Source organism: Myxocyprinus asiaticus, chromosome 38, assembly GCF_019703515.2.
Source record: "Myxocyprinus asiaticus isolate MX2 ecotype Aquarium Trade chromosome 38, UBuf_Myxa_2, whole genome shotgun sequence".
NCBI lineage: Eukaryota > Metazoa > Chordata > Actinopteri > Cypriniformes > Catostomidae > Myxocyprinus > Myxocyprinus asiaticus.
The window spans coordinates 29,526,999-29,815,356 of NC_059381.1; the positions used below are offsets into that span (position 1 = coordinate 29,526,999).

The following is a 288,358-nucleotide window of genomic DNA, read 5'->3' on the forward strand; positions in this document are numbered from 1 at the left end:
GAATTGTGACTAATTACCATCTCTATGTTCACAGTGAGAATCGGGGGAGATAAAAAGATGGCCATTTCACAGAGGGAGGAGAGAGACAGACAGACAGACCAGAGTCTTTGTGTCTGTTCCCTGAGAGAGAGAGAGAGAGAGAGCCTTGTGTTGTGTGAAGCTGAAAAGCAGACTGTTTATTTGAGTGACGCTGAAAAGCCATCTTGTTTTTTGAGTGAAGCTGTACAGTGATTGCTGGTTATTTGTGAATAAAACGGTCTCACGTGAACTGTGGAAACCGGTTCCCGCTTCTTTCTTAATCTGCCCAACCCGAACCTTTGTTACAAGAAGTTTCACAAGTGCCGCTTCTTCACAGGTTTTAATACTCCATTCCTGTCAAACATAGAATCACTGTGCACACTCTGTTGAAGCCAAGTATGTGACTGGCCTCTGCTGTAATCAATCAAGCAGTAGTCAAGCATGCATTCAGAGTATGACCCAACTCAAAGCAAAAACTCTTAGTATCTGCATGAGTCACAAAATGGACCAATATTGGTTTCAAAATTATGGATTTCACCGAAAAGTGAGGAGTTTGCATCCTTGATGACTAAGCTTTCAGTACCTGTCTACTTATAGTGTTCACTTACTGAGGCGAGAAAGCCCACCAGAATGTCTCCAGAGCTACATTTATACTTACTACCGCAAATCACTACAGTGAAAAATCAAAGCAAGACTGCACTGTCATCCAAAAGATCCCACCACAGCCTCGCCCTCAAGATCCACATAGGATGTCATCACGCCATGCTCTGCCGTTGCTTGTTAACCGAGTTGAAGGCATGAGCACAGAGGAGTAAAATGTGAAACTGTGTGAGCTGACGACCCGTGGGCTATGCTGGCAAAGTGGCTTTTCTCACTTTGAAAAGTTTCTGGGCCAGGCCCTTTTTGTGGTGTTGAGATGTGTTAATTATTTAGGGGCTTTGCAGCATCTCTGCCCATTCAATCCCACTTAATACATGCTGTCGCTGACCTCTAACAACTCCTGGCTGGCTACCTGTGCATACAGAATACGAGGCATTGACTGCACACTCTGTTGTTTAACCATGAGCCCGGCTTTAGTCAATGCTTAAATATCAGAATAGATGGTGAATAACATCATGGTTCTGCAGTACACTGTGCAACAAATGAGTAGCCATACACTAACCTGTTAAAAAGACTAGCGTTGCTGGTGCCCCCACCCAGCATCTTAACTGGCTTAATCCAGACTGATCTCACTGTTAATTCAGCGACAGTAGGTCGAAAGTTCTTCAGCTGAAATCGATCAGTGCCAGTATTGGGGAAGCTACTTTGAAACTGAAGCTTTAAAACTGAAGCTGAACTACAGTCAAGTTATTTGAAATAGTAGTTAGCTACACTACAAGCTTCTAAACAAATGTAGCTAACTACACTGAAGCTATTTAAAGAAAAATATTTTTAGATATTTAACAATCAGATAATATTTAATTGCAGAATTCAATAATATCATGTAATACAGTAGTTATATTTAATTAGGGTGACATTCCCTTATGAAAATGAACCATGCTTTCCACCAAAAACATTGTTATTACTACAGTCATGGTTACTACAATTTTACTAGAGTAAAACCATTGTTCATTTTAGTAAGGGTTAAAAATAACAAACAAAATAGGGTGACACATTAAATTTAACATAAATGTATACTTTATATACACTAATAAACTAGAAAACACCCCATTTCATATATACAGTATATCCCCTGAATGAAAATATAGTGATAAATAGCAGCAAAACACTAAATATTTTGCTTAAAAAAAAAGAAAAAAAAAAAGAAGAGGGCAAAGTCCCTTTAAGGCTGCATGGGGCTCAAATGAATCAGTAAATCATTTATGTGAATAAGTTCATTTTCATGAGACACCTGAAAGAACCAAATTACTTAAATGAATTAGTTAGGTGTTACCAAAGCTAAATACATGGGCATCGTTTATTTAAACTAGGGATGTCCCAAAGTAATTTATTTGAGACCAAGTACAAGTAACGATACTTAAAAAAAAAAAAAAAAGACAAATAAAACAGGTGTTTTTTTTGTGTGTGTGTTTGTTTGTTTGTTTTTTAACTGCATATCAATAGTTTATTTCAATTTTATCATCACAAGGGTGTTTAAATAAATAAATTCATTAAAACTTTAATCAGATGAAAGTATAACAATTAATTTTCAACATGATATTGTATTATTTTTATCAAATGAAGTGCTTTTATTCAGAACCTCACAGCACAATCTAAAATACATTAGAGTTATATTTGATCAAATAAAGTTTGGCAGTACAGAGCATCACAGATGTAAGCTATTGCTTAAATATAATACAATTACTATTGATTTATTAGTATTATTATTATTATTAGTAGTAGTAGTAGTAGTAGTAGTAGTAGTAGTAGTAGTAGTAGTAGTATAACTTTTTAATTTAAATTTAGTTTTTATTTTGACTGAGCTTTTATTTTGAAGTGTTTCTGTGTTGTTTCGACCAAGAAGCTGTCACATAAGACGGGAGCTTCCCACTCCGGAAAAGCCGGTTGCTACATGACTCAAAGTGATAATTAAACCACGAAGGCTGCTATTTAAATAAATAAGTATGTACTCTGTTTGTGTCTCGCGCTACAAAGTGAATTTGCGCTCTGTTCGCTGTCATCTGCTTCAAACAGAGCACTCGATGCTCATGACTGTGTGTTCTCTGTATGAGCTAAGGAGGATTAAAAGGTAGGTGCAGCCCGCGTTTCACAACACTGTCTCCATACATTTACAAGTGCTCACATTTGCAGCGCGCCGCTCATGCAAACTATATGTTTATATCATTAAATCACAGCTTTTGCGGTAAAATAATCTCACTAGGACATAACGTGATTTTAATTTGTGCGCTGAACATGGACTTAATGACATTCGTAGGTCAGATGGTATTGGTTTTTAGTATCTGAGCATTTTTACGAGTACATGTACGAGTACCAGTACGTGAGCATGGTATCGGACCCGATGCCAGTATCAAGACTTCGCTAATTTAAACCTGTTAATTTACATGAACTGTCGGAAAGAACCAATTCACTTAAATTATTTGGTTTTCCCAGAGCTAAATCTGAGAGAGAGAGGACAGTTTAGGTGAGCTCGTTGGATTACTCCTGTGGCTCCATTGCTGTGTTCGCAATACAATGTGATCAAATGTAGCATTTTGTGACACTGCAACACTGCTTGCTGGAAAAGTAGTTAAGTTAGCAGTGTCGCTAAATTGTTTGCTTTCCAAAAGGTATAGGCATATGTGAGCTCCAGTTTCTGGGTGAAATGTCCACAACAAATGTGCCAAAAGCAATTTGTAAAGTTGTTTTTAGTTACAAATGATGTCATACAGTGAAAAGGAATGCATATTTCACTAACCAAATGCCCTAACCCAAACCCCAACCTTAAACCTAACTGTCAGTGTGGAAAAGATTACATTTTAGAGTGAAAATGCAACCTCCGACCACACTAACCATTGTTTATGTGAACACAATTACTTCCTGGTTTCCACGAGATCAGAGCCCGTGTCTCAGAGGTTGCCCGTTCAGCACACTATCAGTAGCACTAGAGGGACAGGTGATGACTATGACTAAATTATGCAAAATGTTTTGATGAGGGATGGCACTTGTCAGACAGTTATTTGGCAGAATTGGGTTGATTCCAGGGCACAAAAACTTTTGGAAGCTACATTTCGATTTCTTTATGATCATGTTGAATAAATCACCACAGCCATGTTCCAACATCTAATGGAAAGCTTTCCCAGAAGAGTGGAAGCTGTTATAGAAGCAAATGGAGGACCAACTTTGTAATAATGCTCATGGTTTCGAAATTAAGAGCACCTATTATGGTTTTTCAAATATCACATTTCATGTAGTGTGTTATATAGCTGTTTGTGAATGTAAAAATCTGCAAAGTTTCAAAAATCAAAGTGCATGACAAATGGAGTTATTGACTCCCAAAAGAAATAACCAATTCTGAACACCTGAAACGAGTCGTTAGTAATTCCAGACTTACTTCCTGTACTAACCTACATAATTTGGTAACAAAAAACCCACCTCTGGTCTTCACTGGCTGCTCACGAACAGTTTTGACAGACCCTCAAACACTACACTAAGCTGTAGACCAATCACAACAGACTGGGACATCTGACCAATCAGAGCAGAGTAGGCTCACTGTAAGGAGGAGTTTAGAATGAATCCTTTAGAACGGATTATTGAACAAGTTGTTTTTGACCCTGGGAAAAAAAGGTAATGCTGCAATTTAAATTATGAGCAAATTAAAGTGTTTTTTGACCTTGGATGCATGTAAATCTGTTGTTTGAGACCTTTAAAACAAAATTAGGCACGTTTAGAAACCATAATAGGTGCTCTTTAAATGTTCAACAAGCATATATGGGTGTGGTGTATTTCTTCCTTATTACCAGGTGTATATATGTAATGGTGGCATGTGAAATCTGATACAGCCCCCCAATCATTAAGAGAGAATGCCTCATGCCACTTAGAGAGTGATATAGGGGGGCTAACTGGACTAACGGTGGCCAGGGGACATTGTCTCTGGGTGGGAGAAAAAGGGCCAGTGTAATTAGAAAATAGATCCCTCACAGTTCACTCCTAGGCCCCTATCAGGGGTGCTAACAGCTTCCATATGAGGTGCTTTACAAGCGGGGGAGAGGGATTAATGGCAGCCGGTTGGGGCAAACGACCGCCAGGGGAGTTACCTGTCAGAGCCCTGCTGAGATCCTCACCAGGGCCAAATGATCAGCATTTCCCCATAGCAACAACAGCATAGGCATCATCATTCAGGAATGAGGGTCAGGGCTAGGAAAAAAGTTTATGGGTGGGTTTGATGCCTCACAGACCTCTAGTTGTTGTCTGGCTGGATGCTGCAGAAGTTGGATTACAGGGAGTTTGTGAAAAGTGAGGATAATGAGGAATATTGTGTTACTGTAGAAAGAGTATTGCAGTGTCTGTGTCATTTCTCTGCCAGCTTGTTGATCAAGTATAACTGACCTTCTACATCTTACTTTTGGTCAGTACTTATTTTATTTTCAGTGGGATGTCACAGTTTTAGTCAACATGAAATTAAAATAAATCTTGTTTACTTTAATACACATTACTGGTCTAACTATGCACAATTCACAATTGCACATTTTTTTCCAAAGCAAAGATTTTTCCTTCATAATCTTCATAATCAAAATGGAATAATTTGCTCCACCTCTTAAAATATATAGGCCTATCTGTGGGATATTGTTTATGATCAAGGAGTTCTAAAATACCTGTAGAGAGCTTTCTGTAATCATTTCCATTTATTTCAATGGCATTTGCTCAGCTAGTGCAGGGTTCCCAGGAAGTACACAATCTGAAGGCTACTAATTTTGGTAATGGCCGCTCAGTTCTGGGATTGTGTGTCATGTGACTGATCACTCATCAGTGGCAACAGATAGGGAAAAATATTAGTCCATTTGATGCTTTTTAGAGCCACTGAAAAACAATCTGTCCCTGGAAAAATATTACAACATTACTATAATTAGGGGTGTAAAAATATCGTATCGTATTGTATCGTACGATACAACCCTCACTATACAATGCCATATGCGCAATATTGAGAGCTGCAGAACAAAACAGAGCAACAAACTTACAGTACATAGGTGAGAAGATTGATGGCATGTAAGTAGATTGTACTGTAGCAATACAGCTTGTCGGATTTGCAAAACAATGTGTCATGTCCTGGTGCCACAGAACATCAAACATGTCTTTTTATTTACACCGACATCACCACACAAATCGGTGGATTTGTGAGGCAGAAACAGCAGCAGTAAGTTCAACAGCCACCTCTCCCAGCTGACTCTGAGCATGACATGCACAGCAAGATGCTCATTTTGAGTCTTAACTATCAAAAAAACAGCTTTAAAAAAAAAAATAACAATGTAAGAAACCCGCGATTACACGACACTTATAATTATATGCTTTTGACTTCAAAATGTAAACCGCTTTGGGAACAACACTTGTGCACATGTTATAAGCCGATAATAACTGTGGTAAAGTTTTATAAAAACATTACTTGTACCAATCGATTTTTGCTTAAACCACTAAATAATACTGGATTACATATATTTTAAAACCAGAGGTCAGGTTCCTCTTGAGATTTTTTTTTTTTTTCCATCACTAAATAACATTGAAAAGAGTTTTTTCCTTGCTACAGTCACTTCAGCTTGTTCACAGAGGGCTTTCAAACAACAAGGCATGATTTTCTATGAAGCTGCTTTGAAACTATGTGTATTGTGAAAAGTTCTATACAGATATAAATAAGTGTAGACAAACTTATTTTCTCAAGAAAAACATGAAAATTGTGAGTTCATATTAGTTTTTCCTCAATAATCAAACAAAATAAATGCAGTGCTGCTATTTAAGTTACTTAGAGCTCTGCTTTTTGTTGCCAATGCTAGACACTGCTTTGGCATTTATGATTTAAAAGACGTATGTTGAATCCTTGAATAAGTATGAGCAAAACATTTGTGGGTGTGCATATCGTATTGTATTGTATTGTATTGTGAGGCTATGCATTGTATCGTATCGTTACATGCCTAACTATAATGTAATTATATAATTTCGATTTAATTCTTTCTTGGAAAAAATATTTTAGTCAGGTGTTCAAATGGGAGCAAATCCCCACAGTCATGCGCTAACATCTGCTAGAAGTCTTCCCAGAAGAGTGGAGGCTGTTATAGCAGCAAAGGGAGGACAAACTCCCTATCAGTGCTCATGGTTTTTAAATTAAATGTTCATCAAGCACATATGGGTGTGTTGTTTGTGTCTCCATAGATGTAAGAGAGAAGCCAATATTGTAAATGTGAGACGAGAGGTGGCAGAGAGAACACAGGCAACAAAAAGACAAAGAAAGGACAAAGAAAAAATGGAAAACAAAAGAGAATAAAGATGCACTCATATTCTCTCCCAGTTTGCTGAGAGACAAGTGAGTTTGACTCATCCGGTGAGCAATCTCTCCATGCAGCTATTCTCCTTTTTAAAATCACTGGATCTTTTTGTCTCCCCATCAATGCCATTTAAAGTGTGACCTCAATCAAATGAGAAAATGCAAGGAAGAAAACAAAGGCGGAGGAAAAGAAACAACCAAACAGTTGAAACACACTGTCATTAACTCTAAAGCTGAAGCTGTCCAAGTGTCGATCTCTTCTACTATGAGTAGGTTTGAACCGCGAGGTTGCTTCCTCAAGAATCGCTCAATTGATTCCCATCTCAGTGCACTGTTGAGTCGGACAGTGGCAGAGGGTAGAATTTGCTGCAAAATTTACGTTATAAAGAGAGCCCCACTTTCAGAAATTCCCAATGCAAATAGTCAAAGGTAGTTGTTGTTTTAACCACTCAATGATGATTTAAAGTATTATATATGTGGTAGATAATGTGTAATTTGTAATGTTTACATTGTGCATTCATGGTTCTAATGCTAATGCTAACATGGCAAATGTGGCCATAATAGGACCTGTTACTCTGTTATTCTATTTTATTAAGAATTTTGTGGGAGAAATAGTCCATGTGAGATCAAGGTTTTACTGCAAAGATGGGCATATAATACATTTTAAAAACGTTTCAAACTATAAAACAATAGATACCGAATATTGTTCAAAATTAAGGCAAGAGGTATTTGGACACTTTTTGGGTTGTTAAACATTAGATGGACATGTTCATAGTCAATGTGAGGAACTACACCTGTAGTTACTCTGTTAGGGCACCTGCCTGAACTGAGTAAAACGTACTTTAAAATCTCCTTGATGTCTGTTGCTTAAAAGTAATAATAATTTTTTTAAAAACACAGAGCTCAGAAAAGGATATTTAGTTGTGAGAAAAACATTTGTTTGCTGATGCCACGTGGTTTGATATTTCACGAGTTTGCATGTCCACTTAGTCCTTGAAGTAAAAATGGTAAACAGACTGTTATGGGTAAACAAATTTGTCTTGCTTTCTTTCGAGCGTGAGGATCAACTCGAGCTCCAAGTTTCCCCCCAAACTACTTAATTGACATTAGTTGAGATTAAAAATGGTGGAGTCAGGGTGGTGGAGGGATGCCGGAAGAATTGTCAAGGGAGTGAGGTAAGCAGCCGCTTATATGTGCTTGTGTTGTGATTGGCAGGACTAAGTTGCCAAGTTCCTCCCAAACATTTGTTTAGGACACCATTTTGTATCTATCACAATGACATTATGGTTGTTTTCCAAACGGCATTTTTGCACACTTGAAGGGTACTTCGGGAAGGGGACGCCACTTAAAGTGTCATTCCAAATAAAAGAACATTTTTTTTTTTTCATAAAAGACCCTTTTACAAGATTTTATTAAAAGCTACATTCAAACTGTAATGCCATGCTCCCTTCAGAGTGCCTACATCAAGAGCTCTGTCTTTCGTAGTAAGTAGGGCATAGGGATGATCACTTTTCATTGGAATTCGCCCTAAGACTTCAGGGTGCAAAAGGCTAAATACTTTTTAAGGCCACTGTATAAAAATGTTGTGGATATTCCTGTCATGTGTATTTTGTTGATCCATGCTTTTCATGTCTTTTATTTTGAAATTGTAGTTCCTGTTCCCTAGTCATGGGATATCCTGTTTTCCCTCTATGTTCATGTGTCTTGTTTTCATTGGTTTATTGTTTAATTATCTTGTTTAGAGTTCTGTTTGTTCATTGGTTTATGTTCTCCCATGTCATGTATTTAACCCTCATGTTTTCCATAGTCCATTGTCAAGTATTGTTTAATGTGAATGTAGTCAAGTCAAGTCTTGCAAGTTCATGTTCATTTTTATGTTTTATGTTTCACGTTTGTAGTTAGGGTTATAGGTTATCACGTTTGTAAATAAACTGCACTTGGGTTCTCTACACTTCGTCATCGTCATCGTCTCCATCATTGCCAGCAGCCATCGTTACAATTCCTTATTAATTATTTATAAGGTATTTTATGGTCTCTAAAGGTATATGTATAAAAAAGTGAGCCAGGACAGACAATGATCCATTGATCAAATAATAACTCAGTGTGTTAAGCAAACACAGGAAACTGTCAAACTGTGGCCTAAGATACATTTCCAAAGAGAATTAAGAATCCATCTAATGAATACTGTGAGTTTTATCACAGTAAAATCTCCTCTATTCAGCCTAGCAACAGCTATAACAACCTGTGACCAAAAGCCAAATTATTAAATGTAGCATGATAGTATAAGAAAAGAGTTGTGGTTGCATTGATTGTAAAAGTCCAATGTAATGATGAAGAACGAATGTCCTCCCTTTAATACAGCATACATTAGAGATTTTATTAGGGACAATTTATGTGAATTTATGGTATGCCACCAAAATTGAAACTAACTTTTGCAGTTTTTGTGATATAGGGTGACCAAACTTTTTCAGACCTTAAAGTGCCCGGCCGGGATTTCTAAATTTGCAAAAATGTCCGGGATTCGGCTTTAGTTGCATTATGATGTGCATCTGGTCTAATACTTCAATGTGTGTATGCGCATATTTGCATTGCTTTAATCCCTCTTTGTAAGTCCTGCCTTCTCGCACACCAATTGGTCAATTATAAGAGGCTTGCAGCAACTATTGGCCAAATTCTTGCCTGTCAATCTCTCTTTATTATCTTCTTATATCTTATCTTTATTTTAGTACATGGACATTCAAAAGAATGTTGGACATTTTTATTTATTTATATACATTAATGTTTTGCTAATAGAGTGTATTTTTCAATGTATTAAAGTTTGCATTCATAGTAACACTGTTTTGAACCCTATTACCCCCCCCCCCCCCATTACTTATTCAGTAATAACCCCTCATGACTATTATGCATGTGATCAGTATTGTCTTCCATGAAACAGCAGATGTGAAATGCAGAATTGATTTCTTTGCCCTCTATAGCTGCAAAGTGGACAAAATAAAATAACATTTCATTTAGACCATTCCTCTGTATTAGTAGTTTTTTTATTATTATTATTTTTTTTTTTTTTCAGAAATGACCATGTCAGCAGCAGCCTTTCTGCTAAGCATATTTACCCAATTAATTTTTTATTTCAATTTTTTTCCCTTAAAAAAGAGAACAGAAAGTTTTTTTTATTTTTATTTTTTTTTTTAACTTTACTGTTTTGCTTACTACTTTGTTATGCTTTCCATTCTGGAAAAGTGGTCCAATGTGTTTCTTACTAATTTTGATTGTGGTTTGGGTGAGCAGATAAGAAAACATTTTGGACCTTGTTTACACCTGGGGTTCTTACTTAAAACCGATTCCATAAAAAAAAATAAAAAAAAAAGATACAGAAACTGAATGGATTTCATGATTTACGGTTCCAATAACGGTCCTCGAACATGAATTTTTCCGCCAGTGTACCACTGCAACACTGCTACTAAATCAACACTGAATGAATCAACACACAAATCAGTTCCTGAATGAATGACTCTTATGAGCTGGTTCTTAGCAAAACATACAGCGCTACCAGTATGGAAAGCCGTTTTAGCATTTAATTGGTCTCCACCTGATATCAAGTTCAGGACACCCTAATGCAAACTGTTGGTGGCATAATGACACATATTTTCAGTCTGTTACATATAACCTTTAATGCATTGCCAAAGCACTGCCTTTGATATCAGGGTGTTCCTTATTCGAAACATTGGTGATCTGGTACAACACATTGCATACAGTATCTGATATCCACAGTTATTTTCTTTGATATCTGTCAATGAGGATGAACATTACCATGAGTCTTTTATCACTGTCATCCATCAACTGCATTTAAAGCATTTTAGATGCCATTTTATCATGAATTCTGTCACTGCTCTATTACTGTATATCGCACAAGTTTGCAATTGCATTGTTTTGTGCAACCTGCTTATTGCACAGTAGACATAACACATCTCATGTTGAGATCAATGCTTCATTTTTTGATAAGCAAAACATTTAACAGCAATGCAGGTTAAATGTTTCTCAAAACAACATATGCTTCCTTTGATATCAAGCAGTCTTTTTCCTGAGACCAACTAAACAAAAGGTGGAGTCACCCTAAACTGAAATGTCTCATGTCATACACATGCCATTTTGCAGTCCATTGTCTACATTGCATGGTTGCATGGTGACCAGCACTGCAAATGTAATCGAAAGATGCGATCGTCATGAGCACGCTTGCGATCAAGAGAAGTAATGAGCTTCTCTTAGACTAAAGGTCAATGGAGAAAGTTTACCAACTGCAATTCACTGTGATCAATCAATGAAGTACCACATGCAATCATGTTTTATGATGTGTTTTGCTTAAATGTAGGTGGTTGCCCTCAATGATGTTGCCACTGGTCTGTTGTGCACCTCTGAAATAGACATAATGTGTGATTGCATGTTCTGATTGATGATGTGGTCACACAAGTCATTTAACTTTGCCTTAATATCAATGATTTCCATAATGAATGACAACTTTGGTACTGGAGTATTAGCATGTAGTGTTTATGCTCTAATACAATCACATTTCCTCTCTGTTAGAAAGCATTGCTCAAGATCTTACTATCAAATCTTGGTCAATCATTGACTTATCAGTGGCTTTCTAAATCATTGTTTAACATCTTTATGATAGTCACGGAAATACAGGCAAAGGTTGCATTGTTGAAATTCCCTTGGTTCTGTAGGGCACTTACAACCACCAAAAGGATATCCATTTATGAGGACTGGTAATCCACTGTATATACATTTCAACAAAGAGTTAGAAATCTGAAAGGTCACATCTAAGTGTAGAGACTAACTGGATGTAACATTGTTAATGATGTTTCATTAGCATCAAACGGGTTTACAGCATAGCATTAGATGATTTGTATTGCGCTTTCCATTGGTTTTGATATCAAAGTTTCTTGGTCTTCCAGTGTTGAAGCATGCAAATTTATTTGGTGGAGACATTCAAATGAGATAAAAACACACCTATTTTTAATATTTATCATCAATCACATTCATATTTAAATTTAGCACTGTTGCACATCAAGAAAAGCTGTTGCATTACGTTGCATGTTGTGCAATGTGGTTTTGCAATAAGTTGCATTGAGTTGCTGCTGTGTGATTCAATGTAATGTGGTAATTGGCAATGTAATGCAGGTTGCTTGGTTGTAATGTGTTTTGCTGTGGGAAAAGTTGTGCAGCTTCGCAACATTTTATGCTGCATTGCAATAAGCTGTATTGTGCAGTTTTGGGATTGGGGGTGGTATGTCAGAGGCCTCCTCTTTGGCGCCCTCCCAGCAGGTGGCACCCTAGGCGACCGCCTAGTTTGCCTCTGCCTAGAAATGGCCCTGCATGCGATATGTTTTGCTGTCACGCTTTGCTGTCATGCGATAGGTTTTGCTGCTTTGCAATTGGTTGTTTTGTTGTTATGCGATAGGTTGTTTTGCTGTCATGCTATGATGTCATGCAATAGGTTTTGCTGTCATGCTATGATGGCATGTGATAGGCTTTGCTGTCTTGCGATAGGCTTTGCTGTCATGCGATAGGTTGTTTTGCTGTCATGCGATAGGTTTTGCTAGCATGCGATAGGTTGTTTTGCTGTCATGCGATAGGTTGTTTTGCTGTCATGCGATAGGTTTTGCTAGCATGCGAAAGTTTGTTTTGCTGCTTTGCAATAGGTTTTTTTGCTGTCATGTGATAAGTTGTTCTGCTGTCATGCGATAGGTTTAGCTGATTTGCGATAGGTTGCTTTGCTGTCATGCGATAGGTTTAGCTGATTTGCAATAGGTTATTTTGCTGTCATGCTGTGATGTTATGCGATAGGTTTTGCTGCTTTGCAATTTGGTTTTTTGATATCAAGACACTTTAATTGCAAGTGTATGTTGTAATAAATATAAGTGTTTCTACTATGGTATCAGCACTATGAGAAAACCGATCTCTGCAGTGACCACTGTAGATATCATGACTTTGAAATGGTGATATCAACAATCTGCTGGTCATTTTTGTTGATTGTTTTTGTTCGAAATCAGGTTTGTTGATGAAGATTGATAACTTGTCTTGGTAGGTTACATGGAATATTAAGTTAAATTACACTACTTTCACATTGAGAACAACAGTTTTTCGGAACATAAAATGAAATCAATTCTGTTTGTTAAGGTTAGACATGACTGGACAAATTGCTGTTATATATCTACTCACAGCAGATATCAATAAAAGAAAAGATACATTCGACCTGTATACATTTACAATCATTAGACTGTTCTGACAACCAATTTCAGTGAGTCTAAAACAATAAGAGTTGAACTGATATCAGCAATGCAAGGTCTTAATGTTAGCTTTAGCATAGACAGTGATCAAGCTTTTCATAGTAGATATCATACAACAACATGATCACACGGGAAGTCGGCATAACACGGCTGCCCATTTCAGCTTATCACCGCCCGTTTGGCCCCTTTTCACAGCCGGCCCCTGTTTACATCGTAATATAATGTGTTTTACTTCAAAAGAGGTTATCAGACCTTTCAATTAGAAGGGAGACATGGAAGCAATACAACTAATGAAGTGTTAGTATTCATGGTGATGTTGATATCAGTACAATAAGTCAGTGATATCAAGACAAGGGTAAATGACAAAATGTGACCACATCATCAATCAGAACATGCAATCACATATTTATTTCAGAGGTGTACAACAGACCAGTGGTAACATCGTTGAGGGCAACCACTTACCTTTAAGCAAAACACCTCACAAAACATGACTGCATGTGGTAGTGCAGTAATTGACCACAGTGAATTGCAGTTAGTAAACGTTCTCCACTGACCTCTAGTCTAAGAAAAGCTCATTACTTCTCTTGATCGCAAGCGCATTCATGAACATCGCATCTTTCAGTCATATTTGCAGTGCTGGTCACCATGCAACCATGCAATATAGACAATGGACTGCAAAGTGGTGTGCAAGCATTTTAGTTTAGGGACACTCTTCCAGCTGTTCTGTTGGTAACAGGGAGAAGACTGTTTGATATCAAAGACAGCATGTGTTGTTTTGGGAAAAGTTTATCCTGCTTTGCTGTAAACAAATGGACGTATTCATCTCAATTTGATATGTAATTACTTTGCTTTGAGATAGGACAGATGCAAACAACAATGCTTTACCAAGCAGTTGCAATATGTTTTTATACAACTTGCGTGTGACATGCAGAAGCGTGATTGTTTGCAAACCATTTTGTAGATCTTTTGCATGCTTCACCACTGTCAAGACATGCAACTGGCACTAAAATTGGAAAACTAAAATGCTGGATATATGACAATGATGTAAGACTCATGGTAATGTCCATACTCATTGCTGATATCAAAGAAGACAACTGTGGATATCAGATACCGTATGCAATGTGCTGTACCGGATCACCAATGTTTTGTATAAGGACAACCCTGATATCAAAGGCAATGCTTAGGCAATGCATTAAAAGTTACATGTAAAAGACTGTAAATATGTGTCATTATGCCACCACCAGTTTGCATTAGGGTGTCCTGAACTTGATATCAGGTGGAGACCTATTAAATATTAAAAAGGCTTTCCATACTACCAGTGTTGTCCGATTCCCCATTCCGAACGAATGATTCTTATGAGCCAATTTTTTTTAATATACAACACAAAACACAGTGTTGCCCGATTACTGAACAAATGACTCTTATGAGTCGGTTCTTTTGAATCTACAGCGAGAAACATAAAGCGCTACCTTACGAACAAATGAGATGAAAAACTTGCTGAATGGCAAATCCTTTATTTCATCGTGTCCAACAATGTGAACTGTAGTTAAAGATAAAAATTATTTTTGTTGTAATTTGTAGTATTTTATAAAAATGAATGAAATGATAAAATATCTCAGTTAAAAAGTCAGTGTAGTTCTTATTTCAAGTTGTTATTTCCAAATGTTTTTTACTCAAAAGGGAATCAGAACTGGAATTATTCAATTTCTTATGACTCCCTTTTTACATCTATATTTTGTGCTGTCCACTTGCGATTGGATCATCCGTGATGGATGTTAATACCAGTCAAAATGTGGCCTCTATCTGTCTGTCATTCTCTCACTTTTTGTGTCACTCTCCTTCTCACTGATATCCAACTCTTAACACTAGATAAATCAATATGCAATTGAATCTCTGATGTTCTTCAGTTCCTCTATGTCTTGCTGTATAATAAAAGGGGCTTGAGCAGTGGACTGTTCTTCACCCAGCCCCTCAGAGCACATGTGTCAATTATACTGTAGCTGTCCTCCTCTAACGCAGTGATCCTTTTGAGGCCTGTAGGATGGTTTGAGCCTGGTCTCACAGCTCAGCCCTTTTCAAAGCCTAAGTAGACTGTTTGCAAACATTCAGACACCCACCACACAACTTAGGGAGGTGTTTAGAAGTACATTAAAATTTGAGGACGCTCAGTAAAACCTTAACTTATGTGACATTAAATGTGTTAACAATGACTTTATGCCTCATTCTATGAGTAGAATTCAAACTAGATCAATAAAAGATGCTTTTTTAATCACTGGATGATGATTTAAAATAATATACACTCACCGAACACTTTATTAGGTACAGCTATACACCTACATATTAATGTGATTATCTTATCAGCCAATCGTGTGGCAGCAGTGCAATGCATAAAATCATTCAGATATGGCTCAGGAGCTTCAGTTAATGTTCACATCAACCATCAGAATGGGTACAAATTTTGATCTGTGATTTTGACCGTGGCATGTTTTTTTGGAGCCAGACGGGCTGGTTTGGGTATTTTTGTAACTGCTGATCTGCTGAAAAAAAAAAAAAAACATCCAGGAGATCATGCACTGCTGCCCCACAATTGGCTGATTAGATAATCGCATGAATAAGTAGGTGTATAGGTGTACCTAATAAAGTTGTCGGTGAGTGTATATGCAGTAGAAAATGCGCAATTTGCCTTGTTTACATTCTGAATTCATTCACGCTATGGCACTAACACGCTATACACAGCCATAATATGTGACGATTACACTCTGTTATTGTCATTTACAGGTGCATCTCAATAAATTAGAATGTCGTGGAAAAGTTCATTTATTTCAGTAATTCAACTCAAATTGTGAAACTCGTGTATTAAATAAATTCAATGCACACAGACTGAAGTAGTTTAAGTCTTTGGTTCTTTTAATTGTGATGATTTTGGCTCACATTGAACAAAAACCCACCAATTTACTATCTCAACAAATTAGAATATGGTGACATGCCAATCAGCTAATCAACTCAAAACACCTGCAAAGGTTTCCTGAGCCTTCAAAATGGTCTCTCAGTTTGGTTCACTAGGCTACACAATCATGGGGAAGACTGCTGATCTGACAGTTGTCCAGAAGACAATCATTGACACCCTTCACAAGGAGGGTAAGCCACAAACATTCATTGCCAAAGAAGCTGGCTGTTCACAGAGTGCTGTATCCAAGCAATGATAACAGAAAGTTGAGTGGAAGGAAAAAGTGTGGAAGAAAAAAATGCACAACCAACCGAGAGAACCGCAGCCTTATGAGGATTGTCAAGCAAAATCGATTCTAGAATTTGGGTGAACTTCACAAGGAATGGACTGAGGCTGGGGTCAAGGCATCAAGAGCCACCACACACAGACGTGTCAAGGAATTTGGCTACAGTTGTCGTATTCCTCTTGTTAAGCCACTCCTGAACCACAGACAACGCCAGAGACGTCTTACTTGGGCTAAGGAGAAGAAGAACTGGACTGTTGCCCAGTGGTCCAAAGTCCTCTTTTCAGATGAGAGCAAGTTTTGTATTTCATTTGGAAACCAAGGTCCTAGAGTCTGGAAGAAGGGTGGAGAAGCTCATAGCCCAAGTTGCTTGAAGTCCAGTGTTAAGTTTCCACAGTCGGTGATGATTTGGGGTGCAATGTCATCTGCTGGTGTTGGTCCATTGTGTTTTTTGAAAACCAAAGTCACTGCACCCGTTTACCAAGAAATTTTGGAGCACTTCATGCTTCCTTCTGCTGACCAGCTTTTTAAAGATGCTGATTTCATTTTCCAGCAGGATTTGGCACCTGCCCACACTGCCAAAAGCACCAAAAGTTGGTTAAGTGACCATGGTGTTGGTGTGCTTGACTGGCCAGCAAACTCACCAGACCTGAACCCCATAGAGAATCTATGGGGTATTGTCAAGAGGAAAATGAGAAACAAGAGACCAAAAAATGCAGATGAGCTGAAGGCCACTGTCAAAGAAACCTGGGCTTCCATACCACCTCAGCAGTGCCACAAACTGATCACCTCCATGCCACGCCGAATTGAGGCAGTAATTAAAGCAAAAGGAGCCCCTACCAAGTATTGAGTACATATACAGTAAATGAACATACTTTCCAGAAGGCCAACAATTCACTAAAAATGTTTTTTTTATTGGTCTTATGATGTATTCTAATTTTTTGAGATAGTGAATTGGTGGGTTTTTGTTAAATGTGAGCCAAAATCATCACAATTAAAAGAACCAAAGACTTAAACTGCTTCAGTCTGTGTGCATTGAATTGGTTTAATACACGAGTTTCACAATTTGAGTTGAATTACTGAAATAAATGAACTTTTCCACGACATTCTAATTTATTGAGATGCACCTGTATGATGACACCAATACTACTTTGGCCAGATTTAGTTCTAAATGACATCACACCCGTTCGTTCTTTGATTTCGTATTAAGTATATCAGGGCCTTTAGAAGTCTTCAGGGGCTCTGCAAACCACAGCAGCCATCCTTGCCACAAAGCTGCAAGCCGAAAGGGAAACAAGGTACAAATCTAAATCAACTTTTAACTGAGCTCAGGATATTGTAGTTTTCTCAAACAGTACATTTTTGTGGAGGTCCGGCCAAGCTCAGCTGTCTGTATTGGGAAATCCAATCTTGATCTTTGTAAAATGCTGCACATCATCAATAATTCTTTTGAAGCTTACTTGATTCAGTTGCACAGTGTGTATGTCTGACAAAATTCAAAGCGCATCATCACGTTTTACCCTAAATGTACCTGATATTCCAGGGTGATTTCATTAGTATTTACAGGTATTCATACGTACAGTTTTCACGGATATTTGTGCATGTTTGAATATATAATGAAACAATATCAATGTATTCAAAGCATTTACATATGTATGTATGTATGTAAAATACAGCTTGCTTTAAAGATATTTACATATCTTCTTAAGACTGGTTGGAACTGGAATTGCCAGTTCAACATTCAAGACACTATCCCATAGCAGGACTCTCATCATTTTCATGATTGTGACAATTAAAAAAAATGTTTTTAAAAAGGAATGAGCCCTTCGAGATGTCCCATCCCAACACCCTGTTCAGTAGGAAAGATGTCAACATGGGTAAGAACTGTGCTTGTCAAGTCAGTTCATAGGTACTTTAATACAAAGCCAGATCCTCTACTTAATCCTGAAACCCATAGCTTTAGATAACTTAACAATATTTTGCAAGTATTTAGTTTCCCTGCTGCATTAAAATTGATCACTGAAGTCCCATTTAAGGGTCTCAAAATGCTCTATCTCAGTCCAGAATGATAGTGTGAAAGGGTTAAATGTAAGAATGAAGGGGGAGGGCACATCTAATGATGCTTTATTCCAGAGGAAGAAGAGAGCCTTGAGAGTGAGTGAGACATTATCAGCCAAATGAATTCTTGCCAGGAAAAGATATCCCGATGAGGATGCTGATTAACGATCAAGTCCTGAGGGAACGCAGCTGTACAAGACATACTCTAAGTGGGTTTGTAACACACCCACACATGTGGGCATGAGGACACAATGACTAGTAAGGCTTATGTGGCACTTACACATGAAGAACGACTGATCTGTGGCACAAACTCTCCAAACTGGAACAATCTGTGTTGTAGTTGGTGCGCTATTTGCTGTTGACCCACTGAATCGACCAATCAAATCACTGCTTTTAAGCACTGCATTCCCCATGGCCCCTCTTTCACCAGAGCATTCTAAATTGTTTCAATTATTCACACATATCGTAACCCCAGCCCTCCTCAGCGACTGGGATTGCGTAAGTACTGCAAGAATCCATAGCTGGTATTGGCCTTCTGGGAAACACAGTCGCTTTAGAGTCGATGGGTGTTGAGAACGGCATGTGGTCTTGTTTTATTGATTTTGTGCTGGAAGTCATTGCAGACAAATTTTGGTATGCAAATTATAATGCTCCTGGATTTAATGAATTCATAGATTTCCATTAACATATCTTTACTATCACCACCTTAACCCCTCCAAGGTCCACCCTGAAGTCTGTTTTGCATGTAAGGACATTAGACACTTAATGCCTGAATAAATCTTCACCAGACTATGAATAAAACAGCACAAGATTCTAAATAATTAATGGTATTCAGCATACTGTATATGCCAGGACAGGGCTCTCCCAATGCCTTGGCACTACATTTGCCTTATTAAGAGGTGTGTTTATTGAGTTATAACTAGGCTTTTAATAAAATTATAAAATGTGGTCCCACCTTATATTTGATGTCTTTAACCACTATGTACTTAAGCATTTGTTTAATGAACTTACTATGTACAAGTGTACATATGTGTTGTTGCATTGTACTTACATTTAAAGTACCTTAATTTATTTGCATTTGTAGATACACAGTTAACCTTACCCCTAAACCTAACCCTAACCCTAAACCAACCCTTAGCCTAAAACCTTACTCTAACCCCTAACCCTAATCCTAAAGCTACCCATACATCAGCCAACGTAGCAGCAAATGTGAATTTTGTGAGAATTTTGCAGAACCACATGTAGTAACACAATAAATACATTGTATTGTATGTATTTTAATGTTAGTTAATAGTAGATAAAGACACCTAATATAAAGTGTGACCAAAAATGTTAATCAGATTATTTATATGATACAGTATGTCAATTAATTTATTGAATTAATTGCATTTAATTACATATATTGACATATAGTACATACATTTTAATATATAATGAATAAATAATTGTTAATAATTGTACTTAAATAATTATAATAAAATACATTACGTTTTTTTTTTTTTGTAATATTGTGGGAGACAAGTACAGAAGCATTGATTAGAAAATACAAAAAAGTGACTATAGAAGTTAGTTTTAATATTGTTACAATGCCTTCATTTAAAAACAGTGCAGTGCTATTTCAGAGCTGACTGCACCTGGTTAAACTGGATTATGGTGGTTAGTGAATAAGACGCAGGTTTTTGCGCTGAAATAACTCACTCAATTAGTTAATTCCCTAAATAATACTTTGGAATTTAAAATATGTGCCAGTGTAGGGCACTCCTAATTATATTTGTCTTAGTTTTAGAGCTAGGTACTGTATGTTTTTCTTTTACTTTGCATACATTTCCTTCTCAGGGTTGAACATGAAAATAATGAGCGTTTTCCCATAACATCTATCCTGTGTGTATAATCTCTCTCCAGAGTAAACCAGTGTACGACCCACACAACCACAAGAAGTGATTCCACCTCAGAGACTTTATGCGTAAAGAAAATATACAATGAGTGTTTTTTTATCGTTCCCCATAATCCGGATCCAGAGTGCGCAAGGAGGCCGTAGTAAAAACCTCTAATTTGAACCAGATGCCTGTAACACACTAATTTACAGGCCTCCAGGGAATTCCACAGGACCATAATAATTCTAAATATTCACCAAGCAGAATTTTGTGTGTCAATCAACAATGATAATTGAAATGTAGTACACCCCCTGGATATTGGCAGATTTTAATGCATATGTGTAAATAGTCAACATGTCCTGTCAGATACAGCTACCAATTTCATATAATTTAGACATAAATATATGTTATGTAACCTGACAGATCTTCCATAATGGAATCATTAACTATTATATATTCCTTAAACATTAATGCAGACCTTAATGTTTAGTTATGAGGAACAAAGCTAAAATTAGATTAGACATTGCTAATTACATCTTCGTGGCGAGATGACTTCATGACATATTTGAAGAAATTTAACAAGCATAATTGTACTATGGACAATGTAATTTGTACACAGTTTCCGCCAAGAGTAATACGTTTTCTGCCATATCACCATGTGGGAAAGCTAATATTAGTGGGAGAGTAATTTTAGGTAACTACATGTACTTAATATGGGTTAAGGTTAGGGTTAGATTTAGGGTAAGTAACTAGTAATTACTATAGTTGTTGTAATTATATAGTACATAAATGTAGAACAGTACTGTAAAATAAAGTGCTACCTCATTTTCCAAACAACGCTTTCTACAGTATAAAGATAGAAAGCACTAATTCAAATAATATTAAACATTTCCCAAAGCCTATGTGAGAGTTTGATTAATTGAAAGAACTAGTCCCCCATATGTTGCATATTCATTGAAATGCGTATTAAATCTCTTAAACTGTCATTCTCCACAAAATTAATCAACCAGCAGACTGTAGCTATCCGCTTTGTTACAGCAATCGTGAAGCCACTTTAGTGATTCGCATCAGGGCATCAGTGCCAGCGTCAAGCACCGCTATGATCTCCACATGAAAAGTGCTGCAGACAACATCTCGTTCTGCGTTTTGGTGATAGTTAAGACTTGACGTGCTTCTGTGGTAATTAAATTGCACCTTACAGAGGCTGCAGAGTACTTTTCTGTCACAGTTCCCATCTGGGCTTGTTTTGTACATACAAATAGCATTAAGAGGTCCTTTTCCATCGCTGGTGTGTGTGTGTATTGTGGTGTGTACGTCAGTGTAATGAGTCCAGATGGACACATCACAAAAGTTCTGCCCTAGTTCCACCAGAGTTTTTGCTGCTTTATTCTTTATTAAAGTTAAATGCCTTAATCGCGAATACGAAAATCTACGCGTTAAACTTATTAAATTAATCGCATTTGTTAACGCATACATTTTGGCAGATCTAGAAATTATCAATGTTTTTAGTTGCTTCTTTTCAATGACTTTTTCAAACAGGTGAGCAAAACGGTCTAAATCGGTTTACAATTCAGTCTGAAGCATTGAGAAACCTTAGGGCATTTTCACACTAGGTCCTTTTCAGGGGTCTGAGCATGGTTCACTGGATTTTTGGCCCATATGTGAACAATTCAAACAATCTCAGACCACTTTAAAGCGAACCGAACTGAGATCAACTGGTGGTCTGAGTATGGTTTTGCAGTCTGCAGTTTGGTTAGCTAATAACATGCATTGTGAACACAAAGCAATCCGGGCTCACTTCATTTTCCCTTTTGCGTAATGCCAAACATGTTTGACCCTGACAAGTTACCATACACCAGTAATGATGATGCGAATGGAAGAGACGAGACTAGATGCTTATTCTGTTTCTATGGAGATGACAGATTAAGTTGCTGATGAAAACTATTTAAACTCCTCAGAAATCAAACTCAAAAATCTTTCTTCAGTGTTTAGTATTGAAGAAGTTTAACCGGACCACATTGGAAGGGCACGTTACAGTTAAGAGATTATGATATGAATATATCACTATTTTTTTTAATGAATGGATTAAAAAACACCCACCACACAACTGGGGTCTGTCAGTAGATAAAACCATCAGTCGTATTTTTTGTTGGTATGGGGCCAATTTACCATAATCCATGATTGAATTTCTTGAATTTTGCCTCTAAATACAGTATTATTGATATAAAATACAATGCATTCAGTTTAATCCATTGCTTTTCCCTCTTAATGTATAAAAGAACAAGATGTTATACATTTACACTATGTAATACAGTTCTTTTTGATGCAGAAGTTCAATAAAATATGTTTTATTGAACAAAGACATTTTAAGGGTATTAAACATGTTTAGTAATCTCATAAGTTAATATGTAGAGCTAATTGTTCTCTTAACATTTAAAATAGCCATAATAATAATAGTTATCATCAATTTTGTCTTTTATGAAAGTGGTCTGTGTTCCACAAAAAATACAAAAACAAGTGATTGCAAAATGGACTGAGACCCCGTAACAGGTCAAGTGGACCAAAAAGAGATCTGAGCCCACTTTAGAGGTCATGAATTGTGTGAATGCAAAGAGAACTGGGTCCTTTTTCACTCTGTTCACTTTTTGGTCCATTTAAAGGGGTCCGAGTTTGATTCTTTTAAAGAGGACCCAAGTGTGAAAACAAACTTACTCATGCACTGAATCATCTGGAGCAGATACTTTAGGACACAGATCACACCAGATAATCTCTGATTCTGTAGCTTGTGCTGGGTATGTGGTATGTTAACACAGAATTGAATTATGTCCAACATATGGCAGCACAATCTGTGCCAATGACATGACATGATCTGGACTGCTAGAAGCTCAGCATATTCTCTAGAGCAAGAATCTGCCTGGGTCAACCCAGCTTGTGTGTTTGTGTGCATGTGAGCTGTTTGCTCAGGATACAGGAAGTAATAAAGACTGAAGAGAGCACAGATAAATCCACTGATCAGCACTACAAACATACAATGAGAAAATGTTCAGAGGGACTCTCCCAGCTCATATTTTGCATAATTATAAATGCCATCCATTGTAATCAAAGTAAGAACTTAAATTGTGCAATAAGTGCAATTTAACAAGGGCACTCTGACAAGCCAATATACAATCAAGACAGAACATACAGTTTTGTTTATTTAGAACCAAATTGTTTATTTGGAATCAAATTGTCAGCCTCAAAAAGCTGACAGTATAAAACTAGAAAACGATAGTTCATCAAGACAAACTTTGATGTTGCCTTGACAATGTCTTGTCTAAGATTTTAAAAACATTTTAAGAAGCTGTGAGATTGAAGTTGGATGAAGATAGATAGATAGATAGATAGATACATAGATAGATAGATAGATAAGCAAAATAATAAACTTAAATAGAATCAAATGTAGGCTGCTATGTTTGCTTAACAAGGAAAACAGAAGTTCTCTTTTGAAATGGGAAGTTAGGGTAAACCAGACAAAGCAGAGAAAAAGAGAAGATAAAGAAAAAGGGGACAGTCCTTGCCTATTTCCCCACCCTTTAGCAAAAGTGTCTATCAAAACGTATTATTTATCTTAGTGTCCTGTAAAGGAGTGTGTGTGTGTGTGTGTGTGTGTGTGTGTGTGTGTGTGTGTGTATTAACAGTGGCCGTCCAGATGCAGAACAGACTTTGTCTTAAAGGCGAGGGAGATGAGGAGGGGGTGGTGACACTTAACCAAATGTAGATGCTATTTCCTTTTCAGGATCCTCTGACCCCTAGTTTGGGAGAAGAAAAAGTTTTCCCCCTTCCTTCTAACTCTCCCTCTTTCCTTCTCTCTTACACAATCTCACACATATTAGAGGGTGTCTGCAAACTACATGCAGACGTTCTGCATTAAGTGTCAAACTAGCAAGAAGAAACCTCCTTCTCTCTGGACTTCATGGAGCTCTTCAAAAAGATGAAATGAATAGTGACTGGACACGTTTGAAAGCACATGGATATGGCACACATAGTGAAAACTCCACTCAGGAGGTCTTTTAGCGAGCATGTGAAGGATTCCACTAACAAGGCATGGGATATCATTTGGAAGAGCGCTCGAGAGAAACGGCTCTCAGGTAAAGATCACGTTTGGCAGTTGATGTGTTTGGGGCTTGAGATGTGGTTGTGGTTTCTCTGTTGTGGTCAATGAACCATCTTGGTGGTCCATTGATGTTCTTGTTTTATGATTTTCCATAATACTAAGTAAACTTTACATAACTAAAATGAGGTGAGATCTGACAAACCAGAAGTCAGTCTAATGAAACCATACTGCACCTTGGGAAATCTCTGGTTTCAAGGCTTTATATCTTAAAGGAATATTGCGGGCTCAATACATGTTAAACTTAATCGACAACATTTGAGTAATAATGTTGATTTACACAACAACAACAAAATATTTAGATTTTAATGTTTTCTTTAAAAAACAAACAAAAAAACAAGAACAAATCTGGGTTACAGTGAAGCACTTACAATGGAAGTGAATGGGGCCAATCCGTAAATGTTAAAATACACACGGTTTCAAAAGTTTAGCTACAAGACATAAACAATATGCGCGTTAACATGATTGTAATGTGATTAAATTGCTTACTAACCTTTTCTGTATAAAGTTGTTCAATTTTACAACTTTGTTGCCATGATGAGGTAACACTTTTAACCCTTAAACAACCATAAAAACAAAAATTTTAACAACCATACAGCTCAAATAATACACTATTTTTACCAGAAGTATTAATGTAAGTGCTTTTATAAAATGATAAGCTTCACATTTCTGTCTATAAACCCTCCCAAAATTGGTCCCATTCACTTCCATTGTAAGAACCTCACTGTAACCTCGATTTTTGCTTTTTTCAAAGAAAAGGAGGGACCAGTCGAAATTATTTATTTGGTATTCAATATTATGCCACAGATGTTGTCAATTGAGCTTAAGTTGTATTGAACCCGGAATATTCATTTAACTGCAGAAAAACACATATACAGTACAGGATTAATAATTTTTAGAGATTATATACAGTATGTATCATTTTTAGTTTCAACTAGAGTTTGTAGAAATACTTTGCCTGAGTCATCTGTGTCATCCATTAAGTTTCTTGTACTCTGAACCAAGGGTTTCCAAACTTTTTTTATCATCTGAATCCCTATTACCTAACGTATTTACTTGAAGTACCCATGTAAGTAATATTTTAATTTTATTTTAACTTCTTTGCATATTCACTTCTAGAAAAAAAAATATTTCTCCTGTTATTTTTCTTATTACATATCACTGAATCATTTTTAAATTCTTGAATTATACATTATTATTAAATTTAATGACCCCATGAAATGGCTTGACAAGCCAGAAACTATTGAGCTTGAGATGGACCACTTGTATTAAAAGTAATGAGAGAAGTTGGAAAGTCCATTATGGCAAGTGTAGAAAAGAAAGTCCCGTCTTACAGGTAAAAGAGCCAATCATCTTTTAGATACAGAGATCACCTGTGAGTTAACTTGAGAACGGCATGGACATTAGCTGCACCAGCCTGACCAGCTGCAAGTTTTTTAGCCTGATCTGAGCTAAAGATGCACAATTTATGATACCTTTGTTGTCAGATTTTACTGCTGATTTCAAATATCTTATTTGATTGTAATCTTGACCAACCATTTTGGAGATTTCAGTCTTTCCTCATTCAAGTAGATAGGAGCTGCACTTTTAGAAATGTATCCATAGAAAATAGTTGTCCGGGAGCATTCCGAAGATGGCCGTGTGGGAATGACTTGCCTTGAAAGGGACTTTGGACAAGCACAGATCACAGTGTTGACATATTTCCTATTGAAACAGGAAGTTTTGGCAGGACAAAAAAAGCCCTTTTATTTTAAATAGCCAATAGGCTTTAGTAACACCACAGCCATAAACCATGATTAGGGAGAGGGACATTCTCATTCTAGCGAGCATTTGATTGGCCAAAAATCTATGAAGTGCAAGATGAGTCATCAATATTTTGCTCTGTTTTTGCTGAAGAGATGTGTAAATTTAAAATGCATATTTCTGTTTAAGTAAATTTGGTCAACTTTTACTAGTACACTAACATATACAGTAGTTGAGCTCAAAGCTACTAAAAATAAACTAAAAGCCACAAAACGTCGTAACCTCTGTTCCCTGATGGAGGGAACGAGACGTTGTGTCGATGTAGTGACACTAGGGGTCGCTCTTGAGAGCCCCGAACACCTCAGATCTTTGAGAAAAGGCCAATGAGAATTGGCAAGTGGAATTTCCATGCCACTCCCCCGGACACACGGGTATAAAAGGAGCTGTCTCGCAACCACTCATTCAGGTTTTGTGCTGAGAAGCCGAGACAGGGTCCCAGCCATTTAGTACAGGGTAGTACAGCGTTGTGGCGGGGGGGCACAACGTCTCGTTCCCTCCATCAGGGAACGGAGGTTACGACAGTAACCGAGACGTTCCCCTTTTGTCACTCACTCGATGTAGTGACACTAGGGGTCCCTCTACGAAACGCCACAACTAGCTGAACCATGTTACGTGGACTGCCGGTGCAGGTGCAAGCAAGCTGCTGCGTGCGTAGTAGCAGGTGCACCGGTCTGCTAGTAGCCTCCCCCAACGCCCCAAAAAACTTTGTACAGTTCCCCACATCCCTAGGGGGAGGGAAGAGACATATCTAGTATGAAAGCAGGCCGCGCCAGCTTCCATACTAGAACTTCCAACTTCCATACATGGCCTTTTCTCTCCATGTTTTCTCTCCACAGAGTATTCAGTTATTCATCTGGGGCCATTTTAACGCTCAATGTATGCGCCAGGGAAGGTGTTCTTTTCCTATCCTATTCTTTCAGGAGGAAAAGACCCCACAGAGACCACATCCTGCCCGGAGGGGAGGTAACGTGGCAAGCACGTCATGTGGGCTTAGAGCCGCACATGGAAGAAGCGCGGTGGTAGGTCCTGCCTGAAAGGGGAGGAGCTCTACAAACACGGCGACCAGGACAGAGAGGGCTCTGTCGAAGGGAGACGCAGGTCTGCTGGCAGGTAGACCATACTGCGGAAAATACATCACAGGGGGTTACCGGAGTAACCGGCACCTGTGGAGCATCTACCTCAGTAAGGGCATATTAGCACACGTACTGGTTCCGGCTGTGAATTACTCCGCTGAATTCACGAGCCACAGGGCTAGGGAGGAAGGACATCCAGGGTTCACGGATTCGTGAACTCGCATGGGAAAAGAAGCGCACATCTTCACCTCTTTGAAGGGGAAAGGCGCTATATGCAAGCGATACACCCGGCCAGCTGTCCGTATTCCTGAACTTACCTGTTCGTACCTGACAGAACACGGGACGAAACCAGCTCAACCCGTAGATTATAAAATCTCGCGAAGGTATTGGGTGTTGCCCAGCCCGCTGCCCTGCAGATGACTGCTAGAGAGGTGCCATGGGCCAGTGCCCACAAGGATGCCAGACTCCTTGTGGAGTGTGCTCGTATTCCCAAAGGTGCGGGCACGGCCTGGGTCTGGTATGCCATAGCGATGGCATCCACGATCCAGTGGGCAAGCCTCTGTTTGGAGACAGCATTCCCTTTCTGCTGTCGCAAAAGCAGACAAAGAGCTGCTCAGAGCATCTAAAGCTCTGCGTGCTATCCAAGTAGATGTGCAAAGTACACACTGGACACAGCAACAACAGGGCTGGGTCAGCCTCCTCCTGGGGCAGCGCTTACAGGTTCACCACCTGATCCCAGAAGGGGGTTGTGGGAACCTTGGGCACATAGCCCGGCCGGGGTATCAGGATTACGTGAGAGTCACCCGGACCGAACTCCAGGCAGGTATCGCTGACAGAGAACGCTTGTAGGTCCCCGATCCTCTTGATGGAGGTGAGTGCAATCAGGAGGGCCGTCTTCAAGGAGAGGGCTTTCAACACGACTGACTCTAGCGGCTCAAAGGGGGCTCCGTGAAGGCCCAGGAGGACCATGGAGAGATCCCATTAGGGGAACAGGCATAGCCTAGGAGGATTCAGCCTCCGGGTGCTTCTCAGGAACCTGATGATCAGGTCGTGCTTCCCTAAGGACTTACCATCCACTGTATTGTGGTGTGCCACTATGGCGGCCACATACACCTTCAAGGTGGAGGGGGAAAGCCGTTCCTCCAGCCTCTCCTGCAGGAAGAAAAGCACTGACCCGACTGCGCATCTCTGAGGGTCTTCAGCTCGGGAGGAACACCAATTCGTGAACTGACGGCACTTCGGGGTATAAAGCTGCCTCGTGGAGGGAGCTCTGGCCTGAGTGATCATGTCTACCACTGCTGGTGGTAGGCCACTTAGGTCTTCCACGTCCCGTCCAGGGGCCAGAAGTGGAGGTTCCAGAGGTCTGGGCGCGGGTGCCAGATGATGCCCCGTCCCTGGGAAAGAAGAGGTCCTGAGGTCCTTCCTCAGGGGAATTCGCCAGGGAGGGGCTGTCGCGAGGAGCGTGAGGTCTAAGAACCAAGTCTGGGTGGGCCAATACAGGGCCACGAGGGTGACCTGCTCCTCGTCCTCCCTGACCTTGCACAGGGTCTGTGCAAGTAGGCTCACTGGGGGAACGCATACTTGCACAACCCCCGAGGCCAGCTGTCGGAGAATACCAGAGCGGACAGTGGGAGGTTTCACGGGAGGCAAATAGGTCTACTTGTGCTTTGCCGAACCGACTCCAAATCAGCTGGACCACCTGGGGGTGGAGTCTCCACTCTTCCCTGAGCATCATCTGCCGTGACAGTGTGTCTGCTGTGGCGTTGAGGTTGCCCGGGATGTGAGTGGCCCGCAGTGACCTCAGTCGCCGCTGACTCCATAGTAAGAGACGAAGGGCGAATTGAAACAAGCGACGTGAGTGTAAGATGCCCTGGTGATTTATATATGCTACTGTTGCTGTGTTGTCCATCTGGATCAACACATACTTGCCCCAGATCAATGGCAAAAGCCTCCGCAGAGCGAGCAATACTGCCAGCAACTCGAGGCAGTTGATGTGCAAACACAGTTGCAGTCCTGTCCAGGAGCCAGCGGCTGCGTGCCATTGCACACGGTGCCCCAGCCTTGCTTGGAGGTGTCTGTCATAATGACGACACACCTGGACACTTGCTCTAGGGGAAGTCCTGCCCATAGAAATGCAATATCTGTCCAAAGGCTGAACAAGTGGTGGCAGATCGGCATGATGGCCATGCAATTTGTGCTGCGGCGCAATGCCCATCTCGGGACTCAAGTCTGAAACCAGTGCTGAAGCGGTCTCATATGCATCAACCCTAGTGACGTGACCGGTGCCGAGGATGCCATATGCCCCAGGAGCCTCTAAAAGTGTTTCAGTGGAACCGCTGTTCTCTGCTTGAACGACTTCAGGCAGTTCAGCACCGACTGCACGCACTCGCTCGTGAGGCATGCTATCATCAAGACTGAGTCTAACTCCATGCCGAGAAAAGAGATGCTCTGAACTGGGGAGAGCTTGCTATTTTCCCAGTTGACCCGAAGCCCTAGCCAGCTGAGGTGCCTGAGCATGAGGTCCCTTTGTGCGCATAGCAACTCTCGAGAGTGAACTAGAATCAGCCAGTTGTCGAGGTAGTTGAGTATGCGGACACCCACTTCCCTTAACGGGGCAAGAGCTGCCTCTGCGAATTTCTTGAAGACACGAGGGGACAGGGACTGGCCGAAGGGGAGGACCTTGTACTGATACGCCCAGCCGTAGAAAGCAAACCGTAGGAAGGGTCTGTGTCGAGATGGAACCGAGACATGAAAGTACGCGTCCTTCAGGTCTACTGCCGCAAACCAATCTTGATGCCGGACACACCAAAATGTGCTTTAGCATCAGCATCTTGAACAGGAGACTGTGCAAGGCCCAGTTCAGAACTCGCAGGTCCAAGATTGGCCGCAACACACCGCCTTCTTCGGTATGATGAAGTAAGAGCTGTAAAACCCTTTCTTCATCTCGGCTGGAGGGACAGGCTCTATCACGCCCTTGCGCAGAAGGTTCGCGATCTCCGCACGCAAGGTGGCGGCGTTCTCGCCCCTCACCGAAGTGTAGCAGATGCTGCTGAACTGGGGCGGGCGCCTGGCGAATTGAATCACGTAGCCGAGTTGGATGGTCCTGGCCAACCACTGCGACAGGTTGGAAAGCGCTAGCCACGCGTCCAAGCTCCGGGCGAGGGGCACTAAGAGGATGATCATGTTTAACGTACCTGTGGGTGGGGCCTCACGGCGGGTGGGAGCAGGGGATACCACGTCAAGGAGCCTCGCTTCATCTCGAACTCTTGGCTGTGCTGAGGGGACCCTCGAAGCACTTACCTTGCTCCATGTACCCGGCATCGGGGGGTCGGCGACGGGGAAGGAGGGACTTTTTGACCGTCCTTATAGTCCGTCACAACCACCTGGCCATGGGTGTGAGTGTGGTGCGACCAGATGTGTGAAGGCGGGGGGCCTGCGTTCGTGGAGTCTAATTCGCAGGTGCTCAGTGCCCGGTTGCCGTGATAACGGCAGTCATAAACACTGGCTATGTGACCCAGGGAGTGAGGAAACTGCTCTTTTGAGAATGTGAGTACCGCAGCCCGTTCGGTAACCAAGGATTTACCTCCCGGCCCTCCACCGGGGGATGGAGTGGTCTGGATACCAGCTCCGGGTTTGCAGCAGACATCTTTCTCCCTGGGTCATCCATCTCAGGGGTGCTTGGGAGCCTTCAGGGTCCTCGTGCCAGCCCGTGAGGCGGAGGAATCAGCTTCCTGCAAGGGGCTCTACGCTGGGGCCAAGAACTGGGCTCGGGCTGAGGCGGAGCAGCCTGGGCTTTCGCCGCCGCAGGGGGACGCCCTCGGTGAGCAGACGGGATACGGGATCTTGAGCCGTGCCAGGGCAAGATGTGTTGTATAGCCTCCATCTGCTTCCTCACTGCCGAGAACTGCTGGGCGAAGTCTTCGACGGTGTCGTTGTATAGGCTGATCTGGGAGATGGGGGCGTTGAGAAAGCGAACCATGTCCGCGTCCCTCGTCTCGACCAGATTCAGCCACAGGTGGCATTCCTGGACCACGAGGGTGGACATCGCCTGCCCAAGTGCTCGCGCCGTGATCTTCGTCGCCCGGAGGGCGAGATCGGTCACCAAGCGCAGCTCCTGCATCACATCAGGATCAGGACTACCCACGTGCAGTTCCTTTAGTGCCTTGGCCTGGTGTACTTGCAGGAGGGCCATGGCATGCAGGGCAGAGGCAGCCTGAGCAGCGGTGCTGTAGGCTTTGGCTGTCAGAGACGACATCGTCCTACAGGCCTTGGAAGGGAGTGCCGGGCGATCCCGCCAGGTGGCTGCGCTTTGCGGGCACAGGTGCACTGCAACCGCCTTATCCACCTGTGGGACCTCCGTATACCCATGGTCCGCCCCACCATCGAGGATAGTGAGAGCGGACAAGCTGGGAGGTCGGTTTCGGGCAGAAAAAGGTGCCCTCCACAACCTCATCAGCTCGTCGTGCACTACCGGGAAGAAAGGATCTGGGGGGGGCGTGGCTGTGAGCGGCGCCCCGAACCCAGGTGGAAGGTTCCACTCGAACCCGACACATGCCACGGCTCGGGCAAGCATGGCAGTCATCTCGCCGTCAGCCTCAGACCCGAAGGTGGCAGCCCAGTCGAGTTCTCGGCGTCTGATATCTCCAGTATGCTCTCCGATGCAGCGATCGAGCACTCATCCCACTCCGGAGCGTCGAAAGGGACACTAAGCTGGCCCTGGTGCGAGCTGGTGTCCTCTCGGAACTTGCCGAGGGCAAATGAGCTTGCTGGGGAATGGGAGGTCCGCAGGGATTTACCGGCGGAGCCGCGCCCATTGAAGCCCCCAAATCGCCTCCAGCGCCAGCCGGGTCGGCCTCGTACCCAGAGGTAAAAGGCGAGGCACAGGGGGCAGCTAGAGTGGCTTTTCCCCGGAAGAAGGAAAGCTATGGTCATATTCTCGCAATGAGAACATGAACCATCCACGAACGCTGCCTCAGTGTGATCGCTGCGCAGACACGTGAGGCAGCACCTGTGGCCGTTGGAAGTGGAGAGATAGCGAACGCATCCAGGAATCACACAAAGATGGAAAGGCATCTTTATAAAGACACGTCTTTAAAAAGACGTTCAACGTCAATGTGTGTGATCTAATAGAGAATATATACTCTTTAGCAGGAATATACACTCTTTTAGCACTGTCGAAGCGCCCAGGGGTGAAATCTGCACTCGTCATGCAGAAGGAGAGAAAGCCACTGGAAATGCACCGTATATCCAACAGCATATGCTTCTTAAGAGGTGAATGGAACAGCAGTAGTATTCAGCTCCCTGATAGTACAACCACTCGACTCCGAAGAAAATTTTTTATACACATATGTCCGGGGGAGTGGCATGCAAATTCCACTCACCAATTCTCACTGGCCATTTCTCAAAGATCTGAGGTGTTCGGGGCTCTCGAAAGCGACCCCTAGTGTCACTACATCGACACAACTTCGAGTAAGTGACAGAAGGGGAACTCCATTTCTGATTTCATGGGGTCTTTAATTCAGTAATGGTATTTCTAACAGTCTCACAAACCCTAGGGGCTTGCAATACACTTGTTTGGGAAACCCTGGTCTAAATGTGCTTTTAGTGATGACAGGGCTTTTAAATATACGTGCTATGAACTGACAACCAGAATGAAATGTAAGTGTAAAAAGTAAATGTGAGTATCAGCAGCCAGAACATTGAGTGAAGTATGGTTAAAAAAGCCTTGACATGTTAACAAGGGCCAGCTAATTGCTGGGATATCCACATCACTGGCAACCTCCGAGTTATCAAAGAGACCGCAGTAAATGGCCTTTGGTCAAAATGAGGATTTCCCTGAAGACCAAATCTTCCTTGATAGCCTGTCTCTTTCTCGACATATTTCTCATAGGGGCCTCATTTTGCTCATGCAGGGTGTGGATTGTCATAAATCACAACCATGTCCTAGTATTTACACCCTGACCCAACTTGTCATAACTCAATCCAAATACGGTCGTACTCTCGGAGATCACAAGGTGAATGCGAGGATCTGTGTCCGCCAGATGCGGTCTATAAACACGCAAGAACTCCAAAGCGATGTTAGCGTGAGGAAAGCTTTTTCAAAGCCAATAAAAACAGATTGTTGCCAAAAAACTAACTCACCGCAATTAAATGTGGCACAGCGCCAGGGACTTGCAATTGCCATGGCACTTCACACAAAATCACGGCCAAGTGAAATACAATGTAGCACTAGCGAATGGTCTGGCCGCATCTGGAGTAAACATCTGCTCAAGAGCGACTGGAGCTTTTATCGATGTGGGCTGATGTGTGAGGTATTGCAAGATTTGGTTTATGTCAATGATGTGAGTGCATTTACAACAAAAACACTGATACTTAAAGGGATAGTTCGCCCAAAAATATAATTTCTATCGTCATTTATTCATTTTCATGTCATTCCAAACCTGTATGACTTTCTTTACAAACACATTTAATACTTTTTCTATTGTATTACTCCACTTGTTTTTGAACCTGAGGTTTACACTGAACAGATTGTCCCAACCATTTTAGTATGGACAGCTCTTATTTCACCCCTGTCAAGAGGCATTACCTCATTGCAGGAACCAGAGCCATGTGTGTCTGTGTGTGTCTGTCAGTGCAGTATTTGCGTGTGTGCGTGCGTGCGTGCATGTGTGTGTGTGTATGTATGTGAATCTTTGTGTAAGAAGTTCTGAGCTCTATTATGATGCAGAGCAGGCCTGTTAGTTCTTGAGATTACTGTGAGAAAGCCTCACCAGATGTTGCAATCTCAAAGAAAGAAAGAGGGAAAAAAAGACATAGAAAATAAACATACACAGCTGGAAAAGATGGGAGGAAATGGGGTCAGATTCCACATTTTTCTAGGCTACAAAAACAGCAAAGAGAATCTGTGAAAAAGCTATGATATTTTCTTCTTTTTACCATAACAATGAATATTTTAGAATTTTGGTTTGCAGATCATTTAATGAAGTATTGTTTGATTGTTAAACATTGCATCTGGGAAATGTATCTCCCTGAATCCCTGATTTGAAATCTTGTCATGAAAGTTCAAACCAAATCTTAATAAAACAGCATATTTTCACAGACCCACTTTAAACTTAATCTTAGAAGAATTAAAAAAGAATATTCAGTTTACATTGGTTTATAAGAGCTTCCCCTATTGCCTAAAAATTACATTCACAGTGTTGGGTGTAATCTGAATAAAAAGGGATTAATTGCAATTATCTATTTACTTTTTAGTACTAAAAGTAGTGTAATACATTTAATTTATTTTTGTAATCAGATTACAGTTCCTCACTTTAAATTAAGTTAATTTATTTTAAGTACAGTACATTACTTGGATATTATTATTAATATTATTCATGTAGAACACATTTAAAACATGAATTATGTTCTACATCTATTAGTGTTTCTTTAACAGCCGAAGGACGTGTGCCCCCTTAACGAGTAATAGAAAGGGATAAACGTGGTGCTGAGTGTATGTGTGTCAGTCAGTGAATAGTTAGGAAATATATAGAGATTATTTAGAATTTGTTAAGTGGAAAAACAAAAATGATGTAAAAACTGTTTTAGAAATAATTTAAAAGTATTTAAAGATGTCATTATATTTCAGTAATCTGTCAGTAATCTGATTACAATTTTAGAGAATTAATAGTATTTTATTGTGGATTACTTTCTGTATTTAACTTAGAACTGCAATCACTACAGTTAAATCTAGTAGTTTGTACTTGATAAATAAACAATAACAAACATGGCTCACATGAGATTCCTTCCATTAAAGCTGATGTGTCATTTTTTCAAAGTACATATTCTTTCAATACCAATTTAAATATGCAGGCAAATTTAAGCAAGCCATTCATAGGCTGATTTCTCCAAAAAGTGTAAACACTGTGGCTCTGTGGCCCTGTCAAAACATTGCTGATTGTTTGAGCACCAGCCTTTGACATGATTGGTCTGACACAGCAAGACTGGCTCAACCAATAGCATGAGTTTGTCTGACCAGTGGATACCAGTCCTTACACCTAGATTTTGCTTTTGTATATCAATAGAGTGGAACAGTGCCCGCCCACTTTTTCAGCCATCATGGTTCCAGAAGGTTTTTTTTTCCCCCATAGATTTGTTGCATAGGCTGTACATAAAATCCTTCATAGCAGAGTTATAAGCCATGAACCAAACCAACCAGCTCCAACATGAATCACAACAATACAAACTTTGTTTTGAGGGAAAAAAATATTTGAAAATTGGTCAAAAAGACAGGTACAAGACCCACACTCACACCTGCTGACACACACACACACACACACACACACACACAGACTAGAGTTGCGACCAAAAAACAGAGCCTTTATTTAAATGCATTACCTGTGACTTGATAAATACAACAGTTTCTATATAATCCAAAGAAGAAAAAAAAACATTTGTGGTAAAGCACCCTCGCACTCTCCCTCTCACACACGGACACACACACATACTGTCAACTGACCCGCACGACTCAATTAAACAGATTTGTGGCAACGGGAAAGCTACAGTATATACAGTACAAGAATGGCAATGCTGCTGCTGAGAACATTTTGGCAATTTGAAGCAATATTACTGCTGACAAGAGCCGCTGCAAACAGAGGTAATCCCACACATGATCTCTCTCAGTTTCTCTGTCACTCTCTCACACACACACACACACACACACACACACACACACACAAACACAATACCTTGCTACTCCAATAAGTACTTAAAAGCAGTGAGCACAATCCTCCATGGCTAGTTCTAAAGTGACATTTTTGAACTAGCAATGAAGGCTTGGGCTGTATCAAAGATAGACGCTGAATCTGAGGCGGAAGAAAGTAGCTCAACTCACAAGAGCGTTTTAGGTACGAAAACCATAAAATGTATTGAGATAAAACCCTGAATTATGTCTTAAGGTGTGGTAACTGTGGTATAAGCGGAATAATTGACTCCGGCCCGTTGAATTATTTTTAAATAATGCACACCCCAGGTGTAAAGGTCACTCTGCTGTGCATCATGACCACATTACCACCTCGGGTGTGCATTATTTTCCAATAATTCAACGGTCTGTCGTCAATTATTCCTTACATAAGTTATCACTGAAAATCAATTTGTCTGTGGAAAAATGAAAGGGATTTTTACATTGCGCTCTACTATATCAAAGTACCAAAGCAGTACTTTGAGTCTGTTAATGCTTTTCACAACTGTATTAGCTGGAATAAATGCAGTCCATCAGTGAGAAAATACATTCTACTGACTTGTTTTTCAGTGGCCTTGCAGCTCTCAATTTCATAGGCTTTACCTGGTATGCAAATGTTCCAAAATATGATTCTCTCCACACGACTTTTTTTTTTTTTTTTTTTTGCAAATTACATGCAAGTACACAGGGAATTATTAACCCTGTGTGGTATGCATTTTGTTCTAACAGTTGAATATTTTCTTACATAATATAGCTCTAATAATAACAATAATAATAAAAATAATAATAATAAGTGAAACATAGCTGTATGCCAACTCTGTACCACAATGGAAAATGGTCCAAAAACTAGTTTTTCTTTAAAAATATTAATTTCTCCTTTAATTCAATTATTATTTATTTAATTAATTGATGCATTTGTACACTTGGAACTCATGAAAACAAAAACTGACTGAATCATTATCATATGTTCTATGTTTTATGGTCACTAAAGTCTAGCTCATCCCCACTGTTGTCAAGCAGAAGAGCTAACTGTGCACTCTTCTTGCCCTTTCCATAAAACATTGCTGGGTATCGTTTTTGTCTTAAAAGAAGAAATATAAATCACAATTTTGTTATTTATGCATAAATGCAATTTTGCCTTGGAGACAAACTCAAATGCTACAAGGCTTAAAAACAGCATGTTATCGGTTACTTTAAAGACTGCAATTTTATTTCCAACAAATTATTATGTTGAAGTTGTATTTATTTATTTTATTTTTTGTACTTCTTTCTGAAAGGTGAGGAAGTAAAAGAAAAGAAAATGTTGTCTTATGGCTACACCGTACCATAAAGGGTTAAAGGGATAGTTCACCCAAAAAATGAAAATGCTGTCATTATTTACTCACCCTCATGATTTCCTTTCTTCTGTGAAACACAAAAGCAGAATGTCCAAGCTGCTCTTTCCATGCAATGAAAGTGAATGGTGACCATGGCTGTCAGTCAAGATTTTCAGTAAAGAACTTCTTTTTTGTCATATGGAAGGAAAAAAAAACGGATCTAAGATCTGGGGTATCAAAATTAGTATTCCAGCTGCTTACAACTGGCCTGTATTAAACCAAAAGCTCAGTGATTGATTACATCTGTCAACAATTTGCTATAAAAAATGCAAATAGCTTATTAGGCTAACAGATTTACACATGGACCTCTCCATAAAAAGGGCTTAAAGGTTAGGTGGACATGAGGTGGGCGTTTACTCACTCTCATAACCATATATAATCAGGGTTCTCATTGCCGGCCAAGCCTCATTAAACCAGCTGCATCTCAGATTTACTGCTTAGTCTCGCTCTATTGTCCCATGTGACCAGAGGTTACATGCTGAATGGACATCGGATGTGTTGGAATGTGTGCTGCTCCAATCAAAGGGAGTGTACAATTAATAAATGTGAATGGTCTGTGCATCTTAATGTTCATGGCTCATTTACCCTTTAATGTATGTTTGTTAATATGCAGAATTTCATTTAAAACACAAGGAATTTTGTTCTCTCTAGAGGTGGGCAGTATGACCAAAAATCTTAAATCATGGTATGAGCAGTTTTATATGATGGTAATGATAGATATCATAATATACCTAGATATTTTGAAAGGAAATTAAACCCAAAAGGGTTTCATATATTGCATAACCATATAGTAAAGCCTTGTTTTTGTTTTTGCTTTAAATCCAGTGAATTTAATACTTTTCAAACGAAAAGTACTTTTGCTTATTTTCTACTTTTATAGAACCAAAAATAAGACCAAAAATAAGAATATATAAATACATATAAATAATAAGTCTCAGAACAGTAATACATTTAATATATGTATGTTTGATCCATGTTTTAAGCCGTTGTAAAATAGCCAGTATATGCATACCTGTGAGCACGCATACGTTGAATTGTATATTAATGCACAAAGTTATAATGTTGCTAGGCAAACCTTAATAACCTATACCTACACAATTCACAATGGACTGAGACACATTGCATTGCTTCAAAATGAAATCGTCCCCATAATAATCAACAAAGCTGTTTATATGGAAGCGCTCATCTACAACACAGTAATAGTTTTCTGTTTGTGTTGGAATTGAAATGATCTCATTGATTTTTAAATTAAATATATATTTAGATGTTTTTGACTTTGAACTCTTGAGAATTGTTGGAAATTTGGAAAAATACTCCTAAATCAATCAAGCTGGTAAAATGTTGTAAACTCCATTCTGTGTTTTGAGAATGTTTTTTTGTTGTTGTTGTTTTTCTCATCTCTGGTCCGATTGTATTGCCTCATTTACATTTTTGTGAAAACAAGACCAACTCTGGGGATAAGTTTCCATCTTGGATAATTCAATACTTTTAATACAATAATACTTTTGCTTATGAAACATTTGAGAATGCCCTCCAGCTGAGTTGGATTCTCAGGGCACTATTTATGACTTATCTCTAATGCCCCTCATTTTCCTCCCCTTAAAGTATTTCTAAAAAGAATCGCTCTTCAAATTTCCCTCATTTTCACCCAGTTCAAAAGGATAATCTGGCATTATGGCCTAATCAAAAGTCTCTTCCCCTGAAGGAAGGATCCAGATCCTTCATTACCTTTGATGATGCTTAAAATTGCCATCTCTCAGTGCCTGGCACCGCCGCAGCAACTCTACACCCTAAGTTATTAAATCAATACTTTTCAGCTCCACTCAACAATACTAAGTACATGCAAATGGTCATCATGAATAGAAGTCTTGCACCATATTGTTAATATCCCTGCATATACTGTATGGTTAGTTGACATGAAATACCTTTGGAAAGTTGACATGTCATGTGATGTGACATGCTATACTCCTATAATCTGAAAGTATTTTAAAACAGCATTTTGCAGTTTTATATTTATGAGAGACTGTATGTGGCTTATGACATCATGTTAACTGAGAACCAACATGGAATATTTGCACTTTTAGAGTTTATTTGAAACTAGAAACAAACTGAACTAGTGAAGTCAAAAAGGTGATTAAAAATGGTATTTAAAAAAACGCAAATTAAATGGAAGCCAGTTACAGGACCAAATTTTTTATTTTTACCTAAAATATTGATGACCATTGAAATAAATAAATAACTAAAAAGCCCATGGACATGCTATATATCAAATGTGCACACTTAAATATTTTATTTTAAATTTTCGGTTGCTTTGAAACTGTAGCTTCCCAAGCTATAAGCTGCTCATACTGTAACTTAAATTAGTCAAGCTACTCTTTTTAAAAAGTAGTTAACTACACTATAAGCTAAAAAAAATATCTGCAATTCTGATTGCAGAATTTAATTATATCACCTGATAGTTATATATTTAATTAGGGTTATCCATATATTACCATGGTTACTATATGGATATTACAGTAATGCTGTAGTAAAGGTTAGTTGTATCAAAAACTATGGTTTCCACAAAAAGAACTATGTTTACTACAATCATGGTTACTACAATATTACTATAGTAAAACCATGGTTAATTTTCGTAAAGGTTATACAAATAGGGTGACAACATTAAATTTATACTTATTATACACTAATACAGTTTAAAACACCCTATTTTATACAACTGAATCGAAATATAGTGACAAACAGCAGCAATACACAAAAAATTTTGCTTCAAAAAAGAAAGGCAAAGTCCCTTTGAAGGCTGCACGGGGCTCATCTGAATCAGTGAATCATTTATGTAAACTAGTTCATTTACATGAACCGTCCAAAAGAACTGACTCACTTAAATGAATCTGAGTTCCCAACACTTAATAAAAGGGAATCGTTAATTTTAAATGGTTTATGTACATAAACGCTGAACGAGTGTTTGTAGCTTGCTAGCCTGCATAGCATTGCTTAGTCTTATTCTTATACATTCATCATTTTATCCTTTGCAATTTTATCGTGTGCTTCGCTTTTCTTCTTTTTCAACTACGTGTATTTTACCGTGTGCACCCATTTTCTCTTTTTTTTCTTTTCCTGCTTCTCTACATCTCGCATCTCGACTGTGTGCATGCATTCACGGATTATTGCTTCAATCTCAAACATCTGCTGATCAGAAGCCACATCAAACCACATTGATCTCAAACTCTCGCCGCTCAAGAACACCCATAACAACAACAACAACAACAACAATCAATTGCGGTAATGGCATCCGCTCATGTTATTTCTTCCTGCATTGCATGCCACATGCTTACTATAGCTTCTTCCGTCAGCAGTGAGGGATTCACATGTGATAACTGTAAGGAATTATTCAGACTGATGGAGAAGTTTAATGAGTTAGAGACACGCTTCCGAACACTAGTGGAAGTCAGTGAGAAAGAGAAGCCGGTAGATACTGTTTTGGATGCGGGTAGTACAGCGAGCAACACACACACTTTGGTTCTGGCTCTAGAACCCCTGCAGCAGGGCATTTGGGTGATGTCTCGGCAGCATACTCGCTCAGCAAAGCGACACCACTCTCCCGTTCCTGTTCAGGTTTGCAATCAATTTTCCCCACTCAGTGATGCACCCACTGAGAATCATGTTGAAAGAGCCTTAATTATTGATGATTGTATTGTAAGGAACGTGGAAATAGAGACTCCAGCCACCATTATTAAATGCATTTCCAGGGCTCGAGCATCTGACATCAGAGCAAATTTACAAGTGCTAGCTAATACTAAATGTAGATTTTCTAAAACTGTTATTCATGTCAGCACTAACGATGTCTGGCTTTGCCAGTCAAAGATCACTAAAGATAATGTTAAAGAGGTGTGTGAACTTGCAAAAACAATATCAGACACTGTAATATGCTCTGGCCCCCTCCCTGCTTGTCGTGGTGACGAGGTTTATAGTAGATTAGCGTCACTGAACAGCTTGATGTCTGAGTGGTGTCCGGAGAATAACATATGATTTATAGACAATTGGAAGAGTTTTAGGGTAGACCTGACCTGCTAAAGAGAGATGGACTCCATCCCTCTAGGGAAGGTGCCGCTCTCCTTTCTAGTAATTTGGCTCATAGACTTAATAGTGATAGTATTTGACTAATTGGGGCCCAGGTCAGGAAGCAGACAAACTGGTTAATCTGAATGTCTGCAAGCTGCCTTGAGAAGTCACACAGGTCACATAAGCTACAATACGTAGAAACTGTATCACCTAGATATCATACAGAGGCTGTGTCTGTTCCCCGAACTACCAAACACAAACCTCTCACTAAATAATTTAGAATAAATGTGATTAAGGTCAAACTTAAAAAAAACTGAAGACAAACATCATATAAAGGTAGGGCTACTAAACATTAGATCTCTTTTTACCAAAACACTAACTGTAAATGAAATTATTACAGATCACAATTTGGATGCGCTCTGTTTGACTGAAACCTGGCTTAAACCGGATGAATATATTAATTTAAATGAATCTACTCCCTCAGGTTATTGTTATAAACATGAGCCTCATCTGAAGGGTCGAGGAGGAGGTGTTGCTACAATTTATAGTGAAGTTTCTGGTGTTACTCAGAGGAGAGGATATAAGTTTAAGTCTTTTGAACTAATAATACTTAATGTGACACTGTCAGATATAAATAAAAAATCTCCCTCGTCTTTTGCCCTTGCTACAGTATATAGATCACCTGGGCTGTACTCAGATTTCCTCGTAATCAGATCTAGTAGTTAATATAGATAGAGCTTTAATTGTTGGTGATTTCAGCATTCACATAGATAATGAAAATGACACATTGTGATTAGCATTTATCAATATTCTCAACTCTCTTGGAGTCAGACAAATTGTGACGGGACCAACTCATCGCCATAATCATACGCTAGAATTAATTCTGTCATATGGAGTTGATGTTGATACTATAGAAATTCTACCGCAGAGTGATGACACTTCAGATCATTACCTCGTCTCTTGTTTGCTGCGATCAGTTAATGTCACTCAATCTACACCATGCTATCATTCATGTAGAACTATTCTTTTGACCACTAAAGATAGTTTCACTAATAATCTTGCAGAATTGGCTCGTATACTCAGAAAGCCATAAAGTCTAGAAGAACTTGATGTAATAACAGAAAATATAAATACAATCTTCTCTATAGGGCTGCCCCCTGATAGTCGACCAAACATTAGTCGATGAGAAGAGTTTTGGTCAACCAAGTTTTGATTGGTCGTTTGGTCACAGAAAAAACTCCACAGAAAAACTTTGAACACCAGTATTACCGCTGGTTGGATGCTAGGTGGTACTATGAGGTAATTTTCATTAAGCAGGGTTAGGGTTAATCCTACACAATAAAGCAAGACACCTTGATTTCAAACCTTGAACTTTATTTTTTATTTATTTTAACTAAAAATTCAAATGAAACTGGAAAAAAATAAGTGTAATTAAAATGTGTGTTGTTTAACTTTTAAAAGATGGTTTTACAACAGTTGTAAGCATTTCTTTGGCAAAGAACCTACTTCATCTGTGCATTCTCTACCAGTTTGGTATTTCGTTATCCGGGAAAATACATCATGTGTGTGAATAAATTCATTTTGTTCCCTCCTTCACACACACATATATATATATATACATGCGCATAGACGGCTTTTCTCTCATCTGTTCTTAATAATATAATAGTGAAGTGTTTCTTCAAGTGCGTGTCTGTGTGTCTACGGGCAAATTATTTGTAATATTAATTTGATAATAATAGCCTAATAATAATAATAATAATTGAATACATGGGAAAACGAGACAAATATCTTCTTGACATCGTCAAAGGCATCAGCTATTGGCGATCACTCTGACCATCGTTGATCCCTGAGATCATCTGTTGGCACAACCCTAATGTGCATTTCTCTCTATAAATTAACAAAATCTCCTTGCTGGTTTTTCCTACACATTCAGAATCATTACTGCTTTTGCCGGTGTCACAGTGGCTCGTTTCGTGCATGCATTGTAAAATTTATATTACAAAGGCTCATTATTACAGTTAAGTATTTCTCTGTAATGTTGAACAGTGTTAGCAATATTACTTATAACATTCTTTCTCAGCCCTGGAACTATTTTCTGATGCCCCACCAAAAATATATATTAAAGTAATTCAATTAATATCATAAACGTGTGACTAGTTGACTAATGGCTTAAATTAACGCCTACTAGTCGACTAGGAAAATCTTTAGTCAGGGGCAGCCCTACTTCTCTAGGACTCTTGATAGTGTCACCCCCTTCGATTAAAGAAAATTCAAGAAAAAAGCCCAGCACCATGCTCTCAGAGAGCAGCTTGGAAAACGGAGCGCAAGTGGAAGAATACAAAATTAGAGGTATTTTGCGGTGCATGGACGGATAGTGTCTGTAGCTACAGACAGCACTAAAAGCTGCCAGGTCAGCATATTTGAGCAAACTCATAGGACATAACCACAGAAATCCTAGGCGTTTATTAGGTACTGTGGCTAAATTGGTTAGGAATAAAGCACCGACTGAACCAGATATTCCGTCACAGCACAATACTAATGACTTCATTAATTTCTTTACTGACAAAATTGAAATAATCAGAAATAAAATTGGAACTATGCAATCAACTATCACAGCACCTCAGAAAACAGTGTCTCATAATTTTCCTCATGAGCAACTTCAATCCTTCACTGTCATAGATCACGAAGAGCTAACAAAAAGTATCAAAAAAATCAAAAGCCACAACATGTATGTTAGATCCGATACCAACTAAGCTCTTAAAAGAGGTATTCCCTGTAATCTCAAAAACCTCTTCTTAATATTATTAACTCCTCACTATCCTTAGGACATGTCCCAAGAAACTTTAAAATGGCAGTTATCAAACTGCTTATTAAGAAGCCACGGTTTGATCCTGGAGAATTGGCTAATTACAGACCGATTTCATATCTACCATTTATGTCGAAAATACTAGAAAAGGTAGTGTCCTCCCAACTATGTTTGTTTCTACAGAGAAATGGTATATTTGAACAATTTCAGTCAGGATTAAGGCCCCATCACAGTACAGAGACTGCACTTATCAGAGTTACAAATGACTTGCTCTTATCATCTGATCATGGCTGCATTTCTGTTCTAGTGCTTTTAGGTCTTTTTGCGGCCTTCGACACGATAGATCATGACATTCTCTTGAATAGGCTGGAGAATTATGTTGGCATTAGTGGACTTGCATTAGCATGGTTTAGGTCCTATTTATCAGACCGCTACCACTTTGTATGTGTAAATGAGGAATTGTAAAACAAAAAAAAAAGTATGGAGTGCCACAGGGATCAGTTTTAGGGCCTCTGCGTTTCTCCTTGTAATTTACATGCTTCCCCTGGGATATAAATTGCTGCGCTTGCAAAACAATGTGACAAATGTAGTGTTTTGTGATGCTACAGCCCTACTCGCCGGAAAATGTAGTTTGTTACTGGAAAAGATTCAATATAGTGAAAATAGCTGAGCTACTGTCACGCTACTGAAAATGTAGTTAAGTTAGTTGCATTGCTACTTTTAGTTACCTATTCCCCCAAAATATCTGAAGTCTATCCATGTATTATTCTTTATAATGGAGTGACTATTTGCACTAGATGTAAATACCACCTGCCACAAAGCACGGCTATTTGCACTCCAGTAGTCTAGTGGAAACAAAAAAACTGAAGACAAACTGCGTCCCCAGTAACATGTGGTGTAACAACGTGTGTGTGTGCTTTATTCGAGCGGACGATCCGGGTTTGATTCCGCCTTTTGTCCCACTTTTTCCCATCCTGTTTTCTGTCTCCACTCTTAATATTTCCTTTAATAATACATAGAATAATAAATAAATTTATATAAAGGTTGATTTTCTTCGCAGTGATCAAGGTGAAGGCCAGGGAGTTGAGAGAAAGTTTTGATCAGGGTAAAATTAACCATAGTTATACTATATATGGTAGTTTTTTTGTGAAAGCCATGGTTGCAATGCAGTTAACCATGGTTTTACTACAGTAATATGATGTTAATATAGTAACCATGTTTAATATTTTGGTTTCTATGATTTTACCACAAAATGCTATGGTGATATTATATTTACTGTAGTAAAACCATGGTTAGTTTTTGTAAAGGGAAGGTAAGGTAAGGGATAGGGGTAGGTATTGGTGTAGAGTGTCTGTGGTACTCTAAATAAAATCATTAAACACATTGTATTGATGCCACTACTGTATGTTAGTTTTTAATTAGGGGTGTAACACTAACACTATTTGCACTAAGTGCAAATAGCCTCTACCTCTATATAAAAGTAAGTTTCATGTAGAGAGACATAACTTGTGAAGATGCTTAGAATAACATTGAGGACTGTACAAAATTGATTATTTCAAAGCACACCCATGACTTTATGAGATCATCTGACCATTACAGCCACTTCCCAAAAAGGTAAACAATGAGTTAGTTCAAAGACTATTTTGCCCAAGATGGACCACTTTCATTAAAATGGCCGGGAGAAATTGGTATGTCCCCTATGATGGATGTAGAAAAGGAAGTATCACCTTATAGAAGAATTTGCATGCGCATTAGCTGGACCAGCCTAAAAAATAGCTATTTTTAGTGTGATCTGAGCTAAATAAGCACAATCTATGACACCACTGTTGTCATATTTTACTGCTAATTTGAAATATGTTGTTTGATCGTAACCAACCGTTTTGGAGATTTTGGTCTTTCCCCGTTCAAGTAGATATGAGCTTTTATGCCGCCTGTATCCACAGAAAATAGCTGCTCAGGACCGTTCTCAAGAAGGCCACTAAGTGGACTTGCCTTGAAAGGGACTTTGGTTAGTTGGAATAAACAATATTAAAGTTTACATTAGCCGCACAAGGGGCCAGTCAGATAGACTAGCCCTATAAGAGACTCTTCACCTTGAAATTGTTATAAGTAAACTGAAGTTGATTACTCTTACCCACAGTAGCAAAGAATGCAGGCTGAAGTTCCTTGTAGTGACACAAAAAAGTGAAACTTCACAAAATATGCAAAATGCTGTATTTCTTTTTTTCTTTTGCCTTAAAAAATAAGAAAAACTGCTAAATATTAACCGTGGTGACACCAGCTTGTTCTTCCAGAAGTACAGCTATCTCAGCCTTGAGTTTTTATAACATAAACATCCAGAAAACAGCAAAACAGGATGACCTTTATGGGTTCTCTGGGTTTAAATCCCAAGTATGGAAATCAGGGTTTTAGCCTGACTTGAAACTAGGGCTCAATGTGGCGATTTTTCGGCTTGCAAGCATTACTTTTGTATTGGCCTGATAAGTGGCAGTCTTGTAAGACTCACAGCAGTTTGTGTCAACAGAATGAGCACCAGAGGTGCAGGTTGCCTAATTGTTTTTTCACACTGCAATCTGCACAGTGTCTTCTATAGTGTTGCATTTTATTGAAGGCATGTGCTTAAGTGTCTTACACTCATAGCCCTAAACGGCAAGACACTGTCTGGGAGGAATCCAAGAATGTATATCCTTCTTCAGACATTTAACCCTCAACAAACCAAGTAAACTAAGGTATATAGGATGATTTCACCTGAAAGTGTAACACTGTGGATCTGTGGCACAATCCAAACTTTCCTTTTTTGTTTGAGCGGGGTGCATTTCCCATAAAACTACACAAGACACTGCTTAATCACCAGTACGATGCATCGTTGGAGAAATTAACTAGCTATAGTGACGTTTCCTGAAACCATTGTAACTAAATCACACATCCATCATTCGAACCACGCTGGATTAAAAATAAAGAGTTGTCATTAATGATGTTATGCAGTGGGTACTTCAGAAAGCTGTTTAATGCATGAAAGCTGCTGAAGACACGAAAGCTGCGTGCACTATGTAATGTGATAGATGATTGCGCTGCAATAGTGGGATTTCCCTTTACATCAGACTTCAGGGTTCCCCCAACACACCTGTGCACATATGCACATGTGCACTCTTCAAAAACATAAGAACTACACTTATGCATTAACATGGACACAATAGCTGTGTTCTCCGACAGAAACCATGTGTGTTAAAGCGATTTCTCTTAACAGCTTTTAATCCCTTTAATGGCTGCATTCGCATCTACGTGACGTTTCAGAACGCAGCATGTGCATGTAAACAATGCTGTTTGCGAATATTCGTAAGAATTATGGTTTTGGACAACACCAAATTGTTGAACCACACTGGTAACAATGGAACTTGCGACCATAGTTGGCTAACGATGCTTTTTGAAAATGCGCCCCTGCCCGACAGAGCATCATTGGCTCAATGAGAAGTGTATTACAGGTTACTGACATACATCAGTCATTTGTAATGCATAAATAAATATGGAATGAGTAAACAAATGTGCTCACAGATGTTTCCTTTCTTAAAATAAAGTATTGGATAGGAGCCTAGCTAACATTTGATGCCTGTATTGAATATTGAAAATTCTGTTTGTTGATCGGTTGGACTCTATAGGAATAAAAGTCGTACCATTTCATCCGAGCCAAGTCGTACGTTATCGTACTACTTCGCCATCTCTTACAAATTATTATCTCGTACAAGTTGTCATGAGACTACATTGGATATCAGAATGTTACAGAACCCTGTGACATCCACTCCTCACTTGTTTCTGGAGAGCAACCAATTCTGAGACCAATGCATCTGCATGCCACCTGCATGTGGCCGAGGCTGATAAAGAAAGAGCTGGTGAATCTGAAACACTGGCACTCTCTAATGCCTCCTAATATTTTTTTTATCTCAATCTAGTGTTTCGTATAGCTGGAGCAAGATCTCAGATTATTTCCAATAGTCCCATAATAAATAAGGAGACAGGATCCCTTGATGATGTTCTAATGCTGGGCTTTGTTTAAACCATGCAGCACTATTGTGTGCACAGAATGATCAGGCATACAGGAAGTGACAGTTATGTGTTGAGCTCCTAAGCTGACTGAATAAGACACACTTCCACTTTTGAGACGCTAAGAATATCTTATGCACAATGTGTTTGTTATCTTGGAAAGTTTTACTCACTTATTCCGTGAAATGGATTTACACTGTCATGTGGTTAGTACGTAAAATAAGTAATGTATTAATAAAATAGGCTTCTGTTTATTGGTGATTTGTGAATAATGTAAATCCATAATGCTGCATAAATAAAAAAAATTCACAGCTAGTGGGGACAATTTGAGCGTTACAGAGAAAGAGCGAGAGATAGAAAGAGAGTAATTATCTTGACTAGTAATTAACATATTATTACTGGTAGTTGATCAATAGTTGGAGCCTTTCTGGCTGAAAACACAGTACTGTACACATCATAACTTTCTGGTTGTGTGACATCAGCAGAATCCAGTGTTGGGGAAGCTACTTTAAAAATTGTAGCTTGCCATGCCACAGTACAAGGTGCTAATAATTTAAAAAGCCCATAAAATGACTTGACCAGTGCTTGTTTTCTTTCCTGTTATCACTTATTTATATTAAAACAAGAAGTTGGGGCGGGACATGTGGAGGCTCCTAATAGCTAATAGATTGCCAAAAATAAAGCCATAATAGCCAATAGGCTTTGACTAACAGATGATAGCCTATAATTTATTTTTACAATGAGGATCTCAAATCCCAGTTAGGGTGACAGCATCAAACTTGTATAAACTACTAATAACACTATAAACACCCTAATTCAGTGGTTCTTAAAGTGTGGGGCGATGCGGAAGACTGCCGCGTTCTCAAATCTCATTATCTTTCACACATTCAAAACCTTTGTGACAAATCAATACATGCGAGAACCAATATGCACAATTTCATTTCCTCCACCTTTTTCTCTTAAGCATTGTTTATACATTCGCCTAGCACTGCAGCACGTCCTCTCGACATCCAGAAGCATTTATACTTAATGTGTCAGGTGGTGTGAATGTGTTTCAAGAGTGCTCATTACGTCGCAAGACAACCACTGGTCGATCTCTATAACAGGTCAAAGGGGAAAGAGTGCAGAGAGAAACCACACAAATAGTGTTTATAACAGTGGCAGACTGGCCATTGGGAGAACCAGGACTTTTCCCGGTGGGCCGGCCACGAAATTGGGCCCCATGGGCCGCCACGTTATGCAGAACGCACTACAAAACGGTGCCGCAATATGCGGAAGGGGGCAGTGATATGCAGAAAAGGACAGCAACCCCCCCCACCCCATCCCTTTTGGGCCAGTTTCTATGTAAAATCCCGGGCCGAATTTTCTGCCCAGTCCGTCCCTGATTTATGATGAGTTATTTCCTCAGTTCTGTTGCAGGGCGATGAGTCTGAGAACCTCGAAAGGGACTTTGCAGACAGGCAGCGTATGTGTGTGCATGCTTTATGTGTACGTGTGCTCCGATAGCATATACACTGGTCCGAGCAGGGCAGAATTTTTGTGACGTGTCTGCCCGAGGTCATTACACTGATGCGCACACCATAAACACACACACACAACAGCCATGTCACTGATGAAATGATGAGGAAAGAAACTATCAGCGCTATTTGTAGTACAAAACAAGCTCAGATGGGATAAATCAAGTACTTTGCAACCTCTGTAAGGCGCAATTTAATTACCATAGAAGCGCATTAAGTCTTAACTATCATGAAAATGCAAAACGAGTTTGCAACATTGTTTGCAAATTTTTTTCATGTGGAGTTCAAAGCGACACTTGACACTGGCGTTGATGCCCTGACGCGAATCAGGCTTTAAGATTGCTGTAACAAAGTGGATAGCCACAGTCTACCGGCAGATTAATATTGTGGAGGATGAGAGTTTAAGAGATTTAATGCCCATTGCAATGAATACTCAACCTATGGGGGACTAGTTCTTTCAATTATTCAACCTCCCACTTAAACTTTGTGAAACGTTTAATGTTACTTGAATCAGTGATATTTTAGTGCATTTATGTCTCTATATTGTGGAAGGCTTTGTTTTGAAAATGTAAAAAAAAAATAAAAATAAAAATTTGTTACATATTGTTTTGTTTTCTTTCCTAAGAAGGAAATAAGTTTGACAGCAAAAGAAATACATACAGAGTAAAATTTCAACACTTTTAAAATCTGCGATTAATCACGATTAACTATGAAAAATTGTGATTAATCACGACTAAAAAATTTAATCGACTGACAGCACTTTTATGAAAAAAAATATAGGCCTTCCGAACTTGTTTCGCCCACTCGCTCTCACTCACGAAGAGATGAGTTAGAGGCCGTTCACATCAAATGTGTTTTTACGTGCATCTGCTCTTTTTTTCATTATTTTCCTTTGTAAACATGCACTGGATGAGACATGTTTTCTGTTTCATTCGTTGCGCTGCATCTAGATTGTTTTTTGCGCAGGTGTCACAAATATTTAACGTTCTGAACAAGTTCAGGTTGCAAAGAGGTGACTGTTACAATGTTTAACATTATTCCAGATTGTTCTGCACCAAGCAAATTTTCAGCGCTTGATAATTGGCAATGTTTTTTTTGTTTTTTTCTCTCTTCTGCTCTAGTGTGCTGAGGGGCCACCGTGCCTTGTATTTTTACTGTTAAAATACTGTTACGAATGTTGCCTACGATGCTTACATAAAATACAGCCTTTTGCAACATGGTGAATAATACATTGCAGTATCAGAATATAAGTTCTAGGTGAAAGTAAATAAGACAGAAATATATTACTATTGTATACAACAAATCATAAAAGTATTAATAATAATACTGTATGATATTATAATGACAAACTGGACAAAAATAAATAATTTTTGGGTTGTAATAATAATAAATAACAACTGAATTCCAAAATGTTAGTGAGTGAAGTAGTAGGTGTAACACTTTGTTCGTTAAAAAAGGAAAAAAGTATTTTGTAAAAAATAGGTTAATATTGCTTTTTTTAATTATTATTACTGTATTGTGGAAAATTTGGAAAACATGCATTAATTAACTTTAACTAGATTTTTATTTCATTAAACATTTTGAATGTACTTGGCTACAACGGCTGATAGGATGAATTTAAAATTATGATTTAAAAAGCTATTTTATGTAATTTTTTAAGCAAAAACCTTCAAAATGGGGCCCCGGGTTGGTCGGTTGTTTGGGGCCTCAGAAATCGTAAACCCACCCCTGATATATATATATATATATATATATATATATATATATATATATATATATATACAGGGTTGGGAGGATTACTTTTGAAATGTATTCCACTACAGATTACAGAATACATGCTGTAAAATGTAATTTATAACGTATTCCGCTAGATTACTCAAGGTCAGTAATGTATTCTAAATACTTTGGATTACTTCTTCAGCACTGGTAGATGTTTTCACTTGTTTTGACTATAAAAACTCTGCCAGTACAGTAAGACAAAATACACATGTTAAAAATACATTCTCTGAAAAACCTAAATATCTTATACAGTGTTGTTTCTAAAACAAGATAAATCAAAAGGACGTTTAGATATTTTTACAGGAAAACAATACAAAAATTATTATCAATAATATGATTTTTGCCCTAATATCAAAGGTCTTACTAGAAAAAAAGAAATTATGATCCAACGTGAATTTTCTTGTTAAAAAATATGATCACGCCTGGTAACATGTGCATGTAAAATGGCTAGAAATAGCATTTTAGCTTAGCGTAAAGCTGACAATTTACACAAGGTTTATTTCTATTTCTTCTGCTCCAAACTTACTTCAAACGTACTTCTCTGTCTGCTCGTATGAATGTAACATCATAAGAAAGTGTTTCACCGCTGTTCAAATGCACTTTGGATCACATCAGATATATGAATAAATGTTTTTCATCTGAAAGGACTAAATATTAAATGAAACAAATGACAATAAAATGCAAAGTAATCTCTTCAGTAATCAAAATACTTTTTGAATGTAACTGTATTCTAATTACCAATGATTTAAATTGTAACTGTAGTGGAATACAGTTACTTATATTTTGTATTTTAAATACGTAATCCCATTACATGTATTCCGTTACTCCCCAAACCTGTGTGTGTGTGTGTATATATATATATATATATATATATATATATATATATATATATATATATATATATATATATATATAATACAGCAATTTTAAATTTCATCAAAATGTCTGTCTTGGTGAGGTTTTCATGTAAACAGAATGATGTGATGTGACAGCCACTTACTGCTTTTGGCTGGATTATTTTAGTGGCTTTAAAAAGTGCATGTGTTATAATAATACAGTGAAAACCAGTAATATTAGTAGTTTAATGTCATATTTCACTGCAATTCATTCTGAATTTACTTGAATACTTGATACTGCTTTGAAACAATTTAAGCACCATTTACTTAATTTATATTTCTTTGTAATTTATTTCTTTGTTCTCATTTTATTAATAACTGTTTGCTTGTCTTTTATAATTACTTGAACTTAATTCAGTTTACTTAATTAACAAATTAGTTTTAGTTTTTGTTGTGTTATCGAATCTGGTATAGAGAATCATCAAATGTCACTGCTATAGGTACCGACCACTGAACTATCATGACAATACTGCTTACAATGTAGCCTGAATAGGATGCAAATGTTTTTGATTGTTTCAAAGGGGGGCGTGAGTCACGTGACCAAAAAAAAAAAAAAAAGAAATTGAGAAGCACTGCCCTAATTTATATTACTGAGTTGAAAACATATGAGCAGCTGCATTTAACTAAATTTCAGTCAGGACCACTTCTGTCAAATGCACAAGTTCAGTTAACAATTTGAAGCAATCTGTTGGTGTTGGTGGCATGATTCTGTTCTGGAACAACTCCCCTCCCATCCATGTAGCCGTTGGGAGAGCAACAAATCAAATATCATCAGAGCTTGAATTTGAAAAAGTCTCAAAATTCATGATCTTGAAAAAAAGACAGAATAAATTGCTCACCACTGCATTCCCGGATGTCATCCTCGAATGTTGCAACCTGAATCTCCTAACCTGAATATTGAGACCTGAAATGAACAACTTCAAATCCACAGTCTTGACCATTTTCAGGAAAATCATCCTACAAATGGCTTACAGTTCTTATAATTGTTTCTGCATATTAAGCTGGTATTGGAAAAAGTATTTTAATGTAAATAAATAAATACACAGATCACCATTAAAAAAGTGTGTCTCCTCAGTTGAGTCTTAGGGTTGTTGGAGGTTTTGAGTGAGGGGTAATGTTTGTGTGTTTGTATTAAATCACATCGGCAGTAGTTGTGCGGATGTGTGCACTGATTTATTGTACAAGCCAGTAATGACTAGAGCACACAAACCTTCAGATGTCATCAAACTTTGTCAAACCTCTGTCCTTTAAACCTTTGTTTGGAAGCACATGTGTGTGTGTGTGTGTGTGTGTGTGTGTGTGTGTGTGTGTGAGAAAGGTTGTTTGTTTGTTTGTGGGCCCTATTTGCCCTTCATGGGTCCCAGGGTAGATGTCTCTGTCAGCAGTGTCTAGACCCCCAGCCAGACAAACAATATAAACTCCAGTGTTTGTTTGGCATGTATGAATGAGGAAGCAATAGTGAAGAACAATTTATAGAACCGGACACTCACACAACCCTCATACACTGTGTATTCAATTATTGCTGTCATACACGTTCACTTACACAGTCTTCAGATAACAAAGGAAATATTTTTTCACTAATCTTCTACACACTCTCAAATTTAAAGGAATAGTTCACCCAAAAATTCTTTATTTAACATCCTCATATCATTAACCTATGTATTGGTTTTTTTTTTTTTTTTTTTTTTTTCAGTGGAAAAAAAACTGAAATATTTTAAAGAATCTTCACACAGGATCAGTGTTTGGTGTAAAATGATTACAAAGTAATTAGTTACTGTAATATAATTACTTAATATAATAATTACAAAAGTTACTTACTTTCAATTAAGTTAAATGTTTTAATTACTTTGGTTACACATTTCATATATAGTATTCTATATGTAGAATTTAAAACATGTTCATATGTACATCTTTTTGCGTTTTTATGACAGCTTAAGGGCATAATGTGTTAAAGGCCCCGTGAAGTGCTTTACGATTCGATTTGGTGTTTTGACGTATTTCCTATTGAAACAGGCTGACTTTTAGAACCAAATGATGATCTGACAGCATTAATTCATAAGCAGCCCACAAATGCACACAGCACATCGTGGTTTTCGCTTTTGACATGGCTGGAGCCGTTTTGCCAGATGAATGACAAACAAGAAAGTAAGAGATAATATTTCTAAGTTTTACTCACAATACACTAAGCATAAGTAATAAAGAACACTTACTAGTGCTGTACATCCCTTAAGCTGCACACAAAATGTAAACAAACTCCAGCAAATTCCCTTCGAAGACAATTACCCTCCACAGTGAGAGCTTCAGATGGCTGAAAAGTGATAACGGTCAGTCAGAACTAACTTTTAAAGTGATTCATATTAGAAAATCTGTTCGAACAACCCTAGAGCATGAACTGTGTTCCATTCAAAGTGCCCTGTGAAGGCAATATCAGCGCCAGTTAGAACACAGCTGGGCATGCTGAACAGATGAAGGAGGAGGGTTCATATTAGTTCTAGAAAGATTTGATTGGACAAGGTTTCTGAAACTCTATGTGACATCATGGGTGTTTCTGCTACTTTTTAGCAGGAAGAGAGATACTACAGATTTTAAATGCTTATAACTTCTGAAATTAATTGAGTCAACGTTTAGTAGGACACTATCATAGAGATGACATTAAAGCCTGTAGATATGGACTAAAACCAGCAAAACTGTAATTTTGATTTCATCGGGCCTATATGGACCCCTAACAATTAATTTAAAGGAAGAAACATTTAGTGCTAATTGTGTGACTTGCCTGCAACAATGAATGAAGACATATAGACATTATCTTGTATTTGTTGAGCAAAAAACAAAAACTTTCTGAGAAGAGTTTCAGAAAGTAACTTAAATGTAAAGTAATTAGTAATGTGTTTACTTTTTTATGACGTAATCAGTAAAGTAATGTATTTACAATTTCATAGAAGTACTGTAATTAGTTGTAGTAATTTGTAGTGGACTACTTTTCTGAGTAACTTACCCAACACTTCGCCGGACTTTTTGCATGTTTAGCTCTAAACCAGACAAAAAAAACGGCATAACAGTATTATTAAAGTGGTCCATATGACTTGTGCACTATATTCCAAGTCTTCTGAAGCCATACAGTTGCTTTATGTGAGTAACAGCCTGAAATTTACGTCACTATTCACAGTTAATCTTCCCTTCCAGTGAGCATTGAATCAGTGAGTTGAACTCATTAATGAATCATTCCACTAAGCTGGTTCTTTTCAGTGAACCAATTGAACGATTCATGTACAACTCATACAATGACTCAATGATCCAGTCATAGTGGGCTGTCGAGTTAACAGCTAACATGCCACTATTTGTTGATTTTTTACATTTTAGGAGCATAAAAGTCATAGTTATTAGCAGTGTTTCATTACAAAGTAAGTAATTACTGAAATCTAATTACTTTTTAGTATAAAAAGTATTGTAGCACATTACATTTTAAATTGTTTTGTTGTAATCAAATTACAGTTACTGACTTTCAAGATTACTTTTGGTTACACATACAGTATGTAGAATACATTTAAAACATGAATTATATTAATATTTACTGTTCATGTTTTGTGACAGCTGAAGTGTGTGCACCTCATAATGAGTCAATGAACAAGGTGGAAAGATAAACAATATTTTAAATTCGTTTAGAGGAAAAACAAAAGCTTTTCTGTGAAATGTGTTTTAGAAACATAACTCAAAAGTAATAAGTAATGTGATTACTTTTTCAATGAAGTAATCAATAAATTCAGTAATAAATAACTTTTGTCAGTAACTTACCCAACACCGGTCACTATGAACTGTAGTTGTAAAGAAAGTACAAAAAATGTGTTTGGAACAACATGAGTGTAAGTAAATAATGACAGAATTTTCATTTTGAGGTGAACTTTTATATTAAGCTCTATGGGACTTCTATCCTCCCCTCACAGAGCAAACATTTAAACATTGTCTCATCACTGTCATGACTGCTATGTTGCTCGGAACTGCAATCAAGAATTTCACACACTATTGCACTTGCGTATATGGTTGTGTGACAATAAAAGTGATTTGATATGATTTGATTTATCACCACCCCCCTTTAAGTAAACCTTTAAGTGTTGTTTTCAGAGAAATCTAAAAAATGTTATGCTTAAACCAGGAAATGAACAACCAGTGGGGTGGGGAAAATAAACTCAATTTAAAGGGCAGCATAACAATCTTTAAAACTTGATTTGCATTAAAAAAAAAAAAAAAAAAAAAAAACTAATATCTTAAGTCATTTAGCTTCTCAAGTAAATGTATTTTGTTTTAAGGATGCTTAGATATTTTATACTGGAAAACAAGACATAAATGCTGGGTAAAAACATGAAGTTTTGCAGTGTGCCTCCATCTATGTGTCCACTCCTTTCCTTTGCCCTCAATGAAATGCCTGTGTGTCTTTTTTTTTTTTTTTTTTGCAATAAGGTGTTCGGGCTCTGGCTTGATGGATTCAGGCCGACGTAAGACACTCTCATTTTGGGGTGAGATGAGGGCAGAACAATGCTGGATAAGCAGGTCAAAAGGAGCAGGGTACGCCCAGGGAAAACAGCTGACTAAAAGGCAATAAGGCAGTCAGAAGCTGTAAATCTACCTGAGGAGAGAAAATAAGCTGCCAGTAAACTTGTAGGAAAAGGTCATTTTACCCATCTGATCCTATTTGTAATACTGACATGGGATAACAAAACATAAATTTGGAGCTGTCAGTCTAGGAAGATGTGAGATGTTGACACTGGTTGTATAGGCATAGGTTGAAGAGAGGATACTAGGTGCCATTTCGATATGTTGATGCTGTGTTTTGCTTAATATATATATATATATATATATATATATATATATATATATATATATATATATATATATATATATATTTTTTTTTTTTTTTTTTTTTTTTATAAAAACAGATTATATTTCATTTTAAATCTTAAATGGTGTTCTTTTATTGGGTAAAGGTCACAGATGGTTTAAGCAAATCCCAATTGGCACAGCTAGATAACACCTTTACCACCATTCAGGGCAGCTTTTCCCAAAGCATCGCAAGCTTAAGTTGACCGTAGAGACCACGATGTACTTAAGCTTACGATGCTTTTGGGAAACCCTGCCCTGGTTGATGAGTCAATGATGTGACACTCATTTTTTTTTTTTTTTGTCCAGATCTATTAAGTTATTCAAAAATAAAAATGTAATTCACAGAAAAACAATTGCTAGAATATATATGATAAATGTTTAAAATACTGAAATATCTGTGGCTTAAAGTAAAAAAATGTCACGTGGTTTAATTATCCAAAAATAGTGAAACTAAATAAAAATAAATAAATGAAGTCTCATAAAAAAAATTAAAAAAAAGATTTTTGAAAAAATAAATGTTGGCAATGTTGCTTTGACTTTTATTTCTTTAAAATAAGCAGTGAACCTATTTTATCCAGCATTTTTCACAAGTGCCTAAAACTTTTGCACAGTACTGTCATTAAATCTTTTCTTCTTTTGTGTGTGAAAATGATATATATATATATATATATATATATACACACAAAGATTACATTTCTACAAACTTTCTACACGTTTGTTTAACCCTCCTATGGTATTAAAAAATTGTACCTTCCCTTGATATTTTTGACCGGAAGGTCAAACAATAAAATTATGTATTTCTTTTGTGGTTGTATGCTATTTTGATCTTATTAACATGTACATTTCTACATTTTACCATCAATTTGCATACACAGATAAGTACATTTTTGGGGAAAAAAATTTAAATTCTGAACCTACACTTCTATAAGTTGAAAAATGAGGAAAATATGAGAAAGTGACAAATTGGAGGCAGATTGCTGCCATCTGGTGAACAAAATATAAATAACATGACTTGAAAACCATGTCATGCCAGTAACTGTAGCTGTAGCCACCTACTGTGTAGTCTGATGGCTAGTCGTAACCTAATTTTACATTTCACAAGATATCCATTTGGACACATATTTAGACATTTTCAAACTATAATTTGTCAAAATGTAGCCTTTTAAAATTAATTTGAAGTGTCATCAGACCTGACCATGGTGTTACAAAGAGGCACAGAAAAAAACATTTCTCTACCAGTAATTTATTTCAAACATAAAAATTTAATAACTCAAAATAAATGCATAATAATGTCAAGAAAATTAACATCAAGAAACAGAATGCAAAATTCTGAAAATTCAATTAGAGTATAAAACAGAAGAATCAGAGTAAACATTTTGCAATTTTAAACATTATATAATACAAATTTATTTTGCAAATGTGTGTGTGTCAGATTGCTGTCATCAGCTGGAATTCAACAGATGAATTGTAATGTCAACAATGACCAAAAGATGGCTGTAGAGCTCCACTTATTGATGCCCTGTGTGCATGTGTGTGTGCGTGTGCGCGCGCGCGCGTGTGTGTGTGTGTGTGTGTGTGTGTGTGTACATGTTTATCCCACATTGTGGGGAACAAATGTCCCCACAAGGATAGTAAAACCTGAGATCTCCTACCTGATGTGGCTTATTAAACATACTTAATTATGTTTTTTTTTTTTTTTTTTTTAAATGTTACAATGAAAAAAGGTTTCTGTGAGGGTTAGGTCTAGGGTTAGGAGATATAAATTATCATTAGATTGGTATAAAATCCATAAAATGCATGGAAGTCTTTGGAGAGTCCCCACAATGATATAAAACAAGTTTGTGTGTGTGTGTGTGTGTTCTGCATTGTGAGAGCGTTATTGTCTCAGCCCTTCATTTCTGAGTGTGTATGTTTAACATTGTGGCTGTTTTATTTGATGAATGTTAAAAAAGCGTTGTGTTAAAGTCTCATCAGGTAATTCTTGTGTGTAAATGTGTGTGTGTAAGTGGGAGTGTATATTTTGCACTGAGGATGTTTTAGAGTCTCACCCTGTAATTTCTGTCTGTTTATTTTCTGCATTGTGGCTGATTTATTGGTTGTATTTGAGAGATTAAAAAAAATAAATATTGCTCTGTTTTTTGGTCTTTTCCATTCATTTTCAATGGTCGGTCAATTTTGACTGCGAATACCAAAGGTGTCACTTTTAACTTTTAATGTGCACATGTCTTGTGTGCATTTTGGTTCACGTAGAACTGGAGGAAACTCTATCCAATTTCAACTATTTTCTTCTGTTTTAGGGTTTTTATAGTTAGCTGATTTTTGAAAGTAATCAACATTTCGTTAATTAACATGTCATAAAAAAAATCTCTTTGATGCCAAACCATATCTTGATGTGCCATATTTAAATGTATGCAAGTGCAAATTTCTGTCAGCTCCTCACAAAAAGCTACTGTATGGCTTCACATGGACTATGGATTAACCATGTCCCCATTCACGTTACATTGATTTAAAACTAAAGCTAGCTAGTAAAATTTACATGTGCAAAAACTATGTATGAATTTCTTAATAATTTGTAATGACAATCACCATATAGTCACTAAATTGTATCTGTCACAGTCTTCCAAAACTCTTACTTTTTATTTTGTTTTGTTGATAAGTTGTTCTTGTTTTATTCAACTCAAGAAGATACTCTCTTCTCAGACAGCTCCATATTTATTGGTAGACAGGGGCGGACTGGCCATAGGGAGAACCGGCACTTTTCCCGGTGGGCCGGTGTTCTGACAATCTGTCCTACCCGCTCAGGATGTGCTACCGGTAGTTCAAGCTGTCATTTTGTCTAACAAAATGTGCTTCTTTCTCAGAATGAGCTACTATTTAGATTAAAAACAGAGATACCTAATGAAATACCACCTTAATAAATGATGTAAAAACAGGGGTAGCACATCTTGTCAGCTTGAGATACCTATCAGAATGAACTACCACCTTAATAATTGATGTAAAAACAGGGGTAGCACATCTTGTCAGCTTGAGATACCTATCAGAATGAACTACCACCTTAATAAATGATGTAAAAACAGGGGTAGCACATCTTGTCATCTTGAGATACCTATCAGAATGAACTACCACCTTAATAAATGATGTAAAAACAGGGGTAGCACATCTTGTCAGCTTGAGATACCTATCAGAATGAACTACCACCTTAATAATTGATGTAAAAACAGGGGTAGCACATCTTGTCAGCTTGAGATACCTATCAGAATGAACTACCACCTTAATAAATTATGCAAAAACAGGGGTAGCACATCTTGTCATTCCACTTATTTGGACTTATCTTCCAGTGTCACCTGGTCAACTTCCATCTCGACAACTTTCCCTTTCACTGAGTATCACTGATAAAATTCACTGTATTTCTCGTCCAGTCTCACATGGTCAACATGCAAGTGAAGTTGGCCTTACACTGATTGCTGCTGTTCAGCTGTAGTTTTTTTTTTTTGTGTCCCCTTTTTTCTAAGGTTTACGTTTTATGTGGTTTTCAAAATACATCCTTCATGATTTTTTAGTACAACTGCCTTCCCTGTGATAGTGGAAATAGCGTAGGGCCCAGAAAAGTCTGATTGGAGTCTTCCCCTCTTCCATTGTTTTTTTTTTTTATTATTTTTTTATTTTTTTTATTTTGTGCATTAAAGAAAAAAACCTTGCAACCAACATTGAAAGTAGTGTTCTTGTATTTATTTATTTTATTTAAAAAAAATTTTGGCAAACATTTTACATAGGCCTCCTGTTGCTTTGTCTGGGATTTCACTATATTTTCACTTGCCCTTTCTTTAACAAGTTCTACTTGTTCTGCTCTGGTTTCAACAAATGTTTCAGAAGTGTGGGGGAGAACAATGTGTGACAGTTAAAAGGTAAAAAAAATAAAAAAATAAATAAAAATACTCACATTAGACCACAAAACATTGTAAACTTCTCTCTAAAGTTTTCGTTTCAGGATTACTGCAATACTTTAATAATTTTAAATGGGTTCTATACAACACATATTTTGATTAGTTTTTCCCCATGGATTTTTTTTTTTTTTTTCATAAAAAACAATTACATTTACAATTATATATACAAACACTCTCTGACCCCCCCACCCCTTTTTTTTTAAATGGCCCAATTATTATTATTATTATTATTATTATTATTATTATTTAGTTGTGCTTTTAAAACGCCTAAGTAGACACCCCCTTCACATGTGAAGCAACAGTGTTCTGAGCACTGAGCAGCCTTCTCACAAAGCAGCTGTGGGTTTGATGTACATTAACTGCCCCATCCTTCATTAACAGTTTCTTTGCAAAGCCTACATTACATTGTGACCAGATCACAAAACAATCCATACTGAAATGTGCCAATCACACTGATACAAGAAGACATAAATCATCAGGTATCTTGTTATACATAAATTATGGGCCCTCTTTGGCGGAGTGTGGGTGGTCATGTGTTAATGCTCTTATCTCTGTGACATCAGAACATGGTAGAAGTTTATAATGATTCATGAAAATTACATTTTGTTTTTATAATACCTCAAGCTCTTTTATGTCAAATTTGATTCCTTATGATTACTTTAGATAATCTGTAGTCAGTAGCCTATCTGGTCAAGTTATCTACACACATCATGATCATCCTGATTATAACTTAATTTAGACCGAACACAAAAATATGACTTTCCGGCAATTCTTCTAGGACTTCAGAAGGAAATCTTGCTTTTCTTGCATACATCAAGAAGAAGGGACTGTGTTTAGTAGTTGTTTGGATTTTTTAATACAAAGAAAACAGAGTTGCATCAAGAAAAACATCCCAATTATTCTGATGGTAATTAACAAGTTTTCTGAGGGCCCTGAAATGGATTTTGAATACCAGATGAACCATTATTTGTAAAATTTAAGACATAATCTTTTATCATATGTAAACATTGTATTTCGATCTTTAAGCTAGAAAAGCAAAGTTTGTCAAGCCAACCACTGATGTTGGCTTAACAAGGCCTTGCTTTAAGTTTAAAGAAGTGTTAATAAAAGCCTTGCAGTTACATAGAACAGTAGTTCTCAAACTTTTTAGGTACCACCTTTGATCAAATCACAGTACCCAAGTACCTCCTAATCACTTTGAGCGCAAGGTTATGGACATACACCAGCACAACATACTCAAGATTTTGATTACTATCATATTTTAATTTAATATCAATATAAACACCACAGCTGTAACATTTAGAAGTTTCGTAAACCAATTTAAGTACATTATTTTGCAAACCATTTAAATTTTGCAATCCAATTTAAACACACTAATATCCAACAAATGTACATTTATACATTTGGAGCAATTCACTGATGAGCCAAAACATTATGACCACTATGTTCCTAATATTATGGTCCTCCAACAGCAGCCACATTAACAGCAGGGTGCGATGCACTGTGTGTTGTGACACATTCCTCCAGTAACCATCAATAACATTTTCTGTGACTTGTGCCACAGTAGACCTTATGTCAGTTTGAACCAGACAGGGTAGCCTTTGTAGCCCTTGCGATTTGATGAGCTTTAGGCGCCCAACACCCTGTCACCAGTTTGTGGTTTGTCCCTCCTCGGACCACTGTCGGTAGGTATACACCACTGCTGACCAGGAGCATCCCACAAGCCTTTCCGTTTCAGAGATGCTCTGACCCATGACATGGTTGTATGGCAATAACAATTTGGCCCTTGTCAAAGTCGTTCAGGTCTTTCCTCATGCCCATTTCTCTTGCATCCAACACGTCGACTATGAGAACTGATTGTTTGCTTACCATTTAATCTACCCAGACCTTGACATGTGGCCTTGTTTGGAGATGATCAATATTATTCGCTTCACCTGTGAGTGATCATAATGTTTTGACTCAATGGTGAATGTCAGCAGCCATATCACCCTGTAGCTCAAGACTAATTACCCACTGAAGCTAAGCAGGGTTGAGCTTGGTCAGTACCTGGATAGGAGACCTCCTGGGGAAAACTAAGGTTGCTGCTCACTCTGTGGTCTGTGTGGGTCCTGATGCCCCAGTATAGTGATGGGAACACTATACTGTAAAAAGGCACACTCTATAACTCTACCCTCTCCACCAATAGCTGGTGTGTGGTGAGTGTACTGGTGCACTATGGCTGCTGTTGCATCATCCAGGTGGATACAGGAAATAAAACTCACACACTTTAAGGGCAAACAGAATATTTTTTTGCAGTTTTGTCATATTCTTGGCTGCTCTCCTTCCTGTATGGGAATACATTTGTGGTGTGTACATATAAACCAGTGGCAAATTATCAGGGCAAGCAAAGCCTTCTCTGCTGCCCTAACATGCCAAATAAATAAATATTTTTCATCCTTTCATTCTCAATCACCTTTTTGCCTATGTATTTTTAATCGCTTTCCACTCTTATTTAATCTACAAACAAATAGAGAAAAACGAAAAGTTTTTCCAGTCAGAATTTTTTCCTTGATGCTTACAAGCGAAGTGTGACAACTGTTTCACAAATCACATGCCCAAAGCAGCGTGTGAGTTTGAGCTCCAGCACGTCAGGCCTTCAGAATTTCTACAGAATCCCTAAAGAGTGCAAATTACTGAGCAACTAAAGTTAGATTGTCAGATTCATCAGCCAATCAGATTGATTTATTTGTTCTTGGTGGGTGTGATCTTTAGGATATGTCCCAGTCAAGGCTTTCTAGCTGGCCTTGAGTGACGCAATCACGCTTTAAGTGATGTATGTAATTCAAGAGCTAAAAGCGTAAGATCAAGCTGTCTGACGAGTCGGCTGTCACTGCTGGTATTGCCGTTGAGAAAGAGATCCTTATGGATTTAAAAACCTGAGCTGTTCTGCATGACCATGTGATTGATTAATTTATTACACAGGAAAGAAGGACTGATTTTCACTTCAAGTAAATTGGTAAGTGCTTTTTGCATTGTTATAGCAACATCAGGAGTTTTCTAAGTGTAAATTAGGCTGCTTGAGCATTCAGTGTCGGATAAAGTTTTGAAAAGTAGTGCTGCGTTCCATTCAACTCAGAAAGTCAGATTTTAAAACTTCATACTAGGAAAAGTGCAATGGAATGCATCTTTAAGTCAGAATTACAACTTGTAGGCTCGTGCAGAAATTTTCAACTCAGATTTTCACATTTTCAAGATGCAGGGGCATGATGTCACACAAATATGTCGACACTCAGGAAGATATACAAAGTGATAAACATTAACCTTATTAAGTAATATCGATAAATGAGTTCGTTTCCAAAGTACATGATATTAAAGCTTGTTTAACAAACGCCTGCAGAAACAGGTGTATAAAACATTATAATCTCTTTTGATAACCGTAAACCTGAAGCACAAATGCTAGCACTGCAGCATTGTTTATCAGTTGGGTTGCTAGGAGACATCTCTAATGAGAGTCAAACCCCTTCTAAGCTAACGGGAGCGCTGCAGTTCCGAATATTGTGGAATGGAATGCATTTATGGTTGGAGATATCAAGTAGGAATATCCCACATCCAACTTGAATGGAACGCAGCATAACCGTGTACTTTGACGAAATAAAATTTATTGCAAACAACATTTAAATCGCAAATATTATTAGATAGATTTTTCCAGGTATTATAGACCTCCTTGGTAGATTCATATGAAAAATTATGATTTCTGAATGTCTGTTCGGGAGACGTTCATTTCACAAAAAGTTGAGCATTAAGTGTCATTTCAAGTTCTGGCTTTCGTGCGTGGATGTGTTTTTAAAATGTCAGTTGGTATTACTCGTTAGCTGCGACATAATGTATGATGCCCAAAGGCATAGGGTGTCTTATTCATTGTGAAACTGTGTTTTCTTAATGGCGTGAATCGCACTGAAGGCCTAGACTTTAAATGTACGGCCCGCCCCGATGTAAACATATCGACGTGGCTGCACGAGCGTGCAACTTTAAATAGAAAATTACCTATAGACCATTTCAAGGATGTAAACAATAACAAAGAAATGCTAATGGCCCGGACACATTTCCGGTTTTTCACTTTTAATTTCTGTTACTTCTAAGAATCCAAAAAGGTCCACATTTAGATAATGACGTTTTATGACAGTCGTGTTAACATTAGTTACAAATGAAGTGCCTCCCGCTGTTGTTTTGAAATAGTTTGATGACAAGGAGGAAATGTTCATGGGTCAATGACAACACTGCCGAATACTCCTTGAAATGGTCTATTTACAGTACAATCCACGCTGGTGATGTAAATGTAATGCTTATAGATGCATATAAATATATTCAAATTGTAATCAGTTATTTGAAATAAAACATCAATTGTAACAAATTGAATAAAATACTTTAAATGTATGAAATATGAATTTAATAGTTTACATTTCCAGAGTTGCGTACCACCTGAGGTCACTCCAGTTTTGCACCACAGTTTGAGAACCACTGAGGTAGACATTCAGACAGACAGACACACATATCAATAGATAAACGCAATTCCAATTAGTTAAGAAAGAGATTAGATTAATAAAGCACACCAACTAAGAATAGTCTCAATATCTGTGTGGAGTTTAAGTCATGTTCACACCCCAGCATTTTTGTTGCCAGTTGCTGTACTGTTGTATCGCTAGTAGGTGTTCCTGTTGGTTGCCCTAATTACTACACTGCTACACAGCTACACTGTCTTCAAGCCCACTGGTAATTGCTGCAGAAAGCCATTGAGCACTTGCATTTTCTCAACTTTGTTGTGTTGCTGAAAATGCCCAAACCTACTTGCCAAAAAAAAAAAAAAAAAAAATTACATTTAAAAAAATCCTGGTCGCTTTGGCGCTGCAAATTGCTGACAGTGTTAACAGGGATTTAGAGTCCAAAATTAAGGGTGTCAGAATAATAAGAAGAAGAAGCTTAAATATAATAACAGTATATTGACTTTGTCAAGCCAATATAAATGGCAAGACATAATATTCTAGGCTTTCTTAGTTACTTTACCTTTTTATGTTGTCATTTGTTTTTTCATCCAACCCATTTGTTTGGGGATGAAATGCAGCCGTCACACTCCTCCTTTTTATTTGCAGCATGTCACAAAGGCAGCTGTTTATCTGAAAAGAAAGAATCTATGAATTTGGACTTTAATCATGTACATTTACATTTATGCATTTGGCAGATGGTTTTATCAAAAGTGACTAACATTGCATTCAAGGTATACATTTTATTAAGTTCTTGCATTCCCTGGGAATCTAACCCATGATCCCGGCATTGCTAGCACCTTGTTCTATTGTTTGAGCTACAAGAACATATTAGTGACCTACCAATCATGTGTCGGTAGGTCACTGATATGCAGAGAGAATTAGGCACTATAATATTTCTTGTATTTTGACTCACCTCAACAACAAACTCTCTGTCTTGATATGATATAATATCCTGACTGGGCAACCGTGTCTGTAAATTACAGAACACAGGTGCCTTGAAACTTCCACTGCAGATTTGGATTTCAAAGGGAAAGCATCTACCCACTTTGAGAAATAATCAGTGATTGTTAATATGTACACATGTCCATCAACTCTTTTGGGCAGTGACCCTGTCAGATCAATTCCTAGCAATTCCCAGACTGAGGAGACCTAAAAAAAATAAATAATGGCAAGCAGAAAAAAATATGTATCTTTAAGTTCTCAAAACACAAATCTGTATATTTAAAATAAAGGAAATACATTAGCAACTCAAGGGCAACATACCTGAATACTCTCCAGCTCGCTGTCTACTATAAGAGGTTTTCCCACCCGTTGGCATTGGTCACATTCACTCACCTAAAAAATAGACAAATATTGACCATAAAAATAATTCAGTAAAAGCTACAACAATTACCCATATTTATATGTCCAACAATATGACAGACTACAACTATTACCCAGATATGATTGGTCAGTAACACTTAGGTGGTCTTAGAAAAAGCTCAGTTGCATTTGTGATAGATTAAAACAATAAACCACGAGACGCTGTGCGTTACAGTGATGATACCATGGGTAAGTGACATTCTTAGGCACAACGCTGAGCTTATTGCTTTTATATGTGTTTGTTTTTTAATTTATGATGTCTTGTCATTTACAAAATTCTTCAAGATATTTGTGCTAACTAAAGTTCCATTTGAGTAGATTTCAGATATCATTCTAGAGTATTTTAAAAAATATATTAAGATCGAATACACGCTCGCTTTAGTTATGTTAAGGTGGTGTTTAATCCGATTGTTATATATGTAAAATATTTTCTTCTTTGAATAGCTTCAATATAGTTAGCTGCTTTTTGTTAGTAGGCATGTAGTGTAGCTCACTCCTTTTTTTAAAAGAGTGGCTTGACTGTTGTTTACCTACTTTATGTTTTGAGTAGCTTAAGGCTTGGGAAGCTACAGTTTCAAAGGAACTTCCTCAACACTGATCACCTTTCTAAAAAAAAGTGCATGATTTGTGGTAACAGGGATAAATCTTCAAACATATCTGGCTGCTTGGTTTTGATTAGATCAGAGGAGCAAAGAAAAATAATTTAAAGGGAAAATAAATGGTAAGTTTCTATATTACTATTATTATTTTTACACATACGGCACTGAGGTCTCTGGGACCCTCAACACAAAGAATGTTGGGAACACTCGGCTTGTTCTGCCTCACCATGACGGATGAGTAGTCTGAAGGGCCATGTTAGCCATAATGGTCATGATCAAGACCAAGCTTAGCGTTCCCATCCCAGAGTCCATAAAAAGCCCCCTAACCTTGAAACTTCAGTCAGCTCTGCTTAGTTCTTGAATCTGTCACACTGAACTAAGGTGCTTTACAGTGCCACGCTATGACTGCAGGCACGAATAAGAGATGAGAGTAACAATAATGCTCAATAGCTGATTCACCCAACTTGATTTGTGGTTTCTCTCTATCTATTCTGATACTCTCTATATCAGTGTCACAAGAATCCAGTGGTGGCCCATGCATTTTAAGTCTAGGCCTTTAAAACAAGTTATGCCGTTAAGAAAACACTGTATCGCAATGAATAAGACATCCTATGGACATCATAGATTACATGCCTTACTTCACAGCCAACTTATAAAACGAAACAGGCTATTGACATTTTAAAAACACTAATAAACCTTAACAGACACAAACGTCACCAACAAAAACATGAAATGGCACTGAATGCTTAAGCTCTGTTAGAAGGCTTCGGCAATGAAATATCTAAAAGACTACACCCACCAAGTACAAATAAAAAAATTTTTTGGCTGATGTATTTGAAAATCTGAAGTTAGATTCCTTTTCATTTGCACTGTTGAGAGATTCAGTGGAAATTTTTAAGGACTTAAGGGGAGGAGCTAAGATGCTTTGCTTGTAAACATCAAGGAATAATTTCTGATTGGATAAACCTTTCACTACTATTTGTTTGTACACTGACAAAGTCTAATCAAAAGTAGAACATAATAAAGATTATTTTGAGACCTGTGACACCAGAGTTCGTCACTGCAAGAATTGAAAGGCGATAGGGATTGATCCATTCATGTCATAAGGCAGTTAAAAGTAGAAGACAGATTGACTGGAGGACTGGTTAAGGCCCTGATATACTTCCGGATAAGTTTCTCTTCGTTCTTCATTTAGGGGTTAAAAGAAGTTCTAAACAGCCGAGCAACGGTATACTGTTTGTGAACATTCAGACACCCACCACCACTGTGGGAGGCATTTAGAAGTACATTTAAATATGAGGACGCTATATGTAAAACCCTACAAATTTGTTATCAATTACTTCGTGCCTCTTTCTATGAGTAGAATTCACATGAGGTCAGTAAAAGATATTGTTTTAACCACTCAATGATGATTTAAAGTAATATATATGCAGTAGAACATGTTAAATTGGTTTACATTTTGAATTCATGACGCTAATGCGCTAACACACTATACGCAGCCATAATATGTGCCGGTTACACTCTTTTATTGCAGTTTATGATGAAACTGATACTGCTGCGAATATAAGTGTATAAAAGTGTTAATGTGCAGAATACAGACAAAAGAATGTTGATAGAGGCATATTTCACTTTAGGCAGATGTGTGAATTGCTTTCGCTGTAGATGGCACATGAGTGAATGGGCACTTGAGGGTATTTGAATAGATTGTATTCCTTTTGTAGACTAATTAAATGAAAAAAAAAAATTCTCATGACATGGTATTGGAAAATTCTCTACGTGAAAGATCGAACAGATGTAGGTAAATTTGAACCAGCTCGCTAATAATTCTGCGCACCTGTGTGTTCATGTTAACTGATAACTGACTGAAAAACATAAACAGAATAAGCTGTCGGCTACAAGGTAGGTGGAGCTCCAGGTCACACCTACTGATGACGTGGACCAATGGCAGTAAAGCCCCGTTCACACATGCAGCATCTTCCAGCTACAAAGCGACCTCATCTCATTCATTGTCAATGAGAGCTGGTGACTTCCGGTGACATGAGCGACAGCAACCTCTGGTGACTAGATGTAGACGTGACAAGCGACATGACAAAGTTGAGAAAAGTGGTAATTTATGCAAATTAGGAGTGACTTTCGGGAGCGACAACCAATAGGAGTGAAGACGGTGTTCACTGGAGCTCCCGTCACCCGTTTCCTGTGAGATAATGGAGTCGAGTGCAGGGAGAGAAGTTTCTGTGAGCGAATTCATTGTTCTCTATGATTCGTCTGTGACCACACACATGGATATAATAAAAAATTTACGTCAGTCTGAGTGAGTTTGATTCATATGTTGATAGTTCGTTCATCTTATTAATGTTATGATGCAGTGATCACTGCTGCAGTTCATATAAAAACACTCTCCCCTGCAGAATGTGCATTTATAGGGAAAATAGAACTGATTCCTTGTGAAATTTGAATTAAATCGTAGTTTTACTAGCAAAATGCCTCATCTGTTATTATATTTTCAAAAGGCATGGCCAGACGTGCAGTCCACCAATATGACTAGATAGAGCGAGAGCAGTAGAAACGCCCACCAGGGACTTCATAGCTGTTACAAACCACCAAAACGAATGTAAAAACACCTTCGTTTTGCCAGATTTTGTTCTAAATGACGTCATACCAGTTCATTCTTCGAATTCGTATGAAGTATATTGGGGCCTTTAGTCTTCTCAAAGAAAACTGATGGACATTGCTCATGCCTTTCTTTGTATCTTTATATAACAGTTTGTTTTTGTGTCTTAATATGAAAATGAAAACCAAAAACCTGGCAGATGGATTGAATTCCTTGGAAAATAACCCTCACAAGAGAGTAATGTCAACAACTTGGTGGGGGGTGGGAATCAAAAGAGAACTTATTAATCAAGCTAAATGACTATGGCTCGAAGACCAGATGCAATCATTTGCTTGGTAACACTTCCAAATTTCTGTCTTCCAAAGCCTGTCATGCTTGAAATCCCTATTGACTGTGAGTACAAATTTTGGAGTACCATAACAAATGAGTTTCAAGAGAACATCTAGATCTTGATGATCTTGATATCGAACAATCTCGTCTTTCGATCTCAAACTAACTCAAGCATTACATCATTAAAAAAAATTGACGAATCAATAAGTAAATGAAGCAACAGTCACCATGACAACACCTCAGAAGCAGCATGTTGATGGTTGTTTACAGGGGCGCCTGCAGGATTTAATCTGAGGGTTCGCACAGAAATCTGCCCAATAAACCTTATATCTAGTGGGGTCCAGGGGCATGCTCCCCTGGGAGATTTTTATGTTGTTGTTGTTGTTGTTGTTGCAAAAAACAATGCCAAAGTGTTCAGTTCTGGTGACTTTGAGATAAGCATTTGCTTTATTTTCTCAAGTATGAGTAGCATTCATGTAACTGTTGGCTAAAGCATTTCTTCCAGTAACCATTCAGACAGACCATTTTTGCACCACAACGAATAGAGCAGAACACAGGTGTCTCGAGACATGTTTTTATCAGTTGATGAAGTTCTTTTTAACTTGATAGCGTCTAAAAATGCAGTGCTCCCATGAGAGATGCTAAAATTGCAGTGAAACTTGACGCAGTTGTCAAAAGACATCCATCTAGTGAATGTTTACATGGAAAACGACTGAAAAACAGCGCGAGCGGATGTAAAAACACGGTCAGTTTGAACAGCCCCTTGTTCACATGACACAGCACTAGCTGAAGTTTCTCAAAGTTACCGCTCAAAAAGACAGCCTTTTGTTTCTGTTGATTGTTTGCACATTTCCACTGTATGCAGCGCTGTTTGTTCTCTGTATTCGTAAATATCCCGATACTGTTTTACTGTGTGAGAAACCGCTCCAAATGATTCAGTGAGAGAGCGGTCCGAACTAATTGTACTGAATCACAAATCAGTTCAGACCATTTTGCAAGCCTGTTTGGCCAGTTCACTGAAAAGAACTGACTCAAAAGAATTATTCATTTGCAAATTGGGCATTGCTAGTTCTTTTAATCAGCCAACAGAAATACGGGACACATTTCATTATTGATTAAATATTCGGAGAGTAAATATTTCTCAGGGCAGTCGGAGAGCTCATGGTACACGCAGTGCGTACGGCCGTACAGGCACCACTTGTTGTTTATGTGCCAAAACACAAACTTGACCCAAACATGCAGTGATTAAAGAAATAGTTTACCCCAAAATTACTTAAATGTCTGTCTGTTCCTCACACACAGCTATCACATGACTTCAGAAAACTTGGAATATAGCAGACTAGTCATTTGGACCACCCTTATTAAGCTTTTTATGTGGCTTTATTGATATGTTGAACCTTGACAGCCCCTGTCCTCATACAGTGCATCCGGAAAGTATTCACAGCGCTTCACTTTTTCCACATTTTGTTATGTTACAGCCTTATTCCAAAATGGATTAAATTCATTATTTTCCTCAAAATTCTGCAAACAATACCCCATAATGACAATGTGAAAGAAGTTTGTTTGAAATCTTTGCAAATTTATTAAAAATAAAAAACTGTGAAAAGTATTCACAGCCTTTGCCATGACACTCAAAATTGAGCTCAGGTGCATCCTGTTTCCACTGATCATCCTTGAGATGTTTCTACAACTTGAAACAGAGTCCACCTGTGGTAAATTCAGTTGATTGGACATGATTTGGAAAGGCACACACCTGTCTATATAAGGTCCCACAGTTAACAGCGCATGTCAGAGCACAAACCAAGCCAAGAAGTCCAAGGAATTGTCTGTAGGCCTCCGAGACAGGATTGTATCGAGGCACAGATCTGGGGAAGGGTACAGAAAAATTTCTGCAGCATTGAAGGTCCCAATGAGCACTGTGGCCTCCATCATCTGTAAATGGAAGAAGTTTGGAACCACCAGGACTCTTCCTAGAGCTGGCCACCAGACCAAACTGAGCGATCGGGGGAGAAGGGCCTTAGTCAGGGAGGTGACCAAGAACCCGATGGTCACTCTGACAGAGCTCCAGCATTTCTCTGTGGAGAGAGGAGAACCTTCCAGAAGAACAACCATCTCTGCAGCACTCCACCAATTAGGCCTGTATGGTAGAGTGGCCAGACGGAAGCCACTCCTCAGTAAAAGGCACATGACAACCCGCCTGGAGTTTGCCAAAAGGCACCTGAAGGACTCTCAGACCATGAGAAACAAAGATTGAACTCTTTGGCCTGAATGGCAAGCGTCATGTCTGGAGGAAACCAGGCACCGCTCATCACCTGGCCAATACCATCCCTACAGTGAAGCATGGTGGTGGCAGCATCATGCTGTGGGGATGTTTTTCAGCGGCAGGAACTGGGAGACTAGTCAGGATCGAGGGAAAGATGAATGCAGCAATGTACAGAGACATCCTTGATGAAAACGTGCTCCAGAGCGCTCTGCACACAGCCAAGATAACAAAGGAGTGGCTCCGGGACAACTCTGTGAATGTCCTTGAGTGGCCCAGCTACTTTCCGGATGCACTGTACTTTCATTATATGGAAAAGAGTGGACCAAAATATTCTTCAAAATTCACCTTTTGTGTTCTATGGAAGAAAGTACTCTGGGTTTGAAACAACTTGAGGTTGACTAAATGAACTATACCTTTAAGCAGCTGATATCAGAATTCAAAGTAAAATGTTCAGCAATGACCCTTGGAAAGTGCCACTGAGCCTCATCTCACTAGGAATTATCTCTGACTGAGAGGACTCCCATAGACTGCATAACAAACTGATTACCATCCCGGCCATTTGTTTAGTCTCTTCGACCATGTAAGAGCACTTCATTTAACTGCAGCAAAGGACATCTCCTCTGCCCTTTTAGGTGTGACAAATAAACAACAATGCAACCAGACTTGCAGCTCTAACCACTTTGTTTTTCTCTGTCCCTGACCTGGCAGAAGGCAATATCCTGCAGATGTGAACTATAGGGAGTGTATTTACTCACTGTTGACTTTAAATGGATAGTTCACCCAAAAATAAAAATTCTGTCATCATTTACTCACCCTCATAGTTTCATTTTTGGGTGAACTATCCCTTTAAAGATGATACACATAATGGCTATATTGATTGGCAAAGGTCAACATCAATAAGCTAGTGGTGTGAATTGAGACTATGCAGCATTACCTAATATGTGGAGCTAGTTATACATAAATTTATGAGGCCAATATTTCTGAATATGTCTTGAAAACATTTGTCAACATTTATTAATCATGTATAGAATCAATATATACAGATAACAAATGTGAAATAATGTGCAGTGTTAAAACAAGCATTATTGCACTGTGATAATATATTATGGACCATACTGTGATAGTCTTTTAAAGTCATTTACAGTTTTTGCAGAAACTAGCCAGCTTCTCTGGTGGGAAGGTGATGGGCCAGTCAAGGAAATCTGCTGAGCTGGCTGAAGAAGCTGGTTGTGGATCTGGTGGTTCTAGTGTGGCAGACTGATCTCATGAAAAAAAAAAAACAATGAAAGGAGGTTGAAAGTTATGGCAGCTAAAATCACTCTATGCTTTCCAAATTGCTTCCCTGTGGCCACAGCTGGAATTACAGTTGCACACGCTGTGCAAGTGTGAGCGTGTTTCATAGTGGTTCTTCTCAGTAGTGAGCAGAGCAATTTTACTTAATTAATTGCATTATTAATAGCCAATGCAAAATCATTGGAAATTGATTGGGTTCAACTTTAGGTGAAAAACATTCAGAACTAATACGGCTATTTTCTGTGTGATCATATTAAGTGTGGAGATTCCTAAGTCATTGCAGGGGGCAATGGGGTAAAGGGCACATAGGAGTGGCACTGATTGAAAACGGGATCCAATAATGTGCTGTACTGTATAGACTTCAAAATGCACTGTTGGGCCTTCCTGTCCAATTATGTCCTGTTTAACAGTGCCAATAGTACGTGATGTTGCAAGCAAGGATGCTCTTATCAACATTTGTAGAAACATGTGAGTAACTCATTCCCCCTTTGAGCCTTCCCAGGATGTGAATGTGTGAGTCTTCTTCAATGAAAAAGTTCCATGAAAGGTCCTTTCTTATGTGAATATGCTCCACCCTCAGACACAAAGAGGGACAGGACTGGGGACAGTTCCAAAACAAGTCTTTATTCAGAGACTTCACCTACAATTCAGGATGCTTACCAAACCCAGGGGTAGAGACTGCAGCTGAGAAACTTCCTGAATAACCAGAAAAGAAGAAAGAAGTGAATGCTTGAGGAGCTTATGTAGCTGAAGACCTTCTTGGTTCAAAATTGTGTTTAACAACCCATTATGACACCAGGTGTAGCTTTAACACAAAGTCCACAACTGGGGCTCTCTACTCCATGGCTACATAATGGATGACTTAAGGGGTGTTAAGCCCAGACTTTAAAACAAAGACATCAATCAAACTAGATAATTTGCCAAAAGCTACTGTTGACCGGCAAAGTCCTTGAGGATTACTCAGCCATGGACAGCGTTGGGAGGGTTACTTTTTAAATGTATTCCACTACAGATTACAGAATACATGCTGTAAAATGTAATTTGTAACGTATTCCGTTAGATTACTCAAGGTCATTCAAATCTTTGTATGTAGTTAACAGAATTTTTTAATTAACGTAATGTAACGATGATAAAATTGGGCTAATATGATCATATTTCTTAGTTCTAGTCAGCACTCTGTCAACTGCATTTTGAGCCAATTGAAGTTTATTTATTGAACTTGCTGGACATCCTCCCAGTAATGCATTTCAATATTCTAGTCTTGAGGTCATGAATGCATTAATTACATTTTTGGCATCAGCAACAGAGAGCATGTGTCGTAATTTAGCAATATTTCTCAGGTGGAATGCTGTTCTACAAACATTGGAAATTTTATTTTCAAATGACAGACTGGTATCAAATATAACACCTAAGTTCTTTGCTGAAGAAGACGATGTAACAGTACATCCATCGAGAGTCAAATTATATTTTAACAGCTTATTTTTATAGGTTTGTTACAATCATTAGTACCTCTGTTTTGTAGAAGGAAATTTCTGGCCATCCAATCTGATTTCATTGGTACACTCTGCTAATTTGGAGAATTGTGAATTTGCATTGGGTTTAGAAGAAATATAAAGTTGGGTATCGTCGGCATAACAGTGGAAACTTATTCCATGATTCCTGATAATATCTCCCAGGGGAAGCATGTATAAGGAGGAAAGCAGAGGTTCTAAAACTGATCCCTGTGGCACTCCATACTTAATTTTTGTTTGATTTGACAATTCCTTGTTTACACATACAAAGTGGTAGCGGTCTGATAAATAGGACTTAAAACATGCAAATGGCAACATAATTCTCCAGCCTATTCAAGAGAATGTCATGATCTGTCATGTCGAAGGCAGCACTAAGATTTAAAAGCACTAGAAGAGAAATGCAGCCACGATCAGATGATAAGAGCAAGTCATTTGTAACTCTGATAAGTGCAGTCTCTGTATTGTGATGGGGCCTAAATCCTGACTGAAATTGTTCATATATTCCATTTCTCTGTAGAAATGAACATAGTTGGGAGGACACTACCTTTTCTAGTATTTTCGACATAAATGGTAGATATCTGTAATTAGCCAATTCTCTAGGATCAAGCTGTGACTTCTTAATAAGTGGTTTGATAACTGCCATTTTAAAGTTTCTTGGGACATGTCCTAAGGATAGTGAGGAGTTAATAATATTAAGAAGAGGTTCTGAGGTTACAGGGAATACCTCTTTTAAGAGCTTGGTTGGTATTGGATCTAACATACATGTTGTGGCTTTTGATTTTTTTTAAGTTACGTTAGCTCTTCATGACCTATGACATGAAGGATTGAAGTTGCTTATGAGCAAAATTATGAGACACAGGTGCTGTGACAGTTGATTGAATAGTTCCAATTTTATTTCTGATTATTTAAATTTTATCAGTAAAGAAATTCATAAAGTCATTACTATTGTGCTGCGACGGAATATCTGGTTCAGTCGATGCTTTATTCCTAACCAATTTAGCCACAGTACTGAATAAACACTTACGGTTGTTGTGGTTATTTTCTGTGAGTTCGCTAAAATATGCTGACCTGGCAGCTTTTAGTGCCTGTCTGTAGCTACAGACACTATCCTTCCATGCACCGCGAAATACCTCTAATTTTGTATACTTCCACTTGCGGTCCATTTTCCGAGCTGCTCTCTAGAGAGCATGAGTGTGATTATTGTACCATGGTGCAAGGCTTTTTTCTTTAATTATCTTTAATCGAAGGGGGAGATACTATCAAGAGTGCTAGAGAAGACTGTATTTATATTTTTTGTTATTTCATCAAGTTCTTCTAGACTTTTTTGACTTACTGAGTATGTGAGACAATTCTGGAAGATTATTAGTGAAGCTAAACTTTTACTAGCTTTAAAGCTGAAGTGTGTCATTTATGCACCAAGTGACTCCGAACGGAATAAACATTGTTTTCAAACAGCTGTCTAATTACACCCCACATCTACTGTTGATTGAACAAACAGATAGTCCCGTCCCCAACCCGCACCATTGGCTGAGACGTTGTTGGGAAGGCTGGATTGGCAGCTCAAACAAACAGAGGAATTGTGGCACTATAATATTATTTATTATTTTCAAAATGTGCATAAGAAATTCTGAATGGAAATGCTTGATATGCAAATAAACTCTCAAAATTTGCATTAAAAAGATGGAAACGGCTTATTCGCATGAACGATGGCATGTCATGACCATTTGCACGGTGGTCTTGCTTACACCGAAGGTCTCACCAACAACTCAGTACTCGGCACAATTTGCGAGCTTGTAAAGCGCGATGGCAATGAGCTCATCGGATGGTATAGGTGTGCAAGAGTTTGATGTGACTAGCTCAACAAAAGGCCCGAACATGGCACACAATTTTTCAAACGTAACCCTGGTTAGTCGAAAGTGCTTCACCCACAGATTGTCATTAAAGTGAGTCCTCACAATACACCAGAACTGTTTTGAGCGAGGGCGCTCCCAGGTGTATGGAGGCTGTCGGCGAATAGGAATAGCCATTTGAGCCCTCGTTATGTGAGCTATTGCACTTATTCTGCAATATCTCCTAGCAGCATTTAATAACATTACGTACAATTGCTTTATTACAGCAAATACAACTCTCCCCGAAGCAAAGAGGTCGTTCAACTTTTCCATGACAAAAAGGCGGGCTCCTTCAAGATAATGCGCTTTTACAGTTCATGGAAATGTGCAATGTTTCGCATTTTATTTAGTCTAATTTTCAGAAATGCGCATTAAAAATGCAAAACATTTTGATGGAAATCCAGCTACAGAGACACAGTGTTTACAGTTTACAAAAAAGTTAACCTACGAATGGCTTACTTATAGTTGTGTCTGCATATTAAGTTGGGATAGTAGGAAGTATTTTAACATGAAAAAGTAACACACTTCTTCTTTAAAGTCAATATGAAGTCAAAGTACTTTCTCAACACAAGTTCCTGGTCTTACTGTAAACAATTTATCGGTGCACGTTATTCCAAAGAATAATGTTTGTCCTTATAAAGATCATGAATCATTGAGCGTGTTTACATGTACATCAATATGCTATTAACTGTCCAACAACAAATGAACAAATGTAAACCCAGTGACTTGTAATTGCTTATCTACTTTTATAAATAGCTCTATTTTTTATTTGGAGATAATTGTGGTATTGATTTAACACATTTACTATCATAAGTGCATGATTACGACAGACTTCACATGAAATTTTACTCAAAGTAAATAGTTGAGCTTCTTTTGTTCTGGATCACACAAGCATATAGGATACATTGTTTGCACTACTTTGCATGTAATGGTTCTCTCACCAGTGCCGAATTCTAGTGCTTTTAATCTCATCCAGGCTCTCTAAAAAAAAAAAGGTCACAGCATTACATTTTAGCATTTTTATTTCAAAGCCTTGGAAGTTAGCTGTCCTTGGAAATCCGCCATGTACATACGTTCCTAAAATAAGTATTTAAGATTTAATATATCAAGTGGACGTGTGAATTAAATTTGGCAGTTTAAATATGGTTCTCCATTAACAGGATTATGAATGACCAATAACTACGAGGAGTAATTTTTCCTCTAAAATATCAGTCATCTTCCTATCAAAAGTTTATGGTGCCCGTGGGGGTTCAGGAATATTATTTTGGAGTTCTGCTCTAGTCCTGTCAAACACACAATTAGAGAGAGAGACCTCACTTTAGAGACAAGTTGAGAAAGAAGTGATTTAGTTGAGTTCATAACAGTTAGAGATAATCAAACACAAAGAGGACAAAGCATAAAATCTTGCTCTTCTTCTACCTATCTCTTTCTTTTCCTCTCTTATCAACCCCTTGTTTCACCATCTGTGCCTCTAACCAACCCTCCTCCAACTCTTAATCTTTCTTTGTTTGTGTACATCCATCTTGCCTTTCACAAAGTTAATTCATTTCTGTCTGTATACACTGCGTTACTTATCTCACTCTCTCTTCCTCTCCCTGTCTCTCTTTCTCACCTTGGGACTAAACAGGAAAGGGCCAGGCCCGGGTCTGAGGGCAGGATTTAGTTAATCAGGCAAGGATTTCCTCTAGAGACAAGCTTCTATAAATGGCAATATTACCACTCAAGAGTTCAGCCACCATCATCACATCCTGAGTGTCACTGACCGATCTCTCCTCATAAATCAATGTCTAAATGTTCAGTGAGAGATGGAGTCACATTTGGCGAGCACACATTTTCAAATACAATCTAGACAAATAATGACTCACCAACCATGACAACATAGCCTATTTACAGAGATTCGGATGTTGCTGTCTAGCCATGGTTATGTACTGTAATAATTTCAGTTCAGAGTTATAGAAATTGGCAGGATTTCATATTCAGGCTTACCGTTTAACATTCCCAAGTATGCTGCCAATTTTGGATTCTTCCTAATTAAGCTATATTCTCAACAGTTGATTGCTGACTCATTTAACAGGTGTTTGTCCTCCATGTTGCAGAAAAGTTAAGGTGTAGATATTCCACCAAAGGGGATTTTCAAGGTGTAGCAGATGGACAGGATTTGTATCCTCTGAATTGCATTAACGTACATCACTAATAGCTTATAAAATTACAGATTCATTATAATTAGGTGTCATGCTTAAAATAACCGTACAATTAGAGAACTTAAACTCTGTTAGACCATGCCAAATACTAAACTGTTGGCTAGCAAGCAAGCCTATTAGGACTCTTTCCAGAGTGACTTGCACTGCTACCTGAAGTTGTAGTTTGGCCAGGACCTTAATAGAGAACAAAGTGTTACAAGCAAGACATAGAGAATAATGCACACACAAAAATGTTCACCTATTAACCCTTCCAGGTAAACACTTATACAAACCTTAAGATGCATATTGCATTTAATTTAATAATGAATTTAATTTATTTATCACACATTATACATTTGCACATATACAGTGAAAATCTTTTTTTTTTTTTTTTTTCACATATCCCAGCTAAGCTGGGGTCAGAGTGCAGGGTCAGACTGTGATGTGGCGTAATGTTTAATGATCTGTGCTGGTAACAGAATGGCTGGAGGTTCAAACACTGCAAGGGGTGATCCATTAGCTATCAGCATTGTGTCCTTGAGTGAGGCATGTTGCTCTAGGGGCAAGTTGTAGGAGCAAGATTTGGCTGTATGCATGGCTGTTACCCCCTGGTGTTAGATGGTGTAACTACATCATTATTTTTCAAACAAGCAGTGTATTCTGTATATTTATTTATTTATTATTATTTTGACAAGCAACGTATAAATTGAAAATATTTTATTTAAGCCTTTCAATTGTTTACATTTTTTTTTCAATCAAATTAACTGAATGATATGCAGATTAATCCAATTAATCACAAGTATCAACATGTGCTGTGAAAGGCCCCCAAATAAAATGTATTTAATAATTAATAATTATAATAATTATATTTTATGTAATAATATTATATAATATATTATAAAAATACATTATTATGTTTTAATAATTATAATATTATTACTACAATAATTTACTATATTATTCTAATAATTATATTCTATATTTGTTATATAACATTACAGTTCAGATAATACATAACATTATTGTGGCACATGAGTAAAGCATTGATTAGACAATACAAAAAGTGGCTTTAGAAGTCAAAATATTGTTTGTTTTTATTCCATATCATTGAACATAAGCCTATCAATGGTTCAGTTGAGAGCAATCTGAGCAGTGCTCTGCTGTTGTTCAGTGTTTTCCACTATGGAGTGGGGAAATGGAGTGATGTAAAAGGTGGCACTTCGGGCTTGAATTTCTCAGATATTGTGAAATTCCTTATGGAATTTATGTACAGATCAGAGGGCTTGATTAATTGAATTTTTTAGTACAATTTTTAACAAGTCTATATATAAATATATTTGGCTGCGGTTTCCCAGTGAAATGTCCAGCAGGAGGCACCAAAAGCAAGTGAAATGGTGTCGTAATCAATGTTTTTAAGGTAAATATTAGATGGAGGTTTTAATGAGTAAAACTTACCTCCCTAACCTAAATGTTTTACCTAAACCCAACCAATAGTGATCTAAAATCAAATAAGAGGTAGACACAAAACTGGCATCCTTTCCCTTAACCAATGCCTAAACCTAACCTGAAGTGTTGAAAAACAAATTGAGAAAAGAAAAGCACATTTTCTGAAGCAACCACGTCATCTCATGCCGCTTCTATGACGCTCTCACCTAAAGTTTCAGCTTGCGTGTTTGATTGGTCTTGATTGAACCATGGTCTTCCGAGTCCAAAGCCCACCACTCTATGATATATATATATATATATTTTTTTTTTTTTATAAAAATGCAATGAGTACCCATGAGCAAAGATGGCAGCATGCAGGTTGCGAACGTCCAAGGAGTCATACGCCAACTGAGCAATTGCCATTGAGATGAATGGAAATGCTGATAGCTCTCTCCAGGTATTATAGACTTTTGCTTTAGACAATAAGACAGAGCAACCCACTTAACAGACTGTACATCTATCCCTCACACCTTGTTTTCATTCACATCAAATTAAATATGGCACCTACTATGGTTCATACAGAGCTGATGAATGGGTGTATGTATATTTACATGTATGTGAATGAGTGTTTATCTGTCTCTGTTGACTGAAGCCAACGAGATATTATGCAAAGCAGTTTGCACACACTGAGCTCACAATGTGAATACTGGCACTCGGCCCCCTGAAAGCCAGGCAGCTGGCATTACAGCTTGGTAGGAGACACAAACAATCTCTGCCTCCTCTCCTCCACTGTGTGCACACTGTGTCTCATTGAAAGCAGTCATCCTCTCAATCTCTACAATTCTGCCATTTCCCCCTTATTTAGAAGTAGGCATTAAGCTGAATATGTAATCTTGTTTCTGAGCCATTTTGATTCCCTAAAGCGGAAATACAATAGACGTCATTGAGGCTGCAATGAAAAAAAAAAAAAGTTAAGTCCTTGAAAATGGCTGTAATCTGAATTTGTCACACCTTCCAGTGTATGGAGTATTGTCTACTTACTGGACAATGGAAAATCACTGCTGTTTGATATCTTAGACGCAGCAGTAAAATATGTCTTTTTGACATGAGTGGTGGGTGTTGTAAAGCATTGTACAAATGTAAAAGCATTCAAAATCATTTGAACTCAAAAGTGAACTAGTCTAGCTAACGCCCACACCTAAATTCCTGTTTTGTGTTTCCATTCAAATATATTGCAAAACCATTTAACAAGGTGCTTCAAAATTAGTAAATTTCTGTTAGATTTGAGGTGTTCGATTGTGATTCTAAACAGCCAGCTCAAACGGTAACAGCTTTAAACTTTTATCTTGTGATTATTTGAATGTTTGTTACATAAAAAATAAAGATATTGTGATGCTGAAAATACTATTTGAGCAGCTGTTTCATTATGACAACCGCTTCAGTCCCTCTCTGCTGGTAAACAGCAGCACGAATGCAGATCACACTGGTTTGTTTGCACGCCTCTGAGCCCAGCCTAATATAATATCACCGGTTTGATCGTACGTTCGAAGAGGTTAAATATTAAATATATCAACACTGGAACTGTGCTTGTCAAGCCAGTTTATGGGGCCTTCAATGATAAATGAACCTTACATCAGAAATGGGTAAAAGTAGCAGATAAACATTTCCTACACTCGGCAAGAGACAAAAAGGATTGTCAGCAATATTTTTGCGACTGTTACCAACAACATGGGTGGCTTGGGGATATCCTGATAGGAACACTCTATCCTTTTCAAAGGAAGCACAGCGACCTTGATGCTAAAATGGCAAGTCTGTTCCACTTCACATACTGCATCAACAAGAACAACTGGATAACCTTGTTAAGCCTGTGACCCAAACAGAACAATTGCTTTAAGCTCGACCACCTGTACTTCTGTAATTTTCACGCCTAAACCTTGGACACATATCAAATGAAGCAAGTCTCAGAGTTACCCACTGGGTCCTAAAGAATAACCAATGTATAAAGCTGAAGTGTGTAATGTCTGTTCCACTTGCGCCACAGAACGGATTGCAAAAATAAATATTGATTTCAAACAGCCTTTAGATTACGCCCCCTATCTGCTTTAGATAGTCCCGCCTACAAGTCACATCATTGGTTGAGTCAATGTTGCTGTGTAGGGCTGAAGAGGTCGCTCAAAACAAACATAGTAATTTTTATAGCACCACAGAGACACAGTGTTTACAGTTTTTGAGAAAATTAACATACGAATAGCTTACTTGTAGTTGTCTCTGCATATTAAGATAGACACCAAAAAAGTTACACACTTCAGCTTTAAACTTAGTTCAGTCATGACAACTCTCTGAAAGATGTAGCATGTTAATATTGTTATGACATATTGATAGGCAGTGTTGGGCTTTGAAGGAATATATGTAACAGCTTTACGTATTCAGGATACAAAAATGAAGTAACTGTATTCAGCCCCCGTTACAAGCACCTGTATTCAGAATACAGTTACTTTATAAAATTTTGTTAGAATACATCTCTCATAATGAACACAAATTAGGCAGATGTGAAAGAAAATGATTGTCAATAAAAAATTTAAAAATTCTAAAAAGCGCACAAGCCCAGGCTACACACTCGTTCTCTCTTCCTTTAGAGTGTTGCCAGGTTCGCGATCTCACAACAAATTGGGCTAATTTGAAAACACAATCGTGGGTTAAATTTCATAGGCCACATACACACTGCAGCTAAGTTTGGTTGTCAGTTCACCTATGAGTGCTTAATGCTGTTCTGTACACACACAGTTCAATAAAATATGCGAGTGACAATCTAATTAACTCCTGAAAAATTCAGGTAGTGACAATCGCATTTTCAAACATTCCACGCAGTGTGTACGGAACCAAACTGAACAACTAGGTGTTAATGAATTGATTAATGGCTTCTCCTGGTGTAAGTCACATGAACAGAGGTAGGTCTTCATTCATTCATATATTTCAGTGTGTCTCTCTCCTATGTAGTTTCTCTCATCAGCCCTATGGTCTTGGGGTAACCAATACATTACAGCGCGCACGTTTAACAACAGCCACTTAGACGCACATAAACAAATCATGGCGATTCTGTCCAGGGCCGTATTAAGGTGCTCCAGGACCCCAAGACTTAACGTTTCGCTGGGCCTCTGTCAGCAGTCAGAGCAGGGGGTAACGTTCGCATTCAATCACCATGCGCTACACGGATGGTTTTGGGTTAAACTGGTGGCCTTCCTGTTTCACAGGCGCGAGACACTGCAGCGTTGCTATGGTTATCACTTGTCAATCATCGCAATTGCAGGAGTCAGTCCTGTGCCGCACACACATGGAATGAATATTTAGGAGATTCACTCCCGCATTTAAATGCGGTTGTCACTCCAGAAACTTTGTAGTGTGTACGTGGCCATAGAATTGTGGGTTGTGTTTTTGGGATACTTTAAAAAAGGACCACAGTCACCAAAAGGTCTGATGATAGGCACAAAGTATGGAAATGCAACGCCTTATTCATGTTTAATGATTCCGGGATTGAATATCTGGCAACCACAGCGGCACACCTTAACAATCAGTGCGCTGTCAGCTGTGCACTAGCGACAATACAGTCAGCAATGTTATTCCACAAATATAACATTTGCATGCATGATGTTTCCCACGATAAACATTTGGTGAGTCACGTCAACATTAGAAACTTGCCATATAAAGAACTGTTGAGAAATAGAAGTTATTAATGACAATAATACTATGAATAGATAAAATTTGGGAGAAAGTACTGCAAAGACTGAAAGAGGGAAAATGAAGAGGGAAGCAGATCAGAGTCCAAACGACAACAGAAAAACCTTGTGTATATAACTACTGTAAAATGTGTGGCTTATAGACATGGGAGGCTAGTTCAATGTGACACATAGGTTATTGTAACATACAGGCATAGTAATATTTATATCTCACTTTTTAAAGAAAACATCTCATATGAAGTGATTCACAAAAAAATATAAAACAACAATAAAAACAAACAAAGGATGAGTAAAAGAATCAAAATTACCCAAAAATAAAATTGTTGGTTTTAAAAGAGAGAGAAAAAAAATATGGAAATATGCAAGCAAGCCTAGTTAAAATCATTAATATACTATATTGTTTTCACATGACCTCACAATTTAGTTTAATTTCTGTGTGGCATGCAGTTATAATCTCGAAAATAAATATGGTTTATTTGAATTTCTGATCTAATTTTGTGTCAAAATGTATTATTCTTTGTCAGTCCAATCAAATAATGGGTTAAGAAAATAAAATTAAAATGTTGTTAAAATATTGTAGTTGACCACAAACTGCCTTCTGTTTGTCTTCTGCCTTCCACAAATGTTTTTTTTTTTTTTTTTTTTAAACACGTGTTCAACTCCAAATCTAATTTAAAAATACTAGCTATTCAGATTTACTGAGAATAGTTAAAATTGGAGATGTAGCTGTTCAGATAAGATAATAATGACATATCACATGTAATTCTTGACATGTAGTTACTTTTTTATGTGATGTATTTGGAATACTTTACTGAATACATTTAAGGAAGAGTAGATATATATATATATATATATATATATATATATATATATATATATATATATATATATATATATATATATATATATATATATTCACCCCATAATAATTTCTTAAAGTAATGTTGATAGGATATTGTTCTACGCTGCTGCTGCAGAGCAAGTATGGAGACTTGCTACAGCTAAAACATACACAGACATAATGGTTACGTCTGAAACCTTGTTGTCTCGCTGACCTCAGTCAACGACTTAACAGACAGCTTTTACCTACGAAGGTATCTCTGGAAACCTGTTTCGGACAGGCTTCCTAGGCAGCGTTATGTCACATCATTGCTAGGATACCAGCATTCATTAAGTCCAACCGAACCACAAAGGTCAAATAATCTAGAACAAAATCAAAAGAGTTCTGGCAATAACCAAGCATATATTTAATACAACACTACTTTCTCGCTTGAAATGGAACAAAAGTTGGAAAAAGTGGGGGAAAAAAACTTGCATTTATACTGGCTATCAACTGCCTTTTTGGTTGCCATTTTTTTTTCTTCAGTTCAGCCGCTGTTGATCCGCACGCACTGGATTGTGAGATTTCATAGGCAGTGAACGATACATCTATGCTGTCTTCAAAAATCTATCAGATGAAGGTGTCTAGACAGGATATGACGAGAACATTGGATTCGGACGTGCCTTGATCCCTTCCTACCTCCATATACAGCCTTTTTCCTGGTTTCGGATGGAGCCACTGATTAAAGCATGTGGACATGCTGCTGCACAATTAGAAAAACACAAAACATGCTGCTGCAGAATTAGACATAAAAATCCCATTGTAGCAGATCTAGACACGTGTAGCTGGGGAGGTGATGGTTTCAGAATTTTAAACTCTCGCTGCGTGCTGCAGTGAAACCGGCTTACTTGCAAACTGAGCAAATTTGAATGTTAGACAAAGAGAGAATATGCAAGTTAATTGGCTACCTGATCACATGTCAAAGGACCTATTAGCTAACACTATGTGAGCCGATTGGCTAACAGATAAGAAGTTCAAAGAACCTATCAGTTTGCACCATTCAGAGTCACATGCCTAAACTCAGTAGCGGCTCGTGACCACAGATATTGGCTGCAGCCTAATTAGGCTGTGTCCTTCCTAGACAAGTCCTTCTAAGACTGTGGGCTAGGCTCCTCCTCAGCATTCAGCGTCAAAATGAAACAGTCTAGTAAGTCCGCATGGCAAACCATATGCTTACCATATGCTTTACTTTGTTTAGAAAACCCATATACTTCAGAAAATGGGAAATATGTCCTTATTTTATCATTAATTAGTATTAATTATCTTTAACTAGATTTTTTTTTTTTTTTCATTAAACATTTTGAATGTACTTGGCTACAACAGCTGATAGGATGAATTTAAAATTCTGATTTAAAATCAATTTTCTGTCATTTTTTTAAGCAACATTTTTCAAAATGGGGCCCCGGGTTGGTTGGTTGCTTGGGGCATCAAAAATCATAAACCCGCCCCTGCTAACGTTACATTTGGTTTGGCACTACGTATGGGCAGATTAATTTCTGCCCCAGTGGGTCTCACTGAGGGCACGTTGCAGTACCATATTTGACCACAAATATTGTTTGGAAAAACTGAGGGGCACTGTGGAGTTTGGGTGGGCAGCAGGCTCTCTGCCCAACATGCTTGAATATCTATATCAAACACTGTGTAACTGAGCTTTCAGCTCATTTATGACTTAGAAATAGGATCAGTGCTTATAATAGGCCTGCTTTTAATTACATATGTCAGCATTTTGAACACATTTACGCAAACAAATTACATTATTGGCAGTTTATAGTATGGATCTACTGTATGTGTATGTTTTCAAGTGGATGAATATTTAGGTGGGGCTCTGCCCTACCTACCCATATAGACGAGCCGCACCTGCCTGAACTTAGTCATTCATTTCATCAGTTTAAGTCCTCAGCAAAAATGAGGCAATAAAAAGAAGAAAAAATGGTAACCAAAAAGTAGCCAAATGCAATTTAATACACTTCTGTTTATTTTCAACAATACCAATCTGTAATACACACAAACAAAAATAACTGTATTGTTCATTGTGTGACAAGGTTGGACAAAATTCAGAATTACAATTTTTTAATTGAACTGGCCACCCACAACAGGATGTTGAGTTGGAATTTGAATTGGAAGCAACAGGAAATGAAAGTAAAATAAATTCAACACAGTGACACAATAGAATAATTTAATTAGTACAGCACAAATTTTGCGACAAAATATAATTACATAATTAATTTTGATTATGCATATTTATTTCCTGATCTGTAGACGTATATCTCAAGTTTAGTAGTGTCAAAACAATTCACAGCCATCAAAACATTAATATATTTTTATAATTAATTAATTTTTAAATAATAAAAATACACAATAAATAATTTTTTATTATAAAATAACCACACATACAGAAGTTATATGAATTCATTTTAATTTCATTGCATTTTAATTCTACCTCCTTAAATTCAAATGACAAATCTGCATTACTTTTGCAACTCAATTCCAATTCAAATCAAATTCAACAATTGCATTGGAAAGTAAACATTTACTCTGAGTAGTGCACATCAGCCTGGTGTCATGACAAGTTGTAATAATAAAACAAGATGGTGATCGTATGAGTTGATTTTACAACCATAGAGGAAACTACACAAACATACTGTACAAACAATGTTCTAAAAATGTTAACCCCTAACCCAAACCTAAACCTAACCATAAAGTGTATAACCCCTTACTCAAACCCTAAACCTTACCATGATTTTAATAGGAAAATAACTTGTATACAACACAAGCAAGAAAACATCATGGTTTGGAATGAGACGATGGAAGGTTATTGACATCAGTCATTTGTATTGCATAAATAAATATGGAATGAGTAACCAAATGTGTTCTCAGACGTTTCTTTTCTTAAAAGTGTTATTTTAAATGTAAAATTCTGTTAGTTGATTGATTGTTCTAAAAGTCATACCTTTATATTACATCAAGGCAAGTCATACAATAGCTTATGGTTTTGCCATTTCTAACTAATTATCACGAATTGTCATGAGACTACGTTGGTACAACCCTGTTGTGTGAAAGTTCATTCTCAGTCAACCTCCCATTATCTAAAACAACACATGCTTTTATTTATTTGATGCATTTAGATTTGAAAAAAGGTCCAGTAAGATTCCTCCTTTTAATTTTTAAAGATCAAAGGTATTTGAAGATATTTGTACTTTTTGAGATTCTCCTTAGTGCCACATAAAACCTAAGAGGCATTTGAACTACTGAGTTCGACAGCAGTTTGATAGGTTTTCCAAGGCCACAGAAAACACTAAGTGCCACAGATCAGCTATGAGCTGTTGTTAATGTAATCTCTAATCATATTCACTCCTAATTGAATCTCATTTCAAAGCATCTGGACTCAAGCCCATTGCAACTCTTCTTGCCCCTGTACCACATTGATTAGCCCTCTCAGTACTGCAGGGCCATTACTTCCTCCTGGGGAGAAAAAGACTGAAATAGTAGTCATCTCCGCAGTCAGAATTATCTTGATAATGTGTTTCACACTCTTAATTTCCTATGTCTGCCGCCCTCTGAGAAGGTCACAGTCCATATCCAGAGGAGAGGATTATTACCAATAATGACTGCACAACAGCAAGATCACAGACTGCAAGCCTCAGGCCCCGTGGAAGTAGAGCTGATGGCAATGTATGCGAGCAGAGTGGACCCCGTTAAAGAACCCTGGTCCAAATTCGCTCCATAGAAAAATCTGTGTGCATTTATCGCACCATTATAAAATAGCTATGTTAAGCTGTGACGTCTATTAGTAGATGAACGTGGAAGGCTCATTCACCATGGATTTCCTTGGAAATTTCCTATGGTTTTTTATAATAGCGTTTTTCAATTTATGAGTAAAATAAGGTCTGAAATAAAGATGTTTTGTTCAACAACATAAATTACACACAGTCATACCTCAAATGTGAATTTTAAAGCCAATTTTGCTAACAAATTGGTAAATAAGGACTGCAGCTACCACAAGCACGCGAGTGTTGTAGTCCTGATCTAGCAACTTGTTAGGAACATAATTTTTTTATAAAACATGGCAGTTTTAAATTCATTATCTTCTGAATTTCTGGACTACAACCCGAACAGCTATATTTTTTTCAATAAGCTTTTTATCATGAACATGTATTAAATAAAATCATGTTTAAGTAACTTCCATACAGTTACAAGAGCAATTTTGAATAGACTACTCATCTGAAAGAGGAGAGAGTGCAAAGTATTAGGGGCTGTTCACACCAAATGTGTTTTTGCATCATCTGTGCTGTTTTGTTTTTTTAAACTGTTTGTCTATGTAAAAATGTGCTAGACAGATGTCTTTGACAGTTGCACTGCTTCTCGCTTTTATTTCAGTGTCTCGCATTTTTAGACACCGCATCAAGTAAAAAGAACTACAGAAACATGTGTCTCTAGACACCTGTGTATATACACTCACTGAGCACTTTCTTATACACTATGGTCCTAATATAGTGCCCAACGTGGTCTTCTGCTGTTGTAGCTTATCCGCCTCAAGGTTCAACGTGTTGTGCAATCTGAGATGCTATTCTGCTCACTACAATTGTACAGAGTGGTTATCTGAGTTACCATAGTTACTTTCTGTCAGCTCAAACCTGTCTGGCCATTCTCCGTTGACCCCTCTCATAAACAAGGCTGTGGTGGTGGTGTGTGGGGGGGTGGCGGGGGGCGTAGTTAAGTGCCAGTTTGTGAATGGAGAGTGAGATCAGGAGATGAGAACAGTAAGGATCATCACCTGGCAATGATTGTCTCTAAATGCTATTTGTCATTACAGTGAGAGTGGAGACGGGCTTTTAAGAGCGAGCCAGAGCAGAGCTGCACTGAGCAGAGTGTTCCAGAGTGCGATTTGTATTGTGCTGAAAAGCATTTGTTTGAGTGTGACCACTGAAAAGTGGAATATATATAGACTGTGAAGCTGTGGGAAATAAAGTTTTCCCTTTTAAGTTGGATCTCGCCGTCTCCCGCTTCCTCCCTTGTCACGAAAACTAAGAACTTTGTTACAAAGGCATTTCCGTCCGCAGAGCTGCCGCTCACTGGATGTTTTTTGTTTTTGGCACCATTCTGAGTAAATTCTAGAGACTGTTGTTTGTGAAAATCCCAGGAGATCAGCAGTAACAGAAATACTCAAACCAGCCCGTCTGGCACCAACAAACATGCCACGGTCCAAATCACTGAGCTCACATTTTTCCCCATTCTGATGGTTGATGTGAACATTAACTGAAGCTCCTGACCCATATCTGCATGATTTTATTTATTGCACTGCTGCCACATGATTGGCTGATTAGATAATTGCATGAATAAGTAAGTGTACAGGTGTTCCTAATAAAATGCTCAGTGAGTGTATACTATAATCGTTGCTGGCACATTTTTGCTTTAGCGCAAGAACATATTCAGTCCGAATAGCCCCATACCCAGCCACATTTTTTTCCACATGTAAAATGAACTTTTCATCGGCAAAATTCAGACCCGTCTTCAGTCTGATGGCTTATCTATTAACACTGTGTTTAATATTCAGTGATCTGGTGTAGATGTAACTCCATCATACACTAGGTCCATGGTTTGGCATGGGGGAAATACAGGCCTGTTTACTAATTCATTCCTATGCATAATTGTCAGTTTGCAGGCAATCAAATTTCACTTTTGGGTTTTTTTGTCTTTGTTTAAAGTGCAAAAAACTGCTTTTCATCATGTTTTTTGTTGTTGAAATAACCAAGTCTATCAGATATTTTTCCTTGTTTTCTTCATAGGAATAAATGAGTAACTATCAGGGATAGTTTTCTTTCCCCCATGAGTGGGCAGGTACTCCTTACCGACCGTATCTCTGAGCAGTTAACATGTTATGGGCATAATGGTGTGGTATCAGAGTGATCTTGAAGCGATAGAGAACACTGATGCTCCGGCTTTCAAAAAACCCGCTCCAGGCAAAATCACGCTGCTCCCACCAAAAAATTCTGCTCCCACTCCACACTGCTCACATTCTCTGGCTGATAATTGCTGCTACTCTGCTAGCAGGGTTGGGGAGTAACGAAATACATTAACAGCCTTTTTTGCCTTTGATATTAGGGCAAAAATCATATTCTTGATAATAATTTTTGTATTGTTTTCCTGTAAAAATATCAAAAAATCTTTAAAACGAGATCAATTTGATTAATCTTGTTTTAGAAACAACACTGTATAAGATATTTAGGTTTTTCAGAGAATGTATTTTTAACATGTGTATTTTGTCTTACTGTACTGGCAGAGTTTTTATAGTCAAAACAAGTGAAAAAATCTACCAGTGCTGAAGAAGTAATCCAAAGTATTTAGAATACGTTACTGACCTTGAGTAATCTAACGGAATACGTTACAAATGACATTTTACAGCATATATTCTGTAATCTGAAGTGGAATACATTTCAAAAGTAACCCTCCCAACCTTGTCTGCTAGTGATGAAAGAGTGTGCTCAGGAAGGACAGCCAGTTCTTAGAGCAGGACGCTTACGGAAATATGGGAAATACCATTGTAGAGACTCAGGGGCAGCCATGGATTCAAGTTGGCCAGTTCTCACTAGCTCTTCCTTGCATTTACAAAAGAAACTATCTATAAATACATCCTAAACACAGGAGGCACACCCTTTACTAACATTGTACACACATATACAGTATATTTACAGTCATGTGTTGTCTAATGTTGCCTATTTGAGAAAAGGAAACCTGTGCTTGCATAACCTTTGTGCAGAGTGACCATGGGGTCATTGTGCAGAGGATATCAAAATAGAATGGCCCTGTACAACTTTACAACCATGCAAACAGTAGGTTTGCTTTTTGCACAATAAGGAAAGACACTACCATTTCTGAGGTGTTCAACAAAGACCGCCTTCAGCCATCTGTCCCTATACACAACTGAACCTGCCACACATAAAACCATCATAAGCAGCCCAAAACAAAGCCATTCATCTACATTAATTTCTAAAATCTTTTGTTAGTGGCGTAAAATGCATCAATCTTGATCGCTCTTTCCAAGGCAACATTTGATAAACAACTCCGCACCATTTGATCAAACAGATGTCTTGGCCTTTAATGAATGCGGAAGGCTGCCACTGAGTAAAGTAGCATGTTGCTTTCTCTTTATATGAAAGATGCTGATAGTTCTGCCACCACTAGTTCACGAAAAGCCTATCCTGAAAACACACAATTACGTGAGCTGAGCTGGAATGATTCTTTTGTGGAGGCATCCACATCAGAGGCTGCATCCGTGCCAATTCTGTTCTCCAAACAACTTTTCCTCTTGAAAGGAGCTGACAGTTTGCGTTGATTCAGATGCCAGGCAGTGTACAAAACAAATCTTAAATAGAGCTGTAATTATCCCCAGGTGTCAAAATAGCTATATCCAGAGCAAGAGAAAGCCTTTCAACAAAAACAAAAAAGCAAACAACTTTGTCTGGATTGAGAGCATGTTGTATTTAATCGTTTATATCAAGGAGGCCAAATAGGACTGAGAAAGCGATGTAGAAGCACACTCATCTGCTGAAAAGATTTCCCTTCAAGAATAAAAAATAGATTTTTACATTTGTTTTATATTGTCAGTCATGCTTGCTGATCTTTTGAATGGACTTTGTTTGGCTAGTTTGGTTAAAACAATAAACATACTTTTATTATGCCTGCATGGGTTTTACACATGTCTTTTTTCCAGTTTCTGTCATTTTATAAACAGTAATTCAACAGTTGCTGTGGTTGGCTCTGGAATGTAGAGAAATAATTATATTAGTAACAGTGAAGATGGCTTTCTTCATATTGAAAAATTGCCATGGAAACCCACCAGGTTACAGTTTAACTACCTATACTGTATGGTAGTTGTATAAAAATGTCAGCATCTGTAATGTACTTATCCTTTTCAGATTAACAATACCAAGACCACTTGCTGGTGAATCACTTGTAAAGCACCATCATTCACAGAGACTGCATATTTATTCATATGCAGTGGATTAATTAGTATTAGAGTATTTCTTAAAGGAAAAGTTCACCCAAAAAATGAAAATTATATCTTAAAAGGATAGTTCCCCCCAAAATGAAAATACTCTCATCATTTTCTCACCCTCATGCCATCCCGGATGTGTATGACTTTCTTTCTTCTGCTGAACATAAACAAAGATTTTTAGAAGAATATTTCAGTTCTCTAGGTTCATAGAATGCAAGTGAATGGTGGCCAGGACTTTGAAGCTCCAAATAGCATTTAAAGGCAGCATAAAAGTAATCCATATGACTCCAGTGGTTAAATCCATGTCTTCAGAAGCGATATGTTAGGTGTGGGTGAGAAACAGATTGATATTTAAGTCTTTTTGTTTTTACTATAAATTCTCCTCCCGTCCCAGTATGTGGCTATAAGCACAAAGAATACAAATTGCCAACAACAAAATAAGAAAAATGTGAAAGTTACAGTGGAGATTTATAGTAAAAAAAAGAACTTAAATATTGATCTGTTTCTCAACCACACCTAACATATCGCTTCTGAAGACATGGATTTAACCACTGGAGTCATATGGATTCCTTTTATTCTGCATTTATCTGCTTTTTGGACCTTAAAAGCTCTGGCCACCACTTACTTGTATTGTGATGACCTACAGAGCTGAAATATTCTTCTAAAAATCTTAGTTTATGTTCAGTAGAAGAAAGAAAGTCATACACATCCGGGATGGCATGAGGGTGAGTAAATGATGAGAGTATTTTCAACTGTTGAGTATCGACTGTTGAATTACTGTTTATAAAATGACAGCGGTCCCTAGTCACCATTCACTTTCATATGAGAAAGAACTACAATTAATGTGAATGGTGACCATGGACAGAGCAGCTTGAAAATTCTACTAAACAGAAGACAGAGTTTTTATTTATTTTTTTATTTTTTTTTTTTTTGAGTGAGCTATCCCTTTAAAATTTTCAAATTCTAAAGAAGTTGTCAGATTCTTCCACATTTGGCATTTTTTTGCATTTCAAACATAACATCTTTTTATAGTGGTGCTTTGGAATGATGTCTTGACCGAGTTTTCAAATGGGAAGTATACAGCCAGAAAGGAAACTGCACTGTTTCAATGTTGCATGCCGGCAAATGACTCCATCTCACCCTTCAGCGAGGGTGGGACAGAATGGGGACAATATGGAGCCAGGACTCCTGTCGTGTCTTCCGCTAACTTGTGTTATCACATGCCTGGTTTGTGATTTCATCCCCTTTCTTTCCACCAGACACTGAGAGTTTGAATAAAAAACAACAGAAAAATCTGGTCTCAAGGTAATAACTTTACAGCCAAATGAACAGAATTTTCCATAGGACAAAAGCCAGACACACTAAATATTGATAGCACATTTCTTTAAAAGCGAGTCAAGTGTTTGATGACACAAAGTAAATGAAAAAACACTTTGTCCTCATCTGTATTTTCTCATGTTCACTTTGGAGGAATGTGTCGCAATTGAGAACTTCAGACTTTCACACTTAAGAGGATGTAATCAAACCCCGGTGCATTTAATGAGGGCCATTAGTGCTAATGGGTTACCATGGAGTAGGTCCTGATGAAGCCTCAAAGTCAAAAACTATTAGCTGTGATGGGCTGTGTCAATATCCATATGGGATTTAGGGTAGGCTCCTCATTAGTATCATAGCTATGTCTGTCCTACTAAGAAATGCAACACAAGAGCAGATGTTCAAATCTAAAACTCTTTCAGAAAACTTTAGCTAAAGCGGCAGTGAATTGGCATCGTCTAGACATAATATCTTACGATTGGATGACACTATCAGGGAAGTTTAAGTAGCCTAAAGTTAATCAATCTATGATGTTTATGTTTGGTTTTGATAAGATACCACTACAATGACACAATAACATACTTAAAGGAAATGTTCACCCAAAAATGAAAAACTCTCTAAAACCAGCAAACAGACTATCCTGACCAGGCTGGGAGACCAGCTAAAAACAGCAAACCAGCTTTGGCTGTTTTGTCAGAAAGAAGTGTAGACTACATAACCAACAACTTTATAAATATGTAGTCAAAATACCACAAATATCATGCATTTAAATGATTATTAATATATTTTATTGTGAATTACAGGCCTAATATGTCTTTTCAGTTTAATCCATCCATACATGCAGTAGGGGGAAGAGCATTACAAGCCACTCAAAATAATTAATACATGAATGACCAGACATAACAATTTTCAACAGTTGTTAAAATATCCAGAAATATTTCAAGCGCTCATTGTGAATAACCTTGACAAGAGTCATTGTTTACTTTGCTCACTTTGGGAACCACCCACCCAGTCAAAGTTGTGCACGCTTGGTATGGCCCACTGGGGAAAGAGGGGAATGCCTTTCTAGTGATTTGATTATGGTGACCAGTGTGAATGAGGAACCTAGCCTAATAGTTAATGTTAGCTTTAAACTTATTATTTAACAATGCATGGTAATTGGTCTAGATAATGCCTGAAACTCTTTATTTCACTTACACAAGTTGTAAAACTGAAGAGTTTTTCTGACATTTTTGTGTAAGAACCAAATGAACAGCAATGCTGATTACAAGTAAGTAGAAATCTTTACATACACTCATTTTGATAAGCTTAATGTAAACATGTTATTGTTAAATGATATAAAGCACATGTAGTTGTTTTTTTTTTTTTTTTTTTTTTTTTTTTTTTTTTGAGGATAACTGGAATTCAGTTATGAGAGCATGGCACATTTGAACTGTTCAAGAGCATGGTATTCAGATGAATAGGGGAAAGTAAGTACGAGTATAATATTTTATGAAAGAATACTACTGTTTTCTGAAGTTCTTCTTGTGAATCAGGAGTGATTATAATGTTATCAGTGAAGCAGGTGTAACATCTTAATGACTTCAAGGGGTCTGCTTGGTAATTAAGGGTGAACATCTAAGTTGTCATGGACAAAAAAATTGAATACATTAATGCATTAGAGGATGTGCTTGTTATTGTTGATCTGGACACTTGTTGGGGCTAGGTTTTTGCTTTGGTCAGAATTCCCATTTTTGTGTCTACCTCTCATATGAGTCTATACTTCATGCAAACATCAGTCTGCCTCTCTCTTGGACTGCTTGTCTAGACAGAAAAAGATCTGAACAGAACAGTTTGTTTGATAAAGTCTTATTGTCTGGTCTACGTCTGTCTACTGGCTTTAACAACTCTTTGGCAATTTACATTCAATATTAAAAACAAAGCTGGGATGACAATATGGCAGTGGTTCTTAACTGGTTTAAGACCAAAGATATTAAGTTGAACATCAAGTGTCGACTGAACAGCAGAAGTGAGATTTACCAGCCATGAACATTTTTATGTGGAACAAACACTGGGCCAAATATTGTTTTAGTACTAGCTATATCAAAGAGTGACAGATTAATTTTATTTTGGTAAGCATTTTCCTCTTCCTTTAAAAAAGTTGATAAGCCGATTTATTTTGCTATCCAGTCTATACACGATAATAGTTAGTTGCAAATTATTTTTTTTGTATTTAGCATTGTTTTCCCTGCTGTCTCCCAATAGTTGAGAACCACTGAAAAATGCCTTCTTAGGGAAGAGAAAGCAATATGAATAACAACAGGTTTGGGGAGTATCAGAATATATGTAACAGCGTTACGTATTTAAAATACAAAATATTAGTAACTGTATTTCACTACAGTTAAATGTAATTGTTGGTAATCAAAATACAGTTTCTTTCAAAAAGTATTATGATTACTTATTTAATCTATTCCAGGGGTCGGCAAACTTTTTGACATGGAGTTCCATTTTTTATTTTCCTGGTCAATGGCTGTGCCAACGCCATCTTAAGTGCTTTAATGAAAGAAAACCTGTCCTTTTGTATAAAATGAGTTAACACGGTTAATGTCACAAATTTGCTTATTTGATTACTGATCACGAAATTGTGAGGAATCTTAAATATTTCTTATATTATATCATTGTAATCATGTAATCACTGGCACGCAAGCAACAGCGAGAGAGGAGCAGGCTATTTTATTTATATGACGTTTTTTGCACCTGCATTCCAATCTACATATTGATGTAATCCTTCCTCATGATCACATAGCGTGTTTTCATCAGCTGAATGGGAGACTAAACACTATTAAAGTGTGATGAGACTCACGCTGCATGTGCAAGCCATTCGCCGCATCACAAGCTGATCAGCTATTTAGCCCTTTTCAGCGAATCACCTATGCAAAATCCTAAAACTTCATTTCCAGGTTTAATTTATATTTTGAATAGGCTTGAAAATATTTTTGAACCCCATGATGAGGATTTATGTTTTCTCTTTTAATCACTGAATGTAATTTTGAGTGTGACCGTGGTTTAAGGAGGGTGTACCTGTATGCTGGGTTGGAAATCTCAAGGATTAATAGAGCTTGGGAAACTACGCCCCTACGCATTGCATTCTGGGTAGTTGCCGCCATGTTTTAGGACATGCTCATCAGTTATCAGATATTAGTAAACAGCGATAATAAACAGAAAAAAAACAAAAAACAATAATGGCCTGAACGAAGACCAATCGCACTCCATCTGAAATACGGTTTCCACGCCGGTCGTGAGTGCGATTATGGCAGTTAATTACAGAACAAACATTCACCATTGTTACGTATTTTTATCTGTATAATACAAACTATACCGTCTATATCCAATACAACACAGTATCCACCACAGCTTCCGTGTCCTAAAGTCCCAACATGCATTGCGTTGCTGACGTCACGTTCCCGGAAGCTATAGTGGTGTTTTCCTTATTACATCATGTGTTGTTCGGAAAGCAAAATGAAACAAATGAAACACGGAATGTAGGCTGTCATCCACGCAGCATGACCGAAGCAAAGAGGGTGCGTTTACTCACATGATTAACTGAAAGTGAAGCGCTGCCGGCTCATGATGTGTGAATGGCTTGCATGTTGTTTGGGTATTTTTTCAAGAATTAAGGTTTGTTTATATCAGAAATTCTAACTAATGTAGCTTATATTGTACAGAAAGATACAAATAATAGAATTTATGCTTCATTCTATGAACAGAATTAACATCAGGAAAAAAAGAACTTTGGGGTTTGGAAGTAATTTGAAGCAGCAAAAATAGTTAACCTTGTGTAAATTGCCATTTGAAAAGTTTTTGCACATTATTCACTTGTTTATAGTCAAAAACAAGTGAAAAAAATCTGCCAGTGCAGAAAAAGTAATCCAAAGTATTTAGATTACATTACTGATGATGAGTAATCTAACAGAATATGTTACAAATTAAACTTTATAGCATGTATTCTGTAATTTGTAGTGGAATGCATTTTAAAAGTAACCCTCTCAACCCTGTTTAACAATTAGCACAGCATTCTATAAAGTAGGGATGTGCCTGAAGCCGAATACCTTATTTGGAAAGGCACGAATAATGACTTTGAAATGAATAATGGAATCATCCGAATAATATAAAAAATGTTTTGTATGACTGATTATCCAAAAAGCACAAGGATAAAGTGACATTTTAAATAAATATATCCAAAATTACAGTGAATTTATGAATCTGTGCAGACAATATTACTAAAGTGTAAACCTTATGAATGAAAATGTGCACGGTGTGATTTCAGATCGGTTGGGCGCGGTCTCAACTCAGTTTGCGGTATCGGTTAATTGTGCACGTCTGGAGCTTGTCAAGTGCAACATTAACTAAGATCCGACATCATATACACTTTTCACTTCTTGAAATGTCTATGTTAATGTATCACACGATTCACACGTGATTCTCATGTATTTATTTATAGCCTAAACCTGAGCACGATGTTAAATTCCTGACCTGAAGTGATTTAATGTCGGAGCTCTTAACATAAATGCTCCATAAAGGTTAAAATGCTCCATATAGTACTCATCTATTAGGAATATTCCTCCTTATGTAAAATGAAGAATCTGAAACATGCTCCGAATTGTATTTTATTTTTTTTTATTTTTCTTCTTCTTTAAACTGTGCTAAATTTGAAAATATGAACTCTGGTAAGGCACTATATAAATGTAACATTATTATTATTATATTAATATTATTATTATTTAACTAAATAATGGTGTCCTATCATAGACATTTCTGATAGACTTACGGGACTTTCACCTGTTTGTAGGCTATATTGAATTTTTCATTTCTTTAAATGTTTGAATTTCTATTTATAATTCACTGCAAAATGTGTGCTTGACATTTCACATTTTGCTTGACACCTCCTGCCTCCAGAACGATGTTGTTATACATGCACAGACAAATGAAAATTCTGTTTCATTTCGATATTAATATCTGAAATACCAGGAGAAACCACAGTTCACAACATATTCCACAGGTAATGTAGCCTACAAATTCAGCTTCATCTGCTAAGAAAAAAAAAAAGAAGAAAATAATATATTTGTAAATTATAATTGTATATAATTATTATTATTAGGCTATTATTATGAAAAGGCATGTACAAGGCATATTTTGTTAATAGAAACTATAAATGTAAGAGTAACACTTAAAAATGGGCATTTCATTTAGTTTTGACGAAGTTCTGGTTTAAGCCCCGTCAACACCCGGTTCTATCCAAATACAGAGACAGATACAGATAATTTTGTCATATGAACAGATACAGATAATGGCTTCGCTGCACACCCCTACTATAAAGCAACACATCTTTGCTTAGGGAAGAATGGTAATTGTAGCTCAGAGAAGTTAGAGCTTCTTTTTCCACTGGCACTTGTGATCTATGAAAAGATTGTTGTTAGCAACCAGGAGTAACAACAGAGTGACTGAGCAATTATCCCAATGACCTTATGCTTCACTACCTGCCAAGCTTTTCACCAAAATCAGACCTGTCGCTGATGAAAATATGCTCTATTTCAGCCAAAAGAGAGAAAAAAAAAAAAAACCCAGCTGTGCAGGTTTAGCATTTTGGAAATGCAGTTAAAATGGCCCAGAAACTTTTGTGCCACATCTGGGGGATATGATGGAAGCTAGTGAGTTGTCACTTTGATTAACTAGAAAAATTGTATTATGCTTGATGCATGATCTAAACAGCTCAGTTCTAAAGACTTGAACTTGCTGGAGAATAATGTAAATTATGTAAAAATGTGAACTTTTTGCAGAAATATAGGCAACCTGTCAGGAAGGATGAGACAAAAGATCCAAGTGTGGAGAACAATGATCAGTTTATTAATATAAACACAGTAAGGCTGGTAAAGCTTCGAGAGAGGAACCCGGCACCGACTGAAGTGTGGAGAAGGATGGTGTGTTCGTAGGCTTTTGTGCGTAGTGGTCGTGTAGAGTAGATCCTCGAGGAATCCAGAGAGAGTAGTATGTTTGTAGGCTTGTGTGCATAGTGGTCGTGTAGAGTAGCTCCTCGAGGAATCTAGAGAGAGTAGTATGTTCGTAGGCTTGTGTGCGTAGTGGTCGTGTGCAGAGCAGTTCCGGTGCAGACAGGTATCTCTGAGAAGAATCTCAGAAGAAGCATCAAGGAGGCGAGGCAAACAGGCAGGATGGTAACCACAATCCCAGCGCACACAGCACAGACTGGTAACCACTATACAGACACGATACAGGATATACTAGTGCAGAGGAAGAGAGTGGTAAGATATAACCCGGGAACTAATGGCGATCAGGTGCCACTCGTTCGCAGCAAGCTGGCGTGATCAGCGTTACCATGGAAACAATCAAGGTTTCCATGGCAACGCCGATCACGCGAGTCAGTGACACCTGACCGCAACAAAGAGAATGTAATTACAAAAGAAAACAACCCAGCAGACTCACCGAGACCATGACACAACCTGGTCTCATAGAATTGCGTTACTATATCTACATTTTTGCAAAAGGACTTTTACGTGGCTCATTGTACATATCGCAACAATTTCCTGGTGAAATAAACACTAGAGGTGGTACAACAACAATTTGTATTCACTTTCACACAAATCACAAGTAAAACAACATGTTAATAATCACTTTTCACCCTGTTCCTCATACAATGCTATTTTATGACATTTATGTTATGTTACTATAGTGCATGACTTGTTAGGCGATACACTATAATGTTTGCATTACATAACCAACTACATTTACAAGATTGTTCAAGCATGACCAAACTGCACGCTAGCTGATTGAGCATTGCACTTGCAATGCAAAGGACCGGAATGCGAGTCCTGAAGAGCACGTAAGTCGACACGTGAGCCAAAAGTATCATAGAAGCACCACAAAACCATGTGGTGGTTTCAGCAATTGCGTTTTTCATCTCGCAATTGCTTTTATGACACTATCGGTTAGGTTTAGGTTTTGTTAATTTTAAACTCGAGAGAGCTTAAAACCTCATCTGTTTGGGAGAACATTTAAATTGCTTTTAGCATCACACTGTGGACATTTCATGTCAGTGAAAACTGCCATGACACATGAACCAAGTAATATGATTTTGTTAAAATGTCACCAGTCACGTAATTTTCATGAGATCAGGCAGAATAGAGCAGTATCTCTTCTTTGGTTCATCATTGCGATGGTGAAATCAATGGCCAGAGTTTAACGCATACTCAACAGTAACCATTCTTTGTTTTTCTTTTACAAAAGTGCAATAGCTGTACAAAAAGAACTGTTAATACATCATTTATATGCCTTTAAGGCTGGAGAAGGCATTTATGCCCATTTGGCTTAAAATATTTTGAATAGAATGCAAAAGAAAATATATATTTGTCAGTCAAATTAATAATTTAAGGTAGGGTCTTCTGATAACTTCAAACATAAGCACATATAAGAGGATAATCAAATGGGTCTTAACACTCCCTAAACTTTGGAAACTTTCACACTTCTTCAAGTTTCTCTTAAAATTCTTGGATTTCTTAACTTATTCAAAAGCTAAAGGTTGCTCTGCTTGAGCTCCGTCAAGACACTCAAGGTTAAAATAGTTTGAGCTGTCAGCCAAACAAGATGTTCTCCACCCTTCAGGGATCTCATAGATGCTTTTCTCATGTCAATCGACTCTCTGAGAGCACATCAGATGGTAGGTGTTTATGGTAGTTGCTAAAGCCCCAGGAGTCCTGCTGTAGTACTTCATTAAGTGGCTTTAACATGGAGTGTCTATGTGCCAAGGGGGAAGGGAGGTATCAGCTAACCAATCAAATGGTGTTTTGTTCATTCATGGCTTACAGCCTGTGCAGCACGTAGCACCATTAGCCAAGACCCTCCCAGACCATTTAGGGTCTTGTAGGCTTCCATCGGCCTCCGGGGTAGGAGGACAATCGCAATCCACATCTGTTATCAGCATCCAAAACCTAAAAGCATAACTTCCTGTAGGGCCGCCTGAGGTATTTGGAAAAGGAAGTGCCTTTCCCTGCTCAGCTCTATTAAACAGTGGAGGGCCATGTGATATATTCGCGCTTAAATAATTCCCATAGTATAACTCTCAAAAATTATCTACAGGGGTAGTGGTTATTGCATCAGCAACCAGCCTGAAAATGTCCATGCTGTTATTCATGAGCCTGTCATCGGAAAACCGGCATTTCCCCCAGTTTCCTTCCAAATTCACACCCACCATTTTAGAAATTTCTTATCTATAGAACTTATTTTTTTAGGGCCACAATTCAGCAACAGAGATAAGCTTTGTTAATGCAAGCCAACGGTGAGCTACGGTGCTGCATGTCATCTACAACACAGATACATTACCCAACTAAAAAGAACAGTTTAACCAGCATGAAATTCCTATGCTGGTCTAGGCTGGTTTATGTTGGTTAGTTCTTGTTTAGTGCTGGTCTAGCTGGTAAACCAACACAGCCATGTTGTTTACCAGCAAAAGTTAGCTGGTGAATCTAGTCGAAGCTGGTCTTGCTGTTTAACTCTTCCATGCAGTTGGCAGTCAATTAACACTGGAGCACTTAGCGGGACCCGGCTCGTTAAATCACAGTACAACAATTAATTCCAGTACAAACATGGAATTAGCTGATTTTCTGCATTATTTGGTCATAAAATATGATCTCATCTTCAACAAAGTCACAAGTATAGAAAAACACAATGTGCTTAAGCTAACAACATACAATTATAATCTTTCATGTCTTTATTGAACACATCCCATTTAACATTCACAGTGCTGTGGAAAAAGTAAGTGAACCCTTGAATTTAATAACTGATCGATCCTCCTTTGGCAGCAATTACCTTAACTAAGCATTTCTGGTAGCTGCGGATAAGACCTGCACAACATTCAGGAATTGTGGACCATTCTTTCTTATAGAACTGCTTCAGCTCAGCAATATTCTTAGCATGTCTGGTGTGAATGACTCTCTTGAGGTTATTCCACAGCATCTGTATTGGGTTAAGGTCTGGGCTCTGACTGGGTGACTCCAAAATGTGGATTTTCTTGTTTTGAAGCCATCCTGTAGTGGATTTACTTTGATGTTTGGGGTCATTGTCCTGCTGCATCACCCAGCTTCTACTGAGCTTGAGCTGGCACACAGCCACCCTGACATTATCCTGTAGGATATAAACTTGGGAATTAATTTTTCCCTCAAAGATGGCAAGCAGTCCAGGCCCCGAAGCAGCAAAGCAGCCCCAAATCATGTTGCTCCCTCCACCGTACTTCACCGTTGGGATGATGTTTGTGCCCTATTGTGCCCTTTTTATGCCATACATAGTGCTGCATGTTTTTCCCAAACAATTCAATCTTAGTTTCATCAGTCCACAAAACATTTTCCCAGTAGCATTGTGGAGTGTCAAGGTGATTTTTGGCAAACTTCAGGCAAGCAGCAATGTTTTTGTTGGAAAGCAGTGGCTTCATTCGTGGTGTCCTGCCATGGATTTATTTTACTAGGAATTTATTTATTCCTGATTTATTTTACTAGGAAACTGCAGTGATACGTACAATGAGCCATGTAAAAATCTTCTATGAGACCAGGTTGTCCTTTTTTAAGCTTAAAAGTGAGTATCTATCAACTGTCATTTAAAAAAAAAGGACCTGAATATTCATTAAAACATCTCCTTTAGTATTTTACATGAGAAAGAAAGTCATATAGGTTTAGAATGACATGATGAGTAAATTATGGCATAAGTTACATATGAACTATTCCTTTAAGCTAAGTCAAAAAGCCTTGTTGCCATACCAGCATACCGTGTTGTGGACCAACATTCAAACCCAACATATTTTTTTTCAGCGGGGGAGGCCGATCACACCCAGCGCAGTCCTTCACAGGCCGCTCCTGCGTCAGAGCGTTAACATCGTCACTATGTTTTTTTTGTTGTTTTTTTTCACCCAATTTGGAATGCCCAATTCCCAGTGCGCTTTTAAGTCCTCATGGTTCGCCTCAATCCGTGTGGCAGAGGATGAATCCCAGTTGCCTCCACGTCTGAGACCATCAACCCGCGCATCTTATCACGTGGCTTGTTGAGCACGTTGCCACGGAGACATAGCGCGTGTGGAGGCTTCATGCCACCCACCGCGGCATCTGCACTCAACTCACCATGCGCCCCATTGAGAACGAAACACATTATAGCAACCACGAGGAGGTTACCCCATGTGACTCTACCCTCCCTAGCAACCGGGCCAATTTGGTTGCTTAGGAGACCTGGCTGAACATCGTCACTATGTTAACATATCTGGGCCATCTGTTCTGTGTAGCACAGATCCAGCTGTCTTCCCCTGACCCCATTGCCACCAATGGGAAAGCCAGAATCTTAGGCATTGAGATTATATGGATTGCCAGTAGGTGCAAAGAAAGGATTTGTTTCCACCATCTGTTCCTGTCAATGTTATGTTAGGAAAGTATCTGAAAAGGTGAAAGTAAATTAGCGGCAGAAGAACAGAGGGACCAAAAGAGGCTTGAATTATATGTGTCAGCAGCCTGCCACCTTTTATTCCACTATGTACAAGCCGAAGACATTCAATTAGCAGCAAATTTGTCCGCCTCTGCCTTTTAATCTACAGGAAATTAATGAAATGAGAGGATGGTTAATAAACCTAGGGTAGAATAGAATGACTTCTTTCAAAAAATGTACCCCATTCAATGTTAATTAAAAAGTAAATTGAATTAAGTGGTAATAGTTTGAAGATTTCCCCCCCTTATGTTTGCCTCATGAAAGCTAAACAACCAAAAATTACATATTTTATATGCATTGTTTCTCTTTGTAGAGATTGAAGCAAAGGAGGCCTGTGATTGGCTTTGTGCAGCTGGCTTTCCTCAGTACGCACAGTTTTTCACTGGTAAATATTTAGTTTTTACATTCCTCATTGTATCCTTTGAGTAAATTATGCGTGCTAATAAACTGCAAATATTGTTATACTGCAATTCATTTTACCTTGTTTGCCTTCCAGATTGCTGTTTCCCCATTGACATAGACTGGGTGAAGAGTGATCATGCATTTCTGGATAAGGATGCCATAGATTCTCTCTGCAGGTAGAGCAATTTACCCTTCCGCAGCAAGAGCGTGTTATTTGCTGACAGAGTTTGAGTGCTTCTCACTAATCACAGTGGGAGGAATTTGAGAAGGACGTCATGCTTCTTTTCCTGTTTGTCATCCATGTTTTCTTTTGCTTTCAGGAGATTAGGCACCTTAAATAAGTGTGCGAAGATGAAGCTCGAGTTGAGCCGATCCAAGAGACGGGTGAGTATGAGAGAAAACTGTGGAGAAGATACATGTAAACAAAATGTATAAACCCAAGTGTGCCTTAGGAAAGGCTTTTCATAAAGTTTTTGGCTTTCTTTTCCCCATATATTCCTCTATGTATAACAACTTGTACAGGATAATGCAAAATAATCTTTAGGACAGTCACGGTCAGGCATATGTGCAGACGACATATAGAAATGCATTACGCGTAAAAACTGTATGCGCAAAACATAGAGGTACGCGTACAACCAAAGTATGACCCGCAATACACAAATGACTGGTGAAATATCACTTTGTGCCTGGATAGGAGCTCATTATTCAGAATTATTTGACCACTGAATGCCGTGATGGACCAATCAGAATTGAGTGTTCTAGAGAACCATATAATACATTTTATTAATACATTTCTCCAATCAAAGCAAGTGCTCCAAGAACATAAACAAATATTTTTCATGAGTATTCCTGTCTTGTTTTATGGTAAAATTATCTAAATCTCCTTCAAATTAGAGGCTGACCAATAGTGGATTTTGCAGATGTTGATAACTACTGAAAACTGGCTGAAAGGCTGATAACCGATTAATTGGCAGATCGATTGATTTAATGTAAAAACAAAATTCTAAGTCTTTTCTTACTGTGACAGACACAGACAGAGAGGCAACAATAGTCCAAAGAGAATAAAATCCCAGATTTTGTTTAACCAAAATCCTAATAATAACTAGAAAAAATAGGATTTGGTGTGTAAAGTGGGACTTTTAATGATGAACAAGCCTGAAATACAATACTCTTATTTTGAAATATCTGTGCTCCCAGCTGCACACACAAACACATAAGGGAAACAAAACATGCACTCTTCCAATTATCTACAATATATAATAATATAAACACTATAAAGTAAACAATGTCACATGGACTAATAAATATTGGATGAAAAGTAATTCATCAATAGTAGATCATCAGCAATTGCGGTTATATATAATCACTGACTTTTTACTTTTTACTTTCACTTGGTAACATTGTTCTAACTAATCAAACAGCTAAAGTTAGCATCATCGTCACCTTGTTGCTAAACACACAGTTCTACAATGCAGCAATAAGTTATAAACAAATTAATTACCAAAACACCAACTATAAAATGTTGTTGTCTTAAAATATTGATTTATTGTACCATGACTATATGTACAGTAATGATAATGTGTACTGTATTCATACCTTGGCTTTTCTCTGGCTATGTTTTAAATCAGCTTTTTAAGTGCCAGGCTCTGTGCATCAAAGCACAGCAAACTCCATGCCGAGTCAGTAATTGTTTTTATTTTACCTCTAGAAGCCGCTATTATCCTGTAGAACCAAGACATTCTAACTGTAGAACACTCAGGTGCTGGAAACAGAGGAATAATAATAATAAATACTATCTGCAACTAGCAGCATTAATTTGTGCCGATAAACGATAGTTCCAAAAAGCAACTGTCCTATACGATACCGATATGATATATCAATAAAACGGGTTATGTAAAACAGATATATCGGTCAACCTCCACTTCAAACAAGATCAATTTACTTGAGAAGAAAAAAAATTTAAGATAGTAAGACTTCATGTTCTTTTACCCCATTATTTGCTGTGTATAAAACATATTTTTTTCATATAGGCAGATGAAGAGGTAGAAGAAGACCTCTATGCTATCAGCCCAAAATGGTCATTTGACAGAAAGAGCAGGCGTTGGATCCGTGCGGATGATGGGGAGATTCTACCAATGAACAGCCCTATCTCAAGTTTAAGGAGATCAGGAAGCTGTGAGGCCTCTCTTTCTGACAGCGGGGAGGTGCATGAGCTTAGTTCCACTCACAGCTCGAGTAATGCAGACAGCGATGGGGGATGTACTCCCAACAAAACCACTGAGGAACTCGAGACAAGTCGTAGCTCTTCCAGATGCTCCTCAAACTACAAGCCAACCCAATCTCCTGAAACCTCTTCCAGCAGACCCCCGTCCCCAGGTGAGCATCACACTTTAAGCGGTGAGGAGTACTTTCCTGAGAAGCCTCCAGTAAAAAAAGGCAAAAGTCTTCTGCGTAAGGTGGAGAAGCTCCGATTAAGAGGAAATACGCTACAGCCACACACTCAAAGTGGAAAGGCCAAATTTGTCATAAGTGGGCCAATTATGCAGGAAGACCTTGGTGAGGAAAGGCTGAAGCATCTTCAGTGTCTAGACATAGCGAGGCTCCAAGACAAAACTTGCAGTCCTGTGTCCTGCACACCACCTTCTGGATCCAGTAGCAGTCCTTCGGAAAGCAGCAGTGCGGTCAGCACACCAAGCCCTGTCACCCGGGTGCGCAGCAACTGCAAACGGCCTTGGATGCCCAAACAAGAAGACGGCCAGAACCAAATCAATGAGCAGGACTTGAACAACCAGCGCAATCTTGACATCAACCCTGTCTTCGAAATTCCACACGGACACAAGCCTGGAACATTCCCAACAGTGCTCACCCACAACAGTGCCTTCTCACCTATCGACAACACTTCGGTCAACTGGAGGACAGGAAGCTTCCATGGTTACCGAGGCAGACGGTGTAAAAGCAGTATCTCCAAAGACCAGGAACAAGCCTGCAGCCCATTAGCTACTTATGATCATCGTACCAGCATTTATGACAATGTCCCAGATCATGTGCAGATTATGGATGACGACGTGTTCTCAGCTTTGGATAGTGTGATGGAACGCATTTGTGGCCTGCAGCAGTTGGTTACCTCGTGGACAGACAAGTTGTCCGAAGATGGGGATTCTGATTTCTACCACTCGGGTTCTCCTTCACCTTCCTCTCTGACTGACATCCACCTTGAGATCAAAGAGCCAGAGGAGACAGATGAAGCTGCCCTAGATGAGACTTACAACAAAAGCCCAGAAGTGTTTGCACACACTACTCAGCCTACAGAGCTTACTGATCGGTAAGAGACAGAAACTACCACTTTGCTATATGGCAGCTGAGACAGGAAGTGTCTAATATCATTCATGCTACATGGTAGTGTTATGGTACACAAAAAAATAATTATCTTTATCAATATTTTTGTCTTGTTTTCCGGTAAAAATTTGCATTTATATGCACGGTCTTACACCAGTTATGCTTAATAATCTGACAACGTGTAAGGTCATGTAAACACCTTAAATGGTTTTCCTTTATCGGGGTAAGGTCATAAGTGGTGTAAGCAAAAACCGATTGGCACACATGATTTTTGCCCATTACCCCGATTTCGCTTTGCATGTAAACACCTTTACCAGAATTCTTACTGGCTTATCCAGTGTGTTATAGAACATGGCAGCAATGTCAACACAGTCTCTTCTAATTCAGCAGCCACTTTCCTGGATCAACCTTGCAACACCTGGGCCTGTAGCACCATCTACAGGTGTTGTTACTGAATATCCTAACAGACGTCAAAAGCAGAGAATAATCGGATGATTTCAAGTCTCATGTAAACATCGTATTTTTTTTTTATAAACTGAGTTTTGATCGTTATCAGCATATTGGTGTACTCTCACTATCTAAACTGCCTTAAAACAAGATGTATTTATTTGAGAGACAAAATGACATAAGAAATGATGTCTTGGTTTTGAGAAATCTAAGCTTAAAGCTAATGTAATTTCTGTGCCTCTAGAATCACCAAACAGAACTGCAAAAATAATCACTGTTTTAAAACAGATTCCAGAAAACTCTCTGTCTTTCATTGGTTGTACAATCAGAAGGTCCCACCCCAAACTCAAGCCACTGGTTGAGCCAATCCTACTGTCTGGCTGGACTAGTCGGTTCAAACAAACAGAGGAATGTTTTAATAGTACAACAGAATCACAATGTAGTACTTTTGGGTGAAATCTATCGACAAATGGCTTACTTACAGTTAAACATAGTTAGTTTTATAGTTAGACATGTAGTTGCATATTGAGCTGGGAAAACAAGAAAGAATTTTAACGTTGAATATAATACACACATCAGCCTATAAAACAAGAAAGAATATTTGCCAATGGTGTAATAAAAAAAAAAAAACTTCCCTTTGAATTAAATGTAAATTAACTATATTTGCTATTTTTTTTTCTTGTAAGTAAAATCTTCACTAACTTTAGATTTATTTAGAAACAAAAATATCTTATGTCAGTTCGCTTCTCAAGTAAATATGGTTTGTTTTAAGGACATTTAGTTATTTTTCTGGAAAAACAAGACATAAATACTGGGTAAGAAAATTATACTTGTAATGTAAACACTTATCCATTGTTCAATCTAAGGCAAATGCTGCAAGTTCATTGATCACACACTGACAATGCATTTTTATACAAAAATTGGTTGATTTTCTACATTTTAGAGTTCAGAGGTCCCACTGGTCCAGTGCACAGATGCTTTCACTGAGTAAACCCAGCACAGGCATAGAGGCCAAATCAGCAGCACGTGTCTCAATGCTGCAAAGACTGAGCCTCCTCAGGCTCACGGCTCTAATGGACAAGCACTCACCCTTCAGCAAACAAGGCTGGAACTGGTAAGACGGGTAAAGGAAGCAAAGCAGGGAAGGGAAAGAGAAATAGACATAATCTGATAAAAGTAGTTTGTGTAAAAAAGGAATCAAGACAATGGAAGAGAGGAAGAAGGAGTGAGAAAGAGCAGAGACCTGCCGATTAGAGATTCATTCATTATTTACTGTATGCGTAGTGCAACCTTGGCGCATCTCTCAGCAGACAAAACAGACAAAGTTTCAAGAGTAGTGAGATCAAAAAGGAGAGTGAATTCTCTCACCATAGGCCACACAGCACAGCATAGCCTTGCTCTTTCTCACCCCTTTGGAAGAGCCTCTAGCACTGTGATTTTGCCTTTCGATAGCATGGGAGGATATAGATTTAAAGTGGAGGATCGTTCTTTTGGTGAATGGACCATTGATGTGTTGATGAGTTCATAAGAAAGATTTCAGAATAATTTTTGTTTTTTATTTTTCAGCTCAGGTCATCTAATTCTTAATTAAAGATTGACTTTCAAGTTTATCTTGAGTAATTATGTGCACTAGAATATAAAGGGCTTCAAGGATGATAACTCTTATCTATTAGTGGTCTTTGTCCTTAAAGGGGTAGTTCACCCAAAATAAATGTTTTTGTTGTTTACTCTTTAAACTTTTGTGGACACTCAAACTTCTATGAAATTCTTTCTTCCGTGGAACACAAACGGAGATGTTAGTTAGGCAGAATGTTATGTCTCAGTCACCTTTCACTTTCATTGTATGGGCAAAATATGCAGAGAAAGTGAATGGTGACTGAGGCTTTTATTCTGCCTAACATCTTGTTTTGTGTTCCATGGAAGAAAGTATGTAATTTTGAGGGTGAGTAAAAATGCACCATTTTGGGATGAACTAAGCCTTTAAATGTCACCACACAAGAGTGCACAGACTCTCTGATCAGGTAATTTAACCCTTTAAGCTCTGAGGGTGTATTTAAAGATGTCCTGTTTCAGTGGCATACCCAAAATTAAAGGCTTATTACTCGACAAAAAAAAAACTAAACAAACAAACCACACACACACACACACACACACACACACACACACACACACACACACACACACACACAAAGCAGGGTCAAGTGTTTGGTGTCATTGTAAAGAAAACTTTTCACATTTTTAATTATATATCACAAAAAACTTTCAAATTTACTTTTTTTTCTACTTATGTTTCTGATTTGACATTATATCAAATCAGAAAAATAAGACTACCTTGTAAATAAGGTAGCTCCGAAAAGGCTGCCTTTGTTTTGTTCCCAATCATGTCAGTTGTAACTGAGTAAAATTTTGTGTTGATTCAACAAAGCAATCAAAAGTTATAACATTATAAAACTAATTTATCCTAGTGTACATAAACATCTCCAAGTGTCCAAAATCCTCTCCCAAAAAAATTTAAACATATTAATTGTATATATTTTACAAGAACTAATTACACATGCAAACACAACCATGACTTTGCATAGCATGCAGACATGATTTTAGTCTTGAGATTTTACAGAATGAGTGCCACTTGACTCAATGACTCTGTGTCATGTACTTGGCACCATCTCCTGGCGGCTATATGTAACAGTCACCAATCGCATGTCTCTTTGTCCAAATATGGATGATTTTTGCACCAATCTGAACCCAATTCGAATTAATACAGCATTTACAATTATGTCATCTGATTCGGGAAAGCTAATGTGTTTTCAGCCAGATTGTAAAATGCCAGATAGCCAGAAATCGCTATATTGTTGTCACTGAGTAAAACAAATAGGAAATTAGGCTGGTTGTATTCTACTCTTTGAGAGCTTTCCAACAACATATGACAAGTGGCTATTTGATGAGTTTGATGTTTTTACTGATTACAATAATATGTACAGTGCGAAATGTTTCATAAATTATCAAAATGGAACACTTCTGATTTGTCTGCAAATTTCAAAACACTTGTTCAGTTTTGGTAATAATGCCTACATGCATTGTACAGTAGAGCAACTTTTGTGATGGTCAAGACTAGTTATTAATATTTTTAAAAAATCTTTTTTTTTTTTTTGCATTTACTTCCTTCTGTTGTCTTTTCCCTTAAAAATCTTGTTTAACCTAAATCTGAGAACAGAGCTCCCCATGGAACAATTGATAACATGTTTGACATTATGCATTTGTGTAGTTAACTGGACTAAAAAACAATTGCTTATGGCAAAAAGGGGAGGATAATTGACTTTTTGGGAGGAGAGTTATTGGGCTATTTGTTTTAACATCCATTGAGCTAACTACAAAAGAAATACCCTCTCAAGTCTATTCCCACATTTACATTGATCCCTTGCTTGAGCAGCACCCTCAGTTTTAAGGCAATGCAGCTGATTTCAGGAATTGAGCCTGTCATTCTTAAAAAAAAAAAAAAAAAAACCCTGTCCTTTCTTCTAAAATAAGCAATATTTTATAGTAGTTATTGCATGTTGGTGTAGAACAGGGAGGCTCTTGAATAAAAACAGTCACGTTCAATCATTAGGGGAACATAATTTAGCTAATGGAGTAAGGTAGATGCTGATATTGTCTTTAATTGAAGAACCCAGCTTGATGTTAAGGAGAATTGGGCTAGAAGAGAAATAATGAGGGAAACTGAGGCTAACGCTATCAAGGGGAACAAAATTTTATGAAATGTTGAAAATCTAATTTGTCAAATTAGTTAGGCTCCCGAAAAACGACTTTTAAATGGCTTTGAAGTTTTATCTCCAGGCCCCTGAACCTGATTTATATAGAAATAATGAGAAGCAGGCCTTAAATTGTTGTCAGGTTATCTTCTTAACTACACAGCTTATAGCCATGGCACTACTGTAAGTTCATCATCTAATGAAAAAAGGGCTTTTCAGAATGTAAATCAATATGTGCTTTGCTGAACGAATTGGACAGTTCGAAATTCCTCATGAGCTTTTTGTCAACAGGCCAATATGTACTCAAAGTTTAAAACAACTACACCCATTCTAATAACTTTATTTCTTCACTGCTGGATTTCTCAAGGTCAAACAGAGAAAATTACAAGATGCTTACTACAACAAACAAATGAAATGTCAGTTCAGCACACTCAAAGATTTATCACTGATGCTGATGCGCAGGATGGCTTCAGAACACTCCGGATATGGTTGCCGCCATTTATGTGATCCGCTATATGTACTTTATTCACTGCTATTTCATCTGTCAATTTAGCAGAACACATCATTATCTCTGAAAAATGCAGATGAGTACATCAAGTAAAGATCTAAAAATAATGCATTATGTGCTTTTATGTGCTTATTCTAGGACAGTGCCTAAAGTCTACCGAAAGGTTACACCTTCAGAACACAAGAGCAGAAAGGTGTTCGGGGTGCCTTTGCTCCAGAGCGTCCAGCAATCTGGGAAACCTTTGCCGCCAAGCATTCTGAGAGCAGTGGAGTTCTTAAGGACCAAATGTTTGGATCAGGTACGGCACGTCACCAACCAGAAATGGAGACCATGTTTCAGGAATGACTAAATATACAAAAGAAGTTGAATGTACACTCAAAAAAAAATATTTCAGTCTATTTTTAAGATTTCAACTGTATGACAAATTTCCATTAAACTGAATTGAGTAATCTTTGAATAATGAACTGTATTTTGAATTTAAAATAAATGTGTATTTAATTTAACATTAAAAACATTGCTTTTAATTGCATTAATCGAAACAAAGTTAAGCATATTTAAACAAATCAAATTTAATAATTTGTTTCAATCTTAATTTTGCCTGGATTTTTTCCATTTTGAGTTTAATAAATTATACAAAAATTAGGCCTGTATTGCCAAACAGCTATTTATCTTGCTAGTCCCTACCTGATTTCAGTAAACATTTCGGGGAAAATTGTAATGCAAGTTTTCTTTAAAATTCGCTGCAGTTTTCAAGTGAAATGTCCACTATTGGTGCTAAAACGGTACAACTTTTACTCACGTTGAAGCAAATCAACCAACCAACACAATTTCAAATCAATGCAAATTGTCACCATTTTTTTCTTAACCCTAACACTACTACGATTTTAATTTATGCAAAATCAAACAAGCAAAAGTGCTTTGTACTAAATAACAGCAAGTCTGTGATTTGGATGTATGTTCGAGTTGGAAAGAATGTTCTATATCCAGCCATTTTCATTATTTTTGCTCTGCCAGTAAAAACAGTTCCAAAACAAGCTGGATCACCAAAGCAAGATCATCTATGTAGCGATTACAGACAAGCAAGTGCTGTCTTGGAAAGCAGCTTGTCCAATATAATTAGTGGACTGGAAATAACTGTTGTGTACTTTTATTTTTAAAGATCCAAAATTCAACCTCAGAAGAAATCATACTATGAGTACTGTAATCTTATCTTGTAACTCAAGTTTGGAATATGCTTTATGGCATGTAAACCGCAATATAATTGAAAAATAATGATGGAATGAAATAGTTTTGTTGGGGTTATTCACCCAAAATGAAAATTGTCATCCACTCGCCCTCTAGCTGCTCTTTTCCAATATAAGTGAAAGGAATTGGGGTTGTCAAGCTCTGGATAAAGTACCCTAAACGATCCGTGCACTGTATTCCAAGCCTAGGTCTGTGTGGAAAAAGACCCAAATATAGGGCGCTATTAACTATAAATTTTGTCTTCTGCCCATTCAAATTTGTAATGTTTATGATCAACAACAAATAAAGGGCTTCAGGTGACTTGTATAGTCATATAGAGCCTATATCACCTATGCCAGGATCCAACATGGGACATCTACTACTTATTACATATCCTGTAAGGAGCTTGACAGCTGCAGCCCAGATGTTCTCCTTTTGTGTTCAAAAAATCAAGTGTAAAAAACGTTATGTTAAAAAGTCCTAAAGGTTTTGAATAACATGAGTATGAGTAAATAATGGCACTGACCAAATTTAAATTTTTGGTGTAGGGCTGCATAGGCTTAAAATGAAGTATTTTATGAAAAGCTTACTAAAAATAAATTTCTATATCGCATTGATTTGAAATTGTTTTGGTTGGTTTGTATTGCCTCAATGGGAGTAAAAGTTGATTTTTATTTTTTTTATAATGTTGGCTTGAAATTATTTGGGTCAGTTAATTTTCCTTGATAGGAGTCAAAGTTTTACCAGTTTTATCACCACTAGTGGACATTTCACCTGGAAAATGCAGGGAATTGCTTCTATGGCAATGTTTTTCAGGTTCTTTAGGGTGCTTTCACACTTGGTTCTGTTGCTTGTACAGAACCAGAGTTAGTTTCCTCCCCCGCTCGCTGCCCCCGCTGGTCTCTGTTCACATCATATTATTTGGGTCCGAACCGTGGTCCGATTAGTTACTGTTTTACCACTGTAGGTAACAAGTCAAGAAGACGTCACTGTGTTAAGTGAAGTATTTAAGTTTGTCTCTTTGGTTTTACCACAAAAACTTTGCATGCACAGAACAACACTTGTGTTTGTTTCCTGCGGATGCATTGAATATGCAATGATGTGATGAATATTAGAGTTTATCTGCCACAAGCCCGTGGATGCATTGCAAGAGATGTGAAGAATGTGAGCTGCTCTCTGAAAGTGATTTATTTTGGATAAAAGCAGTTATACAAAATGCATTATACCACAATAATTGGGATTGTGAGCCTGCAAAGACGCAAATTATACGTCATCACAAGCAGTTAACTTCCACAAAAGTGGTCTGGGGTACGGTTCATGTGAACTCCAGTACGGTTCACTGCTGATATGAATGCAATCGTACCAAATTGCGGAAGTGAATCACTTGTAATGAAGTATAATTTGCGTCTCTGCAGGCTCCCGATTGCAATTATTATAGTATAATGCTTTTCTCATACCTGCTTGTGTCAAAATAAATCCCCTTCAGAGAGCTTACATTCTTCACATCTCTTGCTATGCATCTGCGGGCTCACGGCAGACAAACGCAAACATTCATCACATCATTGCACATTCAATGCATCCATGGGAGACAAATGCATGAGTCGTTCTGTGCATGTAAAGTTTTGGTGCTAAATCCAATTAGACAAACTTTAATCCTTCACTTAACACAGGGAAGCTGACGTCTTCATGACTTGTTACCTAGTAACAGTGATAAAAGTGTTGCCGCTTTACATTGATGACATAATCAGACCGTGGTTCTGACCCAAATAATATGATGTGAACAGAGACCAGTGGGGGCAGGGGGAGGAAACAATCTTGAGTTTGGTCCAAGCAATCAAACCATGTATGAAAGCACCCTTAGAGTACTTTTATTCCCATGAAACCAGGCTAGTTAATCCATATCTGCACACTGATTCTTGAAACAATTTGGTCTATAGCCTACATAGAAATCTCTATGCATATTATATGATAATTGTGGCATAATGAACTGCAGTGTTTCAAGTCCATAACCATTTATCTCTCTTGCCAATCTTGGTCAAACCTCACAGGTTGGGCTCTTCCGAAAGTCTGGGGTCAAATCCCGCATTCAAAATTTAAGGGACATGGTGGAGGCCGACCCTGACAACGTGTCCTTTGAAAATCAGTCAGCCTTTGATGTGGCTGACATGGTGAAGCAGTATTTCAGAGACCTGCCTGAACCCATCTTCTCCAGCAAACTGTGTGAATGCTTCCTGCACATCTACCAATGTAAGCCAAGCTCCGGTCAAAACAATGATGAATGAAACTTGTCGCAATCATCTGCTGCAATAATAAGTCTTGAGAAACGTGTGTATTTAAGCATTCGCCAGTCATTCAAAGTTGAGTTGGATTGTTTAGAGACCAACTGAAACATCTGTTTCCAAGTCATTAATCTGCATTTAATGTCTTTCATTTCCCCGCAGATTTCCCCAAAGATCAACAGTTTGCAGGGGTTCAAGCTGCCATCTACCTCCTGACTGATGAGAACAGGGAGGCCCTTCAGAGCCTCCTCCTCTTCCTGCAAGAGGTGGTTGCTTGCAAGGAGGAGAACCAGATGACCCCAACCAACATTGCTGTGTGCTTGGCGCCCTCCCTGTTCCACCTCAACTCTTTCAAAAGAGACAGAACCAGCATGAGGTGGGTTGAAGCAGTCAAAACTATAATCCATTGCATTTTAATGGTTATGTAACATTTTATAACATTAATATATATTGTACTGTCACTCATACCTGTGTGCTGTACATTCAATCAGCTAGCAAAGACATTTTATTATAACTAGCTCCAGATTTTCTGCACCATTAAGACTAGTCATCTTTTACAATAAATATTACATCAATACCAGTTGGAAAAGCCAAAAACTTTTTTTCTCCGTTTTGTACAGCATGATTGTTGGGTCAGTTTTGTGTGAGAGTGGCTTATGTAACACCACAGTTTCACATCTGGCTTTAATTTCACACAGATAAGGGAGATATTGTATCTGTAATGCAGTTCAGCTGTTTAAAGAAACTCTGGCAGAGTGACTGAGATAAAAGAGCATGAGGAAGTGAAGGGCTGGAAGACAGATGGATTATGTAGGAAATTGGGATTAATATTTGAAAATGTGGTCCCTTCGAACTTCATGTTTGAGAATATAAAGACTTTTTAACTACCATATACTTACATAAAAAAATAAGCATTTAATACAATGGACTAAAGCTGCTTTCATGTGCCATAAGAATAATCATATTTTTCACTTGTGAAGTCATAATTACAAGTACATCTTAATAAAGTGCTTTGTTATCAGAGAGAATAGGAAACATGGAGGACACTAGGTTCATTCATGAATATTTCTTGGGGAACTCTTATTTTGACAATGTAATACATTTTAGTCAGCTTGCTCACGATAATGGGATTTTGGATAAATGTATGCTATTTTCTCTGTGTAAAAAAGTACAATATGCACCAAATGGTTACTGATATATGTAAAAGTATATGACCGAAAAGGCAAGCAGTAACAAAGTAGCTGCTTTTAGAAAGATCAATAAAACCTGTCAGGTACCCTGTTGTGCCACCCCAGAGAGTGTTGCCGCCCTAGGCAGCTGCCTATATCGCCTATGCTAGGATCTACTACTGCATTTGTACAAAATAAGTACATTGTATTAAAAGCTTATTTATTCAGGTAAGTACACAACAGTTAAAGACACCTAATATAAAGTGGGCCCCTACAAGTTATCCAACTTCTGCAACCTGTTATCTAATACTGCTGGCTCCAAAATATAGGATTCTATAGATGGTATTCATTCATTTGTTGAAGGAAATCAAGTTGTATCAGCCTTAAGAAAGAAACCGAGACTGAGAAGTCACAGGTCTGACTGGGTAAATGCATCCAAGTGACTGACTCCAAAGCAATTGAAGAAACTCCTATTTTTGCAAGCCAGCTGCCACGGAGGCAGAAAGCTCTCTATGCCCTCCTGCTGAGCTCTGGATGGAGTGCTATACATTGGCACAGTGCAGATATATTTCCATGCTTAATTTAAGCATGCTGCTATAAGAAGAAACACTAGAAAACAAGTAAATTGAGTAAATACATTGCCAAATGAAATGCAGGCTTTGTGTCAGAATTTGTAGCATTCCATCAATCAAATTTTTTTTTCCTTTACAACAAAAAACTCGACAGAGAACTGTAGTTTTTTACATAGTTGAACTCAGAAGTTTACATACACCTTTAGCCAAATACATTTAAACTCAGTTTTTCACATTTCCTGTCTTAAGCCTGCTATACACTGTGGATTTTTACAGTCCTTTAGTATTGTTGCTTGTCAGACTGGACAATATGAACGCAGTGATATTGCCATGGCACACTGTGCAACATTATGTCAGACTGTACGATACACATCGTAGCCAACTGTGGTCCCAATCGTCCCGATCAGTGAATGAGACTCACATTACGGGAGCATTGCGGAATAGAAATGAAATTGCGAGATTTGCCTGCGACTGAGGAGCATTTTTTCCCCCTGAAAGTCAGGACATCAGCGTTTCCATTGCTCCAGTACCACTCCATCACGAGCATAGGCTAACATGTAAAAAGAAAGATGGATTTTGTCAAATAAGCCTATAAGACAGCCTGATCACAAATACACAAAACTACAGATGTTGAGAATGAACGCGAGTGCGGGAGGTAGCCTAGAGTAATAATGAACTTGTGACCTGCAAAATGACAAACTTCTCCATTAACATATGGGGAAAAAAAAGGTGGGTTATAGTACATCTTTCTCCTCTTTTAGATTAGTAACATATAGGCCACGCAAAATTTTGAAAATTCATATAGGCTGATAATATATTGCGCTTGCAAATTCCCTATGGATAATGCACAAACACGACATGGATTTCTATAATTGTATCCAACTGTACCTGCTGATTTGGATTAAAACTTTCCATAAATAGGCTACTTACCAATATAAATTGTTCAACCTTTTTTTTATATAAAATTGGGAGTGGTGTGAATCTTAACTAAAGAAGTTTACAGACGTTTAAAGTAAATTTATTAAAAGTAAAATAGTAATTAAAATATAGTTGTAAAGAAAATGCATGATAAATATAAAGAACAAACGTGTTAAGAAAATGCAATCATTTATTTATTTTCGTTTTGTAAGCTCTTGTATTTATTTAATTCAGGAAATAATGCTTTCATATTGCTGAAGTGTTACACTTTTCTCCAAGTATTTTCTGCTTATTTATTAAAACGTTTTATATAAAATGAAAAGAAGAAAAATCATTGAAAGAGCTTGAGTGATAACTGGGCACAAATGTTGCTATGGTGCAGACACGGAGCAGGTTTATTTCCAAGTGAATTGGGGTGCGAGAGAGAAGCGGAATATCTCATCTGGCCGTCATAATAGCAGTCACACTATAGGGCTGCGATGCTTAATTTCTGACTTCGTCAGACGTTAAAGATCATCACAAAGGCTATTAATCGGCCGTCAGTGAACATGTCACACTGACCATTGTAAGATTGTAACAATGACAGAAATCCTTTAGGATTCCCAAAATTTGTCTCAGATGGCAAAATTGTGGCCAAAATCGTACAGTATGCACCGGGCTTTAGGTCAGTTAGGATCACTACTTTATTTTAGGAATGTGAAATGTCAGAATAATAGTAGAGAGAATTATTTATTTCAGCTTTTATTTCTTTCATCACATTCCCAGTGGGTCAGAAGTTTACATACACTTTGTTAGTATTTGGTAGCATTGCCTTTGTTTAACTTGGGTCAAACGTTTTGGGTAGCCTTCCACAAGCTTCTCACAATAAGTTGCTGGAATTTTGGCACATTCCTCCAGACAGAAATGGTGTAACTGAGTCAGGTTTGTAGGACTCCTTGCTCGCACACACTTTTTCAGTTCTGCCCATACATTTTCTATCGGACTGAGGTCAGGGCTTTATGATGGTGACTCCAATACCTTGACTTTGTTGTCCTTAAGCCATTTTGCCACAACTTTGGATGTATGATTGGGGTTATTGTCCATTTGGAAGACTTTTTGCGACGGAGCTTTAATTTCCTGGCTGATGTTTTGAGATGTTGCTTCAATATATCCTCATAATTTTCCTTCCTCATGATGCCATCTATTTTGTGAAGTGCACCAGTCCTTCTTGCAGCAAAGCACCCCCACAACATGATGCTGCCACCCCCATGTTTCACGACTGGGATGATGTTCATCGGCTTGCAAGCCTCACCCTTTTTGCTCAAAAATTAACAATGGTCATTATGGCCAGCAGTTCAATTTTTGTTTCATTAGACCAGAGGACATTTCTCCAAAAAGTAAGATCTTTGTCCCCATGTGCACTTGCAAACTGTAGTCTGGCTTTTTTATGGTGGTTTTGGAGCAGTGGTTTCTTCCATGGTGGGCAGCCTCTCAGGTTATGCTGATATAGGACTCGTTTTACTGTGGATATAGATACTTGTCTTCCTGTTTCCTTCAGCATCTTCACAAGGTCCTTTGCTGTTGTTCTGGGATTGATTTGCACTTTTCGCACCAAACTACATTCATCTCTAGGAGACAGAATGCATCTCCTTCCTGAGCGGTATGATGGCTGCGTGGTCCCATGGTGTTTATACTTGCGTACTATTGTTTGTACAGATGAACGTGGTAATTTCAGGCATTTGGAAATTGCTCCCAAGAATGAACCAGACTTGTGGATGCCCACAATTTTTTTTTTTTTTTTCTGAGGTCTTGGCTAATTTCTTTTGATTTTCCCATGAAGCAAAGAGGCACTGAGTTTGAAGGTAAGCCTTAAAATACATCCACAGGTACACCTCCAATTCAGTACACCTCCTATCAGAAGTTAATTGGCTAATTGTCTAACTTGACATAATTTTCTGGAATTTTCCAAGCTGCTTAAAGGCACAGTTAACTTAGTGTATGTAAACTTCTGACCCACTGGAATTGTGATATAGTCAATTAAAAGTGAAACAATCTGTCTGTAAACAATTGTTGGAAAAATTGCTTGTGTCATGAACAAAGAAGATGTCCTAAACAACTTACCAAAACTATAGTTTGATAAAATTATATCTGTGGAGTGGTTAAAAAATGAGTTTTAATGACTTCAAACTAAGTGTATGTAAACTTCTGACTTCAACCTGTAAATCAATACCCCTCTCCCTAGGGGTCTGTGGTAATGTCAACAGGAGGGAGAGTTACTAATTTGGATCTCTGCAAAGGTATTGCAGTCAGCTCTGTGAAGAAAAAAAAAAAAAAATTACAAATGTGTGCTATTCTCTGCTTTTGGACATAGGTCTAGACAACGGAAATACAGTTTGGGAAGACCTGATCAGAGGGATCTGAGCGAGAACCTGGCTGCAACACAGGGACTGGCGCATATGGTTAACGAATGCTCTCACCTTTTCCAGGTCCACTGCACACTTTTCAGTTAATTAGTACTAATGACTGTCAGCTTCCTTGCTCAGAGCTAAATGCACAATATCAGCTTCCCTGCTCAGTGCCTTTTCAATAGTTTTTTCAGCACTAGTGTTGTAATGCAAAGACAAGATTGCCAAAACTATATTTATTAAAGTTTCCAGCCATTTGGCATGCTATCTGTAAGCAAAATGTGTGTAATTTTACGTCCTTACACCTACTTGACTATTTGTATCTGTCATCAATACAGATCCCGAAATACTGGGAAGCCCAGGGAGCAGGCAGCTTTACTGAAGATTCACTGCAAAATGATGCAGGTCTAAGTTCTTTTTCTCACTTCCGAGAAAATGAATTTCCAGACTGTGCCAGACTGGCCCTGCTCACACAAAAACTTCTGAGGGAGGCCAGGGAGAAGTCTAAAGGCTGGACATCCAGTTCAAGCTCTGATCATGTGGACGTGGCATTTAAAAAGGTTTGTACTTACTCTTCCAAATTACATCATAAGATCAAATGTTCAGAGATCGAAAACCCTTTCAAGCAGATTCCTGCCTCTAGAGAAAATATAGTTCATATATATTTTGTGTTATGATATAAAGTTTTCAACAACGATTGAGCTAAAGTCAAAATCAGCTGTCTGCAAACACCTAGTTTAGTTTACATGGGAAACTGGTGTGTTAGTTCCAAATTTTTTGGCACTATTAGGACCCATTGTGCCAAATTCCGAACAAGCACCACTGTGCGGCAAATGTTCATGTCCCGAAAATTGTGCATGCTGTGCTAGCATGATGCTTCAGAAGTAAAAGAATACTGTTTTGTTCTCAGTATTGTTAGGGTTAGGAGTATATTAATGTTATTACTACTCAAACGTTTAATTCGTATAATGTTTGCTCATCTCTTCGGTTTGTGCAAAGGTGTGCGACTGTAGTTTCAGCTTCATCCACCGGGGGCAGTTCAGAAATTCGCAAAGAATAGACCAATTTTAACAGTCAAAACATTAGACCTCCTGCTGCTGATTTTCCCGTAAAATTAGTCTGTTTATTTTGCACTTGTCATCCCACCTTTTCTCATAGAATCACGTTACTATACCTTCATTTTTGCAGAATGGTTTTTACGTGGCTCGTTGTACGTATCGTAACTGTTTCCTGGAGAAATAAACACTAGAAGCACTACAACAACCACTTTTATTCTTTTTCAATCAATCAATCACGAGTAAAACGGCAGATTTTCGGTTCATAAACACTTTTCGCCTTGTTTTCTGACACAAGGCTCTCTTATAAACACTTTTACTATAGTACATGACTTTATCATACGCTATTATGGCTGTTCATTTTAGGATTTGCATTACATAACCAACTACATTTACAAGGTGGTTTTATAAAATTGATCGGGGTATGAGTCAACACACAACAAATGACGTGGTTGCCTCAGCAATTGCGTTTTTCATCTCACATTAGATTTAAGGTTAAGGGTAGGGAGGTCGGTTTTGTTGATTTAAAACTTGAAAGAGCATTCACCTTAAAAACCTTTATGAAATCCTTTCATGCGATACTGTTGGAGCCATATGTGTCATTTGCAACCCATCTCTGTAAACATCTTAAAAACCAAAAGATGAGACCCCACTAAATCACTCTAATTTAATTGTTGAAGGTGGAGGATGGTTATCCATTGCGGCTGTGGAAAGGAACGACAGAAGTGGATGCTCCATTACAGGAAGTCTTCCACCGTGTGTTAAGAGAACACGGTCAGTGGCAAAGAGACCTCTTGTACAGTGAGGTGGTGGAGACTCTGGACAAGGACGCAGAGGTGTATCATTATATACTGCAGGCTGCAGGAGCCAGGCCACCACTGCAGCATGTGCTGCTAAGGTAATGGGCCACTTGAAGAATAACTTATCCTTAAAGGGATAGTTCACCACAAAATGAAAATTCAGCCATTGTTTACTCACCCCTTAGTTGTTATAACACCATATAACATCTTTGTCTTAACACAGTGGTTCTCAGTGATGTCATACAATGGCAGTTTATTGTGACCACCTCTTGAAGCTACTAAAGTATAATTCAGACATCTAAATAATTACTGTATGTGACTCATGCCTTGTTCTGAAGGAATATGATTCGATTTGGTGAGAAACAAACCACAATCCAGTGTAATATTGAGTGAAAATCTTGACCGACCATCTCATGCTGCTGCTCACGTGGTGGGGCATTCAAGTGAATACTCGTTTTATTTCGCTTCAACAGGACAACCAGCAATATTAACAACAGAAAACACAACATAACTGCACATAAACCAGAGAGCAGAACTTACAAAACATGTCTGAAAAGTTTGTAGTCATAAAATAGATGCATTTCTATGCCCAGACTTATTTGTTTGAACCAGAGTCCTCAATCAAACAGAGAGATGGGGCTGAAGGTAGCTACAGTCACACCGTGTCCTACTCAGACTACTGATCTTTCCTATGTTAATCAGAGTTTTTTGTCCTAAGCAGCTGCGACGAGCAATGGGACATTCTGTTGATTGCTTGGTTTCTATATATGGCATCGCGCCAGGTAACCCCATCCGTTATGAACTTGCACCGGTCCAAAATGCGATGCGTGGTGCGAGGCGATCATCTGTGTTCCGCGACTGCATTTGGGTCCTTGAATAACATATAACGTGCGGGTATTGGCAGCCAGTGGTGTTTCTGGTGTCCCCTTAGGGTAAGATGGTGCCCTCTAAGGGAGTCGGTGCCCTACGTAGACTGCGTAATATGCGTATAGGGAGTGACAGTACTGGTAGCTACCTTCGACCTCCCCCATCACACTGTTTGATTGAGGACTCCGGTTCAAACAAATAAGGCTGGACATTGAAATGCATCTATTCTTCCACTACAAACTCTTCAGAAATGTTTGTGTGCAGCTATGTTGTGTTTTTGTTGTTAATATCACTGGTGGTCCTGTTGAAGCTAAACAAAATGACTTTTCGCTTAAACGCTCCATCTCACGCATGCTGCGTAACTACTGCTATTGTGCAAAGAGCCTTTTGAAGCTTGAAGAGGTGGTCACCATAAACTGCCAAAAATATGTAATCATCCCAACTGATAAAGATTCAATAACTCTGAGGGAAGTTGCAAAACGGGCAATAACTGGAAAATCCAAAATTGCATCGTGTTCAGAAACTTGAGGCTTGTCACGTAAGACTTAGAAACCTGTAGTCCTCTGGGTATCATGGCACAGCACCAAAGTACTTTGAGACCATGAAATGAGATGATGCTCACAGAATGAACTCAGAGCCCAATCATTTATGCTTCATTTTCAAAGGTGATTTGCCTTTGCATAATTCCTCGCATTAACATCTGGGACAACTTAATTGATGACGTCTTCTTGAATGATAATAGATGTACCTTTCAAAAGAAAACTAAGACTTAGCATGAGTTCCATCCTGGATTTGATGGCATATTCAGTGACAAATAAGCACGGTAAAGAGTAAATCCCTTGACAACGCCATCTCATAACATGCACACCATTGCATGTGTAATCCCATTTACCCTTGCCATGGCTGTAATTGAGCCACCCCACATATATATGAGCTTGCATTGCTGTTCTAATTCTTGGTGTTACCAAAGATACTTCTTTATATTACTGCGTTTCTGAACTATTACATTCTCCTGCTGTAGGACTTGGCAATCAGATTCTACGACAGGGTCTCTGTTCGTGTCCTCCACTTCTGTCGAACATGCTTCTGTGGCTATCCGAGGTGTGAGGGCTCAAGTTTTTTGCTGCTTTTTCCTAATCGAGCCACTGGGGTCAAAGAAGTCACGAGTCACGCACCTCTGCCGGACAGACACAAGGTGTGTATCTTTGACCAAATAAAAAAAGAGGTTGAAAATGGGGCGTATTTGAAAAAGAGCTTCAGGCTCAAATTTCTTGCTAAGGCTCAGAGATTTGTAGTTTCTTTAATAATCAATTTGTTACCTGCAAGTCTCTCTTGCACTACAAGAGCCCCTATAGATTCATATTTTAGGGCAGAATCAATGAAACACTTGGCTGTAATACAGCAAACAGTTGTCGTCGAAAATTGAGATGCATTCCTGGGGATGTGTTGTGACAGCGCAAACATGCAGCACAATCATTGAGACACATTATATTACCTCCACTGGCTAGAACTTGTCTAGCTGGCACATTTAGGAATGCAGGTGAAAAGACGCTGTGCATTTTTTCTGATTGCAGCATGTATTTGTCCTGTCCAAATGAAGTAAACAGCCTATTGCGGTTTATTGATTGGTGGGTTGGGAGCATGAATCTGTACTTTCAATTAGGGAAGCAGACTTTTACAAAGTGACTATATGGGCTCCATTTTCTAAAAGATGGCACATTCATTAGATATTGTATTGCTTTTCAGATGCTAACCAAAGAATGTTATTGCACTGTTATATTCAGAAACTGAAATATGAAATTACTAATATGGGTGTTTGTTTTTGGACAAGTTATAATTAATTTAAGGGTTGAATCACACTTTGCTCTCCTTTTGTTGTAAACGAAAACTTTAAATGTGACAATGTAAGCTAGTGGCCATTTGCTTATTAGTTTATGGTACTAATTTTCTTTCCTTAACATTGCCTGCTATCCCAATTAGACTCATCCCATTTGCTAGTGGAAACTGCAAATTAACCTCTCTGGAACCCCTGATGCTTGATGTTTATTTTATGATGCAGCAGCATCTCAATATTGACTGTTCACACTCTTTCTCTTTTATCAGAGGCCGATCTCCAGAATGGCACCATAAAGTAGGAGGACACCTAGTTTCATCTGTGTTGATGGCCATGAAGGACTCCTTTAGACCCAAAACAAAAGACTCAAAAGCACAGTAAGGGCTCCAAAGAATAATTTGTCAAACCCTGGACAGCTTTATAATCCCTGAGGTATCTGTCAGCTCAGAATAAGGGAGCACATACTGTAAATGAAGTGAGTGAGCTCCAGAGCTGCAAGATTATGAAGAGAAATCTTCTAAGTTGTTCCAGAATCTCAGTACCGTGGAGAGTTACGGGACCATTTTAATGCAAAGACCATTCAGCCTGGAGACAAGGAACAACAACAGTGTGATGAGGTGTACCAGGAGAGCTGGTGCACTTGGCATTATCAAGACAGACAAGGGAGAGTGTCAGAGTAATGAAATGTCTCATCCTATTTAAAGGACTGTTTCATGGGCTAATGCATAGCAGTGGTTGACTCCGACACTCAACTCTCACTGTTTTTAAGAATTAAAAGAAGGACTGGTGGACACGATTTGAAATCCAGCTCTCTGAAGACTTGGCCCCTGAATCACTGTTGTATCACACTATTGCATTATTTCAAACATACTTCAAGACATAGGGACACACGGAGACACGATTAGCTTTGAGAGACAATTCTCATGTATAGTAGCGAATGTGACATTGATTCAAGCAGTCATGATTTTTTTTTAATTTTATTTGGTTGGAAGCTGCCACATTTGTTTTAATTTATTTTATATTGTTAAAATGATTCTCTGATCAAGCTAAGTGCCTCCATCAGAGGAATTATGTGACATAGCACATTACAAAGCTCTGTGCTGTCAGACCCAAATGCTACAACTGTAATTTCTTATTATTTAGCATTTTACTATCATACAGTTTTGGACTACATGATCAAAAAAGGAACGCCATGTATTTGATTTCATAAAAGGCAACTTAAATATACTATTTTATGAAGGTCAACTTTATTATAGCAAGGTCTAATATAACTTAATTTGTTGTGATGGTTTGTTGATACTGTATGTATGTAACAGATTTTATTTAAATATATCATGAAAGTAATAACACAACTTGGCTTGAGATTATTCATTTTTTCATGCATACCAACTAAGAAAATGAATTTAAAATAAACTGACAAACTACATTCAATGTTGAATCTGAAAATGAGATGATCGATGAAGTTAAAGGGGAAGTTCACCCAAAAATGAAAAATCTGTCACCATTTACACCATCATGTTGAATATGACTTTCTATATTCTTTTGTATTCCACAGAAAAAAAAGTTAAACAGGTTAGAAACAACATCAGGGTGAGTAACTGATTGTTGAATTTAAATTGTTGGTGATCTATCTCTTTAACATCATTGGTCTTATCATTTTCAGATTCAACGGTAAAAGTATATCAAATTACAAGCAGTCCTTGTTGTAGTAAAAAGAGAATGAAGGATCTTAAATTATTAAAGATGTTGTTTTCACTCATGTATAATAATCTATAGCACATTGTAATTAGCTGCTCTAGACTGAGTGAAATGCCTTTTCTTCTTTAGCAATTCATCTATGGCAGTAGATGTATTTGTTTAAAGCTTTCAAAAACCTTTTTCACGTGACACAAGTCATCACTTCAACGCACCACTCAATGCAGCCATAATGCACAGCTTTGACCTCCATATGAAAGCTTTGCAGCTGAAAAGCATTATAGTGTCACAGAAGGCTGATTGTATGAGGGCCGTTTGTACTGTATGAGGCTGCTAGGTAGCAAGAAAGTGTACAAAGTAGAGTGAAAACATGAATCTGAGTTAAAAAGTCCTAATGATTCCCTTGATCCCACAACAGAATAAAAAAAAAAGTAGTTCTGACTTTATATCTCACAATTGTTAGTCGTGACTTCCTCGCAATTGTATTTGTGAGAAATGTCTTTTTGTATCTCATTATTGTGGCCTTACATCTCGCAATAGCGACTTTTTATCTCGCAATAGCAATGCTATTACTCATAACTGCAACTTTATATCTCGCAATAGCGACTTTGTATCTCGCAATTACAACTTTATTTCCCATAATTTACTGTATATCTCGCAATTGCAACGACTACTTCTCGCAATAGCGACTTTGTATCTTATAACTGTTAGTTGATATCTCGCAATAACAAAAAGTTTTCAGAACTGCGACGTATCTCGCAATATCTACTTTATTTCTCATAATTGCAACTTTACATCTCGCAATTGCAACTCACTTTATATCTTGCAATAGTGACTTTATCTCGCAATTGCAACTGTATTTCTCGTAATTGTGCCTTTATTTCACATAATTGAAACTTGATATCTCACAATTACATTTCTTGCAATTCCGACTTTATATCTTGCAATTGCAACTTTATATCTTACAATAGTAACTTTACTTATTTTATTAACATGACATACAAATGTTACAATTACAAGTAACAGGAAAAGCACACCAAACGTGGGTGCGAAGTTAAAATCGTTACTGAAAAGACAAACACTGCACATGTCTTTTAACATTTCCGTTAATCACTGCTGTTTTGAAAAGAAACAAATTGGGGCACAGTTATATTTAGTTAGTAAGTTGAACACTGTAAAATGCAACACTGGGGGCATGCTGTAGCTAATGCTTCACTTAGAATTCAATGCATTGGGTAACACTGACGCAAGTCAAGTGAAAGGGCCTTTAATTTCCCCCAAAAAATGGTATATGGTAGTCATCTCTGTAATATGTTTTTGAGATCACATTTTCAAAAACAGCATTATAAAAAATACAAATTTTCAGTAATGGGCAACGTTGAGCTGAAAATAAAAATTTTGCGTTATGAGTTGAAAAACATTAAACCCATTTAGTACAGGTGGCCTTCTTTTTTTGTTGAAAGCCCATATTACATTTTTAAAAACTTGGCTGATTGTCATAAAATAGGTTAGAACAAACTAATGGATTCACCTAGACTCAACCAAGTAATTAAGTGTTCAGATCTATAATTTAGTTCTAAGACCTAAAATTATCAAGAAAATCCAGGTTGCAGCACATCCAATGAGTAAATAACCAGTGACGCAGTAAGTGAATTAAATAATTCCACTTAATCTTCATACAGATTATCAGGCATTGACGCTGCATTTATCACCCCCAATTCAGTTAATCTTGATGGCAAGAGCAAGAAAAACACTGAACTCTATTAAAAACCTTAAATGAAATGTTACTTTATCTCAAATTGAATAATTCACTGAAAGCCTCTGGCTAAAGGCAATGTGGATACAGCAATACACCAGTGAATAAAAAACACATTAAGAAATTAATTCAAAGGAGAACAATGTTTTATGCATATTGTGAAATAATACAACCAAAAACTAAATGAGTAAAGGTCATAAACCAAAGATAAGTGAGCTCATTCCTGTTGCCTGGCAATAAAGTTATTATAGAAAAAAGGGTCAAACCAAGCACACCAATTGCTGGACGCTCCAGAAGTGGATAGCTCTAATGTAGCCTTGGAGATTGGTATTTTAGCTTTGACTGATTATTTGGATGTTTGTCAAGGTCCAGATGGCTAGTCTGACATTTATGAGGAAGCCAAAACTTTAACAGGAAGCCAAAACTTTTTTATGGACAGTCCTATGAGTTTTATTTGGTATACCATAAAAATCCACTGGGACACTGATGTTTTGGAAAAAGGTATGAGACCTTTTTCCAAAACATCAATGTTCAGAGGAGGGAGGCATTGACCAGTTTACATCCTCTGAACTGGATTGATACCCAGAATGTCAAAGCTTTTGGCCATCACAGCTGCTGTGGCTTCACAGAGGAGAATCCGCCACATGTTGACTTTGACCACTTCCCCTAAGAAGAATCATGCAGAAGAGACATTGGTCAAAATTATCATGTTCAAAGAAGCAGGTTAAGTTCAATCAAATCAAGGATGTTTTGCCACACATCTTGGTGGTTAAAGGCCATGCATTAAATCCAAAGGCTCTACAATCTACCACATAAACATATTAAAATACCTTAATGTGCCTGTTACAAGAAAATGAGAACTATGAAATAAAACCCAAAAGCCACATAAGCAGAAGAGTATTTTCAATCTCAACTTCATTAGTCTATATTAAAAGACTAAAGAAGCTGTTTAATTTAAGAGAATGTGGCTTCATCAGTGCCTTAATAACTATTTCTTATTAAGGAGTATCAGATGGGAAAAACAGCTAACAGATATTGTCGTGGATTAGCTCTTCCAGTTTAAATTAACAAAAGTGTTGTTGGTTAGCACTTGCCCACCACTATGTGAAAAATAACCTTCAACAATTTTGGCCTAAATCTATTCCAAGCACTTTTTTGGTAAGGAGCAAAGACCACATACTCCATGTACATGAGTTTATTTCACAGCCAAAACCCCAAAAATGACAATTCTGTTATCATTTACTCACCCGCATGTTGATGCAAACCCATAGGACATGCCATTCACATACATTTTTAAAAGAATGAGGATGAGTAAATGATGACAGAATTTTAATTATTGGGTGAACTAACACAACGGTTTTGGCTCTGAGCATGTTTTACTTTCACGGTATAAAGGTGAAATTGTTTGACCAGCTTTACCAATTTTCACTTGTCACTGTGAGTGATCATGTAACTGGGAGAATATAGACCCTGCTCACTGTAGACACTAATTACCCCTGGATAGTGTTCCTGCGATGAACCCACCTGTCTGCCGGTCCTTCTCCACGCAGTAGCAGCTGTCATAGAACTCGGTGAAGGTGGTGGCCAGCTCATAAAGGTAGTCGCAGAGCGTGTGAAGAAGCAGGTCGTCTGTGATCTTCTGCAGAATCTCTGGGAAGCGCAGGATACACTTACCCAGTTTCCACTCCTTTTCATGATCCAGTAAAACTTCTGTGGTCTCGGCTGCTTTACGTAGGGTGGGCTCTTGGATATTAGCCAGTCTAGCTATAGACCTGGAGGAAAATCAAGAAGAAAGTGTGTCGTAATACATATGGAATCTCATTTATGCATCCGCATATTCAAACATCAGCATGTCACGTTTGTTACAAGACCAATGGTGTTTGATGCCATGAACATAAAACATTTTATGGTGCGTCTTGGTGCGCAAAGTATGAATCAGATCTGAAATCATATTTTATTAATCATGATTAATCATCCTCATACAAAGCTTTTGTATTGCTTCAGAAGATTTGCATTTATACTGAAAGTGCACAAAGCAAAAGAGGAGTAGGAGAGAAGTGACATTTGACTCCTGTGACAGTTTACATAAATTCACACAAGTCACATAAATTTGCTTGCAGAGAGATTGAGGATCCGGTTCTATTGGATGCATACTGTATTTGGATGCATGTTGAAATCCCACCAGTTGTTTCCATTGCAAATTATTATTTTTTTTGGCTACTGCTCCTTCATTGGCTGTCATCCCCATCTTGACTTCCCCCTAAATATGGTTCTGTTACCAACTTCAAAATCCCAATTAAAAAAACAACAACAGGCTTTCCAAAAGAATGAGGCACGAGACCAGAGGCACTGTGATTCCCTAAGCTCCTAAAATCAGGTCAACAGCCCTACTGAGAAAGAAGAGCAAACACTGAGAGAACACAAGGTGAAAAAGAGTCAGAATAAGAGACAACTTGTGCTGAGCATCTACTCTGGCCAGGAGAGAAGCAGATCTCACAAACACACACAAACTTCAGCCGGAAAACCAAACACACTGAGAACACAGCAGATGCATGCATTCACTGATGTGCACACAAATACACAAAGCCGCTGAGTCCCCCACACACACACAAATTCCACACAGCAGCATGCTTAAAAACTGCCCAAGTGATCAACTGAATGGGTTCCATTCAGCAGTGTTGGTGAGCTATTTTCATTTTGCCTCCATTTTCAGCACTACATCCACCAAAACATATCAATCCCCAGCAGGTCTCACCTAACGCAGGTAAAAATAGCAATACCCAGAAGGGTTTATCTGATACTGGTAAAGATATCAAGCCCTGATACAAATGAAGGTATCAATCCCCAGCAGGGCTCACCTGAAGCAGTTGGAGATATTAAAGGGGTCATGTAATGAATTGTTTGTTTACTTATTTTCCTTGAGGTTCACTTATGATGTTAGTAAAGGTTTTTGCACAAAAATAGTCATAATATAGTATTCATTTACCTTTTCCCACCCTTTTTCCCATCTCTGAACCTCTGTCTGAAACGCTTAGTTTTCTGTGCTGTCCCCTTTAAGATTTCAATATACACGTCCACTGTGTTATGATTGGAACTTCTTTGAAGTGGAGAACACTAGAGATGGCTCACCTGCAACAGGTAAAGATAATAATCCCCAGAGGGGTTCACCTGAAGCAGGTAAAATATCAATTCCAAGCAGAGCTTAACTGAAGGAGGTGAAGATAACAATTGCCAGCAGGGCTCAACAGAAGCAGGAGAAGATATCAATCCCCAGAAGGTCTCAACAGAAGCAGGAGAAGATATCAATCCCCAGAAGGTCTCAACTGAAGCAGGTGAAGATATCAATCCCCAGAAGGTCTCAACTGAAGCAGGTGAAGATATCAATCCCCAGAAGGTCTAAACTGAAGCAGGTGGAGATATCAATCCCCAGAAGGTCTCAATTTAAGCAGGTGAAGATATCAATCCCCAAAGGGCCTCACCTTAAACAGATGAAGATATGGTATCTATCCCCACAGTTGCTCACCTGAATCAGGGGAATAGATCAATCCCTAGCAGGGCTCAACTGAAGCAGGTGAAGATATCAATCCCCATAGGCACTCACCAGAAGTAGGGGAATAGATCAATCCCCAGCATGGCTCAACTGAAGCAGGTCAGGATAAACAGTTGAAGTAAGAAGTTTACATACACCTTAGCCAAATACATTTAAACTCAGTTTTTCACAATTCCTGACATTTGATCGTAGAAAACTTTCCCTGTCTTAGGACAGTTAGGATCACTACTTTATTTTAGGAATGTGAAATGTCAGAATAATAGTAGAGAGAATTATTTATTTCAGCTTTTATTTCTTTCATCACATTCCCAGTGAGTCAGATGTTTACATAAACTTTGTTAGTATTTGGTAGCATTGCCTTTAAATTGTTTAACTTGGGTCAAACGTTTTGGGTAGCCTTCCACAAGCTTCTCACAATAAGTTGCTGGAATTTTGGCACATTCCTCCAGACAGAACTGGTGTAACTGAGTCAGGTTTGTTGGCCTCCTTGCTCGCACACACTTTTTCAGTTCTGCCCATACATTTTCTATCGGACTGAGGTCAGGGCTTTGTGATGGCCACTCCAATACCTTGACTTTGTTGTCCTTAAACCATTTTGCCACAACTTTGGATGTATGATTGGGGTCATTGTCCATTTGGAAGACTCATTTGCGACGGAGCTTTAACTTCCTGGCTGATGTCTTGAGATGTTGCTTTAATATATCCACATAATTTTCCTTCCTTATGATGCAATCTATTCTGTGAAGTGCACCAGTCCCTCCTGCAGCAAAGCAACCCCACAACATGATGCTGCCACCCCCATGCTTCACGGTTGGAATGGTGTTTTCAGCTTGCAAGCCTCACCCTTTTTCCTCCAAACATAACGATGGTCATCATGGCCAAACAGTTCCATTTTTGTTTCATCAGACCAGAGGAAATTTCTCCAAAAAGTAAGATCTTTGTCCCCATGTGCACTTGCAAACTGTTGTCTGGCTTTTTTATGGCAGTTTTGGAGCAGTGGCTTCTTCCTTGATGAGCAGCCTTTCAGGTTATGTTGATATAGGACTCGTTTTACTGTGGATATAGATACTTGTCTACCTGTTTCCTCCAACATCTTCACAAGGTCCTTTGCTGTTGTTCTGGGATTGATTTGCACTTTTCGCACCAAACTACGTTCATCTCTAGGAGACCGAATGTGTCTCCTCCCTGAGCGGTATGATGGCTGCGGGGTCCCATGGTGTTTATACTTGCATACTATTGTTTGTACAGAAGAACGTAGTACCTTCAGGTGTTTGGAAATTGCTCCCAAGGATGAACCAGACTTGTAGAGGTCCACCATTTTTTTTCTGAGGTCTTGGCTTTTGATTTTCCCATGATGTCAAGCAAAGAGACACTGAGTTTGAAGGTAGGCCTTAAAATACATCTACAGGCACACCTCCAATTCAGTACAACTCCTATCAGAAGCTAACTGTCTAAAGGCTTGACATAATTTTCTGGAATTTTCCAAGCTGCTTAAAGGCACAGTTAACTTAATGTATGTAAACTTCTGACACACTGGAATTGTGAAATAGTCAATTAAAAGTGAAACAATCTGTCTTTAAACAACTGTTGGAAAAATTACTCGTGTCATGCACAAAGTAGATGTCCTAAACGACTTGCCAAAACTATAGTTTGCTAATATTAAATCTGTGGAGTGGTTAAAAAATGTGTTTTAATGACTTCAAGCATGTAAACTTCTGACTTAAACTGTATATCCCCAGAGGGTCTCAACTGAAGCAGGTGAAAATATCAATCCCCAACAGGGCTTAACTAAGCAGGTGAAGATATTAATCCCCAGAGGGTTTCAACTGAAGCAGGTGAAGATATCAAACTCTAGGGTGGAACGTTATTATGGACCATGCACGACACGGATGGGTTAAGCCGTTGCGCACAGTCTCCAGGATGCGAGCGGGGTTCGAGTTGGGGTGGCAAAGCTAATTTTTCTATATTTCTGTGCCACCTTTCTGGCCCGGCCTTGCATGCGTGTAATCTATCAATCCCCAGAGGGGCTTAAAATGATGTGGGTGATAATATAATTGCCTAGCAGGGCTCATTTGATGTGGAGTAAAATATGAACACCAAAGCAGGGCTTACCTGATGCAGTGAAAATTCCCCCAGAAGAGTTTATCTAATACATGTGAAGATATAAATCCCCTTGAGGACTCACCTGATGCGGGTGAAGGCATAGAGGAGGTAGGCTGCTGTGTTTCCCCTATCATCAAGCATCTTGTCAAAGGAAAAGACGTAGTCATTGATGCGGTTTTTTGAAAGGTCTGCATATTTAATGCAACCGAAGGCCACGGCACGCTGAGCTTTCACCAGCTCTTCTGGGGTCAGCACCTGCAACACACACGAAGTGAAAATGGTGATCACCCTATGTAGGTTTTGGAATTACTATCTTTTGGTTACCAGGCCAGACCTTTCGCCGCAAGGCTATAACAGGAGTATGAAGAGATAAGGAGTGGTGCAGAGTGCTTTAACAAGATAAAAATCTTCAACAAATCCGTGTTGGCACTGTCCTACATCACTGGTTCTAACTGATTATGCTCAAAGATTAATTACACGATTACACGCCTGCTAACTTTTCTGCCTAGTTTAATGCAGTGTGTAACTTTCAATATTCCTTACAAACAAGACACTTTTCAAAATACACAGGTCAGTTTCACTTAAATTAAAAGCACCCTTTTTATACTTGATACATCTGTCATATACTTAAATCTCCAAAAAACATAGAAATTGTACATGATCCCCTAATTTTTCCAGGAATAAAGGACAGGAAGGACATTTCAGGATCTAAACGTCTAAACATTTACTTTGCTTACTTGAGTCTGGAACAAGATTGCTTCCTCAAATTACTTTACTGTAAGACACTCTCTATGCTGTTTGTCAGATATCAATCATGCAAGCAAGGCAAAGTTTATTTGATACTTTTCATTTCTGTGCACAAAGGAGTCATGGGTAATATAGGAAGTAATTCTCATTAGCACATCTGGTCTCATTTGAGATCCCTTGATCTTTTATTAGCTGTGCTGAAGGACTCAATGTAGACAGAGGTTTTCAAGGTGAGAAGGAGAAGGCACTTTGTTTCATCTCTGTTTGAGGAGCTCACCTTATCTCTCTCCTTCTCCTTCAGTTTGTCCATGGATCTTTTTAGACCTTCCTCTAGAAGGTCCATTAGTCGAACCGTGTCCCCTGAACGAGTCTTAAATTTCTTCCTGGAATGGAAATAAAGAAACAACACTCTTAATTCACAAACAACCACAAGGTAAGTGAGCTATCAATGGAATAATTGGGCCACCCTGGTGAAAATATGATAATGGTGCCTATATACTGATAAACTCACTTGTCCTCTCCAAGCACCACGCCGAAACCTGCATGTTCTACACGTGTGACCTTGGAGTCATACCAGCCGATCATCTGAGCAGCAGCAAAGATCATCTGGAAGTGCATTGCCTGCCATAACAGGGCAGTCAACGCACCGAACACACACACACACACACGCGCGCGAGTTATATTACTCGCATCTCATAACTCATACATAAAAACGCATCTGTGTTTGAGTACACCAGGATATAGATGGCTTCAAAGCAAACACACGTGGTCTAAAACCATAAAACTTTGATTTTGATTTCATGGGGTCTTTAAAACAAAGTTAGCCCAGGAAAATATTCGTCTTATTCTCTAAACAGAACAAAATTCAAAACTATTCGTTTTGATAGAGGCACTGACAGGTTGTGTTCTTGACCTTCACCGCATTAATATTTGAGGACATTAACATCTTTATTAACATACAGATGTTTAAATTCTGGTGTGTGTTTGTGATCTCACCCAGTGCCCTTGATCCCTGCTGAATGAGTGTGCATGGTGTCCTCATTATAATCAGCTAACTAGAGGAAGGTTTATGCTGTGGAGTCTGCTTAAGATTTCATAAACACTTTCTGCTATATACCCATATATCTAGACCTACACCGACACACCTGGCCACTGTCAGTCACATAGATGATGATGTCAGCTTTCTCATCAAACAGCCGATTTCGGATGGCAGCCAGATCGGAGGTATCATAAGTGTAGCCTCCATCTGATTTAACAATCGTCAGGGGAACAGACTGGCCCGGAGCAAAAACTATCTTTCTGCCCTCGTCCAGCTCCACCAGGCCTGATTGGAGACAGAGGATTTGAGGGGGACGTCAGAGGAGAAAAGACCAGGGAAAATGGTAGAGCAAGTGGCAGTGATTTTTTAGATTAATCCTAAAGCAACACTGCCCCCTACTGGACACATATGCATTGCTTTGAAAAGCTACAAAACATTCACATTACACATTTAAAGGTGAGGGTTTAACTAAAGAAAGATGGGTGGAGTGTTTGGGAAACATTACTGAAAACACTGATTCTTTTTGCAATTCTGTTTAGTGAGGCTAGAGGTGCACACTTTAAATTACACAATTCAACTTCCATATTTGTGATGCATTTCCAAGTGAAACTAAATATTCATCTGGACATAATGAAGGGTTTTTATCGGATCTTAGGTGTTAGGCTATGGTATTACTGAAAACATTATTTTAATATTATATTAATATTTAATATTAAAAACATTGTATTATTATTTTTTATTATTACATCATCAGAACACTTGTTTCAGAGGCAGAGAAATTAATTTCACTTTAATTAAAGATTGTGATTATATACGTCTTAATTTTATTTAAAATAACACAAATCATGTACAATATGGCCAGGGATATTTATTAACAACGCAAATAAGGGTCAGTTTTGATTTTATTTCATTTTCTTGTCTTGTCTTTAAACTATGCACTTGTTTTAAGTGAAGGTCCTGGCATTATGTTTTTTTAGTGTACAACAAAAGCATGCAGACAATGACAAATAATCTATCATATTCATGTAATATTATTAAAAATAGAGGACGACAGCAGACAATATAAAACTAACTAAAACTAAAAGTGAAAAAGCCCTCCAACCTACTCAAAGACGTACCTTTCTCCTCAAACTCTTTCACCACAGCTGTCATCATGTCCTGATAGTATGACTCTCCACGTTCCTCAATGCGGATATCCAGGCAGTTGTAGACCTTCTGAAACTCTGCATCAGCACACAAGAACGGACAACACTGTTTAATTAAAACATCCACACCACAGGGAAATCAAATCAAATGAGCACCTTCCCAGTTTAGCCAAGCCGAATGGACGGCATCAGCAGAAAAAAGAATAAACACACCACTTGCCCTCCATTAGACAAGCCTTAGTAGAGGAAACATGTTTTGATTAAGGTGTTAAAGGCAGATGCTGTCACATCAAGAAGTTGAACTGAAGAGACACAGGAAACAGATGTGTCAGTCAGTGGTGCCCAGGGGCATCTGTGCCCTTCAGTGATGAAATGTTAAAACTAGATATACTATAGCTAGATGAAAACACTCTTCCCTCCATGAAATATATCCATTGAAGTACAAGGACGAGGAGAGCAAATCTGTGAGAAATGTCTCAGCTTACAAATGTTGAAATATTACAGAATTAAAAAAAAATGTCAAATTAACAAATTGTGCTTTCTCGGTTATTACGTCTCTTAAAGGCATAGTATATTTTTTTTTTTTAGAAATCTGTCATTATTTTATATTATTTATTCGCCTCATGTCGTTCCAAACCTGTATGCTGTTATTTTGTCTGTAAAACATAAAAGTAGAAATCTTTAAGCAGCTTCTTCCGTACAAAAGTTCACAGTGTCCTCGATTGTCAAGCTCAAAAATGGACGCAAACAAACAAACAAAAAAAACCAAAAAACACCAAAAGCACCAAACAAAAGTATAATTAAAGTAGTCCATATGACTTATGAGCTATTTTCCAAGTGTTCTGAAGAAATTCGATAACAATGTGTGAGGAGCAGATCGAAATGTATGTTTATTCACAAAATCTTCCAAAAGCCTGTGTTTAGCCCAATGTTCACAATCAGATAAAAAAAATAAATAAAAAAAGATTAATCAACGTAACTGATTACTATTATTATTATTTATTATTTGTAATACAATGAGAGCATTATGCAGACTACTTTTTTGGTCCTTCCTTGGTGTTTTTTGTCCTTTTTGGAGCTCGACTTGTCACTATGACTTGTTGTTGTAAAGAAAGAGCTGCGTTAAGATTCTTCCAAAAAAATAAATACAAATAAAAAATTAAAAAAAAATCATATTTTGTGTTTGGCAGGAAAGAAAAGCATACAGGTTTGGAATGACATGAGGGTGAGCAAATAATGACAGAATTGTTTGGTGAACCATTGACCCAGACTATATTAAATACATATTTTTTGACTGTGTTTGTTCACGACTTGATGTCCAATGTAAAATCTTGGTCCTGAAGCAAAACCAGTAGAGAACCACTGATACAGGATCTTCTAACAGCTGCCTACATAAACACTATGATATACTGACCCCTACTGTCCTTATAAGCCATTACTTCCAAGAATATTTAGACCCTTTCCCACCTACTTTTCCTTTAGTAACATTCTAGATGAGAACTCTTACAAGGAACAGAACACCCTAGGAAACTTTTCCCCTGTTGCATTTGCATTGCCAAAAGTTACCACCATAGTGACGTAATCTAGAATCGACCATTTTTCTTCTGACAAGGTTGGAACGCGTGATTCAATATAAACAACAACAATGAAATCAACAACACCGATGGAGGATGCCAGGATTGGCTGTTTTACATGAGCTTTGGTTGCATCCCAAAAAGTAGGCAGCTGCCTAATCAGTTAATGGTTTATTTATTTATTTGGATGAATGGAACTCTAAAGGAAATTGGTTTGGTGAACCATTCTTTTAAAGTTGGACAGCAACTCTGTCAAAAGAGCTTCACCCTGGATTTCCTCTGAGATTAAATAAGTCATTATAGCTTTTGAGTGAATGAGGTGAGATGCATGGGGCAGTGAGTATATTACTGTCTCATAGCTGTAAAATACAGAACACTGTTTCTCTACTGGTAGGTTGTGACCCAAAAATCACAGGTACGTTTGAATAGGGTCGTGGACAGCAGGGACTTGTGGACTTGACAGGGGTCTTCCTCCATTGTACATTTTTCAGTGGCCCAAGACGCAAATTTTATGATATTCATCTCACATTCAGTGCTTTTTATGAGCTGAATATGCTTTTCATCTGAAACAAACATTTGTGCGGTGCGATTAAGTTCTGGGGCAGGATTCAGGAAACGTTCTTAAAAAGAAAGTTCTTCTTAACTACCATTTTCTTCTTTCTCTATTAAGAAAAAAGGAATATTTTATATTCCAGAAAAAACTTAAGATTGTTCTTAAGAAAACACTTAAGAATTAAAATTCTCAACAAAAATTCTTTTTTTTCTTAAAAAATCGTCGTAAATAACATCTTAAATTTAAGATAACCTCAGAGTTGTCTTAAATCCCAAAAGGTTATATGTTTAATGAATTTATTGGGTTGTTTCAAATGTGACGTGTTCTATCATGTTGAGTCGGAAGTCGCAATGGGCTGTTTATGTAGAAATTTGAGTTTTGTGTTTTATGTTATTTTTATTTTCAGATTATAAACCATGTACATGTTATCACGAAATTCAAACAATACATGTTATGAAGTTTCTTAATGTTAATGCTAGTAAATTCAAACGGAAGCGCTGCATAGCACTCTCTCCATGGTTTTTAGAGTCCATAGAAATATAATAATTATATCTTTAGAAAGCTGAGACTTTCTTGTTCACCCATCAACATCCCTAATGGAGTAGGTCACAGCAGAGACAGCCTCCGACACCCTTTTCCATACCTGCCTCTTACATTCCAATGTAATCTAATTATAAAGCTTCCCAAGGAGAACCTCCAGCTCTTGTCTACTGAAGTTTTGTTTCTTTTCTTTTCTTCCATGTCAAACTAAAAGTTGCAAATTGTTACCAGCAAGTAAATTGTACTATGACAGGTACTGTCATTAAACTTACACACCTCATGCATTTTACATTTAAAAAAATTTATCAGAAGGTGCTTGCCATTTAAAAAAGTATATTTAAATATTTATCGTTACGATTAACCAGTGCTGAAGTACTGACTTTGTTGAGGCTATCAGATAAGGCAACTTCATGAGCAGGCTAATAAGATCAGACAATGTCAAAGCCTGTCATTCTATTCTTAAGAAAACAATTAAGATGTTTTTAAGGAAATATCTAAGAACCTCTTAAGAATTTTTCACAAATTGCACTTAGGAACATACATACGAACTTCTTATAATTTATCCCAAAAACATCCTTAATTTTCTTAAGAACTTTTTCATGAACCAGCCCCTGGTTTGTCTGTTTATACTATATCTCGGGAGCACGCACACCTCGATATCGCGGCACAGACCACAAAACTGATGCGGCCCATTTTATTTCTATTGAGAATTTTCTAGTTTAAAGCACTTTGGAGAAAGTCAAACCTCTCAAACAGTAGACAGCTCCAACACGCTGCAGCATTGAGGAGGAAAAGAGCAACACATGACATCAAATTAGACATCGTCACCCTTACTAAAATTTATCAGGATTTTACAGTAGTAACATTAACTGTGGTACAGTTCCATATTAAATAATATCTTATGTAGAACCTATTAGACCTCATTTTTATTACAATTGTGGCAGTTTTAGTTCAAGATTATAAATGTTTAGGCTACTGTTTCATAGCAAATGCTATAAAAAATGTTTTAACTAGCTACATTGACCTAACCACAATAATGAGGAGCCATAGTCTGACCAGTGATTATAAGGCCATGCATTTTGCACAGCTGAGCCAAAACATTATGGCCACTCACAGGTGAAGCGAATAAAGTTGATCATCTCCTAACAAGGCCACATGTCAAGGTCTGGGTAGATTAGATGGTAAGCAAACAATCAGTTCTCATAGGCAACGTGTTGAATGCAGGAGAAATGGGCAGGAGTAAAGGCCAAATTGTAAAGGCCAGACAACTGGGTCAGAGCATCTCCAAAACGGCAAGGCTTGTGGGATGCTCCTGGTCAGCAGTGGTGAGTACCGACCAACAGTGGTCCGAGGAGGGACAAACCACAAACCGGCGACAGGGTGTTGGGTGCCTAAGGCTCATCGATGCACGAGGGCAACAAAGGCTATCCCATTTGGTCCGAACCGACAGAATGTCTACTGTGGCACAAGTCACAGAAAATTTTAAATATGGTTACGGGAGAGGACCTGGGTAGCTCAGCAAGTAAAGATGCTGACTACCACCCCTGGAGTCGCAAGTTCGAATCCAGGGTGTGCTGAGTGACTCCAGCCAGGTCTCCTAAGCAACCAAATTGGCCCGGTTGCTAGGGAGGGTAGAGTCACATGGGGTAACCTCCTTGTGGTCACTATAATGTGATTCTCACTCTCGGTGGGGCACTTGGTGAGTTGTGCGTGGATGCCACGGAGAATAGCGTGAAGCCTCCACATGCGCTATATCTCCACGCTAATGCACTCAACAAGCCACGTGATAAGATGCGCGGATTGACTGTCTCAGACACGGAAGCAAATGAGATTCGTCCTCTGTCACCCGGCTTGAGGCGAGTCACTATGCCACCATGAGGACCTAGAGCGCACTGGGAATTGGGTATTCCAAATTGGGGAGAAAAAAATAAAATAAAATGATGGTTACGAGAGGAATGTGTCACAAAACATAGTGCATCACACCCTGCTGTGTATAGGGCAGCATAGCCGCAGACTGGTCAGATGACCCCTGTCAACCGTCGAAGGCGCCTTCAATGGGCACGCAAGCTTCGGAACTGGACCTTGGATCAGTGGAAGAAAGTCACCTGGTCCGATGAGTCCTGTTTTCTTTTACATCATGTGAATTGCCCAGGTAAACGGTGCACACGTACACGGCCAGTGATGGCACCAGGATGCACTGTGGGAAGATGACAAGCCGGTGGGGGGAGTGTGATGCTCTGGGCAATGTTCTGCTGGGAAATCCTGGGTCTGGCCATTCATATGGATGTCAATTTGACATGTGGCACCTACCTAAACATCGTTGCAGACCAGGTACACCCCTTCGTGGCAATGGTATTCCCTGATGGCAGTGGCCTCTTTCAGCAGGATAATGCACCCTGCTACACTGCACACATTGTTTGGGAATGGTTTGAGAAACATGATGAAGAGTTCAAGGTGTTACCCTGGCCTCCCCAGATCTCAATCCAATTGAGCATTTGTGGGAAGTGCTGGACCAACAAGTCCAATCCACAGCGGCTCCACCTAGCAACTTACAGGACTTGAAGGATCTGCTGCTAATCTCTTGGTGCCAGATACCACAGGACACCTTCAGGGGTCTTGTGGAGTCCATAAATATAAGGGCAAGTACATAAAGGGCTTCCAAGTTTTGACCTTTAAGACTTATGGACAAATTATGAACAATGTTTTCCTCCTGTGTAATATTGTGTTCTGTTTGATATTAGTAAATACATTTTAAATAAATATAATAGGCTTATATTAATAAATAGCCTTATCAACTTTCAAAAGGAGGTTGAGAAAACCTCCTGTATCTTTTGTTGTTGACATCAACAACAGAAATAATGTCACTTGATCCTTGCCCTTATACTTGAAAACCATGAAAAAAACTATGCAAGATAAAAGAACATGTGACCCAGACTATATTAAATAAAAAATTTTTTTTTTTACTGTGTTTGGTCACGACTTGATGTCCAATGTAAAATCTTGGTCCTGAAGCAAAACCAGTAGAGAACCACTGATACAGGATCTTCTAACAGCTGCCTACATAAACACTATGATATACTGACCCCTACTGTCCTTATAAGCCATTACTTCCAAGAATCTTTAGGCCCTTTCCCACCTACATTTCCTTTAGTAACATTCTAGATGAGAACTCTTACAAGGAATGGAACACCCTAGGAAACTTTTCCCCTGTTGCATTCGCATTGCCAAAAGTTACCACCATAGTGACGTAATCTAGAATCGACCATTTTTCTTCTGACAAGGTTGGAACGCGCGATTCAATATAAACAACAACAATCCAACAACACCAAAATCACCAACACCGACGGAGGATCCTCTTAGTATACTTTGTTGGTTTTATTTTATTTCTGTTAAGGGAATTGTAAAATTAGTGCAATCCTCTGAGTAGCATGCTAGCAGCTAGTTGTTTACTTATGGCAGCTGTGGACTCCTCTCCTTTCTCAATGCTTTGAGTGTCATAGGTTTTTTTTTTCTTTTTTTTTTTTCACCCAGTTTGGAATGCCCAATTCCCAGTGCACTTTTAAGTCCTCCTGGTCGCGTAGTGATTCGCCTCAATCCGGGTGGTGGAGGACGAATCCCAGTTGCCTCCACGTCTGAGACCAACAACCCACGCACCTTATCACGTGGCTTGTTGAGCGCATTGCCACGGAGACATAGCGCGTGTGGAGGCTTCACGCCATCCACTGTGGCATCTGCGCTCAACTCACCACGCGCCCCACTGAGAACGAACCACATTATAGCGATCATGAGGAGGTTACCCCATGTGACTCTACCCTACCTAGCAACCGGGCCAATTTGGTTGCTTAGGAGACCTGGCTGGAGTCACTCAGCACGCCCTGGGATTCGAACTAGCTCAAGGGGTGGTAGCCAGTGTCTTTTACCACTGAGCTACACAGGCCCCCTTTGTCATAGGTTTTTGACCAATAACAGGCTGCAGCACCTCCCACAGTCTCCAACAGTCCCTATATGCCCCGAAAGTACCTACTCCAGAGTAGGAGCTACATATCCCCCCAAAACAGCTCAGAGGAACTATATAGTTCCTTAGGTGCAAAAGCGATAAAAAGTACTAGTCCCAAGGGAAAGTAAATAAAACAGGCTTTAGTACTGCCAGTGGGAAAGGGCCTTTTATCTCTGGGTGACATTTGACATAGTGAGGATAACATACTTGGCATGACACATACCTTTTCTGGAAACCTCACAAATGAGGTTCCAGCCTTTCATGAAGTCTGGCTCTTTGCTCTGTAGTTTAACCACACATTGGTATGCCCTCTTCTTAAACTCCTCTTCCTCATCAAACCGCTTTTTAGACTCCTTATGGACATAAGAGAACAAAAGTGTTCTGAATGGTTTTGAAAAACATCAACTGAATGCACTGTATTAGGGCAGAACATACTGTATAATAACATAACATAAATCTACATTACAATTTAGTACAAGAGTGATAAGATAAACCTTTGTTATGCTCACACACACTACAACCATAGATAAGAATCACAGCAATAATACAGCAATTGTAATTTCTGTGCCAATAAAGTCGACAAACGGAATATTAAAAACGTTTCAAGTTTTTTAAACATGTTTACCGAACTCTTTCCTGTCTCCCATTGGTCACCAAACATAGTCGTCCCCCCCCCCAAAAAATGACACTTCACCTATTAATATCCCCATATCAAAATCACTATATAGGAAACTTTGCAAAAGCAATAAGAAAAGCATCAAATGAAGTGAAATATTTAACAAAATAACTGGAAAGACTTGGAAAAAGCTGATTCCTGCAGTGGTGGCTTTTGTGACACATAAAGACTGATTTTCAGCATGAATATATAAAGATACTCACTTTGTAGAAAGCCTGAAGGTCACCAATAGGTGGGGAAACAGTAAGATAATTTGGGAACTTGTCTTGCAAATGAGCAATGAGCATCCCAAACTGTGTCCCCCAGTCTCCAACATGGTTCAACCTGACAGATATAGGACAAAAGTGCAAAAAAACTAATAATGCACTCAAGCACACAATTAATAGAGATTAATGGCAGGCAAAATAAATGCCATTAAAATGTCATTTTAACTGAACTATTGCCCATTGTAGAGTTCAGCAGTGACTGCATACCTTTCACCAGCCTTGGTTCAAACAAAGTTTTTCCCTAGGCATTTTTTAAATGGTTTCAATGAGAAGTTGTAAGCCTTGAACCAAACTAACCAGCTCTGAGATGAATTATTACAGACTTTGATTTTAAGCAAAAAAGTACACAAAAAGTACAGAAGAACAAGACTTAACTTGTATGTGTTTACTGTATTTTCTTAATAGAACCCATCATTAATGTATTTTAGACTAATGCTACAACTTGCCATATTAACTACATTTAGGTTGTTAGCAAGCTAACATTAGCTGTTTAACTAGCTCACTTGGAAAATCACTATTGTGGAGATTGTCACGATTTAAGCTTAACAGCGGAAATCACTGATTGGCTGATTTTGCTTCAGAATTATGGGAAGTGTAGTACTTCATTAGAAATTTGGCCATTTAACAAGGTTTTCTTTTCTTTTTTCTTTCATGGTAAAGTTCATGGTAGGTTTGTCCAAAAAGGTTTAGACATTACTGCTATAAGTCAGTTTCACTATGTACATTCTGAAAAGGATTTTTGCTTCTGGTATCCTACTGTTGAGCTACACAGATAATAAACACCAACCTTAGCACATCATAACCCAGAAACTCAAAAAGTCGACACATGCTGTCTCCAATAATGGTGGACCGCAAGTGACCAACGTGCATCTCTTTAGCAATGTTAGGTGAAGAGAAGTCCACGATTACCTGAAAACACCAATGAGAGTGAGGAGAAGTTTGGCTAATAACATACTACTGTGTTTACAGCATTGTGTTAGTCTTTTATGTAAGAACTCCTACGTTTTTTTTCTTCTCCAAAGGTGGTGGCTGCACTCCATTCAAAAGCAGGTTTGTGAGGAGTTTGGAAACAAACACCTTCTTGAGATGAACATTGATAAACCCTGCAAACAAAAGAGCACTCAATTAAATAATTAACAATCTTTCAATTAGGCAAAAAAGGTCCAACAAATGGTCTCGGTGATTCTTTACTAAACAGACCTGGCCCTGCAATTTCTGTCTTCTCGATTAACTCATTGTCAGGAATGTTCTGGACAATCTTTTCTGCAATCTCTCTGGGACTGACCTTCTGTCCCTTAGCTTTCATCATCTAAAAAAACCCACATACACACAAATAATTCCATAAAATTGCACAAGTAAAACATTTACAGATTTACAACTAGTAAAAGGAATCATTTATTTATTATGCACTCATCCCAATGTTGTCCCATGTATGCTGCTTTTTTCCCCACTGAACAAAAAAGGAGAGTTTTTTAAGAATGTTCACGCAGCTCTTCAAGCAGAATTTTCATGCAGCTCCTAACAGGTGTCAAACTCAAATAAATACCATAAAAGTAGTGCTTACGACAGTGCTTCAAAATTTCTCTAGTGTTCCACAGACAAAAATAACACCTGGGTTTGGAACAACATAAAATTGATTTTGTAGTAAACTTTTTTCCAATACAGCCTCAGCATCTTAGACCCCATTTCTACCTGGTATTATGTTGCGTCTCGGGTGATCCGATCACATGTGGTCAAGCGAGACGCATTGCTTTTTACACCTGGTCACTTAAATACGTCTCCTGTGACCACTTGTGTTTGAATTTGGAGAGGAGGGTCTCTGTTTCATGATGACATACATCAGTCACTATGTCAGTGTGTTCCTGCATGATAATAAAGCGCAACAAAGTCAGAAAAGACAAAGAAAGCGTGAAAAAAATGGCACGCTGTTTCTCCCAGATGCGGTTGAAATTTAATCTAAGCACAAACGCAATACGCCAAACAGAATCATCCATCATTTTTGTGGATTGTCATATTAAAGGAGCTTCTGGTGTTCGTGCTTGTCATCTGTGTTGATATCAGACACACAGAAGAAAATCCGTGAAGCTCTCGTGATTGTGTATGTATCCTCTTTTTTTACATTTCCGATCAGATGGTTATTTCCTTTTAAAGCTGCTCGTAAACGGCAATGTTTAAACTCTTGTTTAAGCGCAGCGGTTGATTGGCAGGTGAGGGGTGGTGCTTCACTGCTGCCAGGACGCATACAGGATGGATAGCGTTTACACCTCAAACGTAATGTGGCCACATATGTGGTTTCTGTGATCCAATCAAAAAACATTTTAGACCCTGTTTAGAACTGTATTTAGCATTGACCACATGTGATTGGATTACCAGAGACGAATCTCAATACCAGTTGAAAACGGGTTCTTAACTTGCTGCCCCCTACCCATTTACTTCTAAATACTTCATGGCTACAGTACATGGGAAGATTTACTTCAATTTCAGATGGTTCCTCAAGCAAAGCTATCATATGGCTTCAGAAGCCTTGGAATATAAGCTACTGCACAAGCTGAATTGTTGTACTGTTATGGTGCATTTTTGTCTTTTTTGAGCTTGGCAGACTGCAGTCACTCTATGCTTTCATTGTATGGAAAAGAAAAAAAAAAGCAGCATCAACACGCTGTGAAACATCTACTTTTGTGTTCCAAGGTAGTCAGAAAGTCATATGGGTTTGGAACGATAAAAAGGCAAATATATGATAACAGAATATTCACTTTCAGATTAACTATCCCTTAAACTGAAACTGACCTGAGACATTGCCATGGCGCTGTTACACTGGTAATCCCCAAACTTTGCCTGCTGGTTGGGAGTGACTGCCAGTGGAGGGTTCTCCAGATCAGGGAAGGCAGTACCGATGGCGTCCCCAAAGATCTGCTGCAAGCGCTGGTTGATGTTCATCATTGTCTTGCTGTTTTGGCACATCTCTTCCTGTAAACTCTGAGAGAAGGTGGAAACAAAGCTCTAACAGCTCCTTCAAGAAAAGTCTTTCAAATCACAAACATATCCAAATTGTTTTATCTAATTTTAATGAAAAAAAAAAAAAGACATTAAAATTCTGCTGAACAAAAAAGATTTTTAGAAGACTTTCTCAGCACTGTATGTTCATATAATGCAGGTGAATGGGTTCCAAAATTTCAAAGCTCCATAAAGCACGTAAAGGCAGCGTAAAATACTCCAGTGGTTAAATCCATATCTTCAGAAGTGTTGTGATATGTGTGGATAAGAAACAGATATATATTTAAGTCCTTTTTTACTATAAATTCACCTCACTGCCCTGTAGGTGGCGATATGCACAAAGAATGCAAATCGCCAAAAACAAAAGAAGAATGTGAAAGTAAAAGTGAAAGTGGTAAAATTTATAGTAAAAAAAGGACTCAAATATTGATCTGTTTCTCACCCACACCTATCACAGCGCTTATGGAGATATGGATTTAACTACTGGAGTCATGAATTACTTTTATGTTGCCTTTACGTGCTTTTTGAAGCTTCAAAGTTCTGGCCACCATTCACTTGCATTCACTTGGACCTACAGATTTGAGATATTCTTCTAAAAATCTTTGTTTGTGTTCAGCAGAAGACAGAAAATCATACACATCTGGGATGGCATGAGGGTGAGTAAATGATGAGAGAATTTTCATTTTTGGGTGAAATATCCCTTTAAACTTTTGATCTAACGGTTTTTGCTTAAGAGCTTGAAATAAGCTTGTAATCAAATATAAATTGTGCCTACGGGTACATATGAAGTACATTTTTTATCAAACAAAAAAAATTTTTTATTGAAATAAATGGGTTGGACACTCAAATTTTGTATTTTTTTTTATTTACTTGATTTAATCATGTGCATCGGTTCCACATGAATCGGTTAAGTAACATCAACATACAGTATTTTTTGCTCTTGGTTTAGCTCATTAGTTCTTTGAAAGAAAACATAATTTGTTCATGTATTTTCAACATAATGGAAGTTATTTTTAAATGACCCAATTAGGTAGCCTCAAAGTGATTTTATATGTGTCCCTAACATGATTCATTTTTTCAGTTTACATAATATTTTGTATTAGTTATTTGTACTAGTTACAGGGATGCAAACTCATGAACAGTTACAAAGGTGGAAAAAGTCATAGCAGGTGTTCCAGATGTATACTTTCTGTTTTTTTGTTTTTTGTATTTAAAGCTTTTTGTTTTATTTAAAGCTTTAAGTGTTTAAGCTTAAAATAACCCTTTCAATTGATTTCAATAAAGAAAATGTTGAAAATTTCAAACAAATTGGGCAAATTTGCTTCAGAAAAGGTGACTTTAGCTGAAAGGTGAGTAGTTTGCATCACATTATTTAGTAAACTTTTGGCTAGCAATAACATACATTAGCATGCTAAATGCCAAGAAGTATTTGCTCCTTGAGTAAAGCAAAACACAGCATGGTGTTTGAGTACCTGTTCCCTCAACCTAAGCAAAAGCTCCATTCTTCACCACAATGGTAACCTAGCGTATCAGAATCTGTTCTAAATCCCAAAATAATCAAATTAAACACTATTAAGACTCCCCCTTTTCTTACCTTGCTCAAAAATGCAAAAAATAGCACTTAATGTCAAAAATGTTACTCTCCAAATCAAGTCCCATGCAAAGCACACAAATCTCTTTTCCCATGTTACTGAACAGACTTGATTGGTTCAAATTCACCCTACATAATGTAATCTAGTCTTCTAGTTCACATTTTAGAGAATTACATTAATCAAAAGCAAAGAAAACAAGTTTAGAAAATAACTTTGTTGTGTAGATCTCAAATAATATGATTTAGTTAATCAGACAACCTGCATTTTCCCTTTTTTTCAGAATAGTCAAGGAATGCTGCAAACAGGTACCTAGCATACATGGGAACTCCTTCAAAACTGTTTAAAAAGCATCCCAGGTGGCACCTCATGAAGATGGCTGAGAAAATGCCCAAAGCAAAATAGTACTAATAAACAATGAGAAGGTGTGTTAAAACTTTTAACTGATTGATTTACTTTCATAGATATTCAAACAGTGTAACCATTAGCTAAATGAATTACACAAAACATATCATTGCAGGTTAAATTCCACTTAAGAAAGTGTTTTACGTCACAAATTCACTCACTGTTTTGAGGATTTTGAGGCGGTATTTCAGACGGGAATTCTCCTCCCTCAACTCGTCCAGTTGTGAAGATGAGAAGTTCAGCTCCTGTGGATCTTTCAGTCTCTCTATTTCATCTTGGAGTAATTTGATTTCCCTTTCCTGTATGGCAAGTTGAAACCACAGAAAATCCCAAGCAGGTCAAGGACAAAAGAGTCATAAATACCTGACAACAGAGAGCTTGTTTCAGTTGTTAATTATTGCTGTCATTTGAGGAAGTACTCCAAAGTGTAAGCTAAATATGGCATGAACCTTGTATTACTGACACTTGTTAATGCCAGGCCGTGCCCTTTACAATTTCATTTGTTTCACTTTTACTGGAGATGTGATTTGCTGTCTTCCTCTTTAAGATGTTTGAAAGCAGCTACCAAGCTGTCTAAAGACATCTTTGAGATCTCTATTGACAGATCGAACAGTGATACAATTTTAATCAGAAACATGTTGCCCTGCTTGTATGGGCTCTCCACTTTTTCACCTAAAAATGCCACACATGCCTATGATGCCCCAGAAATGCTGTCTAGATAGGTAGCTCACTAGGTTTTGAGACACTGCCATTATATTTTTCATTTTTGTTGACAATATTCAGGCTCTTTGTTTGGTTGCCCAAAAGTTGCCCCAAATGCAGTCTAGGTAGGCAGCACACTATGTATTAAGACACATCCTCTGTATTTTCATCTTTTAGACTCTCTTGGTTATTCATCTGATGCCCCACAATGCTGTCCAGCTAGGCAGCTCAGCAGCAGACCGTCGTGATTCATTCTAGTACGTTACCATCCATGTATGCAAGTATGTTGTAGTTTTGAGCTAAATTTGAAGCCGGTGTTATGGATCAACTGGGGATCATGTTAACTGGGGATGTGCGCATGCACGTGAATCATTTTACTTGCATTTACAGCAGATTCGTTCGATGTGAATTGCCAAGGAGCCAAAAAAAGGCGTTTTACACATCATACAATTTTTTGGGGGGTATCATTATTAACCTGCTTTGTGTTATCAGTGTCTGTTCCAATGAATTTGACACAGTTGAAGAGCGATTTTAACATGGTTGCCCATGTTAACATGGGACATTGGGCGATTGCATTTGTAAGTGTAGTAAATCGTATGTGGAAGTCTTTTATTTGCAACACTAAAGCACCAATATGTGTCAACAATAGGCCTATACTCTTAAATTACTTTTATTTATAAAAAAATAAAAAATAAATTAAAAAAAAAGGTTCTGCGCATGACAATGTCCTATGTTTATGACTACCCATGACACTGCCAAAAGATAATCTTTCAGAACAGTGCAATATTTTTGTGGAGAGCAAGTACAAAGGCCAAATTGACCAATGTGTAAGAATAAATGGTTCTCTGAGAAAGCACCATTGAAAATTTTCAATCTTAAATCTTAAAATTGTTAGACAATTTTAAAAAGCCTGTAAACTTTAGAAAATGCAGTTCACGTTTCTTTCTTTTTTTTTTTTTTTTCCTCAGTAATTCAACCATTCTCAGAATATTCAGAAGAGTTTAATGTAATTACTGGCTGTTAGATGCAGTTGCAATTTTGATTTATTTATTTAAAACAATATAATAAATTGTGTATGTGATTTACAAAACTGTTTTCAATATACCTGTTAAAGATACATCATAATTTGTCCCACATATAATTATTCATTCAATTTTTCGGAGAAAGTTACTCAAACTATTAGTTCATCAAGCCATTGCTCATTATAAAGAAATAAAAGCAAATGAAACTATATTATTGACACATATCAGCATATGATGCTTTAGTGTTGCAAAGAAAAGAATTAAACATGCGATTTACTGTTCTGACAAGTGTAATCGCCAGTTCCCATTCAAACCAATGTCCCACGTTAACATGGGCAACCATGTTAAAATCGCTCTTACACTGTCAAATTCATTAGAACAGACATCGATGAAAAACATCGATACCAGTAGCATGATACCAACATATTTAAAATGTGCAAAACGTCTTTTCTTTGCTCCTTGACAATTCACGTTGAACGAATCTGCTGAAAAGCCAAGTGAAATTATTCACGTGCACGCGCACGCGCACATTCCCAGTTAACACGATTACCAGTTGATCCATAACACCGGAATCATGACTGTCATCAGAGCACGAGCTGCTTGCAGCCTCTTACGTCAGTGCACGAATGGCACACAGCGTTATTCAAAGCTGACCTGGTGTTGACATCGAGACGTGTACTCGGCAACGGGATCACCCATTTTTTTTCCCCCGGGAAAAAGAGGTACAGTTAGCCACAGAGACAGTTTAAAATCGACCACTTCTCCAACGTGAAAAACTAGTTTCACCGGCTGCGTAACGTCACTTCCGCCAACATCATCAGCAGTACTGTGGGAAAACCTGCCCAAAACGTCTTACATTTTTTTTTTTTTGGGTCTTAAACATTAATTCAAGTGCAACACAAACAATTTCCACATTAAATAATAATAATAATAATAATAATAATAATAATAATAACTTTTTAGAGAAAACCCAAATAGTATTCAATCTACTCATCAACCAGCAGGTGGCAGTAGCTTCTACAGTCAGGCCGTGATAAACACAGAGAACAAGATCATAGCAACGCTTATGTTACCTGCAGTGTTCAGCATGGGCTTAAAATGAGCTGGATCTTATGTAAGTGAGAAACCTTTATGTAATTATAGACAGTGCATTCATATGCCTGTTTAGTTTACATGTGTTTATGGGTTTAGATTAAGCCAGAATGTGCATGTTTAAGTTAATGGCATGCTTGCTATAATCATATCAGATGTGATCAGTGCATGCATGGGATGCAACTTAATGACTTAAATATATAGCACAAGCTAAAGAGCTAATGCATGCTTGTTCTCCAATGCAATATGCCAGTTAAACCAGTCATCTCCTGAGCAAGGTCTCTGAATTAGATGACAAATTAACTAGTAAGTTGCATGTCTTTACAACACTTTTAGATAAAATGATGCTCAGATGAGACTAGGGTGTCCCTATTTTTGTGATATTGTTGTTCATCATACTGTTGGTTAATCTGCCTAGATTGATATGAAATGTTTTTGGAGAATTATTTTTACTGCATTGGCCAATCAGTGGAGGTTGAGGGTGTTATTTGTTTCTTTGTTACAGAAATGTAAGCCACCTGATTGTGTTGTGTACTGATCTGTGGCTCTACCAGTGGACTGATTTCATTCCTCTTCTGTTGTTAATGTTGGTGTAGTGTTGCCAAGGTAACATATCCTCTAGTATACTTAAAGGGATGGTTAACTAAAAAATGATAATTTTGTCATTATTTACTCACTCACATGTTGTTCTTAAACCTGTATGACTTTCCGTTGAGCTTTAAAGGAGATGTTTGATGGATTGACAACCTCAGTCTCCATTCACTTTCATTGTGCAGAAAAAAAGGATGCAATGAAAGTGAATGGTGACTGAGACTATTATACTGCCAAACATCTACTTTTGTGTTCCACAGAAGAAATAAAGTCATACTGGTTTAGAAACATGAGCGTGTGTAGCTAAATGATGACAGAATTTCAGTTTTGGGGTAAATTATTCCTTTATTTCAATAGTACAACAGTTATCACCCACTTTTCCAGCTACCTATGTTCTAAAAGTAAGTTTCCCAGTGAAGTTCTCCAAAGGGATTTCAAAACAATGCTTTAATTATTAATAAATAAAATATATCTAAGCCATGAACCAAACCAACAATTTCCAAGATGAATTAAAACTTTGACTAAAACTGTGTACTAAAATTCTTTAAAGAGTGAACGAACCACAAAATAAAACAATGTAAAGTACAATAAGGCATGTCATGGTATCAAATTTTCACATCACTGCAATTGCTGAAGCTTTTATCACTGCATTAGGTGTTATCACGGTATTGAATTACATTACAAAAATGTGCTGAAAAATAAAAATAAATAAACTTTGTTGTTCTCTTAATAACAAGTTTATTTACTGTTTCAATACCAAATTGGTCTTTTAAATTAACAGATAACAAAGAACATTGAAAAGAACCCTGAACATTAAAAAAAACTATGTGTTTTTTGTTTTTTTTTTCAGGATAGAAAGCCAGTTGCTAATCAATAGCTAGGTGCTAGCTACAAATTTAACATTTGCAAGTTCACTGTATGACAACGTATGATTTCATGGTGTTTCAACTTGAACTTAATATTGAAATCATCATTGTGCCACATTTATTAGCTGATTAAACACTGTATTTTAGTTGTTACTACAAGACACAAACTTTACTGTGTAGCTAGCAGAGTTTTGGCGAACTACTTTTTGGTTACTTGAAAGCAAACTAGACATTATCTGCAAATGGCAACAACAGTTCACTTTCTTTGTCGTCTTTGTCACTTAGCTAGTTGTCTTTTAGACTGTTGTCTCTCAGTTTTCAAAAACAGTTTGGAAAAACGAGCAGAACTGTCACAACTTACCTTTATATTGCTGAACGGGATGATTGTCCCACAGATGAGCGAACACGTTGAAGGTGTTCCCTTGTTTCGCTGCCACTTTTCTGCCACATGTTTTACACAAAGGGAAACCATCTTTGACCAACAATCCCTCTAAATTTTAATGGAACCCAAAATACTTCCACACTTCCAATTTAACCTTTTTAGAAGGCGGAAAAAGGGTCGGCTGCGTTTCTCCTTCAACAATGCTTCTTGTTCACGCTGGTTATGTTTATATCAAAGTGCGCATGTGTCATTTATGCCGCAGTGTTGTGAATCTTGATTCACTGATGGAAAAAAAAAACTACTGTGCGATCAGAAATATTTAAATAATTTGGCTAAAAGTTGATCTAGAATTATTTACGATATTTTGAAGTCCCCACGATAACAATATTGTGCATGTTAATTACCGTGATATACCATATTACCGAATAACATCACATGCCTAAGTACAATATAGCCTAAAACTAGAAGACTGACTCAATAATACCATTCACAATGCTTCATGGGCGGTTCAGTTCCATGATAACTGCGACTTCTCTGATTGGTGGAGCTCTCTTTAGGATTATGGGTAGTGTAGTTATTCACAAGGAATATGGTGAATAACTATAATAAAATAAACACTTAAAAATAATAATAAATTATTTAATGCTGAATTGATGAGAAAATAACAGGAAACACAAAACTATCTTTTCACAGCTTTTCCAGTAGCATGTCTATTTCAGTGATTATTAAGTGGGGCGGACAGGAGTACTCCATTAGCACTCTGTCTGAGGAGGACACGGTTTTGGATCTGAAACAGTCCATTAAATCTCTCACAGGAGTTCTCCCTGAACGACAGAAGCTCTTGGGGTTGAAAGTGAAAGGTAGTGGCACCATTAGAATCATACAGATACACAATATGCAAAGCCTTAAAATGAAATTAAATCCTGTAAAAAGTTTTAGCATGTCAGAAGAAGCCATGAACTGACTTTTATTCCATGTCAGTGTGTGCTAGAATCTTTTGAATTGCTTATGAAAGCATTTTTGTACTTCAGTGCTTATTGAAAACTGGACAGTCTAGACATTTGAACCCAGTTTATTTCACTGTATGAGCGCTCTTATTTTGTCAATCATCAGGTAAACCAGCAGATGATGATGTCAAGCTTGGTGACTTGAAGTTGAAGCCAAATACCAAAATAATGATGATGGGCACTAGAGAGGAACGTCTGGTGGGTTTTCAGGATTTTACAGTTTGTAAAGATTTAAATCTTAACTAATCTATCAGTATTCATCTTGATTTTGTCTTTACATAAGCTATGTTTGGCATTACATTTTGTTTTGTATTTTTTTTTTTTTTTTTTTTTGTGCTTTTAAATAATACTGTACATGTATATGCCATGTGGCTGTGTGTTTTGAGTCAATCAGGTTTCGGAATTATGCCCCTGAAATTTGATATGTTGGGGCAGAAAATGCCACCGTGTTTTTATTTATAACATATGATATAGTTCTTAATATTCTAGCCTAGTTATACACATTATCACATGAAATATGATTTGGTGTTGAATTATATGGGTAGGAGGTAATATATTCTCAATCTAAATATTCAGATTGAGAACGTACGAATTGATTAAATTGAAGTATTTGACTAAAAGGACAATATATTTTTTTATCTGAAAAAAAGCCCTCATAAATATAAAAAAATAAAAAAAAAAAAAAACGAAAATCAAATCCAGGGGCAGTTATTGCCCTTTATGAAAAAAGGTCATTTCTGACATGAGTCAACATACAATACATTACATCTCTTATTATTCTATATTATAAATTAGGCAGTCTATTAGTATGTATCTTAAATGGTACTAGAGCACTTAGGAGCCATTCACACAGGATGTGTTCTTTCATTTAAAAACAGCGCAACGGAAGGGAAAAGAAAGCATATGTCTCCAGATGTGACTATTTTTAACTTGACACAAAATTTAAAAAATGCAGCGTTCCAGGTAGCTCAGCGAGTATTGACACTGACTACCATCCCTGGAGTCGTGAGTTCGAATCCAGGGTGTGCTGAGTGACTCCAGCCAGCTCTCCTAAGCAACCAAATTGGCCCGGTTGCTAGGAAGGATAGAGTAACATGGGGTAACCTCCTCATGGTCATGATTAGGGGTTCTCGCTCTCAATGGGGCGCATGGTAAATTGTGCGTGGATCGCAGAGAGGCTCGGTGAGTAATGCTGTGAGTTTCACGAGCCACGTGAAAAGATGCGTGGATTGACTGTCAACTGAGACTTGTCCTCCGCCACCCAGATTGAGGTGAGTACCCACGCCACCACGAGGACCTACTAAGTAGTGGGAATTGGGCATTCCAAATTGGGGAGAAAAGGGGATTAAAACTTAAAAAAAAAAACAAATGCAGCATTCCTGGTGTGAGACTCTGAAAAGCAGCCATCTGTCTTTCATGTTTACATAGAAAAACTGTTTACAAACAGCGCAGATGCATATGAATCCTGTGTGAATGGCCTCTTAGGATTCAACTATTAACAGGTTTTGATTGTTTTTGGTTCAAAACCTTGTAACCTTTCTGTTCCCTTTCTGTAGGAAGATGTTCTGGCCCCTCCTCCTGAAAACGATGACGTTGTCAATGACTTTGACATCGAAGAGGAAGTGACTGAGGTTGAAAACAGGCCAGTGACAGCCCATGTATATTCATAACATGTAGCTCTCAAAATTTTCCCTGCATCACATTTGGAACATTTGCAAACATACTTGTTTGTCAAAGCACTGTTTTGACTTGATGTTTTATATTTGTCTGTCTTTAATACAGAGAGGAGAATTTGGCCAAGATAGCTCGTCGGGTGAAAGATTACAAAGTTGACGAGTTAAATCCCCCAAGACCAGGAAAAAATCTCCTTGTGTTAGATATTGACTATACACTCTTTGGTAAGTCTTGAAAGCTCACGCCACAAGCATTACACTTGCTGATTTAGTACTTCTGGTATTTTGTTGATCTATTTGTATAGATCACTAAGAAATAGTTGACCCAAAAATGAAAATTCTCTCATCATTGACTCACCCTTATGCCATCCCGGATGTGTATTGACTTTCTTCTGCAGAACGCAAACAAAGATTTTAAGAAGAATTTTTCAGCTCTGTAGGTCCATACAGTGCAAGTGAATGGTGGCCTGCATTTAAAGGCAGCATAAAATTAATCCATAAGATTCCAGTAGTTGAAGCAATATGATAGATGTGGGTGAGAAACAGATCAGTATTTAAGTACTTTTTTACCATCAATCTCCATTTTCACTTTAACATTCTTCTTCTTTTGTTTTTGGCGATTCGCTTTCTTCATGCATATCGCCACATACCGGACAGGGAATTTATAGTAAAAAAAAACTTAAATACTGATCTGTTTCTCACCCACACCTATCATCACTTCTGAAGATATATATTTAACCACTGTTGTATGGATTACTTTTATGCTGCCTTTATGTGCTTTTTGGAGCTTCAGAGTTCTGTTTTTGTTCAGCAGAAGGAGGCAAGTCATACACCTCTGGGATGGCATGAGGGTGAGTAAATGAGAAGAGAATTTTCATTTTTGGTTGAACTGTACCTTTAACCCCTAGCTATGTGATTAACATTATACTGACATTTTAATCTAATATAAAACAATGAGTTTATAGTTAAAACAACACAATTAAACAGTACTGTATATTATTTCAAATATAGATCACAAGTCATGTGCAGAGACAGGCCAGGAGCTGATGCGTCCATATTTACATGAGTTTCTTACATCAGCTTATGAGGATTACGATATTGTCATCTGGTGTAAGGATCCATCTAGCCATTCAAGTTTTTCAGACTCTTTTCAAAGGACTTGAGATTGTCTTATGGTTTCACTAACTCTTTCATTTCTTTTCAGCTGCTACAAGTATGAAGTGGATTGATGCTAAAATGAAAGTAGGTCCTTGATAATGTTTGTGTCCTTTCAGATTCATACTTTTGGAATGTTTTGCTTTCTAGATTAGAATAAATGACTTCAGTCCTAATGCATTTATGCTTATGTGCATAAAGGAGATTCCACTGAAATGTCTAGCTGTCCTGCTTCTCGTTGTTGTTGTTGTGTTTTTATACTGCCACATGTGCCAGTTTAGTTAGCCTCAGGTTATGATGGTACTTGGGTGATAATTAGTTCAGTTAAATCTTGGGATGGGATGATATGGTTATCTCACAATTTGGTTTGATATATGATATGAGGTTCACGATTCTATTTAATCTCTATTCGATATAATAACACTTAAATGACAAAATATTACAGAACATTTTTTATTTTTGAAAAAATGTTTGAGCAAAATGCTCGTTATAATTTCTTATCAAAATAAAGTTCTTTATTACACAATATAAATGCTCAAAGTTTAAATTCTAAGAGTTGCTCATATACCTTTCTCTATAAGAAAAGATCACAAACAAATAAGCTTTCAAAAATAGTGGGCTACATTCAGGCTTATCAGGTGCAGAACAAGCAATAGAACTGAAAAGAACATGTCCTGAAAAAAATATGTGAGTGTATATTTTAATAACTTGTCATCATTAATATAATCAAAATGTAACTGTTAAAATACAAAAATTCTACATTATATTAATTCATATTATATCATGAAATCGTATATATAATAATGATGTGAGCTATCACTGTTTGAAATGATGTGTACAGTTTACAAGTAATAACACTGAGTTTCCATTCATTTGTATAAGAAACGCTAAAAAGGTTACTATCACTTTAAGGGTTCAACGAGCCGTTTCAGTGAACATCAATGAGAATCTCTCTGTTTTTTTAGCGCATCCATGCTGCGTGAGATAATATTAATATTTCTTTTTACTTTTTTATCTGACTGTAAAGAACAGAGAGGATATTAAGACCCATTATTCAGTGAAAGTGGAGTCGCCTCATCGTTGATGGACACGCATTACACGGAGGAAACGATCTGCTTTAAAGGGACAGTTCATCCAAAAATGAAAATTTTCATTTTTGGATGAACTGTCCCTTTAAAGCAGATCGTTTCCTCCGTGTAATGCGTGTCCATCAACGATGCCATCCCAGATGTGCATGACTTTCTTTCTTATGCAGAACACAAATTAAGATTTTTAGAAGAATATTTCAGCTCTGTAGGTCCATACAATGAAAGTGAATGGGTGCCAACATTTTGACACTCCAAAAATCACATAAAGGCAGCTTAAAGTTAATCCATACAACTCCAGTGGTTAAATCTATAGAAGAGATATGATAGGTGTGGATGAGAAACAGATCAATATTTAAGTCAATTTTTGTTAGAAAGTCTTCTCCCTGACCAGTAGGGGGCATATCCATGAAGAATGTGAATCACCAAAAACACAAGAAGAAGAATGTGAAAGTTAAAGTGGAGATTGACTGAGCAGGGAGGAGAATTTATAGTAACAATTTACTTAAATATTGATCTGTTTCAAACTCACACCTATCATATCGCTTCTGAATATATGGATTTAACCACTGGAGTGTATGGATTACTTTTATGCTGACTTTTTAGAGCTTCAAAATTTTGGCATCTGTTCACTTGCATTGTATGGACCAAAAGAGCTGAGAAATTCTACTAACAATCTTTATTTGTGTTCTGCTGAAGAAAGTCATATACATCCTTGATGGCATATGGGTGAGTAAGTGATTTTTCAATTTTAGATGAACTATTCCTTTAATCTCAAGCACTTTTCATCAAAATAATGTAATTTTCCAGGTATTCCAGTCCTTCAGTTTCTAAAAGCTAAATTCAAGGACTTTAAGGACCTTGTGTGAATGCTGTAAACAGTGTAGAAAAAACTGCAAGCTATAGAGAGATCTTTTCATTTATGATCACATGGACAGAAAACAATGTTGCAAATTTCAAAATATTGAGTTATGCCTCAATATGGTTCCTAATTTTTTTGGTTCGCGATATACCGAAATTCGATATATCGTCCTGTTCCAAGTAAAATCTATGAGAAAGTTGGAAGTAGCACAACAACATTGATTTTCAAATGCCTTATACATATGAGGAGACTCTTCAACAGCAAATCATTGATGTTTCATCCACTAAAAATCACCTTGAGACCAGTTTGTTAAAAGTCATTGCACAGGGTGGCCTGGGTAGCTCAGTGAGAAAAGACACTGACTACCACCCCTGGAGTCACGAGTTCGAATCCCAGGGCGTGCTAAGTGACTCCAGCCAGGTCTCCTAAGCAACCAAAATGGCCCAGTTGCTAGGGAGGTTAGAGTCACATGGGGTAACCTCCTCGTGGCCGCTATAATGTGGTTCGCTCTCGGTGGGGCGCGTGGTGAGTTGTGCGTGGATGCTGCGGAGAATAGCGTGAAGCCTCCACACGCGCTATGTCTCCGTGGTAACGCGCTCAACAAGCCATGTGATAAGATGCGTGGATTGATGGTCTCAGACGTGGAGGCAACTGAGATTCATCCTCCGCCACCCGGATTGAGGCGAGTCACTACGCCACCACGAGGACTTAGAGCACATTGGGAATTGGGCATTCCAAATTGGGGAGAAAAAGGGGAGAAAAAAAACGCCTAAATTTTAGAGTGTGACTTAAGTGGCCAAAAACTTTTTGAGGCCACTGTATTAAAATAAATACTCAATATTTGAAAGAGTAAACATTATAAACAAGAGTAAGCGTTTTATGATTTTGTATGGCATCTGTGGTCTTTTAGGAACTTGGGGTGACGGACAACCCAAACTACAAGATCACCTTCATGCTGGACAGTGCAGCCATGATCACTGTGCACACGCCTAAAAGAGGAGTCGTAGAGGTCAGACATGTTCAAATAAAACCACATCATTTTCTTTCTATGCTACATCAATGTGAAACATTGTGCTTGTTATGTTTCAGGTGAAACCTTTGGGAGTAATATGGGGTAAATACGGTGAGTTCTACAACAGGAAAAACACAATTATGTTTGACGATATCGGAAGAAACTTCCTCATGAATCCACAGAATGGACTGAAGGTATGCTGGAAGCTCTAGAGTCAATATTTAGAGAAATAGTTCTTGCAAAAATGGGAATTGCCATCATTTACTCACCCTTGTGATATTCCAAACCTGTATGGCTTTCTTTCTTCTGTGGAACACAAAACAATGTTAGCCACTTTATTTTATTTGCATGTTTTTTCCCCATACAATGAAAGAGAGTGAGTAAATGATGATAGAATTTTCATTTTTGGATGAACTAACACATTAATTATTGATTTACACATGGAATTAAATATTTTTAATTTAACTGACTGATTTCTAATGATTGATTCAGTTTTTTCTGCTTTATAAGAAACTGAATTATGAATGGTTTCAAACATTCATTCTTTTCTGTGTCTTGTTCACAGATTAGACCTTTCATGAAGGCTCACTTAAACCGTGAAAAAGACAAAGAACTGTTCAAGTTGTCTCTTTATCTGAAGGAGATCGCCAACCTGGACGACTTCTCAGGTCTCAACCACAAGCACTGGGAAAGGTGAAGTGGACAAAACTACCGTTATCACTATTTATTAAATGGCTCTCTTAAATACTTGATTGTGATTGGTCAATTGCAGCATTCTGTGATCAAATATTTTTAGATAATTGACTGTTGTCCCAGGCAACCTATTTCCTAGGCCCCGTTTACACCTGTTGTATGTTTAGTTTGGGGTAATTTCGTTACAAATAGGCAGAGCTAAATACAGGTGTTAACGGGATCGAAAATGTTTTAATTTTGGTTTATTTTGTGTCCTTGACCACAACAGGTACCTCTCAAAGAAACAGAGTCAATAACACATTCAGCATGTGGGGAAGCAATGATCATTCATCTAGAACAGAATTGGTGCTGAAAAACAGCTATTGGAACACTGATCAGCTTCTTTTTTTTCGTATCTTGCATCGCTCATTATAGTGGGTCATTACTGGAGAAAAAAGATATCTCCTCCTTCAATGAAAAGTATTCAACAAATAATTGCATCAACTGCAGCTAAAGCAAGCATGGTGAACCTGTTACCTCACTTCCTGCCTGGCACACTCTACTTCCTCTGTCAACCATGTTCAGTTGGTTATATGGAATTTGTCCTGTTATGATCTGGTTTAAAGATAATTTAGATGTGTATTAACTTTTTTCAAACTTTTATTGCATTTTCGTCATGGAAAGAAGGACATATAGTGACTTTAGGGATGTATAACTAAGCGTCACTTGTTTCGTCATTTAACAACTGAACATCCTTTCAGTTTTTTTTTACATACAGTATATCATAGAACTGATGATGAGGTTTGAATGGTACTCCTGACAGTAAGGTGTAATTGATCAATGTTTTCAATCTGACCGGTTTAACTGGTTATGTCTTTTTTTAAAGAAGCAAAGAGATGTAGTTATTTCAAACAGCACATAAGAGGTCTATACTTTGCTGCTTTATTGCCAGATTAAAACATGGCATAATCCAAATGAACTGTAATGGACAATTATGTTTACATGCATTCCTTAAAATGTTAAAGGAATAGTTCACCCATAAATGTCAATTTTCTCATCATTTACTCACCCTCATGCCACCATAAACCCACATGACTTTGTTTCTTCTTCGGAAACACAACGATTTTTTCGATGGAGATATGATGTGAATATGTCCATACAATGCAAGTCAATGGGTTCTTCTGAAGCGATATGATTATTTTCATGTGAAACCAGACCAAAACGGAACTTTTTTTTGTATTATATATTTTTTACTGTAAACCTTGACATCTGGAGTCCCCTTGGCGAGATCATGGTTTGCAGCTCGATTACATTTTCTCACGCTTAATGCATGTTACATTTTGGTTTGTTTCTCATCCAAAACCGACTGATCTCTTCAGAAGACATGGATTAAACCACTCGAGTCGTATGGATTACCTTTATGCTACCTTTATGTCCTTGAAAGCTTGAAAGTGTTTGATGTATTCACATCACATCCCCATCAAAATATCTTTTTTTTTTGTTCTGCAGAAGAAAGAAAGTCTTACAAATTTGAGATTGCATATAGGTGAGTAAATGAATAGAAAATTTCATATTTGGGTGAACTATTCCTTTAGGAGAATACTATGGATTTAGTGTGATTTATTTTCTATGTTGACTAAAGTTGGCCTAAATTCAAATGACTCTATGGGGATGCAGATGTTACATAAAGAACTTGATTTTGGCCTCCAGTTAACAAAGTTTTGGTACCTTGTCATGACATTGAAGCTTGAAGTTTTATATTTTTCCTCCTTCAAATTTAAAATTTTGCAAGTTTGTGTATAGTTACTTTGTCAATGTAGGAACTGCATTTCAGCCAGTATGTTACCTGTTGTAATTTAAACAAAATTGTTTTTACAATAGTTTGTGTGCCAGTTTTACAGACATCAGCCCTTTACACTCATGTAACATAATATTGTGCCCCTTCAATTAAAGTTTTTTGCAGTTGTTAATGTTTTATGAACCGTAATTCTCATTGAAAGTACTTATTCTTGATAAATTATTTATAACTAGGGGTACAAAAGGGTCCTCGTCAGGGTACCACCCCAGTGATGGGGTGCCCTTAAAGGGTACTGTTTAGCACTTTTTTTCTGTGAGTATTTATACAGTACATACTACCAGTCAAAACTTAGGTCTTTGAAGCAGTAGTTAAATAATCAAGAAAGGATTTATAAAGAAATTGATATGCAACTAATTCACAGCATTTAAGCTTAAGCTTTTAGATCAAAAGATTTTTTAAGATCATGCAAAACATAAATACAATAAGTGTGTTCAGACTTTTGACCGGTATATAGTAAGGACATGCTCAGATGTGCACCAGATGCAAGAATATGTCAAAACAGGAACATTATTCTGCGGTCTTGAATTTTATTTAATTGTACACTTAATTTCACTTCAATCTCCAAATATTACTTAATTTCATTCTTAGTTACCTTTTGGCTCAGCTTAAAGTGATAGTTCACCCAAAAATTCAAATTCTCTCATCATTTATTCACCCTCATGCTATCCCCGATGTGTACTTTCTTCTGCTGAACACAAACGAAGATATTTAAAGAATATCTCAGCTTTGTAGATCCTTACAATGCAAGTAAATGGGTATAACAAATTTAAAGGTCCAAAAAGCACATTAAGGTAACATAAAAGTAATCCATAAGACTTCAGTGGTTAAATCCATATCTTCATAATATATGATATGTGTGGGTGAGAATCAGATCAATATTTAAGTTGTTTATTAACTATAGATTCTCCTCCCTGCCCAGTAGGTGGTGATATGCACAGAGAATGTGAATTGCCCAAAACAAAAAAAGAAGAATGTGAAAGTGGAGATTGATAGTAAAAAAAGGACTTAAATATTTGTTAAATATCTGTTTCTCACCCTAACATATCGCTTCTGAAGATATGGATTTAACCACTGGAGTCATGTTACTTACTTTTATGCTGCCTTTATGTGCATTTTGGTGCTTCAGAGTTCTAGTCACCATTCACTTGCATTGTATGGATCTACAGAGCTGAGATATTTTTCCAAAAATCTTTGTTTGTGTTCAGCAGAAGAAAGAAAATGCATATTTTCGATGGGATGAGGGTGAGTAAATTTAAAAATAATTTTATTTTAGGGGTGAGCTATACCTTTTGTATGTCACCACATGTCTTGACATACTGTACCTAGAGACCATCAATAATCTCCATGATGAAACATAAGTGGAAAAATACGTTTTTTAATTTTCTTTTTTCACTTTATTGCATATAAACAAACTTTGAAAACTAAATCCAACCAAAATATTTTTGATGATCTGGAAAACTATTGCACAAATTTCATTGCGGCACATAACAATAATACAAAAATATAAATTTGTTGGCTGTAATATTTTGTCATGAATAGAAAGCAGATGCAAGTACTATTAAGCCGAGTGCTGTGTTCCCTTGAGCAGACCTGAATTTGTGAAACAAAGTATTAAGAAATGTCAGTGAGTACCAGAATAATATAGCAATAAAAAAATTAACAAAACAAGATCAATGTGGTCATTAAAACATAAAACAGCACTCACCTTTTATTGCTCTAAGCTGTGCCGTTTTTTTCTCCTGTTACTCAATAGATGCAGAATGTAGTATGAATGCCATGTTCCATATTTTCATAAAGTGCATAATAACCAGATTAAACTGTACTTACTGATGATAGTGGCTCCAGTCACTCCAAGCTTTTTTAGTTAAGGGGTCCTGAGCTCGCACGCAGAAGGTATATGCTTTCTTGTTGTTCACCTTGTATTGTGTCTTGTTGGTTTCATTTTTCTATGATTCAGAGAAATCAACATGTTTAATGACCAAACAGTGAAAGGTCCAAAGAACTGACCACTACCACCATAGAAAGCAATCAATCACAGTTTTGTTTTTTGTTTTTTGCCATTTTGGGGTGGGTGTTACTCTATGAAGATGCGCTACATGGATGGCTTTCGCTGTTGTGCATCATCTCCGTGTTCATATCACCATCTCCCGCTGAACGCATCTCCCACTGAACGCATTTACATGCGCTGAAGCCCCTGTAAGCTTGTGCTTTAATGCAGGCCTGGTCACAGACCTGGCAAACTTTGCTAAAAGTGATTATTTCATCACAAGCACTCATTGTATAAACTTGGTACCTTGGTACACAACTTTGTTTCCTGGTGGACTGAGAAAAAACCTATGTACCCTTGCTCACAGAAGGTGATTTGAGCCTGCCAATCAGATTACCGCTTACTAGATTGAGAAAGTACTTGTTTTGTGTGTTTGTTATGCTTCAGACCATCAGTGAACGGACTGTGGTCCATGGGTTTGGCCTCTAAGTCTGAAACTACAACAGAAACAACAAACGTCAATTATATCTGAAAAAGTATAGAGAAAGTGGCTTACTTCAACACGACCTCCCGTGTAGTCACAGCTGTGGCTGTTAGGAACTACTTTCACCTCATAGGACAGGGGAAAGAAACTGCAGGGGAAACTCCATGTTTCAGGGGGGCACCACTCAAACATGTCATCTTTGAACTTGGTAATGTTGACTTTATCTGGCTTGACTAAGGGTTTGAGGTAATAGGGTTAGAGTTAGTGCAGAAACAATATTTTAATGGAAAATTGACAGTCTGGTATAAGGTTGAATTGTTACTGATTTGTCAGGTTTGCTAATCTAGTCTAGGAGCATCAATCTCATTTTATCTGATTTTCTTTAATTATTTAATTACTTATTCGAACATACACAGTGACCCCAAAAGTACTGTATTTGGACACTTAAAAATGTATGAATGTCATTGCAATATCAAACCAAATGCCATTTATTTTAAAGAAAGATAGCACAAAAACACTTAAAAGTAAAACATTTCACAAAAAGACATTTGTTAGGTTTAAAAATGATAAAACGTTAGATAAACTGTTCAAAATGAAGAAGAAAAGTTAGCCTATTTGGACATTTTCTGGTTGTCAAACGAAAGTGGAATGTATTAATGTTCTGAATTATGCCTGTGGTTACTCTGCTAGGACACTTGTGTGAATTCAAGGGGAACTGACTTCATACATCCACTAAAAATCACCTTGGGACCAGCTGGTTAAAAGTCATTGCAAAAATGCATACATTTTTAAGTATAGACTAAGTATGTCACTGTAGAAGTAATCTCCAGAAACTGGACAAATGGTCCATGACATCCAGGCTACCTGACATGTCACAACTACCAGGAGGCGCATCAAGCTCTTACCAATGTCTTGAATGAGGAAACTCTTGTGGTGCTCCTCCAAACGGTATAGATTTCTGACAAACAGCGTGAGACTGATGCTCCTAGACTCCTCAGAGTATGGACAATATTCTTTGTCAATACAGGTCAGTCCAGAGATATCAGAGTCCAGAGTGCAGTTGATGAGACTAGAATTTCTGTATAAAGAAAAGTCCAGTTTACAACTATTGTTCTGTTTCAACATAAGCCTTATAAAATGTTTGTACTTAAATAATGAAACTAGAACTAGAATAATCATCAATAATTACCGTATTGCTGCAAAATATACCACAGCTCTTTGGGTCCTTTCCTGGTGCCAGTTCCAGGAGCAATGAAAATGTCCACTATAGTTTCTTGCAGTACAAGAAATAAATTCTTGATAGAAAGAGTATATATTAATAATCACAATAGCAAAAACAGTATTTTCGTATTAGAAAGCTTTACTAAGCTGTTAATAATAACATATTAAGCACATTATTCATTAGAATAAATCTGTAATTACATATGTAAAGACACTGTAATAACAACATGTAAAGTTTGACAAAGAAATATTCTTCTTGTAATGCAATAAAATTAATACCTTTTCATTTATATTAAAGTACATTATTCATTAAAATATTTCTGTAATTACAAATGTAATTACACCATTATAAAAACATGTAAAATGTGAACAAGAAATATTCTTCTAATGCATTGACAGTCAGAATTTTCATATTGATTCATACATTTTCATTTATATTCAGTATGTTATTCATTAGAATAACTCTGTAATTGCATATATAATTACACTGTAAACAAGCATGTAAAGTCTGGCCAATATACTGTATATTCTTCTTCTAAGGCAATATCATTCATAAATTTTCGTATTCATATTGATTCATATGTTTTCATTTATATTAAGTACATTATTCTTTAGAATAACTCTGTAGTAACATCTGTATTAACACTGTAATACAAACATGTAATGTTTGAGCAAGAAATATTTTTCTAATGCAATGACATTCATACATTTTCATTTATAAGTACATTATTCATTCAAATAAGTCTAATTACATATGTAATTACACTGTAATGCAAACATGTAAAGTTTGACCAGGAAGTATTCTTCACGTTACCTCTGTCATTGGATTGCGTGAGAACTCCACCCCTAAGAAACCCAACTGGATGGACCAGTAGTAGTGTGTAATTCAGGAGATCTCCATTCTGTCTGTGACATGTAAAGTTTCCTCCACGCAAACCATCTATCATAACAGTGATGCGGTTTCCACTCTCAACGATGCGTTCCCCGTTCCTCTCCCAGTAAATGGCTTCTCCCTCAAACTGCTCTCCACAATGAACTGACACTTCAGTACTGAACAGATCTGACACCTCCAAAACCAGAACTACAACATTGATCACAACAATGCAACTTGATTTCATGTCACATTAAAGTAGTAATGTATTTTACAACCAGCCATATTGGAAGTAAGCCTTCTCATGAATAATGAGTAGTAAACCCTATTTTGAGACATGTTCAATATTTGTTACAAGGGTAATACTATTTGATGTTCATGTATATATATATATATATACACACACACACACACACACACACACACACACACTACCGGTCAAAGTTTTTGAAACACTCATTCTTTATTATATATATATATATATATATATATATATATATATATTTTTTTTTTTTTTTTTTTTTTTTTTTTTTTCACATTTGAGAATAATAGTAAAGTCATCACAACTATGGAATAACATAAATGGAACTATGGGAATTATGTTGTGACTAAACAAAATCTAAAATAAATCAAAACTGTGTTATATTTTAACATCTTCAAAGTAGTCACCCTTTGCCTAGAATTTGCAGACATGTACTCTTGACATTTTCTCAACCAACTTCTTGAGGTATCACCCTGGGATGCTTTTTAAACAATATTGAAGGAGTTCCCATCTATGTTGGGCACTTATTGGCTGCTTTTCTTTATTATTTGGTCCAAGTCATCAGTTTCAAAAACTTTTTTTTTTTAATTAAATTTTAGATTTATAATGAAATAAATTTATATGGTGGCACAATTATATTTCTGTCTACAAAACTAATTTCAAACATTTAAGCATACGCCTTCAGATCATGAGAAACATTTCCGTCAAGTGTTTCAAAACTTTTGACCGGTAGTGTATATGTATGTATGTATATATATATATATATATATATATATATATATATATATATATATATATATATATATATATATATATATATATACTGCACAAAGGTAATACATTGTTTAAAATCATACTGGAGGTTGCAGATCAGATTAGATTTGCATGAATTGTCTCCAATTAAACAATAGTCACCATTTGGCTTGATGAACCTCAGTGAAGTACTGCCTGCCAATTGGAGGACAGTTTGCAGAATAACAAAGACAATCTTGTTCATCTAAAGAAAAATAAAAAATAAAAGATTTTCAAACACCGTAATGTATTGTGTAGATAATAAACACTCTCAAGAATAATTTTTTTTTTTTTTTTTATCTATATAATAGTCAACCCTTAAATGTATTTAAGCTGATGTGAAGGACAACTGACTCTTACCTTGAGAACTGTTTGAGTTGTAGTGGCTCTCTCCCCTTTCAATTAAGTAGTTTTGGATCTGAGTGGCATTTATATATGCATGTAATACAGAAGTGTGAATTTCCAATGAGCAGAAGTTTCAAACTTAAAGGTATCTGAAACCAATGTGGTGAAGCCAATTTCAAATTGGGATTTCCATGAGCCATGTAACAGTATCTCTGTGTGTGCATCGTTTACCTGGGGAAGAGATGGCAGCAGGATGAACTATGGGAAGAAGGTAGGCAGGCGGAGGCAGTGTGATGCTCTGGGCAATGTTCTGCTGGGAAACCTTGGGTCCTGGCATTCATGTGGATATTACTTTGACACATACCACCTACCTAAAGATTGTTGCAGACCACATACACCCCTTCATGGCAATGGTATTCCCTGATGGCAGTGACCTTTTTCAGCAGGATGATGCACCCTGCCACACTGCAGAAATTGTTCAGGAATGGTTTGAGGGACATGACAAAGAGTTCAAGGTGTTGACTTGGCCTCCAAATTCCCCAGATCTCATTCCGATTGAGCATCTATGGGATGTGCTGGACCAACAAGTCCAATCCATGGAGGCCCCACCTCGCATCTTACAGGACTTAAAGGATCTGCTGCTAATGTCCTGTGGTGCCAGATACCACAGGACACCTTCAGAGGTCTTGTGGAGTCCATGCCTTGACGGTCAGAGCTGTTTTGGCGGCACGAGGGGGACTTACATGATATTAGGCAGGTGGTTTTAATGTTGTGGCTGATCGGTGTATACTGCATATATATACACTGATCAGCCACAACATTAAAACCACCTACCTAATATTGAGTAGGTCCCCCTCATGCCACCAAAACAGCACCAACCCGCATCTCAGAATAGCATTTTGAGATGCTATTCTTCTAACCGTAATTGTACAGAGCAGTTATCTGAGTTACCGTAGACTTTGTCTGTTCAAACCAGTCTGGCCATTCTCTGTTGACCTCTCTCATCAACAAGGCGTTTCCGTCCACAGAACTGCAGCTCACTGGATGTTTTTTGTTTTTGGCACCATTCAGAGTAAACAGTAGAGACTGTTGTGTGTGAAAATCCTAGGAGATCAGCAGTTACAGAAATACTCAAACCAGCCCATTTGGCACCAATTATAAAAATTGGTGAAAATTCCACTTTTTAACAAACTTGTGTCGTCAGTGCCTAAATGCTTAATAAGTGTTATTAGAAGAAATGGTGATGTTTCACAGTGGTAAACACTTGACTGTCCCAACTTTTTTGGAGTGTGTTGCAATCATCTGATTTGAAATTACTGTACATAAAAAATAAAAAAAAATAAAAAAATAAAAACAATGAAATACACAAGGTAAAACATCATATAATGTTTAGTTGTAGTGCTTTCAAAATAGCAAAGGTTGAATATAATTTACAAATCACTCATTTTTTTATTAGCATTTTTCATACTGTCCCAACTTTTTCAGAATTGGGGTTGTAGATAATATTTTTCCAATTTACAACTTAAAACTGGGATGTTATTGCACTTCAGAACAATGCTAAAAATCTATTTCTACTTCTCTGAAAATTCAGAAGATCTCCAGTCACACTTTATATAAAGTGCCTTTACCATGTGCTTACATTAAAAAATGAATAAATAAGCATTTGATAAATTATTACATATTGTAAATATGTTGTTCGGCAAAACTATTACAAGAGTCACATTACCAAAGTTACAGTATATCAAAATGGAACTTCTGTCATTCCAAACAAAAAGGACTTTCTTCTGCTAAACACAGGAGGAATTTTAAATGATGTTCCGTTCACTGATTTCAATACAAAAACAACTTGATGGTGACTCACTTTAAAGCATTAAACAGCACCCAAATGTGTCATAAAAGTTCATGCCACTCATGCATTATATTCCAAATCTTCTAAAGACATACAATCACTTTGCATAATGAACAGACCAAAATTAGAGTCATTATTCACTCTCAAATCAAATAATTGATCATCTCATGCAAACGGAGCATGATTTTTGTAAATACAGTGGCAAGAAAAAGTATGTGAACCCTTTGGAATTAGCTGGTTTTCTGCATTAATTGGTCATAAAATGTGATCTCATCTTCATCAAAGTCACAAGTATAGACAAACACAATGTGCTTAAGCTAACAACACACAAAATATTATTATCTTTCATGTTGTAACTGAACACATCCCATTAAACATTCACAGTGCTGTGGAAAAAGTATGTGTACCTTTGGATTTAATAATTTGGCAGCAATAACCTCAACCAAGTGTTTCCTGTAGCTGCGGATTAGACCTGTACAATGTTTAGAAGGAATTTTGGACAATTCTTCCTCACAGAACTGCTTCAGCTCATACATATTCTTAGGAAATCTGGTGTGAACGGCTCTCTTGAGGTCATTCCATAGCATCTCTATTGGGTTAAGGTCTGGGATATGACTGGGCCACTCTAAACTGTGGATTTACTTTTTTTTAAGCCATTCTGTAGTGGATTTACTTCGATGTTTGGGGTCATTGTCCTACTGCATCACCCATTTTCTACTGAGCTTCAGCTGGCGCATAGCCACCCTGACATTATCCTGTAGGTTATTTGATAAACTTGGGAATTCCTTTTTCCCTCGATGATGGCAAGCAGTCCAAGCCCCGAAGCAGCAAAGCAGCCCCAAATCATGATGCTCCCTTCTACCGTACTTCACCATTGGGATGATGTTTTCATGTTGTTATGCGGTGCCTTTTTCCGCCATACATAGTGCTGTATTTTCTTCCCAAACAATTCAACCTTAGTTTTATCAGTCCACAAAACATTTCCCCAGTAGGAGTGTGGAGTGCAGCAATGTTTTTGTTTGAAGGCAGCAGCTTCCTTCAAAGCATTCTGTGAAGACCCTTTGAGTCATCTTGGCTGGATGGCCACTTCTAGGGAGAGTAGCCACAGTACTGAATCATCTCCATTTATATACAGTTTGTCTTGTTTGAGTGATTTGTATTAGTCAAAGTAGCTCTAACCCACACCTCCAATCTCGTTTCATTAACTGTATGCCAGGTTTGCCAACTACTGACTTTAATTATCTTTTGTTGACGGCATCAGCCTAGGGGTTCACATACTCTTTCCAACCTACACTGTGAATGTTTGAATGATGTATTCAATATGTACAAGAACAATAAATAATTTGTGTGTTATTAGTTAAAACAGATTGTGTTTATTCATTATTGCAACTTAGATGAAGATAAAAGCAGATTTTAAGACTAATTTATACATAAATGCAGGTAATTCCAAAGGGTTCACATACTTTTTCTTGCCACTGTATGCCAACGTGTCAATAATATAAAACCTCATTGGCTTTTACTCTAGTGATCAAACGTCACAATAACCAATGAGATTTAATATTACTGAAATGTCGCCATATTTGATTTGTGCTTGGTCATATGGGTTTGGAACAACATGAGGGCAAGTAAATTATGACAGAACTTAAATTTTTTGGGTGAACTATTCCTTTAAAGGTAGGGTAGTAGTTGAGGGCTACCATCTAGCCACCCACCCTTAATAATACAGTGTAATAACACATACTGTATGCAATAAGTACATATATCAAATGCTTAATGTAAATACATAGTAAAGACACCTAATATAAAGTGGGACAAGCTCTCATTTCTGATCAGATGGGTAAATACCAATACACTTATTCCTACTTCAAGTGAGCCCTATAGTGCACCAGTTTTCAGTTGCAAATCCTGCCTCTGAATCAATAATGTTAATGCTGTTGATAATGGAGTGGAAGTTCATCTGATGCTTCCCCATCACGAACCTATCTGCAATATAGAGAGTCCTCAACAAGAGAAACCATTGATTAATATTTATTGTACATTACCGGCATAGTCACTCTTGAGTATACTTCCACTGTTCCTATAATATGTGATTTAATGATGGACTAAATGCCAAGCACATTAATTATTAACAGAAAATTATGAAAACTTATAAAACAGATAAGGATGGAGGAAACACAGCTCTCCCAGGAAATAAAGAACATCCAGGGTGAACTGTAACTTTCTCATCCCAACACAATCGACTCACTGAATAAGCTAAAGAGCATCTTTAAATTCAAACTTTACATTTTGTGAAAAAATAATATGTCAAGGGGTTTTGCCAAAATAATAATAATAATAATAATAATAATTTTCTGCCATTATGGATAATTAGCAGGATGTTGCAATGTGATAGTTTGTATCAGAAAGAATTCATTAATAATTAGTGTTATGAATACAACTATAAATATTAAGGCTATTGATTTAGCGTGATAATTTAGTGTGATTATATTAAAAACATTATATGTTAAAAAATTAATGCAATTCATCATACCTCCTGACCCATATGTAAATTCTGTGATGAAAGTATTTTTCTACCATCGGAGAAATTCAAGTAATTTAACTTTGCGTTTTAAGAGCCGCGTCAGCAGGAGGCAGTCAGCGCGCCTCAAAACTCACAAGCAGTGCTGCCACAGAAAGTGAGATGGTCACACATGATGTATTCTTGATATCTGGACAAAGCACAACAGAATGCAGTGATTTTGAGATGTGTCTTGAGCTTCAACTACTATTTACATTTTTAACTTGACATAGCATCCTAAAACATGTTTATGATGCTGAAAATCAGTGGGATGCTCCAAAATTATTTTCAAGAATATAATTTTTGCCCTAATATTAAAGGTCTTAAAAGAAAAAAAGAAATTATGATATAACATGAATTTTCTTGATAAAAAAATATGATCATGCCTGGTAACATGTGCATGTAAAATGGCTAGAAATAGCATTTTAGCTTAGCATAAAGCTGACAATTTACACAAGGTTTATTTCTATCCCTTCTGCTCCAAACTTACTTCTCTGTCTGCTCGTATGAATGTAACACATCATAAGAAAGTGTTTCACCGCTGTTCAAATGCACTTTGGATCACATCATTTATATGTATAAATGTTCTCCATCTGAAAGGACTAAATATTAAATGAAACAAATGACAATAAAATGCAAAGTAATCTCTTCAGTAATCAAAATACTTTTTGAATGTAACTGTATTCTAATTACCAATGAATTGTAACTGTAGTGGAATACTGTTACTTATGTTTTGTATTTTAAATACGTATTCCCATTACATGTATTCCATTACTCCCCAACCCTGATTAATTGGCAAGTCAAGTAATTAATTTGATTACAAATTTTAATCGATTGACAGCCCTAATAAAAATACCACATTAATATCACACAAAATCAGACACTGCAATAATAAATTGTACAAATGTTTATCATCTTTTAATTAAAAACGCATTCTGTGTAATTAAAATATGCAACAGTTTTTTTTAAATTCTCTTTCAACAGGACCAAGTCTTGATGCAATTTAAAAACACATTTGCGGTTATCACATCCTTTGATGTGTTGAGCCGTGGTGACGCAAGTTTGAGCTTGGAGCATTTCTCGATCCTATCATTTCCTGTCATTAACCATCCCTCGCTGTATAAAGGCCAAAAAAAAACAACAAAAAAAACATACAGAGTAAATCATGAGAATGTCTTCATTCCAAATGAACAGCTACATTTAGATGGCATCTATGGCCATGGTGGCCAGAGAAATCAGCCACAGATCTTGTCCTCTCTCCATTCACATTTGTTCAAATTGCACTCTTCATAGTGTAGGTGTATGCAGCCAAACAGATATCTTCTGTTTGTATAAAATCACTTGAAAAAATTACCCCCTTCTAACCCATTACTCCTATAATATACCCTCAGGATGCGTGAGGAAAACCTTAGCATTATGGCAACCCAGCAGAGCTGAATAAATTCTTAAAAGCGTCTCGATAACATGGAATCAGAACGGTTGCGCAGGTAATGACTGAAATCTTTCCGCGACACCAATTTCACACTTTTGTGCTAACACAGGGAGAGAGAGTCAAATGTGTTTGGGGGAGAATTTTTGATCAAAATATCTTCAGGGCTAAAAGCAATCTGCAAAAATGTGATGATTGCCATCTCTCAACTAAAAGCACATTTCTCAAAATGAGGCAAAGTTCAAACAAACTAACCTTTATGACAAAAAAAAAAGTTGTTAACAGAATTTAAGTTGGTGAAAGTTTATACGAAGAAGAACTGGAATAAAAAAAAAATTAAAAAAAAGAAAACACATTGCTTTTTGCGACATGTAGCAGGCCTCCACTTTTTAATATTCTGTATATATTTTTGGTTACAGAGTCTCTAATAAAAACGAACATTAAGAAAATAGTCCAACCAAATAGTCCAATCCTCCATTTTGTTGAAATCCAATGAAAAAGGCCTATTTTTTTAAAAGCCTTATTGGCCTCTAATCACTCTGTTTCAGATTTCAAACTCTGACAGACACTGGTAGGTCCACACTTTGGTCTGCCTTGCAGACATATTCTCTCATCACAAGAAAATGGAAACAAATATGGAGTGTATAACTCCATAATCTTCAAAATAACAAATATTAGGCAGAACCATCACTATTTAGTTTCCCTCGCCAAAACCATGGACTTCTCTTGGCCTTGGCTCCAGTTTTCTAAACCTGAGGCTTTAAACCAGAATGTTGGAGTCTCAACATCGTGAGAAGAGCTGGAGCTAGTCAGATCAAAGGCAGTGAGCGTTTGAAGGGAGAAGCCTACAGAGATTTCCTCTCTAGAATCAAGAACGGCCAATCCTGAATTGAAGAAATCTTTGAAGATCCTTAAAGATATTGCAGCACAAACACACCATTTAGTCGGATCTCCTCATGCCCCTAGCGAGGCATTAGTTTATCACAGGTGTAGGGTTCTGCGGCAATGGTGGGGTTGTGGGAGGCTGGCTGACGATCACCTGAACCACATAGTCTCTGGAGATCTTCAGGTCTTCCAGCTTCATCTTGTCAGTGAGTGGTCGGCCTGAGAAGAACCAGCGCTGGGTGCTGGCCGCCACGCCCTCCTGGACTTGCAGACGCCGCTTCATCTGGTGGACGCTGTCGCTGGTGCGGACAGCAAGGCGTAGATCCCGGCCCGTCGAGAGACGCAGGCGTAACTGGCACTCCTGGCCCTCACTGGCTGGAGCTTCTGGGACCTCAATGGTCTCCAGCTCGCTCTTCTCCTCGATCATGTTGACGGGAGGGGAAAGGCAGTAGACGGGCAGCTGGTAGCGGTTCCCCAGCTCATCGTAGCATTCAGTCAGAGCACCTGGAGATGACAAAAAAAAGGGTTACCTTAGAGTACCATACCTTAATAATTGGTGAAAGATTATATATTCATTCATTATTGTACAAAAAGATCAGTCAGGTATCAGTCGGGCTTTAGAAAAGAATCATAGCACAGTTCCAGCTGCCATGAAAGTCATAAATTACATTATTGAAGCCATAATTAAGCAATATCACATGAGCGTGTTGCTGAGCAACATACAGACTGACAGCCTGTCTGGGATGGTGCAAATAGAGACAAGCAGAGTGATACAAACTGTGAAGTGTCTCTTGGAATGCCGCTTGTCCAATCAGATTAGAAGACCAGAACTAACTGGTGTATGAATAATAAGCAACTGTCTGTCTTGTTTTGTACAGGTTTTGGTACCCTAGACCATGGTATTCTAATAAAGTGTCTTGTTAATACATGATTTTCTGGTCATATTGTAGGCTGGTTTGTCATCTGAAGGACAGAACCAAGACCATTCATACTGACCTATTCATATTCATATTGATTCATATTGTTTCATTTGACTTCACCGTATGACTGTGACCAAAATTCCATATATCTTCACTGTGCTGCGCTGTGGGATGAGGCAAACGTCTGCGAAATTTTTGTTTCTATTTATCGGTCTTGAAAAGGTGATAATGCTGTTTAATTACCAGAACCAAAATATTATTTTTCTTTCAATAAAGTTTAATTGTTTAAGTGACACGGCTTAATTTAGCCAAAAACAAGCAGCGATGAAGGGGGAGAGCAGTGATAAAACACTTGTTGGTTTTTGCTAATTAATTCAGACATGTCAGTTATCTGTAGCCATGTCAATTATATTTATAAACCATCGATTCGGATTCAATTAAACTGGAAATGCACATAGGATGATGTTATTCATAACATCCAGACTGTATAAAGGTATACAATAATTGTAACACATTGTGATAAATAAAAAAGCACTATAAAGTGAATATATAGCATTAATATGTACATACTAATGTTAGTCAATAAACAACATATCATAAGATTATGAAGCACAGACTTTATTCACACCGCCAGACTACCATGTAAACATATTAGTCATATTCACTAATCCGCCTCAGTTGTTTTCTGTGTGTTTTTCATGAGTTAAAAGCAGCTCTTACATTCATACAGATGGGATCATTACAGATGTTTTGTAATATTTTGACCAAATCAGAGCAGAAAACAACACAAACATCTATAAATTCTGAATGAGAGATGTTTATAGTGATGTACCGGCGGGCGTGTGTACTCGCCGGTCACACATCGGACTCGCCGGCTTACGGAGGTAAATCGTGGATAAAATATATTGAAATGTCCCCAAAAGTCAAATTTGGCATTATTTGTGCTGACCTCAGACCTGTATACACCTCTCCCGGGACTTGGCATGGATCAAAAGCATTTTTTGAAGTTTTCTTGATATAGTTTTACAGGTGTTTTTCCATTCACCGCCATTGTTACCTCCCGCTGACGGTCACAAATATGGCGGATGCGGGGAAAAATGACGTCTCTGAAACAGGTCAACAGATGGACATTTTTCTGATGCATTGATAGTGTGTGCCACAGAGGGGTACCTTAAGGTTCACCTTTATTTTCTAAATACTTGCCAGCTTTCAATTTTTTGCTGATTTACTTCTGTGCATCCTCCATAAAAATACAAGAAAGATCTTTGAAGTATTTACCAAACTCAGCTTTACCAACTGAAGCTTACTGTAAATGTAGATAAAACCACACTTATGATTTGTATTTATTTATTTTTTATTTTAGAAAGGCGGGGTAAAATTATAGATTTTCCAATTAATTGCGATCTTCATTTGAACAATCCCAATATCGATTCTTAAAGTCCCAAGATCAGTCTTTTACTCTATGTGCAACCCTCTACGATACAAGGAAATCACTTTCATATGCAACCAAATTTTGTGCTTTGTGACAAAAATTTTAATTAGCAACTGGCTGGTAAATTTTCAGATATCCCTTGCCAGTGACTGAGTAGTATATGGTGAAGAAGTTTAGCACCGAGAACCTTTCACTGAGTTTTGCAAGTAAAAGTTTGTTTTGGTTGTGTAATGTGTCCAAAGACGAGATCCATGCTATACATTTGTTATTGAATAAGGTCTCTTCTAATAACCTTTCTGTTCTTTACAGTCTGTTGCTGATAAACAACAAAAATAGAAATATTTAATTCTAATCACAACACAGATGCGGTAAAATAGCAGTGCGACTCCACTCTCGTTAATATGCGCTCAACCAAAACACTTTTGTGAGAGGCTCACTGAACTGCCACTATTCTTAAAGAGACAGTAACTTTTTAGTGTTTGTTATCCATATCAGTGTAAATACTTGTAAATAGTAATGTTTGTAAACAAACACGTAACAATGTGTGTGTGTGTGTGTGTGTGTGTGTGTGTATATATATATATATATATATATATATATATATATATGCAATATAATATATGCAATTTTGAAGACATCATATTTTATGATGGAATACAGGAGTTTGCAGATTTTTAAAAAGCTAAAATGTGACCAAAATGATACAAATACAAAATTCCAAATCTAATCAAATTGGCAAATCTGTATCAATAACCAGTCTAGTCAACGTATTGTTACTACGTAAGACCAACAAACTGAACTGGCTTTTAAAATACTTAGTTTTAAATGGACGGCAAGTTATATAAGCCTCAAATACTGTGCTTGGTGAGAAAGCTGAGAAATAATAATTTAATAATTAATTTTAATAGGAACCATCAGAAAACCTCCAAGCTCTTAATTCTGTGGAAAAGACTTACCACATACTTGTATCTTTGGCATTTACAGTGTTGCCTCTTTTGTTTTGTTTTTTGGAAATCCTACTTGGGTAAAATGGGTAAAAGGAATACAGGCACAAATCACATGATGAGCATTCCTATGACAGAAAGGCTCATTGTGGAATCTGTCACCCTTTCAACCACAGAGAAAGTAAGAGCAATGAATCAATGGCAGTGGGGCAGGGTTCACACCATAGGAACAATAAGATTACATCACTGGCATCTCCCAAAGAGGAAGTACTGTATGTCATTTAATCATGGTGAGCTATGCCTCCTTGGAAATCATTGAAAATGTTTTATACATACTTTCATGATTACAAAAGTAAGTTAGGAATTGTTTTAGGTGTGTGTAGTTTCAGTAATGAAAACATTTAATTCATAACTTCTAATACTTTCTTCATTTTGGAACAAAACCATGGGCAGATCAAGGCTCATTATCTGTGGTAACCAGATACAAAATGACAACTCTTAATATATACTCAGCTCTCTCATGAACTTCTGTCACTGCGCTGAGTAGAAGGGAAATAAAGGTTCACTTGAAATATGAAATTCACAAGAGAAGTCACTAGAAATTAATCTCTTTTGCCCTTTCGGGGTTGTGTATGCTTTCAATTCAACATGAATCATGAAACTGTACATATTTTAATTTGCTGTGAAACATTCATGGTGCTTTCCATTTCATACATTCAACTTTGATTTGAGAGAAACAAATATTGGAAAAAAAAAAAGGAAGACTCTTTGTGGACAAAGGACTTTTTGCTTGTAGATGGATGAAATCAGCATTCTCGGTAACATGATGGTGTCCTAGTTATGTCACTCACAGTGAAGACTAAATGAGAACATAAGGGGACAAGATTACACCGACATATGATTCCCTATATTTGAGCATCTTCTTAAACACAATCTAAAGTGCCCCACTTATCCCATTAATGTGTCTTTGCCAAACTCATTTAGGAAGGTGTAGAGTCGGTGAGAGTCAATAAATGTACAAGAGCTACTTCAGCAGAGACTCCTTGGCACTCTGTCAAATAACAGGAGCCTGACAAGAGCTGCAGTGCTGGAGAATAGTGTTTGCTTGATAACAGCTGTAATATAATCCTTACAACAACAGTTGTATCTAGATGGTAAAACTTACCTGGTCTCATAGTAAAAATGTTTTGCAAAATCACTTTTACATGCCTCGCTCTACATATCGCTGCAGTTTACTGCACTTATTTTTCAATCTGTTCCCCACACAATGCTATTTTATGACATCGAAACACTTACTATAATGCATGATTTGAAAAACGATATATTTTGACGCTTTCATTTCATAACCAACTACCTTTACAAGCATACTTAAGCGTGACTAACTTGCGCAACTGATTTTGAACATGGAAGATAGAGGTTAGAGACCAGCAAAGTTTCATAGAAGCGGCACGAAATGACATGACTGCTTAAGCTATTGCATTTTTCATCACACATTTGCTTTTATGACACCGGTGATCAGTTATGATCAGTTAGGTTTAGGTATCGGGTTTAGGTTAGGGATGTCTGTTTTGTACACATAAAACTTGTTTTTATCACACTATCGGTTAGGTTTAGATGTAGCATTTTGAATAAGGATGTCAGTTTTTCTCATTTCAAAATAGAAAAAAATATAATTTCACATTTGCTTTTTATAACACTATTGGTTAGGTCTAGATTAGAGAAGTAGATTTTATAAAAAAAAATTCTGAAGAGAAATAAGATGTCAAAGTAATAACATCTAGTGTTTCTAAGGCAGGCCTTATTCTACAATCTAGTCTAAACATTAAGATAGTTCAAAGAAAGCTTGCCATGTTTTCTTTTTCAGTAAGTTTTTCTAATGTATAGATACAAGTATGAATGTTGCTTTTCCTTTTAAACTGTCCTATTTTATGGATGATTCAAAGCACACAACAAAAACTGTAAATCCTAAACATTGTCTTAGGCACAATGTGACAAGTTACAAGGATCAAGTAAATTTCTTGTTCTTATTGAAAATAAAATGTTGCACTAGATGACATAATCCCAGCATGTTTGCCCGCACACTTCTTCAGTCATCTTGGTTTTGGATGTATTTTTAAGATTATTATTATTTTTTTTTTTATTAATTTTTTTAAGTACTTCATAAAAGACTTTAAGCCATGAACCAAACAAACCAGCTCCGAGGTGAATCACAACATTACAAACTTTTGAAAATCAGACAAAAGCTACAAGACTATGTACTTAACGTCTTTAATGAGGGAATGAACTAGAATCCCATGAAGCATTGCGAATGACAATCAAATTAAAAAGATGGAAAAAAATAAAAAATTATTGATTTAAAGTTGTTGAATAACAATGTATTTTAATTTTTTTGCTAAATATTCAGATACTCTATGTAAAAATATGAGAGTAGTTTGAGAGTGTATGGAGACTCGATTACGTAATTTGTAGTGCCTTATGGAAGTGGGCAGTTGCTGCATAACTCTTTTGCCGGAATTCTCTGATTGGTGGATTTTTCCCCTAAGGATCATGTATAGTTCTTTACCAGAAAACTCCACTATTAAACACGATAAAAATGTTTTTGTTTTTTTATTTCGTTGAAATAACATGAACTGATGGCTTCAATAGGAGTGTATACCATCGATCAACAACCGCAGATAGGTCGGTCTTTAAAGGATTATAAAGGCCAAAACATACACTGCGCAAGTACATGAACACAGACGCATCTTGCAACACAAGCTCGATTTCACACATCGTAGTGTCTGAAATGTGTCAGAGCGCAATTCATAACCCAATGCAAGTGCGCGTTGCATTCTCAGCATTGCCACAAGGGCCGCTATAGCGAGATTATTGTGAACTGTCCATTTCTAGGGAAAGTTTTCTCTTTCAAGTCAACTACTGTCATGGCAGAGCAACAGTTCGAAGAGAATATTGCTGAGCAGTTAAGTATATTTATAGCAACTTATGTGAATAATGAGGCATCCAGTTTAATGGCACAGACGTTTGAAGGTAACTTTATCGCCCTCTTGAGTTCTGAGGTTTGTTCCCACCACGGTAAAGCAAGAATGCTTGTTAAGCATGTTCAACTGGACCGCGTGTTGGCAATGCGGTGGCCAAGCGATCTCATCAGCGTTCACGTACTTGTGTAGAGTATTCTTCGGCCTTAAGTTATCATTAAAAATGAACAAGATTTTGACTTCCAAAACCAGACTGTTGTGCCCTATAAGCAATGCAGAGCAGGAATTTAGTAGGGATGTGCACAAGTAATCAACTAATCGAATACTCATTCTGCACCAACTAGTCGACTATTAAAAACACTACTAGAAAATAAAAAATTGTCAAAATGAAGTAAAAATCCTTGGATGTTTTTTATTGTTATTTCTAAATCTTTTATTTACTGTGGGTTTATTGTTTTGTTTTGTTTAGTTTTTTTTATGTGTTATTTTTATTAATGCATATTGTTCATTTCATTTTTTCTAAAAGAAGTTAGCTTATTTTAAAACCTTTCTTGGTAACATTTGTGAATAAAACAAAATATAAATTTCACATAGTTGCCATGCTTGTTTTTTTTGTGATCGATTACATATTTTTTGTGGGTAGTACTTGACTACAAAATTACTCGATAATGCCCATACCTAGATTTTAGACTAATGAGATTTCACTGTGAGCAGGGCTACCAAGTGTGATATGATGGAACTGAAATCAAATAATAAAGCAGCACTTGATTAATCGCTTTGTGAGTTTGTTCAGTGTTTGAATAAGAACATTCTTTTGGGCGTCTTCCAAGGATGGGGCTGGGTTCCAATGATCTTTAGCACACTACGTATCTTCTGAGATACAGACAACAACACTGCAATAGCATCATCCCAATAAGCCACAACTATCTTGCATACACAGATCTGCCATCCAGCCACCCAAGACAGTCACATGAATAAGACCAGATGGCTCTGAACAATCACCAAATCAAATGTATCAGAAGAGCTATGGACAAGCCGGATAAAAGCCTACTAAAGTGGCACACTTGGGCTTTTTAATGCCTCTTTTGGTTTTACTGCTGAAAATGGCCAGACTTACTAAACCATTAAAGTAGCTTTGGAGAGCCTATTAAACAGTTTTGTTTTGGGTTGTAGATGTACTTGTTAGGTACCTGTATAGTGAGCGCCTTTGTGATTAAAAATGTTTATGTTAACCCCCAGGAGCAAGACTTGCAAAAACATGACTTCAGTGTGATACTTGAATTGCTTGAAAGCTTGAATTCCTCTGATGGAAAGTTACTTATGACAGAATTTATGTATAGTTTAGGAGGCATGACTACTTGTTAATTGTACATGTAAAAAAAAAGAATGCATTATTTGTTAAATTATTAATCTTTTTTTATTTATTTTTTTTAATAAAAAATTTAGTAAAACAAAGGTTTAACAAAAGCTCAAATCTGAAAATCATGCTAAAGGGCATGATTCTGTGTTTATGTATTAACCTCTTCAACTCTGGGACATTTTTGGGCTGCTGGCTGCAATTTCATTTTTACAGTCACATGTAAAAGCTCACCATTTACACATACAGTGGACTGATTGCCAAAAAATTGTCTCATTTTTTCAGAACCTCCCCATAAAATTTTTTAAAAAAATTTAAAAAAGACTCAGACTATTACAAAAATGTTGTTGTTCTAACATTGTAAGCATGTAATTCTAGTTCTGTTACCTCCAGCTCCCTTCAAAAAGTCCCTTATTTTATTTCACTAGATGGCAGCAAGTATTAGAAAAAATAATTTTTCTTCCATCACAAAATGCAGATCTGAAATGTCGGTGGCGCTTTTATGCATTTTAGCCCTCACAGATTCACTCGTCCATAGACATTCAGTCTAATTTTCAGTTCATGCACCACACTCATTGTTTCATCAAACATCTCGTCCTCTGAGTGGACTAGAAGCTCAGTCTCGGTGTCATTAGAATGCAGAGATCCTACCCTTTGCGATGCTGTATAACATTTTATCATCATATATTTCCGATGATTTGTTTAGCCTGCTTTTCCTGCTGGACCGCATATTTTGTTCTGGAAAACTAAGATATAACTAGGGGTGTAACGATCCATTGATCTGGATCAATGCATCGATCTAATAAACAATGATGTGATGTTATCGATGCAGTACGTAAACACCAATGTATATATTTTTTTAAGATGCAGCCTTATTTTGACACTCTAATGCCAGCCACATCCGTATGCATTTCCATCAGGCGATGCAGCAACCTTATGATATTCATCTTGCTTTATAAGCATTAAACATGCTTCTCATGTGGGACACGGATGTATGCGGAGTGATTGAAGCCTGAAGTTGCGCTGTGCTCTATCCATGCGCATGCGTCAAGAGGGCCTCGAGCTTCGGTGACAAGATAGCCTAGGCAATCACATGCACGATTAAATCGGGGTTCCCTCGATATCTTGGCGCATTTGAATTCTACATGATAATTTTCTATTCTTAAGCACTATGGAGCAATTCAGCTATGTTAAATGGCTGGAGAGCCACAATATTCTGAACAGTGCTGATGAGGGAAAGAGAAAACACCAGCATCAATTACACAACTTTTCACATCTTCACATCAAATCCCTTACTAACATTTATCACAGTACAACTGTGGAAGTTGTAGCCAAGAAAAACACAGATAACACCTAATCTCCTGTTGTGGGTATATAAGTATTTTGGATTGAAAGACTTGCTTGACTGTTGTAGAGATGACAAACTGTCACTGTAGTGTTTCCCTCACTCCACAAGGCAATGAGCTGTCATCAAACGATTGATGATCAATTGTATGTGACTTTATGTTTTATATTATTTATTCTTCTGCATTACTTTTATCAACAACTGAAGTACCTGATTTAGTTCTGGATGTCCCAATGTGTATACTGGATTTGCACTTTTCAGAGTGCTCAATCAAATATTAAAATTACATTTTGGTTGCATTTGTGAGATAAAAAAATAATGCAAAAAATGCAACTGAGTGTGTAAAATAGGCACATAATATCGTAATATCGATCGCAGGCAGACTTTGAGGTATCGGCATTGGATCGCTGGCTAAGAGAACTGATATAAGATTGTATCGTGTTGAAATTGCCAATTTACACCCCTAGATATAACATTGGATTACTCACACAAGCAAGCTCACAGACAAGTAAAAAATGGCTAATTTTTTAGAAAACCACCTAAACTAAAAGCTATTTGGGGATTACAGCAGAAATGATCGGTGCATAAAAGAGACGTTTGTATTTGATGTCTTTCAGATATAATATTTAACTGTGTGATTCTTTTAAAAATCTTTCAAACTCTGGTATAAGGACAACAAAATAAACTGTACAGTCACATTCCTGAGAATGAGAGCTTTCATTTGACATATGATTATGATATGTGATTGTCTATTTAAGTGCTATGTGAAAGACTTTTATATTCATATTCATATTTCTACCACATGACCTCTAGGTGGCGCTGATTTGCGAAGTGAATAATTTCAGGCCTTATTTTGTTATTTTATGCAACATAAATGCAGAAGTGATGGATATCTATGAAAAGTGCAGATTCAAAGCTTTCAAACGATACCCCATATGCCTGATTTATGTATTCGGGACTTGAACATTTTAAATGTAAACTTTTTCACAACATAGCCTCCCTCTATTGAACCCGCCAGCAGGTCCGCAGAGTTGAAGAGGTTTAAAGAATAGCTCATTCAAAATGAAAATTCATTCACGTCATTATTTACTCACGCTTCCAACCGCGTATGGCTTTCTTCTGAGGCACACAAAAGGAAAACCAAATATTTATTTTATTATTACGATTTTTTATTTTTTTTTGCCTATAACTACAGTGAATACTGATTCTGGACTGTCATGCTCCATAAAGAACAAAAACACCAAATAAACACAGTAAAAGTAGTGGGTTGGGCTCAAATCAAATATGGCGACTACATTTTACATTTCATTTTACATTAATGCATTTGGCAGATGCTTTTTCCACAGCGATTTACAGTGCATTCAAGGTATACATTTTTTTTGTTTGTGTGGTTGACCATCAATCATCAATCACATCTAACCTCATTGGTTCTTGTGTTGCTGTCATGACGTTTGTTAGGCTGTTAACATTTTGTGATAAAATAAGACATTTACAAATTTTCCCTCTTTGATAGTACTACAGTCCAGTATGAGAGCAATGTGTTAAATTTCCAATAAGGTGAACAATGACAAACTCTCATCGCTATAAATGTCTCAAAATACTACTCTTCACATAAACCTGACCACAAATATGCAAAGAGTGCAAACGAATTGAGTAAACCCACCGCTGTTCACTCAGAGGTTAAGAGAAAAAGGAGGATGGTTACAGTCTCTGTACTCTGACCTTTTCTCTGCATGGGTAAATCTCTGTAAATACACCTGCACTGCTCTGCTGAGTTCAACGCAAGTCGAACAACCACAGAACCTATGTATAATATAACCCTACAAACACCTCCAGGCTTCTGCAGGTGAAGAGACGGGAGGGAATTTCTCCCACTGTTGAGATAACTGAAGATGCTTGCTATGACTACATCACTGTAAAAGTCATTTGCTAAGCTCTACTGTTTAACATCACCAGGTTGTCTAATGTGGTAGGGGGATTCTAGTTTGGAAAGACCACCATGGGGTGTTGTTTTTGTTGAAGAGACCTTGTTCTGTTGTGGACCACAATGCAACACTGGTCTTGTGAAGCATCTATGCTTGTTACCGTATGCCATTTACTGTAAATCAACTTAGCAGCAATTTCATGTTTGAGTCCCTCATCCTTGATGTTTGAAATGCAATTATAGAATAAAGCATCATCAGTATGAGCAATCACTTAGTAACGATCATGAAAATGGTTCAGGGTTTCCACACTTTTTGAACAATACATTTCCATGACTTTCCAGTTACCTTTCTAGGGGGAAGTGGTATTCAAATTCTGCAAAATGCATTTAAGATATTGTCACCATTTACTCACCCAAATGACTTTTCTTCTTCTGTTGAACACAAATGGAAATGTTAGAATGACAGCATCAGTCACCATTCACTTTCATTGCATATTTTGTTTTGTACAGTGAAAGTGAATGATAACTGAGGTTGTCATTCTATAATTTCCATTTTTTGTGTTCCACCAAAGAAAGAAAATAATTTGGTTTAAAAACAAAAAGGAGTGAGTAAATGATGACTGTTCCAATTTTTGGGGAAAACTATCTCTTTAATTATTTAAGGGCTAACCAATCTGATCATAGCAGCTATTCATACTCTGATCAAATCAAATCAAAATCCTGGATTTACATTCTTCCGATCACCTAATACAAAATCTCTGGTGGAAAATAAATGACTAAGGGGGAAAGTATGTTTTGATTCAATCTGCATGCGTCCTATTTAGTTATAACTGTGGTTTAGTAACAGTAAGATTTTTCCACACCATCACCAGGCAGCTCGGCTCCCGAGAGACGCTGAGAACTGCCTTAAAGAATCTCCAGCTGCATCCAGACAGATGTAGTCAATGAGAACCAGAGGGAGGCACGCTGTCCACGTCAACTACCTGATGAAATATTTTCACGTCTGAACAATGGCCAAACATAATAGGCTGGCTCCTGAGATTGTGCAATTACAATTAGTGACAAGCACAAATTACCTTGGGCAGGGAATTTGATGGGGAACTCTCAAAGGAAATGACTGTGAGAGGTAAAATCACTTTCATAATTAGCATACATTAAAGGAATAGTTAAGCCGAAAATGACTGTTAGTGTCATTCCAAACTTGCTTGACTTTCTTCTGTGGATTGCAAAAGGATACATTTTGAAGACTGTGCTGCTCACTCTTTTTGATACAATTACAATGAAAGGGGACTGAAGCTTTGAAGGATGCAAAAAGGATGCAAGAGCACCATAAAAGTGATTCATACAACTTGTGCACTATATTCTAAGTCTTTTAAAGCCATACAATAGCTTTGTGTGAGAAAATGACCAAAATTGAAGTTGTTACTCACTGATAATCTTCCCTTCCAGTGAGCTTTTAATTGTTGTGACTGGAACATTAAGTCAGTGAGCTTGAGAACTTGATCGATACAATCCTGAATAAATTATTCAGACCGGATCAACTGATTCATTGAAATGATCTAACTAAAAAAAAACTACTTGTTCATTGCTTCTCTCATTATTCTCACCAAGGTGAGATTTTCAGTGAATCAAGACTTTGTGATTAACATTTTTTATTGATTCATACAATAAACAAAGAAAAGCAAAACATATTTACACAGAATCAACATTTCAAATTTTCAAAGGATCTCAACACTCCACTCTCATATAGGTTACCGAGTGTATTAACTTCTCTCACAATCCACTCTGACCAGCAGGAAGGGGACTTATTAATATATAATTTTGGGTTCAGCCATATGCTTGAGGCAACATTTAAATAAATGTCAGAATTAAACACTCTGGACACTTTTGTCCATACCGAGTGCAATTGAGAGATAACGGGGTGTAACTTAACTTCTCCGATTAGTTTGATAGAAAGGCTTTGCAATGGTGAAATAGGGGCAAGAACTTCCTGTTCAATACAAAACCAGGGAGGGGCTCTCTCAGGTGGAAGCGACCAATGAGCCAAATGTCTGAGACCGAATGCATAATAATAAAACTAAATCTTGGGTAGGCCTAGCCCACCTTTGTCAATCGGCCTATTTAACTTATTAAAATGCAATCTGGGACTTTTACCATTCCAAATGAAGGACTTCGCTATGCTATCAAATCACTTGAAATAAGAGAGGGGGACAACTATAGTGAGAGACTCTAGCAGTTAGTTGAATTTTGAATACAATTAATTTTAATAACATTAACCTTCCCAATCATAGATAAATGTAATGAAACCCAGCTGCCCACATCACTTGAAAACCTTTTTATTAAAGGGTCAAATTTACTGTAACTAACTAAATCACACAAATTTGCTGGGAATAAAATACCCAAATACTTAATGCCCTATTTGGGCCACTGGAAGGCGCCCGGCTGAAAAGCCGTTACTGGGCAGTACGCTGTCAGAGCCAAAGCTTCGGATTTAGACCAATTAACTCTGTATCCCGAGAACTTTAATGAATAATTCTGTGGAGGCAAGGCATAGATCTAGTGGGGTCAGAGACAAATAATAAAATATCAACTGCGTAAAGCAAAAGCTTATGCGCCACACCTCCCTCCACCATCCCTGGAAAATCATCCTTATTTCTTATCGCGGCTGCTAATGTTTCCAGGGCAAGACAGAACAATAATGGGGAAAGAGGGCAACCCTGCCGGGTGCCCCTATTTAAGTAAAATAATCTGAAATTAATAAATTTGTTTGTACCGCCACTATCGGGTGTCAATAAAGTAACTTAATCCAACCAATAAAAGTATTCCCGAACCCGTACATTTCCAAAATCTTAAAAAGATAATCCCATTCTACCATATCAAATGCCTGTTCGGCATCAAGTGAGATGGCAGCGACTGGAGTCTGATCATTTTCCACTGACCACTAGGGCTGAAACGATTAGTCAACGTTATCGACAACGTCGACAATAAAAAATTGTCGACAAAAATTTTCGTTGTCGAATAGTCGTTTGATCTTAACGTAACATAAGATCAAATGAAACTCTAATGATTGCACACAAGAGCAACACTGCAGCTCGTGCCTGACTGAGGAGAGGAAGAAAACATCTCACAGTCCAGACGCACTCCAAACTTTCCAAACAGCTTCAGGTGATGTAGATCGTAAATTATAAGGGAATTATAATGCAAAAATACAAAATAAGTAAATACAGAAGCACTCTTGTTGTGGAATAAGCAGAGCCGGAGCTGACGCTCAGCTTAAGAAAAACTTGCGTGTCGAGCGTCTTTAAAGGAAATACCCCGGCGTTACAGCTTTAATGCAGTTATTTTTAATGCGTTATAGCTTTATTAAAGTTCAAATAATAAGGAAACTGGCATTTCTCTGTGCGGTCAGCGCCTCTTCTATGAGTTGCGCAAAGTGTCCCGATCTAAGGGGCAGAGATTGAAACTGCACCCGGCTGAGGTACACTCTGTTGCGGGGACGCTCATCCCTCGAGCGCGCGCGCTTAATGAAGCTAGATTATAACGTGATGGCAACTTATTGAATCATAATATATGTCACTGTGCATTTCTTATCGTGAATAGATGGCAAAATGCAGCTTTATTAATAAGAGAGAGTTTGTTTTTTTGTGCGTTAAAGATGGATTGAAGTGAACAGAAAGGTGAGAGAGGGTAGTCTTCGCCCCATTATACACTGCAAAAAAATAAATTTTTTATTTGTTTTTGTTTTGGCTTTTTTTCCAATATAAATATCTAAAACTCCTTTAAAACAACGTACATTTTCTTCAGCAGCTATACTGCAGAATAATTTTATTTATTATTATCTGAGAATGTTGAATATAATATTAAAAATACAAATATTTTAAAATATATAAAAATCCTTTTAAAAAAGATGCATTCACATGAGAAGCAGCATATAAGATATTTAGACTTGCTTTTAGAGAACAGATCTTGAACTGAAGTATATTTTGTCTTTACTGCACTCGCAGAAGTATAACCAAGTGAAAAAATACACATATTTAAGATACATTCTCTTAAAGCAAGTCTAAACATCTTATATGTTATTTCTCAAGTAAATGTATCTTGTTTTAAGGATTTTTAGACAATTTTAAATGGAAAAAAAGACAACACTTGATAACAATAGGATTTTTTTTGTAGTAAAATTTTTACTGAATTAAACATAATAAAAAGTATTTTCTCCCTTTAATTCAGTGAATGTAATTTAGAGGTATTTTTAAAAGATGATTTTGTCCTCTTTATTGTTAGCAAGCACGTTTAATACAACCTTTTAAGTTGGGGCACAAGCTGAATAGTCGGTTTTGAGCTAATGATTAATCGTTGCAATAATCGCCCGAATAGTCGACTAATCGTTCTAATAACCGTTAGATTAGTCGATTATCAAAGTAATCGTTAGTTGCAGCCCTACTGACCACATGATATTGATGAAACGCCTAATGTTATCAGAAGAGCTGTGGCCCTGAATAAACCCCACCTGATCTATATGTATGAGAGATGTCATAACTTAATCGGTTAGCCAAAATGTTTGACAATATTTTAACTTCTAGCTGGATCAGGGAAATTGGATGGGAACTCTTACACTCGCTTGGATCTTTGTCCTTTTTAAGAATCAGACTGATCTGGGCTTGTGTCATGGTTGGCGGAAGCTTTCCATTCTTTCAGTGAATCAAGACTTACATTTTGGTCCTTTTCTCACACAAAGCTATTTTATGACTTCAGAAGACTTGGAATGTAGTGCATGAATCATATGGACAATTTTTTTAAATGTTTATAATGTTTAGCATCCTTGCGCTTGATTGTAATTGCATGGAAAAGAAATGTGAAGAAAAAGAAAATGGTTTGGAATGACATGAGGATGAGTAAATCAAGACAGAACTTTTATTTTTAGGTGAACTATTCTTTAAAAGCACAATGGTATCTGATAGAAATGCATTTCATTTAATCAACCATTAATATCAGCAAAAGCATACAGTATACTGTATATTTCTTAGTATAAATCATTCCTGCCCTGATGATTTCATGGACTGCCATGAAAACATGCAGATCCTTTGTGCTGGTCTAATACGCAGAAGAATACTCGATAATGCCCATACCTAGATTTTAGACTAATGAGATTTCACTGTGAGCAGGGCTACCAAGTGTGATATGATGGAACTGAAATCAAATAATAAAGCAGCACTTGATTAATCGCTTTGTGAGTTTGTTCAGTGTTTGAATAAGAACATTCTTTTGGGTGTCTTCCAAGGATGGGGCTGGGTTCCAATGATCTTTAGCACACTACGTATCTTCTGAGATACAGACAACAACACTGCAATAGCATCATCCCAATAAGCCACAACTATCTTGCATACACAGATCTGCCATCCAGCCACCCAAGACAGTCACATGAATAAGACCAGATGGCTCTGAACAATCACCAAATCAAATGTATCAGAAGAGCTATGGACAAGCCGGATAAAAGCCTACTAAAGTGGCACACTTGGGCTTTTTAATGCCTCTTTTGGTTTTACTGCTGAAAATGGCCAGACTTACTAAACCATTAAAGTAGCTTTGGAGAGCCTATTAAACAGTTTTGTTTTGGGTTGTAGATGTACTTGTTAGGTACCTGTATAGTGAGCGCCTTTGTGATTAAAAATGTTTATGTTAACCCCCAGGAGCAAGACTTGCAAAAACATGACTTCAGTGTGATACTTGAATTGCTTGAAAGCTTGAATTCCTCTGATGGAAAGTTACTTATGACAGAATTTATGTATAGTTTAGGAGGCATGACTACTTGTTAATTGTACATGTAAAAAAAAAGAATGCATTATTTGTTAAATTATTAATCTTTTTTTATTTATTTTTTTTAATAAAAAATTTAGTAAAACAAAGGTTTAACAAAAGCTCAAATCTGAAAATCATGCTAAAGGGCATGATTCTGTGTTTATGTATTAACCTCTTCAACTCTGGGACATTTTTGGGCTGCTGGCTGCAATTTCATTTTTACAGTCACATGTAAAAGCTCACCATTTACACATACAGTGGACTGATTGCCAAAAAATTGTCTCATTTTTTCAGAACCTCCCCTTAAAATTTTTTAAAAAAATTAAAAAAAGACTCAGACTATTACAAAAATGTTGTTGTTCTAACATTGTAAGCATGTAATTCTAGTTCTGTTACCTCCAGCTCCCTTCAAAAAGTCCCTTATTTTATTTCACTAGATGGCAGCAAGTATTAGAAAAAATAATTTTTCTTCCATCACAAAATGCAGATCTGAAATGTCGGTGGCGCTTTTATGCATTTTAGCCCTCACAGATTCACTCGTCCATAGACATTCAGTCTAATTTTCAGTTCATGCACCACACTCATTGTTTCATCAAACATCTCGTCCTCTGAGTGGACTAGAAGCTCAGTCTCGGTGTCATTAGAATGCAGAGATCCTACCCTTTGCGATGCTGTATAACATTTTATCATCATATTTTCCGATGATTTGTTTAGCCTGCTTTTCCTGCTGGACCGCATATTTTGTTCTGGAAAACTAAGATATAACTAGGGGTGTAACGATCCATTGATCTGGATCAATGCATCGATCTAATAAACAATGATGTGATGTTATCGATGCAGTACGTAAACACCAATGTATATATTTTTTTAAGATGCAGCCTTATTTTGACACTCTAATGCCAGCCACATCCGTATGCATTTCCATCAGGCGATGCAGCAACCTTATGATATTCATCTTGCTTTATAAGCATTAAACATGCTTCTCATGTGGGACACGGATGTATGCGGAGTGATTGAAGCCTGAAGTTGCGCTGTGCTCTATCCATGCGCATGCGTCAAGAGGGCCTCGAGCTTCGGTGACAAGATAGCCTAGGCAATCACATGCACGATTAAATCGGGGTTCCCTCGATATCGTGGCGCATTTGAATTCTACATGATAATTTTCTATTCTTAAGCACTATGGAGCAATTCAGCTATGTTAAATGGCTGGAGAGCCACAATATTCTGAACAGTGCTGATGAGGGAAAGAGAAAACACCAGCATCAATTACACAACTTTTCACATCTTCACATCAAATCCCTTACTAACATTTATCACAGTACAACTGTGGAAGTTGTAGCCAAGAAAAACACAGATAACACCTAATCTCCTGTTGTGGGTATATAAGTATTTTGGATTGAAAGACTTGCTTGACTGTTGTAGAGATGACAAACTGTCACTGTAGTGTTTCCCTCACTCCACAAGGCAATGAGCTGTCATCAAACGATTGATGATCAATTGTATGTGACTTTATGTTTTATATTATTTATTCTTCTGCATTACTTTTATCAACAACTGAAGTACCTGATTTAGTTCTGGATGTCCCAATGTGTATACTGGATTTGCACTTTTCAGAGTGCTCAATCAAATATTAAAATTACATTTTGGTTGCATTTGTGAGATAAAAAAATAATGCAAAAAATGCAACTGAGTGTGTAAAATAGGCACATAATATCGTAATATCGATCGCAGGCAGACTTTGAGGTATCGGCATTGGATCGCTGGCTAAGAGAACTGATATAAGATTGTATCGTGTTGAAATTGCCAATTTACACCCCTAGATATAACATTGGATTACTCACACAAGCAAGCTCACAGACAAGTAAAAAATGGCTAATTTTTTAGAAAACCACCTAAACTAAAAGCTATTTGGGGATTACAGCAGAAATGATCGGTGCATAAAAGAGACGTTTGTATTTGATGTCTTTCAGATATAATATTTAACTGTGTGATTCTTTTAAAAATCTTTCAAACTCTGGTATAAGGACAACAAAATAAACTGTACAGTCACATTCCTGAGAATGAGAGCTTTCATTTGACATATGATTATGATATGTGATTGTCTATTTAAGTGCTATGTGAAAGACTTTTATATTCATATTCATATTTCTACCACATGACCTCTAGGTGGCGCTGATTTGCGAAGTGAATAATTTCAGGCCTTATTTTGTTATTTTATGCAACATAAATGCAGAAGTGATGGATATCTATGAAAAGTGCAGATTCAAAGCTTTCAAACGATACCCCATATGCCTGATTTATGTATTCGGGACTTGAACATTTTAAATGTAAACTTTTTCACAACATAGCCTCCCTCTATTGAACCCGCCAGCAGGTCCGCAGAGTTGAAGAGGTTTAAAGAATAGCTCATTCAAAATGAAAATTCATTCACGTCATTATTTACTCACGCTTCCAACCGCGTATGGCTTTCTTCTGAGGCACACAAAAGGAAAACCAAATATTTATTTTATTATTACGATTTTTTATTTTTTTTTGCCTATAACTACAGTGAATACTGATTCTGGACTGTCATGCTCCATAAAGAACAAAAACACCAAATAAACACAGTAAAAGTAGTGGGTTGGGCTCAAATCAAATATGGCGACTACATTTTACATTTCATTTTACATTAATGCATTTGGCAGATGCTTTTTCCACAGCGATTTACAGTGCATTCAAGGTATACATTTTTTTTGTTTGTGTGGTTGACCATCAATCATCAATCACATCTAACCTCATTGGTTCTTGTGTTGCTGTCATGACGTTTGTTAGGCTGTTAACATTTTGTGATAAAATAAGACATTTACAAATTTTCCCTCTTTGATAGTACTACAGTCCAGTATGAGAGCAATGTGTTAAATTTCCAATAAGGTGAACAATGACAAACTCTCATCGCTATAAATGTCTCAAAATACTACTCTTCACATAAACCTGACCACAAATATGCAAAGAGTGCAAACGAATTGAGTAAACCCACCGCTGTTCACTCAGAGGTTAAGAGAAAAAGGAGGATGGTTACAGTCTCTGTACTCTGACCTTTTCTCTGCATGGGTAAATCTCTGTAAATACACCTGCACTGCTCTGCTGAGTTCAACGCAAGTCGAACAACCACAGAACCTGTGTATAATATAACCCTACAAACACCTCCAGGCTTCTGCAGGTGAAGAGACGGGAGGGAATTTCTCCCACTGTTGAGATAACTGAAGATGCTTGCTATGACTACATCACTGTAAAAGTCATTTGCTAAGCTCTACTGTTTAACATCACCAGGTTGTCTAATGTGGTAGGGGGATTCTAGTTTGGAAAGACCACCATGGGGTGTTGTTTTTGTTGAAGAGACCTTGTTCTGTTGTGGACCACAATGCAACACTGGTCTTGTGAAGCATCTATGCTTGTTACCGTATGCCATTTACTGTAAATCAACTTAGCAGCAATTTCATGTTTGAGTCCCTCATCCTTGATGTTTGAAATGCAATTATAGAATAAAGCATCATCAGTATAAGCAATCACTTAGTAACGATCATGAAAATGGTTCAGGGTTTCCACACTTTTTGAACAATACATTTCCATGACTTTCCAGTTACCTTTCTAGGGGGAAGTGGTATTCAAATTCTGCAAAATGCATTTAAGATATTGTCACCATTTACTCACCCAAATGACTTTTCTTCTTCTGTTGAACACAAATGGAAATGTTAGAATGACAGCATCAGTCACCATTCACTTTCATTGCATATTTTGTTTTGTACAGTGAAAGTGAATGATAACTGAGGTTGTCATTCTATAATTTCCATTTTTTGTGTTCCACCAAAGAAAGAAAATAATTTGGTTTAAAAACAAAAAGGAGTGAGTAAATGATGACTGTTCCAATTTTTGGGGAAAACTATCTCTTTAATTATTTAAGGGCTAACCAATCTGATCATAGCAGCTATTCATACTCTGATCAAATCAAATCAAAATCCTGGATTTACATTCTTCCGATCACCTAATACAAAATCTCTGGTGGAAAATAAATGACTAAGGGGGAAAGTATGTTTTGATTCAATCTGCATGCGTCCTATTTAGTTATAACTGTGGTTTAGTAACAGTAAGATTTTTCCACACCATCACCAGGCAGCTCGGCTCCCGAGAGACGCTGAGAACTGCCTTAAAGAATCTCCAGCTGCATCCAGACAGATGTAGTCAATGAGAACCAGAGGGAGGCACGCTGTCCACGTCAACTACCTGATGAAATATTTTCACGTCTGAACAATGGCCAAACATAATAGGCTGGCTCCTGAGATTGTGCAATTACAATTAGTGACAAGCACAAATTACCTTGGGCAGGGAATTTGATGGGGAACTCTCAAAGGAAATGACTGTGAGAGGTAAAATCACTTTCATAATTAGCATACATTAAAGGAATAGTTAAGCCGAAAATGACTGTTAGTGTCATTCCAAACTTGCTTGACTTTCTTCTGTGGATTGCAAAAGGATACATTTTGAAGACTGTGCTGCTCACTCTTTTTGATACAATTACAATGAAAGGGGACTGAAGCTTTGAAGGATGCAAAAAGGATGCAAGAGCACCATAAAAGTGATTCATACAACTTGTGCACTATATTCTAAGTCTTTTAAAGCCATACAATAGCTTTGTGTGAGAAAATGACCAAAATTGAAGTTGTTACTCACTGATAATCTTCCCTTCCAGTGAGCTTTTAATTGTTGTGACTGGAACATTAAGTCAGTGAGCTTGAGAACTTGATCGATACAATCCTGAATAAATTATTCAGACCGGATCAACTGATTCATTGAAATGATCTAACTAAAAAAAAACTACTTGTTCATTGCTTCTCTCATTATTCTCACCAAGGTGAGATTTTCAGTGAATCAAGACTTTGTGATTAACATTTTTTATTGATTCATACAATAAACAAAGAAAAGCAAAACATATTTACACAGAATCAACATTTCAAATTTTCAAAGGATCTCAACACTCCACTCTCATATAGGTTACCGAGTGTATTAACTTCTCTCACAATCCACTCTGACCAGCAGGAAGGGGACTTATTAATATATAATTTTGGGTTCAGCCATATGCTTGAGGCAACATTTAAATAAATGTCAGAATTAAACACTCTGGACACTTTTGTCCATACCGAGTGCAATTGAGAGATAACGGGGTGTAACTTAACTTCTCCGATTAGTTTGATAGAAAGGCTTTGCAATGGTGAAATAGGGGCAAGAACTTCCTGTTCAATACAAAACCAGGGAGGGGCTCTCTCAGGTGGAAGCGACCAATGAGCCAAATGTCTGAGACCGAATGCATAATAATAAAACTAAATCTTGGGTAGGCCTAGCCCACCTTTGTCAATCGGCCTATTTAACTTATTAAAATGCAATCTGGGACATTTACCATTCCAAATGAAGGACTTTGCTATGCTATCAAATCACTTGAAATAAGAGAGAGGGACAACTATAGTGAGAGACTCTAGCAGTTAGTAGAATTTTTTAATACAATTAATTTTAATAACATTAACCTTCCCAATCATTGATAAATGTAATGAAACCCAGCTGCCCACATCACTTGAAAACCTTTTTATTAAAGGGTCAAATTTACTGTAACTAACTAAATCACACAAATTTGCTGGGAATAAAATACCCAAATACTTAATGCCCTATTTGGGCCACTGGAAGGCGCCCGGCTGAAAAGCCGTTACTGGGCAGTACGCTGTCAGAGCCAAAGCTTCGGATTTAGACCAATTAACTCTGTATCCCGAGAACTTTAATGAATAATTCTGTGGAGGCAAGGCATAGATCTAGTGGGGTCAGAGACAAATAATAAAATATCAACTGCGTAAAGCAAAAGCTTATGCGCCACACCTCCCTCCACCACCCCTGGAAAATCATCCTTATTTCTTATCGCGGCTGCTAATGTTTCCAGGGCAAGACAGAACAATAATGGGGAAAGAGGGCAACCCTGCCGGGTGCCCCTATTTAAGTAAAATAATCTGAAATTAATAAATTTGTTTGTACCGCCACTACCGGGTGTCTATAAAGTAACTTAATCCAACCAATAAAAGTATTCCCGAACCCGTACATTTCCAAAATCTTAAAAAGATAATCCCATTCTACCATATCAAATGCCTGTTCGGCATCAAGTGAGATGGCAGCGACTGGAGTCTGATCATTTTCCACTGACCACTAGGGCTGAAACGATTAGTCAACGTTATCGACAACGTCGACAATAAAAAATTGTCGACAAAAATTTTCGTTGTCGAATAGTCGTTTGATCTTAACGTAACATAAGATCAAATGAAACTCTAATGATTGCACACAAGAGCAACACTGCAGCTCGTGCCTGACTGAGGAGAGGAAGAAAACATCTCACAGTCCAGACGCACTCCAAACTTTCCAAACAGCTTCAGGTGATGTAGATCGTAAATTATAAGGGAATTATAATGCAAAAATACAAAATAAGTAAATACAGAAGCACTCTTGTTGTGGAATAAGCAGAGCCGGAGCTGACGCTCAGCTTAAGAAAAACTTGCGTGTCGAGTGTCTTTAAAGGAAATACCCCGGCGTTACAGCTTTAATGCAGTTATTTTTAATGCGTTATAGCTTTATTAAAGTTCAAATAATAAGGAAACTGGCATTTCTCTGTGCGGTCAGCGCCTCTTCTATGAGTTGCGCAAAGTGTCCCGATCTAAGGGGCAGAGATTGAAACTGCACCCGGCTGAGGTACACTCTGTTGCGGGGACGCTCATCCCTCGAGTGCGCGCACTTAAGGCAGCTAGATTATAACGTGATGGCAACTTATTGAATCATAATATATGTCACTGTGCATTTCTTATCGTGAAGAGATTGGCAAAATGCAGCTTTATTAATAAGAGAGAGTTTGTTTTTTTGTGCGTTAAAGATGGATTGAAGTGAACAGAAAGGTGAGAGAGGGTAGTCTTCGCCCCATTATACACTGCAAAAAAATACATTTTTTATTTGTTTTTGTTTTGGCTTTTTTTCCAATATAAATATCTAAAACTCCTTTAAAACAATGTACATTTTCTTCAGCAGCTATACTGCAGAATAATTTTATTTATTATTATCTGAGAATGTTGAATATAATATTAAAAATACAAATATTTTAAAATATCTACAAATCCTTTTAAAAAAGATGCATTCACCTGAGAAGCAGCATATAAGATATTTAGACTTGCTTTTAGAGAATAGAACTTGAATTGAAGTATATTTTGTCTTTACTGCACTCGCAGAAGTATAATCAAGTGAAAAAATACACTTATATTTAAGATAAATTCTCTTAAAGCAAGTCTAAATATCTTATATGTTATTTCTCAAGTAAATGTATCTTGTTTTAAGGATTTTTAGAAAATTTTAAATGGAAAACAAGACAAAAACACTTGATAACAATATGATTTTTTGCAGTGAATTTCTTTACTGAATTAAACTTAATAAAAAGTAGTTTTTTCCCTTTAATTCAGTGAATGTAATTTAGAGGTATTTTTAAAAGATGATTTTGTCCTCTTTATTGTTAGCAAGCACGTTTAATACAACCTTTTAAGTTGGGGCACAAGCTGAATAGTCGGTTTTGAGCTAATGATTAATCGTTGCAATAATCGCCCGAATAGTCGACTAATCGTTCTAATAACCGTTAGATTAGTCGATTATCAAAGTAATCGTTAGTTGCAGCCCTACTGACCACATGATATTGATGAAACGCCTAATGTTATCAGAAGAGCTGTGGCCCTGAATAAACCCCACCTGATCTATATGTATGAGAGATGTCATAACTTAATCGGTTAGCCAAAATGTTTGACAATATTTTAACTTCTAGCTGGATCAGGGAAATTGGATGGGAACTCTTACACTCGCTTGGATCTTTGTCCTTTTTAAGAATCAGACTGATCTGGGCTTGTGTCATGGTTGGCGGAAGCTTTCCATTCTTTCAGTGAATCAAGACTTACATTTTGGTCCTTTTCTCACACAAAGATATTGTATGACTTCAGAAGACTTGGAATGTAGTGCATGAATCATATGGACAATTTTTTTAAATGTTTATAATGTTTAGCATCCTTGCGCTTGATTGTAATTGCATGGGAAAAAAATGTAAAGAAAAAGAAAATGGTTTGGAATGACATGAGGATGAGTAAATCAAGACAGAACTTTTATTTTTAGGTGAACTATTTTTTAAAAGCACAATGGTATCTGATAGAAATACATTTCATTTAATCAACCATTAATATCAGCAAAAGCATACAGTATACTCTATATTTCTTAGTATAAATCATTCCTGCCCTGATGATTTCATGGACTGCCATGGAAACATGCAGATCCTTTGTGCTGGTCTAATACGCAGAAGAATACAATTCATAACTGTAGTGTTTTTAGAAATTAATTAATAAGGTAAGTAAACAACTAGCTAAAACTAAATTACTGGCAAAAGTGACTTTTGTGGATTCTAACAATCCCCTGACATGTCACATTGTAATGATGGCAGACTGGAGAAGACAGGATCTAATTGCAGTTTTTAATAAAAACAAACAAAACAAAACAAAAAACACTCGAGATAATGCAAAACTAAAACACAAAGCACATTACAGACTTAATAGACAAAACAAGAACTGACAATGAACAGAGGAAAACACAGGGATTAAATACACAGAGACTAATGTTAAAAGGAGGGACACCTGACACAAATGAACACAAGGACCAATGAACAAAGACCATGAAAAAGAACTATAAAACCCATAAACAAACGAAAGACACAAAATGAACAATAAACATACACAGTGACCCCTGGTGGACGCCCGGGTAATCCTTACACACGTAATCTATTTCAATGAATAATGATGTACATTTCAGACTGTTTTTTCACACAAAGCAATTGCGTGGCTTCAAAAGACTTGGAATAGAGGGCAAAAGTCGTTTAACTACTTTTATCTGGCTTTTTTTACATTTTGGAGCTTGATACCACCTGTATGGAAAAGAGCAGTGGGAACATTCTTCAAAATGTGTTCCACAAAAGAAGAAAAAAGTAATATGGGTTTGGAATGACAAGAGGGTGCAAGCGTAAATGATGACAATTTACATTTTTGGGTGAACTATTACTTTTAAAACCAAGAATATTATGACCACAATTACAGATGTGCAAACAAATGAACTGGAAACTGCCAGAGGACAGAGAATGTAAAAATAAATAGAATAGAAATCTGACTGCCACAAATGGGAAGGTTAATATAATGGGAAACCATAGTATTTACCGAAAAGATCATATCTGTTTGTCAACACGAGTGTCTGCTTGTCATCAAAGCATACCGGCTTATCAGAATCTGTGTCATGCGCCTCTTACCGTGCGGTAACGTTATGCTGGCGCCATCAATAATGGCTTGAGCGAGCTCATGGTCGTTGCTCTCAAAGGCCTGGGCGGCCGCTTTTAACGCATCCCAGATTTCCTTACGGCCTTCAAATGCTGGTGCCGTGTCCCAGAATTCATCACGCTTGCTGCGCAGCTGACCGTCGGTCATTGGGTAGTCACTCTTCCATTTGGGCTTCTCTCTCTTCAGGGGCTGGTTTCGCCCCAGTGCAACTGCAAAACAACAACAAATCAACATGAAGCATGAGGACAATCAAGTCAAGTACCATTTCTGTATGCAATATGGATGTGCAAAACTTCATACTTTTGGATTGCCTGAACAATTAGTCAACTAGTCTGTCTTGACTAGTTGGAAGGAAGCCCTGTATAATTAGGGTTCACCAAACCACAATTAGTTTCTCAAGAGGTGTTCACACAGGACACGTACTGCATTCAAATACAGCTAGATGGAGAACCAACAGATTGGAACAGTCTGCATGGATCTTGAGATGCTTTTTAAAATACTTTTAACTTGATATACTGTCTTTTGTTATACTGCACATTTACATCATTACATATATCGTGGCAGTTTCGAGCTAAAAGAGAGTTAAAATTTCTCCCAAACAGATGAGGTTTTTGAAAATAATGATCTAACAAGTGTTAAATAAATAAAACCATTGTTCCTAACCTAAACCTTTAACCTATAGCTATTCAACAGTGTCAAAAAAGCAAATTGAGATAAAAAAAATAAAAAAAGGCAATTGCTGAAGCAACCATGTCATTTTGTGGTGCTTCTATTAAGGGCTGGGTGATAAAACGATATTGATATTAATCGAGAAAACAAATTACTCGATATCAATGATAAACTTGAGTAATTTTCGATATTTAGCCTATGTTCTACATAGACGATTGTATCAGGTGCATGTTGCTAAAAACGCAAGTAGTTCGGCAAAGTTATACACACAACTAAATAACTAAATCACAGTCCTGACATCAGCAGGTTAGGAATTATTAGCTGGCTAGCGGCTACATATTCCTGCTGTCATATAAACAAGTCTTAAGGCTAGGTAGCCTATAGCTAGCACCTAGCTAACCGGCTATGATATCATTGTGCACTAAACAAGACAGCACTGACAATGCAATACAGCTGTCGACAGAACACAACAGAAACGTATTAGTTAAACGTTTTTTTATGATTGGTAGAACCGTCACGTCCGCAAATTTTTTGACACAGGCAAGAAAGTATTTCTTCTTTTTGTGTAGTTAATTGACAGTTGGCAATCCAACTTATGGTGTAGGGATGTGACACGTCGGTCGACTAATCGACTATTCATCCAACAACTAGTTGACTAGTTGATTAGTGGGGTCGACTACTAAAATTTATATTTTAGTGGTGGTTGTTTTAATGGGAGATTACAACTTCTTGTAGAGCATTTTTGCATGATTATAGCTTGCTGTGCTTAAAAGTGAATAATAGTCAGCACAGTAAAAACCTCTGCAAGAACTTTTGTCTCTTTAATGCTTTAAGTTCAGTCCATTTATGCACCGCTGCTGTTACAGCCATCAAAGTGCAGCATCAATAACAATACAAGACAATCACTGTTGGACGTTAAATCCCCTTCTGTGAGTTATGTTCCCATATTTGAGGTGCTTTAGAGAGATTAAAGTCTTTGCTGATTCTGTCTGAAACTGCCTAAATAAATAGTAGCAGTAAAATATGTTTTAATGTCATAAACTTGATGTGTACTCGCGTGCGCAGCGAGAATCGCCTTGAGACTCCCAAGCTCTCGGTTTACACTGAAACGTGTCATTCTGCATTTAGGATGCGCATAAGCAGTTTTGTGCTGCTCTGTATTGAAGCTTTTCTTATTTTTTACTATGATAGTTTTGTGCATTAAGATGCTATAGATATTTAGCCTATTTACTTGTTGCATAACCGTTAGTTACCATGTTGAAATGCTGCACTTAGCATCCATATATCCTTCTGAAACGCATCTGATCGGGGTCACGTGATCCCAACGAAGCCTATTTTAACATTATTATCTTTAACACGACTAGTCGTTCAAACAACTGACTGACTCGTCATTTATGAAAAGTTGTACTTTTGCACATCCCTATTATGGTGCATTATCGCCACCTACTGAGCTGGAGCATCACAAGAAAGTCTTTCAGTGAGTCAAACGTCTGCTGAAGATGATGAAATTGGCGAAATTTTATCGAAAAGAGGTCACACACCTTATGTAGGTTTAAATCCTAAACTAGGTATACTTCTTGAACTTCAAATTAAAAGTTAGCTTACCTTGTGGAGTTTACTAGTAAACAAACAAGTTATGTTTACATTTATTTCTGAGGTCTAACAAAGATGTAGAATGCATTTCCTTCCCCACTAATGGTATGAAATGTGATAAATATGATATCAAACAAAATAAAAACAAAAATCGTTATAATATGTTTGGATCATTTTCTATTTTAAAGCGCAATGGAGCAATTCAACAATGTCAAACGGCTCAACAGCTCTGACATTTTGAACAACACTAACGAGGGAAAAATAAATCAACTGCCCTGCACAGACATCAATTACTAGACTTTTCACATCTTCACATCAACACCCTTACTAACATTTATCACACTAAACTGTAACAGAATTTTTCAGTACAACTGTGGAAGTTGTAGCCAAGAGGAGAAAAAAAATACAGATAGCACATGCTCTCCTGTCATGGATATGTAAGTATTTTGGATGGAAAGACTTGCTTGTCTATTGTAGAGATGACAAATTGTCACTGTAGTGTTTCCCTCATTCCACAAGGCAATGAGCTGTCATCAAACGATTGATGATCACATGTATGTGACTTTATTTATTTATATATTTTTTCTGAATTATTTGTTTAAATAGCTGAAGTACCTTACTTTGTAATGTGGATACCGGATTTGCACTTTTCAGAGAGCTCAATAAAATATTCAAATTATATTTTGGTTGCATTTGTGAGATAATAAATATAATTGATTGTGTAAAATAGGCACATAATATCGTAATATCGATCGCAGGCCCCTGAATCGACTCGAAATCATATCGTGGCAGACTTTGAGATGCTGGCAAACATTGGATCGCTGGCTCAGAGAATAGATACAACATTGTATCGTGATGAAACTGCCGATTTACACCCCTAATATTTTACAGCAGCTTTAAACATGGCTGATCCAATCAGATTTTAAAGCCAGAACCATCCATTTTAAATATACATATTTATCCTTGGTGAGCTGATAACATATGGTAGAAACTGAAATGTAATTACTGCAACAGCATGACTTGATCTCTATGTTTATGTTTGCAAACAGACTAAGAGAGAAAATAGAAAGAGTGAGTTGTAGGAAAAGTGTGCCAGTATCATGAGCAAGCTACAGATTGGACCGTTGAATGGTATAAATATGGCTCCAGATAAATGCAGCATATTATTAGCAAAAAAAATACACTGGCACTGCATATCATGTTGCGCTACATTAATAACACATAGCTTAAATATAAGAAAGAGGAGGCAAACAAGAGATATTTGGAGCTGGGAAAACAGTGGAGAGTTCAGAGGGTTCTCAGGTGCTGCTGTGGAAAACATGCCACACCACATGGTTTAGATACACGGCTGAAATCTAAGTGATACCAGGCTTAGGTCAGAAGTCTCAACTAACTGAGTATCTGGGAGGCAAGCCAGTCGTGAGCTACCTCCTTCTGACTGTTATGGTGGGTTAAAATAATGACGTCTGGAACAAAGTCCCTTAAAGACAAGTTAGGTCACTCTGTGACCATATTGGTAACACCTCTGGGCAGCAATGTTCTAGTTAGGGCGTTTTCACACCTGGCTCGTTTGGAGCATTTGTTTTGGAACCTGGCACGTTTTCTCCCTTGGTTCGGTTCGTTTAGGCATATATGAACATGGCAATCGCACTTGGATCCACACCAAAACAATCAGTCCGAGACCGCCTGAACGAGGTGGTCTCGGACTGACTGCAAAAGAACTCTGGAGCGGTTCCCTTGTGGTGAGAATGCAAACTGACCCAATAGACCAACAAACCAAACAATATCCCTATAAAAAGACGTTGGGTCGGTTTGCATTCTCACCACAAGCTAACTGCTCCAGAGTTCGTTTGCAATCGGTCCGAGCGATTGTTTTGGTGTGGATCCGAGTGCGATTGCCATGTACGTATATGTCTAAATGAACAGAACCAAGGGAGAAAACGCGCCAGGTTCCAAAACAAACGCTCCAAACGAGCCAGGAGTGAAAACGCCCTAACTAGAACATTGCTGCCCAGAGGTGTTACCAATATGGTCACACAGTGACCTAACTTGCCTTAAAGAGACTTTGTTCCAGACGCCATTATTTTAACCCACCATGACAGTCAGAATGAGGTAGCTCACGACTGGCTTCCTCCTAGATACTCGGCTAGTTGAGGATCTTTGGAGAAGACATCTGTAGATCAGCACTTCTCTGTAATTCATCATCAAAACGTGGAGATAGCCTTTTGGCAACTATATTAGATATAACAGCATGTTTGAAATAGGAGCTGCTTTATAGTTCCTGAGGTAATTTTAGTATGATCGTTTCTCTCTTTTGGATAGCAGCAGAACACGGGTAGGATGGCATTAGCAACTTTTTGACAAATAAAAAAAATTTTCACACTGTTTGTGTGTGTGTGTGTGTGTGTGTGTGTGTGTGCGTATTCATGCGTGAGAGGGAGAGAGAGATCTGTGAGAACAGGCACATTTCAATGGAGAAATAATGCAAAAGCAACTAATCACGGATAAATATAACCATGACGGAAACTTTACAACTCATATCCATCTGAGTGATGGATAATTTGTATTTGGAGCACAACCTCTAACTGGCGACGCTTGAAAATGCTCTAAAATTTTTAATATTTGAAACGTTTTTTACAGGCATGTAATTTTAACCTATATATCAACGGATGAGCTTAATCCTGGAACGGCGAACAAACATAGTGACCAATAAGGGGACAGCTTGCTCACATGTGACTTTTATTTACATAGTTTTGGTCTGTTTTGAAATGTTGCCTTGTGAAAGCTAACCGAACCAAGAAGAAAATGCAACATTGTAACAATATAGTCCCCGTTTCGGAACAAAGCTAACTGTCTACAGGTCTGAAAATGCCCTTACTGTAGACAAGTAGTTATGGAAGTACTTAACTGTTGCATTATGAAATGTGTTTTAGACCACAATTCATATCTCAAAGCATGTACGCGTGGCATTCACAACATTGCCACAAGAAGCGCTATAGCGACATTAGTGTGAACGGTCCACTTCTACTGTTTTTTCTCTTTCAAGTCAACAACTGTCATGGCGGAGCAACAGTTTTAAGAGAATTTTGCCGAGAAAGTAAGTTCAAGTCAATATATTTATTGCAACTTACCTGAATAATAACATATCCGGTTTAATGACACAAACCTCACTGAGTACTGAGGTTTGTTACCGCCACAGTAACGCAAGCATATGCATACTTGTGTTAAATACGTTTCCGGCATTTGTGTTAAGATTTCTCCAAACCATGTATACATAAGTGGTCGTCTCTTCCCCTTATAACATCTCTGGTCTGAAAGCAATGAGCGAGTACATTATCAGCTTAATTTATCCCTTTTAAAGCACCTATGTAACAGCCATACAAATTCACATTCACCGTTTTTGAACATTCAGAAATGAGCATTGAATTTTAAAGACAACTTTAAAGTTTAAAATAGCCCAACTTTTTAAAACGAGTCTCGAGTCCCCTTCCATCTGTTCGATTCAAGGAGGTCTTCAATATGGTTGTCTGCTTCAGTCTATTCCCTTAAAAATGCAGATACATGCATTAGTGGCATTTTTCGACTGTCAGACATGCTGAACACTTCATAAGCTTGCAAATATACTGCAGACATACAGACTCTCAGTGAATAGCATTGGCAGAATTACCAAGGGCTCAAATTCAAGCGGTTAGATCAGAGGGCCTGAGGAGCATTTGAGAAAGAGATATTTATTGGGTAAAACATCTGGCTGCTATTATATACACAACCTTTCAGTCTGGAATGCAGAATGCAGAACAAATGAGGTCTGGGATAATGCTACCCAGCTCTGGATGGAGCAAGGCCGCTGTAGTCAGTGATGCCTGTGTGTTCATATGCCATTCAAATGGTCAATACAAGAAAAACTCTGCAATAGACTTGCATAAACAGTTTTTATGACCTAGGACTTGGATTAATGGGGATACTAAATGAGTATTACTTGATTGAAGGTGAAGTGTGTAATTTTTTGGATGTTAAAGGGACAGTTAGCCAAAGTTCTCCAAGACATTAAAATTCTGTCATCATTTACCCACATAGCCTGACATAGCAACATTGGCTCAACCAATGCCCTGTGTTTGGGGTGGGACTACCTGGTTTATCCGACCAATGTAAGACAGTGGAACAGTTAATTTTTCAATTCCGTTTGTTGACACACTTTGCAAAACGTACTTCACTTTTAACTTTCTATTTAGTTCAGAGCTGGCGTAGTCAGTGGGATTTAGATGTAGTAAGATATTCAGTTATAAAAAACAAAAACAAACAGCTTAAACAAGCAAAAAAAACATCAACAAACAGTATAAGTGCAGCCATTGGCCATCAATAATTCAGTCCTAGCAAGTGAATCAGTGTAGCACTTTCTTTATGACCCAGAAACTCCAACCACAAAGAAAGACACAGAGAAACAATATTTCCACAATCCTGAATAAACCGTTATTGTCTGATACTGTGACTTTCTAATGCAAAAGAACACAGTTAAAATAGTTCACTGCTGAATGCCATGATTGACCAACTGGAATCTAGTATTCCATAGAGCTTTGTGATAAAAACTGATTAGCAAAGCAGTTAAATGAAAAGGGGAGGGAAAAATACTAAAAATAAATAAATAAAATCTAAATCATGAGATTAGAAAGTTTGCAAATTCCACTTTGCCATTCAGCCAAATAGCTGTTGTTGTGTGGCACATTCATGCCCACACAAGGCATATGATACAATACACGCTATGATACTCCTCAGTCAAAGGTTGATAGGTTTTGTTGCATCTGAGGCAAAAAGAGGCGCTGTTGTTGTTCTAATCCTCAGAGAATCATTATACACCGATCAGCCACAACATTAAAACCACCTGCCTAATATTGTGTAGGTCCCCCTCGTTGGTGCCAGACGGGCTGGTTTAAGCATTTCTGTAACTGCTGATCTCCTGGGATTTTCACGCACGACATACTCCGACTGGTGCCAAAAACAAAAAACATCCATTGAGTGGCAGTTCTGTGGATGGAAACGCCTTGTTGATGAGAGAGGTCAACAGAGAATGGCCAGACTGGTTCGAACTGACAAAGTCTATGGTAACTCAGATAACCGCTCTGTTCAGTTGTGGTGAGAAGAATATCATCTCAGAATGCTATTCTGAGATGCGGGTTGGCGCTGTTTTGGTGACACGAGGGGGACCTACACAATATTAGGCAGGTGGTTTTAAAGATTAATGTTCTTAGCATGAGGTTGTTTTAAATTAATTTCAATTGAAACAATCTTCTACATACTGTATTATATATCCCGGTAAATTAGCTTGACAGTTTTCTTTCTTGTGTTGAAATAGCCTATTTCCTACAGAAACAGGAAGTTTGAGAGGGCTGGACATATTAGGGCTCAAGCCTTTTTTAAATCGCCAATAGCCTTTAGTTTACATCAAAGCCACAAACCATGGTTTGCCACTTGCTATCAGTGCTAACAAACATAATCTACACATCATAAAACTTGGATTCTGATTTCATTGAGTCCTTCAAATCCACTCATAGCACATTCAATATTTTCCTTTTCATAGTCCTTTCTGTTATCGCATAAAAACCAGAACAGACTACCCAGGATCCTAACAACTAGCTAATGTGATTTGTCAACAAAACACAAGATTGTTACGGTCTCACTCCATAATCAAGCTTTCACCGAGCACAATGACTCTGGTGGTAATACAAGCAACAATACACTTTGACTCAATACAAACAAATTGCAGTATAAATACGCAAAAGAGCCACAACAATGATCCTCTATTCAGAGAAAAAAAAAAAATTATTGTCTCTAAGGGCTGTGGAGTGTGCCAGCTTCCTTCAGGGCACACATATCTCCATGTTGCGGACAGAAAATCTATAGCCTGATTAACATCACAGTTCCATTTCCTGTTTAGTAAATAATGCACTGGTGTCAGTCAAATGGACAGGTGCCCACATTAATCTAATTCATTAGAGAGCTACCATGGCATTTAAAAGTGTTGCCATTATTTTGTCCGAGGAGTGAGGCTGCTAATCTTACCAAAGTAAAATGGGCTGGTCGTGAACTGAGCACATAGATGTCTAAGCTGTGGATGAAGTATGTGAAGACAAGAAGTGCATTTGTTACTCAACTGTTCTCATGCAGGTTACTGTTGTAACACCTCCTGATTGTAATACCTATTTGTAATGTGATAAGTAAGGCATTAGGACTAACTTAAGTGAAATGTATGGACACTTTTTATATTCTGTGATTAATTTTTAAACATTTCTAATGCATGTATCAATTCTAACACATCAGCTGGAACTCCCCCTTGGTTTCCTCAGCCTGATGCAAGGCATCCTGTGACATTACACACATGCAAACAACAAAAATACACATTTACAGACATATTTTTACTATGTATATTATATATAGAATATATACATATATTCTACTTCAAATCTCAATATACAAAAAAAAATATTTTCCACTGCATAATGTTTTATCTATCTATTTATCTATATATCCATCCATCCATCCATCTACTGTTTAATATGTCATTTTTTTTTATTTTTTTTTAATCAGCAAAAAAGGGTTTATATATTAAATAACCATGTGATAAGTTTGGGGGCGAAACATGCAAAAAAATTATATAGTGATATTCTTTTCTTGAACTTTTTGTTGATATCAAAATATATGACAATATAGCCTACACATTTTGATGTCCAAAGTAGCCTAATGTTAGACCTGTCATGTCCATTTCAATGAAAAACCTATATCAATAAATACTTATTATTATTATTATTATCTGTTTTATCTACTTTGCATCATTTTTCAATCCTAGAAAAAATGAGGCTTGCCTCTAGTTGAATATAAGCGTTTGCTTTCGTTCTAAAGCAAAACCGTCCATCAACTACATAGCCTAATGGATATAAATGCATTGTTGACAAAGGTGTTATTTAAAATATTAAATTACCTCAGGAATTTAAATTAGTGTAGAAATAAAACATTTTCTAAGATCAAAGGAATTTGGGGAAATTAAAGCCAAGCAGTCTTCGATTTTTTCAAATAGGCAGGTATGGGTGACTTTCCTGAAAACTTCTGTCAGCCAATAGTTTTCTGAATTCATATTTCACTTTAATTAAAAGCAGAAGACTCTGGACAGCGGGTTTTCATCTGGTATACCTCCTTACATCCTCTATGCACATGTTTGTTTGTTTTTTTAAATGAACACCCTCATGTTGTTCCAAACTCATGTGACTTCCTTCCATGGATCAAAAAAGAAGATGTTAGGCAGAATGTTAGCTTCAGTCACCATCCACTTTTATTGTATGGAAAACAATAACATCTCATTTAGTGTTCCATGTAAGAAAGACAGTCATATATGTTTAGAACAACATGAGGGTGAGTAAACGATGACAGAACTTCAATTTTGGGGTGAACTATCCATTTATCATTAAAAGAGTAACCTAGCTGTTATCATTTAAGGAGACAAGATATCAGGTGACCCAATAATCCAGGTGAAGCAAGCTTGGAATGAGGTCTAGTGTACAGGGCCGGCTCCAAGAAAACTTGTGAAGAAGGGTTAAATAGACTGCCTGTGGTTACTGGATGTAGTCCACAGCGTTCTCCCTTGAAATAGGCACAAGAATGCTTAAACAGCCATAAAAAAAAACTAACCTTTAAATTTACGAGAATTAAAACACCTGAGAGGCATTTGAACAAGCCTGTTTTACCTTAACAGAAACAGATTGTGATGTTTTTTAAAGTGGAAAAAGGCAGAGCCCACAGATTGAAGTCAAGCAGATTAAATCTTTGAAATACATTCAAACGTTTTGTTTAAATGAGATATCCACACATTTACAGACAGTATATGTTTTATTGCTATTTGCATTTTATTATTGGACAAAATAATTAAAAGTTACAGGGAACTGTGAGGAGAGGTAGAAAGTAAAATGGGAGCACTTTAAACATGAACTTGTGCGCGTCTGCTGAGCCATGGTACTGTTTAAATGAGCAGTATATGCTAGTATGCCATTCCGAACATAGCCTCTCTGAGAAGCATTTGTGTGAGGGGGTACTGACATCTGGGAACTATCAGCACTGCCAGGACTCCACTCAGGACGGAGAGAGAGACTCAGATACACAAATCCAAAGAGAAAGAGAGAAAGCGAGGGGAAAGATCGCAAGACAAAAGAACAAGCCTTACGCAATTAAGTCTAACAACATCGACCGAGGAGCTCAGGCTGTCGAGACTCAGCCACGACTTCATACATGATGTCAATAATTCAATAAGGACTGGCAGGAGCTTTGTTTCTCATAGAGGCAATCATCTGTCATTTGGGTTCATTCTAGATTGCGTCATGTACTGCGCAAGACAAAAAAATGGCAGTGGAAAGAAAACAGTGGAAGAATAGTTCTCCTTTCAAAAGCCAAGTTCAGCAGGATCGCATGACAGAAGGGTTGAATCGCACAACCTTTGGTCAGTCTGGGAGAGGCATCTTGGATGAGCATGCTTAAGTTTCACCTTACAAAAGTTCAGAAACACCCGACATGAACCCGCTGAAAAATGTTTAAGATTCCATATATATCTGTGGCCATAAGAGTTCTTAAGAAATCAACTAGAATCATGATACAGAAAATGTCCTTGTGCTAATACTATTTTTCAAAAGCGCTAACCCTTATGTATTAAACTTTGGCACGTGTGCTAAAGACATTATTTATAGCACAAATAAATAAAGAAAAAACCATAGACTTACATTAAAGGAGGAACCTGAGCCTATATCTACAGACACAAATGTCATAGAAACTTGGGGGTTTTGCTTGGGCCAGTAAGTAACCACCTTGAACCATCTAACAACGTGCTAACAACCACTAAGCACACCATAGCATCATGACAGCAAGCGACACTCAATTTCTCTTCAGAAAATGTAAAAAATATCATTTCTGTGGCACTTGTGTCACCAAACTGAATGGCAAAAATAATGAGTTTCCAACAAGTTTCCCGGTCTACCGTTGGTCGTACAAACAGCAACAAACTCATTCCGTTGGTTGCGCAAACAGTCAGCACAAATAGCAATGTTGTAACAGCGCCACAGAGTTTACACATTTTCATGCGAATCAACCTACAAAAGTCTTATTTATGGTTTTCTCTGCATATAGCTGGGATAGGAAAATTACTTTAACATCTCAAAAACTAAAAAACATCACTTTTAAGAATCTAAAAGATTCTGCTTAAACTTCAAATATGACTCAGTTCTTCCTTTCTCGAGATCTGCCTTGCTGTTCTTCGAAAACAAATGCAGTCCTTTGTGGCATAACTACCACCATCCTTCAAGGAGATGCTAAATTGTTGACATCTAAATCAAGTTAAATATACAGTTTACTGTCAATTTTAGGAACTGCTCTGGGTTTCATCTAAAGCCAGTGCCACACTAGCTGAGTTTTCTGCCGATTTTCAGATGTGAGCTTCATTTACATCATCGTTAATCCCTTGACCGTCGGTACTCTCTGCTGAGAAAATCACTTCACAAACAACGTCTGGCTTGTTTGAAATATTAATGGCAGTCGATGGGACGGGAACACCAAAGCTTTAGGGCAATTTCAAGTTCATAGATAAAGGTTTTCTGAACGTTTTTCAGAGGACAGAAGCAAAACATTTTTTTGCTGGAAAAGAATGACCTCCAATGGAAAGTGAGCATGGACGGTGCATATGGAGGAGAGGCTCATTGCTCTTTGAAGCCAACATGCCTGTCTGTGTGATAAATTATATTATATATTATAAATATTTTATATATTAGGGCTGTCTGAATTAATGTGTTAATGCATGCGATTAATTTTAAAGGTTTAACACGTTAATTTTCCTTAATCGCGAATAACGCATTTACCGTTAATACAGCATAAACACTAGTTTGAAAGGGCGGAACCTTTGTAATGTGTTGGCCCGGAGTCATTACACTGACACACACACCACAGAGACCTTCTCCCAAGTGAAGCCTACAAGCTTAACATAAAATAGCATAATGCAGCGTTCCCATAGACATTCTATGGGCGGTACTGTCATAACACACTTGTTGACCATTACACTTTCTCCTATGATAGAGCCGCACAGGTTGTTATCTCAGTAAATAAAAGAATCTCTGACAGCACCTCCCTGTCAGTGATAAAATGATGGAGAATGGAGCCCAGATGGGACTTGTGACAGAAATCAAGTATTTTTCAGCCTATGTAAGGTGCATTTTAATTACCACAGAAGCACACCAAATTTCAACTATCACCAAAACACAGAATGAGACGTGTTTGTTTGCAAGCGATTTTCAGGGTGAGTCCAAAGCGGCACTTGACGCTGGCGTTGACGCTCTGACGTGAATCATGAACGCAGTTTCATGATTGCTGTAACAAAGCAGATAGCTACGAACAGTCTACCGGAAGATTAATATTGTGGACGATGAGAGTTTAAGTGATTTAATCCCCATTGCAATGAATATGCAACCTATGTGGAGACTAGTTCTTTCAATTAGCCAAACTCCCACTTAGACTTTGGGAAAAGTTTAATGTTACTTGAATTGGTGATATTTTAGTGCATTTCTATCTTTATACTGTGGAAAGCTTTATTTGGAAAATGTTAATAAAGCATTATATTGTTACATATTGTTTTGTTTTCTTTCCTTAGAAAGAAAGAAATTAATTTTGACAAGAAAAGAAGTGTAGGCTATATAGTGTCAAATTGCAGTACTTTTAAAATCTGTGATTAATTGCAATTAATTACAAAAAAAAATGCAATTAATTGTGATTAAAAATGTTAAAAGACTTATAGCACTAATTTATATATTAGTTATAATTATTATATTATAAATATAACATTTATGAGAATTTACTTAATTATAATTGTACTTATTATGTACTTACAAATAATAATTGATTGTGATTGGTCAATCGTGGCATTCTATGTTCACAGATGTTTGTATAAGATTGTTTATCTATAATCAACATTTACAAAAAATATTTAATGTCTATCTATTTCATACATAGTTGTGTGTTAAGTTTAGTTAGCCGGTCACTGGTGACTGTACATTATGCCTTATTTAATCGTCTATTAATATCAATTTATAAACGTTCACACATAAAAGTAAAAAATCACTGTGCTCTGCCGATATAGGGTGTGAAGATCCAAGGCCCTTTATCAATTACAAAAGAAAAATTATCCCCACTCCTAGAAAGGCAGTGAGGCCGAAAAGTTTGTGTCCTGTTTCCCCTGACTGGTGAATAAATAAAATGAAATAGAGGTTGAAGAAAGGAGTTTGGATCATTTTTCTTTTGTAAACTTTCACACGTGTAATAATCAGCTGTTATAAACGCATTCTTACCTCCAATTCACTATGAAGGATTGCCAAGCCATACTGTCAGCGACCCCACAAATGTGGTCTCTTCCAAACCTTTCGCCGCTTTTCTTTTGCTTCTTTGCAACAGCAAATGATAAGGCACAAATTGCAAAGGCTAGTGTGAAACACTGATTGTTGTTTATGGTTATTGTTTATGTTTGTATGGTGTTCTTTCTGTTATTTTGCTGAGAAATGGGGCATGATAGTGAGGCATTGAGAAAAGTCTAAGGCAGTCATTTAGTGTAATACTTATCCTCCTTTCTTAATCAGTAAGTTTGACAATCCCACCGACTGAGGAGGGCAAGATCAGCAACAAAATTAGCTAAGTCTGACACCCCCCACCCAAATCAAGTTATTCTAAGTCCGCTAGTGTGGTGCCGGCTGAAGGGTGTCACAGCTATTACAATAATTAGCCTATACACTAGGGTAATTTTGTCCCCATAGGCCTTGTCTAGAATCTAATGAGCTATTTAATTTTTTTCTGAAACATTATTTTCATTTCAGATGAAACATCACTCATAACAGCTGGCTGGCTGGTCTTACCTGGTCGCCCAGCCTAGTTAGGCTGGTCAGTTGGCCACTTTTAGTGGGGTTTTGGGCACTTATTAGCTGGTCAGGCTGGGAGACCAACTAAGACCATGCCTATTTATGAGCCATATTGTGATTGGAAAGGATAAACGAAGTTTTCTGTATATCAGCCCTTTGCTCACCAAAATATGAGTTCAATTATGACATTAGCAGCAACATCTGTAACATCACACAACCGGAAATCTGCACGTGAACTCAGTGTTGCCAACTTATCGACTTTGTCACTAGATTTAGCGACTTTTTGACCCCCTTAGCGAGTAAAAGAGCCATCTAGTGACTAGCGACAATTTTAGCAACTTTTGTAGTCTGTTTTAGCGACACTCTTCCACATCTGGCGACACAAAAAAAAAAAAATCAGCTCTATCGTGAATGATATCTCATTTTTCTCTGTTTTCTAGCGTTCTGTAAATCGAATGACTGACGAGCTTACATGTTGTTGATATTTGCTGCAACAATTTCAACCTCAATTCATGTGCATGCTCTCCATTTAGAAAAGAAAAGTCAGCCTACAGCGATAGTAGTGCATTGATAAATTATCTAGCAGTGCGAGAGAGAGAAAGAGAGAGAGAATGAAATGGATATGATCCCCTGATCACACCGGTGCGTTGTTCATGTTCAAACCGACTAACACCAGTATTACCACTGGTTGGACGGTAAGTGGTAATATGGGGCAATTTTCGTTAAGCAATAGCCTACTCAGTAATGCAAGGCAGCTTGATTTCAAACTTTAATTTTTTTTTTTAAACTAAAAATTCAAATAAAACTGAAAAAAATGAAGTGCAATTAAAATGTGTGTTGTTCAACTTTTGGAAAGATGGCTTTTCAACAGATGTGAAAGGCAACATTTCTTTGGCAATTAACCAACTTCTGTGCATTCTCTCCATCATGGGCTACCGGTCAGGTATTTCAGTGTCTCGGGCAAATACATCACATATTGTGGGTTGTTGTGGGTTTAATGTTGGTGTTTTATCACCATTCATCCCAGGACCCAGTTTAGCTGCTTCGGAAGGGTAATGACTTTGAATGTGTGAATACATTTGTTTTGTTCCCTCCTAGGGCTGGGCGATATACAAGAAATATGTTCACGATAATTTTATTAAATATACATATATATATATATATATATATATATATATATATATATATATATATATATATATATATATATATCACAATATCCAATTACATCATCAACCCCCGGCTGAGGGATCAGTGAATATTCTTACTTTAGTGATTTTGCATTGAAAATTGAATTCATTTATTTAAAAAACTTAAACCAAAGACATTTCTAAATTCAAACTGCACTTAAAGCAATTAAAATAAGTGGTTAAAAAAAAAAAAAAAAAAAAAACATATACCTGTAACCACCTTCCATTTACCGTCACTCAAGTATCCGTCTATGACAACAGGCGGAAAATTACTAATACAAATTAATATCTAAAAACAATTATAAATGTAAACATAATAACTGTAATGATGATAATAATCACTGAAATATATATCATGGTTCGAGGTGAACATGTTTTTGTATTATTTTATGATTTAATCACAGATGAATAGGCTTTATATAAAGTGACCCTGCAGAGTTGCACTCTCCACCTCCGAAAGCACCTCCGAAGCTGAGATGGTCTGAGATCATTTGCAGCATTCTCATAGACGATACTATTCTTTCAAAAAAAAATAAAAAATTTCAGAAGATTGAAACAAAGGAAGAGTGAGAACCCTTTTGTTCCACGAGACTGCAATTCTGTCATCTGTTCTTAAAAATATAATAAATTGTGTTTCTTCAAGCGTGTCTGTGTGTCTAACAGCATTTCTTGTGTCATTCCGAATCCGAGACGTCTGACTCTCCATACACATTATATTCGCTACCTGCAATTAAACGTCTTCTGTCAGAGTGCGTACTTTGCTGCCTGTGTAATTTGATACACATTGGTAAAGAACATCTGGCTTTCAATCCGTTATTTAGGTTCATTTATCATGGGTCACCAACTCTTCATTAGGCAACTATTTTTTATTTAAGGCTATTCTATTCGTTAGGCTATTGTACTGATATTGGAAGTTCCATTCATAATGTTTCCCCTTTTTATCCGGTATAACATTTCACACCGGTGTTGTCCGTTGTACCGAATAAAACCAATAACACTGTACACCGTGGCAACCCTAGTAGAGATAAGTGATTTGAACAGATGAGGTGTCACTGTCAAAAAGTCATTGTGATACAGTAACACTGGCACAAGTAATACACACTGATGGTTCAGCATCACACAACAGATATGTAAAAAAAATAAATAAAAAAAAAAAGACATATTACATATTATCTCCAAAACAGCTCTATGCGAGGCATTATAAGCATATAGATCCATGTTTAAAAATAAATAATAAAAAACATCCCCAGCACTACACCGCTGCCTACCCCTGGTTGCTATTGCTAGGACAATTTTGGACTTTGTCATTGTTCAATAATGCAGTTTAATTACAAAACAAAATAAATAAAAAATAAATAAATAGAAATCCCCCAATGTCTGAATGTTTGACAAGTTAAATTGGCGATATCTAAATGATTAGTAGTTTAAATACTGATTGTTAAATCATTAGTTCAATAAAAAAAATAAAAAATAAAAAAAAAACATATGGTTCTACACCTTTAAAGAACTGCCAGCGCTCTTTACGTCAATTTATTTACATATGTAAATGTAACGTTTTACGTAATAAATGACGTCATCAAGTGATTAACGTGCCCTTCAAGTGGAGTCAGAAATATCATGTACCGAGCACGTGAACGATCAAGCGAAGTTGTACTTAAAAGTGGGAAACTCGGAATTCTAGATGATACACGAGTTGCCGAGATGGGATGTTTGAAGGGGCGTGTCGAAAGGAAAGATGATTGAAACGAATGATTTTGCAAAGATATTTCAACTTCTTTACGTTATTTTAATAATATTAATTTGATATATATGACAGCCAACTATTGACTCAATTTTTGCAGTTTTTTTTAAGCATATTAATTAAAATCTGTTAGACCCAGGTCCATTTGAAGACAGCATTAGCTACTTTAGCGATATTTCAGCGAGCCTATGGCGACTTCCCATGAGAAATAGTTGGCAACACTGCGTGAACTATCAATAAAACAGGAAGGCTTCCCATTCCCTTAACATTGAGTTCACATATTACAAACCCTGAATTTTCAGACTTTAAAAACTATCCCGAATGTACAGCCTTTTTCTGGTTGTATCATTTCAATTTTATTGGTGACAGTATTAAATGTATATTATTTCATGTACTATTTAGATGCAAAAAAAAGGTGATTAATCATGTGTGTGTTGATCATAATCTCAAATACACATTCTCAAACAATAACAATACAGCGGAAGCGAGTGTACTATGATTTTTAAAGCCAAGTCGTGTGAAATAAGCGAGATAAAGATAAAAATGGGCAATAACCCGCGTGTTTCTGCATTTCAGGTCCAAAACCATGACCCACATTTCATTAAAGGGAGCACAAACACTGCCACACTAGCAATGCAGGCACAAACACAGCTAAAGCTAGTCAGCTAGTAGGAAGAAGGTGTCACATGCAGAACGATTCACTGCCCCAAGACAAAGGGCGGTGGGGGAGATTTATGAAAATATTTGCATAATCATAATCATAATTGTTTCTACAGCAAGGCGCGGGTTTGAGTGGAGCGATCGTGCCTTATATAGCAATGCAAAATCCACCACGATGTTTTTCAGCACTACCAAGCCGAGGAGACAAGGAAATGCTGCAGCTGCATATGTGAACGCAGCGTAGACCCGAAACAGCACAAACTGACTTAAAACGCATTTCCTAGAAATGCTTTGTTGCCTACCTCCGGTTCCGTCCGAGTTTTCGTTTAAACTGCCTGAAGAATCATGATGACTGCCCACACAGCCACCCATGGATGTTTCACGGAGCGTCTCTTACCCCCGCAGACCCGCTCTGGCTCGCTCTCGCTCTCTCTCTCTCTCTCTCTCTCTCTCTCTCTCTCTCTCTCTCTCACACACACACACACACACACACACACTGTTGGGATTGAGATTGACAGGGCGCAGGCATCAGCTGGAGAGGGGCAGGGTGGGTGCATACACATTTATCGGCGCTGTCTCAAAACCTAGTGAGCTGCCTATCTAGACAACATTCAGCTGAGCTGACTCGGCACAGCTAGATGACCTTGCTTAACAGTGCATGCTAAACAGAGAGAATTATACACACACACACACACACACACACACACACACACATATATATATATATATATATATATATATATATATATATATATATGTGTGTGTGTGTGTGTGTGTGTGTGTGTGTGTGTGTGTGTGTGTGTATAATTAATACAATAATATATCTTAATATTATTATTATTAGCCTATTATTAACGTGGAGTAACTTGTCTTGCTCAAGGGCCCAAATTTATAAAATAACCTGCAACCTTTGATTTATTATCACGGATCTTTAACCACTACACCTTCTCTCTGTTTAGTGGAAGGCCTCCACTCCCAGCCATGGAGGCCTTCCCCTGCCAGCACTCCCAGCCATGGAGGCCTTCCCCTGCCAGCGCTCCCGGCCACGGAGGCTGTTCCCCTGTCGCTGCCAGCACTCTCGGCCATGGAGGCCATTCCCCTGCCGCTGTCAGTGCTCTCGGCTACGGAGGCCATTCCCCTGCCGCTGCCAGCACTCCCAGCCACGGAGGCCGTTCTGCCGCTGCCAGCGCTCCCAGCCATGGAGGCTGTTCTGCCACTGCCAGTGCTCCCGGCCACGGAAGTCGTTCTCCTGCCGCTGCCAGCACTCCCGGCCATGGAGGCCATTCCCTGCCACTGCAAGCGCTTCTGGCCATGGAGGCCGTTTTCCTACCTCTGCCAGTTCCCTCAGCCACAGAGGCCATTCCCCTGCTGCTGCCAGCACTTCCATCTGTGGAGGTCGGTATGTCAGACGAGCTTGCCATCTCTCACCTGGCTACTGCCCTCCTCTGTGTCTGAACAGCAGTAGTGTATGAACTTTCCCCTGCGGCCGCCGCTGACCCTGTTCTCTCCCCTGTGGCTGCCACTGTTCCCAACCTCTGCCCAGCAGCCGCCACCATCCCTGCCTTGAGGCTGCCTGACCTCATCCCTACCTTGAGGCTGCCTGACTCCATTCCTGTCATGAGGCTGCCGGACCTCGTCCAGTTTCCTGACCCCACCCCCTACCTGGACCCTCCTCCCAGGCCTCCTGACCCCACACCTAACGTGGAACCTCTGTCCCGGTTTCCCCCACCCTCCCTCCCTCCCTCCCTTTGGTCTGTTCCACCAGACCCCGCCCCTGACCTGTACCCTCCTGCAAGGCATCCTGACCCCACCCCTAATCTGGAGCCTCCATCCTGGTTTCCCCCACCCTCCCCCCCTTGGAATGCCCCGCCGGCTCCGCCCTGGTCTGTCCCGCCAGCTCCACCCTGGTCTGTCCCGATGGCACCGCCATGGACTGTCGTGCCGGCTCCTCCCTGGTTTCCCTCCATTCCCTCCCTTTCTTTTGTTCTTTCTGATCTGTGTTAGTGCCTGTTCTGTTTGTCTTGTCTTGTGTTTGTTGTTTCCCTTGCAGGAAGCCAGGAGGGGGGTCCCTTTTGGGAGGGGGGGGGGTGGGGTTGTGTCAGGGTTCAGCCACTTCTTTTTGTTGTGTTTTTTTGTCTATGTGGCTAAGCTCTGACATTCATGTTTTGTGCCATGTCTAGTCTGTGTCTTGTGTGAGAGTGCGTGGCTTGCTTTATTGGCGATGTCATGCATTCTCTTGTCTCGTCGTTTATTGGCGTGAGTGCATTGCTCTTATGTCATCTTGGCAGCATGCACTCATGTCAATTGTGTGTGTTTGTCTCTTGCGACCTCGGGCGCTTCGCGTTGTGCTTGCTTTGCATTGTGCGTCCAGATTGCGGTCCATTTTCATGTTGTGCTGGGGTCTGGCCACTTCTGTATAAGATGCCTGTTTTATTTGTGGACAAACCCTCGCACAGGTGTCTCGTCTCATTTTGTCACCAATTGCGTGCATCGCGCGGTTTTTGCTTCGTGGTGTACGCTCAGGCTTTGTCTAGTGTGAGAGTGCATGTCATCGCTTTGTTGGCATTGCCATGCATTCTCTTGTCTTGCTGTTGTTTGGCACAAGAGCATGATGCCTTATAGTCCTGGCGATACGCTTTTGTCATTCGTGTGTTTGTGTTTTGTGAGAGCGTGTGGCTTTGTTTTGTTTCTGTTTTGCCACGTGTCTCTCAGCCTTGCGTCATACCCCGCCTCCTTGTCTGCCCATTATCAGTTAATTTGTTTCACCTGCCCTGCTTGTTAACCTGTTGATTTTGCTCCCTTTTTAGTCTCCTCATGTGCGCTGTTCTGGGCCAATTCGTCTTGTTTCCTTGTCCTTTCTGTTCCTGTTAGTATTGTCTCCTGTTTGGATCCGTTTATCTCCAGCCCAGCCAGTTAATGTGTTAGTCGCCCTGAACTGTGTTTCTCCCCTTGTGGGAGTTTTGTTTTTCTGTTTTCTTTTCTGTAGTTACTTTAGTTTGTTTAATAAATATATCCATCTCACTCTGCTTTTGAGTCCTGCCCATTTTTCTTCGATCACGTGGACCGTGGTCGTGACATAACCTAGTGAATAAAAAGTGTGCACTGCAAGGTATTACACTGTTGTGCATACTGTACATAGAGCAGAAAACATCCATTCACAATCAGACAACCCTTAAGTGGTCAGATATACTGTACAAGAAAGTCTAAATATCTTAATTAAAAAAGCATATTTTGAACTTGACAGGTTATCTTTGATGTTGGAAAGATTTCTATCTATATGTCTGAAGAGAAGAAATTCCATTCTGATTTCTGCTCTAAATCAGGCATTAGATTGTGTGTACATATTGTGAAGGCATACAATTATCACCTTGTTGAGCTATGGCACTGCAGCAGGTTGCTATGGAGGCATCTGACGTCTATTTATTTATATTTATTATTTTAAGATGAACAGCCTCAGCAGACTGCTTTTTCAGACTACTTTAAAGTCCCATAAACATGATAGAGAGCACAGAAGTCATGCATTAAAACAGAGAGAATATAATCATAAATCCTTCTCTCAGTCTGCCTTAAACCAGAGTTTCATAAATTTAATTGATCAACTGCCTCCATCACATATTTCACTTTTTATACAAAATCTCCCCATACAGATTTATCTTAATTTCTCTGAGCACATGCAAATTAGGTTTATAACGATTCAACACAAGGTGGCAGCAATATGTTAAATATGACTTAAAGCTTCTGCTGAAACCTTCACTCTTTACAGTGGCACTGAAATGCATTGGACACTTAAGTCTCTGAGAATATATAAATGTCATTAAATTAGATGGCAAATTGTGCTAGAACTTCACTTTTCTGAACCATTTTTAATAAACCAACTTGTGTCAAGGTGATTTTTAATGGATGTATGAAGTCAGTTACCCTCAGGTGTCCTAGCAGAGTAATCACCACAGATGTAGTTCATCATCATCACATTAACTTTTGGTATATTTCACTAATGTTAGACAAGCAGAAAGTGTCCAAACTCTTCATTCAAAACAGAACATTTTGAATTATGATCAGGATAATAATTTTAATGATTTAGAACGTCTTAAAACGTCTCTCTCTCTCTCCTCCGGCGGTCTGGATTGCCCCTTAAATCCCTCTCCGCTCTTACTGCAAACACAAAACAGCAAAACATGTTTTTTTCTTTCTTTCTTTTTTTTTTTTTTTTTTTTTTTGCAGGCTCCTAGGGGCCTCAGTTATATTTAGGGACAAAAATATCAGAGATATTACAAATCATGGCAAACTCCCAACATTCTGGCAGTGAGTTTTGCACAGGCAAGCACTAACATTTTTATATATTTTTTAGATTTTTTTAATTTTTTTTTTTAGAAAATATAAAAATCTAGGCATTTTTATTATTTATATGTGTTTATAAATTTTCTGAACCAATCATATGCTGGAAATGTATTATAAAGTGTTATGCGTATTAGGGCTGGGCAATACATCAAATACTCATGATATAATCACAATGATTTTGCTGACAATGTAAACTTCAACAATATCATGATTTTAATAAGCCTCTTATTTGGCCATTAAGTTTCATAGAGTGCATCAGTAGACTAATTTCACAATCCTTCAGGGCTGTATAATTGATCAAAATAATATAAAAATGGAGATATGGTCATATGTGATTATTTACAGTTGAAGTCAGAAGTTTACATACACCTTAGTCAAATACATTTAAACACAGTTTTTCAAAATTCCTGACATTTAATTGTAGAAAACATTCCCTGTCCTAGGTCAGTTAGGATCGCTAATTTATTTTAAGAATGTGAAATGTCAGAATAATAGTAGAGAGAATTATTTATTTCAGCTTTTATTTCTTTCATCACATTCCCAGTGAGTCAGAAGTTTACATACACTTCATTAGTATTTGGTAGCATTGCCTTTAACTTGTTTAACTTCGGTCAAACATTTTGGGTAGCCTTCCACAAGCTTCTCACAATAAGTTGCTGGAATTTTGGCCCATTCCTCCTGACAGAACTGGTGTAATTGAGTCAGGTTTGTAGGCCTCTTTGCTCGCACACACTTTTTCAGTTCTGCCCACAAATCCTCTATCGGATTGAGGTCAGGGCTTTTGATGGCCACTCCAATACCTTGACTTTGTTGTCCTTAAGCCATTTTGCCACAACTTGAGGTATGCTTGGGGTCATTGTCCATTTGGAAGACCGATTTTTGACAAAGCTTTAACTTCCTGGCTGATGTCTTGAGATGTTGCTTCAATATATCCACATAATTTTCCTTCCTCATGATGCCATCTATTTTGTGAACTGCACCAGTTCCTCCTGCAGCAAAGCACCCCACAACCTGATGTTGCCACCCCCATGCTTCATAATTGGGATGGTGTTATTCTGCTTGCAAGCCTCACCCTTTTTCCTCCAAACATAGTGATAGTCATTATGACTAAACAGTTCAATATTTGTTTCATCAAACCATGGGACATTTCTCCAAAAAGTAATTTCTTTATCCTCATGTGCACTTGCAAACTGCAGTCTGGCTTTTTTATGGCGGTTTTGGAGCAGTGGCTTCTTCCTTGCTGAGTAGCCTTTCAGGTTATGTCAACATAGGACTCATTTTACTGTGGATATAGATACTTGTCTACCTGTTTCCTCCAGCATCTTCACAAGGTCCTTTGCTGTTGTTTGGAATTGATTTGCACTTTTTGCACCAAACTACATTCATCTCTTGGAGACAGAATGCATCTCCTTCCTGAGCGGTATGATGGCTGCGTGGTCCCATGGTGTTTATACTTGCGCGCTATTGTTTGTACAGATGAACGTGGTACCTTCAGGCATTTGGAAATTGCTCCCAAGGATGAACCAGACTGTGGAGGTCCACAGTTTTTTCCTGAGGTCTTGGCTGATTTCTTTTGATTTTCCCATGATGTCAAGCAAAGAGGCACTGAGTTTGAAGGTAGGCCTTAAAATACATCCACAGGTACACCTCCAGTTGACTCCAATTAGCCTATCAGAAGCTAATTGGCTTATTGCCTAAAGGCTTGACATCTTTTTCTGGAATTTTCCAAGCTGCTTAAAGGCACAGTTAACTTAGTGTATGTAAACTTCTGACCCACTGGAATTGTGATATAGTCAATTAAATGTGAACCAATCTCTATAAATAATTGTTGGAAAAATTACTTGTCATGCACAAAGTAGATGTCCTAAACGTCTTGCCAAAACTATAGTTTGCTAATATGAAATCTGTGGAGTGGTTAAATTAGTTTTAATGACTTCAACCTAAGTGTATGTAAACTTCTGACTTCAACTGTAACTGCCAAAGGCTGCAATTAAAGACAGATAAACATGGTCTCTGTGCTCTTCAGAATGAACCGGCGATGCGCTGATCAGCGTGCACGTGCGGAGTTGGCTCATGGGCTTGTGTTTTAAGTGCAATTCACCTGCATTGTGAAGTACTGCAGGTTCAAGCAATTCCAAACATTAGTAACCACTCTAAAGTTATACAATTTACATACGTGGAACAGCAGTGTTTGACAGCGGTTCACAAGATGCGAAACTCATAACTTTCAAACAAACATTGCACATTTCATAATAAATGCTCCTGGTGAAGGTGAAATAAACACTGCCGCACTTGCATTGTCAAAATAAAACTGCAGTTTAGGATGAAGGAAACAGGACAGAAATATATTATTTTATCTTTTAAAAATGTTATCCTGAAAATAATAATTCATTATTATATTATAATAAACTTGACTGGGTTCCACAGTAATAGTTTAGTAATATTTATCTGGTTTCCCAAAAAATAAGTAGTTTTTGCACAACTTGTTCAGTCACCAAAAAAAAAAAAAAAAAAAAAAAAAAATACATGAAGGTAAATAAGATTTGTATTATGCTTCCATATATGATTGTGTCAGAGCCAGGAATCAAACTTGGGTTTCTGGCACACAAGTCTTAATTTCTACCACTGAGCCACAGAAGGGAGTTGAACCAATAGTCAGACGCACTCTTAAAAGAACTCAGAAGAGTTTAACAAAAATAGCAAGAGTACAAAAGTAATTTCTTACTGACAAATCACAAAAAACAGAAAAATCTTTAGTCCAGAAAAGGATCCGAAAGGAGGAAAAATAATCTCCAAAAAACTCAGGAAAAAGACATCAAAAAAACAAACACAGGGAAAGAACAAACCAAAAGGCTTACTAAGTTTAGTACTTGGAACAAGAGCAGACTTACGGCAGTAACTAGCTAGGAACATCAATAACCAAGCAAAGAAACAAAGGAAGTGATCAACTTAAATACACAGTCCAGAATGAGGCACAGGTGAAAACAATAACACATGATAAAATGGCGGGAAACTGAAATGAAACACAATGAGGGCCTCTAGTGGCCAAAATAAAACATTAAAGCAAAAAACTCTGACATGATTTTATGTTAAATATATGTATAAATGTGCAAATCAATGAAAATTATTACATTTTACTCTCTCTGGTGTTAATTTAGTGAAAAACTGTGGGAAACATGCCTTCATCATTTTTAAATAGATTTTTATTTAATACCTTTGAAAAATTTATTCTACATGGCTACAATGGTTGTTTAGATGAAATTATGGTTCCTCTGATTAAAAAACAAACACTTTTATGCTATTTCAGAGCTAAATAATATATATATATATATATATATATATATATATATATATATATATATATATATATATATATATATATATACATAATTATACATAATTAGATATATATCGAATATCGAGATATAAATTGTGAAGCCATATCGCCCAGCCCTAATGTGTATATGATATATTACAATAAAATGCACCTGTATTTTCATATTATCTTATAATTAATATACACTCATATGTATTCATTTATTCTAACTTATTATCATATTTGGGATGTCGTTACACAATACTACCTCACACAAGTCTATGGTTGTCATGGTCACATCTGTAGTTGTTATCATGTATTTAAACCTGACCAAAACTTTTCAGAAAACAATCTTGTTCCCTCAGGACTGTCTTTAATGACACTGTGCCCACATATTCAAACATGCCTGCTCCTCTTTTGCATGTTGTGTAGGCTGAATACCTGCTGGCAGAGCACAAACCATTTTCTACTCTTCTTCCTGGGCCATTCAGACTGATCTAAAAACAGCTCTTGCCGGAAATGAGTCAAATTACCTTTAGGGAGAATTGAAGAGTCTCTCAAACTGCATGGCTCCTTCTTCTTGCCTTTTCTGTGTGTTGCATTTACGTACTTTTAATTCATTGGTTTGCCAAATCCTCCCTTTGAGTCTTCAATTCAACCTTTCTTCAGCTGTTCTCTTTCATGCTTCCTGCTCTTAAAACAGCCCACTGCACCTGAAAGTGTGAAAGGAAGGTTAAAACGGATGGATGGACAGACAGATAGTAGACAGACAGAGAGACAGATAGGCAGATAGATAGATTTATATATTTATTACTTATATAGCACCTTTTAGCGATTAAGCACAAAGTGCTTCACAAAACATAAATTCAAATAATACACACAGTAAAACACAACACATTTACATAATAATAAAAAGCAAGTCTATACAAATTAGTTTTCAAATGAGACTTAAAAACAGACACAGATTCAGCAGATCTAATATCCCAGGGAAGGCTGTTCCATTATTGTGGGGCCTTCACTACAAACGCTCTCTGACCTTTAGTTTTGTATCTCCATCTTGGAACAGCCAACAGTTCACAACGAGAAGATCTAAGAGGTCTAACTGTTTCATAAGGTCTTAAAAGTTCTGCTAAATATTCTGGCGCAACCCATGTAATGCAATATATGTACAGTAGTTAATAAAATCTTAAAATCAACCCTAAAATGAACTGGTAAAATGCTAAAACTGGACTAATATGATTTGAAGACCTAGTTCCTGTCAAAGTCTAGCTGCAGCATTTTGCACTAATTGCAGGCGTGCTATAGTACGTTCATTTAAAACTGAAAACAGGGCATTACAATAATCAAGGTGAGATGAAATAAAAGCATGTATAAGTTTCTCTGTATCTAGTGGAGACCGCCTGCCTTTTTTAATCTCTAATTTTGATTCTTATAATTGCTGTCTGATGTGACTGATTTAAGCAATTACAACGGGTGACTCATCACTTGCATGAAATCTAGAAATATAGTTAAATTTACAATAAAAGCACATTGTGACGTGGAGGAGGGCGTGGCCGGGCCATGAGGGTGCACGCCTGGTGCTGAGTGGCTCATTCAGTGGGAGAGCGATAAAATGAGGAGTTGGGGATGCCAGTGAGAGAGAGTGACACACACACGGAGCTGTGTGTGTGTGTGTCGTCGACGTGTGTTATTATGTTTCAGTTCAGTTTAATGTTAAGTTATAATTAATGTCTTGTTGAATGTTGATCTGGTTCCTGCCTCCTCCTTTCACGAACCCCGTTACACTGGTACCGAAACCCAGGAGTGTAACGGGGATCGGGAAAGGAGTAGGCAGGAACCGGATCAACATTCAACAAGACTTTAATTATAACTTAATATCAAAAAGAACTGGAACATCATAACACATGTCGACGACAGCTCCGTGTGTGTCTCTTTTTCTCACTGGCATCTCCGACTCCTCCTCCTCTTGATTGAGCCACTCCGCACCAAGCATGCACCCTCCAGTTAAACTCTTCGGAATGAGAGACAATCTTGACAGCTTAAAGGTTCAATGCGTGGGATAATATAATGGGCTTTATGTTCATAGCAAGTTACAAAACCTTGTCACAGTCTCTTTCAGATATTTTTAGCATGCAATCATCAACAAGATGTAATTATTTTGGCAGGAACACTGTGAAATCATGATGCATGCTCACAAACACCTTTCATGCTTGTTAGAACCTGAATTCACAAGCATTTCTAATCAATCAAGCAGAAATAATCCTTGTTTAGGTCATGTCAATACAGCTTCAATCAATCGAACAATCAATCAGTTTATTTATAAAGCACAAATTGTTGACCATTTTGCTGAACAGCAACAATAAAAATTACCAAAAATATATCACTAAATCTGTACAATCGCAATGCAAGAGAAAGAAGGACATAACACAAGCACATGTTTTAAACCTTTCACCACCCACAGACAGACATGGGGTTTATTATACACCTGCTCAAAAAGATAGGTTTTTAGCTTTGCTTTAAATATAGATTCTGTCGAAATTGTTCTAATTGATACCGGAAGACTGTTCCACAGTTTAGGACCGGATATGGCAAAAGCCTGGTCACACCTCGACTTCAGTCTGGACCTAAGGACCATCAGAAGTCTCTGATCCGAGGATCTTAGATGTCTAACAGGTGTATTTGCATTCAGAAGGTCAGAAAGTTAAGAAGGCTCTGTACATTTAAAGCCTTAAAAACAAAAAGTAAAATTTTAAAATCGAATCTATAACAGACTGGCAACCGATGCAAAGAGAGTATGACAGGGGTAATGTGTTCGTATTTGCGAGTACCAGTCAAAATCTAGCAGCTGCATTTTGAACTTTTTGTAAACAATTAATATAAAATTGGCTTATTCCTTTATAAAGTGAATTGCAGTAGTCTAATCTAGATGAAAAATCTGCAAATGATAGAAAGCTCTTGACCTTAGCTAAAAGTCTTAACTGAAAAAAGCTAGATTTGACCACTGCATTTATCTGTTTGTCAAATTTCAACACAGGGTCAAATACGACTCATACGTTTTTTACCGAGGGTTTAATATAAGAAGCCAAACCACCCAAAACATGATTTATGCTGCCTGAGATACTTGAAGGCCCGAACACAATAGCCTCCATTTTACTCTCATTAAGATTTAATACATTTAAGGACATCCATGCTTTAATATCCGATAGACAAGCAGCTAAAGACCATAAACCATTATTGTCATTTTGCTTCAATGGCAAATAAATTTGAGTGTCATCTGCATAGCAATGAAATGACACCCCATGTTTGTTACAAATTGATCCCAGTGGAAGCATGTATATTGAAAACAAAATAGGGGCAAGAATGGAGCCTTGAGGGATCCCACAGGTCAAAATAGATTTAAAGGAAGAAAACACATCAATCCAAACTGAAAAGGTTCTAGCATCCAAATAGGATTTAAACCAATTGAGGGCATGACCTTTGATACCCACGGTTTGTTCAAGATGGGAAATAAGAATACTGTGGTCTACAGTATCGAACGCTGTGCTTAGATCTAAAAGCAAAAGTATCACGTCCCCCCGAATCGACAGATAACAAAAAATCATTCAAAACTCTTAAAAGAGCAGACTCAGTACTGTGATGTTTCCTAAACCCGACTGGAATGTTTCAAACATACTATTTGACTCTAAAAAACTTTGCAGATGAACAAAAACTGCTTTCTCTAAAACTTTGGAAATAAATGGTCAATTGGAAATAGGTCTAAATTTGGATAAAACTGTCATGTCACAATTTGGCTTTTTAAGCAGAGGTTTGACAGTTGCATTTTTAAGGTATTTAAAGGAGCGGTCCCTGCAAGGAGACACTTATTTATTATTGCTAAAATACTTGGCCTGACGACGTTGAATACCTGAATAAGAAAACGTGTTGGAATGATGTCAAATGGAGACATAGTGGGTTTTAATTGCTTAATTCATTCTTGAAGTGAATTAAGAGAAATTGGCTTAAATTCATTAATACAAATGATGCACAAGAAGGAGAATCAGATGGATCATAACTAGAAGGAACAAAGAGCTGTCTAATATCACTTATTTTTTCTGTAAAAAAAACCTAAGAAAACTTTCCCAAGCTGTAGCTGATGCATCAAAATGAACAGCAACAGAAGGGTTGATAATGGAATTTATAGTGAAAAAAAAGAGTCCAAGGTCTGTGACAATTTTTAGCTATAATATCTGGAAAAATACTTGGATTTAGCAGATTTCACATCTTTTTGATATCTGTTCAGTGAATCACGTAAAATTTCAAAAGACACTTGAAGCTTGTCTTTTTCCACTTCCGCTTTGCTCTACGACAAGCTCATATTATTGCCTGTGTAGCATTATTTAACCAAGGCTCAGCCTTAGATTTTTGCTGTTTTCTTCTCAATGGAGCTACAGAGTCTAAGATATCAGTACAAATGGAATTAAACAACATAAGGCTTCAAACCCTCACTCCAGTCTATTCTCATATTGTTGATGTGCTGTAGCACATACAGATGAGGGCAATTTGCCATTCTTGTTAGGCAAACATTGTGTGTTAAGTAAGATGAAGGAAGCTAATTAACCTTGTACCTTAGCATCTCTGATTAGCTTGTTTTATGTAACAAGTATTCCTTGTTTTCCTTGACTTTTTACATTTTTCAATCATGTCAAATATACAGTAAATAGAACGTCAAAGTTACAATATTATATTTTGTCATTTCATATTGCCATTATTGATTTGTTGTTTGTTGCAAGATACGTCTACAATCACTGACCTAAACAACAAAAAAACACTAGGGGGAAAAAGATAGTTAGAGACATTAACAGCTCTAAATCCAGTGTGATGATTATTTGATCTTTGACATTCATGAACGAATCAGCCATGTATAACCGCATGGTAAGTTGATTCAGACACAGCCAGGCTACTGAGAAAAGTCAATATCTTGTGGAAGGTGCATAGTAACCTAAGGAGTTGTCTATAGAGCAGATGTGTCTTTAAAGAGACAGTTGAATGAGAACTTAGCACTGTTCCGGTTGCACGTTTTGTGACAATAAAGTAAGGTAGTCTAAAATGTGCTACATGTTGTGAACTGGTTTTATTCAGGTCCAAAATATGATTTAATATAAGCCACTTTCACACATGAAACCTGTTAAATTGCAGTAAAATGGTTGGATTGTCTTTACTAGTAATGTACCACATCTGCTATTAGTCACTTTCACACATACAGTGGCAAGAAAAACCTTAACAATCAAGAATTGTTGCCTAGCATTATATTTACATTTACATTTATTCATTTGGCAGATGCTTTTATCCAAAGCGACTTAATGAATAATACATCATAGTTGATTCATCTGAAGGAGACAGCAGTATGAAAAGTGCAGCATTACAAAGTTTCACTTGCAACAGAATAGTAATATCTGAGACAGATTATAGTGGAACAAGAATACATATAATTTTGTATTTATTTATTTTTATGAGTGCATGGTCAAGTGTACATGGAAAAGATGTGTCCTTTGCAGGGGCCTAATTGTGCATGCAGGTGGCCTGCAATGAGAGCATTACAGTAACATTGCATAAAGCTGGAAAGGGTTACAAAGTTATCTTGAAAAGCTCAGATATTCATCTGTCCACAGTTAGACAAGTTGTCTATAAATTGAGATGATTTAGTACTATGGCTACTCTCCCTATAGGTGGCTGTTCAGCCAAGATGACTCAAAGGGCACACCACAGAGTGCTCAATTTGGTAAAAAAGATGGTCACCACGAAGGAAGCTGCTGCTTTCCAACAAAAACATTGCTGCACACCTCAAGTTTGCAAAAGACCACCTTGACACTCCACAGCACTACTGGGAAAATGTTTTGTGGACTGATGAAACTAATGTTGAATTGTTTGGAAAGAACACACAGCACTACATATGGTGTTAAAAGGGCACCGCATACCAACATGAAAACATGAATACGGTGGAGGGAGCATCATGATTTGGGGCTGCTTTGCTGCTTTGGGGCTTGGACCGCTCGCCATAATCACCATAAAATTTATTTTAATATATCCTAATGTCAGAGTGGCTGTGCGCAAGCTTAAGCTCAGTAGAAGTTGGGTGATGCAACAGGACAATGACCCTAAACATTGAAGTAAATCCACTACAGAAAAGGTAAAAAAAAAAAAAGAAAAACCATCTATTGGAGTGGCCCAGTCAGAGCCCAGACCTTAACCCAATAGAGATGCTGTGGAATGACCTCAAGAGAGCCGTTCACACCAGACATCCTAAGATGCTGAAGCAGTTCTGTAAGGAAGAATGGTCCAAAAATCCTTCTGAACATTGTGCAGATCTAATCCGCTGCTACTTGAAATGCCTGGTTGAGTTTATTGCTGCCAAAGGAGAATCGTCCAGTTATTAAATCTAAGGGTTCAAATACTTTTTCAACAGCACTATGGATGTTTAACGGGATGTGTTCAATAAAGACATGAAAGACATGCCACTGTACCTGTACAGCCTTTTCCAGAAAATTAACTGCAATTTTCTGTTTAGAGGCCATGGGTAAACAAAACCATTTTTGGTAAATACCGATAAATAAGCCCTGGCAATTTCCCTGAATTAGAAGTTGTAACATTACCTGAAACGTTTAGCCTTGATGATATGTGTGATCAAAGCCGTAAGATGAATGGTTTGAGCAGGTACGATTTGAGGACGTGCTGACGTAAGAAGTCTACTGTGGGACAATTACAAAGGAGATTATGAAATTACTGGGGCGTAAAATTTTTTTGTTGAACTGGACATATTGTTAAATTATTCCATCTAGTCGAAGGTCATACGGTAAGCACCCAATGAAAATTGACCATGCGAGCCCATGAAACTGGACCATGAAGAAATGGAGATGGCGAACAAGCGCTCAAAATGGAGCTTAAGTTTTACCGCAACTCACCTCCAACACATCGCATTCTCTGTCTTTCCTCCCAAGACAGCACCGAAATGCATTCAGCCTGTTTCTTTCGCAACTCAGAACAGAGTAGCAGCAACGACAACTGCAGTGCTCCCCTACATCCATGTTTGTTTACATCTGTCACATCTCCTAGAAATGGAGGTGTTTTCTTACGTGAGTTAGTAAACAAATCAGATTTTAAATTCATACAGACCATTCATACAGTACCACACTGGCCAAAATCTCCTTTTAAATTAAAAGGATTGTAACAACAAAATGGTGAGTAAATGATGATAATATTTTCTTTTTCATTTTTGGGTGTTCAATCCCTTAAATGTGACAACTAGATGTTTTCACTTTTTACAGTGTACCATTACATTAGGTCAAACCTTTCTGACATTGTACATCTCGCCAATCTGATTGGAACTGGTCTGTCAATATGCATCCAGCAGTGGTCCATAAGCATGTCGTCTGAGGCTGCGACTATGTTCCAGCTAAGTACAGCTTCTCTGCAGGGGTTTGCATGAAAATGTAACAATCATGAGTGTAATTTCACCACTGAAGTGGTTATGATGAAAGCTCAAGAACTAATGTGAACTTAGCTATTATTATCTGCATTGAGAGTTGTTTGCCATTAGCCAGTGCAGAAGGAAACTGCAGGAAAGGTCAAAATTGCATGAATGCTAAAAATATGCATAAACATCTTTTATAAAAGTATTGTGAATAAGCAACTTCTAACCAAAACTTCTCACAGAGTGGCTGTAATAATCAATCATGCCCCTTCCAGTGACTCCCCAGCTCTGACTTCTGCTAGTCCTGTGCCAAGTGCCACCATATGCTAGTACATGCCATTTGCTCAGTCAGCTCTGTACAAATCTCAGTATAATCAAATGATTAATCTGTTGGTCTAGCAAACGGCCTTTGATGTCTCCCGTTATCAACAACCTTGTAGTCGATGGACTAATGCCCTGTGCTGTGATAAATGTTACAAAATTTTATGTGTGCGCTTCATTTCAGTGTTAGTGCTTAACAGTGTTGGGGAGTAGCTAACTAAAAGTAGTGAACAGGGCATGAATTGCACAATGACATTCAGGGAGTCTGAGTGGGAGAAGGGGTTGTTGGGGGTTATGATTGTATGATTGGTAACTCTTTACAATAGGATTGTATACATTAACATATGCACATGTATAACATATATTACATTGTTAATTAGGTATCATGAATTTCAAAATAAAATATTTCAAGCAATTCTTCATCTTAATAAATGTTGTTAATTTTAATTTACAATTAAAATACTATTTTCATTCATGTTAATTCATTATAATGTAAATCACTAATGATAATATTTAATATAAAAATGTATTAGTATATGCAGAAATTAACATAAACCAACATTAACAAATGCTGTAAATAAACCAAGATAAAAAAAATGCTGTAAATATATCGTTCATGCCAACTATTTTGTTAACTTATGTTAATGTATACTGTATGAACTTATTGCAAAGTGTTACAGATACATTGAATAAACAGCAATTATACAATGATTCCATGGATACCCTAATAGTAAATATTGTCATGAACTGTAGTTTCTCACTACTGCTAAACTAACATTTCTTCAATGAATAGTACAAAAAAAATAAAATTGCTGTTTTTTAAATGCTGTAAAAATGTCTGTTCTCTTTCTCTGTTTCATGGTGACTTCACTGGTGAATGAAATCTCAGTGTAAAAGAACAGCTCTAGTATTTGGTATAAATATCATTATGATGCCTAATTGAAGTTCACTTTCTCATGGATCAAACAGTGCATTTGTGTCTTAGGAGGTTGCTTCGTACAACACTGCCATCGGAATATTTAAAACAGAAACAGATTAGTTTTATTTGTGTATTATTCTTAATAGTTTTATTTACTAATACTGAACATAATATAACACATCTTTATATGAAATGTGAGGGTCTGCATTTTGAACAATATACTACAGTTTCTTGTCATACATTATCACAGATGCACAGAATGTGCAGAATCATTTCACATGTTGTGCTCAGTAATAAGAACTAAATATTAACAACAAACAAACACTTCCAATTATGCACTGTAATTTAAGAAGATTGGTTCCCTAGTAAAGCAACAAACCACTTGAGGCCTTGCATTTAATCACTAAAAGTGCGGTAAAGCACAGCCTCCTGTGGCTTATTGCTTTTATAAGAAGGCAGCAACAGGAATATGATAAAAGACAGCAATGTTCAATACTAAATAATAAATTTACTTAAAGGGATAGGTCAACCTTAAATGAAAATTCTGTCATTATTTACTCACCCTCATGATGTTCCAAACCCATATAACTTTCCTCTGTGTAAAACAAAAAGAAAAGATGTTTGCACAATAACAGTCTCAGTCCCCATTCACTTTCATTGTATGGGAAATTTTTATAAAGTCATTATCACCCGTTGTAGTCGTGATATATGTGAAAGTAAATAAAATGCACAGTTGTAGCGATTTTGTCGATATCAATAAATAAGGTGGTGGAAAGGGCCGATAACAATCAATCGACTGATAGTTTTTAAAATCAATTTATAAAATGTAAAAAAATAAATAAATAAATAAAATAAAATGTCTTAGTCTTTCCTTACTATGATGGGCACAGACATAGAGTTTAACAAGAGTCCAAAATTACTAAAATCCCAGATGCAGTTTATTGTGCATCCAAAATCCCAAAACTTAACAGAAAGAAAAACACATTTTTTAATTGTTGGAATATGCAGGACTTTTAACTATAGACAAGCCTGGGGACTCGTATTTTGAAATGATAAACACTTGGCTCTGATATTAAGCTTTTTATAGCCTATATATTCACCAGATGAAGATTTTTGTAAATATATTTCATCAGATAATGTTTAATGTGCAGTAAGGTTCATAATTATTCACAAGGTATGAAGTTGGAAACTCAGTGTATGTGCTGACAGGGCAAATTTCCATATACTTGCATTTTTCTTTGCGTGCCCTAGCATAAATTTAGAACACTTGATTTTCTAATCAAAATGACCAAATATGCATTAAAGTGAGGATTAAAAGAATAAAAGACACACTATGAGGCGGGTCCACTATGGACGCCAGCTGGTCCATGGGGGGGGCACTATATCACTAAATAAGTTTATGCTTAAAATGAAAAAATCCCTGGACACTTAAGTCAGGCATATGGAGTATAATTTGAAAGCTTAGAAACTGAACTTTTCATAAAACACCATCGATTCTGCATTTTTGTTACATTAAATAACAAAATAAGGATAAGACATATATTAAATAAAAGCTCTCATTCTCAGTATGTGACTATACAGTTTATTTTGTTGCCCTAATACCACAGTTCAAAATATTTTCAAAATAATCACAAAGTGAAATATGATTTCTCTAAGACATCAAATCTGCACCAATCAAATATGCACCACTGAAATATGTGCCGATCAATGCAGCTGTAAGTCCCAAGTAGCCAAAAACTCTATATCAGCTTTTACCTTAGGCAGTTTTCTACAAAATGAGCAATTTTTAACTTGATGTGAGCTTGCTTAGGTGAATAATGCAATGTTATATGTAAGATGCCCAGAACAAAATATGCAGTCCAGCAAGAAAAGCATGCTAAACAAATCATCTGATATTGATATATATCATATTGATGATAAAAATCTTGAATTTCTAATGATACCTAGATTGAGCCTGTAGTCCACTCAGAGACCAAGATATTTGATGAAACAATGGGGGTGGTGCATGAACTGAAAATTAGACTGAATGTCAATGGACATGCACATCTGTGAGGACTAAAATGCATTAGCGCCACCTACATTTCAGATCTGCACTTAGTGATGGAAGGCGGAAGGCGATAGAGGAAAATATTTTTTTCTAGTACTTGCTGCCATCTAGTGGAATAAAATAAGACTTTTAAAAGGGAGCTAGAGTGAACAGAACCACAGTTACATGCTTGCAAATTTAGGACAACAACAATTGGCAATTAGTCCACAGTATGTGTGAATGGTGAGCTTTTAAATTTGAGTGTAAAAAATAATATAAAAATGAACCAGAATTTAAGGGGTTAAGTGTGTTGGCAAGAAATATTGTTTGGTGGCTCATATGTGAATCAGGAGTTTATTACAGTCTGGCTGACTTAAGAAAAGGGGAATTTAAAGTTAACACTCTCCTGTTCCATGCACTCTTGCACTCTTAATTATGAAAGAAAATAATGCAGTACAAAGCAAGGGGTCAAGATTTGGCTGGTTAGCATGGACCAGTTAGCCACTGCTGGTAAATGCCATAACTACACCATTATGGGAGACAAATAACATCCTTCTCCATTGAAGGCCATTCAAAGATAGCTATGTCATCTAGTAAAATCATTTCTATAAACATTTAATTATATTATAGTAGATATTGAAAGTTTTAAATGGACTGAAGATCTTAAAATCATGAAATGGAAAATATTTTCCCTGTCTGGTTCCTTTAACACCACAGCTCAGGGCTGCATTTCCCAATAACGATCAACCTTAGCGGTTTTCTATGAGCAATTTTATGAACGTTTTTCATGCACGGCAGCAAGTTTTTTTTCTTCTCTCTCTAATATTAATTTATGCAGTTTTCTGGCAAATGTATAAATTATTATTATTAATTTTATTATTATTATTATTATTATTATTGACTGTTAAAATAAAAATAAATAAAACACATATCCTGATATTAAAGTCTCAGCATATTTCAAATGTATTAAGTGTAATTCACAATTGTCCTGCAAGTGTCTGCATAAGTCTATGTGCTTACGATGCTCTTAGCGTTGTACGATTACTCCAGAGCACTCTTAAATCTACGAGCATTTTCAAGTACAACTTAACTAATGATGCTTTTGGGAAATGGGCCGCAAAACTAGGATGAATCGTAAACTGGATTCTACGATCTACTTAGGCTTACGATGCTTTTGGTTAGGTTAGTCACTAGTTAAAAGCTTGGGAATGTTTGCATTCTTGGGGTGCCATCAGCCAATCATCATGACTGTCAGCATCTCAGGACATAATTTTCCTGCTGGGGGAGTCCTGTGCCAACCGAGAAACTGTCACTGAGATGAATGGGAATGCTAATGGAAATCTCTCTATGTATTTTAGAACTTTTTGATTAAATTATTGAACTTTTCACTTGAAAAGAAAGCCACTATTTTACTATTGATAATTATTTGTGTGAATGCAAACATACTGTAAACACTGCAGTTTAGTATGAAATTGGCCAAACAAGGTCTGATGTATTAAAAATGTTGCACTTACTGACATAGTAACACTATACAGTATATTACACACTCCGAGCATTCATAAATCTTACCTTGTTAGGTTTAGGGGTAGGGTTAGGGTTAGTGGATATAATCTATAGTTCGTACAGTATAAAAATCATTATGTCTATGGAGAGTACTCATAAGGATAGCCACACCAACATGTTTGTGTGTGTATGTGTGTGTGTGTGTGTGTGTGTGTGTGTGTGTGTGTGTGTGGGTGTGTGTGTTTCCAAGGATCAGGGAACCTGCATGCCATTGTGACAACATGCTACCAACACATCTTTTCCAAACATTCCTGGATGCTCTCTTGCCTGTGACCACAATTCCCTTGAGAATTTTCCAGTAACCAAGTCCTACTCACACCTTAAATCTGCAAGACAGCCAGTATAGTACCATATCATTCCCTAACATTGACTAGTGGTGGAACTAAAACTCTAGCCGACACAACAACTACTGCCAACAAACAAAAATCCTTTTCAAACCTTCCTGGAAGTTCTTTTGCCTGTAACCAACAAATAATTCCCTTGAGAATTTTCCAATAACCAAGACATATTGCAACCATGTGATCAGCCACACAACTCACTCTGGCTCACTCAACTGGTGCCTTCAACTCCTAATGCTTATCCCATTCAATGCTGTTGTAAATAAATATGTGTGTCCTGGCATTCTTCCATGCTGGCACTGCCTCAGAGCAGAGCTGCGGTATTTAAGGAGCTCAAAATAAAACATTACGGTTCACCTCGTAAGCGTGATCAGTCTATTTTCTAACCCCAGTGATCAGTTTACCTGGCAGCACTTGGAATTGAGTGCACAGCCAAGACTCTCAGTGGAGCACTAGTCTCTAAAAGGTCACTGGAGGGATGCCAACGCACTGGGCTGCCTTTATGTAAGAGATTGTACTAATGCAAAAGTGTCTTACATGCTCACATGGAGAGACCCTGGCTTGTGCTGCTATATCCAGTGCATATCGATTATACGCTTTTGATTATTTGATTACATGATGACGGCAATTAAGTTAAGCCAAAGGTAAACAGTAAGATTGTAATGCAATATATAAATTGTTAGGTAAAAGATAAGATACTGTAGCTTCTTAAAATTATTCTGAAATCAGCATTTTCTGTGATGGTTCAAGTCAGGGCTATAGGTTGGCAATGCTGGTCATAAAAAAGAGCTATATAAATTGATTGGCACTTACAGGAATAGACCAGCCAAAATGACTCAAACCCATACGACTCTTTCTTATGTGGAACACAAAAGGAGATATATTGCAGAATTTCCAAGCTGTGCTTTTCCATAAAATGAAATTGTATAGTGACCATGGGCCTTCAAGCTTTAAAAATGAACATGAATGTAGTCCATACAACTTTTGTGCTACATTCTAGGTCTTCTGAAGCCATACTATGGCTTTGTATGAGGAAGTGATTTGCAGAATTGTGCGAAAAATGTATGAAAAATCGCTTGCACCTTCATAGCTCTGAAATCACATTTACATTTGCAAAATGTATAGAGTCGCAATCAATTACAAGACATGCAACGACCAATGACATTTGCTATCATTGATGTCAAACCTGCAGCAGCACATCTTGACGTGCCATATTTGAATATATATATTGAAATGGTTTAATTATGTGTGTTAACAGCAATATGTTTCATAATACTTAGAAAAATATATGAATTTATTTACATTATACTATCATATCGATATTTTAGATCCCTTAACCCAACCTAACCACTTATAAACAATACAAAACATGTAACAGGAAGATAAATGTAGCCACAATAAATGTATTTACTTTACACTACAATATACAATATTTCTGAACACCTAATTGCACTCCTGCACCTAAACCTAACCAATAATAGGACAATAATATAACCAACAAACAATATAAAAGATGTAACATGCAGCTACAAGTACAGTCACGATAAATTATTCCAGAAAATCTCTATTTCAAACAACACAAGTTGCATTCAAAATTCTCTGAAATCACATGATAGCTAAGCTCCGTGTGAGAAAGCTATGAGTGAAACTTAAGGTTTTAAGAAAGTTATAGGGCTTTGAAACGAGTAAATGATGACAGAATTTTCATTTTGTAAATCAAATACATATATATCGCAATTCAAATATTGACCTCTACATACAACTTTGAGGAAAAGGACCACTGCTTGATGTGGGGAAAAAAGGATATGAAAAAAAAAGGTTTGCAGCTCTAGAGCTTTTAGTAAAATTGCACCTGTAGGAGAACCATAGTCTGAGAAAGCAGCCTTGTGACAAAAAAGGACACTATGTTAATTTTCAGCTAAATATGTTCCCTATCTGTCACTCACTCGACGTTGGCAAAAATGCGGTCGCGGCTTACCTTCACAAGAAAGCAAGCCACCCCAGAGGCTCCCCGCCTTAGTCCTTCTACCTACGGGTTTGAGGCCAGCGCGGCTAGCACTGGGGGTGATTTGGGGACCCCAATGGGACCGCCTCCGCTGGGTATCCCCCCGCGGACCTCCCATTCCCCAGCACGCTCGTCTGTCCCGATCAGGCTTGATGATTCCGCCAGCTCGTCTCATGGCAAGTTCGACCTCTTATTCAGAGCCAGCGAAAGTGATGAGCTCTCGAGCGCAGCATCGGAGAGCGGGCTCGTCCAGTCGGACGCGGAAGCCTCAGCTGGGCTCCTCCCTTCAGGTGCGGTCGCCCAGTCACAGGCTGACACGGAGATGAAGACATGCTTTCCCGGGCAGCCGCGAGCGTTGGGCTAGAGTGGAACCCTCTGCTCTCCCCTGAACCCTCGCGGGTCGATGATTGGTTCCTGGGATCGTGGCACCGCTCAAAGCCATGCCCCGCCCCCGTTTCGTTCTTCCCGGAAGTGCATGAAGAGCTGACAAGGTCGTGGGAGGCACTTTTTACTGCCCGGTCCCAATCTTTCAGCTTCCCCGCCCTCACTACCCACGATTGTGGGGCGGCCAAGGGCTATTCGGCAATCCCCCCGGTGGACAAAGCTTCCATCCAAGGCCTGTAGGTTTACGTCGTCTCTGATGGCCAAGGCCTACGGTGCCGCTGGACAAGCCGCCTCTGCCATGCACGCCATGGCTCTCCTGCAAGTCCGCCAAGGCACTAAATGAACTGTACGAGGGTAGTTCAGCCCCAGGATTGATGCAGGAGCTGCGCTCTCCGGGTGACGAAGGTCACGGCGCGGTCTCTCGGAGGAGCTATATATACCTTTGGCTCAACCTGGTCGAGATGGGAGAGGCCGACAAGGCACAGTTCCTTGCTGCTCCCATTTCCCAAGTTGGCCAGTCCGGCAACACCGAGGACTTTGCCCAGCAGTTCTCAGCAGTGAAGCAGCAGATGGAGGTTATCCGGCACATCCTGCCCCGGCGCGGCTCAAGATCCCGCACCCCGTCTGCTCGTTGCCAAGGGCGTCCCCCTGCGGTGACTGCACCGGCTCCGCTGCAGCCCGCCCCTGCGGTCCGGCCCCGGTGTCGAGCCCACCGCTGAAAGCAGACGCCACCCATCTCGTGGCCACCAAGAACCCGCAAAAGGCTTCAAAGTGCCCCTGAAATGGGCGACCCAGGGACAACGAAACCCACTGCTCTGGAGCTAGTAAGCAGACCACTCCATCCCCCGGTAGAGGGCCGGGAGGAAAATCTTTTTTTACCTTTGCATTTAATTGCGCTGTATGCCCAAGTGGCTGCAGTACCCAAGAGTTCAGCAAGAGCGGTTTCCTTGATCCCTGGGTCACAGATCCGGTGTGCACGGCCGTCATCACGACCACAGTCCACCATCCACCACTCTATTTGGCAGGTTAGATGCTCCAGCGGCGGTCTCTCCGCCCCGAGAGCCCAGCTGTGGCATGAATATGCCCCCGATGTGACAGTCTCCACAGGTCACAAGGACAGGCCTCTTCCTCTCCCGTCCCAGGCTGTTCCGGGGGTGGTCACAAGGAGCCAGGTAAGTAATCTGGTGTCCCTCTGGCCAAGATGAAGAAGGGGTTTTACAGCCCCTACTTCATTGTACCGAAAAAAGGCGGTGGGTTGCGGCCAGTCTTGGACCTGCGAGTACTGAACAGGGCTTTACACAGACTCCTGTCCTAGATGCTGACGCAAAGACGCACTCTAGCGAGCGTCCAGCATCAAGATTGGTTTGCGGCAGTAGACCTCCCTTTGGTCTGTCCTTCACGAAGGTCGCAGAGGCAGCCCTTGCCCTGCTAAGGGAAGTGGGCATTCGCATCCTCAACTATTCCGATGGTTGGCTAATCCAAGCTCGCTCTCAGGATGTGTTGTGTGCACTTAGGGACCTGGTGCTCTCGCACCTCAGCCAACTAGGGCTTCAGGTCAACTGGGTAAAAAGCAAGCTCCTCCCAGTTCAGAGCATCTCTTTTCTCGGTTTGGAGTTGGACTCATTGACAGCGTGCCTCACGAACGAGCATGCACAGTCGGTGCTGACCTGTTTGAAGGCGTTCAAACAGAAAACAGCGGTTCCACTGAAACTCCTTCAGAGGCTCCTGGGGCATATTACATCCTCAGCGGTGGCCACCCCACTCGGGTAGATGCATATGAGACCGCCTCAGCACTGGCTTCAGACTCGAGTCCCAAGATGGGCATGGCACCATGGGACACATCGCATGGTCATCACGCCGGTCTGTCACCACCTCTTCAGCCCTTGGAATGACCTCACGTTTCTACGGGCAAGCGTTCCCCTAGAGCCGGTCTCCAGGTGCGTCATGGTCATGACAGATGCCTCCAAAATGGGCTGGGGTGCTGTTTGCAATGGGCACGCAGCCGCTGGCTTATAGACGGGCCCGCGTCCAAAGGACAACTACCTTGAGTTGTTGGCAATTCTGCTCGCCCTGCGGAGGTTCCGACCATTGATCCAGGGCAAGCACGTGTTATTTTGGACAGACAACATGGCAACGGTAGCATATGTCAACCGCCAAGGCAGTCTGCACTCTCATTGTATGTCACAACTCACCTGCCGTCTCCTCCTCTGGAGTCAGCAGCACCTCAAGTCGCTGCAAGCCACTGACATCCCTGGCAACCTCAACACTGCAGTGGACATGCTGTTACGGCAGGTTACCCTCAGGGGAGAGTGGAGACTCCACCCTCAGGTGGTCCAGCTGATCTGGAGTTGATTCGGACAGGCACAGATAGACCTGTTCACCTCCCATGAATCCTCCCACTGCCTGCTCTGGTACACCCTGGCACCTCTCGGCATAGATGCACTGGCATACAGCTGGCCCCCTGGCCTGTGCAAATATGCGTTAGCACCCTACTGGCCCACCCAGACGTGGTTCTCGGACCTCATGCTCCTCACGACAGCCCCCCCCCCCGGCGAACTCCCCTGAGGAAGGACATTCTTTCTCAGGGATGGGGCACCATCTGGCACCCGTGACCAGACCTCTGGAATCTCCATGTCTGGCCCCTGGACGGGACGCAGAAGACCTAAGCAGTCTACCACCCACAGTGGTAGACACAATCACTCAGGCTAGGGCCCCCTCTATGAGGCACCTGTATGCCTTCAAGTGGCGTCTGTTCGCTAAGTGGTGTTCTTCCCGACAGGAAGACTCCCAGAGATGCGCAATAGGATCGGTGCTTTCCTTCCTGCAGGAGAGGTTGGAAGGGCAGCTGTCCCCTTCCACCTTGAGGGTGTACGTTGCTGCTATAGCAGCACATCACGACATAGTGGATGGTAAGTCCTTAGGGTAGCACGACCTGATCATCAGGTTCCTGAGAGGTGCCAGGAGGCTGAACCCCTCCAGACCGCGCCTTGTTCCCTCATGGGACCTCCCTGTAGTTCTTCAGGGTCTACAGGGAGCCCCCTTTGAGTCTTTGCAGTCAGCTGAGCTTAAGGCACTCTCTTTGAACACTGCCCTCCTGACTGCGCTCACTTCCATCAAGAGGGTAGGAAACCTGCATGCATTCTCTGTCAGTGAAACGTGCCTGGAGTTTGGTCCGGGCTACTCTCACGTGATCTTGAGACCCCGACCGGGCTATGTTCCCAAGGTTCCCACGACCCCTTTTAGGGACCAGGTGGTGAACCTGCAAGTGCTGCCCCAGGAGTAGGCAGACCCAGCCCTGTTGTTGCTGTGTCTGGTGCATGCTTTACACATCTATTTGGATCGCATGCAGAGCTTTAGGATCTCTGAGCAGCTCTTTGTCTGCTTTGGTGCACAGCAGAAAGGAAGCGCTGTCTCCAAGCAGAGGATCGCACACTGGCTCATTGATGCCATAGCTATGGCATATCACACCTAGGACGTGCCGCTCCCGGTAGGGCTACAAGCCCATTCTACCAGGGGTGTAGCAGCCTCATGGGCCCTGGCCAGGGGTGCCTCTCTAACAGACATTTGCAGAGCAGCGAGCTGGGCAACACCCAACACCTTGCGAGGTTCTACAACCTCCAGGTGGAACCAGTTTCATCCCGGGTAGTGGCACGCAATACAAGCGGATAATCCCAGATTTTTTGCTTGCACATAGCGCCTTTCACCTCCTCTGAGCTGAAGATGTGCAGCATTAATTCCCAGTAGTGTTCACAAACTATGTTCCCTGGTTGACTTCCTCCGAGCCCTATGGCAGTCGAGTTTTCGGAAAGATTCGCTGCCGGCCCAGTACACGTGCTAACTAAGAGCCCTGTTCTGAGGTAGGTGCTCCACATGTGGTGGTTCCCTGTAAGGTAACCTCATGCGATGTATATCTTCTGCTAATTCGTTTCCCTGTTGGCAAACTGCGTCTTCCTTGGGCAGAGCCCCCTCTGCCACAGTCTCCATGTTTGTAGTAACTCCTCCCCCGTTGGGTAGGATCTACCATGAGACTTCTCCACATGATCGGCAAGACCATGTGATGTATTTTCCACTTAAATATTCCCCCCTCTCTCTGGGAGAGGTGTGGTCTCCGCGGTGTCCTCCCCTTGGGATGGACACCCCCCGACTAGACCTGGTCGGCCCAGTCAGATAATCCCCCTTTTTTTTAGGGAGTGAAAAAAAGAAGGGGAAAAGAGGCCATGACTGGGCTAGCCTGTCACTTTCTTTTGGGTAGTTGACTTGTCCCCAAAGGGCCGTTCGACACTCATAACTATGTTGGAGGAGGTTACGTGTCGGTCTGGTGCGCTGGCTACGAGGCACACAGTTGTCTGCCCATCACACACCGCCAGTTCACATAACACAGTTCAGCCACTTGCGGCGTATTGTATAGGGACCCCTAGTGTCACTAAATCGACACAACGTCAAGTGAGTGACAGATAGGGAATGTCATGGTTACTTGTGTAACCTCCGTTCCCTGATGGAGGGAACGAGACGTTGTGTCCCTCCTGCCACAACGCTGAACTACCCACTGAAATGGCCGGACCTTGTCTTGGCTCCTCAGCATAAAACCTGAATGAGTGGTTGCATACCAGCTCCTTTTATACCCATATGTCCGGGGGAGTGGCATGCAAATACCACTCGCCAATTTTCACTGGCCTTTTATCAAGACCAGAGGTGTCTCGGGCTCCCAAGAGTGACCCCTAGTGTCACTACATCAGTACAACATCTCGTTCCCTCCATCAGGGAACGGAGGTTATGCAAGTAACCATGACGTTTAATTTAGTAGCCTATACTCACATTAGTCAATGTAAATAAAGGGAAATTACTTTCCCCACACTGTAGGACAATGTCCATACACTACTTTGCATAAAAGATTTGGATTTTACAGGGAAAATACATTGAAGTTGGATATTAGCATTACATGGGTGGGCTCACTAGAACTGAAATTTAAATTTATTTGTAATGTATTTTAGCTGGCTCATTTATTCCTGTTTTGAGAGAGGTACCAAACTCAATTTAAAAATGTTGTAGCAGTTTTCTTATTGATTTTTCTTTTCTCCATCACTTGCTTTCTGTTTTTCCCTTAGACATACATATATAAAAGACGTGGAAGCTGTTACCATGGTTACTGAAAGAAAGCTGATTGAACAGTTAACTGTGATGTGTTTATAAATGGAAAGGCACCATTGATATTAGTATATTGAGGCAGAAAAACTGTGACAAAAAAGGATCTGTGACCATTTCAGATCTATATTTACATGCATTTCTACAAAACACATTTAATCAAAATTAAATTAACACAAGAGAACTGACGCTTTGGGGGTGTTTCTGTAAAATATAGTTAGTATGATAGTATTGTCAGAGCGAGAGTGAGACAGAGACCCAATAGCAGAAGAACAGTTCAAGGGATTTATTTACAACAGAAAATGTCAATTCAAACTGAACTGGCGAAGGATGGAGATCCCAGCACCAACTGCTGCTATGAAAAATCCTCCATTGGCAATTCATGGGCAGCAAGAACAGGCATACAGCAAGCTGGAAGGTAAACACACTCCAAGCTGGAAGTGGATCACACTCCTGACACGCAGGCAAAGACAGGCAACCAACAGATAAACAAGACAGGACCAACTAGGCAAAGAGAGTGAGGTTAGTTTCTTGACAAACACATTCATCATAAGCTTGGATACATTCAACATTCAACTACATTTAACATTAAACAACATTAAACTACCACATTGAATGATCCAACCCCCGTCATGACACATGAGGGGATTTAAATAAGCAGGAAACAAACAAGGAGCAGGTGCCGCTCACAGCTGAAAGTTGGCATGATCAGCGTTCCCATGGAAACAATCAGGGTTTCCATGGAAACGCTGATTCCACATACCAGCGGCACCTGAAACACATGAGAGCAAAACGTAAACACACTTTGACCAAAACAAACAGAGAACTAAGATGCCACGGTCAGACAAAAACCCAACCTGACAAGGTGACAGGACCATGACATCACCAGAGGGCGCACGGCGGTAACTCGCACTCGGTGGTAACAAACAAACGGACCTGTGCGGCCACACAAAGCACGTACATGAAACATGAGACAGGATGATAATGCGACGGTCCCGTCAGACAGAAATCCAACCTGACAAGGTGACAGGAACGTGATGAGTATTGTCTATGATTGCTTTCAGTATACAGTCAATAAGTCATATGTACCTTAAGCATGAATCCAATTACAAGAACAGTTTTATTTAAGAAAGCTGAAAGTATCGGTAAAGTATGGTATCAGTTGAATACAGTTTTGTGAACATAGCCCAGTGAAAGCATGCAAACTGCATTTGAAATCTCTTTTTGAAAACTTTACAGTAAAGTTCTATTCATTAACATTAGTTAATGCATGAACTAACAATGAACAATATATTTATTACAGCATTTATTCATCTTTGTAAATGTTAATAAAAATACAATTGTTCATTTTTAGTTCATAGTGCATTTAACTTATGTTAACAAATACAACTTTTGATTTTAAATATGCATTACTATATGTTAAAATAAACATTAACAATGATTAATAAATGCTATAAAAGTATTGTTCATTGTTAGTTCATGTTAACTAATGTTGTTAACTAATGTTAACATATACACCCTTATTGTAAAGTGTTACGGTAATATGTAATGGTGTTATTTAAATTCTGAATCAAGCTTAATCTGAATCCATTAGAAAGTCTTTATGAAAAGCCTCACCTTAACCTCACAACAATTGATACTGAATGGTGACTAAGACTACCATTGTGCATAACATCGCCGTTTATGTTTCACATAAGAAATAAAGTCACAATATGAGGGTGAGTAAATAACACATTTGTATCTGTGAATTGATACACTGCTTACTTTCAGCACAGAGGTATTATTTAGTCTGAAATCCTGTTGTTAATGTGTGGCACATGAGCTTATTGTCTTATCTACATTAAAGTTATTAGCGGGAAAACTTTAGAATAATAACATTCTTTCCAAGACTAGTCACATCTGGGTGCACTGGAGCACAGAGTGTATTAGTAGTGCATGGCAAGCTGTCATCAAAGGCTCAGTATCCTGTAGTAGATAAGTGAACTTTCATTCTGTGAAGATACAGGTGATGAAAAAGAAGAGTTTTCCCCCATCTGGCATTGGTCAGCCTCAAATTTATGCCATTGGTTGAGTCAATGTTGCTATGTCTGGCTAATTGTGTTCCTCAAACAAACAGAGCAATGTTTTGATAATGTCACAAAGCCAAAGTGTTTAATCTTTTGGGGGAAATCAACATACGACTAACTCCCAACTCTAATCCCTGCTCTTCCCCTTAGCCATGGAACCCCTTCCTAACCCAAACCCCTAACCTCCAACCATAAATCCCAACCCTAACCCTAAATCCTAACCATGACCCCAACTCCTTTATCTAACCCCCAATCTTAAACACCAACTTCTAACCCTAGCCCCTAACTTTCTTAATGTACCCCTACCCTCAAACTTAAAATATTAATCTTTATCCTTATTCCTAACCTCAGATCCCAAATTCTCAGCAATTCCTTATCCCCACCCTTTTCCTAGTCCAAACTCCCAATCCCAACCCCCAAAACCCTAACCTCCAACCATAAATCCCAACCCTAACCTTAAAACATGCCCTTGACCCCTACTCCTTAATCTAACCCCCAATCTTAAACACCTACTTCTAACCCTAGCCCCTTACTTTCTAAATGTACCCCTAACCTCAAACTTAAAATCTTCATCTTTATTCCTAACCTCAACCCCCAAATTACCATCAAATCCTTATCCCTACCTCTTTTTCTATTCCAAACTCCCAATCTCAACTCCCAGAACCCCTTACCTACAACCATAAATCCCAACCCTAACCCTAAATCCTGCCCTTGACCCCCTATTCCTTCATCTAACCCTGACCCTAACAAATTCACTAAACACATTTGCGCATGGTATTTCAGTGCAAAAACCTGCATCTTATTCACTAACTACCCGCAATCTAGTTTGACCAAGCACAATGAGCACTGAAAAAGCATTGTCTTGAAAATTTTAATTAAGTCATTATCATTACTTTCCGCACAAACATGCCACCATTCTAAGTAAATTGGACTTATTATAGATTGCGCTTCATTCACAAACATTTTCTCTCGATCAAATGATGGAGAAGAGCACTGTAACACTGAATATATCCAGATATGCAATGTAGTTCAAATCAAATCAAATCACTTTTATTGTCACACAACCATATACACAAGTGCAATAGTGTGTGAAATTCTTGGATGCAGTTCCGAGCAACATAATAGTCGTGACAGTGATGAGACATATACCAATTTACAATAAACATCAGATTTACACAACACAATTGAAAATCTAATATACACATAATTACACACAACACAGTATACAAATAATAACATACAATGAACAGTATACAATACACACAATATAGAATACACATTATACAATAAAAATAGTATATATAGTATATATAAAATATACAGTAGGTTGTATTGTACTGTATTGACAATCAGGCTGTCGGTTGATAGTAAATTACCAGTGCGTTGTTAAGAGAGAATATAATTTATGACAGTCCAATGTGAGATAATAAGAGTAATAAAGTGCAGTGCTGATGTATTTGATCGTGGGAGATCAAGAGTTCAAAAGTCTGATTGCTTGGGGGAAGAAGCTGTCATGAAGTCGGCTGGTGCGGGTCCTGATGCTGCGATACCGCCTGCCTGATGGTAGCAGTGAGAGCAGCCCATGGCTCGGGTGGCTGGAGTCTCTGATGATCCTCCGAGCTTTTTTCACACTCCACCTGATATATATGTCCTGGAGGGAGGGAAGCTCACCTCCGATGATGTGTCTGGCAGTTCACACCACCCTTTGCAGGGCTTTGTGGTTGTGGGCTGTGCTATTGCTGTACCAGGCGGAGATGCAGCCAGTAAGGATGCTCTCTACAGTGCAGGTGTAGAACCGTGTGAGGATGTGGCAGTTCATTCCAAACTTCCTCAGCCGTTTCAGGAAGAAGAGGCACTGATGAGCCTTCTTCACAATGGCCTCAGTGTGGATGGACCATGTGAGTTCCTCAGTGATGTGGACACCCAGGAACTTGAAGCTGCTGACTTTCTCCACTGGTGCTCCATTGATGGTGATGGGGCTGTGTTCTCTTTCTCTTCTTCTGAAGTCCACCACAAGCTCCTTTGTCTTACTGACGTTGAGGGAGAGGTTGTGCTCCTGACACCAGTGTGTCAGAGTGTGCACCTCCTCTTTGTAGGCTGTTTCATCATTGTCAGTGATCAGACCTACCACCGTTGTATCATCAGCAAACTTAATGATGGCATTAGAGCTGTGTGTTGCCACACAGTCATGTGTGTACATAGAATACAGGAGTGGGCTGAGAACACAGCCCTGTGGGGCTCCAGTGTTGAGGGTCAGTGATGAGGAGATGTTACTGCCCATTCTAACCACCTGGCATCTGCTTGACAGGAAGTCCAGGATCCAGCTGCACAGTGAGCTGTTTAAGCCCAGAGCCAGAGTTTCTCATCAAGCTTGGAGGGCACTATGGTGTTGAATGCTGAGATGTAGTCTACAAACAACAATCTCACATAAGTGTTCTTTTTTCCAGGTGGGAGAGAGCAGTGTATATTGTGGATGCAATGGCATCATCAGTGGAGCGGTTGTTGCGGTAAGCCAACTGCAATGGGTCCAGTGATGGAGGCAGCACAGAGCAGATGTAATCTCTGATTAGTCTCTCAAAGCATTTGCTGATGATGGGGGTCAGAGCAACAGGATGCCAGTCATTTAAGCAAGTGATTTTGGATTGCTTTGGAACAGGCACAATGGTGGACGTTTTAAAACATGTGGGGACCACAGACAAGGAGAGGGAAAGGTTGAAAATGTCCGTAAAAACACCAGCCAATTGGTTCGCACACGTTCTGATGACACGGCCCGGAATGCCGTCTGGACCCACGGCTTTGCGGATATTCACCCGTCGGAAGGATCAGGTTACATCCGCTACAGAGACGGAGAGTGAACTAACCTCTATAGCTTCGGTCGCGAAAGCTCTCTCCGCAAGGGCGGTGTTATTTCCCTCGAAACGTGCATAGTTAAGCACACTTTCAGCATGTTCAAGAGATGATTCATGTGTCTGGATCACAGCATCCTCCGCATATACAGTGCATCCAGAAAGTATTCACAGCACTTCACTTTTTCCACATTTTGTTATGTTACAGCCTTATTCCAAAACTGATTAAATTCATTATTTTCCTCAAAATTCTACAAACAATACCCCATAATGACAACATGAAAGAAGTTTGTTTGAAATCTTTGCAAATTTATTAAAAATAAAAAACAAAAAAAATCACATGTACATAAGTATTCACAGCCTTTGCCACGACACTCAGAATTGAGCTCAGGTGCATCCTGTTTCCACTGATCATCCTTGAGATGTTTCTACAACTTGATTGGAGTCCACCTGTGGTAAATTCAGTTGATTGGACATGATTTGGAAAGACACACACCTGTCTATATAAGGTCCCACAGTTAACAGTGCATGTCAGAGCACAAACCAAGCCATAAAGTCCAAGGAATTGTCTGTAGACCTCCGAGACAGGATTGTATTGAGGCACAGATCTGGGGAAGGGTACAGAAAAATTTCTGCAGCATTGAAGGTCCCAATGAGCACAGTGATCATCATCTGTAAATGGAAGAAGTTTGGAACCACCAGGACTCTTCCTAGAGCTGGCCGCCTGGCCAAACTGAGCGATCGGGGGAGAAGGGCCTTAGTTAGTGAGGAGTTAGTTTGTTAGCATGCTAATTTGAATGTTACATACATATTTAACCAGCAAACTGCTGTTGATTTCCCTTTATCTCAAGTGTTTTATTTTCATCTTTATTTCTTCTTCATCTTTTGAGTAATATAAATACATAATTCTACATTTGGATCCACACTCTCTCGTCTCGTCCTTCCCATCAGCGTAACTGTTACATGCTTTGAGTTATAGATGTTACTTGCTTTGAGGAAGATAAACAAAACTATTATTTACATATTTTAATATGATTATTTAAGTGTTTTATCCGCTATACATTGTTTGTATTGTACTACACATATCAATTTAAGAGGTAAAACTCGTAATATAGCTGATATGAGTTCAATTAAAGACACATATTTTTATATTACAATATACTACCTGAAACAGTGAACACTGCAACTAATACTACAATAGTAGGTGTATGCACTGAAAACAATAAGACTGTCATATAAAAACACAAAACAAGGATTCAAGAATGATGAAGATTAAATATAATTTATTAAACATGAAAATAATATGCAGAAATATGCAATATAACAATTAAGCAGTTTGTGTAATCATTTCTTTGGAAGTAAAGTTATAATAGAAAGATGGTCACACGATAACATTTTTTATATGTACAGTACATAACTGTGCTATGAAATCAGTACATTATATACAGGGTTGGGAGGGTAACTTTAACATTTTTATTCCACTACAGATTACAGAATACATGCTGTAAAATGTTATTTGTAACATAATCCATTAGATTACTCATCAACAGTAATGTAATCTAAATACTTTGGATTACTTCTTCAGCACTGGCATATTTTTTTCACTTGTTTTTGACTATGAACAAGTGAAAAACATGAAAACAATCTGCAAGTACAGTAAAACAAGATCCATTTGCTCCGAAAAAGCCTAAATATCTTATGCAGTGTAGCTTCTCAAGTAAATTTATTTAATGATTTATTCGTTTTGTTTTTTACAGAAAAAAAAAAAGAAAAAATCTTAAGGGTAATATTTTTGCAGTGTATATGCACTAATATAAAAGGTATTACTAGAGGGGGAAAAAGATCTAATTTGGATGTAGATAGAATTCATTATCAAATATAATCGTGACTTGTAACAGGTGCATATGGCTAGAAATACCATTTTACCTTGACATAATGCTAAATATTCACATGGCAATTTACATAAGGAACTATTTCTGATGTTTCAAACTTACTTCAAAACCTCATAGTGTGTACACAAAAACATATTTTTCTGATCGTTTGTGGATTCTGTACATAGAGGCAAAAGATTATTATTTGTAGCTTTCTATATAATGCTACAGGCTACACTGGTTAGTATTTCTCATATAAGCATCCTTTATTCTTGTAAAAAATATACAAAACACATAAAAAATTGACAATTTGTAATTGTGTATTTATTAGGGCCCAAGCACTGAAAGTGCGGAGACCCTATTGTTCTTCTAAGGCTTATTAGGGCCCAAGCACTGAAAGTGTGGAGACACTATTGTTCTTCTAAGGATTATTAGGGCCCAAGCACTGAAAGTGGGGCTCTGTAGCACATCCCTTTTGAGCTACAGTCACCAATCTTTCTACACAAATAGATCTCATCAAGCCAGACAACTTTCGCATGACAGTCATAAGCTCCACCCAACAGGAAGTTGGCCATTTTGGATTGTTTGAAAAATGCATGCTCTGGAATTTCAAATACTCCTCCTAGGGATTTCATGTTACAGGTACCAAATGTGGGCAACATCATGCCAAGACATTTATGATGTTAATTAAGAACAGATTTTTGATATATTGAATGATGTTGCCATGGCGATGCGATAAATGAATTAAAAAAAATTGGAAAAAGGAAGTGTCTCATATCTTCTGTGTGAATCGTGTGATTTACATCAAAATTTTACTGTATGTTTGGCCTTGCGGGCTGATCACATCGATGTGGCTATTGTGGGTCACGGTTGTACTGCCACCAACTGGCCGTGTGGCACTTTTAACAGACTTAGAAATACCCCTTTTATGTTTACCTGAATTGCTTACATTTTTTTTAATAATGTCAAGACTTATTTAAAGATTTAAAATGTAAAATTCTTGATATCTTAAATAGTGTTGCCATGGCAACACATTAAATGTCATTATTCCTTTTTATGTATATTCACATGTTTTTGAGGAACTTGGCATGATTGAATTTTCATGAAATTTTGCACACACATCAGAGTTGTCAGACATTAGGCCTGGGCAAATGTTAACATATGGGCGTGGCTGGGAAGCTCTGTAGTGCAACCTTTTGACAAACGTGGTGGGGTCAGTTTCTTCTACGGTCACCAAACTTGCTACATATATTGGACTCATCAAGCTGGACAACTTTTAAAATTACAGTAATTAGCTCTGCCCAACAGGAAGTCAGCCATTTTGGATTGAATGTGCATTTTTTTTTTTTTTTTATTGCAGGCCCTGAACTTGAATACTCCTTTTAGGGGATTCATGTGACTGGTACCAAACTTAGGCAATATTATGCCAAGACACTGAAGATACAAAATTGTGAATAGATTTTTTTATATATTGAACAGTGTTACCATGGCGACGCAATAAATTAAGGGCACAGATGTGAAACAAGAAGTTCCTTACATCTTTTGTGTGCATTGTATGATTTTTATGAAAATTCAGCTATATGTTTAGTAATGGGGCTGATCACATTTATGCAACTATTATAAGTCACGGCTATAGTGCCACCAACTGACAACAGGAAGTGTGACACTTTGTGTGACTTTGAAGTAGTCCTCTTATATTTACCCTCTCAAATGTATGCGGCCACCTTGCTGTGTTTTCCTAGAACCACCAGGTGGTGATGGCACCGTAGTGCTTGGGCCCGCCATCGCTGCTTGCAGCTATATTTCTTTTTATTAGATTTTTTTCAAGGTTTCGGGGGCTTTTGGGGCACTTATGCTCAAAAACTCATTACATTTTGAACAGGCGTCAGAGTCGTTGGCCATTAGGGCTGGCAAAAGTTCATATATGGCCATGTAGAAGGGGCTCTGTAGTGCCACCTAGAAGATGGGCATGCTCGGGGGGCTCTGTAGCACCCCCATTTTCACATACAGTCATCAAAATGACATATATAGATCTCATCAAGCTGGACAACTTTCGCACAGACAGTCATAAACTCTGCCCAACAGGAAGTTGGCCATTTGGATTGCTTGAAAAATGGACTCAAGATGGCGGCGAGTATGGCTGCTGCGTTGTGAGCTCCGAAACAACATTGTAGTCTTTTGTTTGTTTTGTTAACAATTCTTATGTTTTTTGTCTTGGATGTTGTCTGCCTTATTGTCTACGACAGACAAACACTTTTGGACATTGGTTCTGCAATTACACACCGTAAACTGGACTTCAAATTCCTCGATGCCGACCCACTGTTTACAAACACACATGCGGAGCCCTTTGTCTGGGCTGCCCGGCCGCGAAAACGCAGAAGGAAAAAGGGAAACAGAGCCGGCGTTCTCATCAGAGTAAGACGTCGTGCAAATTGACATCCGCTACCCAGTATTCTACTGGCAAATGTTCAGTCTCTGGACAACAAGCTCTGCAAGCAACGAGAGACGAGGGACTGCTGCATTATCTGCCTCACAGAAACTTGGATGTCTGTGGAGATTCCAGACTCAGCCATCGAACCCGCAGGGTTCTCCATGCACCGTGCGGACAGAGCGAAAGACCTCTCAGGTAAAAGCAGAGGTGGTGGTGTATGTTTTATGATCAACAAATCCTGGTGTGATCAGAGGAATGTACATTCTATCAAGTTATTCTGCTCTCCTGATCTGGAATTTCTCATGCTTCTGTGTCCAACATTCTGGCTACCGAGGGAATTCACAGTGGTCATTATTACAGCTGTGTACATCCCGCCACAAGCTGACACAGACCGGGCACTCAAAGAAATGTATGGGAGTATAAGTGAGCAGGAAACCGCACACCCTGAGGCCACATTCATTGTGACCGGGGACTTTAACAAAGCCAATTTTAAATCAATTGCACCAAAATACCACCAACACATCAGTGGGGACCGTGTTTTGGACCATTGCTACTCTCCCTTCCAGGATGGCTACAAATCCCTCCCCTGCCAATCATTTGGCAAATCGGACCACTTTTCCATTCTGCTTCTGCCCGCTTACAGGCAGAAACTGAAACAGGAAGCACCCGCCTCAGAACGATCCAGTGTTGGTGGGACCAATCAGACTCTATGCTACAAGACTGTTTTGATCAAATGGACTGGGAGATGTTCCGGTCTGCGTCTGATGACGGCATCGAGGTTTACACTGATAGCGTAAAGTGTTTCATCAGAAAGTGCGTAGAGGATGTTGTTCCATCCAAAACAATACGGATCTACCCGAACCAGAATCCTTGGATTAATAGCGATGTTCGCACGGCACTTAATGCGCGGACCTCCGCTTTTAATTCCGGGAATATGGAGGAGCATATTCAAGCCAGTTATGCCCTCCAAAAAACTATCAGAGCAGCAAAACGCCAGTACAGGAACAAGATTGAAGGACAGTTTAACAGCACCAACTCTAGAAGCATGTGGCAGGGAATTAATATTATCACGGACTTTAAAGGGAATAAAAACTCCGCCGTGAACACCGCTGTCTCTATCCCGGACGAGCTAAATACTTTTTAATGCTCGTTTCGAGGGAAATAACACCACCCTCGCGGAGAGAGCTCCTGCGGCCAAACCTAGAGAGGTTAGTTCACTCTCCGTCTCTGTAGCAGATGTAACCCGATCCTTCCGACGGGTGAATATCCATAAAGCCATGGGTCCAGGCGGCATTCCGGGCCACGTCATCAGAGCGTGCGCGAACCAACTGGCTGGTGTTTTTACGGACATTTTCAACCTTTCCCTCTCTTTGTCTGTAGTCCCCACATGCTTTAAAACGTCCACCATTGTGCCTGTTCCAAACCAATCCAAAATCACTTGCTTAAATTACTGGCGTCCTGTTGCTCTGACCCCCATCATCAGCAAATGCTTTGAGAGACTAATCAGAGATTACATCTGCTCTGTGCTGCCTCCATTACTGGACACATTGCAGTTTGCGTACCGCAACAACTGCTCCACTGATGATGCCATTGCATCTACAATACACACTGCTCTCTCCCACCTGGAAAAAAGGAACACTTATATGAGAATGCTGTTTGTAGACTACAGCTCAGCATTCAACACCATAGTGCCCTCCAAGCTTGATGAGAAACTCTGGGCTCTGGGCTTAAACAGCTCGCTGTGTAGCTGGATCCTGGACTTCCTGTCAAGCAGATGCCAGGTGGTTAGAATGGGCAGTAACATCTCCTCATCACTGACCCTCAACACTGGAGCCCCACAGGGCTGTGTTCTTAGCCCACTCCTGTATTCCCTGTACACACATGACTGTGTGGCAACACATAGCTCCAATGCCATCATTAAGTTTGCTTATGATACGATGGTGGTAGGTCTGATCACTGACAATGATGAAACAGCCTACAGAGAGGAGGTGCACACTCTGACACGCTGGTGTCAGGAGTACAACCTCTCCCTCAATGTCAGTAAGACAAAGGAGCTTGTGGAGGACTTCAGGAGAAGAGAAAGAGAACACAGCCCCATCACCATCAATGGAGCACCAGTGGAGAGAGTCAGCAGCTTCAAGTTCCTGGGTGTCCACATCACTGAGGAACTCACATGGTCCGTCCACACTGAGGCCGTTGTGAAGAAGGCTCATCAGCACCTCTTCTTCCTGAGATGGCTGAGGAAGTTTGGAATGAACCGCCACATCCTCACATGGTTCTGCACTGTAGAGAGCATCCTGACTGGCTGCATCTCCGGCTGGTATGGCAATTGCACCGCCCACAACCGCAAAGCCCTGCAAAGGGTGGTGCGAACTGCCAGACACATCATCGGAGGTGAGCTTCCCTCCCTCCAGGACATAAACACCAGGCAGTGTGTGAAAAAAGCTCAGAGGATCATCAGAGACTCCAGCCACCCGAACCATGGGCTGCTCTTACTGCTACCATCATGCAGGCAGAATCGCAGCATCAGGACCCGCACCAGCCAACTTCATGACAGCTTCTTCCCCCAAGCAATCAGACTTTTGAACTCTTGATCTCTCACGATTAATATACATCAGCACTGCACTTTATAAATCTTATTATCTCACACTGGACTGTCATAAATTATATTCTCTTAACAACACACTGGCAACTGACTATCAACCGACAGCCTGAATGACAATACAGTACAATACAACCTACTGTACATTTTATATATACTATATATACTATTTTTTTATTATATAATGTGTATTCTATATTGTGTGTATTGTATAATGTACATTGTATGTTATTATTTGTATATTGTGTGTAAATATATGTATATTAGATTTTAAATTGTGTTGTGTAAATTTGATGTTTATTGTAGATTGGTATATGTCTCATCAGTGTCATGACTGCTATGTTGCTCAGAACTGCACCCAAGAATTTCACACACTATTGCACTTGTGTATATGGTTGTGTGACAATAAAAGTGATTTGAAATGCATGCCCTGGAATTTGAAATACTCCTCCTAAGGGATTCATGTTACAGGTACCAAATGTGAACAACATCATGCAAGACATTGATGATGCTAAATTACGAACTGATTTTTTTATATATTGAACAGTGTTGCCATGGCGAGGCAATAAATTTATGCCGATAAAAGGGAAATAGGAAGTGTCTCATATCTTCTGTGCAAACTTGAGAAGTATGTTTAGTAATGTCGGCTAATCGCATTGATGTGGCTATTGTGGGTCACGGTCATGGCTCCATCAACTGACAACAGGAAGTGTGACACTGTGTGACTTTGAAATAGTCCTCTTATATTTACCCTTTCAAATGCATGCACCCACCATGTTTTGTTTTCCTAGAGCCACTAGGTGGCGATGGCGCCGTAGTGCTGGGGCCTGTCATACGTCATATAGAGTCAACTTGAGAAGTGTGTCAGAAGTCAAAAGAAATACAATTCAGTGGGGAATGCCAACCTAACATGTTCAAGGAATAAATCTGATGAATAAATTAATATTTTTCACTTAAGTCATCTCAGTGCACACTTGTTTTGAGCTGATCCACGTTGCGTACTGCGGACAGCCTACTGCAAATGTGCATGTTGATACAACTTGAATTTTTAATGCTACCAAAATGTCATAAAATCAGTGTTTCACCAATCACATTACTTGTTTATTATAAAACAAAAATGTAGAATATTTTAAGAAATTAAGACATTTTCTCTGCATACACAATTGATGTAGAACATTGCTCACAGCTGATCCAGAGTCAGCTTTTCTCATCCCATTCTCCTAGTTACGGGGAGCCATAACACAGAGCAGTTTGGATGCATAAGTCTGTGTATTTCACCCTGTGTATCATGTCGTGGCCAGTGGAAGGCTAGTCTTATAATCCCTCTGCCTAAAGGCTTTTACTGATTTTTTAATGCAGCGTGTATTTACACATGAATCAATTGCGTAGAAAAGTAGTTACGGGCAGCTTTAAAACAAAGCAATTCGGCTGCACAAACAGCCAGTGATCATTCCACATTGTATGTAACTGTATAATCATGCCATGGCCATGGGAAGACTCCTCTGTAGGGTGACCAGTTTCCTTCTTGTGGAAAACAGGACAGCCCCCTACCAGCAAAAATTAAATTGACAAATCCTTCCCTAGGCACAGATCAATGCGAAGTAGAGGGTGCATCCGCATCTATAAATGTTGTCACCTTGTACTTTTCTCAGTGTCGCTTGTCTTTCAACAGTTTATCGTAAAATGCAGAGCAGACTCTGAAGTTGATGGTCTTGCTCTCCAGCTCACGAAAAACATCTGTCCATCTCTCAGACACAGCTGTCTTGTTCATGTTCCACTCAGTGATACTACGAGTGACAATGATTTTCATGCAAGCCCACTCATCAAAGAGCGTGGTTTCGTCTAACAAACTGAGGGCAGGGATTCTGGAATAGAAGTGTTTGAGGCTGCTCTGAATGTCTTTCCACTCTGGGATATTTCTCAGTAGGGCCCATTCAAGTTTTTCTGTGTCCTCCAATGAGTGGCTCCAATTTTGGAGGTAATCCACCGATACTGAACAAAAGTTTCTCACTGACCAAAAGAAATTATCCACTCGTATGTCACCAGCTTCGACCAGGGCATCCAGCTACTTTTTAATGTCAGAGGGTATGAATAATTCCTCCAGCCTGGCCTGAAAGACTTTTCTCTAACAGCAAACAGCACAATGGTTAGAACCATAGACTTCGGTGAATTCTCAGTCAATATTAAAAATCCATCCCCTAGCTCTTCTTGCATGCTCACTTTCGCCAAGTTTTGCATCAACTTTGGGCATTTTACTGTTGTCATTTGTTCCACGTTTCCTTACAGATGGCGTGAGCTTAATGATTACCTTTCCATTATCTCTGAACTATAGCTCTCTTATGGCAGAAGCCAAATGTCCAGCCAGAGTTTCGCAGTGGAACCAATGCCAATATTGAGGAGCGGGAGGCCTGGGTAGCTCAGTGAGTATTGATGCTGACTACCACACCTGGAGTCACGAGTTCGAATCCAGGGTGTGCTGAGTGGTTCCAGCCAGGTCTCCTAAGCAACCAAATTGGCCCAGTTGCTAGGGATGGTAGAGTCACATGGGGTAACCTCCTCGTGGTCGTGATTAGTGGTTCTCGCTCTCAGTGGGGTGCGTGGTAAGTTATGTGTGGATCACGGAGAGTAGCATGAGTCTCCACATGCTGGGAGTCTCCACGGTGTCATGCACAATGAGCCACATGATAAGATGCGCAGATTGACTGTCTCAGAAGTGGAGGCAACTGAGACTTGTCCTCCACCACCCGGATTTAGGTGAGTAACCGCACCACCACAAGGACCTACTAAGTAATGGGAATTGGGCATTACAAATTGGGGAGAAAAGGGGATAAAAATAAAAATCAAACATAAAAAATTATTGAGGAGCGCTAGACCTAGAACTCCATAACAAGGTGTTTTTAGGATGTAAAAGTATTTCATGCACCGTCTGCAGGTCAACCGAGCACTTAACCACTTTGTGCCCCTCAATCACACCCCCCTCAACATGTCGCTACAGTGAACAAGCCGACTAACTATGTCCCCCAACCCAACAGCAACCCATCAACCTCCTATATCAAGGATCAAAAAGGAAGATCTGTAAACTTTTCAGCAGGCAAACAAATTTTCAACAATTTCAATGATTATTGATGCCACAGAACATCATGCCCATTCCTGCACATCTGTAACTTTTGCGGAGGAGCTCATGCAGGTTCCATTCAATTAAAAAATAATTAATAAAAACAAGCTTAGGAAGTACCTCAGTACTCCTGTCATTATTCCCACACTAGCTAAAGAACTGGTCAACTATCCAGATAAATCTTTCACCCAATTTCTTTTGTCCGGATTAAAACACGGTTTTAATCCCAGTTTAGAGAGTCTGCCATCCTCCAATCTCTTCTGTCACAACTTGCAATCAGCCCTCGCTGAACATCAAGTAGTCACATGGGGTCACCTTCTAAATAAAGAAATTAAATCAGGTTTCATGATAGGCCCATTCACTAAACCTCCATTTGAGAATTTCCATATCAGTCCCATCAGAGTAGCCACCAGGAAATTCTCAGGGAAAAAATGTCTCATCATAGACCTCTCAGCTTGCCATGGCGGACCCCACCCAAGTATTAATAGCCTGATTTCAATCGATGAATACTCTCTCCACTACCATGACGTTGACCAAGCCATACAAATGATTACAAAAGTAGGCAGGAAGGCAGGAAGGCATGGCTTGCTAAAGTTGACATCACTGCAGCGTTTAAAATCATGCCCCTGCACCCCGATTTCTGGCACCTTTTTTGCATACGATGGATTCTATTTTTCTATCCGACTCAAAAACTGCAAAAGCAGCCCCAATATATTTGACATGTAATCCGAAGCAATTTGCTGGATTCTCTTAAAAAATCATTCCATGCCTTACCTCATCCACCTGCTCGATGATTTCCACACCATCTCGCCTCACAATTTCCCCCCGGCCCTACATCTTACCATGGTGACGAAAGTTTTCTCCAACCTAGGAATTCCCATCGCTCAAGAAAAAAACGCCGGCCCATCCACTTCCATAAAATTCTTAGATACCCAACTTGACACGGTCACATATCTCGCTTCTCGCGACCTCCTTTCCCTTCCTCAACCACCTAAATTTCGCCATACGCATCATTTTGTCAAGGTCGCCTGTTCATCTCACATCTCCTCTCCCTGGCCTCATCCGTCCACTCCTTAAATGACACCATAGTCCTGGACCAAGTCTGCCAGACAGACTTACAGCTATGACTGACATTTCTCAGACACTGGAATGGCATCTCCTTTTTCTACAACGACTTTATCTCATTACCAGAAGACATCCAATTGTACACCAAAGCAGCCCCATCAATCGGAGGTTTCTGAGGTTACTACCAGAGCCGATGGTTTGCATTCTCCTGGCCCCCCAACATAACAGAATCCCTTTCCCATTTGGAATCTTCTGCCTTGTTCGATCTGTATCCCATCGTAGTAGCAGCTGCCCTCTGTGGGTCAGAATGGGCATCCAAAAGTATTTTAGTTCACTGCGACAACCAAGCCACTGTACAGTGCATAAAAAATGGCAGATCTCGTTCACCAGAAATATCGCTGTTTCTTAGGCGCCTAATTTGGATTTCCATTTGTAACCAATTTATCATCAAAGCTGAACACATTCCAGGATCAAAGAATCAGATTGCTGACACTCTCTCTCTCTCTCTCTCTCGTTTTCTCTTTCAGAGATTCAGAGCCTTGGCCCCAGAAGCGAACACGACACCAACCCCAGTTCCTCCTTGTTCAGAACTGAAATTTCTATAAATCACCCCCTCAGAATCCTTCAGCAGGCTTCTCTAAATTCCATCCTCCAAGCCGTTTCCCACCGAACCCTCCAAACTTACTGGATGGCCTTGTGGAATGCTTAAAAAATTTCCATCAAACCTACAACCTGCCATTTCCTGATTTTTCTCTCCTCTCCATATCCTTCTTTGCCTCACATCTCAACCAATCGAAAACCTCCATCCAGGAACCATCAAGGGGTACCTAAACGGCATCCATTTCTTCTATAAAGAATTTTCGGAAAAAACTTCTCCTCAATAAACCATCCCCAGATCTCACTTCTCATCAAGGGTATCCACAAATCCCAACCACCAGAACCGATACTAGGTTTTCCTCTCACCATCGACCTGCTCATCCGATGTCTAAATACCCTCCGCCAGGGCTACATATCTCCAAACACCTCAAAAACACTAGACGCAATGTTCATCCTCGCCTTCACTTCCATGGCAAAAAGAATCCATCCCACCATTTCAGACCTCCATATCATAGACCACAAGACAATCAGATACCTTATCAAACAGAGTAAAACAGATCAGACCAACAGAGGGCATCCAATTTTAATTTTCAACCTGCCCACTCCCATCTAGCCCTTTCAATCACTAGCACTTTATCTCCATTACAGAGGTTCACAATCCAAAAACCCTCTCGACCCACTCTTCGTAGATTACAAAAACCAAGCAATTTCCCATTTCTGGTTCCAAAAACATCTAAAATTTGTTTTGATTAAACCAGGCATCTCAGAAAATTATATTCAAGCCATTCCTTCTGCATTGGCGCCGCAACGGTGCAGCCCAAAAAGGCCTGCCCAAGCATCAGATTCGTTTTCTAGGCCATTGGTCATCCATCGCTTACCTTAGATACATTCATACAAATCATCTTCACATCAAAAATGCTCAACAAGCCCTCATTAGCTAAAAACAATTCATTCACGATCAGGGTCAGGGGGACGCATGCCTTTCAGTGGCACTTGTGTTGCAGAAATGGCACACTTTACACACTTTAAGACCACGGACTCAATAAATGTAACATGTATGATCAAAATGCAAAGGTCTGTTAGCTTTGTACTTAGCTTTGTACTCTGGCAAGTAATTAACTAAACAGAAGGAGCTTAATTTGTTCTGCCTCTTGGACACAATAACATAATTTTTTATTTATACTTTTAATTTTACCACTGAGTTCAAAATATCTCTCTCTTGCCTCTGTGCATTAAGAATTAATTGAGTGTTTGACTGATGGAGCAGTTTCTTGTCCTGAAGGACTGAGCTGTGACAGGAGATATTCCCTCACCACACACAGCAGAGCTTTCCAAACAGTGCAGTCCCCCTGGAAAACCTAGGAACCAACAGCCTTGAGCTGTTGGACTACAATCTGAACAGTCACTTTGTCAAATCTTTTATTCAAAGAAACACCTTGTCCTAAAATAAAGACATTTTGGTAGAATATCATCGCTGACTGGGATAGCAGATCTGGATAGGCCCAGATCTTGTTTACCACCAACATGATCACACAAAGTCGACATGTTGCTTCCGAATGTTTAGGTACCCTGACATCGACCCCAATCTGCCCAGTTACTGACAAGCAGCATCTCCCATCAGATATCTTCGCGTAAATTCAATTGTGTTTACTCTTTCCTGTGGTGTGACTGATTGTGTCAGTTGCCATGAAGGCAAGGGTTCTGGTCCCGCATTGAACCCAGGAAGTAATAGTGTTTGGGTAATCAATGACAAGCATGATTTGAAGGCTCTAATTTCCCTCGAAAGATTACTTTTTGACCAATGAATTTCCATGACTTTTCCACGGTCCTATCTAGTCATTTGTGATTATTAGATGAGTATTTTTAAAAATCATTCAGATTCAGAACAATTTTCCAATGAATCATTGAGAATGTAATTCATGGGCATCACTTTGATTTAAAAAGTGGTGGGGACACATATTTTGGGGGGAGGGGGACATCATGAAGTGGCGAAACTCATGAATATGAATTTGGTTATGTGCAGATAATGTCAAATAATCTTTTACTGTTTTAATAAAGTCTTGATGACCAGTGTAAGAGCTCCAATATTTCACATAATTAATTTGGTATTCATTTTATTTTGTTAGTCAGTACACAAATACATGGATTAGTAAATTTTAGCCAGAATGACTATTAGGTCTCATGGTAAAGTTTTCACCTCCAGTACAAGAAGTAATAAAACGTTTTATTTAAAAAAAAAATTATGATTGCATCTGTACATCAGTGGATGTACAGTATACCATGAGACAGGACATATCTGTTTGCTTGCATTTTGTTTTGCGATTTAACTAGAAATTAGTGCGAGCTGCGGAGTGAGAGGAGCCTCTGGATGCCCAAGAGAACATCACCGCCCACTGTTACTCAACACCACTGATAACAGCCACAACGAGCACACATTATAACATTAAAAATAACAAACTCCAGCCAACACACACAAACAAAATTGAAACTCCTGCTAAAGAACTGGAGATGTTTCTTCTGCATTAGATACTTGCCTGACTAAAGCTATTTCAAAAAGTGGTGGGGACATATCCCACCCGTCCCAGCTGTAAATCACATCTCTGGACTAATTGATTGAAAAGAACTGCCTCAAAAGAATGACTTATGCACAAATTGACTTTTTACTAAAAACAAGAGCAATTTCTAGCCAATTAATTTTCCACGATTGGGACAATTTTATTAATTTTCATGTCTTCTCCAGCCCTGGAAAACACAATTTACAAAACCCCTGATATTTCCAGGTTGTCCAGCCCCATGTTTAGGGTTTTTAAAGAATAAAATCTTTTAAAGGTTCTTATGTGTATTCTGAAAGGGACTTTAATGACACCACATTATAAGTTAGTCTTAAAATCTGCATGTTTCTCTCTAAAATGTTTACTTCACACACGCATTTCAAAATGATTTGATTAAATATCATCATTTCAAAGTACAGGACATTTCTGAGTAAGATCTATGTGGATGATTGCAAATGTTTTTCCTTTAGCTCTTTGTTTGTTACGATTTATGCATTACCACTTTTTGCTGCAAATTAGTGTAGTGAGTTTGTATTTATCTACTGTTTAATGTTTGCAACTAAAAATGGTCCAGCTGTCAATATCTAAATTAAATCCAGATATAAGGCTGTAACACATTCATGGAAAGGAGGAGGAGAGAACCGGCTTGATAATATAAATAATAGTTTAATAATGGACTTAAACTAAAAGACACAAACACACACACAGGTGTCGGACAGCTGTCCGTAACTCTCACTTTGTCGCACTGCCGTCTGTCGCCTTTATCCCTCTCGCGCTAATCAGCCTGATTAGGAGCCGGGTGTGTAGAATCACGACCCGGCCCCACCATCGGTGTCGCCAGGTCACTTTTCCAGGGCTTCAGCCCCGAATGTTTTGACTGTAGCCCCGAATGTAATGTTGGCTACGCAATAATATTGCTACATTTTGTTTGAAGTTCATGTGACGCGACACCCTCCCTCCCCTGCTCCCGCTAATCCCCAAACCTCCTGAAGTCCTAGAAACGCCCCTGGGCCCTGCCCTCCACCCTGCCACATTCCTCCCCCATTCTCTCAGGCCGGGGAGCCCCCGGCATGACGTACATCCCCACCCCCTTTCCCTGGGGGAGGGGGGGGGGCGTGCCTTCCGCCCCGTCTGCTGGCAGGTCATCCCCGTCTACCTGGATCAGGGGAGGGGACGTTACCTATACGCCGTAATGGCGATCGTGCCAAATTAACAAAAACATTTACAAAGAGAGGGAAAAGGCCAACACAGAGCGGCAGCGGGAGAGAAAATTCACTTGCCGGTTCTCCAATACGGCGTAGCCTGGTCCTCTGCCACTCCTCCACCCTCTGGTGGATGACAGCCACGCCTCCCCGAGCGGATCGGAGGCAGTCCTCTGGCCCCTGGTGGACGGAATGCCCTGCCGCGTTTTCAGTGGACGGAAGGGTCTCCCCCGCCCCTGACAGCGGTTCTCCTGCTCCAGGTGGTCGGCAAGGAGCTCCTCCACGCTCGCGGTCGGCGGTCTCAGACCCCACCGCGTTTCAGCGGCTGGTAGGGGTCTCCTCCGCCCCTGGCAGCGGCCATGACTGCTCCAGGCAGTCGGTTAGGAGCCCCTCCTCCCCTCGCAGTCGGCAGCCGTTCCTCCGCTTTCAGGCAGCCGGGCTCCTCCGTCCCCTGGCGGATGGATGCGGGTGCTCCATTAGGATGGATGGTAGTGGCGAGGACTCTACTACGGCGCATCCCTCCTCTTTCCCGGGTTTCAGCACCAGTGTAACACATTCATGGAAAGGAGGAGGCGAGAACCGGCTTGATAATATAAATAATAGTTTAATAATGGACTTAAAACAAAAGACACAAAACACACACAGGTGTCGGACAGCCATCCGTAACTCTCTCTCTGTCGCACTGCCGTCTCCTTTATCCCTCTCTCGCTAATCAGCCTGATTAGGAGCCGGGTGTGTAGAATCACGACCCGGCCCCACCCTCCGCCCTGCCACAAAGGCATTCCTAAATCATTTATACTCTTAAAGGGATAGTTCACCCAATAATGAAAGCTCTTTTATCATTTACTCACCCTTATGTTATTGCAAACCCATATGACTTTCTTTCTTCTGTGGACCACAAAAGATGATGTTAGGCAGTATGTTAGTCTCCGTTCACTTAAATTGAATTGAATTTTTTTTTCATACAATCAAACTGAATGGTGACTGATGCTGACATACTCCCAATCCTTTTGTGTTTGAGAGACATATAGGTTTGGAACGACATGAAGGTGAGTAAATGATGACCCTAAAAAATATCCCCATGTGGAGAATGGAGGAAATGGCCACTTTATCTGGCTTTCCCAGCCCACCTAACAAATCTCTCACTCATGAAACAAAATAATTTGCACCTGTTTTCTTCAGCATCAGAAAACTGAATCTATGCATCTAAGATAATATATCTATAAGTTCAGCTCAGTATAATTGAAACCCTAATGACTCATCTTCTGATAACAAAAGCAGTTGTAAAGTATATGACCAGGCAGTGGTGTGGCCAACCAGGATAATAGTGCATGTCTCTATCTTACTACATGGAACTGTGAACCCATAAGTGATATTCGAAACCTTAAATGGGTAGAAGATGCATCAGGTGTGGCACACAAAGTCTGAACCAAGGACTTAGCAACTGCACAAACAGGGTGTCACTTCCTGGAAACCAGACATTAAAATGCACGCCTGCTAATGTAAACGACATATCTTGTTTGTATGTAAACAACATACAAAACATGCTTTTGTTACCTTAAGGAGCTTTTTTTTAATATATTATATCTGTTATGACCCTAATGGAATAGTTCACCCAAAAATTATAATTCTGACATTTTGGTCTGTTTCTGTATTGTACTGTATGTACACTATACATGTATATCAACACCAGATCTCTATCAAAATATCTTTGTTTGTGTTTCTGCAGAAGAAAGAAAGTCTCACGAGTTTAAGATGGCATTAGTTGAGTAAATAATGAGAGAATTATCATTTTTGGTTGAACTATTCTTTTAGAAATGACTTGTTGATGAAACCTAATGTACTAGTAAGGTTGACTCAGATCATATTAAATAATATTTTGACTTGATAAAAACATTTAAATCAGATGTTACCACATGAAGCAAATTTTTTAGGTTACGTGGCAAAATATTTTTTACAGTGTAGTATTTTAGCCTGCCAAAAAGATAACTTTTTGAAAGTAAACTGACCTAAGATATTTTCAATAAAATGTACTAGTATTTTCCCCTAAATTTCCCTATAGATTTGTTTTCCTTTTAGCACTGGTATCAGCTATATCTAAAAATTAAAATGAAATGAGAATGAAAATTAACAAGAGAGAGAGAAAAACTAATCAAACATAAAAATAAAATAAAAATCTAAAGTGAACATGTGAGGGGAAAAAAGGTCCATCGATCATCTTGATTGATTCCCAGACAGTGAGCTTTTATCTATAATTGACCAAAGTGCATGGCTGTCAGTTTCCATTACTTTGTCACTTGCTTTGACAATGTCCTGTCCATTGTGTTCAAATAAGAAATGGATCAGGTCGGCGCCACTGTTTCTCATTTCAGTTGACAGAGTAAGTGTTTGTCCATCATCGTTTGGCCATTGGTTGCCCTGCTCTATAAGCAGGCAGTTAATTAACCTAACGTTAACCCTTGTATTGTCCAGTGGTGTTGCCTAAATTCATTAGTTCCAGGATTATGAATGTTTTTTTTTTATTTTTATTTTTTTTAATATATATATATATATATATATATATATTTACTCGAAAAATGTATTACAGAGTTATGGTAGTGCACCTTATTTCAGACCAGTACTCAGTCAAACTGTGTACTGGGAAAAGTGTAGTAAACACAAAAAACATTAGCACATTTAGTGTAGAACAGAAATATACCATGCTTCATGGTAGTTTTTATTCATAGATGACTGTTCTTAAAGTAATAATTTACCCAAAAATGACAATTCTGTCATTATTTGCGTGTCGTTCAAAACCTTTATGATGTTATTTATATATTATTAGTTTTACTCTGTTCTCTATTTTATTATCTATTTTATTACTGGCTTTAAAATAGTTACTTTAAAAGCTTTTATAAAACACTTGAAGGCTACATTGTTTTAATTTACTGTAATTTGTTAATATTTCTATTAATATGAATCTTTTTAAATAACAGAGTGTTTTCAAAAGCATATTTGTTTATTTATTTATTTTTCAGTGGTTGGGGTGCCGTGAAAAAAAAAAAAACACCATAAAAGGGTGCCATAGTTTAAAAAAGTTTGGGAACCACTGCTCTAAGGTAATAAAATAATTTTAACTCAAATCAATGTTTCATGTCCATTTATTTATTTATTTGGCAAGTAGTCTTGTAATAAGCCAGATAATGAGCAGTCAGACAGTCATTCTCATAAAATAAACACCAGCAGAACTGCTGTTTCTAGAGTCTCTGTGATTTGTTTCCTCTCACGTAGTAACATACGTAATTTAAACGGAAATCAATATTTCATGTCCATTTATAAATGTATTTGTAGATAACCGTGTAATAAGCGATAACAACCAGCTGCCTATACATTATTCCTTACATATAGTATATGTATACAATATTAGTTTGATGCCAATAAAATCAAACGTCATTGGTTCTCTCAAGTGTCTCATAACCTTTGCCATAGGCACCATTTTTGATTAGAGAGCTGCAATGGAGGTAAAGATTGTCAGTGAATAATTACTTAAATTTTCCTCAAATACAACTATGGCTTTAGAAGACATAGAATAAAATGCACAAGTCGCAAGAATTGCTTTAATGATGCTTTTTTTTTGTCCTTTTTGGACCTTGACAGCTGTCATTGTTGAGCAAAGATCTAAGTGAAGATTCTTAAAAAAAAGATTTGGTGTTGGATACCAAAAATAACAGAATACAGGTATGGAACAACATTAGGGTGAGTAAATAATGACACAATGTTTATTTTTGGCTGTGCTATTCCTTTTAGAGACTGAATTGAATCATGGTATTTCCATGTTGGAAAACTGATGTCAATTTACAGCACAGCATGCACAGTACGACTGACTGAATAGACAAACCTCCAACTTTCTCTCCACCATTATTTCCCCAGGAAGATGGGCGATCTGTGGCTCATCAGATCTCACTGGCACTGACTGAGAATAGAGCTGGTATGCATGCATGATAAAACTGTGTGAGGCATATCCTGTGGAAAAAATGTTCACCTAAGTGCTTCGTTTCCTTAACTGCTCTCGCTGCTCTACTGAACTACAAAATCAAGCATGTACTGTACCTTACTGTCTTTATGCTTTCTATGTGTAAAAATAATAATGGTATTTATGAAATAAAGCTTTTATCAAATTCTTTATATATTTTTCTCAAAGCCCAGGCAGACATTGTTGAAGCTTTAACCCTTCTATTGCATCACAAAGGATTGTTATTATTGTTAACAAAAACTAAAAATGAAAACTAAATATTTCATTTTAACTGCAATAAAAATGAAAAAAAAAAAAAAAAAAAAAAAAAGAAACTAAAACAAATATTCATTAAAAGTGTGTAATTTTTTAGAAATATGACTGTTATCCAATATAGTATTGCATCTGTTTGGGGACAAATTGATCCCAACAATAACACTTGAAAAATACAATCACAATTGGCAGGGGTGTACTACTATAATCAGACAATCTTGCATTTATTGAGATGTTAAACCTGGGGACCCTGAGACCCCAACATGTATCATGGAGCACGTTTGAAGCATGTAATCAAGTTTAAGATTAAGAAAAGAAAAGAAGTATCAACCTGATATTGTTAAGTATGTTTTTGAGCTATTAAGGGCTTTGGGATCACTTGTGTTTGCCGCTGATTGGTGAGGGTTGCTGTTCCAGAGTCAGGAGATGCATAAGTGTTTATCTAGACACGGTGGATGTACCTCCTGAGGAAACATCACACAAGGCACTCTTGACCACCTCATTGTTGTTTCTACAGAACAGACAGCATTATTGTTCCCTGATGTAAAATGTGGCCCCCTCGTTTGCCTTCAAAGCCTTGCTGACGCAATTAAATCCGGATACGCAGAGGTTGATGTGTTATCGTGCCATCAGCAAAATTGTTTTAGGCCTAAAACCAATAGAACACATTAATATACTAATAGCGGAGGCGGTTATGTTTTTATTATGAAAGCACAATATGTTCAACTTGAAATTTGACAAGTTGAAACAAGCTGTATAGAATGGCAAAGAATATTTTCAGCACATTTACAATTAATGAGGCCCTTCTGGTGCATGTTTGCTCATTAACAGATTTAATGGGTGTTTGCCACTACATAGCGAGAAGCATGAACAAAACATAGAGGTTAACACAGGGCAATCATTGAAATTACAAACCAAAGTGCAAATCCAGACTTCACAATTTAAAGTGCTGCAGCATTGGGAGCTTTTAACATCGCAGAACAGGTTGACTGAGACAACATGCTTATTTGCATGTGCATATGCATAGCACACAAGGCACTGGCTGCACAGTCTGGTAAATGATTAAACATGCAGTTAATGCATATGTTGCATGGATGTTTGACTCTGCGACATGTAAAAAGCTATTTTAGGATATATTTCTACTTCATACTCATACTTCATACTCAATAATTACTTAGTTACTTTTGTACGTAAAAAAAAAAAAAAAAAAAAAAAACGTCATTTTATAGTTTAGATCAAAAAGGAATAGTTCCTTAACGTAACAACTGCAAGTTACCACTATAAACAGTGTATGTTACCTAAAAAATATATAAATAAATAAATAAATATATATATATATATATATATATATATATATATATATATATAATTGTATTTTTTATAAATGAATAAAGTGTGCTTGAAGATTGATGCTTTCATATTGTCTTATCTAATTTTGTGTAGAAACTTGAAATCCACTGTAAGAATAGCTTGCTGCAATCATGTCTGCTTGTAGTGGACATGTGACCATGCAAAGTCTGTTTGAGCTGTAAATACATTGCCCAATGTGTTTATAAAAAGGTTAAATGGATTGTTTTTAAATCACTGGGAAATTATCAGTTTATATGAATATACAAAAACAGTCTTCTGTGTACAAGCTACATAAACCAAAAACTCCATGGGTGAAAGTTGAACACTGATGGATAAAAGTATTGATCCTTAGCAGTGTTAGTGGCACAACACAGCGTGAGTCCTCTCAAGGAACATAGAACATCCATGTCACAGCAGAGATAATTAAAAAAGAGCAAAACAAGTGTTTCTCATCACATAGACTTGACAGACTTCACATTTAGTGAGCTGTAAATGTGATTTCCCACTGTTTTGTTATAGATAAAAACATGTTTTCAGGGGATAATAGCATAACAAACCAGCATATGTTGTTTTGAATGCTGGTCCACAACATCCATCCATCCATCTATTGTTGCCTTAAGGGGCTATTTTTTACCTGACCGAAGCCTTTAATCTCGTGCAACCCCCTGTCCACATGCATGGATGTTGTATTTTTGACTATACACAACTCATCATTTAAATTTTTTTAAACAGACTGAATACTGTGCACAACACTTTTAGACTGTCATTTAAGGGTTCAAATTCTGGAGCACAGAGTCACGTGACACAACAACATGACATCGATTTCCGTGAAGCGCTTCTACAGGCGCAGAGCCAACAAAAGTGCCACTGGTAAGAAACCTCTTTAAGTTTGTATACTGATAAACATGATGTCCACATACGTGGATTTTGGGACATTATTCCCTCAAAAGTTGAAAAAACATTTCAGTTATTTTGAATAACTTTCAACATTAACACATCTGTGGGTCATTTTGCTTCATTTTAATATACATTTTGTTATACTTACGGTTCTATTCATTAACATTAAATACATTCCTTTATTCACCAAGCAGTTTCACAATGAGAATCAATGGATTCTTCCAAAAGCTGAAAAATGTTGCTTTCAGAGGCTTTATATGGAGTTAGGATGAAAATAAGGTGCATTTCGAACTGTTCTGAGACCAGTACAGACAGACAGCACACTGGAGGTTAAGTCATTCACTAATTAGGGAGCAAGGGAAGTGCATTCACTCCTAAAATCTAACCAAAAGTTCAGTTACAGGCTGCAGATGATGTCTGGACCACTCAACATGTTTGGCAGACATGGGACAAAAGATATTCATTACTTAGATTCAGAATTCATAATGTATAATTTTATTTTAACATGGTTGGCAATGATTGGATGATGCTGGCCATTACTTTATGTTATTTATTTATTTATTTGTGTTATTTATAATATATGAATTATTTATGCTCATTTCTGATGCAATGTCTGTAACGTCTCAAAAACATGAACAACCACCATTCCTGGAAACATAATAAACAATCTGATTAAAAAAAATCTGACTTTCTCTAGTTTAAAATTTCACAACTTAGTCCCGCTGTCCACATATGTGGATAATTATTTTTTTTACAATTTGCTCTATATTTTTTTTTGGGGGGGGGGGGGGGGCATGTTTATTTGGTGCTACTAGTCACATTTCAAAAGGGGAAATGTACAATGCACACAGCAGTCACACTTGGATCTCATGAGGTTAAATTAGTTTAAAATTTGCTTAAAACTATCTATCTATCTATCTATCTATCTATATATACTTTTCACTCCAAATTGTTATGTGGGAAAAAAGCATATTATTAGAAAAAATTCTAGATACTACAGTATGTAGAGGCAATGTATATGTACTGTGAATTAAAAAATATATTTATTATTTTGCCTTTTTTTTTATTTTGCCATTATATCTTATCAAAAATAGTTATGTAATTCTCTGAAAATAACATAAAAATACTTTCCTTTGATGCCGTTTTACATTAAAATGTTACTTCTCACAAGCACAGACCTCTACAGTGCAAGGAAGATGTTCTCTCATTGGCTGTTGAAGAACTGTGATGTCATCGCTGGCTGCTATAAGAGTCCAACTGATAGTCAGGGGAACATTTAGTCCACAAGACCTTTTGCGTTCAGCTGTGATTGCCCTGATCATGTAAGAGAAATACAATTAGAAAAGAATGACAGGGTGAATAAAAGAGATGTGAAATAGGAGCATACACTGTTAATTAACACTATGTAAGACCAGAAACCCTTCTTAAGAGAAACACAATTGAAAAGGATTGTATTTGGAAATCTCATGGGAGTCTAAGAAGAGTGGAATTAGTTGGACGACTCAAAAACACTCTCCTGCTTCTAGTAAGTGAATTTTCTACCAATGTTATTGTTTCTATTTATGGATATTCTCCTTTGACATTATTAACATGCAAAAAAAAGTCACAATAATTCTCATCCTAGGCTTCATTTAAAAAAAAAAAAAAAAAAAAAAGCTTGTCACTAAGAAAAAGTGATAACATATAATTTTTACCTTAAAGATCTACTGTATTTCTACCTGATCTAACTCTTTAAATTACATTCATTGGTTTAACCTAGGGTTGTCCAGGTTGATTTAGTCATGTTAAATAATATTTGCAATTTGAATTAAATCAGGTCATTTAGTTTCCAGATCCTTTCCACAGTAAGCACATTTTAGGTTACCTGACAAAATATGCTCACTGCATTTGTTTGTGTATTTTTTATTTTTTTGTCTGTTGCATTGTGGGGGGGGGGGGGATGTTAACCTAAAATGTGCTTCCTGTGGTAACATCTAAATTAACTGGTCAAAAATATTATTTAACACCAATGAATACATTAGGTTACACCAACAAAACCTATTTTTAAGGGTTTTATCAGGTAGAAATAGCTCCAATTGCAAGTTACACTTTTTACAATGTGTATTGCTCTCAGCATACTTTATGTTGACTTTCTCTCATTTGGTTGTCATTCAGGTCATAGTTCATGGAGGGAGAGGACACATGGAGCCTAGGGAACACCTCCATGCACATGAACATTTCTCTAGGCTCAAATGATTCCTCTACGGTCTTTCTGTCTGGTTCTGAGTACAGCGATGCTGAGATGGTCTTAATAAGCATCTTGATGGGACTGCTGGTTCTGGGCATTGTCTTCGGCAATGTGCTGGTCATCAGTGCCATTGTACGATTCCAGCGTTTACAGACGGTCACCAACTACTTTATAAGCTCTTTAGCCTGTGCCGATTTGGTCATGGGCCTTCTGGTGGTGCCTTTTGGCGCGTGCTACATTCTCCTCAACACGTGGCACTTTGGAAACTTCTTCTGCGAGTTCTGGACAGCCACTGATGTGTTGTGTGTGACTGCTAGTATTGAGACACTGTGCGTGATCGCCCTGGACCGGTATTTGGCAATCATGTGGCCTTTGCGCTATCACTCCATGCTTACGAAGCGGAAGGCATGCGGGGTGGTGGTGGGGGTGTGGGCCATCGCCGCCCTTATCTCCTTCCTACCCATCCACATGGAGTGGTGGGTGTCAGATGAACCTGAGGCATTGAGCTGCCTGGAGAACACTTACTGCTGTGACTTCAACACCAATGCCGCTTATGCCGTGACCTCCTCCATTATTTCCTTCTACATACCTCTCGGCATCATGGCTTTCGTATACAGCAGGGTCTTCCAGGAGGCTCGCAGGCAGCTTCAGAAAATTGATCGCATTGAGGGCCGTATTCGGACACAAAGCTTCAGTACCCAAGAGGGAAATGAGGTGAAAAACAGGAGGACCAGGTTCGGCATGAAGGACCACAAAGCCTTGAAGACCTTAGGGATCATCATGGGAACGTTTACCCTTTGTTGGCTGCCGTTTTTTGTGCTCAACGTGGTGGTGGCCATCTGGAAGGTGGATAGCATCAGGTTGCCTTTCAGAATACTGAACTGGATTGGATATGCAAACTCAGCTTTCAACCCATTGATCTACTGCAGGAGTCCTGAATTTAGATGTGCATTTCAAGAGATCCTGTGCTTGAGAACTTCTCATCTGCCCTCTGCAAGGAATCAAAAAGGATATATCTGCAGTGGCCACAGCTGGCAGGTGCATATGAAGACCACTAAACAACGAGATCTCTCACCTTCTAACTGTGAAACAGAAATGGGGGCTGACTGTTTGACCGCAGGCATCAAAAACACAAATGGGAATTGTAACAAAGCTGTGTCATCCATCATTTAGCCAATATTGAACATGAGTAACATAAGACTTTATATTCCTGTATCTTGTTTTAAAGCACTAAAGATATGGAGCCGACGTATCTGGATATAAAGAATATCCAGATCCTATATGATAATTCCTGGTGTTAATGTGGCCATTGTGATACCTTGTTGAGTCCGAACAAATGAAAATGGATATTAGTAACTATGCTTGTGGTACAATGAGGGAACGTGTTTTGAAGAGCAGCACATGAAATCCAGGTTGGAGATTGAAATTATAGAGTCTGCCTCTGGATTCCACTAACTACCTCATGACATTCATGTCTCAACTGAAACCCATGTGGATACTCTGCTGAACACTGGAACCATCTGGATACTTGACTGGCCTTAGCTGGTCTCCCTGCCTGGTCAGGATAGTCTGTTGGCTGGGGGGTTTAGAGGGATTTTGGGCACTTTTTAGAACCAGCTAAAAATGAGACCAACCTTCCCATGCTAGGAGACTTACTTAAACCAGCTATGTCCAGCTTAGGCTTGTTTAAGCTGTTTTTTTCTTTTTCAGCAGGGTGGTCAATTTATGTATTTAAAAATGCTTCAGCTATTGCAAGCCCTTCTGAAATTTAAACGTACAGGATATTAATTATTTATATCAACAATTCACTAGTTAAAATGCTAATTCTTGATATAAGGGATGAAATTACTACTGGTGAAAGTACTAACTACTGATATCAGTAATTAGGTTTGCACTAGTAAAAACTAGGGTTGTCAATTGATTACAACGTTTAATCGAATATATTACATGACATACTGATTCATAAATCAAATTATATCGCAATTATTCGCATGTATAAATATTTGCTGAGAAAGGCCCTCCATTTGAAAGCAAGAACACTTTCTAATCTTATGCTATCGATAGTGTCAAGCGAGCCAGAGTGTGGTTTGTTCTTTGTACAGCTGCGTGTTGCCTATACAGCAAGAGTTTCACTTACTACCCCCTTTTGAAAACAGGTGGTACTTCAAGCTTGAGTTGCTCCGATGGTCGAAATATTGCTTATTTTCAGTCCAAAGACATGATTAATTGTGTGAATTTTTTTTAACATGTTATTTTGTATATAATTATTCACACTGAAATAATGAATTAAATTGAAAGCCCTAGTAAAAACATAAATTCTTGATATAAAAATGATATCAGTACTCGTTAAAATACACATTTTTGATATCAACAATGGAATTTCAACTAGTACTAGAGTGTGTATTTGTACCATAACATGTGGAAGATGAAACTTTAAGAGCAACTGAGAGTTGTTTTGTCCCAGATACACTTGTTACATTCCAAAAAGAGCTTGCAGAGGCTCACTTAAAGCCACAGTCTTCAATATGAGTCTGAACCCTCCTCCAGAGAGAGGAAATATAACCCTCTGACGAGGGACAACAGGTGCACACTGCTGTCTGTGCTATAACCAGCTGTTCTTGTCGAAAGGAGAAAAAGAGCCAAGCAGTTCTCTCCAACCCCTGGAAATCATTTTAAGGTTACAGTGAAGCTGTACCTATAAGGGTCATGTGCTCAAACTGTTTATAAAAGTAAGCAAGCAAGTTTCCATTCACAGGCATTGCAGGCTGGGTGGCAAAATCATGATGGTGTATTTAACATGTCACTATTTGCAATTAAATAATAAGTAAGGTGCCAAGTAATTCTCATAGCTAAACATTATGCTTTCCATTATGTTGAGGATGTAAACCTCTAAGCGATTTCAACAGTCCTTCATCTGAATTTCAGGGATACAGCAACTAGCATAGAGTTAATGGTTGTGTAATAGACATTACTGTTACGTTTGTACTGTTTACAGAAATTCCTGAACAAACTGTCCATAGGGCAAATGCAGCAAAATCACCAGATATTAATTCAACAGTTGTTTATTTCCATCTGTTTTATGTTTATAGCCCTGGCCATACACTTAATTATGACAAAGACATTACTGGAAAGTATCTGACAATTGAAAATTGCCTATGGGACAGTGCATTTGCACGTATACACCTACACAGCTTTCTACTCTTTGACTGTACCTGAGCTCTCTTCCTGTGTCTATGTGTGTGTGTACATGCATGTATGTGATGTGTATGTGTAATGGGAATGTAAGAAGAGAGACAGCTCATGTGTCTGTATTCAGGCAGTAATGTATGATTTGTTTCCGAGATAGCACACGCACATCTCCAAGATGTCTGTTTAAGATATTTTCATCTGGAAAGCATCACAATCTAATTAGCCTCTGCAAAACATCTTAAAAAGATCAGATTTGCCAACATTCTAAATCATAAACATCTCAAAGACAGCTGATGAATGTTTTATTGACATCCGAGAGGAAACCTCTTATAGACGTATTGCAGATGAGCAAACAACCTAAAAATATATCTTTCAGATGTAAACACATTTTAAATAGATGTCTGGATGATGTACATGTGCTATCAGGGTTAATAATACTGTAACACAAGCATTTTTAAACACCTATTTAGTATTGTTTTTGTGAAATACATTCTTTGGGAAACGAACTTGAATGAACACTTGAATCGCAGCTGTGTAAAAACGTATGTAAAGTTTTTAGGGTGCTTTGTGTTGGTACTGTATTCATTAACATATCACGCTTGTGTAAGTTATTAGTTATTATTCATTGAAGTCAGATCGTCTTAGGCTTTGTGTATGAAGTACTTACCACATCGATGGATAAAACAGTATATAAATGTGGCCTAATGTGTTACTGTGCAATGTTTTGACAGCACATATTTGAAATGGTATTTGCTTAGTTCGTGTCATTCCATGATACAAATGTTATTGTTTACCAAGTGTAACTGTTTCCTATTTTCTGCTTTTACCACAAAGATGTTCTGTTTTATAGTGTATTATTTTTATGTATTTATTTTTGAATGTCAAATGTGCAAAATGATGAATTAAAAATGCCTGTTTGTAACTCTGAATTTGCTTGTGTAAAACTTTTGCGCTTGCTGCCTCTAGTGGATGCATGAGACACACTCATTCACAGCAAAACTGAAAAATTACTTACATTCTCCAAGCAAAACATTTTTACATAAATCCCATGCTGTTGTCTAATTTTAACATTCACGCTGAACTTATTCTGAGAAAACATTCAATTTAAATGAAACCTGTATAATAAATCTGCAGTGGCAGGAGTAGTTATGAGCAAAACAGTTTAGCTTTACTAGTAACAAGCTTTTTTTTTTTTAGAAGTAGTGGTGTAGTTTGACAAAATGCTACATTGCTGTTTTTGTCACATTTTATTGCTTTCACAGCCGAGTAAACTTAGGTAACAGTTGCATTTGCTCACCTAAAATGTCCACTCCCTCTCTCAAGTGAAAAACTTGAATTCATTCTAGCATAGATGCTTTATTTAAAAGAACTGGTTAAATAAAAAAATAAAATAAAAAAAACTGTTGACCAGTTCATTTGACTCCCTACGCAGAATGTCTATATAGCATTTCTATGTCTTTTTGTAGCGTATATAAAATAATATTACAATACTTGACCTATGTATTTATTGCAATGTGTTGTTCATTTAAGTTTTTGACTATGATTTATATAAACTATGCTGTTTTCACATTTTATTTAGTGTAAATTGCTATTCTAATGCTGCTTAATATAGTCACCCTAATTGAATTACTCATTGCTTTGTGAGGCAAATACAGTATGTAGGCTGTATGAACTCACCTACTAGTAGCTTGCAGTGTAACTTAAAAAAAATAAAATTATAATAATAATAATAATATAGGAACTATTGCAGCTGACTCCACAGCACAGGGACACCTGCCCTTGGTCACATTCTTTGCATCACTCTTCTTCATCTCTTCTAAAATTCCTTCTCTTCTCCTCTTTTCCTACACCTTTACCTGGCACTTTCCTAAAAGTAAGATGGTAGGCTACTAAGAAATGACCTCACTTGACTACCATTTCCCTCAGCATTACAACTGAAATCATATGAAACACTTATGTACTATATCAGGGCCTGAAATAAATTTCTGAAGGGGGTATTGCCCCCCTTAGATGTCTCATATTGTTGGGGATTATTTCCACTTTGTAGTCATGACACAAATATATTAAATATTGTATAATAATACTAATTCTTATTATTACACTATTTCACCCAACTGTTTTTATCAGTTATCGCATATGGTATCTCATATGGACCTGTTTTTCTTAATTATACTTTTTATTGTGATCAACATTTATGCATTATGATGCTTCTTTTCGGTCACTTGTTTCCCCAGCAAGGTGCAATGTAAACTGTGCTGTAATGTGATGACTTACATTTATTGTTGATATTTGCAGATACTTTATTATACATTTCATTTATTTTTCCATGTTATTAATGTCATATTCTTATTTTAAATGCATTACTTTTATATAATACATAACAAAATAACTTCTTGTAAAATAGCTATATATGCCTCACCTCGAAGCTGATAACGATGATGATGATTCTTTTCAATTGCGCTTGCTGCCTGGTCCAGTTCTTAATGGCAAAACTGGCGCGAACAAGTAATCAGTAAAGGAAAATAAATGACTTAAAGCTGCTGTAGCGAGCAGCCCCCTCTACTGGTCAAAATAAACAGCATGTGTAGTCTTCAATAGGGCTTTCTTGGACTTTCTTGCCATGTATTTTCACTTTGCGGACTGTTTTGAACTCGCAGTAAAAACGGGGACATTTCCGGGGACAGCTCCAGTAAGGGACAGACCGTCAAAAACCAGGACTGTCTGGGGACGTCTGGTGATCCTATCTTACAATATGCACTCAGCCATGTACTGTATGAATTTTCAAAGTTTTGAATCGTCCCAAATGGAACACATAAAGTTTTGTTTTGTTTGTTTTTTTTTTTTTTTTTTTTTTTACTACATAAAAGCATTTGCTGTTTAACAGCTAAAAGAAGATATGCTTCAAAGGCGTACGCTGTGTATTTCAAACAACGTTCATATTCACACAGCGTGGAGTGATGGCTAGCATTTAGTTTACAATTGTAAGGTGCTGTTGTCAAAAAAGTTTAGCTAGTTGCTACATTCTCCATTAGTTACAATGGTTTTGTCAGACCAGAATTGCAGCCAGGTAACTCCACCCCTTGCGCTACGTACAGCAAGCTGTGAGCGCATGAAGTGTTCAATATTCCACACTCCATTTTGACGGTTGAAGGAGTGGATCATCAGGGTACTCATAGAATAGTACTCATTTTTCACATTTTTACTGTAACATACTACTGGCACTGCTTACACTTCGAAATGATGTAGAATAGTGCAGAAGTGCGTGGTTTGGGACTCGCATTCAGACACTTCATGCACTCAGCAGTCACGGCTAGCGGAAGGGTCGAGGTTAGCTGGCTGCGATGCTGGCCTCACAAAAGCACGTTGCAAATGTGAGTTGAATGCTTATCACTCCATAATGTGTAAATATGTAAGTTATTTGAAAGTGTTACAATTAAGTGTTAAACTGAGGTTGGTTAAGTTGCTAAAGCGAGCGGCAATACATCATGTGCATTTGAAACATAATTTCTTTCAGCTGTAAAACAGCAAATGCTTCCATGTAGTAAAAAACTGCCTAGACTTACACATAAAGGCAATAGTATACTTCTAAAATTCATACACTAAATGGCCGAGTGCATTCTATAGTGTGTCATTCGGGACACAGCTGCAGATTCAAAGTAGCTTTCTCAGCACTGCTCCCTGCTACATAGACCAGCTCAACCAGCATGCAGTTCACATGCTGGTCTAGGCTGGTTATTGCTGGATTGGGTCTGGTCAAGCTGGTGGACCAGCATAGCCATGCTTTTACCAGAAAAACCTAGCTGGTAAAGTTGGTTAACCAGCATAGTCTTTCTTATGAAACTCGTTAAGCCAGTTTAAAAGCCTGGTGGGGTACCAAATAACCAGCTCCTCTGCCAGGGGACCAGCACCCAAAACACTACAAAAGCTGGTGACCATCAATGCTGGTCTTTACAGCAGGGTAATCTGTGGTCCTCCTGAGTGTTCGCATACAGAACAAACAATTTAGCCCAAGGTTAGCTAATGGTTAAAGTAGCTGACAACAATAAAAAGTTACCATATGTGTATGGTGCATGCAGTTAAACTGTTGTAAATGCAGTCAGCCACAGATATCATAAGATTGAAAAGCATGATCAAAACTGAAAAATATCATCCTCAGTGTGAATGGGCTCCAAGATTGGGTTGCAAAAGAAAAGCCCCCTGGATGTTGCTCGAATCAAACTACCCTGGGTTGCCTCATTCCTCACTGCTGTAGATTAATAGTCAAGCTCTAATCCAGACACCAAAGGACTAACCCTGCAGGCTCCACAGATTAATGTGAACTGACAAGGATGCTAAGTAGCATAGGAAAATGAACAAGGACAGTTGGCATGTGAAGAATGTTTCTTACCTTGATTTCCCAGTGGTGCAATAAAGATCCAGATAGACACATGGATGAATATATGGGTGAATAGGTACATATAAAGACTGGGTCCAGATTACAGATAGACAGACAATCAAGCAACCAATCTCTCTTTGCAATTTATTCTTTTTGTATTTGTATTTCTATTGCATTAAAATGTTAGTGTAATATCAAAATCACTAAATTTCAATTATAATGTAATCATATTATAATACTGAAATATTTAAATATTTTTTTTAATATTAATTTTGTTTTTTGTTTTTTATGAAATCGTTTCTTTTCCACACAAATGCTGATAGTCATCTTAACAATGGTATTTTTCTACAGTGTAGTCTTATGTAGAGTTTAGCCTGTAAAGCAAATGAGTGGGTGGACTAGATAATTGCGCTGTGATCTTTAAAGACGTAAATCTGTCCAAAAAATAACCATACGTGTTGGCTTGTTTGCACAAAGGATTATCTGTTCATGCTATATCTGAACAAAAACCCGCATTGATGTCTGTATGACTCAAACTTCTTCAGTCAATAACACTGATGATTCAATGTTTCACATGTAGTGAGGTCAAAGATTTTCTTTAAAGATTATGGATAACAACAGGACACTGTACAGCAATACCCTTTATGAAGTCCTTGAGCCAAAAGTGAAAATATATAAACCATCCTGTTTTTTACATTAATTGCATTACAGATTTTCATCTTTCTTGAGGTAGTTTTAATGCTGTGTTAATAAAATGAAGTAAAACAGAACTCATTATTATTGTATAATTGTTCATGGGTGTTTAAAGGTATTAAAATTTCGATTTCAGTCAGACTAAAGCATTTACCAGTCTGTTGTTTTGCTAAATCAAACTAACATACCTAAATAATGCGATTGTTGCTCAGATTCATCCAGCATGTATACATGTTAATCGGACAACAAGCCTTGGCGTTATGCGCATGCTCCGAAAAAACAGAGGTGCCATGCGACGTGCATTTAACCTGATAGTCGAAAGCAACACAAAGCAGAGAACAAGAAGGAGAGCAACAACAACACCAACGTATCATGTCGAATACTAGAAATGTTCATTTTTGTACAGATCAGCAGTCTGTAAGCCATTCACACCTGTGACACATTGATGGGCCTCTAATTATTATTATTTTGTCTGAATTCTACCCATTGACTAATCCTCTTATCTGTCTGCTATAGTAACACCCATTATTACCCAACACCCATCTTTGCAGTAGCATCAAATGTCTTTACTTAATATTTAGTAAATATTTCCTGGCTTTTTCAGGAACTTGAGTGGACTATTTTCACAAATTCCACCTTAAA

At 38.1% G+C, this 288,358-nt stretch overlaps 6 protein-coding genes across 9 annotated transcripts; 3 read left to right on the top strand and 3 right to left on the bottom strand.

Annotated features, from left to right (window-relative positions):
* Positions 1-24,242: 24,242 nt before the first annotated feature.
* On the top strand, positions 24,243-128,763 carry LOC127429005 (rho GTPase-activating protein 7-like). Of its 3 annotated transcripts, none has more exons than XM_051677722.1 (14): positions 24,243-24,543; positions 106,181-106,252; positions 106,364-106,445; positions 106,590-106,653; positions 108,300-109,591; positions 110,996-111,166; positions 114,448-114,607; positions 117,582-117,780; positions 117,975-118,188; positions 122,822-122,936; positions 123,194-123,415; positions 124,591-124,808; positions 126,599-126,772; positions 127,681-128,763. In XM_051677722.1, exons 1-14 carry the CDS (start codon positions 24,423-24,425, stop codon positions 127,790-127,792), a joined length of 3,216 nt encoding a protein of 1,071 aa, XP_051533682.1. In that variant the 5' UTR covers positions 24,243-24,422; the 3' UTR covers positions 127,793-128,763. The 3 variants fall into 3 exon arrangements, with proteins under 3 accessions (XP_051533682.1, XP_051533683.1, XP_051533684.1); XM_051677723.1 differs by lacking the exon at positions 24,243-24,543 and adding an exon at positions 96,424-96,628; XM_051677724.1 differs by lacking the exons at positions 24,243-24,543; positions 106,181-106,252 and adding an exon at positions 96,424-96,628.
* LOC127429008 (arginine--tRNA ligase, cytoplasmic-like) lies at positions 128,373-154,557 on the bottom strand. Its single transcript, XM_051677731.1, has 15 exons — positions 154,419-154,557; positions 152,202-152,339; positions 149,840-150,028; positions 148,253-148,361; positions 148,055-148,155; positions 147,840-147,961; positions 146,990-147,110; positions 146,334-146,463; positions 139,420-139,524; positions 138,408-138,586; positions 137,774-137,883; positions 137,540-137,645; positions 136,598-136,770; positions 132,387-132,634; positions 128,373-131,528 (listed from the first exon to the last, which is right to left on the bottom strand). The coding sequence occupies exons 1-15, from the start codon at positions 154,461-154,463 to the stop codon at positions 131,419-131,421; spliced, it is 1,986 nt and encodes a 661-aa protein (XP_051533691.1). The 5' UTR covers positions 154,464-154,557; the 3' UTR covers positions 128,373-131,418.
* Positions 154,558-154,796: 239 nt separating this feature from the next.
* LOC127429014 (ubiquitin-like domain-containing CTD phosphatase 1) lies at positions 154,797-166,136 on the top strand. Its single transcript, XM_051677742.1, has 12 exons — positions 154,797-154,878; positions 155,362-155,462; positions 157,389-157,555; positions 157,809-157,900; positions 159,259-159,344; positions 159,485-159,600; positions 160,387-160,485; positions 160,580-160,617; positions 163,388-163,486; positions 163,567-163,683; positions 164,055-164,182; positions 164,451-166,136. The coding sequence occupies exons 3-12, from the start codon at positions 157,402-157,404 to the stop codon at positions 164,476-164,478; spliced, it is 957 nt and encodes a 318-aa protein (XP_051533702.1). The 5' UTR covers positions 154,797-154,878; positions 155,362-155,462; positions 157,389-157,401; the 3' UTR covers positions 164,479-166,136.
* Positions 166,137-166,264: 128 nt separating this feature from the next.
* LOC127429015 (interleukin-12 subunit beta-like) lies at positions 166,265-172,026 on the bottom strand. 2 transcript variants are annotated; one of them, XM_051677743.1, is made up of 9 exons: positions 171,997-172,026; positions 171,760-171,841; positions 170,526-170,792; positions 169,680-169,785; positions 169,396-169,568; positions 168,563-168,723; positions 167,847-167,965; positions 167,725-167,758; positions 166,265-167,609 (listed from the first exon to the last, which is right to left on the bottom strand). In XM_051677743.1, exons 2-8 carry the CDS (start codon positions 171,839-171,841, stop codon positions 167,728-167,730), a joined length of 939 nt encoding a protein of 312 aa, XP_051533703.1. In that variant the 5' UTR covers positions 171,997-172,026; the 3' UTR covers positions 166,265-167,609; positions 167,725-167,727. The 2 variants fall into 2 exon arrangements, with proteins under 2 accessions (XP_051533703.1, XP_051533704.1); XM_051677744.1 differs by having other exon boundaries at positions 167,725-167,755; positions 167,843-167,965.
* A 5,255-nt stretch (positions 172,027-177,281) lies between these two features.
* Positions 177,282-223,090, bottom strand: ubtd2 (ubiquitin domain containing 2). The gene is made up of 3 exons (XM_051677751.1): positions 222,878-223,090; positions 204,774-205,010; positions 177,282-179,205 (listed from the first exon to the last, which is right to left on the bottom strand). Exons 1-3 carry the CDS (start codon positions 222,945-222,947, stop codon positions 178,790-178,792), a joined length of 723 nt encoding a protein of 240 aa, XP_051533711.1. The 5' UTR covers positions 222,948-223,090; the 3' UTR covers positions 177,282-178,789.
* Positions 223,091-278,541: 55,451 nt separating this feature from the next.
* On the top strand, positions 278,542-283,570 carry LOC127429012 (beta-2 adrenergic receptor-like). Its single transcript, XM_051677737.1, has 2 exons — positions 278,542-278,757; positions 279,387-283,570. Exon 2 carries the CDS (start codon positions 279,397-279,399, stop codon positions 280,630-280,632), a length of 1,236 nt encoding a protein of 411 aa, XP_051533697.1. The 5' UTR covers positions 278,542-278,757; positions 279,387-279,396; the 3' UTR covers positions 280,633-283,570.
* Positions 283,571-288,358: the final 4,788 nt, after the last annotated feature.

Coding starts and splice junctions, on each gene's coding strand:
- LOC127429005 (XM_051677722.1), top strand. CDS start 24,423: ATGGATATGGCACACATAGTGAAAACTCCACTCAGGAGGTCTTTTAGC. Junction 109,592..110,995: donor CCTACAGAGCTTACTGATCG/GTAAGAGACAGA, acceptor TCTACATTTTAG/AGTTCAGAGGTCCCACTGGT. Junction 118,189..122,821: donor AGAGACAGAACCAGCATGAG/GTGGGTTGAAGC, acceptor TTTTGGACATAG/GTCTAGACAACGGAAATACA.
- LOC127429008 (XM_051677731.1), bottom strand. CDS start 154,463: ATGGGTGATCCCGTTGCCGAGTACACGTCTCGATGTCAACACCAG. Junction 147,111..147,839: donor CTGGGTTATGATGTGCTAAG/GTTGGTGTTTAT, acceptor TATATCTGTCAG/GTTGAACCATGTTGGAGACT. Junction 138,587..139,419: donor GAAAGAGTTTGAGGAGAAAG/GTACGTCTTTGA, acceptor GTCTCCAATCAG/GCCTGGTGGAGCTGGACGAG.
- LOC127429014 (XM_051677742.1), top strand. CDS start 157,402: ATGTCTATTTCAGTGATTATTAAGTGGGGCGGACAGGAGTACTCCATT. Junction 163,487..163,566: donor CTAAAAGAGGAGTCGTAGAG/GTCAGACATGTT, acceptor GTTATGTTTCAG/GTGAAACCTTTGGGAGTAAT. Junction 164,183..164,450: donor AACCACAAGCACTGGGAAAG/GTGAAGTGGACA, acceptor TGACCACAACAG/GTACCTCTCAAAGAAACAGA.
- LOC127429015 (XM_051677743.1), bottom strand. CDS start 171,841: ATGAACAAGATTGTCTTTGTTATTCTGCAAACTGTCCTCCAATTGGCA. Junction 168,724..169,395: donor TTTCCTCATTCAAGACATTG/GTAAGAGCTTGA, acceptor TCAAACCCTTAG/TCAAGCCAGATAAAGTCAAC. Junction 167,966..168,562: donor ACACGGGAGGTCGTGTTGAA/GTAAGCCACTTT, acceptor TCTGAATCATAG/AAAAATGAAACCAACAAGAC.
- ubtd2 (XM_051677751.1), bottom strand. CDS start 222,947: ATGGGTGGCTGTGTGGGCAGTCATCATGATTCTTCAGGCAGTTTAAAC. Junction 205,011..222,877: donor AAACTCGGACGGAACCGGAG/GTAGGCAACAAA, acceptor GTTGTTTTGCAG/TTGCACTGGGGCGAAACCAG. Junction 179,206..204,773: donor CAGCATAACGTTACCGCACG/GTAAGAGGCGCA, acceptor TGTCATCTCCAG/GTGCTCTGACTGAATGCTAC.
- LOC127429012 (XM_051677737.1), top strand. CDS start 279,397: ATGGAGGGAGAGGACACATGGAGCCTAGGGAACACCTCCATGCACATG.